The sequence below is a fragment of the Rhodamnia argentea genome, chromosome 4, assembly GCF_020921035.1.
Source record: "Rhodamnia argentea isolate NSW1041297 chromosome 4, ASM2092103v1, whole genome shotgun sequence".
Taxonomy (NCBI): Eukaryota; Viridiplantae; Streptophyta; class Magnoliopsida; order Myrtales; family Myrtaceae; genus Rhodamnia; species Rhodamnia argentea.
In genome coordinates this window covers 9,391,662-9,670,295 of record NC_063153.1, presented here as the reverse complement: position 1 = coordinate 9,670,295, position 278,634 = coordinate 9,391,662, and the positions used below count along the sequence as shown (strand labels likewise).

At 40.1% G+C, this 278,634-nt stretch overlaps 27 protein-coding genes, 1 long non-coding RNA gene, 1 other non-coding gene and 1 pseudogene across 68 annotated transcripts; 18 read left to right on the top strand and 12 right to left on the bottom strand.

Moving 5' to 3' along the window:
* Positions 1-24,139: 24,139 nt before the first annotated feature.
* Positions 24,140-28,314, top strand: LOC115753705 (probable boron transporter 7). Of its 5 annotated transcripts, none has more exons than XM_048277199.1 (14): positions 24,141-24,310; positions 24,425-24,536; positions 24,670-24,752; positions 24,910-25,102; positions 25,208-25,346; positions 25,443-25,608; positions 25,722-25,888; positions 26,053-26,226; positions 26,313-26,408; positions 26,504-26,620; positions 26,712-27,031; positions 27,286-27,565; positions 27,712-27,849; positions 28,037-28,314. In XM_048277199.1, the coding sequence occupies exons 2-14, from the start codon at positions 24,433-24,435 to the stop codon at positions 28,106-28,108; spliced, it is 2,049 nt and encodes a 682-aa protein (XP_048133156.1). In that variant the 5' UTR covers positions 24,141-24,310; positions 24,425-24,432; the 3' UTR covers positions 28,109-28,314. The 5 variants fall into 5 exon arrangements, with proteins under 5 accessions (XP_048133155.1, XP_048133156.1, XP_048133154.1 ...); XM_030692439.2 differs by having other exon boundaries at positions 24,143-24,310; positions 27,935-28,314; XM_048277198.1 differs by having other exon boundaries at positions 24,140-24,307; positions 27,712-28,314.
* Positions 28,315-28,542: 228 nt separating this feature from the next.
* LOC115753704 (potassium channel AKT1-like) lies at positions 28,543-35,016 on the bottom strand. 3 transcript variants are annotated; one of them, XM_048277194.1, is made up of 12 exons: positions 34,475-35,016; positions 33,373-33,738; positions 32,926-32,983; positions 32,504-32,821; positions 32,164-32,409; positions 31,840-31,938; positions 31,405-31,437; positions 31,108-31,293; positions 30,665-30,859; positions 30,397-30,590; positions 29,670-30,313; positions 28,543-29,197 (listed from the first exon to the last, which is right to left on the bottom strand). In XM_048277194.1, exons 1-12 carry the CDS (start codon positions 34,741-34,743, stop codon positions 28,860-28,862), a joined length of 2,946 nt encoding a protein of 981 aa, XP_048133151.1. In that variant the 5' UTR covers positions 34,744-35,016; the 3' UTR covers positions 28,543-28,859. The 3 variants fall into 3 exon arrangements, with proteins under 3 accessions (XP_048133151.1, XP_030548298.2, XP_048133152.1); XM_030692438.2 differs by having other exon boundaries at positions 29,670-30,305; positions 30,515-30,590; XM_048277195.1 differs by lacking the exon at positions 32,504-32,821.
* LOC115753707 (cytochrome b-c1 complex subunit 7-2, mitochondrial-like) lies at positions 30,365-39,471 on the top strand. Of its 2 annotated transcripts, XM_030692442.2 has the most exons (5): positions 30,365-30,391; positions 36,091-36,243; positions 36,497-36,654; positions 38,597-38,644; positions 39,201-39,471. In XM_030692442.2, the coding sequence occupies exons 2-5, from the start codon at positions 36,150-36,152 to the stop codon at positions 39,267-39,269; spliced, it is 369 nt and encodes a 122-aa protein (XP_030548302.1). In that variant the 5' UTR covers positions 30,365-30,391; positions 36,091-36,149; the 3' UTR covers positions 39,270-39,471. The 2 variants fall into 2 exon arrangements, with proteins under 2 accessions (XP_030548302.1, XP_048133157.1); XM_048277200.1 differs by lacking the exon at positions 38,597-38,644.
* Positions 39,472-43,782: 4,311 nt separating this feature from the next.
* LOC115753706 lies at positions 43,783-45,811 on the top strand. Its single transcript, XM_030692441.2, has 3 exons — positions 43,783-43,945; positions 44,156-44,653; positions 44,993-45,811. Exons 1-3 carry the CDS (start codon positions 43,864-43,866, stop codon positions 45,517-45,519), a joined length of 1,107 nt encoding a protein of 368 aa, XP_030548301.2. The 5' UTR covers positions 43,783-43,863; the 3' UTR covers positions 45,520-45,811.
* Positions 45,812-65,834: 20,023 nt separating this feature from the next.
* LOC125314603 lies at positions 65,835-69,116 on the top strand. 2 transcript variants are annotated; one of them, XR_007198081.1, is made up of 4 exons: positions 65,835-65,956; positions 66,068-66,137; positions 66,911-67,332; positions 69,077-69,116. It is a non-coding gene; the product is annotated as an uncharacterized LOC125314603 (long non-coding RNA). The 2 variants fall into 2 exon arrangements; XR_007198080.1 differs by lacking the exon at positions 69,077-69,116 and adding an exon at positions 68,919-69,036.
* Positions 69,117-70,977: 1,861 nt separating this feature from the next.
* LOC115753746 (protein tesmin/TSO1-like CXC 4) lies at positions 70,978-79,152 on the bottom strand. Of its 3 annotated transcripts, none has more exons than XM_048277335.1 (13): positions 78,853-79,152; positions 77,583-77,737; positions 76,928-77,492; positions 76,692-76,850; positions 73,625-74,292; positions 73,458-73,532; positions 73,196-73,379; positions 73,029-73,127; positions 72,883-72,949; positions 72,508-72,676; positions 71,640-72,402; positions 71,428-71,538; positions 70,978-71,337 (listed from the first exon to the last, which is right to left on the bottom strand). In XM_048277335.1, exons 1-11 carry the CDS (start codon positions 78,940-78,942, stop codon positions 71,649-71,651), a joined length of 2,985 nt encoding a protein of 994 aa, XP_048133292.1. In that variant the 5' UTR covers positions 78,943-79,152; the 3' UTR covers positions 70,978-71,337; positions 71,428-71,538; positions 71,640-71,648. The 3 variants fall into 3 exon arrangements, with proteins under 3 accessions (XP_048133292.1, XP_030548379.1, XP_048133293.1); XM_030692519.2 differs by having other exon boundaries at positions 76,692-76,829; positions 78,853-79,151; XM_048277336.1 differs by having other exon boundaries at positions 70,978-71,538.
* Positions 79,153-82,012: 2,860 nt separating this feature from the next.
* Positions 82,013-85,520, top strand: LOC115753697 (G-type lectin S-receptor-like serine/threonine-protein kinase CES101). The gene is made up of 7 exons (XM_030692424.2): positions 82,013-83,286; positions 83,599-83,709; positions 83,799-84,013; positions 84,113-84,320; positions 84,442-84,679; positions 84,774-84,924; positions 85,003-85,520. The coding sequence occupies exons 1-7, from the start codon at positions 82,122-82,124 to the stop codon at positions 85,303-85,305; spliced, it is 2,391 nt and encodes a 796-aa protein (XP_030548284.1). The 5' UTR covers positions 82,013-82,121; the 3' UTR covers positions 85,306-85,520.
* A 10,260-nt stretch (positions 85,521-95,780) lies between these two features.
* On the top strand, positions 95,781-97,347 carry LOC115753727 (transcription initiation factor TFIID subunit 15-like). 2 transcript variants are annotated; one of them, XM_030692491.2, is made up of 4 exons: positions 95,781-95,912; positions 96,063-96,472; positions 96,812-96,930; positions 97,044-97,347. In XM_030692491.2, exons 2-3 carry the CDS (start codon positions 96,078-96,080, stop codon positions 96,912-96,914), a joined length of 498 nt encoding a protein of 165 aa, XP_030548351.1. In that variant the 5' UTR covers positions 95,781-95,912; positions 96,063-96,077; the 3' UTR covers positions 96,915-96,930; positions 97,044-97,347. The 2 variants fall into 2 exon arrangements, with proteins under 2 accessions (XP_030548351.1, XP_030548352.1); XM_030692492.2 differs by having other exon boundaries at positions 95,797-95,911; positions 96,045-96,472.
* A 3,523-nt stretch (positions 97,348-100,870) lies between these two features.
* LOC115753725 lies at positions 100,871-104,112 on the bottom strand. 3 transcript variants are annotated; one of them, XM_048277338.1, is made up of 4 exons: positions 103,916-104,112; positions 102,524-102,755; positions 101,775-102,079; positions 100,871-101,186 (listed from the first exon to the last, which is right to left on the bottom strand). In XM_048277338.1, the coding sequence occupies exons 1-3, from the start codon at positions 104,002-104,004 to the stop codon at positions 101,783-101,785; spliced, it is 618 nt and encodes a 205-aa protein (XP_048133295.1). In that variant the 5' UTR covers positions 104,005-104,112; the 3' UTR covers positions 100,871-101,186; positions 101,775-101,782. The 3 variants fall into 3 exon arrangements, with proteins under 3 accessions (XP_048133295.1, XP_048133294.1, XP_030548348.1); XM_048277337.1 differs by having other exon boundaries at positions 100,871-101,099; XM_030692488.2 differs by lacking the exon at positions 100,871-101,186 and having other exon boundaries at positions 101,578-102,079.
* Positions 104,113-107,819: 3,707 nt separating this feature from the next.
* On the top strand, positions 107,820-110,699 carry LOC115753724 (protein OVEREXPRESSOR OF CATIONIC PEROXIDASE 3). 2 transcript variants are annotated; one of them, XM_030692487.2, is made up of 4 exons: positions 107,820-108,084; positions 108,642-108,995; positions 109,255-109,575; positions 110,436-110,699. In XM_030692487.2, exons 1-4 carry the CDS (start codon positions 107,869-107,871, stop codon positions 110,577-110,579), a joined length of 1,035 nt encoding a protein of 344 aa, XP_030548347.1. In that variant the 5' UTR covers positions 107,820-107,868; the 3' UTR covers positions 110,580-110,699. The 2 variants fall into 2 exon arrangements, with proteins under 2 accessions (XP_030548347.1, XP_030548346.1); XM_030692486.2 differs by having other exon boundaries at positions 108,639-108,995.
* A 147-nt stretch (positions 110,700-110,846) lies between these two features.
* Positions 110,847-111,924, top strand: LOC115753728. Its single transcript, XM_030692494.2, has one exon. It carries the CDS (start codon positions 111,243-111,245, stop codon positions 111,738-111,740), a length of 498 nt encoding a protein of 165 aa, XP_030548354.1. The 5' UTR covers positions 110,847-111,242; the 3' UTR covers positions 111,741-111,924.
* Positions 111,925-114,226: 2,302 nt separating this feature from the next.
* LOC115753726 (transcription factor HY5) lies at positions 114,227-117,125 on the top strand. The gene is made up of 4 exons (XM_030692489.2): positions 114,227-114,704; positions 115,011-115,191; positions 115,285-115,441; positions 116,728-117,125. The coding sequence occupies exons 1-4, from the start codon at positions 114,608-114,610 to the stop codon at positions 116,794-116,796; spliced, it is 504 nt and encodes a 167-aa protein (XP_030548349.1). The 5' UTR covers positions 114,227-114,607; the 3' UTR covers positions 116,797-117,125.
* Positions 117,126-122,009: 4,884 nt separating this feature from the next.
* Positions 122,010-130,445, top strand: LOC115753721 (cellulose synthase A catalytic subunit 1 [UDP-forming]). 2 transcript variants are annotated; one of them, XM_030692484.2, is made up of 14 exons: positions 122,010-122,269; positions 123,233-123,428; positions 123,522-123,703; positions 124,117-124,237; positions 124,326-124,512; positions 125,147-125,413; positions 125,577-125,922; positions 126,383-126,520; positions 126,603-126,728; positions 127,261-127,473; positions 127,580-127,844; positions 128,113-128,309; positions 128,391-128,817; positions 128,893-128,933. In XM_030692484.2, the coding sequence occupies exons 1-14, from the start codon at positions 122,189-122,191 to the stop codon at positions 128,916-128,918; spliced, it is 2,772 nt and encodes a 923-aa protein (XP_030548344.1). In that variant the 5' UTR covers positions 122,010-122,188; the 3' UTR covers positions 128,919-128,933. The 2 variants fall into 2 exon arrangements, with proteins under 2 accessions (XP_030548344.1, XP_030548343.2); XM_030692483.2 differs by lacking the exon at positions 128,893-128,933 and adding an exon at positions 129,501-130,445 and having other exon boundaries at positions 122,011-122,269; positions 128,391-128,741.
* A 321-nt stretch (positions 130,446-130,766) lies between these two features.
* Positions 130,767-134,236, bottom strand: LOC115753722 (adenine nucleotide transporter BT1, chloroplastic/mitochondrial-like). Its single transcript, XM_030692485.2, has 3 exons — positions 133,124-134,236; positions 131,893-132,054; positions 130,767-131,782 (listed from the first exon to the last, which is right to left on the bottom strand). Exons 1-3 carry the CDS (start codon positions 133,685-133,687, stop codon positions 131,309-131,311), a joined length of 1,200 nt encoding a protein of 399 aa, XP_030548345.1. The 5' UTR covers positions 133,688-134,236; the 3' UTR covers positions 130,767-131,308.
* A 4,127-nt stretch (positions 134,237-138,363) lies between these two features.
* Positions 138,364-139,315, top strand: LOC115753747 (EG45-like domain containing protein). Its single transcript, XM_030692520.2, has 3 exons — positions 138,364-138,521; positions 138,751-139,030; positions 139,137-139,315. The coding sequence occupies exons 1-3, from the start codon at positions 138,407-138,409 to the stop codon at positions 139,141-139,143; spliced, it is 402 nt and encodes a 133-aa protein (XP_030548380.1). The 5' UTR covers positions 138,364-138,406; the 3' UTR covers positions 139,144-139,315.
* A 1,630-nt stretch (positions 139,316-140,945) lies between these two features.
* On the top strand, positions 140,946-142,048 carry LOC125314591 (annotated as a pseudogene).
* On the bottom strand, positions 141,321-150,017 carry LOC115753749 (AFG1-like ATPase). Its single transcript, XM_030692522.2, has 16 exons — positions 149,795-150,017; positions 148,985-149,121; positions 148,726-148,868; positions 148,030-148,175; positions 147,726-147,805; positions 147,058-147,315; positions 146,738-146,848; positions 146,340-146,462; positions 146,101-146,222; positions 145,959-146,028; positions 144,461-144,553; positions 144,007-144,134; positions 143,128-143,269; positions 142,551-142,668; positions 141,940-141,942; positions 141,321-141,648 (listed from the first exon to the last, which is right to left on the bottom strand). Exons 1-14 carry the CDS (start codon positions 149,937-149,939, stop codon positions 142,570-142,572), a joined length of 1,797 nt encoding a protein of 598 aa, XP_030548382.1. The 5' UTR covers positions 149,940-150,017; the 3' UTR covers positions 141,321-141,648; positions 141,940-141,942; positions 142,551-142,569.
* Positions 150,018-152,738: 2,721 nt separating this feature from the next.
* Positions 152,739-154,377, bottom strand: LOC115753737 (probable sugar phosphate/phosphate translocator At5g25400). Its single transcript, XM_030692504.2, has one exon. The coding sequence runs from the start codon at positions 154,193-154,195 to the stop codon at positions 153,134-153,136; it is 1,062 nt and encodes a 353-aa protein (XP_030548364.1). The 5' UTR covers positions 154,196-154,377; the 3' UTR covers positions 152,739-153,133.
* Positions 154,378-155,651: 1,274 nt separating this feature from the next.
* On the top strand, positions 155,652-155,723 carry TRNAG-UCC. The gene has a single exon. It is a non-coding gene; the product is annotated as a tRNA-Gly (tRNA).
* A 2,703-nt stretch (positions 155,724-158,426) lies between these two features.
* LOC115753729 (probable polygalacturonase At3g15720) lies at positions 158,427-162,390 on the bottom strand. The gene is made up of 9 exons (XM_048278007.1): positions 162,361-162,390; positions 161,280-161,417; positions 161,018-161,161; positions 160,382-160,531; positions 159,441-159,636; positions 159,265-159,358; positions 159,046-159,154; positions 158,816-158,929; positions 158,427-158,654 (listed from the first exon to the last, which is right to left on the bottom strand). The coding sequence occupies exons 1-9, from the start codon at positions 162,388-162,390 to the stop codon at positions 158,427-158,429; spliced, it is 1,203 nt and encodes a 400-aa protein (XP_048133964.1).
* Positions 162,391-169,544: 7,154 nt separating this feature from the next.
* Positions 169,545-177,474, bottom strand: LOC115753693. Of its 5 annotated transcripts, none has more exons than XM_030692416.2 (9): positions 177,356-177,474; positions 176,414-176,488; positions 176,109-176,139; positions 175,636-176,078; positions 175,404-175,553; positions 175,254-175,310; positions 174,832-174,879; positions 170,326-170,756; positions 169,545-170,242 (listed from the first exon to the last, which is right to left on the bottom strand). In XM_030692416.2, exons 1-9 carry the CDS (start codon positions 177,435-177,437, stop codon positions 169,649-169,651), a joined length of 1,911 nt encoding a protein of 636 aa, XP_030548276.1. In that variant the 5' UTR covers positions 177,438-177,474; the 3' UTR covers positions 169,545-169,648. The 5 variants fall into 5 exon arrangements, with proteins under 5 accessions (XP_030548276.1, XP_030548277.1, XP_030548278.1 ...); XM_030692417.2 differs by having other exon boundaries at positions 175,636-176,079; positions 176,110-176,139; positions 176,414-176,461; XM_030692418.2 differs by having other exon boundaries at positions 175,636-176,079; positions 176,110-176,139; positions 176,414-176,443.
* Positions 177,475-186,535: 9,061 nt separating this feature from the next.
* On the bottom strand, positions 186,536-192,310 carry LOC115753694 (DEAD-box ATP-dependent RNA helicase 15-like). The gene is made up of 12 exons (XM_030692420.2): positions 192,151-192,310; positions 191,913-192,031; positions 191,547-191,647; positions 190,680-190,852; positions 190,282-190,513; positions 190,015-190,133; positions 189,293-189,346; positions 189,018-189,202; positions 187,511-187,655; positions 187,330-187,413; positions 187,189-187,252; positions 186,536-186,805 (listed from the first exon to the last, which is right to left on the bottom strand). The coding sequence occupies exons 2-12, from the start codon at positions 192,026-192,028 to the stop codon at positions 186,795-186,797; spliced, it is 1,284 nt and encodes a 427-aa protein (XP_030548280.1). The 5' UTR covers positions 192,029-192,031; positions 192,151-192,310; the 3' UTR covers positions 186,536-186,794.
* A 1,408-nt stretch (positions 192,311-193,718) lies between these two features.
* LOC115729398 (protein BUNDLE SHEATH DEFECTIVE 2, chloroplastic-like) lies at positions 193,719-197,091 on the top strand. 3 transcript variants are annotated; one of them, XM_030659970.1, is made up of 5 exons: positions 193,719-193,874; positions 193,959-194,068; positions 194,233-194,296; positions 196,523-196,619; positions 196,839-197,091. In XM_030659970.1, exons 1-5 carry the CDS (start codon positions 193,829-193,831, stop codon positions 196,915-196,917), a joined length of 396 nt encoding a protein of 131 aa, XP_030515830.1. In that variant the 5' UTR covers positions 193,719-193,828; the 3' UTR covers positions 196,918-197,091. The 3 variants fall into 3 exon arrangements, with proteins under 3 accessions (XP_030515830.1, XP_030515827.1, XP_048134342.1); XM_030659967.1 differs by having other exon boundaries at positions 194,155-194,296; XM_048278385.1 differs by having other exon boundaries at positions 194,155-194,296; positions 196,523-196,622; positions 196,837-197,091.
* Positions 197,092-200,375: 3,284 nt separating this feature from the next.
* Positions 200,376-220,461, top strand: LOC115753691 (RNA-dependent RNA polymerase 6-like). 3 transcript variants are annotated; one of them, XM_030692412.2, is made up of 4 exons: positions 200,376-200,403; positions 214,853-214,902; positions 215,911-218,681; positions 219,375-220,461. In XM_030692412.2, exons 3-4 carry the CDS (start codon positions 215,967-215,969, stop codon positions 220,248-220,250), a joined length of 3,591 nt encoding a protein of 1,196 aa, XP_030548272.1. In that variant the 5' UTR covers positions 200,376-200,403; positions 214,853-214,902; positions 215,911-215,966; the 3' UTR covers positions 220,251-220,461. The 3 variants fall into 3 exon arrangements, with proteins under 3 accessions (XP_030548272.1, XP_030548270.1, XP_030548271.1); XM_030692410.2 differs by lacking the exons at positions 200,376-200,403; positions 214,853-214,902 and adding an exon at positions 214,683-214,802; XM_030692411.2 differs by lacking the exon at positions 200,376-200,403 and having other exon boundaries at positions 214,727-214,994.
* LOC115753692 (RNA-dependent RNA polymerase 6-like) lies at positions 201,570-205,774 on the top strand. Its single transcript, XM_030692413.2, has 2 exons — positions 201,570-204,284; positions 204,908-205,774. Exons 1-2 carry the CDS (start codon positions 201,570-201,572, stop codon positions 205,772-205,774), a joined length of 3,582 nt encoding a protein of 1,193 aa, XP_030548273.1.
* A 2,258-nt stretch (positions 220,462-222,719) lies between the features above and the next one.
* Positions 222,720-226,653, top strand: LOC115753708 (EIN3-binding F-box protein 1). Its single transcript, XM_030692444.1, has 2 exons — positions 222,720-223,028; positions 223,923-226,653. Exons 1-2 carry the CDS (start codon positions 223,004-223,006, stop codon positions 225,857-225,859), a joined length of 1,962 nt encoding a protein of 653 aa, XP_030548304.1. The 5' UTR covers positions 222,720-223,003; the 3' UTR covers positions 225,860-226,653.
* Positions 226,654-229,921: 3,268 nt separating this feature from the next.
* On the bottom strand, positions 229,922-241,183 carry LOC115753719 (protein ALWAYS EARLY 2-like). Of its 9 annotated transcripts, none has more exons than XM_048277363.1 (20): positions 240,770-241,183; positions 240,473-240,571; positions 239,911-239,973; positions 239,164-239,241; positions 238,544-238,709; positions 238,009-238,274; positions 237,553-237,919; positions 236,148-236,225; positions 235,711-235,979; positions 235,544-235,606; positions 234,409-234,759; positions 234,147-234,325; positions 233,772-234,054; positions 233,041-233,247; positions 232,860-232,928; positions 232,271-232,429; positions 231,790-231,933; positions 231,449-231,664; positions 230,780-231,064; positions 229,922-230,393 (listed from the first exon to the last, which is right to left on the bottom strand). In XM_048277363.1, exons 1-20 carry the CDS (start codon positions 240,872-240,874, stop codon positions 230,223-230,225), a joined length of 3,618 nt encoding a protein of 1,205 aa, XP_048133320.1. In that variant the 5' UTR covers positions 240,875-241,183; the 3' UTR covers positions 229,922-230,222. The 9 variants fall into 9 exon arrangements, with proteins under 9 accessions (XP_048133320.1, XP_048133323.1, XP_048133321.1 ...); XM_048277366.1 differs by having other exon boundaries at positions 231,823-231,933; XM_048277364.1 differs by having other exon boundaries at positions 235,544-235,600.
* Positions 241,184-247,001: 5,818 nt separating this feature from the next.
* On the top strand, positions 247,002-248,804 carry LOC115753741. Of its 3 annotated transcripts, none has more exons than XM_030692513.2 (4): positions 247,002-247,057; positions 247,108-247,735; positions 248,006-248,190; positions 248,312-248,804. In XM_030692513.2, the coding sequence occupies exons 2-4, from the start codon at positions 247,172-247,174 to the stop codon at positions 248,502-248,504; spliced, it is 942 nt and encodes a 313-aa protein (XP_030548373.1). In that variant the 5' UTR covers positions 247,002-247,057; positions 247,108-247,171; the 3' UTR covers positions 248,505-248,804. The 3 variants fall into 3 exon arrangements, with proteins under 3 accessions (XP_030548373.1, XP_048133605.1, XP_030548372.1); XM_048277648.1 differs by having other exon boundaries at positions 247,013-247,057; positions 248,000-248,190; XM_030692512.2 differs by lacking the exon at positions 247,002-247,057 and having other exon boundaries at positions 247,099-247,735; positions 248,000-248,190.
* Positions 248,805-249,864: 1,060 nt separating this feature from the next.
* Positions 249,865-253,925, bottom strand: LOC115753736 (protein WVD2-like 5). Of its 5 annotated transcripts, none has more exons than XM_048277647.1 (11): positions 253,662-253,925; positions 253,423-253,505; positions 253,115-253,209; positions 252,421-252,679; positions 252,166-252,345; positions 251,947-251,987; positions 251,645-251,716; positions 251,399-251,498; positions 251,230-251,301; positions 251,021-251,131; positions 249,865-250,649 (listed from the first exon to the last, which is right to left on the bottom strand). In XM_048277647.1, exons 2-11 carry the CDS (start codon positions 253,468-253,470, stop codon positions 250,194-250,196), a joined length of 1,434 nt encoding a protein of 477 aa, XP_048133604.1. In that variant the 5' UTR covers positions 253,471-253,505; positions 253,662-253,925; the 3' UTR covers positions 249,865-250,193. The 5 variants fall into 5 exon arrangements, with proteins under 5 accessions (XP_048133604.1, XP_048133603.1, XP_030548362.1 ...); XM_048277646.1 differs by having other exon boundaries at positions 252,127-252,345; positions 253,662-253,924; XM_030692502.2 differs by lacking the exons at positions 253,115-253,209; positions 253,423-253,505 and having other exon boundaries at positions 252,127-252,345; positions 253,662-253,920.
* A 12,926-nt stretch (positions 253,926-266,851) lies between these two features.
* LOC115753709 (G-type lectin S-receptor-like serine/threonine-protein kinase SD2-5) lies at positions 266,852-270,634 on the bottom strand. 3 transcript variants are annotated; one of them, XM_030692445.2, is made up of 3 exons: positions 270,224-270,634; positions 269,675-269,732; positions 266,852-269,562 (listed from the first exon to the last, which is right to left on the bottom strand). In XM_030692445.2, exon 3 carries the CDS (start codon positions 269,552-269,554, stop codon positions 267,101-267,103), a length of 2,454 nt encoding a protein of 817 aa, XP_030548305.1. In that variant the 5' UTR covers positions 269,555-269,562; positions 269,675-269,732; positions 270,224-270,634; the 3' UTR covers positions 266,852-267,100. The 3 variants fall into 3 exon arrangements, with proteins under 3 accessions (XP_030548305.1, XP_048133227.1, XP_030548307.1); XM_048277270.1 differs by lacking the exon at positions 270,224-270,634 and having other exon boundaries at positions 269,675-269,764; XM_030692447.2 differs by lacking the exon at positions 270,224-270,634 and having other exon boundaries at positions 266,852-269,467; positions 269,675-269,744.
* Positions 270,635-278,634: the final 8,000 nt, after the last annotated feature.

The window sequence follows — 278,634 nt, the reverse complement described above, 5'->3', positions numbered from 1 at the left end:
TGAAAGTATTGATGATAAAGTGAGTGCCGTACACAAATTTTGGCACTTGTAATGTACTTTTGCCCTTTGTACTGTATAACAGTGCGTGAAGCAATAAACCATTTTAGGGATAATTGTCAAAAACTGTGTAAATTTATTGTACAACGCTCAATTAAATCATGAACTTTTTAATTATGCCATTTTAGTCATAAACATCTTGACGATTTGTCAATTTGGCACAAATAAAAGGTTTAACACTAAATTGGTACAATTAAATCATTTAGGACTTGTTGACACCTAAATTTTGACTAATCTATTTTTTTGCATAAAAATTAGAACTAATTTTAGTTCTAAACAAAAATCATCTCACATATTTATTTGTTAGCATACATTGCATTAGCATATAATTGGACAGGCAGAACATTTGAGCTTAATTTAACGGGCATCCGGACTTGACATGGGGTGAAAAATGTAGCAAGAATATTTGGACTTGAAAGAAATATTTTCTCAAGGACTGTATTGCAAATACTTAGAACCTCGGGGATTGTATTGCAAATACCAAGAGAAGGGGATATGGAGAAGGGAAGATGAAGAAGGGAAGATAATGAAGGGAAGGTGATGAAGGGAAGATGAAGAAGGGAAGATGATGAAGGGAAGGTGATGAAGGGAAGATAGAGAAGGGAAGATGATGAAGAGGAGATATAGAAGAGAGGATAGAGAAAGGAAGATGGTGAAAAGAAGATGAAGAAGAGAAGATGGAGAAGGGAAGATGATGAAAAGATGATGGAGAAATTTGGCTATAAAAGAGGGAGAGTTCTTGAGAATTGAGGAGGAGAATTTTGGTGATAGAGAATTTAGAGAGCTCTTGAGATTGGTTTTAGAGAGAAAATTTGAAGAGAGTTTGAGAGTATGAGAGTTTTGAAGCCCGGTGCTACCATCGCCAATTTTTGCACCAACCAACACAAGCCACAAGTTCATCCCATTTGTTCAAGATCGCCGCAGCAAAAGAAAGCTAAGTGATTTCCTAATTTCCTCTAAGTTCGGATACAAATTAGTCCAAATTTTCTACATTGATTTCTCTACATTTTATGTTAAAAAACAGCTGCATACCAACGATGAGACATCAATGGTACAAGAATAGAATGAAAGCAAAAATGGAGAGAAGATCAACGCCTAGATTGCATCTGTCCCGATGATTAATTTGCCAAAGCAATTTCATCCACTAAAGCTAAGTCCTCTTGCTTTCTCTAGCTTGGTTCAAATTAATCGCACTTATTTTATTCTTTTCTTAATTTGAAGAGTCTCGTGGAATTATAGAAAGATGAGAAAGAAGCATAAAGGAGAGATAGGACCACGAGACTTCTTGGTCTCACAAGTCACCGAACCGGTTCAATGGTCAAGACAAGCCCGGAGCAAAAGTTTGGTGCGATAGTTCAAATTGGGGAGTAATCTTAAACCTATTTCATCTCAATTTCATGTAATTTCTTTATTTTGAAAATAAACAAAAAACTAAAAAAAATCATAAGAAGAAAAAACCAAAAAAACCACACCTTTGAACCTCAAGCAGAATCCATCAAAATTGCCAAATCAGACATTTTTTCGTGAAAATGGTACCGAAAGGGCGTTAGAGTAATCTAGCGTAACCAAGTCTCCGGACTCTTTAATCTCCGATTCGCAGAAATAAAATAGTTATCCCGCTATTTTATTTAGGTTTCTAATCAACCTACCAAAAATGATTAGTGGCGGCTCCAAAAATGAAAAATCTTTTGCAAGATAATCACATGAACCATAAGTTGCGATTTGGTAGAGCTTGGGAGAGCTCGAACTAGGTTAATTAATCTAATTAATTAATCCCGTAATCCATTAACCTAAAATTGGAAACTTGTCTATTTTTTAGGTCGCGACAGGACTAAATTGGCCGTTTTGTAATAGATTTATGTTATTTTTTGGACAATTTTCCCATGGATTTTAAGTGAGCTTTTAAGGAATATCGAAAAGTAAAGTTCGTGCAGATCGTGGGGGGCAAACGATGTGATTAATTAATTACATCCTTTGAGCCGTCCAATGTGGAGATTGCCGAATGTTCTGAAATGTCGACCTTTTTTGAGAGGCCAATTTCCAACAAGTACATGGAATTAACCCAATCTGCTTGTGTATGGAGCACATTATTTGACAAGAAATTCAAATGGTGAAAAACTTCATAAAATCCTAAACGATTGAAAGTTTAGCAAGAAATGCGATATGATGAATCTCTCCAATAATTCATACTTGTTGGTGTTGGTAAATACTTCAAAGTCCCTTGTTTCTCACATCGGGCACCCCCACGTGAGCTTAGGGAAACCGAAGTATGATCCGACGACATGTGATTCCCGTGCAGAGAATGCGGGGGTTTGGGGGCAGCGCCCCCGACACGGGTGTCCCGTTACTTGGTCAGCGGGTGGGGGTTCCGCTCCCCGGTGAGTGGACAGCTACCCCGCTCGTCGGTGGGTAGGAGAGGGTTTGGGGGCAGTGCCCCCGAAACAACAACAATTTTGAGCTTTTTGTTTAAGTTGACCCATTTGTTGATGTATTAAAGGGGTTTCAGATAAGTTTAGGTTTTGAGCCCGTTTAGGACATTTATGTTTACTCATTTTTTGGTTGATTTTTGTAACGAGTTGTATGGTTGTAAACCTAAATCATAGTGAAATCTCTTTACAAGACGTAACCTTATTATAGGGTTAACCTGGATAAACCGTGCGTCGTCTAATTTTATTCTATTATCTGTGTGATTATTCTGAATCGGTTTGCGATACATCCCTTCAATATTTTCTAAAAATAGAAAGTTTCGGCTAACCCCTCTTTGTTCCAAGACACCCTCGAAAGTGAACTGAACAATTGACAAAGGTTCCATTTGTTTCGTAAAAAAAAAACAATTCAAAACATAATTTTAAGATTTTTTAAAATGATTATTTATATCGCTCACAAAAATAAATGAATGGAACATACTTTTGTCGTTCATTTAAAATTTTTAGATATAAACTATTATTGATAACAAAAACATTTACCATTGACTAATTGTTTCGAGCTATGCAAGTGATCATTTGTAGTAAAATGTTGTTTAAATCATTCATTTTCCTCTTTACAAACGGAGCCTAAGATCTCAAATCATATTCTTTTCCATAGAAGATTTCTAATCCTTAAAATGCATCAGCTTTATCTTAAATGTCTTGAAATTTAAAATTCTTGCTGTCTTTTTTTATGGAGACGAGGGAAAAGCACAAAAAAAAAACAAAAACAACAGGAAAATTGTAGACCTCACGCGTACAAACTACAAAATAATAGTCATGGCCCTAAAAAAGCCCATGTTTTCCTATGTTCTAGCTAAAGAAATGTCTCTAATTAGTGGTTCATATATATATATATATATATATATATATATATATATATATATATATATCCACATCGACTATATTTCGCTTTAATTAAGTTTTGTGTGAATGATGGAGGCTGAAAGACCTCTCTCCCCGTCTTGATTTTCACAAACGTCGGGTTCGCGCCATGCGACGATCCATGTCAACTGAAATGGACACAATTGCTAAGATTCATTGGCCAAATGAGTGGAGATAGTTTGGACCCAAAAAAAAAAAAAAAGAGTGGAGATAGTAAATGGGGACAGTACATAAGTAAAGTAACTCCCGCCAGCGCCGAGGTGATCATTATTGGCAACTTGCCACTTTTCCAATCAAGGTTGGCGGAAAATTAACTCTAAAAGAAAGAAGGAGGACGTCCCAATATATATAACTTTTATATCTTTGACTTTTGTAGAGCGCGGGAGTTAAACCTCGCACATATAATACTAGCGTCCCTATTACTCCAATCTCTTTTATCGGCATGACCTCGTGCCTATTAGCAGCAAGTAACATTATTTACCCAACAAAATAGTGGAAATTTACGTTGCCGTGTCAAACATAGCCACATCATTTTTTTTTTCTTCTTTGAACATTTCTGAAATGATGTTAGCGCTTATGGCAGTAGAGAAGTTACTCACGAATGTTAAAGTCTCCAGGATTACACTGATTGACAAAGTTGGAAGGATGCTGATGGCTATTTTGTTCCCACACGTACGGATTGCCCAAATGTCTCCAATGTTTGGGATGGAAAATTTACGGATTATATATGTCATTCACGCGTAAATCGCTTTCAATTGCTGTTCATTAATGCTTGTCAAAATGTAGATATTGTCATCCCTTCCTCTAGAAGGATCATACAAAACGATTCGTCATCATCCTACCTAAATCCTAACCAAATAGAAAAAGTCTTATCTTTATATCTGATGGAATTTGCTTTTTGCTTCTAGAGATTGGGAACTGAATTGACATTGTCACGTCGACTTCCTATGATCCTATTGCTGTTATGGCTGATGAGCTTTAGATTTTATCATCGCTGGGCTATATAGCAAATAACTGAAATAGGAATTTGGTAAGGCCAAAATATAAAGGTTGACCTTTCTATCTAGAGGGTTATAACTCTTGTTAGTGGAGGATCTAGAGCAAGCCTCTAGCATGACTCCCGATGCGGGTGGCTATTATATAAGCGTACCGGATAACCCTCGACCGACGCGGACCTAGGGTCTACCTTCCCCAACTACTATTCCTAAGTTCCCTCTGAATGTTTTTCTTTCACAGAAAGAGAGAATACAGAGAGAATTTACGGGGACTTCCCTCCACCATATCGGAGAGTTCCTTCCCCTGTCTCTCTTTAAGCCTTTTAAGGTCTTGCTTAGGACCTAACAGACATTTATTGATATGAGAAAAATTGTCCCAAACTTTAAAGTCTTGAAAATTACCCGAAAATATATGTGTGTCACGTGTCCCGATGCGGAAGCCTAAGACCAACCTTTTCCTTCAATTTATCGTTACCTTTTTTAGGAGAGAATGCTCTATTACTATTTTTTTGTTGATTTTTTTTTTTTTTACGCTACAGAATGAGAGGGAGGCGACCCCAGATATATTTGAACATTTCTAATTACAACCACGGATCTTTCCTTGGTGTTGCGGTAGACATCCCATCTCCTTATCTACCTCCCAGCTCATTAATTACAATAATTCTCTAGAAAAAAAGTGTGCATTACTCATAATAGCCCCCAGAAATGTATAGAGTACTGTGGAAACCCTAAACTTTTGTAAGTTCCAAAACTTGCTCCATCGTCTTGACCACCTCCGAGGCATATATTGTCCCAGCTCAACCTACTTTCTGATTGCTCGTCAACTTCATTTGAATTTAGTGAACCATATATATCATCTAGAACTCTGACTTTATCTTCAAAATCCCCTCAGTATTCCAAAAAAGTCGAGGCCACTTGAAAGGGACAATGCACGTGGAAGCTTAGGGCGCGCATGGTAACACTTTTGAAAATTTATTTCTACTCTAGAAATGCTTCTAGAGCAAAAATATGTTTGGTAATGCAACTTTTAAAGCATAAATTATTTTGGTTATGCATTGTTACCTTCTACTTCTGAAGTAAATTTCTACTTCCGAAATTATTTTTGAGTCAATTTCAGAAGTTAAAAAAGTCACTTTTCTTTCAGAAGTAGAAGTCTGTCAGCATTAATATCTCTCTCACCTTGATCTCTTTTCATTTTCAACGCTTCTCTCTCCCAATCACGCCTCTGCCATTACCGCCAACCGCCCCCTTCGGCTGCCGCCGCTAGCTACCGATCGTCACCAACCCCGCCGACCTCCGCCGCCTACTGCCGCGGCTATGTCACCATCTCCGACCGCCGGAGTAAAAAATAAATAATTTTTTTATTTTTAAAAGTTAAATAATATTTTTTAATAAAAATTATTTTTAAAAAAATTTAAGAAAAATAAAAATGAACTACAAATTTTTCGGTCACCGACAATAGTTTTTTGCGGAAGATTTTGTGTTAATAATGTTCTAGAAGTATAAATTTTCAACGGTTACAAAACGAATTTCTGTTCCACAAGTATAAATTTTGTCCTATTATCAACCGTTTTTTTCCGATTAGAAATCAACTTCTAAAGCAAAAGTAGAAAAATCAACTTATGGCTAGAAGTTAATTTCTGAAACGCAAGTGTTGCCATGCGTTTACCATTTTAGGACTACGAATAATCTCCGTTTCATGTTATTTGTCGATGCCGACCTAGTGGTTCGATGGGTCAAGATCCTCTCGATTTCGAAAATCCAGGTAACATTTGATCAAATACCTTGTGTTGAGACTAAAAAATGACTAACTATTGGTTATTATCGACAAGTATCATAATTAGTTGATAAGAGCAGAGTTTGGTCAACAATGGACAGAAACACAATGTGAAGTTATCAACGAGAGTTTTGAAGTTTCCCGTAAAGTCATCGGTATCAACGGCGAACAACCTACGCGAACATAACCACCGACATAAAGATAACAATTGGCTTGTTATATCTTATCCGCTTGCGAAGTAAATTCCAGTAACCAAAGGAAGGAAGTTATATGCTCTTTGAAATTTAGTAACTCCATGTGTGCCGCCGTCTTTAGAGGTTATAAGTACCCTAAGTGTACTCTTTGTAAGTCCTTTTTTTTTTTTTTTGTTGAATTATAAGCCCTTTCAATCAATGACAGAACTCAACATTTTTTACATTTTTACTTTTTGCAATTTATCTTTTGCGCAAGTTACATTCCCGTATTTTTATGTACTTTAGATGAATTTTCTATTTCGACATCCATCAAATTCCGACCAAGCATATACGTTTCTCATGATGCATTGAGATTCTTGTCTAGAATCGCCACATGATCCAGCCTTCAAAACCAAATGGCGAACGTCGGTGAAAGGTATTTCGTTGAATTCCGAGGATCTCGATCCATTTGGGTTAACGTATACTCTTTGCCCATGAGTTGCATCTCGAGTGGTGGTAAGCAGGCTTGGTAGTTTCAAGAGACGGATATGAAATACTCGATGGATTGCACTTGAGAAACTGATGGTCTTCGAGTTGGCGGTAATAGAGGCAGAGCGCCTTGGACCTGCTCACTTTGTATGTTGCCCCAACGACAAAAACTGACGTCAGTATCGTAGGTTCCTTAACTAGGCCACCAGCCAAGTACTTTTCTTTGCCGGTGTTGTGCAGTCCAAGGCCCTCTACATCCGTTACCGCTAATTTGAGGACCCGCCGGTACTCCAACGACAGTTGATTGTATATGTACGCGCATGAACGGGAAAATTGTTAAAAAAGTCATAAATTTATTATATTTTTATCAATTCAGTCTTAAATCTTTTAATTTTATCAATTTAGTTTTAAACTTTTTGTATTTGTACTAATTCAGTCCTAAACCTTTTTTTTGTGTCAATTCAGTCCTAAATCTTTTGTATTTTTATCAATTCAATTCATTTCGATAATCTTTGACCTGCCAATGCTGACGTGAACCGACCGGAACTTACGTGTCAATTTTTAATAATATTTTAATATTTTAAAAAAATTTGTTTCTTTTTTCTTTTTTTCTTTTTCTTTTTATTGTTCATCATCTTTACTGTTCATCTTCTTCCTCTTTCCTCATTGGCAACCGACTAGAGGTCCTCGTAGGCCACGAGCCCGGCCGCCGCTAGCCGAGGCCAGCACCACTGTCACTGGGCGAGGTGCCCATCCATGGCGCCCAGCTAGAGATGGGCTTTCATTTGCCCAACCATGGCGCTCAGCCAAAGTGGTCAGAAATTGTTGTTTTCTCAAAAATTGGTTGAAACACGTTAAAAGGGCTTCTGGTAGTTCAGGAATTAGGTCGATTTCGGAAATCGATAGCTTCGAAAGGAGGCAAGGTTGATTTCGATCCTATTCAGATTGTCTTCTTACCAGAGAGCATTTTGGGTAAAAGGGCTGACATTAGATGTGCCAACCTCCCATGAGCAAGCCTTAGGCGAACTCCATATCCATCTTCTTTCTTGCATCAAATAGTTTATATGCTAAGAAATAAACCGGCTTTCGTGCACATGACCGAGTTCGGGAATTGGGGGATTCCTGAGAAATCATTTCATTGCGACTCGACCTCTAAGAGATTACACCGAGCAAGCATCGACTACAACATTGTCTAACTATTTACAAACTGATAACTTGGATTTGGCAATCAATGCATTACACCTGCAGTAATGAAGGAGGAGGAAGAAGTGAACAGTACAAAGAAAGAGAAAAAGGAGGACAAGGAAAAACAGAAAAAAAAAATTAAAATTGAAAAAATATTAAATATCATTAAAAATTGCTCCGGTCGGTCCACGCCAACGTCAGCCGGTCAAAGATTACCGGAAGGGACTGAATTGACAAAAATACAAAAAATTTAGGACTAAATTGGCACAAATGCAAAAGGTTTAGGACTGAATTGATAAAATTAAAAGGCTTAGGATTGAGTTGGCAAAAATGCAATAGGTTTAAGACTTTTTTGACAATTTTCCCTCACAAGTGCACAAATTTGTTTCATGGACTCACGAGCCTTTGTTCAGAACTATAGAGCTTGACTAGTCTCTAATTACTTCTGTCGATGAGGCAAGACTCCAAACCCTCCCACCAGTCCGAGGTTGCTACCTTTCCGGCAGATTAGTCGTTGAAGGATTTGATTATATCTTATTTAGATCTATCAAAATGAGAGTCATAAATTCATTTCTCAACCGATATATGATTGGCTGAATTGTTATATGAATTAATTTCTTCAAACATAATTTGAGCTTTACATGGGTCATGAATGAATCACAAATAAGTCATAAACAGGTCTGCAATTTATTCAGACACAATCCATGTCTATGACTCTCTTCATTCTCTCTCTCTCTCTCTCTCTCTCTCTCTCTCTCTCTCTCTCTCTCTCTCTCGATTTTTCCCTGACTTTCTCACTCCGCACTCTCGCCTTGGTTTGTCTGTGAGTGTTCTTGTATTGGATTGAATATGAAATGATTTAGAAATATGGGTCAAGTCGGGTATTGGTTGAATATCGTATTACAACAAATGGGTCATAAATGAGTCTAGTTGGGGTCTAACCATTCACGACCAGACCCACCCGTATGACGGGTCTAATGTTACCTGACTTGTGTTTGGATTATGTTATTTTCATTCGTATATTGTTACAAAGAATGAAGAAGCAATTAGCCAAATCACATGAAACGAAGGACTAATACTAATTCAACCCCAGCCGGAAAAACGGCATGCATTGAACTCGTACTGCAATCCGAAGAGTCAGCTCCTTTTTACCTTCAAAACCACGCAAACCGTTGACCCTGTACAGCGTCCTGTGACACGAGACCATGAGAGAAATCGCTACATCGCATGATCATTGCCGCGAAATCTGGTGCACCAGCTAACGAAAGAGCACGCGACCTCGTTATTTTTATATACTTTTAAGGCTTTTTGGCTGCTGCACGGTCAAGGGACTACAGAATTCAATCTTCTTCTCGCAATGTGAGGCTTCAATCATGCCTTTCTTTTGGCATATCCCTAACTTACTACATTGCATATTACAAAAAAAAAAAAAAAAAAAAACAGCCGACATAAAACAAAAGGTGAAAAGAACACTATAAGTGCCATAATTTTCGTGTAATGCTTATTTGGGTACAATAATTTTTTTTTTCAGTCAATTAAATGCCACAACTTATGTACGGCGCTCACTTGAGTACAATATTTTTGGATTGTTTCATTTTGAAAAAATAACACAAATAACCTCTGAACTTTGGCTCAATGTGTAATGTGGTCCTTGAAATTTTAATTTGTTCAATGTGATCCCTGAACTTTAGCCCAATGTACAACGTCGTCCTTGAACTTTTGATTTATTCAATATAGTTCATAGACTTTTGATATATGTTTAATTTAGTTCGTGGACTGTATGAAAATATCCAATGTTGTCCCCAAACTTGAATTAATGGACAAAATTGAACATGTATAATTTGGGGGCTACATTGAACATGTACAACAAGTTTATGATTCATATTGAACAAATTAAAAGTTCGGGAATAACATTAAATGTTGAGTTAAAATTTAGGGATCCCATCCAAAAAATTGGAAGTTCAGTGACCACACCATTTGTGTTGTTATCTCTTTCATTTTTCATATTCTTTAACTTATTACATTGCATATTACAACAGGAGAAAAACACAACCGACGTGAAATAAAAGCAAGAAAGAACTTTATCTAAAGTACGTGCCCACCACTTCTCCATGCATTTTTCCTTTCTTCTTGCGTTCTCATTGGGGTGATGGTGTCCTGAAGTTATTGCAGCATCCAACGACTAGCCCATGTACATAACATGTTCACACCTCGTTTTCATGATATGCAAAATCAAATGTCTTTGTCTTTTGACTTTGGAAGGGTTGCTCCAAGTTTGATGGAGCTTTTCATACATGAACTTTAATTCCATAACAAATCCTTTTCACGCTTCAATCCAACCACTTAAGTTGCGTGGCAGATATTGAATATAAGTTATTAAGTCACAACAAATCTGTAAGAAAGATTAAGATATGTGTGCAAATATTTACTTATTAAGTTCATCTCTATTTCGACCACAAAAAAAAAAATTCATCTCTACCAACGGAAATGCTTTTTTAGGACGTTTAGAGGATCGGTTATCATAATGCACACTTGTTCGAGACTATACGTGTAATTATCGATGCTTGAGATTCTTTTGCAATTCACAGTAACCTACCAAACCCATCACTATAGACCCAACAAATTGGCATGTGATTAGTGCTCAGACTAGCAAGGACGACACTGATCATCCGTTGCGCGAAATCATGAGATCATATAGAGGAGGGGTGAAACAGAATCGTTGATGTTAGCCTTAAGAGTAAGCGAATGAGATCCTCTACCCCCATCAACCTATGTGATAAGGGTAATAATTAAATTTTCGACTAATGTATCAATTCAATGGTAGATGTTTGTTGAGCTGCCAATAGAGATGAGTGGATTGAAGTATTCTTGTTGAAGAGTAAGGTTCGGCCGTAGCCAACTCGCAGCATGACTGCACATATACGGTGTCTAATTTGGGAGTGTATACTAAACTGTAGTACATGTACTAAACCGGATTTGGACCGGTAAATCTAGTGGGTCCCATCAAATTCGAAATTCCAAATGCAGTCAAGTTCACGTAACACGATCACCATGTTAGAAATATATCTCGAGTTTGACCCCGAATGAAAATCTGAATTTCGAAATAATTATATCTTGATCGTGAAAGTTATCTTAACATATGTTATTTTGAAGATGCGATCAAGATTGGATAAAGCTTGTTTCGAACCCATGATAATTATCCTCCGTTCGGTGATATCCCAAGTTGGAAAATAAAAGATATTTGAGAGGATATCCTGCAAAGCGAAATTGTGAATATTTTGAATCGAATATTTGTGGGCGACATCCGTGGAAATTTTTTTTGTGGATATAAAGTCTGTGTGCAAGATTTGTAGGGGTCTGCCGTGGAGATATATTCCATGTTCGGTAGTCGAAGATTTCCTGCATTGTTAATTAAGGAAAGGAAATTAAAAAAGAAGAAGAGATAAGGTCAACAAATAACAACAAAAGACAAAGTGATGAGCTTTTCTTCTTGGACCGGTCAAGTTGAATATATTGGATATATATTCTGTTGTGGCAACTTACTTTTTGGGCCGTGGCTTTCTTGCATGAGTTTGCAATTAGCGCCGGTTGTTGATCCAACGAAGAGGGACTTCTTGAAGCGCCGTTTGTCAAGCGCTTGCTCGTGGGGTTCATTTCGTGGAATTACATCAAGTATTCAAGTGTCAAAGCCAATTAAATCTTGTAAGTCTAAGATTTGTTTTAATTCTTTTGCGAGATTAAGAAATTATTTTGCTAACAATTGAGGGCTAAATACTATGTGAGTTCTTGGATGTAATTAGGGCTTGGGAAACACCGTGAGTGTTTGAGTTACTCGAGTTTGGTCTGTAATCTCCATGTTTCGCTTGATTTATAGTGAAATTCGTTGCTGCTCTCCCCGTGAACGTAGGTCTCTACGACCAAATCACGTATATCTCGTGTCCGATTTATTTTCTTGTTCTGTCTATTTTATCGTTTGATCACTTGGTTCCACGCAACACACCAAATAATTTATGCTACCTTACATAGAAAATAGAAAGAAACAGAAAAATAAAACTAATCCTATTCTTCTAGATGGTCAAGGACAAGAAAGGGCTTTGTGGATTGAAATCGAATATGTTGACCCAATTAGTTGTCAGCTAGGAATAAAATTTAAAAAAGTAGCTTCTCGGATAGTACATACTAATTGCTTACTTTTATTAAGGCACGTTTAGACAATTTTTTTCTCTACTTAAAAAGGGAAGATGACTCGGCATCCCTAAAACTAAATCAAAATTCGGATTATAGTTATTAGAACAAGTTAGTCAATTTCGAGTGCATGTATTTGACAGGAAATAAATAATTTGAAAGACATTTTCTTAATAAGGATCGTTTATAGTAGACAAACGAATTGACCAATAAATTTCCTTATCGTTCACGAAGTACTTATATATAAATTACTATTGATAATGAAAATACTTTTCATTGACTAATTATTTCAATCGATAATTAATTTTTAAAAAATATTAGGCGAGATATTTTGACTATCCATACGTTCCTATCCGGCATACATGATGCAGCAAAAAGGAGAAAACAAAAATGTCAAAGGAGAAGGCTTATTTTTTTATTTTAGTAGGACAAAGTATTTAGTGAGTATGTTATAAGATAGAGTAAATTCCATATGGCTCCCACTAATTAAATAAAGAGAAATTAAAGTATACACCATTAGTGTAAAAAGGGGGGGGGGATAACAACACAAATGGCTCATAAACTTTGGCTCGTTGATCTTTTAATTTGTTCAATGTGATCCCTGAATTTTTAATTTGTTCAATTTAGTCCCTACACTTTTGGTGCATGTTCAATGTAGTCGTTGAACTATATGAGAATTTCAATGTAATCCTTCCATTAATTTAAGATTATGGACAATATTAAACATCTTTATATAGTCCATGGACTAAATTGAACATTTTGTTAAAATTTTATGGAATACGTTGAATAAATTAAAGTTCGGGGACCACATCGCACATTGGGCTAAAGTTCAGGAACTACATTAAATAAATTAAAAGTTCAGATACCACAGTGCGCATTAAGACAAAAGCTCCGGACCATTTGTGTCATTTTTCTCGTAAAAATAAATTACGCGAGCGGCCTTCTATGCTATTGATAGGAGCAAATGTAACTGTAATCCTCAAATCAAAAGTGAGTAGAACCGCTACAACTCCATGCTGACTATGTATGCTGAGCTTTTTCTTAAATTTATCTTTTAAGGTGCAGTTTACTGCATTTGGCGATGCACTGAGGATTTTCCCAATCATTTGACTCGCGAACTCGTTGACCAGCTCAAATGTGCATGTTGTATGTCCCCGTCAAACCCTGCCAAGAAAGATGTCAAAAAAAAAAAAAAAATTGCTGTCGTTATCACTTTGTCTTTAGCGTCCCAATACCCAAAAATAATCTCCACGCAAAAAAAATCAAAGCAGTCTTCAATTCTTATCTGAACTTTAAAATTAAAAAAAAACAATTATTCATCATGTCATCGCTCACGCATTGAATCTCGAAGTTGATAAACAATCTGTCTTCCGTCAGAGATGAACCATTTATTCATTTATTTCAGAACTTATCGACGTTGAACCGTGTCGGATTCAGGTTTCTCTCGCTGAATTCGTGTCGTGTTTCGCTAATATCAAGTGGGTGCTTAGTTTCCAACGAAAGACAACCGATTAAGGTGAGGGAACGAACGTACTGTTGGCACTCGACGTTGACGGCCGCGGCGGACGGCTTTGCGATCGCGCTGAAGCGGTCGTCAAGAGGACAATGGTCGCGCCATTGCTCGAGGGACGTGAGGACGAGGACAGCATGCGGCCTACAACTCGGACTTGGATGGTCTTGCCGGGAGCGCAGGTTCCGGAGACGGAGGCGCTGATGCACCACACCACGTACTGCCTCCCGCATGACGCTCCGTTGTCCCATATCCCTTCACCGGCTGACGCGAAGAATTTGCTTGATGGGAACTGCGCCAGGTCATTGCCGAAACACGCCGCCGTTGAAACACAACGATGTCAAAATCATGAACGATATATATATATATATATATATATATATATATATATATATATATATATATATATGCGTGTATGGAGGACTCGGCACGAGAGAGACGAGGCGGCACCGTCGACAGAAGAAGGGCGAATATAAAAGGAGAGAGAACTGTCGTTCCAACGCTGAACTGGAAAGCTTCATTGTTTCTGGGAGAATCTCTGCGAGGCCGAACATGACACCTGAATGAAATGCAGATGAGAAGAGCTCCGTAGTTCACTTATGTCATCCTTTTCAGACATCATAACCATCCGACATGTGAATGTGTACATCGAAGTCAACGTTACACATCTGGATGACCCTCCACATGACGATGTTTGCTTCAGACTGGACAACCAAACTCACACTGTAAGAAAAATACCGGAGAATCTGCTTCTTGGGGAGTTCCGAACTCGTACACCAGCCGCCCGAGCTTCAAGCGATCAACCTGAATTCGCAACACACACATATAGAAAAGCTGCTAGCCTGAGTCCGACAAGTATTGTCAATTATTTCGACTATGTGATTTCTAAATCAATAAGTAATTTATACAAAACACGCGTTAATGATATGTGGATGATCTACGGTTAATATTGTATCATCCCCGACAATACCGTCGGGAGAGTATTTCCCTAAATAATAGTCTCAATTTATTTTTTTCAACGCGTTGTTTATTACTCCTCTAGAAATGGAACGTCCCTCTCCTTTTTATCAAAAATGAAATGAGTTTTTGCCGACCAAAAAACCCTCCAACAAAAAAAAAGGGATGGAATGTAATTTGCGCATGGGACGCAATTCGGGACAGTGGAGTGTGAACCAATAAATCAACTTTTAGATGAGGCTTTTGAAGAAAAAAATTTGACACGTAAAGTTGGCGCACTCTGCGTGCTATAATACAGTGAATTCAAATGGTGAAAGACTTGATATTATATAGGACGAGAGGTTTCTGAAAATGATAGCTTATATTGCTTGAAATAATTAATTAATAAAAAATTATCATATCAACCACAACTTATGCCCAAATTTTTTGACGAATAATATATTTTTCGTCATTTCTTTTTGTGAGCGATATAAGCGATTATTTTATAGAAAATGCTTTTCAAATTATTCATTTTTCGCAAAACAAACAGAGCATAATAAATGAGTTGAATTAGTTAATTGCATAATATGATAAATTATGGACTGAAAACAACAATTTTCTGTTTTTTTGGTCAAAGACCGAAAACAACAAGTTTAAATCGGGGAAAAGTGACACCTCGTTCTGCCAAAAAAGAAAAAACATTTCCTGAACCACAAAACGAATACAAACTAACCATATTTCTTGATAACGATTTCTATTAAAAAAAAATACTTTCATTTTATCAAGAAGTTTTCTCAAAGCAAACGGACCCTAAAATGCTATGTCAGAGAATTGTTGTAGAGAAATTACTACACTGATGGCAAGTTTAAAAGCAAGTGATGAATGTGGCGATTTCATTACCATATGGGATTAGATGGCCAAGAAATTTACTGTCCATTATGATCTGGCAGTTCTTCGTCGTGCCTGTTGATCCATGGCCGGCACCTCCAGATTTGGGTTGAAGGCGGCCATGCTCTAGAACTGTTGGCGGCCATGGCTCCAGATTTGGACGCGACCATTGCTACAGATCTGTTGCGGTCGAGCTACGTGGAAGGGAACTTGCTGGTATAGTTTTAAAAGGGAACTCGCCGGAGAGAACTCAAAAAGGGAGGACAAAAGAAGGAAATGTGTGAGGAAGGAGGAAGCCCCAAAGACCAGAAAAGAACAGAAGGATGCACTGGCAGGAGAGAGAGGGCATAAGTCCCCAAAAAAAAAAAAATGAAAATCCAAACCGAACCATGTTTTCGGTTCAGATCAAATGCGGTTCGATTCGAATTTCAAGCCATAGCGAATGGATACTCAAAAGTTTCGTTCAGGTATCAAAGAAACATGAACGTCGACAGCCTAGACTATATAGCAAATAATCAAAGTAAGATTATGATAAGACTAACATGACAAGACTTAAATATAAAGGTTACCTGACATTCGTTGATATAAAACTTATCTACACTATAAAGGCTTGAAAATTACCGGACGGTATGTGTCACGAGTTCCGATACAGAAGCCTTACCCTTTCGTCTATCGCAATTTAACCCTTTCGGATATCAATTTACAATATGATATCGAGATTGTATATGTGAATGCGTATATAAAGAGAAAGAGTATGGGTGAACGGTTTTCGGTCCAGTCTGGTTCTCCTCAAGAACCAGACCGGCGATCCCAATTTCCAATTGTCGAAATTGAAAATCGGATAGAATAAACCAACCGATAAACTATCCAATAATCGAGGAAAAAGAACACCAAATAAAGCAACAAGATCACCGATGATAAAAGATTTTCCACGTAGAAGGTATGTTACAATCTTTGCACATGCAGAAATAGCATCCAAGCATTCGTACATCTACGTCCCAAAAGGCAAAAGGTAATGACTTGAGTAACGAGCAAAACTACAAGAATGATTTCCTTCAGTAAAGCTCCAATCTGTTACATATTTTCCTCCAGGCCATTACCTACGGAGTTTATCCACAAAATACCTCCGAGAATGAGGAGATAAAATTATCGGCAGTTGACCACAATTTGGTGTCCGAACCAGATCAGTTCCTGCCTTTTTTTTAATATAACATCTACACCAATAGCTCAATTAATGCTGAATCCTTAGGATAAAATAAAATTGACCGGTCCAATCATATACCCTCTGGCCACCGGTTCCAATTTTCAGGATTGGGAACCGGACCACTACCTTCTGGAACCGGGAATTGGACCATCGATCCGGTCCGGTCCGGGAGATTCCCGGTTCGGTTGGTCCAACTTGCTCACCCTTAAAAAAGAGAGAGCAAAAAGGAACCGGGCTCCCAATCGTGGGCTCCGATTCGATTGGGCTTTGGGTTCACGGGCTTGGGTGGGCTTTTACTATGGGTTTTAATCCCCTCTTTCTAGGAGAAACCTAATTGGGCTTAATTTGATAGGCTTGGGTAACGGTCTGGGCCGAGGACTCGGATGGGCTTGTCCAATAATGGCTTAATACTTATTGGTCGATCGGGAGCAATTTCCCAACAATGTCAAAGTTGCTTCTCACGTTCAAAGCTACCAATAGAAGAAACGTATGTCGTATATTAGGATCAATATATAAAAGTCAAGCTCTTCAAAGATTTTTTTTTTTTTTATCGGAACGAAAATCTTCATTTCATATGAAAAAAAGAGTACATAATAACTTCAACACAAAGATGCAAATCCCCACAAGCTCTTCAAAGATCACTTGGGGGCAAATGTGTGTGTTTTTTTGCCGAGTTACCAACCCAAAACGATTGACCATGCAATAGATAATTTTATTAGAGATGGGAACCGAATCGACACCGTCGCTTGATCTCCCTATAATCTTATTGTTGTGATGGCTGGATCAGCTTTAGGCTTGAGAAAACGAAAATTACCAAAAATTTAGAGGCTGGAAAATTACTAGACAACCTATGTAAACCATGTCAAGGGGCCTATACACGCTCGTTCGCCTAATTACCCGACGGGCGGACTCACACATGGTTTACACAAGCCTTGGACAACGTTCTAGGAACCATCGAGACGAGCGGACCAAAAACCGAGTTATCAACATAAGGTTCGGCCCGTTCGGGTAATCAGAAAGTTACAAGTGGCGAAATACGAACCTTTTCCAAAATTACGAAGATCACGAGAAATAAAAAAAAAATGTAGACTTTCTGATTGTACAATAACTACGGGTACGTTTGTTTCGTGCAAAATGAACGATTCAGAAAAATATTTTTTCAAAAAAAATTGATTATATCATTTGAAATGATTGGTTAGTTTCTTTTTGTAAGAGGCATAGGCCGTCATTGTTGAAAAAAATATTTTCAACTAAGAAAAGGACAGTGGCGTTCTTTGTTGACCAAGGTAGCTTTCAGTTCCAAGCATTTAGGTCTATTGGACGGCCAAAAATGCAGTGAACAGCTACAGAAAAATCCAAAACAAGGTAACATGTGCAGTTCATTTGTGCAACTAGTCGAAGACAACGCACCATCCTTGCACGCTTTTCGCATACATCCGAGACACTCTTTATTCCATCACCATAGCTGGCACATCAATGAAACGGTGGGAAAAAGAAATTTTTTTCCCCTTTTTCTTTCTATTAGAAGGCAATAAAATGATTAATTCATGTCCTTTCCTATAAATCAGCAATAGAATCTTCTTAAATATCCTCATATTTTTGTAGTATGCTTTTGCATGATACAAGAGTTTTTTGCAAGTTAACATCACATTAGACAAAAAGAGTCATAAATATATTGTACCGATGCCAATTCAGTCATGCACTTTCAATTGTACTAACTTAGTCCTAAACCATTTGACAATTTGTCAATGTAGTCCTTTCAATTAATTTTAACCGAAATTTGCTTTTGTGGACGGTCAACACCGGTGTCTCATCGGCCATTAGGAGAGGGCTTCTTACCTAGGCCAGGCCTTGCTAGGCATTACATGTGGCTAGTCGTCAGGTCATCGCTTGAGATAGGCCATTGGCGGAAAGGAAAATAAAAAAAAATCGATTTTTTTAAAAAAAAAGTATCTACTTCAATGCATGTCATGCCACATAGGACGGCTGGTGCTAACTAGAGCATTACATCAATAATTTCTGGTCCAAATTGATTGGAAAGACCATATTGGCAAATCATCAAAAAATTTATGATTAACTTGATAAAATTAAAAGGTATAGGAATTAAACTAGCCGTTGAACAACAAACTTATGACTTTTTTGATGATTTTTTCCATCACATTACATGCAAGAAAGTAGCATAGAGGATCAGCAAAGCTAAGGATGATTGAAAAGAGAAAAAAGAGAAAAAAAAATTCACAATAATTAATGCTAAATCTACACTTTCACTTCAATGAAAAAATTACAAAAAAAAATCATAAACCTATTACAATTTTTCCAATTCAATTTTAAACTTTTTTTTAATAAATCCAAGCCTAAATCTTTTGCATTTATGTCAATTCAACTCTTCCGACCAATTTTGGTTGCTCGGCTCTGGCATACTACCGGTGATGATGTGAAATTATTTTAATATTTTCATGTTATTTGATTTTTTTTATAGTTTTAATTATTTGTTTCTTTTTCCTCTTCTTTAGTTTTTTTTCCTTTTTTTGGACTTAGGGCCACAATGCCCTCACTAGATCGACCGAGAAGAGGGTCATGATTACAAAAAAAATTACAAAATAATTTAAAATATTATTTAAAAAGTCCATGACAACTCAACAATGTCATGTTAGCACCGGCCGGTCAAAATTGATCATATTGACTGAATTGGCCAAAAAAAAAAAAGTTTAAGCTTGAATTAATACAATTGCAATAGATTTATGACTTTTTTAGTAATTCTCCCTCACTCCAACCCTTGATTCAAACTGGAACGATTGTCATTGCTCGTTCAAAGAATACCCTTCTCCTAGTTTTGTTTGTTTGTTTTTTTTTCAAATAAGTTTTGGAAAATAAGCATAATGAGTTTCATATCCCCAGCACTTCAGCCTAAACTCCTAAATATTTTTCCCTTTTCCTAGGAACCGATTCTAGGACATCCTGATATTCTTTACTAGAGCATCATAAATACGAAATATTTGATTCAAAATTGTCTAATGCACGAAATATATGTACGTTCTGCAGCATCTGTCATCTCTACTTTAGGAAGACAATACATGTTTAATCGACCTTATATGATTGTATCATAACTACGGATGCATCTGTCTCGTGCAAAATAAATGATTCAAAAAAATATTTTTCTAAAAAAGTAATCGATTATATCATTTGAAATAATTAGTTAGTTTCGTTTAATTCATCTCTATAAGCGGCATTGGCGGTCATCGTTGGAAACATATTTTCAAATAATTTATTTTTTAGCAAAATAAACGGTCCTAAAAAAGACTGGCATTCTTCGTTGACCAAGGTAGCTTTCAATTCCAAGCATTTAGGTCTATTGGACGGCCAAAAATGCAGTGAACAGCGACAGAAAAGTCCAAAATAAGGTAACGCGCAATTCATTTGTGGAATTGGTAGAAGGCAACTTACCAACCTTGGACGCTTTCACATACATCCGGCAGACTCTTTATTTCATCACCTAGCTGGCACAGCAAAGAAACAGTGGGAAAAAGAAATTTTTTCCCTTTTTCTTTCAATTTTTTTTTTGTCAAACCCTTTTTCTTTCAATTAGAAGGCAATAAAATGATTAATTCATGTCCTTTCCTATAAATCAGCAATAAAATCTTCTTAAATTTCTTCATATTCTTTGTAGCATGCTTTTGCGAGATACGAGATTTTATTGCGAGTTAACATCACATTATGGAAAACTTACAAAAAAAGTCATAAACATATTGTACAAATGTCAATTCAATCATGCACTTTCAATTGCATTAATTTACTCCTAAACCATTTGACAATTTGCCAATATAATCTTTCCGATCAATATTAGCCGAAAATTACTTATGTGGACGGTCGGCATTGGCGTCTCACCGCGCACCGGGCAAGAGCTTCACGCCGGGCATTACATGGAGCTAGCCATCGGGTCATCCCCCGAGACAGGCCATTGACGAAAAGGGAAATAAAAAAATTATCTAGGTCAATACCGGTCATGCCACGTAGGATGGCTGGTGCTAACTAGATCACCGCGTCAATAATTTCTGGTCCAAATTGGTCGAAAGGACCATATTGACAAATTATCAAGAGGTCTAGGATTAAATTACTATAATTAAAAGGTTTATGATTAAATTGACCGTTGAACAACGGGTTTATGACTTTTTGGATGATTTTCCCCACCACATTACATGCAAGAAAGTAGCATACACCGGAGAAGCTAAGGATGATTGGAAAGAGAAAAAAAAGAAAAAAAATTAACTATACCACAATAGTTAATGCTAAATCTGCACTTTTACTTCAACAGGAAAATTACAAATAAAGTCACAAACTTATTATAATTTTGCCAAGCAATTTTGATAGGTCGACATTAGCGTACCAGCACCGATGTGAAATTTCTTTAATAATATTTTAACAATATTTTGAAAATTTTTATAGCTTTATTTCTTTGTTTCTTTTTTCTTTTCTATAGTTTTTTTATGGACTTAGGGCCGCGACGCCCTCACTAGATCTAGCTAGGCAAGGGCCATGATTATAAAAAAAAAATTCACATAAAAATTTAAAATATTATTTAAAAAGTGCACTACAACACCAACATTGCCACGCCGCGCCGGCCTGCAAAAATTGACTGGAATGACCGAATTGTCACAAATACAAAATGTTTAGGACTGAATTGGCCACAAAAAAAAAAAAGATTTAAGCCTGAATTAACACAATCGCAATAGATTTAGAACTTTTTTGGTAATTCTCCCTCAGAATGATTCTCACTGCTCGTTCAAAGAATACCCTTCTTCTAGTTTTGTTTCTTTTTCATTTTTTGTTTCCAAAGAAGTTTTGGGAAATAAACATAATGAATTTCATATCCCCAGCACTTCGGCCTAAACTCCTAAATATTTTTTCCTTGTCCTTGGAACCGATTCTAGGACATCCTCATACTCTTTACTAGAGCATCATAAATACGAAATATTTTATTCAAATTGGCTTATGCACAAAATACATGTCTTTTCCGCACCATCTGTCATCTCTACTTTAGGAAGACAATACACGTTTAATCGACCTTATTTTGTTTTTTCAATGTAGTCTTTGTATTTAATGATTTGTGATCTTAAGTCCCTAATTTAAAAAAAATTTGCCAATTTAGTCCCTCGAAAATCACTTTGTCCTGGCCAAACTTCAAGGGAAATAATTCTGGGTCTTGAATGTATGTGGCTCACAGCTTCATTTGTATACATCATGCCTAGTAACAGCAAAGAGGCATGTGAATCGTCTGCATTATTACCTTTATCTTGCCATCTTTTCATGGCAACGTGTGGGGTAAGCCAGCTACTGAAAGGAAGTCGAAACAGCTGAGATTACAGGCTTGCACCAGCCGAGTTGCTGACCCATCTCTTTCACTTTGATTTCTCTTGGAAATATTAAACTAGCTGTTCCTGGTTATGGAGGTAAGGTCTCTGCACTAAAATCATGGCCAAAGTATCTAATAGGAGTGAGCGATTCTAGGTTTCGTACAGATTCCACCTAGAACCTACCCGTCGGAACAAGTTCATCATTTTTTGTAACATAGATCATATCTTGCATACCCTAGAACCTTTATCTTACCTGTCACAGGTTTTAGGATCGGTTCCGGAGTCTACCTAGGTTCCACCTGTATTCTTTATTGAATGATTGCGGTGAATCGTCACTTTTAATGACCATGACTTATTGCTATAATCAACTGGTCACAACTCATATTTAGACACACGAATAAATATGAAATATTAATAAAGTAAAAATCAGCCGTAAATATCACTGAAAATGAAAACTCAGATTAGTGGTTCCAAATTACACACTTGGTCACTCACCATCGACGCTACGAAATATCGCAAGATCGCGCAAAGATATATACCAAGAAAAATACAAAAACTTATTACATGTTTCAAGTTTCAGGTTGTGAAACCTAGAACCTGTCCTTTGGAACATGTCTTTCAATTTTTGAAACCCGAAACCTACTTTCCAAATCCTAAAACATGAAACCCGCATCCCGACAGGTTCTCTACCGACCCGATTTCAGATTCCAAGTTCTATCCTAGAACTAGCTCACCCCTGGAATCTAATCGAAAAGCAAAACCCTACTTTGCTAGTTCTTACTAATCATTATAAGACGACCGCACCTTGTTTAACGGTAGGAGAAGGTATTACTTCATGGCTATATCACATCTCTTGCTAAAAATGATGGCGCGAGAATTCAGGGGTGAACATTAGAACTAAACCGAGCCAGACCAAACTAGACGGTTCCTAGTTCCTAAAATTTGGAACCGATGATTGTTAGTCCATTTCTCAGTTCCAGATGTGAAACCGAACCACCTTGAACACCCGGACCAGATCAATACTTTTTTTTATTAACAAATTAATGCTACTCAATCACATTATATCACACTTTTAATGTCTTTCCACATATATTTTCATTGATAAAAATTCAAAACACTAAAGAATGAGAGTTTATATTATGCAACAAAACTTGCAGTCTTGCGGGAAATAGGAAAACAAAAAAGATAACATCACCCGTTTCTAGACCCACCCGGATACCAGACGAGACCAATCATCCGGTTCGAACCGGTTCCAACACCAATTGGGCAAGTTCTTGGTTCCACAAAATAAGAGTTGGTTTCGGTGCGGGAACCGACCTACTCTAGAGTCGATCGTCCCCACGCGAGGTCACACAATATCAGGTGAGATTGAGATATAAGATTACCATTGTTAGGTAAAAGTCGGAGTTTTCAAGATATTTTATGAATGCAAAATATGCGATTCTTTCGAGCGAATTTCTTATACGATGATTAAGGGTGAGCAAGACGAATCGATCGGCTTTCGGGTCCATAAAATTGAAACTGATGATTTTCTATCCGATTCCCAAAATCCAAGGTGAATCGGACCGGTCAGGACTGATTCTATCAATTTTTTTTTTTTATTTCTTAAATGTAAGCCTAATTTCAATTAATACATTAAAATTAAAATCTGTGTTACTCATCCCTACTTAATAATCCACTGGAGTTTTATTTGACTGTCCAACAATCATATCGGGAACCAATCACCGTTAATGAAGACTAGTATAGACAGCCGACATCACTTTGGTATTTACTGCGGTTTTCCTATGCATGGGGTGGTATTGATGTCTGGTCAACATGATCGACCGCGAAGCAAAAGGAGCGACCATGGAGTGTCGCCTACCTACCTTCCGTGAAGCATCGCATCACATCACATCGCTTGAGCCCAAAATCCATTTCATGGCTCTCTTTGATTGCTGTACGTCCAGCTAATATAAAAACGCGCAAACATCCCACGGGCGGGGAGAGAGGGAGAGAGAGAGAGAGGACTCCAATTGTATATTCATGCAAAACACAAGAAACGACACATTCTCTTCTTCCCTGTAGAAAACCTCTGGACGAGACTGAGGTCAAAAACGACAACAGTCTCAGTCTCAAGTCTCTGTCTCCTCCGACTATTCTTAATCTCTGCTAACTCTGAGCGAGAGAGGGAGAGAGACGCACGGACAGAGAGCGAGAGAGAGAAACTTGTTGTGAGCATTCTCTCTTCTTCTTCGATAATGTGGCTACTGAATCTCAAGAATGGCGTGCGCCGTGTTCTGTTCGTTGTGTTTCTGATCACCCCATTTGATGGCTTTTTGTTGCAGCAGCAGCAATGGAGAGTCTCAGGACCCCCTTCAGAGGGATCATCAAAGATGTCAGAGGAAGAGCCGCATGTTACAAGCAGGACTGGGCTTGTGGGTTTTGTTCAGGCGCGAGGTACATTCTTTTCTTGATTTTGATTTATGCTTCCGACAATGCAGTCTGAGGAGCTAGATCTCGTCCTTGGAAAAAGACAAAAAGTTTTCTAGATCTTTCTGCTGATGGTGGTTTTGAACCCTTTGGTGTCCAGGATTCTAGCCCCAACAGCATATATCTTCTTTGCTTCTGCTCTTCCTGTTATAGCCTTCGGGGAGCAGCTTAGTCGAGACACCGGTGAGTCGTCGATAATTCTCACTCTCATTGTTGAAATTACAGCTCACTAGGGAGAGAGATTGAAATTTCGTTATCGGTTATGCTTTTTCGCATTTGTTTCCTTGATCATGTCTGGCTTTTACACTAATCATGCACTCATGTTGCGCCCAAATGTCAGATGGCAGTTTAAGCACGGTTGAGACATTAGCTTCAACTGCTATATGCGGGATCATCCACTCGATTTTCGGCGGCCAGCCTCTTCTAATCTTAGGGGTTGCAGAACCGACTGTTATAATGTACACTTACCTGTACAACTTTGCCAAGGGGAGGTCGGACCTGGGGAGCGAGCTGTATTTGGCTTGGGCAGGGTGGTAAGGAATTGGAAGTTCTCCTATTTCGTATGGTCATGTAGAGCTTACGTTGGTGTCATGAATCAGAACGTGTATGGTCAATTTACGGTACGGCTTTAATTGCAGGGTCTGTGTCTGGACGGCATTGCTGCTGTTTCTTCTCGCCATATTCAATGCCTGCACAATCATTACGAGATTCACTAGGATTGCAGGGGAACTCTTTGGCATGTTGATTACAGTTCTCTTCATTCAAGAGGCCATCAAGGTACCATATAGCTTACCTGCGGCTCGAGAAATCCTAAACTGGAACAGAACTAAATGAATTGGTGTTATTTAACCCTCGCAAGTACCTCTTCAACAGGGGTTAATCAGCGAATTCGATATCCCTAAAGCTGACAACCCAGCTCTGGAGAAGTATCAATTCCAGTGGCTCTATACAAATGGATTGCTTGCCATTATCTTTGCTATCGGCCTGTTCTATACCGCTCTCAAGAGCAGAAAGGCAAGGTCTTGGCGGTATAGCACCGGTACACAATCTCAACCTTTGTCATTGGTTAATTTTACTTGTGTTGTTCTCTAAGTAATTTTTTCTGCTTTTGTACCCATTTTTTCCTGATTGTTTCCTGCTGTTGTTCATCAGGCTGGTTCCGCGGACTCATAGCTGATTACGGCGTTCCGCTTATGGTCCTTACTTGGACGGCGTTGTCGTTCGCAGTTCCGAAAAGAGTTCCCGATGGAGTTCCAAGAAGACTATTTTGTCCACTCCCCTGGGAATCTGCTTCTCTGCACCATTGGACAGTAATTAAGGTATCAGTTCTGGAATCTTGATACTAGTGCACCTTAATTATCAAGATATCTACATACGGTGCTATATGTTTTCCCATAGGTCTTGAAGAGTGTTGTCTGCGTTCTTTTCCATTCTCAAAATTACAACTTATGCAAATTCAATACCTTTGTCCCTCAATTTGCAGGATATGTGGAAAGTTCCTCCAACACACATATTCTCTGCTTTTATACCAGCAGTGATGATAGCAGGGCTCTATTTCTTCGACCACAGCGTGGCTTCACAAATGGCTCAACAGAAGGAATTCAATCTCAAGAAACCATCGGCTTACCACTACGACATCTTTTTGCTCGGACTATTGGTACCTGTGTAATTGATCATGCTCATTTCCTATAAAAGATGAGTTTGGGCGAAGGTTTGGCTAAGCACCATCTTATTGGATTTCAGACGTTGCTATGCGGATTACTTGGCCTTCCTCCTTCCAATGGAGTACTCCCGCAATCTCCTATGCACACCAAGAGTCTAGCCGTTCTCAATAAGCAGGTTCGGAAGGGATGTTAAGAAAGTTCTATCTTTAGTGGCAGCGTAAGCATTTTTTTTTTTCCCCTCAACTGTGGTTAATAGGAGCTCTTCTGTAGATGATTCAAAAGAGGATGGTTCAGAGTGCAAAGGAATGCATGAAGCAACGAGCAACCAATTCAGAGATTTATGGAAAGATGCAAGAAGTGTTCATTGAAATGGACAAGACTCCAACCGTAAGTTCCATTAGCGTGCACGATTTTCTCCATTTGCACAGATATGCATAGCTTTTACTTGGCATTGAGCGTGGTGGATATCTTTCTGCAGTTCACTTCCACAGTAAAGGAATTGCAGGACTTGAAGGAGGCGGTTTTGAAAGCAGATGACGGAGGAGATGGAAACACTAAATTTGACCCCGAGAAGTACATCGATGCCCACTTGCCCGTTAGAGTCAATGAGCAAAGGATGAGCAACCTGCTGCAATCATGCCTTGTGGGACTATCAGTATGTGCGATACCTGTCATTAAACTAATACCTACATCAGTTCTTTGGGGTTACTTTGCCTACATGGCCATCGATAGTCTACCAGGGAATCAGTTCTGGGAAAGGATTTTGCTTCTCTTCATCACCCCAGGTCGACGTTACAGGTAAGCAGCGCACCTTACAAGTTGCTCATACTTTATAAATTGATTTGATGTGGTGATCCTAAGGTTGCTTTCAAGTTAACTATGCTTTTGAGTAAAGGCAAGTTGCGATGTTTGAGAGTGGAAAATATGTAAGATGCAGTGTGAAAAATTCAATCGATCTCTGTACAGTATTCCAAATATCAGGCTTTCACTATTTACAATATTTCCGGTCATTATCATGCTGTCCTGATCTTACCTTTCCTTTCTGTGAGCAGAGTACTGGAAGGAGTTCATGCTTCATTTGTCGAATCAGTACCGTTCAAATCCATCGCAGTGTTTACGCTCTTCCAATTTGTGTATCTTCTCATCTGTTTTGGGGTGACGTGGGTGCCTATTGCCGGCATATTGTTCCCATTGCCGTTCTTCCTTCTAATAAGCATAAGGCAGCACATTCTTCCCAAGCTGTTTAAGCACGATCATCTTCAGGAGTTGGATGCTGCCGAATATGAGGAAATCGCTGCCACCCCATACCGCAGTCGAAGCCTCTCATTCAAGGTATACTCACCCATATGTCATGAACTATTAACACACAACTACAACGCTGTTTGGAATCGGTCTTCCAAAAAAATTTCCTTCTTCATTGGAGTTCCAAACATTTTCACTTTTGTAGTGAATCAAACATTCTTTTAATGCATGAGCAGGACATAAGACCATCTGATTCTGGTGATGAGGAGAGCGAAGAAGATTTCTGTGATGCCGAGATATTGGACGAGATGACAACAAGTAGAGGCGAGTTGAAGCTCAGAACTGTGAGCTTCAAAGAAGAGATGCTCTTTCGTGTGAGGAACCAAAACTTTTACTCTTATGAATGTAGCATCAGTATTTCCAGTTGTATTGCACTCACACTGGCTTTCGGTTCTGTAGGTTCGCTCAGAAGATGCCTCTCGACCATGATACTTTGATAAATTTCCTTGAATAGCATAGTTCGAGTTCCTCTGTATAGACTGTTGACAAGAGTATATACAGGCCAAAGGAAGAGCTGAAGAAAAAGTCAAAAACTGGAGTACTGATTGCACGAAGCGGTCTTCCACAGGATAACCAACCTAACCGAATTTTCTTTTTCTTTTTTTGCCTACTCAAAATTCTTGCATTATACATTTGAAGGGGAACCAGAGATAGGTAAGGATATAAGGGTTAAAAAGCGAAAGTATTGGTGAGACATGTGAACGGTATTTAGCTTGTGCAAGCGTTGTCTGGACTCTATCGAATGTCTGAGCTCTTTTATGCAAACGCCGGTTTTTGCTGGGCATAAAGCAGAAAGGCTTTTAGGACAGCTCCACAGACTACGACTGAATAACCTAAGTAAAACATCCAAGCTGCACTTGTGATGGTAATAATATTCCGTGGAACCATGTCGGAACAATTCATCTGCAGTTCTATTTGAAGTGTCTGCTCTTGGATCCTTCAACCTCATCGTAAGGAAAAAGATGGACAAGATAATGAACAGGCGAAATGGGAAGAGGAAGGACATGTTTCCTGTATTGACAAATTATGTCTCTGTATTATGTTACAAATGACTGTGGGAAGAAGGTTCACTGAGTTTATACATAGTACAATCATCCAACCAAAAATTCAAACTTCACCAGGGTTTTCCAACCCTTTTGCTCCAGTCCAAGGCATTTCATCCCGAAAATGTGAAGCACGTAAGCCATATATCTTCACTGAAATCCTTCATTTCTTTCTGTTCCCTAATACTGAAAACAAAACGAAAACCTGAAAATCTTTATATACCCAAACCACATCATCAATTACTGCGCCCTTGAGCTCAAGATCTTAATTAGCGAATGGCTTATAGTGATCTAGAGAGGAAATCTGTATCCATTGACTCTTTTTCCCTTGGTAGTTGTGAGTTATCATCTCTGTCTTCAGCAACCAGAATAAGAAAATCGCCATCTCTAATGAGCTCTATATCTTCGATTTCTGCTCCGTCTTTGCTCAGAACTTTCATAAAATTCAAACCGAATTTTCTACCACCAATGTGGAGAAGTTCCTGAATAGACTCTGGCAGCAGCACAAGCTTACTCTCGAGTTCACCCTTCTCTCGGCAGCTGAGTGTTACACGAGCCGGGGGGTTGCCTAATTTCCAATTTGCAAACTTGCCAGGAGATGAAATAACGTCCTTCTCGCCTGCATAGAATCCAAACTTTGTGATAAAAACTGTCCGTGAAATTCGGGGAATTTAGCCAACATTTTCTATTGCTAGTTGCATAATGAGAAATGTACAAATGTCAGATTCATGCCTGAGCAATCGGAGACAATCTCAACCCATGATATGTTGATTCTAAGAACAACTTAGAGCTTACGCAGAAGTCGAAATATAGCTTTATCTTTCTTAAGCTCATGAAATCCAACGTCAAGTTCAGAGCTTGAGCCTCTAATATCCAACTAAACTATCAAAGGGAAGTACCAATGCTGATGAACTAATAAGATAACACCATATATTTGCTTCATCCAACCAGTTTCACTGTCGGGTTGTTATATTAAATTAATCATCCTAGTGATACCGAACTTCTAATGATTGAGGATATTGTACACAAGTACCATTAAATACTCAAAAAGGTTGGAGATATATGAAATAAAAGGAGCAATTGTTCAATACCTGTATTTGCAGCTGACATGATCCCAATAAGAGAATTCTGAAAATTGTTGGCTTTACGGCGACGTCGGTTACCTGACCAATTAACCTCTGCAATAGTTGGCATAGACTGCTGTAAAAATGGAGGGATCAAGGGCTCACTCGAGTGCTTTCCGAGGGCCGAAGGTATCAGGGGCTCGCTTGGGTACTTGGCAAGATACGGCACCTCCTGTTTATTAGGGATACTATCTGGGTGACCAAACCCTTGCCCACTTGAGATTGTGATAGCTCTTTTTGTTTGGAACAAAAGCTTTATATCTTCGTGGCCCTGGTGATCCGCCAAAGCCCTTGCGGTCCATCCGTATACATCGGACTTATCAACATCGGCTCCTTGGTCTAACAGGAACTTAACTATCTCGATGTTTCCCTCGGATACAGCCGTGTGAAGCGGTGTAGTTCCATTGCTTGTGGGCAGTGTTACATCGCCGCCATACTTGACTATGTCTTCGAGAAGTTCTAGATTGTTTTGCTCAACGGCAGTGCAAGCAAAATGGCCCACCTCGCCAGATGAAATCGTTGCACCGTTGTCTGAAAGTAGCTTAATCACGGATTCATGCTTCCCCACTATGGCATCCCAAAGAGGAACACTTCCTTCAGAATCTGCATAGCAAATACTATCACAACTCCAGCCACATCTCTTCTAAACATCGATAAGATTGGTGAAAATTGTACTGCTACAACTAGGTGTAAGACAGAAATTGGACACAGTGCTGAGGTCCAAGCAAAATTGGTATCGAAGTGCTCCAAGTAGTAAACAAATTGCAATATTGAAGCACAAATTGTTTCGAAATGCCAATAAAGTAGAGTACCTTTGATGTTAGGATCTCCTCCAAATTCTAGAAGAAGGGTCACGCAATGTTGACTTCCCATAGATGCTGCAATATGCTGTTGCATGCAGAGTAGCAAATTTCAAATTAGGAGACCATGGAAATGAAATCTCCAAGTACAAAGTGACTTACCATCGCCGTCCTTCCGTTTTTATCTACTTCATTTGGATCTAAACCGCGTCTCAAAAGCTGGTGCAATAGTAGATCGTCGCCTCTCATTGCTGCAAAACATAAGCTAAGAGGTAACTCCATATTCCCCCGAGTGAGCATGTGCTCTGTCTCATCCAGTATTTCCTCCATCATCGGGTTCCTCCTTTCTTTCAAATGCTGCAAGAAGCATAAAACAGATAATGCTACGACTTTCTCATCTTCCGTGCATAAAGTTGGGCAGAGTGGGTTCTGTTTGAATAAATCGGGGATCAGAAAGCAACTTTGAGCAGAACATCTATGTTGCTGGTTGTCTTTCATCCATAGTTAGCCATATTTGCTTCTGTCGGTTTCAGGTAAAGAGAAAAACTTCGAGACAATAAGTCCAACATCATACTTGGATCAGTGAAGTTGCAATCTAAGCCTACCTGAAGTAGATTGTTCATGATAATTGTTCCATCTCCTACATTGGCCTGAACAATATTCAGGAAGGACGTACGATTTAAACGTAGAAGCTGGCTCAATCTTTTAGTCCTGACTGTAAAAGGTTGTGGCCGGTAACAGAGGACACCTACTTCGCCGCAGACATCTCCGTTCTTTGCCTCGCCAACTACCTGCAGTCAATTGTTTCACAGGTAAACAACCAAGGTTTCGTCAGAGTTGACTCAGACATATACATATTGGAAACGAAATTGGTTAAGACAGTCTTAATTAAACCAACTTGCCTGTTCTATTCCATTTCTTTGCACAATAAGTTCCTGTCCATAGATTAAAATGTCAGAGTAGTGGCTTAAAGAACATCTCAAGAAAATGCCACATCAAGGTTTGGGTTAAGAAAGTATCCAAAATCTCATGTGCAGAGAAAAAGAAAAAGCAAACAAACGGTCCATGTAAAGCAAGCAATGTTTTCTACCGCAAGTTCCTTTCACAGAACTTTTTCTTTTGAGTCAACCTTTCACAGGACTTTAAGTAGTTCGATTTCTTTATTATTCAAACAGAAGGAACAGCAAGTTACAAAGCTACTTTTAAATTAAAGAACCAGCTTGTCTTATGCACTTCTGCTTAACTCTCTCTCTTCACCAAAGACCCAATGACTGTACATATACCAGTACTGCTTAAATAATTCAACTGGAACTGGGGAATGAGTACTAACTTCTTACCACAGAACCAGTGACCAGTATGTACAAGTCTGTGGGCGCTTCATTCTGCAGAATCACGTCTTCTTTCGGAGGAAAATACTCGGCTTTCATCTCTGACACCTTCATAGAGCAGACTTAAACCATGAATCGGAATTCAACATAAACAGCATCTGTCGGTGTCTTAATTCCAGATGGGATTAAATTTAATAAATCAAATCATGCCAAAAAGACAATCATCATGCATCTAGAAGGATCCTGATGAACAGAAGATAACTGTCTAAAGACATCTGATACTTCGTCCACAGCACCTGTAGAGATGATAAGATGATCTTAAAAACTCATTACCAGCTGAAAAAGCAGGTCATTTGAAACGCCACGGAACAAGTACACCTGGTCAACGAGCGAATAGAACAAAAAATGCGAGATACTTGATCGGATGGCTTTAGGAAGGGATTCAAGAAATTCCTGCTGCTGAAGACCTTCTGAATCAGTTCTATATCGCAAAGAAATATGAGCCAGCATTTGGTCTTGCAGGCGAACGGGCAATTGGTTCCTGTGTGCAAAATTCGACGCTGATTGGATTGTGTCTCTCTGCAATTTCAAAGAAATGGACATCAGAATTTAGGGAGTGTCAAGGCATGCGAAGACTAGTCCAGATGCATGGGATGGGCCAGAGTGCACTAACAAATCTTCTGGTTCGGCTGGTGCCGTGGACGACCAAGTTGGTCATATTTCCGATCAAATAAGCAGTTAGTCCTAGGTTGAAGAACATGTAGAAGATGTCAAATATCATCTCTCTCGTATTCACAGGATGCAAATCACCGTAGCCAGTGGTAGTAAGCGTGGTTATCGACCAATATATAGATATAACATAACGAACACCGAGACTCCTACTGTGGAAATCCCCCAATGAAAGCCCAATCCATGTGTTTTTTGGGTCCTTGTAGCGTGCAGCAAGAAGATAGTAGAAGCATGCAGCCATGTGCACTGCAAATACAGTAACCTAAAGGGCAGGCCAATGGTATAGTCAACATTACTTGCAGGGAACACTCAATTTAAGGGTAACAATAAGGACAAAAAACTGCATTGCAAAGTGAAGACACTCACAAAGATCAGCTTCGCACACCGTACCCAAAAGTAGTTAAAGTTTCTATCTTTCTCCAATCTGAAATCATTAAGAAAAAGACAATCGGTAAGTAACATACTGGAATAGGAAAAATGTGAAATGCCGCCTTCATTTTATATATTAGCACTTTGTTGCTTGAAAGAACAAGAAGACAACGTAATGATCCTTACATTCATAAGAAGATAAAACCAAGTACCAAGTTTCTGAACATATGTATTCAACTGATGACATATAACAAGGACAAGCTCATCTACAGAGAAATAGAAGTCAATGCTGCTATTTCTTACAGGTGATCAATTCAAGCAAGATAAAAGAAGACTTCAGTGCAAACAATTTCAGTGATTATGGAAAAGTAAATCTCTACCATATTTGTTAAACGAAAATAAGAATTGGCTAGGAGGTTAAACTTATATGTCAACTCTTGTTACCTGGCAAACATCGAGCTGACTCTTCGAAGACGCCAAAGTCGAAGCATGTTAAATATGCTATACTGCTCCAAAGGAGATGGTAAAATACTTTTAACAACTTCAAAGGGGACAGTTGAGATAACATCAAAGGCCAACCACGTAGTCACATATCTCAAAGCAATCCTCTTCCTATCATCGACTAGAAGATATGAAGCCTTGTCCAAATACGCTACAAAGAAGGTCAATACGATGTCAATTGCAAAAAATCCATTCACGACGTTGTCTGTTATCGCCAGAATTCCCTGTGGTTTCTCGAGAAATCCAAACTCAAATGGTGACACCCATGCGGTGTAGAAGACGAGAACCACCAGAAATGTCTCCCAGAGTCTGCAAAATGTGTCCCAATTAAGAAGCATTTCAGATCAGAACATAATACGTGGATGACATAGTGAGGACTCAACCCACCATCTTATGATAGAACTTCATGTCAAGGCAAAGTTAGGTCCTTTTCCAAGACAATAAGAACCAATAAAATGAAGAAATTGATGAAAGCTACAAACCACTGTAACATGTCTCGTCCTTAAATGTGGAAAAGCACAGCACAACCGACTTTTAGCTCCATGATGGCCCTCAGAAACAACCGCAATCATTCAAAACAAATGATGCATGATAATTACAGAGACCCTCAAAGATCAACTATTAATGCATCAACAAATCAAAGCTGACCAAGCCTTAGGATGTGTATAATGCATGATGACCGAAGACATTAATGGACATCAACCTCTCGATGCTTTTCCGCCCAAAGAGGGGAAAAGATTTGAACCAGTAATGGAAACAAAAGCACCATCCGACAAAAGGGGAGAAAGATTTAGACAGCATGAACAAGAAAAATGTCGACTTTATTCCCCTATACGACATCAAAATTTCACGCATTCTACGGCGATACACGACCGGCAACAGTCGGTCGTCCGTCAACCAGGTGCAAGGATCACCCGTCTGTCCAAAGCGCACCCGAGTTCCTACACTACGTGTGAAATTCTAGCCGAATCCCGATCGACTCCTCCATCTATGGGAAAAAGAAGCAAAACTATCCCGACATTGGGAAGACGCGATGAGGAAGGACCTGTAACGGTAATCGAAGGGGCTGATGATGAAACGACGTAGCTTGACCATGCGGTTGGTCTTGCCGCCGAGGGAAGGGAGGATGCCCCCGCTGATGCTGTACTCTTCATCCCGCGACAGCTGCTCCACCGCCTCCTGCTCGTGCACGCTCTTGCCCCAGTCCCCGTCTCCGCCGCCGCCGCACATCGATTTCGGGTTCCTCAATATTGCCCCTCCTCGCTTCTTCATTCTCCCCCTACCCAACCCAACTCCGGCCACCCACCTCCCCATAAAATAAACGAAAAACAGAACTCTCCCTCCCTCTCTCTGCGATCCTTTGTCTTCTTTAACTACAAACACCGCATTTTGATCGGCGTCGATGTTGTGAAACAAACCCAGAAACAGCGAAGGGAGAAACAGCCCGTGAACCCCACCATCTCTCTCTCTCTCTCTCTCTCTCTCCCTCCTTTTTCGTCTCTTGGGGAAGGTTGTAGGTGATGAGATTGGCGTTTACGCGATCTTGGGCGAAACTCGAGCTATGAGAGTCGCGTTGGTTCTCTTCCTTCCCCCACCCCACCCCCACAAAACCAACCTCTCGCCATGCATGCGATACGAGGTACACACTCTTCCTGGTTTTACCATTTTACCCTCCTCGCTCTGCTGACGTGGCATAATGTAATGCTTTACTTATTGTCGTCGTCGTCTTTCTTTCTGCTCACCTCGCGCATCATTGTTTATTGCCAGTATCATTTGTAACTAATTAATTCGAACGATAGATGCAATCTACATATAGGCAACGTGTTGAAATATCTCACATCTTTAGAGACTATAGTACTATTTATACACTCTTTATATACACGTGACATTTCCATGCCTATTAATTTAAGCTTTCGAATTTGATATTATAACGAATCATAGTAAATTAAAAAGATTCGGTGAATCGAATATATAAACAAAAATTATTTTTCGAAAGATAAATTTGAAAATCCGTTCAAAATGTTGTTACAATGGACGGGACTAAACTGTCATTCTCTAATTGCCTTTTTTTTTTTCATCCAACTAATAAGAAAAAAATGAATGCATAAACATTTTTATCGGCTTTTTCATTCATTAATTAACAAATATCCACTAACTTCCACCTCTTTTCTTCTTCTTTCCTCCCCCGGAAACATCTCGTGATCGGTCACGAAAATCTTTCGCCGATGGAAGTGGCGAGATCGAAACAAAAGTGACATCATTTTAACTTTTAAAATTCCCTTTCCGAGTTGTCTTTATTGTTTAATCACCGCACTTGCGAAATCTGCACGATATTTTACAAGAATTCATGATCGGGTGAATGTCGTGTTCTGGCATGATTCCCGTCTCAATCAAGTGAAAGTTGGACTAAGATCATCCATGCGCGATGCTTTAAGTGATAGAATTTAATTTTAATATTTAAATCGCATGTCAAAGTTCAATTCTCTACGTGGGAAATTGTTTATATATGTTGGTAAAATCTATTTAAATTTGATTGAAATCGCTGAACTCTTTTTCATATTTCTCGAAGTTATCAATAAAAGAGAGCCCCCAAGGTAACGACGCCGCTTAAGGAGCTGGTCGTCGCTTTGGCTAACCGCTCGTACTCGGAGACTGCGTTAGAGATACGAGGTGGTTGCGGTCTTGCGGACGCGAAGCTCTCGTCGAGGAAGAGGCTGAAAATGTCGTTGCTCATGCAGTCGTTTCTGGATCCGAAGAAGAGCTGGCTAGCGGCTCAGCACATGAAGGCTATCTCCAAGCGCCTTCGCCATTACGGTTCTCTCCCGATCCATGAAAACCCTAATTTCATCCCCCCCATTGAATTCGTGTGCTGTGCGCTCGGTCCGTTGACAGCATCGCGGAATCCAGTGTTTCCCGCATTGATTGTCTCGGCCGGTCTTTTGCGTCTCCGCGAGCTTCGACGATTCTTTCGATTCGAGCTCGTTCATTTGCTTGGGGTTGAGCGAGCGGAGTGAATACTTTTGCGTTTAGATGACCTTGTGATTGGGTGATCGATTGGGAAATGCAGGGCTAAGGTATGATGATTTATATGATGGGTACTATGACCTCGACGTGAAGGAGGCGCTTAATCGGCTGCCGAGGGAGATTGTGGACGCACGAAACCAGCGGATCAAGCGTGCCATGGATCTGTCCATGAAGCACGAGTACCTTTCTGAAAATCTTCAGGTATGGACACTGTTGGGCGACGTTGTGCCGGTTTTGCGTTGGCCTGAATAGCTTTGGATTGGTAATCTAGTTGAGGAATGTATTGTAGGCAGCAACTCTTGTAACGAGTAAACAGTAGTTGACTTCTGTCAATGAGCACCATGTGCTTGGGCAAATTTATGGTGGAGAGAGGTTTGCTGTTTAGCTTAGGCTTTCGGCTTCTGAAGTGACCTAGTTCATTTGTTTGCTGAAATGGAGCAGCAACAATGTGCAATGGCGGTCATTGGATCATTCAATATTATTTCAAACCAACACACCATTATTAATAACTCTCTGAACCACCATTCACTTTTAGAATGATGGTCCTTTTAATTCCAAGGGGCAACTTGCTAAAACATTTTACCAGTTTGAGTCCTCAGAATTAGAAAGGGGACATTGAACATATTTCATACATTCTGCGTATTATTTGACTCTCCACTCTCTTTTTAAAAGCTTCTTGTTATCTGAATTTTGAAATTACCTCCATTGCTCGAATTTACCGAACATCGGCAACATACAAGAAATCCCGATAGAATTTTAGGTATTGGTGTTACTTGCTTGTTTGGGATCACCTTAGCTTCATATGTTAAAATTCTGATTGATACATGGAAGGATGGTTAGCTTCTGTATATTGTACGCAATACAAAAATGGTATTATTTGCATATTAGATATAATAGAAGCGTAGGTGTAAAATTATCTACATATAATATGTAAAACATGTGTTTTCTATTTAATGAGACTCATTTATAAGAGAGTAGTCCCCCAAAGATTTTTACTTTTATCTATAAAGATGGTGCCTCTTCATTCAAGAAATGATAATGGTCAACTAGTTCTCAATAAATTAGTACACATTGGTTTTTTTTTTTTTTTTTTTGGTAAGGTGTACACATTGGTTGTCCTTAACTGTTTTGGTTTTTCTTAAATCTCATGACATTGGATTTGATTTGTTCCTCCTTGTAAAAGCTGAAGAATGACTACCTTGTAGATTTTGGTGATTAAGTGATGTGGACAACCTTATGCACAGAATCCTAAAAAGTATTCAAAATTTAAGTTGTGAGTTGTGACATGACCTTGTAAACTTAAAGGGCAAATTTTTTCTGAGGCCATGGTCACCTCTTTTATAAAGAAGATAAACAACATTCATTTCTTTTCCTCTGCATGTTCTCAAAATACATTATACCACCAGACATGGCGGAATGCAGTATAGGTAGCTCTTTTGCAAACTCATACCTAGTACATCTATAGGCACAATATAGGATTTAGTCACAGCTTGCCCAAGTTATTTTTGCCACTGTCTTCTTTTTGTTGCTTTCAATCGCGATAATATTCTGTTTTTAAATATGCTATCCAATCATTTATCCTAGCTTCTAAGACTAAAGTTCTGATTCTATGTTTATAGCTGACAAGCCAATGCTGAGCATGTGCGAGAAGACTAGTTTGTCACGAATGCGGACACCATCCGCGAACCTATTGATTTGTACACAAGAAAACTTAGAGATCTATGCTCCTAGCAGCTACTATACCTAGATTCATACAGCGATATATATTGTGACGATGGGCAACCTATGTCAAATTATAAGTGAAACACGGCTCGTTGCATAGCATGGGTTTCTATGCAATTTATAACTATATGGTAAAAGCAGAATTTGTCTTTGTCACTGAATTTCAGAGTTTTGGGTTTCAGCTGTTTGTCCAGTTTACGCATAAACAATAAGCAGTTGACCTATTTTAAATAAATGGGAATTGGAGACTATACCATCAATCGCTTGGATAGCAGTGTCTGTTATGTCAGTGCCAATCTTTCATTTTTGTGGACTGTTTTGACAGTTATTGATAAAGAAATTACTGTGGATGGATTCATTGTATGGATTATCAGTATATTCTGATCTTTGCCATCTGTTAATGAAAATTATTTGCTCCTAGGGTATGCAAACTCCATTCAGAAGCTACCTTCAAGACATGCTGAGTCTGGTGAGTTCTCGTTAAACCCATTATAGTGAGCATTGCGCTTTTCTGATGGACAGTCAGCTTATTCTTCGTAATACTGTTGGTTCATCGAATAATTATGCTTTCTTCTTGATCGTTGAATTTTATATGTCTGGCCTTTACGCATGATGATGTTAAAAACCCAAGGCATGCTACCACTATATATATATATATAAGAAAGGAAATAGACCATTAGAATGTGGAGTTAGATGATCTGACAAAAATATAAACAGAAAAAATTGAAATTGAGCCTTTGTGTGACCTTGAGTGCTTGCATATTTAAGATATTGCCCATGGCTGGAGAAAGATTGGACCTATTGCAGCAAAAATGGTGGCAATGTTTATAAACCTCCTGGTCACCATTCATGTTTTCCGGGACACCTTGTCTGCATGATGCTTTTAGAACTCTGCAAATTGGAATTTGGTATTGATATATGCACCTGAGTAGTTAATTGCTATATGTGACTTGCATTAACTGTTTGAAGCGTGATTTACACTGTATTGGAGTGAGCTTGAGCTAAATTTCCATTTTATATTGTAGGTAAAGAAAGAGAATGCAGAACGTGAGGCTTTGGGAGCTTTGCCTCTTTACCAGCGCCAAATTCCTTGAGTAGTGCAATTTTCCTTCAGCTTTGCACTCTTATGCCAATTCCTGAGATTCGTGTTGAATTTTTGGCCTTGAAAATCTCATTATTTCATAAGCCAGATGGCTTTGCTTGTTCTTGTCCCTTCTTCACTATTAGTCGATGAATTATTTAACCATACTGTGCCTCTTGCAATAAAATCAGCTCAGGGATAACCATTTATTTGTTGAAGAAATGAGATATTCTCCCTGAAATTGGAACTTGGAATTCATTTGACAGTGTTGTAGAATTGAAATCTGTCATTGGCTCAGATATGTAGAGGAAAAGCTAGCGGTTGATATAGCTCCTATTGCACAACCGATTTCAAGGGTGAAATATCGCTGTGCTTTCTTCTCATTCTCGTTTTCCAGATATGATAATGCTCATATGTTGCATCTGAACCTAGCAGCTGTGAAAGCTTTCCAATCAAGAATGGTTTTAGGTGATCCTCTCTAACCTGGCAATCATTCAGTTATCGAGCTGGTGACATTTCCAGGACAATTTCAGAGCCATTATTGCTTCACTGTTGGTCGTAACTTAAAGAATGAGCCTTACTAATTAAGTTCGCATTTTTTGAACTAAACTTGGACAATGTCAGAGCCATTGTTGCTTCACTGACTGCCGTAACTTAAAGAATGAGCCTTACTAATTAAGTTTCGCATTTGTCGAACTAAACTTAGTATCAAAAAGGTTGTCTGTCCTTTCCAATTTGGATATTGGGGTCTCTCAGGGCTCTTGGTCAATTTCATCCGGTCACGGCAGTGCTCCCGTGCAACCAGGTTATTAGCAGGACAGGAGGCCACCTCAAGGTAACTGCCTTCGGTAGGATTTATGCTCATAATCCTGGTGGTTGATGACTAGCAATTACTCCTTTTTCTGGTTATCTGTCTTAAAAATTGTTTTGTATCATCGTTCACGGGTTTGTACCGTGGTGTTCCTCTCTCTTATCTTCATTCACTGAACAGGTCAACTTGCTCTGCAGTGTTAACTACAAATAGCATCAGAAGGGTAAACCAAACATGGTTTACAATATAAAAACTAGAAAATCGAATTCGGCTGATGAAATTACAAGCCTTCGTACTCTACGACCAGCCATGCTTTGCCTCATCTAGGCAAGATGCAATGTGACGAGAGGTACTCACTGTGCAGAATCTAACTTCCTTCTCTGTTCTCCGCGGTAGTCATCCTTTTCAATGACAGCAGAGACACATGAAGACATCCCGTAGCTCACTTGGTATCTGGTAAAAGGGCCCAGTTTTTCGTGATGATGTCGAAAACATTTCAAGGTCTGTCTGCAATTTACCATATGGACCCTGAAGCCTGTACATAGTCGGCGACTTGACATCGAAAATCTTTGGGGGGAAGAGAATTTCTATTCTGGGAGCAATTCCATGTGCATGCACGAGGCCATTCTTCAACGGAGGGCCTGCATGTGGTGCACTAGCCTGCCTAATGGTCGGCCCCGGTTTGTCTCTCGGACTTTATCTTCGATCTATCCGAACGACATTGGATTTGCGTTATAAGCAATTATGCTCCTAAAGTTAAGACGCGGCACGATATGTTCTCGTGAATCTGGAGATGTAACACGTATAAAACATAAGATTCAACAACAGAACTTGCGCCATTATAATATTCACGGTGGAAATCTTTCTGAGTTGATGATATGTTCGTTCCATATACATGCCGTGGGTAAAGCAAAATCTTAGGGATAATTGTCTAAAAAGCCCTAACACTATTATACAGCAGCCAATATTGTCCTAAACTTTTCAATTTGACCAATTTAATCCTAAATATTTTAACAATTTGCCAATGCAGTTCTTCCGAACAATATTGGCTAATAATCCCTGACGTGGGTGTTGCTGCCGAAGAAGGAAGAAGGAAAAAAAAATCAAAAATTCAGAAATTTTTTGAAAAAATTGGGAAAGTAGTCTATGTCAGTGTCAAGGGTCGTGCCATGCGGAATAGTCAATAGTCACACCGGTGACTTTTGGTCAATTTTGATCGGAAAGAATGTATTAGTAAATCATCAAAAGGCTTAGAACTAAATTAGGGAGAATTACAAAAAAAAATCATAAACTCATTGCAATTGTATCAATTCAATGCTAAATATTTTTTTAATCAATTCATTCTTAAACATTTTGTATTTATGCCAATTCGGTCAAAATAGTGATGCTAACGTGGTGCACCGATGTTGACGTTGATTTTTTTTTAATAATTTTTTATTTTTCTACAATTTTTTTGCTTTTCTTTAGTTTTTTCCCTAACCCCCTTGTCAGCCTAAGGGTTGGGGGGAAAGCTAAAGAAAAGAAAGAAAAAAACCCTACAATTAAAAAAAATTTATTAAAATATCATTAAAAATTATCACATCGGCACCAGCGGCGTCACTTCAACACCAGCCCGTCAAACTTAGACGGATATACCAAGTTGGCAAAAATACAAAAGCTTTAGGGTTGAATTGACACAATTACAATAAGTTTATGACTTTTTTTTTTTATAGTTTTACTAACTAGATTGGTTGAATTAGAAGATTTATGACTTTTTGGACAATTTCCTTCCAAAATTTACTTGTGTTACTCGATTTTCGACTCTCTTCTGACTTGAGGCTTCCTATTGATATAGCATATCGTCTTCATTGTTCAAGAGGGTGTGAATAATTGTCCAAAATTTTAGCGGTTACTTTGCAAAATGTTTTTTTTTTTTTTTGTCAGACTTTGCAAAATGTTTAGCATTGGAAATTTACTCGGACTTCTTAGTTATCGATAAATCTATAAATACACGTTTTTTCTCCTCTCTTATTTTATTTTCTCTTTTCCTTTCCCTTCTCGTGGTTCAGAATTTAGGACAGTTCTATTAGTCACCATTCCATCTGCCAGGAGACAAGTTCATTGAAGAGGGCACATGAATGGTTTCGTTTGACTACTGGGTCGATGCAATGCAGACCGGAAGCGCTTCGTGATGTCCTTTTTTCCCAGCACATGGAGCTGGATCGAAACCGTCAGAAAAGCCTGTCATGTCATGTTAAACTCAAAACATTCGACCGTTGGTCGACTTCTCTTCTACCTTCTATATGGCCAACACTTGAAAGGACAAAAAGACTTCATTTCAACCGGACTCTCGGGGGTCGCGAGCCTTGTCCGGTCGACTCGAAAACGACACGATTGTTTCAATAGATTGTATTGAAATTAGTGTTGGATCTTATGTTAAGTCAAATTATCCTGATACAATGACATATAAAAGTGTTTTACTACACTGACTGCCTTGACAATTAAGTGCCTTTTCATTACGTATGCTTGGCCAATGCTTAACATATGACCTCTCCACAAAGGTTTGAAATATCATCATTTTTCTCAAATAGGGACCTGAAATAGGTATTATTATAAAGAAGGGTCTAAAGTTCCTATGCCAATTTCAAAAAAGGGCATGACCTCACAAGATGATCAAGGGTATTTCCATCCTTTATGTTTTTGATTTTTTTTCTTTTTTATTTTTCTCTTTCTTTTTCCATTTTCACCGGTGGCTTGTCTTAGGCGATGGCCGGAGAGTGTTGGGCGAGGGTTCCTCTTACCGGGCTAGCCTTGCTTGGGCGGCCCTTACTAAATCTTGGTGATGGTCACCTTGCGCGCAGCCCGAACACGAAAAGAAAAAAAAGAGAGGAACGAAAATACTAAAAATACTTACGTTAGATGAAAAAATAAGTACTATTTTAAATTAGGTGAAAAATAGACAAAAAAAATTAAGATTTAAAAAAAAAAAAGAAGGGGAAGGGAAAACCACAAGGACCCTTCAAGCACTTGCCGCTGTCACCCCATTGCCAAGTAGGGCCGATAATCGTGGAGGATGGCCAACTAAGGATCAACAAAGATCATTGGCCCTTGCCCATATTTGGCTGAGGATTGCCACTCGCACCCGACCCATACTAGTTGCAGCCCTCACTTGAATTTGGGTAAGGGTCACCTACCACTAGCCAAGGACCCAACAACCTTGGCCAACCCTTGGTCGGCCATCTTCCAATATCGCCAGCCCTTCCCGACAATGGTGGAATGGCAGTGGCGAGGGCTCGCCTAATTCCTTCCTCTTTGTTTTTTTTTTTAAATTTAATTTACTTGTAATAATATTTAAATGATATTTACAATTAGGATTATATTTGGATGAAAATGCTTTTGATCCGCTAGAATATTTATTCAACCGGCTAGATCGAGACCCTTTTTGAAGAGGTCATGGCCACTTCATGTTCTTATTTGAAATAAGATATAATGTGACCCTTATTTAAAAAAACAAAAGTATTTTCAGACCTTATTTAAAAAATTTCCTGTTTTTGATTTGGGCAATTATTAAAATCTGAACCGAACGGATAAATTTCAATTCCCCAGTAGTAAATACCCACGTGAAGTCGCAGCCTTTTCAGTGGCAAATGCCGTGAATTCGGCGAAACCCGAGGCCTCTTCTGCACTCGTACATGCATATAAGCCGATGCTTCGCTTTCCTCGGTGCTCCATTCTTGTCCGACTCCGTTTCCTTTCCCTGCGAAGGAAAAAAAAAAGGTCACTTCATTTTCTAATTTAAGCTGCGCAGAGCCTCGTGATGATGGTGAGAGCGGCCATCTCAGCGGCGGTGCTGCTCCTCTGCGCCACCGCCGCCCACCGTGCCTCCGCCTTCATCGACGGTAACCACTCGTTAACCAAGTTTGTTCTCCATCAGTCTTCAGCTTACGATATTATTCACCCTCTGCTCGAGGTCATCAATGGCCAATGAGCATCTAGCCTAGGAAGCCAAGATTGTCCTGGACGTTGATGAAGGGAACCTATGCTTGCCAAGTTTATGTTACACAATGTTCATGCCTTGACATTTGCATTTGTGCTCTCGGGGGTTGCAGGATTAGTACCGAACGGCAACTTCGAGCTCGGGCCGAAGGCCTCGGACATGAGAGGCACGGCGGTGCTCGGCCGCTATGCCATCCCGAAATGGGAGATCTCGGGCTTGGTGGAGTACATCAAGTCGGGCCAAAAGCAAGGGGACATGCTCCTGGTGGTGCCCGAGGGCGCGTTTGCGGTCCGGCTCGGGAACGAGGCCTCGATCAAGCAGAGGATGAGGGTGGCGAGAGGGATGTACTATTCCCTAACGTTCAGCGCGGCGCGCACGTGCGCTCAGGAGGAGAAGCTCAACATATCCGTGGCCCCGGACTGGGGCGTCCTGCCGATGCAGACTTTGTACAGCAGCAACGGCTGGGACTCGTACGCCTGGGCGTTCCAGGCCGAGCTTGACGTCGCCGAGATCGTGATCCACAATCCGGGGGTCGAGGAGGACCCGGCTTGCGGGCCGCTGATCGATTCAGTAGCGATTAGGGCTCTGTATCCCCCAAGAGCAAGCAATAGTAAGTCCCATTTCAACTGAATTCGTCGCCTATCAGAGTAATTTGATTGAACAGGACCTGTGTATGCTTATTTGCTATGCTTACGGTTCCACCCGTATGCGCGCGCGCTGTTCGTACGATTTCGAGTCGTTTTCTGCGGTGCTCCTCAAATTGAAGTTCCAGATTGAGGCAATTTAGACACTGTGATCAATAAGCCCTGTGCAATTACTCAAATTTAGGTCCAGTTGACATGGTGCAGGAGTCAAATTCCTACACAGCTCAGTTGTGACCATCAATTAGGAACTTCAATGTGTCTCTGATTAATCAAGTTCACCTGGGTGTTGTGAATGAACTATGCAGGGAACTTGTTGAAGAATGGGAATTTCGAGGAAGGTCCCTACGTCTTCCCGAACGCGTCGTGGGGCGTCCTGATCCCTCCAAACATCGAGGACGACCACTCCCCCTTGCCGGGTTGGATGGTCGAGTCACTGAAGGCGGTCAAGTACATCGACTCGGACCATTTCTCGGTCCCCGAAGGCAAGAGAGCCGTGGAGCTCGTGGCGGGAAAAGAGAGCGCCATCGCGCAAGTGGCCTGGACGATCCCCGGAAAGACGTACGTGCTCTCGTTCGCCGTCGGAGACGCGAGCAATTCCTGCAAAGGGTCCATGATCGTCGAGGCGTTCGCGGGCAAGGACACCGTCAAAGTCCCATACGTATCGAAGGGCAAGGGAGGGTTCAAGCGCGCCATCCTGCGATTCAAGGCCGCGTCTGTTAGGACTCGGGTCATGTTCTACAGCACGTTTTACACCATGAGGAGCGACGACTTCTCGTCTCTCTGTGGTCCTGTTCTGGACGATGTGAAGCTGTTGAGCGCTCGGAACTTGTGATCGATGGAGTAGTATCTCAGGCCCGACAAGGTCAGCTCGAACCTATTCTTGCCGGAAAGAGGGTTATTGATTTCTACGGTTGTTCTAGAGGGAAGAGGAGAGATTCCACGACTTGTATTGTGGCTTTCTTTTAGCAAATCTTCCAAGAAATAAGAGTCATATAAGATAGGAATGTTAGGATTCCACTTAGGAGTGCTTTTTTCGGTATGAGGAGAGAATGTACTTGGAGAAAGAAAAGAGAAAATGGTCAATTATGTTACCATCAGTTACTGTTGCTGAATTCCAGGAAAAAACAACAGCACTAAAAACTAGGGGCGTGAACGGTTCTGTTCAGTAAAACCAAACCGGCGTATGCTTGAACTGAACCAAATCTCTCCCCGAATCAAACATGAACCGAACCGAAAATCCAGTTCGGTTCGGTTCAGTTCTGTTATGTTCAGTTTTTGGTTTTTTGCAATACAGCTCAGATACCTGTGTCCCCTCGAAACTTACCTTCTTCTCCTTCTTCACCAAATGACGTCCCTTCAGCTGCATCCCAAGCCGGAGGTGGCATAGCACACCATCAACTTTGAATCTAAAACAGCATTTGATTAGCCCCATCCAAGTTCTGCAGGACCAGTGCAGCTTCAATTCCCAGCTTAGCAAAGTCAGATGAACTCCATATTCGGCATGAACTTTGGCAATCTTCTGTTGTTGCAGCAGGGGCAGCTTCAATTACCATTCTCGATCACATCGGCCTCCTTGGCTTGCAAGGAAAGACCCGAATCACACACAACTGTAGTGGGGAATCTCTCCAGTAATGACCCCATAGGATGCCAAGGATCAAACCAGAGGGAAGAGCTCTTCCTGTCACCTACTACCTTCTGGACAAGCGATTTGAATTCGGCTCTGAGTTTTACAAGTTTCCTCGAAAATATAGGAAGAAGCAGCAGAGGGAGTATAGTCAATCATAAGCACAAGGATGCAGCTTCTACAGGTAGCAGCCATATTAACTTCATAATGTCTCGGTCGGGCGTTGACGAGTCACGGCGTTGTCTTAAGACCAACCTGTCCTCTTTCTTCGGCAAACGCACATCTATCCACTTCACTTTTGCACACTCAGTTCTCAGATCTGAACCAGAACTAAAAGGAGCTGCAACAACTCTCAATAGCCTTGATCGCCTTCTTTGGCAAGACTAAAACACCAAACCAACGTTAGACAAATCTATACAATAGAGGCCTAACAAGCAGAAGACAACCTTCGAGAGCTCCCACCTTGTTCAAGGAGCCTTCCAGACATCAGAGGCAGCCCCAAGGACTTCGCAGGAAGAGAACCCATCTTAAACCCACTACTTTGAATCATTTTCTCCAAATGTGCTAGAGAGGCACCTGAAGCATCTAACTCAGTTTTCTCAGGATTCAATTTCAGACCCCGACATCTCGTAAAATGCTCGGAAAATATGCAGAACTTCCTGCGTAGCTTCAACACTTCCATCCGTCAAAACAAGGATGTCATCAGCACAGCACAAATGAGTCAGCTGGGTACTTAGGATGGTGTGGCAACCTCTCTCGCTCAGCAGCACAATTCAGCATTCAAGATAGTATTTCAATGTCCATGCCAATAGGCATGCGGTCCGCTGGTAAGGGATTTGGGAGGTGGGGACGCTAGTATCATAGATGCATAGAATCAAATTATCAAAAGCCGTCCATGAGGCCTGCTTTTATAGCACTTCTTATCTGCTATGTTTCAATGTCATCTTGTGACTGCCGGATCATTTTTCTAATTACTAGAAAGACGTGCAAAAAAAAGACGCAAAGTAAAAAATTTTGCATATTTTAGAGAGAGAAAATTGAAAATTTCGAAATTCTATTTTGGTTGAAAAAATTTCGAATTTAAATATTGCGTTTTAGAGATCATATTTTACTCTATTACAGAGATTTCATCTCTTATAATATTTGCGTCTCTACCCATGGAGTTCAACATATAACTATAATTGACTTTAGGTTATTGACATCAATACTAATTGTTGCGCGTTGAAATCTTTCGACGGGGCTTTGCCGATTATGGGTTCTAGGCCCAAATTGACTTTGGCCCAAAGAGGGTTACTTACGCGAGAATCTTTTATCGAACTTAATCCGTTCGTTTTCCGAAAAGGAGCTCTAGGTCGATTTTGGACAGAGAGTGTCAAATGCAGTAGATTTACACAAAAGGGCGTGTTACAAACGGGCTTTCGACAACTTCGACGGCCCAATATGCAATAGTAACAGTATGTGACAACTTTCGACGTGACCCCGGAATTGAATCGACGGGATCGGGAGATGATATAGGACACAATGCTGGAATTTAATCAACAAGACTGGACGGGGGATTGTAGGACACAATACCGGAATTGAATCGACGGCACTGGACAAGATGGGTGAAGGGTGCAACACCGGAATTTAATCAACGGCATTGAACCTAATGAGTAGATGCCGGAATCTAATCGACGACACTTAACTCTGGATATGATACTCGTCGGAATTGAATCGACGACGGGGATCTGAAAACTACAACTAGGCTAGGCTAAAGGCTAAAGGTTAAGAGCTAAGAGCTAGTTTGAAAATGCAAGTGTTTTGGATTTGTTGTGTGTGTACGTGTATCTTGCTATTGCGAGGTATTTATAGGCAAGCTCTTTGGTAACCGCCGAGCGGTTTCTTCCTTTGGCCCCACGCTTTGCTCTTTTCCATAAGCCACGTGGATGACGGTTTCCCGGTCTTCGCGCCTTTTCTTTTTACCTCGTGGGGATTACCGCCAACCGCTTCGATCGTGGCCTCCCTCCACGCGCTTTTCTTGTTCTAGAAGGAAGTGGCGCGAGAATTTACCCCGACACGTGGCACCTTTCTGATTGATACGTTCCCTGCTTCGGTGTCCCTTCCCGTAGGCGATTATCGCTTCCCCACGTGCTTGTCACGAGTCTCCCTTGGATTATTTTAAGTGTCAACATATGCCCCCTTAAAAGATGTAAATCGAAGATTTACCTCTTTTAAAATATCTTCCTTTGGTTTGGTGATCTCCAGTTGTACAAATGATGATTACGCTTTCCCTTTGATCTCTTTTCCCAAAACGCAACCTTTCGACTTCGTACCGTGCACTGGCCTTTTCTTCGTCTTGCTTTTAAGGATCTTGAAAAAGCTCCCAATTGTCGTCTTTCCTCATCAGCGGTTTTCCTTGAACCCTAAACCCCTTTTTTCCGAGTATTCCAAGCTCTCATGGCGACCGAAACCCCTGAGTTCCTTCCTCACCGGTTCATCGCTCGCTTCGATGGGATCATCAATAGTGATGATGCTGATCACCGTTTTCTCAAGTTGTTGAACAATCACCGAGAGTACGCCGATCTTATTCTTGGGCCCGGTCTCCATGATCACCACCATATTCCATTATCTCTTCGGTCTTGCTTCCCAATGCGGGCCGATGAGCAACTTCCAATTCAAGCCTCTCCACTAAAGGACATTTGGTCCATGCCGGCTCGATGATTTAGGAGTTTTCCGTCATTTGATGACGGGGCTTATGCCCGGTTCCAAAGGCTTCAAGAGGATATTCCAACAGTTGGTCTTTAGGAAACAGCGCAAATCGGGACAGCCATTGAGGTCAGCATGTTGTCCCATGATTTGAATAAAGGTCTTTTGGGGTCCGTTACAAGCTTCTAGTCCTCCTCCATCAATTGCTTTTTCTTCCCGTGGGGTCCCATGTCCGTAACCCTTTTAGATACCTTCGCCATAGCTGGTCTCTCCCCTTATGGGGCCTCGATCAAGAATCTAGGAAAAACCAAGGATTGCCCCATTTCTGACGATACTCTTGCTTATGGGAAGTTCATCGATGCCCATAGTAAAACGTCCGGAGATGTCTCTCTCGAAGAACGAACGGCCTTCCTTCTTTTTTGGCTGTCGAAATATCTATTCTTAAGCCCAACGCTCAAAGTGTCCAAGGATTATTACGACCTTGCCTTACTCCCGGCAAAAGGGAATCTTGTTGCCCTTGGCCCTCTTGCTCTGGCGTCTCAGTACAGGAGTGTTTCTTACGTTGCTCGACTAATGTCGAATTCCGAAGAGGATGGTGTACTATCAGGTCCGCTCTGGATTCTCCAAGTCCGGGTCGCATTCTACTTCCCTTTCATGTTTGAGAGCGTCCCTTCTTTCAATCCTAACATGGTCCCCTTGAAGCTTGGCATACGACTACTCCAAGCTGTCCCCTCGAAGGTCCCTGGTAATGTTCGACCATTTCGGTTCTTTCTTCGACAACTTCTGTCTCATGAGGCCGATCGAATAGATTTCTTTCCTTACCGCTCGGGTGAATTCGATTTTTGTTTCAACTCTCGAACCTTAAAACGGTTCAACCATCGTGACTTTTGGACCTTTGTCCTCTTCCCTCGGGACCTTCCAATCGAGCTCTGTCTTAAGGGAAGGTTCTATCCTGGCTTTGAACCATATTCCCCCAATCTCGCGCTAGGCGGTTTGGCCTTCGACAAGCGGTGCCTATGCCCATCCCTTATCTCATGGATTTCTCATCGATGGACAAGAAGATCTATAACATCAAGATTGATGGGCCGTTCACCTGTTGTGCCGAAATTACCACCATGATGCATCGGCGGTTTTCGGGGGACATCCCATCGGCACTTCGTTCGGGTCCCGGCGTGACTTCCGAGTTTACGACCTGGTGGACGTCCTTCGCCTTCGAAAGCCCTTTCGAAGATGCTATCTCATCCATCCTCCGGAGTAGCCGGATACTGCCCTTTGGTCCTGTCTTGAAGAAAACTGGGAAAAAGGGTGCAACCAAAGCTCTCTCGATTGGTGGTCGCAAGCGTCTGACGACCGTTTCTAGTGAGTTTCTTTCTTCCTAACTTTCTCGGTATTACTAGCCCGGAGTGATTTTTGCTTTATTTTCGCTGTTAGGTGATAATTCTGACGACGAAGGCGATGAAGAGACGCTCACCTCTCTCAAACGGCGAAAGATGGTAGCGAAGAAGAGCAAATCTCCGGTGGAGTCTCCGATAGTTCCTCAGCACGTCGAAGCGTCTCCAACCGCTCATCTTGAAGATCCTTTGGCGGATCTTGATCCAACTATTTGGGGGTCCAGCAACATTACCATTGCTGAAGGTTTGTCCGGACCTGCGGCTCCTTCACCTACTGAGCTTCAAGGGGAACCTTCTTCGCCGACCCTTGCCATTGTCCCGGCCCCGATAGTCGAAGCTCCTTTAACAGCTGAAAATCCCTCGGTACTTAAAGATCCTTCATCTGCGGACGTTATCCGGGATCTTCCCGCTGCTTCTCTTCTTCAGTCGCCCATCGAAGATGTTCAAGCTCATCTTGCTGGATCTTCTCGCTCTTGAGATCACCCGAGTATGCACGAATCAAGCAACTCGCCCGACTCGGAGATTTTCAGCAAACCGGGAATCATGCTATCTTGCTCCCTAGACATTGTTCATTCGGGGGTAGCCTCTTTCGTCGATAACCCGTCGAATATTCAAAACATCCAATCTGTGATGGAGTGGTCGGTCAAAGAGGAAGTCGGTGCGAAACTTCCTGAAGGCCTAGTCCGCCGGCTGAAAACGTTCTTGGAGCACTTCCCTACTCCCTTTATGCATTATCGACGATGTCGGGACAAGGTGCTTGCTCTGTCGAATTTTCCCGATCAGCCCTTTTCTCCTAGCTTTGAGACCCAAGAGGCGAGGCAACTTGTAACTCAAGGAGAACAGTCCCTTCAATCAGTTGTCGACGAGCTTGCTGCTTTAGATAAGAAGGAGGCTACCCCGGAGCAACAAAGGCTGGCGATAGAGAGAGAACTAGAGGAGACTCGAAGTCGGCGATCGACAAGTACTTCCTGTCGATCCTCTATAGAAGATCAACCGAAAGCGTTCGCGACTTCCTTAGAAGAGAAGAAACGAGCCGATTGCGCTCGGGTTATGCGAGCGTAAGTAGACCGACGTCATACTAGGAATGTGTATATAGATAAAAATAAGAAGTTTGAACGTTTACTCTGCGAGCTGCTTGAGGGGATCAAGACGGCTTTGTATCCCGATTTTCGTCAATAAAATCTCCCCTTCTTTCTCCTTATTTTCCGTATTGCATTATGCCACGATCCATGTAATTGTCCACGTCCGAGTAACTGCCATCATAATCCCGAGTCGGTTACTTCAAAATCCCTTATAAATAATGATTGCCTCCAAACGTCAATTCATACGAACTTTGCTATCAAGTTCACATGAGTACTCGCGCAGCTCCTTGCTTGTCGCGCTTCGACGCTTTCTCTCACATGAGACCAGAAGGGAACTTTCCTTATCCTTCATGGATCACCAACCCAGCAATGGTCACATAATTTTGGGTCCGCATCTCACGAGTTTGCCACCCCCCTCTTCACCGATTAATTGTTTTCCCATCTGTTACGAAGAAGTCTTACCCTTTGAGCAATCTATTATTTGTACCTCTGCTTGGTCATCGAGTAACTATAGATTTTCTTCATACCCAACCTTCGACCATCGGTTTTACAACCGGTACAAACGACTAGAAGGAGAAGCGGCTACCATCCGGGCACAGGCCGGGATAGATGTCCTATTGTCCTTTTGCGGTACATCTATTGATCCCTCGGAGTATGGCCTCGTCGGTAGTTTGTGTTGCCTTTGGTCACCGTCATCGAACTGTTTCTTTTTGCCTATTGGTCCAGTGACCCCTACCCTTCTTGATATTTGGTTTCTGACCGGTCGTTCTCCATTTATCGACGGTGACCTTTGACCTCCGGACAACCAATTTTTCCTTGATATGTCCTGCTGCCTTGACCCGCCATATGGCGAATTCATGGAACGCCATGCTAAACCTTCGGGACCCATTCTTCTCGAGGAACATACAGCCTTCATTTTATGTTAGCTTTGCAAATATGTCTTTTGTCTCCCCACATGTCGAATTTCCTCAGAATTTCTTGATATGGCCTATGAACTGGCATGTGGTGTTGATGTTGGCCTAGGCCGGATGTTCCTGGCTGCATTATATCGGGGATTGTCGGATGCTCAATTTTCGCCGATGGACAATCATCCCGCCCCCTTTTCGGGTCCTTTGTGGATTCTGCACCATTGGGTCCGAGTGTATTTTCCTCATATGTTTTTTGATCAAGCGCTCACTTCAACAACCGAATCATCGAAAAGGGATGATGTACCCATGGCGTTCAATCGGACCCTTGGCTGTGCCCCCGACAATCTTACCGCTTTCGACGACTTCCTTATTGAACTGTTGTCTCTCGCCAGTTTTGATTTCTCCAGGCTGCCCGTCGACAATGATATCTATAGCTCGTCCGGCACAGATCCCGATTCTCGTCTTTTCTGGATGAGCGTGTTAGTCACAACCGATTTAGCCATGAATTTATCCGGTGGCGGCAAATTCTCATCAGGATTTGAGATTTATAATCCTCATTATTGTGCTCACCAATTCGGGCTTACTCGGGGGGTTCCAATGCCGGTAGTGTATTCCATGAATTTCCCTTTATCCGGTCGCAGAGAGGAGGTGACCGACATGATGGGCCATATCGAAGTTGTCCATGCTGTTCTCGGACGCTTTGTATTTGTCGGCTTCTCTTGCCATTCTTGTAGTACCTCATTTTTCGACAAGTGGTGGCTCTCCTACCGCTCCTCTTTGTTCTCAACCGGTGCAACGGACGTTCTCTCGAAAGTATGTCGACACTCATTGGGCTTACTGCATCCTCTAAGAAGACCTGCTTCTTTCGTTATTCCGAGCATTATACTTGAGCAACCCGTCGATGAAGGTAAACCCTTTGTTGATATAGACAATCCGATAATGAAAGTGGGTACTTCTTTGCATTCTTGCTTGATGTAATTATTGATCCGACTTTCTTCCCGGATGATTCACCGGCTTCTGATGGCCGCACGGATGACTTACCCAACAAATCGTGGGTTGTTCATATGAACATGGCGAGTGCCTCGGCTGGCCCATCGAATACTCTTCGCTGCGACTATTCATGCCTTCGCGGCAAATGGTCACGCTTGCATGACTTACTAGGAGGAGGCTATGCCTACATATGTAACCAAGCGTGCGTCGAGGACGAGATCAAAGCTCTCCTTGCTTTTTTGGCCCATTTGCCATATCCGATCCAATGTCGTGCCCTTGGATTTGCCATTAATGAACTCTTCCTCACATTTGGCTCGACTTTAAGGTCCTTCAGGATAAGGCGGCGTGAACCGGCGATTATCGACAAGTTGGAAACAGATTCCCTTCTTGCTGACAATGAGCCGGCTTATCAACGTAGTGTTCTTGATACCTTGGAAAGTGACGGTTGTACCACCCCGCAAGTACTATCTGCACAATTGAAGGCAATCAAACAGCAAGAGGCAATTTGTGAATCACTGCACCTTGATATGATGCGGGCCGGTCATCGAAAGGAGGCAATTGTTGACGCCAACCGCAATGTTGAAATGCAACTTCATAGTTTCGTCCCGAGTCTTGAACAGCACGTATTGTAGTCCACTGTTGCTAGTTCCATATTAATGCCACATGTCCTTATCGTCTTATTCTATCATTGAGCCGCCGGTCTTAGTGTCAATTCTCCAAAGTTCATCATGACATGATCTTCTCGGGATCATCATTTTTCCATGTGGCGTTTAATGAAAGACGTCGTTTCCGATTCTCCTTCCGAATTCAAATCGTCACGACGGCTCGTCGTGGTTAATAGCCAGCGGAAAACCCGCCATTCGCGCCATTATGGTTACTTATGTGTTTCACCAATCGCAATATACCTTCTCGCCTCGATAACCGTCCACTAACTTTTACCGCCTCGATCGTCGGAAGGTCGTGGGCGGATACTCGGCATCGTAAGACGAACCGTTCCTTGGCCTTTATCTATAAATAGGGTCACTTGCCTGGAGTGCGTTTTCATCCAAACCCTTCTGCCTTTGATTCTTAGAGAAAACTTCCTCAAAGCCTTAATGGAGCGTGCTTCTTCTTCTACGGCTTCATCTCCCCTTACATACTTCAGCCGTGAGTTTTCGGCTATCCGGAGGGAGATTATCTCCCTTCCGAGTTACACCTATACCATGCTGGTGGTGAAACCGCGAGCCCTTGATAAACTTCACAACCCGCTCAACCGTTCTGCGCCTCAAAATCTTCCCTCCGACCACCCGTTCCCGTCGGACTACGAGGAGTTTGTCACGCTCTTCGACTACGGGCTGGATAAGTTTCGCCGGAATCTGGCGACCATGTCTCAAGATGATCTCACCGAACATGAAGTTTGGTGTAAGATCGAAGAGATTGAGAACGGAGAAGTGGTGCACAAGGAACTCTGCAACGTCTAGGAAGCCCTCCATGCCTCTCACGCTAGCGTCCTTCAACTTCGGAACATTGTTTCCGACCGCCTGACTACCAGCCCGCGACATCTGCGCAAGCCTCCGAAGGAATCCGAGCAACAGGAACACGAACTGGCTGAAGCCCGTGAGATCCGTTCCTTGGCTTCTATCGGAGCCCTTTTGGAGGGTCCGAAGGCCATGTTGGATTCTACCAATGGTCTTCTGCAGGGTCGGAAGGAGCACCTTCGGCGGCCGGAGGGTGATAATGACAAACCGGAGGCGGCACTGGAGGAATTGGCTGAAGCTCACCACCGTGCGAAGGAGGAGAATGCCAAGTTGGAATGCCGGCTGCGGGGCTTCGTTGTTCGTTTCGGGGAGCACTTCCAGTGAAGGTTTACTGGGGCGAGCAGAAGAGAGAGAGAGAGAGAAAGGAAGAGAGAAGGAGAGAGAAAGAGAGAAAGAGAGGGAAAGAGAGAGTGAGGGATGTATTGAAGTTTTATGAATGAATTGGATTTTCTCACTCCTTGTCCTCTAACTCTTCCCGCATTTCCCACATCGATGGGTAGAACTTTTTTAAATACTTCCCGTTGATTGAGCATTGTAGTTCTCTTCCATCAATTTCCATTACTCGATATGCATTTCCCGGGAGGGCGTCTACTATCAAGTATGGTCCTTCCCACTTCGACGACCATTTGCCGAACTTTTCGCCGTCGAGGTTCATAGGCAAAATAGTCTTCCACACCAAGTCTCCCACGTCGAAACGCTTAACTTTCACGTGTTTGTTGTAAGCTTTGGCAACCCTTCACTTCTGAGCCATTAATTTCTCCAAGTCTGCGGCTCGATTTTCTCCCAATTCATCAATGTTGGCGTACATCATTTCATCGATCTGTTCTTTAGCCATACCATCTTGGAGCTTCACTCTTAATGATTGCACCGTGATCTCCAAAGGTAACACGGCCTCTTGCCCATATGTTAGCATGTAAGGAGTGACTCCGGTGCTTGATCTTTTGGAAGTTCGATAAGCCCATAACACTGTTGACAACAATGAGTCTCATTCCCTTGGGTTGTCCTCCAAATGCTTTTTAATCAATCCGATGATTATTTTGTTGGAAGCTTCTGCTTGGCTATTAGCTTGGGCGTAGTAGGGTGTCGAATGAATCATCTTGATGCCCCTCGACTTAGTAAAATCTCGTACTTCTTGGCTCGTGAAGACTGTCCCTTGGTCAACGGTGATAGTCTCTGGAATCCCAAATCGATGAATAATTCGCTCTTCGATGAACTCCCTGACTGTTTTTTGTGTCACGTTTTTGTACGACGCCATTTCGACCCATTTTGTGAAGTAGTCCGTGGCCACTAAAATGAAACTGTGCTTCTTCGACGAGGGAGGATAAATTTTCCCTATTATGTCCATTGCCCAACCTCGAAAAGGCCACGGCTTGATGATTGGGTTCATCGGTGCGGCAGGTACTTGCTGGATTGGTCCATGCCTTTGGCATGATTGACACCCTTTCGCGTAGTCAATGCGGTCTTGGGTGATTGTTGGCCAAAAGTATCCATGTCGTCTTAACAACCACTTTGTTTTCAATCCAGCCTGATGCGCGTCACAGATCCCTTCATGAACTTCCGTCATGACTAGCATCGCTTCCTCCCGCCCCAGGCACTTGAGAAGCAATCCGTCGATTGTCTTTCGATACAACTCGTTGTCGATCAACAAATATTTTAAGGCTTTTCTTTTGAACTCCCTACTTGCGGAACCCGGGTTTTTCAAGTAGTTTACCAAAGGGGTTCTCCAATCTTGTTGGCGCCTGGTTTCTCCCGAGCTTTCAAATTGCTCAATTATCATTACCCGAGCATCTATCGATGGTAAGGTCCTTACCCGAGTAATGATGCGGTCCGCTAGTTCCTTCGATATACGATATCCCGACGCCATCCGAGCCAATTCATTAGCTTCTGAATTTTCACTCCTCTTAACATGGATTAGCTCGTATTTGACGAACTTCGACAACAATTCTTTTGCCAGGTGGTGATGCCTAATAATGTTTTCATTCAAACATTGATACTCACCATTTAGCTGTTTGATCACCAACTGAGAATCGCCCTTCACTTTAATTGATCCGATCCACATGTCAATTAAAACATTCGATCCCACGATCGGGGTTTCGTATTCGGCTTGATTATTTGAGCATTCAAAGTCAAGCCTGAATATGAGTTTTGTTTTCTGTCGAAAAGGTGATATAACCAAGATTCCCGCGCCCGCTGAACCGGATGCCACCGACCCATCGAAATATAATATCCAAGGCGCAATACCAAGATAATTTTCATCATCCTCGACTTTTAAACCCGAAGGGTATTCGGTAATGAAATCGGATATTGCCACCCCTTTTACTGCTTTGAGTGGCACATAAATCAGATCGATTTCTATTAGAGTGAACGCCCATTTTGTAATTCGGCCCCTAATGATTGGCCTGGACAACATGTACTTAATCACGTCTGTTTTACAAATTACATGTACCGTAGTCGGCAACATATAATGTCGTAATTTTGTACATGCGTAGTACGGTGATAAACATAGTTTTTCGATGGACGTGTATCTCGTCTCGGCATCGTTGAGCATCCTACTTAGGTAGTACACGGCCTGCTCTTTCCCTTCGTCGTTTTCTTGAGCCAGCATACTCCCGATCGTTGTATCGGCGGCCGATAAATACAACTTCAATGGCCGTCCCGCCTTTGGTGGCGTCAACACCGGTGGCTTGATGAGATATTCTTTTAACCTGTCGAAAGCCACCCGATGTTTTTTATCCCACACAAACTCTCGTTCATTCTTCAATTTGAGCAACGGGGAGAAAACTTCGATTTTTCCCGAGAGGTTAGCTATAAAACGCCGCAAGAAATTTAATTTCCCGATTAGCATTTGCAACTGTTTTTTATTATCGGGAGATGGCAATTCTGAACTAGCTTTAGCTTTATTCATGTCTACCTCTATACCTCTTTGATGAACCAAGAAACCAAGGAAATTGCCAGCCTTTATCCCGAAAGCGCATTTTAAAGGATTCATTTTTATTTTGAATTTGCGCATTCTCTCAAAAGCTTGCTCTAGGTGGTCCAGATGACTTACCCGGTCTGTTTTGACGATGATGTCATCGATGTAGACCTCCATGAATTCCCCAATCATATCGTGGAAAATGTAATTCATTGCCCTTTGATACGTAGCACCGGCATTCTTCAATCCAAAAGGCATGACGGCCCACTCGAACGTATCAATGGCCCCGGGGCATCTAAATGCTGTCATGTGAACATCCTCCGCCGCTATAAATATCCGATTGTACCCGGAATGTCCGTCCATGAGGGACATCATTTCATTATTGGATGCCGAATCGATCAACATATCGGCGATGGGCATCTCGTACTCGTCTTTCGGGGTGGCCGCATTAATGTCTCAGAAATCAACACACACTCGGAGTTTGCCGTTCTTCTTCTTGACAGGCACAATATTTGACAACCGTTCGACATACCTTGCCGATCTTATGAATCCAGCTGAAAGGAGATGCTCGATTTCCTCCTTAACTTTAAGGATCACTTCGGGAGCGAATCTTCTAGCGGCCTGTTGGTGTGGTCGAAATCCTCTCTTAATTGGCAATCGATGCTCAACTATGCTCCTCGAAAGACCAGGCATCTCATGGTAGTTCCAGGCAAAACAATCCTTATATTTTCTCAACAGGTTTACCATTTGATCCTTGTATCGCCGATCGAGTAGTTGGCTCACATAAGTAGGTTGAGGACGGGCCTCATCTCCGAGATTGACCTCTTCCAGTGGGTCTTGAGCTTGAATTACCTTGTCGTCCTCCTTAATTGGTGAGTCTTCAAAATCTAAAATGCCGTCATCGCAAGCTCGGGCTTGATCACTTTGCTCGGCCCCGTAGGCCGCATACCTCTCGACGAGGTTTTGCGCAAATGACCGACTTTCCATTGGAAAACCGGTCGATTGGTTCCACCGGTTCCTTTCTTGGGATCCATTCGGTACTCCCTTTGTCGAAATGGCAGAATGCAATATCTCTTGGGTCCACTTCAGGCGGCTTAGATATGCGAAGGCAATCATCTGGCATCACTTTGTCCCGGCCGGATATACGGGTCCGGGTAACACAAGTTTAGGGATTTGCTTTTACATATTCCACTTTGTCCCCATTCCAAAATGCTAGCATCCGGTGAAGTGTCGATGGGACACATTGGTTTCCATGTATCCAATCCCGTCCTAACAGCAAGTTATAAGATCCGTCGGCGTCGACAACGCAAAAGGACGTCCTCGATGTTTTAGATCCGACGGTAAGGTCGGCGACATATACTCCCTTTACTTGAGTAATTTCGCCAAAGAAATCGCACAACTGTATATTCGATGGGATTATTTCGTCATTATTCCTTCATATTTTCTTGAAAAAGCGGTATGGAATGAGATTTAATGTTGAACCCCCATCCACCAGTACTTTCATTACCGGCCGCCCGTTGATCTTGGCATTTATATTGAGCGACCTCAAATGATTTGGGAGATCCTCCATGGGTTTTCTGAATTCCATGGTTTCTTCATCGCTGAAGCAAAACCGAGCCCCTTCCTTTTCTTGTGTCGTTTCCTTGTCGCCGCCGTCAGCTGAGGTCGACTCAAGTCGAAACTCGTGTGGTAATTTAACTCATACCATGCAAGAGCTAAGGGGGAAAACCGACTCGCTAGCAGGGGTTTTAAATCGAGATCTAGACGCAGATGTTTTACGTGTCTTTGTACCCTTGTCCTCTTTTTCTTGAGCTGGGTGTGTCTTTTCCAATCGTCGCCGCCAAACCAGATTTTTTGGCCTCCTCGGTTTGGTGTGGTTAGGAGCTGTTGCCATCGAGTCGTAATCGGCTGGATTCTCCTGTTGCCGTAGTATGCGGACCCTGTTCTTTCTTTGCACCCTTCTCTTCTGAGTTCGGGTCAAGATTTTCTCCTTTTCTTGGTCTTCCGTTACCTCATACCACGATCCCTCGACAGGGTTGCTTGGTATCTTAAGAGTGCGTCGACGATGTGGCTTATGAAGGCCTTGTCGAAAATTTACGTCGAACTCTTTTCCCCATCCATAGTGGATTCTTTCTTGAGGATGTGGGATTGGTGGACCATAGCTCACGTAATAATCAAACTTGCCACTTGGCTCACCTAAAGTACCAATTGTAGGATCCCCCTCGTCGTATCTCTGCTTAAATGACTTATAAGTTCTCCGATAGTTGGGATCTCTTCGAGGTCCGGTACCTTCGACGTGAAAAAGCATCTTGTCCTCTCGACTAATTCAACCGCCCTTTTGGTACCCTTCCTCGGGTGAACTCATGTTTCCCAACTTTTGCCTGCAATGAGCGCATAAATTTATTGACGGATGCCCTTTACTCGATCGCTTTAAAGACACCATTCCAGTCATTACTGGAAAAGGATCGATGTCTACATCCATCGGGGGTTTCCCTTTGTCCTCAGCAAATTTGATCTTTTCTTGTCGAATTGCTTCTTGAATGTTCTTTTTGAGGACTAAACAATCCGATGTGTTATGGCTCCATGAGTGGTGCCATTTGCAATACTTCTTCCCCGCTAATTCTTCTTTGGACGGTATCTTACGTCCTTCTGTTAGCCTGATTTGTCCGTCACCCGGTAGTATGTCGAAAATTTCTTCCGCCCGATTTGCATCGAATGAATAGTACACTGCCTCTTTTGCTTTAGCCATTATAGTTGACTTTTCTTTCATCCTTGCTGGCTTCAGTGCTTGGCAAGTGTATGGCTTGTCGATGGTTAATTGGGCGACGGCTACTTCGACAGGATCCATTGATTCTTCGTCGAAATCGGGTGGCCCGACAAAACTTATATCTCCTCTTCGGGTATGCCTTTTGTCTTTTTCCTTGAGCGGACTTTCGTGCTTTGTTGCCATCGTGGATAGTTCAAATAGATCTGCACATGGATGACCCACCATCCTATCTCGTATTTCGAACTTCAATCCGTTGAAAGCAAACTCAGCAAACGTCTTTTCTGATAAAGGAACTAAACATTTGTTCCTAGCCCGTTTAAACCTTGCAATAAACCGGTCGACCGTCTCGTTTGTCATTTGCTTCATTGTCGACAAATCCGCTGCTGACAAGTTCGATACCGCCCTTTGAAATTGGCCATGAAACAAACTTTCCATCTGCTCCCATGTCAACACCGAATTGGGTGGTAGTGCGGTATACCACGTAAAGGCTGTTTTTGACAAGGATAATGGAAAGAGCCTTAATTTCCAGTGATCCGCATGTGTAGCATCTCCACATAGTGCTAGAAAACGATTGATATGTTCATATGTGGACCGATCATCCTCGCCAGAAAAAAGTGTGAACTCGGGTATTTTAAACCCTCTTGGATACGGGATTGTATCCATCCAATCCGGCTACGGTTTTCGGTAAACATTAGCCCGGTATCCTACCATTGGGTCAATGTATACGGGTGCCTGGTCAAACACTGGCTGATGGTACTGCGGTTGATATGGCATTTGATATACAGGTTGTGGCGGATGATAAATGGGTTGCACAACAGGCTAAAACATTGGCTCGGGACCTGGTGGTTGTAGGGCCCGATTCATCTGGCGATATCCGGGTCGTATGGCCCGGTGTCCATCTTGTCCTTGCCCCCTGACTTGGGATAATTGGTCTTGCCCCCTAAAGGGCGCTGCCCCCTGATTTTCGATAATCATGGGTACCGGTTGTTCATTGATAGGGACAGGATTATGTTGGGCGGCTACCTCCTGACGAGCAATATTCTCGTCTTGTCGAACAGGGTGTCCCGGAAACATAACGGTATCTGCGGGTATATCTTGTCAAATAGGATGTTTAGGAAACATACCAGTGTCTGCATTTACCGGGGGTCTAGGTTCGTTGGCCCGTAACGCCTCCCCTCGTTGCGGAATCCGCGGAGGTGCTAAAGGCCGAGTATTCTGTCATGCAAGGCCTATATTTGGCGATGTTGTTCTTGGTAAACCGCCACTTGCTGCTGGTACGAAACCATTCCCTTCTTGAGTATGAGGTGGGTTAATTGTAATCCCATGTTGTCCTGCAGCACATTCGTGATACGTGTTGATGATTAATGGCCCGACAACCTCGGTCATCCGCTGGACCATGTGATCAGCAAACTCGTTCTGGACTTCTTCGATGGTTCGCCTTATCGATGTTAGCATGACAGGCGTCATTTCTGGATTTCTCCTTGGCTCCTCAACGTTCGGTCGAGAGACCTCGACGTCCTCTTGATGGGCCGTGGATGACTCCATTCGTTGCATTTCTTCCTGGGGTTCGTCTCCACCACCGTCTAAGTCGTTACGTCCTCGCGTGCGTAGCATAGCACTTCTCTCGAACCGACACCAATGGTCCCACCAGGCGTGCCAAAAAAGATTGTTGCGCGTTGAAATCCTTCGACGGGGCTTTGCCGGTTATGGGTTCTAGGCCCAAATTGACTTTGGCCCAAAGAGGGTTACTTACGCGGGAATCTTTTATCGAACTTAATCCGTTCGTTTTCCGAAAAGGAGCTCTAGGTCGGTTTTGGACAGAGAGTGTCAAATGCGGTAGATTTACACAAAATGGCGCGTTACAAACGGGCTTTCGACAACTTCGATGGCCCAATATGCAATAGTAACAGTATGTGACAACTTTCGACGTGACCCTGGAATTGAATCGACGGGATCGGGAGATGATATAGGACACAATGCTGGAATTTAATCAACAAGATTGGACGGGGGATTGTAGGACACAATACCGGAATTGAATCGACGGCCTTGGACAAGATGGGTGAAGGGTGCAACACCGGAATTTAATCAACGGCATTGAACCTAATGAGTAGATGCCGGAATCTAATCGACGACACCTAACTCTGGATATGATACTCGTCGGAATTGAATCGACGACGGGGATCCGAAAACTACAATTGGGCTAGGCTAAAGGCTAAAGGTTAAGAGCTAAGAGCTAGTTTGAAAATGCAAGTGTTTTGGATTTGTTGTGTGTGTACGTGTATCTTGCTATTGCGAGGTATTTATAGGCAAGCTCTTTGGTAACCGCCGAGCGATTTCTTCCTTTGGCCCCACGCTTTGCTCTTTTCTATAAGCCACGTGGATGACGGTTTCCCAGTCTTCGCGCCTTTTCTTTTTACCTCGTGGGGATTACCGCCAACCGCTTCGATTGTGGCCTCCCTCCGCGCGCTTTTCTTGTTCTAGAAGGAAGTGGCGCCAGAATTTACCCCGACACGTGGCACCTTTCTGATTGATACATTCCCCGCTTCGGTGTCCCTTCCCGTAGCTGATTATCGCTTCCTCACGTGCTTGTCACGAGTCTCCCTTGGATTATTTTAAGTGTCAACACTAATTAAAGTTATTTAGGTAGAAATTAAGCATGGATTTGTTTTCTATACAGTATAATATCGATAATTTTGGTCATTTGAATTAGAAGGGAACTATTGAGACTACATTTGTTAGCCAGAACAAAAGTCGGGATTGGATAAAATGTTAACATATCATATGTTTAGTTTACGCAAAGACAGGGATAAGGTCGGATATAAGAGAGATATAACTCAAATAAAAATATCCCAAGGGAGAGATGAGACAAAGATGGATAAGACTTTTTTTATTTCTATAGGATAAAATTATTTTTCTCGGGGTAAAAAATTTATTAAAATCTATAAAAATAAAAATAAAATTATCAAATGTAAAAAACATATGGATTTCAATATAAGAAATAAAATTCCAAAATCTTTCTATTCTATAGTAGATATTCTACATATATAGTATCTATTTATTACATCTTTTAGCTATATTATTCTTTTAGATATCCTGGTATAGTCAATTATTTAACTAGATTTCCATTAAGGAATGATGGAAGGCGATAAAAAGAAAAAAAGGAAGAAGGAAACAAAAATAAGTATACAAAATGAAGTAGACGAAAGAGTCGAAGTACTATACTTTTTGGAATAGTGAAGACGAATGTCATGTCTTCTCTTTCTTACTAGATTCGACATTCGGTAGCTGATTTACCTCATCGATATTGGTATAACTCATTTACATTTTTTATCATAGTCAAACCTGTGGCTCTAAAATGCTATGATGAGCCCCTTTGCTATTTAAGGTTCAGATTGTATAGTAATAAGGGATTGATCAGTAGAGGTTATGCCCATTGTAATTTCCTTGGTAGTGAGTCGTGAGATATCTACCAAGGAAATTATACTGATACGATGCTCACAGCAAACAATGGACGTGATCATTGTATATATGCGGCTAATTACAGCAATTCACCAATTGTGCATAGGATATAACAAAATCCCTAAATTTTTTATTATGTCTCATTCCGTCCTATTTTGGCTTGAAATTTAGACATCCCGGACTATTTGTAAAATTTCAATATTTTCAAGACTTTGAATTTTAATTGTGGATCCCCAACCCATTTGTAACCAAAATAGAATGGTACCGACCGGCTTAATGGGCAAGGTCTGTTCCCTTTTCAAATTAATCTTGACCCGGACTAATTATTTTGATATTTTTGTAAAGAATTAATATCACGCGAAAACCTAAATTGATACACTAGTGACATATATATCCTTAGTTAGCTTCCGTTAGATATTGCTGTTAAATTATTGACTCGGATGCCAAGAGGCAAGTCCATGTGTCGATACCACGTGAATCAATTAGCGAGTTAATATCACCAAAAACCTCAAACGGGGTACACCAGTATAACAAATTTACTTCAAACTAATTTTTAGGTCACCAAAATCCCAGACTAGTACGCGCGCAACACCTTTGCCCTCCATTAGCTTCCGTCAAATTTTATCTTTAATTTTAGCAAGAACTCTGGATCATCTTTCTTTTCTTCGTCGTCTTTGTCTAAGGTCGTGGAAATTGTGAACACCATTTAGTAAGAACCTTTGAGGGACACTTTTAATAACTCTAGTAATACTATTGACAAAATGGCTCGACCATGGTCGCACTTATTTTACTTTAATAGCAAAGTCTTTTTCTTGCTAGTAAAATTTTGTAGCTAATTAGAAAGAAAAAAAAAATCCGGTATCGATGAAATAGCGGAGATTTAGAGAAATCTAGAAAATAAACTTGATTGCACATCACAACTCGGTCCGATTGCTTCGTCGTTCATCCATCTAGATTTATTAAGAAAAGTTATCACCTCAAATGCTCAATGCCCTCTTTTGAATGGGGTCGAGATTCTGAAAATTACTACATTACACATGTGAAAAGACATTATTTATGCTCACCTTGAACGTACGGTATTGACATAAGGTCAAGTAAAACTCGCAAGGGCTTAATCCATCGTTAATGTTGTTACACGAGATGCCATATTATGCATGATTAGGCCATATACTGGTACTTGGTCGAGCCATTTTGTCAAGAGTACTACTAGAGTTACTAAAAATGTCACTAAAGAGTTCTCACTTCGCAATTTCCAAGAACTTAGACAAAAAGACAACAATGAAGGACTCGATGAAGAGGAAGACGATCTAGAGTTCTCACTAGATCTAGCGAAGGATAAATGTGTCAAGGGTGTATCAATTTGAAGTTTTTGGTAATCCAAAAATTAGTTCGTGGTAAATTTATGAAAGCTGTACTAGTTAGGAGTTTAGGTGGCATTAACCCATTAATTGATCCACGTGGACTTGCCACGCGACATCGAAGTCAACAATTTAGCGGCAACATATGATAGAAGCTAATGAAAGGTAAATATGTCATAAGTTTACCGATTTAGAATTTACGGAGATCAAAAAATTAATTTTGGGTAAATTTATCATTGGTCTAAGATTTTTCTTGGTACTAACCCTTTGTAGATTATGATTAGAAAGGTTATCAACTCTTCTAATCACGGTGAGAGTTAATTACAAAGATAATGGTTAATTTACATGAAGATTATGCAAAAATTAATCGAGAAGGAATATTTCAAATGACCGCCACGTGGACGCTCGATCTGCTACTTCAATACACGCCCCTCTTCGCTTGTTGAGTTGCACTCTCTCGCAGAGCTCACAACACGAGGAAGATTAGTGGATCGCGAGTGCCTTCTCTCTTGATTCTTGCTCCTCCCAAACCCTGAAAGGGTTTCTCTGCAACGAAGCCGTACATGGTAGAACGGTGAGTCTCGGTCTCGCGCTTGTTCTCTCTTTGGTTTCTTGATTTCCGTAGGAGCGCGTCGGCACGATCTGATCGATGCGATCATCGCGATCGGGTTTGCACTTGTTCCAGGCTCTTCCGAAGCGGCCGTCGGTGAATAATCCGAGCTTTAAGGTTGTCGTTGTTGGCAATGGCGGTACTGGTACGCACATTGCGTCCCTCTCTCTCTCTGGTTTTAGAGTTCGCATTTGTTTGCGATGCAATAGAAACTGCGGTGCGCCTCTACTGAACGAAATGGAGGAAGAAATCGCGCATATGATGCTTTCGTTGTCATACGTGTCCGTTGTTCTAGTCATGGAGATGAAGGGGCTAGTGTCTTTTATCGTTTTCGGTGTTGATTAGGTAAGTTGTGACATTTGTTTCACCTATGATGTTTTTCATGGTGAAAGCAGTGTTTGTGATGATAGTTGCGAGACTGAAGGATCTCATATCTAGAAGTAGGGCTAATGATGGGACAAACATGTGGTCTGCTCTTTTCTGTTGTTCTGGTGATAGATGATGAAATTGTGCTGGTGAGATGTTATTGTATGTCTGATTCAGAGGTTAGGCTTGATAGCACGGATCCAGGCCTGAGCTGTCTTTGACAATTCTATTGCTCGAGAAATTAGTGCCTTGTATAACCTGTTCATTTGACACATTAACTGTGAGATAGCCAACCAGTTTAGTTGGGCAAGGTGTGTGCTGTTTTTCTGGTTACATGTCTGATTATGTTGAACGTAAGAAAGATACTCACAGTGTCCCTTTTTTTTTTTTTTAAATTGCTTGATGCAGTTTCCATTCAGATTGCTTTTATATCTGCACTTGAGTGCGCTAGTTGGATATTTCATGCACAGGTCATCGAATGTTATAGGCACAGATCTTTTTCTTTTGTTTTATACATTAATGGTCTCTCATGGCTCATAATTGTGGCTACAGCTACTATTGGCGTGGAAGTTGGCCCTCTGACCTTCTTCACAAACTGTGGGAAGATCAGGTTTAACTGCTTGGACACTGCTGGTCAAGAAAAGTTTGGTGGCCTCTGAGATGGTTACTAGTACGCACTTTTTCCTTTCCGTGTTGAATTTTAAGATATGTTCTGTGTTGTTCCATGTATATAATGTGGTTTCTTTGTGTTTTTCTGCTTGGTAATAATCCCATTTGGACACTTTTTGTGCTAGATGTGGTGGAAGCAATTGTCTCTAATATAATAAAATGAATCAGTTCAAATGATTTACACCACTTTGTTGAAATGGACACTTGCAAACTCCCTTTTTACATCCATGACTATTACTGGTTTCATCAGGTGCTCTTTCTGGATCATCATAAAGCTGGTTCTATGGAAAAGGAACAAAGAAAAGGTAACACGCTCAATGTTAGTTCTTTTCGTAAAAAAATTTAATTTAATTTAATTTAATTTGCGTTCTTTGCTATCTTTACTGATGTACAATCATGTTAGTTATCTTTTTAGCTTAGTATTCTTGCTGTACAATGATATCACTGAATGATCATTTGCAAGCCATCATGTACTTTATTTCTGGAGAAGTATGTCATGGCTGTGTAGTTTTTTATGTTCTTAGAATCTGCATTGAAATGTTTGGCATTATGATGCGCGAAATTAGGTTTGGATCTATTTATTTGATCACATTATGTTTGTTTAGGACTTGGGGGATTTAAGCTGGACAACACCAAAAAGAGACACCAATCTAACAAACAAATAATTCTTCATTGCTGCTTTGCTCCTACTCTAAGTATGCAAGAATCAATGTTGTATCCAATTAGATAGTGAGATGCTTACATGGCAAGGAGAACTAGTGTGAGCTTTCTAAGTAGGGTAAGCATCAATATAAGTGGAGGTTTTGGATTCTGAAGAGAGAAAATTCTTTTAGAACCGGAGATTCTTGAACTTGCTTATCATTATTCTCCGGGTAACTGCTTGGTTGTCCACAATCAAGTCCAAATTTCTTTGTTCAATAGGTAATAAAGTATGCACGTAGAACTATGTGATAGTCAACTTTGTATGGAGCTCTGTAATGATACTACTAAATACAGTTGTAGACTGTCTTGTTAAAATGAAGTGGTGGGGGCATTGGGTTTGAGTTCCTGCCTTTCCATTAGACGTTGCTAGGAAATCTTGCTATAGCTTCATCTTTTTTCCATAGATGATCAATCCGCTTTCGCGGAGGCTGAGTCAGTATTTGATCAAACTTTCTTTGGCCTAATCAGATGTTGCTTCCTAACCATAGAAAGTGAAGCACTTCGAGACGTCAGCATGTACCAATCTTTCCCCTACACTCCACCCCTGTCCCCTATTTGAGTAAGCCTGGAAGGAATTGGCTGGATTTTGTTAGTTTCCAATGATGGGGGACCGGGTCATGCAACCAATGCACACTAGACTTTGAAGCAAATGCAAGATTTCAGATAAGGAAAAAACAACGTGGCGGATGAACGGGGAAGCTCCGAAGAACCCCAACGAGAAAATGTGATTTTTTAAGAATTCGCTCTCAAGTCACGCTCTAGTCTCAACATGCTGGGCCGAGGTAGTGTCCGATTTTCTGGAACTAGTCGAGATCAATAAATAGGAAGAGGAGTTAGTTAGGAATAGGAATCAATTAACAAAGTTCATGCCACGACGATCTATATGGAAGGGCAGTTTTTTTATGCATTCCTGTTGAGAAAGTTTTCTTTTTCTTATTTTCTCCAACTCCGGATGAGTTTGAGGCATCCGACACCTCTTTTGAAGACTTTTTGTTGCACTCCTATCTCTAAAGGGCAAACTTGGGCGCTCAGTATGATCACTACAAAAATTAAAAGTATATTCTGTTCATGTATTAGCTAGCACGTTGTTCAACATTGGTTAATTCTTTCACTCCTGCTCTTCTTCCTTGTGAATTGACAACCTCATTCTGTATTAACTACGATTTAGGTGACTTATGTTGCCTCACAGTTGGTCACTTCACTGGCAATATCACTAGATTGCTTTATACCCTTGAAGATTTCTTGTCTGGCATATTTTTGGCATTTTTTCTGCTTCCAGTTCATCTAGTTAATCATGGGATTCATTTTTCCATTGCACCACGCAAATATGATTCTTTTCATGTGCAGTGTACCCGGAGGAGTGTGCCGTTATCATCTTTGATGTCGCTGCACGTCTGACAGACGAGAATTGTTCCAACATGGCATCGGGATCTCTGCTGTTGCGCTGTCGAAGCTAAAGTTTATTGCGTCTCTTATTCTTGCCCATATTGTGCTGCTAATCTTGTCGCTTGTCTGTTGTTTTGATGAAGCTTGTGTGGAGAACATTCAAACTGTTTCAAGTGGCAACAAAGTCGACGCTGAAAACCGGCAGGTGAAAGCAAAGCCGGTCATGTTTCACAGGAAATAGAATCACCAGTATGTACCTCACCCAGAAGACTGGCGTGGTAACTAATGTTTTCTTGTGTCCGATTCTTTTTCCTTTGTAGATCTGGCACAGTTTTTGTGCACCACCCGAAGTCCGGCTGAGCAAGCGAGGCATCATTGATATATAGAGGTCCATTAGTTAATACCTTTATCTAAAGTTAAAAAGGAAAAAGTTAATTAGCGTTTTATTGTCCCCAGTCAACTTAGCTTGAAAGTGAGGAGATCACAAGCTTTGTCAGTGTTAGAAATCCAATCTCAAAACACTCATTGGTGGAAGAAAACTACGTAATGTAAAGAAACGGTGTGGGGTAAGTTTTGCCTTTGTTGGAATCTCTCTTTCAAAGCTTGTCTTTGGATTGAAATGAATTTATTTGATTTTATCCTGTCCATGGGCCTCAATAATAGGCCTTCAGCCCAAGGCATAGACCAAAGACGGGCCATTTATCCGGTCCATGGGCCTTGGTAATAGGCCTTCAGCCCAAGGAGCACACCAAAGACTGGCCTTTTGGATTCCTGGGCCCAACAGGCCTACATATCTGGCCCATGCCTCCACATGTGCCTGCACCCATTTAGGCTTCCTCAGCACAAAAAGGGCTAAAATCCGGCCCATGTTAATAATTTTCGAATTCGGAAATGATTCAATGTAAGCCTTAAACCCAAGGCGAACACTTGTGACGGGCCCATTGTCTTGGATTCGTGGACCCAATCAGCCCAAAAACCGGGCCCATTAGCCTTAAATGGGCCACCAACTTGGGCATTGTCCATGTGGCCCACTAAACATGGTACTATCGTATCCGGCCCATGGGCCTTAAAATGGGCCTTCTGCACAACTGGGCAGAGGATGGGCCCATTTATGGGATGGTGGGTCCAGTCAAGTACCAAAATGCCCTATCACTTTTGGGTTTCGTTAGTCCAATTGAGGCCCAAAATATCCGGCCTGGTGACGGCAGACACTGACTTCGTCGTCTAAGGCCCAAATACACTGTCCATGAAGGCCCACCGAGGCTGTGCGCAACTATCCCGCCCAAGGGCCTTGAAGCCCAAGGTAATTTTTTATTCGTGAGCTCACGGGCCTCAAATGAGCATCTGACTTGGCCCTTTACCTATTAAAGCCCACTTTTGGGTTTTCACAGTCCAGTTTAGGCAAAAAATTACTGCCTATCAGTTAAGGACCGAAAAAAGAAATTGGCATGTAGGCCCAAAGGTGGACCATTGGTCCAAAAGCGGCCCAGAATATGATAGACGAAAAAATGATCGCTAAGCAGTCAATTAACATTTTCATGCATGATGAACATACTTGTGTTTATTTATTTTTGTAAAGAAACAAATGATCGTTTTCAAGAAAATGCTTTCCAAACAATTTGATGGGACAATCTCAAATATGCTGCACATGAAGTACCTAATCATTTTCTTACTCTCCTATCAGATCACACGATACAAATGACCATGGGCTTGATCACTAAGGGAACAACCCAAACATTACCCCTCGTGCAAGTCTTATTGCATTTAATATCCAAAGCCATTAGATCAGGCCTAAGCCACTTCATTGATGCCTGGCGAGGTGAAAACAGAAAGTGGCGAATTACTAAAAAGGCAACTGCATATGCAGGAAAATAACCTAACGATTCATACCTAAAGAGAAGACCATATGCATCCAGATTAAGGGCACATATAGCTGTACATATGAACAACAAAACTTGCAATTATCCTAGTAACCTTAAAAAAAAAAAAAGATAAAACTCTAATTACTACCTTTTTCGCTTCTTCTGGTGGAGCAGAACATACAACAAATTTTAACCCCCTCTCAGGGATGAAACTGATTAAGTGAACGAAGGAGCAGTGTCCCAACCAGGCAATCAGTTAAGAGGAAACGAGAGGAGAGCAGACCCTATGACAACTCAACGGCACTTATCGGTATCTTCTTTCCATAGGAAACACTCCAACGGTGTCACAACTCCATGTACCTATTTCCAACATCAAATATGTGTTAGCAATGGATTAACGGTTAATGCACAGCGGGGGAAAACGTAGGTCTGAGGATTTTGGGTCCAAACCTGATTGATGCTCCGTTTGACCCATGTATCTCACTTAAGAAGGCAGAATTTGTGACCACATCCGCCAAATCTAACTGTGAGTAAACCCAGGAAGTAGAATGATTGCACAAACTGACGACAAAAAGATACATCAAGGATACAGCTTACTGCTAAATTCCAACAACCAACCCCCAAAACTATGAGTAAAATTAAAGAGAGGAGAGACTGCTCACCTTAACTCCTTATCTACAGTCTGTTTTATCATTTGGTGTGCCATCATCTTGATAATCAAGACTGTTTTCGCCGCTAGTACCTTTAGGACCAATACAAGGGGTGAGAGGAGGGAAAGCCGGAACTGCCTTCAGTATAAACTTGCGGCCACTCTTCAAGGCCACCGAAGAGCTTGTATTAAGTCCATGCAGATGACTGTGAGGAGGAGAAACACGCTTACGACTGGGGGAGCTAACTTTCACTGATTTTGCAGTGGTTGGATCGTCCTTCAATACTTCAGGCGTGTCATCTCCCAGAATGGCAACACCCGACAAAGGATCTTCGCAAGATTTGGAACCAACTAATTGAGTCCCTGGGGTAACTGGAGAATGCCACCGATGAGAGTTGCCTGCACGGTGATTATTTCCAGGAAACGCCGGGATGATTGAAGTGCAGATGTTATCCTTTGCTTTAGATGACTCGGAAGCTAAGCCAGCCTTGATAGGGGGGCTTGATATAGGAGCAAGGCGGCATAAATTCAACAATGAATCACGTCTAGGGGAGAATTCATCCACCATCTCATTTTCTGCATCATTGTCATCTGCAACCTGATTAAAAGAACCCGGTTTCAGAGTATCTTTTTGCCTTTCTTGTGGTACGTCTCTATTATCCACACTTCCTGGAGGTCTTCCGGATTTTGCAGATGATGATAAGATCTGATGATCTGAATCAGGCAATATAATGTTTCTTGTAGAAAGCCGGGATCTCAAAGGACCCTTTCCATGGCTGGAGAAGGAAAAATGAAAAAAGTGATTGATCAGCTCAAGAAAACTTGATTCAATCCTTCAGTTCCTAGAATGAAGTCAGACTTCAAGCTATCGCAAGTCTTACTCCGAAAACTGCAATGATGGTGTTTGTGGAATTAGCTGGACAGGCTCATACGTATGCATACGCAAGTGATCTTTCTCAGATGCCACTGTTTGCAGCTTCTCATCGTTTATGCCCTCGAAGCTTCTCTCACTAACTCTGCTGCCTGTTACTTCTCTAGTTACACAATAATCTGACAAGAACCATAGTTTATACTTTAAAAGAAGAAACTATGGAGAAAGGATCGCCTCTTAGTTCCTAGTGAATAGAAAAAGCAAACTTTCAAGTATGGCATGTCTTGCCCTCCTCTTTCCTTATTCTGACGAAAGGAAACTCAAATATCATAAGTTACCCAATCATTTCAAAAAGAAAAAAGAACTGCCCACAATAAATGCTTACCCTCCTTTGTTCCATAAACATTTTTGCATCCTTCACATCGGCAATTATCCGAGCATCCAACATTGGCCTATTAAAAAGGCAGACATACAAAGTTAATTACAAGGATAACAAGCATCCATGAGTGTCAGTATAGCAAGAGATAAAACCTGATAGCATTCACAGTATTTCTTCAGACACATTGACTTTTTGCAATTGCATCCTCTTTTGTGCCGTGCTGATGCTGGTGTTGACAAAACTCCATCTTCCTGTGGATAGTGAAGAAAATTATTAGTTGCAGCAACAGAAGTCAGACTAAATCTAAAATGGAGTGTACCCTATTTTTTGCTGAAAACTCCCCGCTACTTTCTATAATCTTTGGAGCAAATGCCAGCGGATTGCGGGATTCAATTTGTTGTCGTGTCTCAAGAACTGTTTGTTCATATTGAGGTCGATTAAGGCATCCTTGGCACGAACAAGGTTCAACACAATACATTCCAGCGGCGAAACAGTCACAATAACTGGAAGAGGCAAAAACATAAGTCGCACCACTGCAGACCATCGGAGGGGAAACACAAAGTACAAGTTAATTAGCTTACAGTTTCAAGCATTTACTCTTCTTACAATTGCAACGTTTGCAACCATCGCTGCTGAAGTTGCCTGTTGTCTTGTTCCTAGTGAACCACAGTGAGAGTTAGCGGAGTGCTTAAACCACCTATAGAACAGAGTGCGAAATCAACATCTAAGAAAAGGAAAGTGAACTAACCTTTTCTTTTTGGGACTCAGTTGGATAAACTCCTCTGATCCATCAACAACTGCTAAATCAAGATTCCTCTTTCCACGTGGGGTATCATAATGCTCATGTGGTTTCAACAAATTCTGGTCCTCAATCTCAGGAAGAGAATCAGTAGCTGTACATGTCGCAGTTTCTGAAACCTTCCTCTCGTACCTTTCATCTAAAGCCCCCGAGGGAACTGTCTTGAGTAGGTCTGATGAAATTGCACATTCACTTGATTTACCCCACATATAGCAGGTTTCAGTGAAGGCCAACTTTATATCTTCTACATCCTCGTGGTCTTCCTCTGGTTTAACGTTTTTGGCTGCTCTGCAACTTAGTATTCTGGTACCAACAATACTATTTAAATGCAAGCCAATACCCGATGGCTTGGATGCTGTAATGGGAGAGCTTTCACACTGGTGATCGGCCAGGATGCTTGTGACAGGTTTGTACGGCTCCCGGATTGGTCTCTTGCTGGAAGTTATATTGGAATTAGGCCTAGACAAATCCAGATCTTCCATATCTGCAGCAGTAGCCAGTGATCTTGAAGTGTCCAAGTTACGTGCTGGTAAACTTAAAGATCTTGAAAAACTATTTGGGTGTGAATCATCAAATTGAAGACAGCGTCTAAGCAATCCTCGCTGATGTAGAATAATCTGCAGCAAACAGATTGGTTATTGACATGGCATAATAACAATAACAACAACAAGAACAACAAGAAGGAGAAGAAGAAGATGAAGAACCCTATTTATCCTTCTGTTTCCGCTAGACCCCTGACTACACTGTATCACAGTAAACAAACTTGGCACTTGCCAAAGAAACAAAATTGGAAATGGGCCATGCCATAATAGCAAGACGACAACTTCATGACACTAAGCAACCAGCAATATGCTCAATATAAACAGAGAAAGTAAAGGAGAAACCTTGCAGATAATATGCGGATGAAACCTGGAGTTGACTATGTAGAGTTAAGCACATGGGATCGACTCCTTTATTTTGATTAAATGAGATCCTCCATATGCCTCCCTATCAAAGTCTATAGCTTTCCTTGCCAAAGTTCCTAGTCGACTTTTTGCAATTTACTCCTAAAGGTTCAAGATTAAAATGGCAGCAGAAACTTCAGTTTTCGACTATCCACGAGTGAAGCTGATGACTAAGAATAAAATGGAGAGATGCAGACTTAATTTACAACAAAAGTCCAATCATCATTTACAGCTAAACCTGATCATAGGCCTGGCTTGGTTTTTAATATAGGCCAGTGGGGCTGAGACGGGCCCAAAGGTGAATAGAAGTTGCATGTGAGGGCTTCAGCAAGTGGCTTCCTAATGGGAATTACTTGACCTGGCCTGCATTACCTTTCCGACCCCAAACTTTTTAGATTTGTTTCTGCTATGAATTTTCTATGATTGGAGTCCTTGTGACGGGATAATAGTGGGATCCTATGAAGATAGATCTATAAGCCTGATCTTGGACCTGATCCAAGCACAAGGCCTAGAATGTTTGCAATGTGCCATCCTGCACAATGGTGACCTCCATGTACAACTAAAACAGGAGCTCATGACTTTTTTATCTCCAAATATACCTATTGCACAATTCGTGCAGAAACTACTATAAGATTAACCAGAAAATGAGAGAGAAGTTATTATTTGGTTACTCCATTGTTCTAAAAAAAAACATCGAGAAGAGATCTCATCATATTTTCAACACAATAAAATACCACAATCACTTGAATAAATGCTTTTATAACATCATCTTGTTGAAGACAAGTTCAATAAATCATAAAAAAACAAGCTAATTCTTTCTCTCACCGACAATAAAACTTTAGGAAAGACCCAACAATTACGTCAAATGAATAGTAGTCAATTTCAGAGAAGACGAACAAGCATCTAAAACGATACATGCTAATCTTGTTATTGTTTAACTCACTAGAAAGAAATCGTGCCAAAGATTAAACCAACATCGTAATGGCTCTGGGTAAAAGACGAACTGAGCAGCCACCAAAAGCGGAACTTCACTTCAGCAGAAACTTCTATTCCAAACCATCACCTATACTCAATAATCCTTGTACAAGATGTCACTAACATAAAATCTCAAGCCAAAACTACTTTCAATGTGGTTCCCAGAAATGTCAGGACCTCAGCGGCCAATTACAGCCAAAAGACAACAGTGACCTCTCATTGATATGCCATCCTGACACCTCATGCCTGCACTCTGCAGCTATTTATCAAGGAGGAAGAGCAATATTTGTCTGATTTATGCTAATAAAGACATAGAACACTGTAAAGATTTCATCCTTGGTCATTCATTTCAAGCCGGGGACTGCCTGCAATAAGATGAAATGGTTTGCAGCAGGCATTCAGAAAAGATCCACTCCCATTTTAAGGACTTCCCACAGTCTTGCCTTCCCAGCCTCACGAAAAGGTTGGTAAAGTAAAGAGAGGCCATAATCTTCTGCTGTTTAATCATATCAATGACAGTGAAAATTGCTTGAAGCCACAATGATTGAGAACCCTTTCCCATTAAAAGTTCAGTTACCTTACCATAAGTGGTGCCTACTGAATGTATCTAAAATCTACCCTCAATATTTTAAAGCATATTAAAGTCATGGCTCTGGGTTCTACCCATCAGAACATCTTCTAAACACATTTAGTAATTGCACCATCATAGGCTCAAACATTAAACAAATAACCAACTATCTTAACACATGTATCATTTCTTTGCTAGTTAAACATCTCATTACATATATTGTACATGGAATATTCAATACTTAACTAAGATGATAACACAATGAACAAATCGTGAAAAAACAAAGGACGAATGTCTTTTGCCTGTGGAATAGTGGAAAAAGGAAGCATGACTATAAGGCACAGAAAATAAGATAAAATGCACCATTATATAAAAAGGACGAAGCCTCCCCAAATAAAGATATTAGATTATAATGAATAGCTGCAGAGAGATCTCTACATGGACAAATCTCAGGATATGTAGAAGATGGCCTTTTTGAATTTTGAAAAACAAAGAAAAGGTAACTGCCTGGAAAGCCATTGAGACAAACCTCATGATGATGTGAATCAGCATGTGCATTTAAGGTTGCCTGTGAATCCACTCCATCATTACATGCGTCAACCATAGGACAGGATTCAGGGAGCAATTGCAGGCCATGAGATCCGCACTGATGGCTACATCCTGCAAGCTGCATAGTACAGTTCGTAAACTAGAGGAGAAAAGTTCCCTAAAACGCATGCTAATCGAAGCTAATAACTTAGCTAATGGGAAGAACTCTCTAACTACCTGAGCAACTGAATCTACAGATTGTTGCTTTTCAGATATATTTTCAACAGACAAGTCAAGCACAGTTTTTACGCATTCAATAGTTGATTTGCCTCCCCTGCTGTGCTCATCTTCCGCTTCAGTGGGTTGTTGATTACACGTTAGCCTTTCCTGAAGCTCCTCCTGTCTTTCACCAGAGAAACCATGAGCTAAATTCTCTTCTGCCCTGTATTCGTTCTCCATATTAGTTTCTTGGTCAAACTTCGAGAGATTGTCCACCGAGAAAGTGACATTACTGAGCAAACAATTTTCCCTTTCTTTCCTAGAGTGGCCCACTAAATGAGCAGAATTGGCACAATCAACCTCAACTGGATCAGCCAAGTATTCATCTACACACCCAGAAGAACTGCATGGCTGAGCTTGTGAAGAGTCTGTGCAGCTAAAGTTGCCTTTATCATGAGTAACAGCTTCAACTCTTGCTTGGGCGACAAGTTCATTGGGCTCCTCGGAAGCCTCTTCAATTTTTTCCTTACATCGATTTTCATGACGAGATAACTCTTCAACGGATGACTGGACTGGTTGAATGCTGTAAGAACCAAGGAAATGCAGTCAACTATATATCAATGTTGTTCTGGAATTTGCTAACTAAGCAACCGAGGCAATTCAAAAGTCTCACCTCTTCAAGAAATTGGCCTCACGCTGTAAGTTTACATGTGGTGAAGTAAATACAATAGGGGAAGAATTAAGCCCAGGGAAAACTTGCGGAACATGCGCAGCCTTGACTGGATTTATTGGAGAGAGGGTCTTGACAAAATTAGAGAAAGGGGACTCCTACAAGTGAGAGAAGAAGCTAAGTCGCGCATAGCACCAGTCAGAAAAACGTCACGACTAAGCCCAAAGAGCTGCACATGTATCATGCACACTGTTTCCCGCAAATAATTATGATAATATGAGCATATGCAGGTGAACATGGGCTAGATATTTAGTACAAAGTAAAGTAACAAAATGTTTACATAGCTTGGGCAGCACTCACATCATAAGCCTAGCTAACACTTGTCTTGCCTTTTGATTATAACTGAAGAGATTAAATGTTTGGGAATGGGGATCTATGATTATGCGTACACAATCCTATAATGCCTCTTTTCCAAGAACACAAGTACATTGACAAGATCTAAGACAAAACAAAACACCGAAGAGTTGAATGCCTCAATGTCCTAATCTGATATCATCTTCCTACATAACCTTCAAATTTCGTCTGCCTTACAAGAAAAACTACAGAGTTGAAGCACGTGTCTTTTACCTTACCAAATACAGCATATAGAATAATCATGCATCAGTGTTACCATTCGTCCCATGCTGTCTCACAAACGATTATCAATAGATTTCTCAAGATGTGGGAAAGCTTAATTTAAAGAAATGGCTTCGAGGACATAAACTGAGAAACCACTGCATCAACAGAATGATAATACCTCATTCCACCAATGATTGACGGTTTGACGCACATCACATGAATTCGCAGATCCATTAGAATGACTTCCAAATAGACACTATTCCATCAAGAAACGTGAATGCAACTACCAAATAAACACACGCGGAAAGAACACTCGAGGGGATTGCTCCACCAAAAAACTCTCGCTTCCTACTTCGGGCCATAATCCAGCAAACGTAGCTCGAGTTCACATCGGCACTGAACTTAGCTCTCGGAAGGCTGAGAGCAACAAACAAGCGCAATCAAAGCGCCAAACAACACTCAGATTGCAGCAAAATGCTACCGCAGAAAAATGAGAATCGGAGCTGAAAAACAAACACCGAGACCCGTCCGGAACCGAAGATGAAATCCGGAAACTCGTCGGATACAATCACCTAACACACAGATTGCAGCAACTACAACAACAACAACAACAACAACACCAGAAAAAAACAAAGGGAGCGAAGTCGCGAATTACTTGAACCGGAGGAGAATCCGACGGAGCGCGAGCACAATCAACCGCGGCCGCGGGCCTGTCGGCCTTCGCAACAACGTCAGGAGACTCCATGGCGGAAAACCCTAACTCGAATCCTAAGCTAAGCTCCGAAACAAAACCCCTAAACGAAGAAGAAGCTGCTCTCGCCCCGGCATTTACTCGAGCTCTTCTTATCTCGGAATCCCAGCTACTAGAGAAGACGCTCTGGAAATGAGGTTCGCGTTTTCAATTTTCTCCTCTCTTTTTTTTTTTTTTTACTTTTTTCTGTCGACAACATTTCTCAATTTTTATTTAAGTTGTGGAGGTTTTTGGCACTCGATGAATTATCGGACGGAGGCTGAAAAAGCGGGCGTTTGAAAACCGGGCGGGAACACTAGCTGTTACCAGCCTCCCCCTTCTTTTGGTGGATAAATGGGCCCGTATTGGGCCTTTACAGTATTTGGGCCTACGTTGGGTTTCCGGCCCATAAGTGGGATAAACAAGCGGGGACGGATAATGAAATTTTCGGCACCTCAATTTCCGTCAATTTTTTTTGGAAAATTTTTCAAAAAAATTATAAAATGAATCTTTTTGGTAGAAGTTACGATGTTGTTCTGTATATGTTTTCATAAAAAAAAAATCTGAGGCACTCAACATATATCCGGCTTGTAATTTACATAAATTAACGTGTTTTTGGTAAGTCGATATGTTTTTGGTTAATTGATCAAGAGTGACCGAATGGTGCTATTACGGCTACCTACTAGCCGAATTAGAGGGAAACGAAAATCATGGCCATTGGTTTTTTTGACCTAATATTAATTGCAAAAAAAGAAAAACAAATTGGACGGTTTGCCCTTCTTCTTTTTTGGGTCGGAAAAAAGAATTTCGACAGATTTGATAATGTGATAACTCGAGAAATGACTAGAAAGATTGTTGGAGATCAAATTGTGCCAAAAATATAGTTGCCATGCCATTGGAGGACTTGATCTCACGGTCGAGAGAGGAAGGGATATTTTGGACTTTTCATTTTCCCGCGGATAGAGAGTATGGTGTATCGCAAGTTTATTGCGCGATGGTTGAAACTACACGCGTGGCGGCTTGGGGACCAAGTCGTCAGTCAACGCTTCCCAGGACAAATGTGGAAGCAAGAAACTAACTACTTGCAGACTAATGCACAAGAGGTCAAATCATGAAACAAGCGAATTGCGTCTTATAAGACATAAATTAACGCGTTACCTTTTCTTTTCTTTTCTTTTTTCAATCTGCCATTGACTCGTCTTTTGGTTCTAATGATTAAGTGCATCAAAGTTATTACGACTTACTATTAACGCATTTAGAATGAACGGAATCTTGAGCCGGGATCGAACCCTCCACGAGATTCATTGTTACATTACTTGTATCTTTCTTGTTTATAAACAAAGCTGATTCAATTAAAAACAGAAGATTGGACACCTCAACTTTCGAAAAAGAATTTTTTTCTTCTTTTCACGGCTTGGCTTAGCTTGGTGATAAGTCGGAGGAAGGTGAGGATGGTGTTGACTGATTTTCAAAAGCGGAATTTCTAAAGAATTGGTCGGCTTACGATAATTAGATAAAGATAATGATAATTCCAATTGTTTTGAAGACCCAAAATGTCTTTTCTTTTGTTGCAAAAGCACGGGGTTAAGATAACCTAACATTAATTGCGAATTCATCTTGTTTTTTCGCCGGAAGATGAATTTTGACATGTTTGGTGCTGTCAGAAAGTTAGAGAAATGACTAGGAAGATTGTTGGAGATGGCATGGTGCCAAAGTTACTTGCCCTGCCCATGTCATTGGAGGACATGATCTCTCATTCTCATTCATGGTCAAGAGAGGAAGGGACATTTTCGACTTTTCATTTTCCCGTGGATAATATGGTCCGCAAAGAATTTAATTACGTGACCAATGCAACTACATGTGTGTGCTTGGAAGCCAAGTCAGTCAACGCTTTCAAAGAGCAATGTGAAAGCAAAGCACACAAGATCATTGGCAGACTCGGTGCGCGAGAGGTCAAATAGGACTGCCGCTTCCATTTGGCGTGGGCTAAAATGTCAATGGTTGACTGACCCCTTACCTCAAGGCCGCCAAAGAAAAGAACCCGAATGGTTTGGGGGAAAATTGTCCTAAAAGTCATAAATTTTATCAATTCAGTTTTATTTTTTCTTTAAATTTTGCGAATTCAATTCTAGATATTTTTACATTTTGCCAAGTGAGTCTATCCGACCAATTTCAACTGAAAATCGCTAATGTAGACACCGGCCGTTCTACGTGGCGCGATCGATTTTGATAAGGATGTTTTTTAATAATATTTTAATTTTTGTCAAATTACTAATTCTTTTCTCTGTTCTGTTTTTCTTACTTACATTTTTTTCCCCTTTTTCTTCCGTCGGTGGCCTCTGGAGGGGGAAAAGAAAAAAGAAAAGAAAAAAAAGTACGTGACAAAAAAACTTAAAAAATAATAAAAAATAATAAAAAATTTGAAATAGAACATTACTAAAAATTTTATCACATCAACGATTTCAAGCCAAAATGACCGGATGGATTCAATTGGTAAAATATAAAAATGCTTAGGACTAAATTGGCAAAATTAAAAAGGTTTATGACTGAATTGGCAAAAAGTACTCAATTGGCCAAATATGAAAAGGTTTACAACTCAACTAGTAAAATTAAAAAGGTTTATAATTGAATTGGAAAAATTACCAGATTGGCAAAATATGAAAAGGTTTAGGACTTAATTAATAAAATTAATAAAATTTATGACTGAAATGGTAAAAGTATAACAGAGCTGAACAACTTTCCGATGGTCAACCGTTAGTAGTTCCAAACCAAGATTTTTGCTTGTCGCTTCAACGTGATGATCTCATGTTGGAGCTTCACTGTGTTTTCCTGGAGATACTGGCACTTCAAGCAGATGAAGCAATGCCATTTCCGTGATGTCGCCCCTGGATCTTGGTTGGTCGCATCACCATTAGAGCCGCGAGATCGATCTTCGCAGAAGTCAAACAATTCTTGTTTATTTAATCCGCCAAACAAGAAAATAATGTATACTGTGGCCATTCTAGTTTGACCAAGGAAGGGAGAGATTCGAGGAAGAAGCACGAAAACATTCTCGAATATTAGGTAGCAGCCGCAGCGATTTCAGCGAAGTATTCGCCGAGCATAGCTTCGGCAAAATTTTATTCATTCCAGGAAGACTATTCGGGTCTTGAGTGCTTCCTTCTGGAGTTCAGGACCTGCAACAGTTCTCAGCGATGTCCAAGAAGAAGAGCTACAGAGGAGAGCTGTTATGGCCTCTTTTGGCTCTATTATTTGGCTCGTCCCTTGGTGCTATGGACACCATCACGCCCAAAGGCTTGTTGACTAGCAACAACACTCTTGTTTCCAGAGCCGGCGTGTTCGAGCTCGGCTTCTTCAACGACAGCTCTTCCGGCATTTACTACCTGGGAATTTGGTTCAAGGCCGATCCGAACAGGAGGGCCGTTTGGGTCAACCGCGAGAACCCCATGATCGATTCATCGTGCACTCTTCAAGTGAGGTACGATGGCAACTTGGTACTGATGGACATGCGACAAACCCCGATGATAGTCAATTCAGGATCGCTCACAACAAGTGCGAACACTTCCGCAACACTTCTTGATTCTGGGAATTTCGTTCTTAAACAAGGCGGCGCTGTTATCTGGCAAAGTTTCGATTATCCGACCGACACATTCTTGCCTGGCATGAAAATCGGGTCTTTCAATCTCAACACGGATCAGTCCAGGATACAAATCCTGGTTTCATGGGTAAGCCCACAAAATCCATCTCGAGGCTCGTTCACTCTAGGAGTCGACTATCACGAGCCGACTAAGCTTAGTGTTTGGCGCCAAGATCGTGTCCACGTGGATATCGGGTTCTGGGACAGAGGGAATTTCAGATTCATTTTCGCAAACACATCAGATAGATACAGTTTCAGCTACGTCTCCAACGAAAATGAGACTTACTTCACATTTAGTAGCAAAGGCACATATGCATCCACATGGTTCGTGCTGGCTGCGACGGGCCAGCTTGAGGAGCATAACATGGTGGATGCCGGCAGCAGGTTTTTGTTTTCGTCCGTGAGCCATCAGCTGTGCGGAGATTCACAAGGGGGTAACTCTGGCAAATGCTTGACTTCGATTCCTTCTACGTGCGAGGAGGGCGGTAGCTTCTCGCTTGTCAATGGCACGATGCCGGATTCGGCACTCGCTACTACAATGCACGTGGGATTCAACGAGTGTGAGGTCATGTGCCGGGGTAATTGTTCTTGCACGGCGTTTGTGTTCCGTCTAGATGATCAAGCCGCGTGCCAACTTTATTACGGGAACAAGGACTTGTTGAGGTCCAGAGACAGAGGAAGCGGGACATTCTACGTGCGAGGCGACACTTCTGCAGAGAACGGTCAGTATGAACGGGCTTAAAACAGAATATGGATGTCAAAACTAGTACTATTCGTAGTTTTAATTCTGTAATCATAACACGTTTAAGGCTGTCCTATTCGGTGATTCGCTCTAGCGGAGCCTCCGAAATCATGTCCGATTGCTTCATTACGCCTGATAGTCCCAAATGAGATAGTCAATTGGTAGGGCATTAACAGGTGATGTACCGAAAGAATCGGCAGTCAAACATTAAACTAAGTTGCATATCTGCGGCGAACAATGTATCTACTGTTTAATTCATTGAGTATAACTGTGCTGTTTTTTGGATTTTTAGGTGGTAAAAGGAAGAAATTGCAGTTTATTGTCGCTGGATCTCTGGCTTCTGTATCGGTCCTTATCCTGGTACTTTTAGCTTATGTGCAATGGAATAGGCACAGGAAGAAAGGTGAACTCTCTCTTTCTCCACACGCGCTGATGAGCCGTGTCGATGTTCTCTTAGTCTCAAGATTGATTCCGTGACCAATTTTATAGCAGGACATAAAGAGATGAGTGGGAGCGCGGAGACAACATTACTCCGGATCGGGATCGCAGCACCTGGTAAAGATCTTGCAAGCACAAAGAAGGCGGAAATAAGCCAGCAGAGAGACAGGGAATTAGCTCTGTTCGCTTTTTCCAGCATAGAAGTCGCAACAGACTACTTTGCCCCGAGAAATAAACTTGGTGAAGGCGGTTTTGGCCCAGTTTACAAGGTAAGCAAAGCATATAACCTCACTACATTATATAGACAATAACTTTAGATGAGCGGGAGAAAAAAATTGACAGTAACGAGATGCGGATGATGATTCCAGGGTCAACTCCAGGAGCTGGAAATTGCGGTGAAGAGACTGTCAAAGATGTCTCGGCAAGGGTTGGAGGAGTTCAAGAACGAGGTCACTCTAATATCTAAGCTGCAGCACCGGAACCTCGTGAGGCTCCTGGGATGCTGCGTCGAAGGAGAAGAGAGCATTCTGATTTACGAGTACATGCCCAACAAAAGCTTGGATTCGTTCATATTCGGTTCGTTTTTTTTTTTTCTTTCTTTTTCTGTCTGTGATCTGCTCTTTGCTTGACATGGTCAATTGAATGCCTCATTTGGAAATATGTTGTGCATCTATTATGTGATTCTACCAAAATGAAGATCCTGCGAAAAGAGTGCTTCTGGATTGGAGGAAACGTGTCGGCATAATCGAAGGCATTGCTCAAGGGATCTTGTATCTCCACAAGTACTCTAGGCTGAAAATCATCCACCGAGATTTGAAGACCAGCAACATATTGCTGGACGGCGACATGAACCCCAAGATATCCGATTTTGGCATGGCGAGAATCTTCGGAGAGAATGAAACTCGGGCGAAAACGATTAGAGTTGTCGGGACATGGTAAGCAGACCAGGTCAATAATCACAAGACTCATCCTTTTCCTATTCGTTTACTCCACCATCCTAACAACTGCTCAAATGTTTATATTGGTTAGTGGATACATGTCCCCTGAATATGCAATGGACGGTCTATTCTCGGAGATGTCGGATGTGTTCGCGTTCGGGGTCATTATGCTGGAGATAGTGAGCGGCGAGAAGAATATCGCCTTCTTCGAGTGCGATCACTCTTTGAACTTGCCGGGTAAAGTAAGTAAACTAGTCCATAACAACCTGCTCTTCACTAATTTTATCATCATCTGAGCTGGAGAATTTGGCTCGATATAGGCTTGGAATCTACTGAAAGAAGGGAACTGCATGGAGTTCATGGACCAGACGCTAGCCACTTCTTGCTCGGAGAACTCGGTGGAACGGCTCGTTCAGTTGGGCCTACTATGCGTGCAAGAAAGGCCGATGTATCGACCTACGATGTCGGATGTGGTCTCTATGCTCCACAATGAGGCAATGCCTCTGCCTCTTCCGAGAGAACCGGCATTCTTAACCCGCAAGACGGATTCGGCACTGAGCTCAAGAAGGCAGAGCCATTTTTCTGCAAGTGAGATCACAGTTTCAGAGTTATGTGCCAGGTAAAAAGGTAAAAAGCAAAGGATTAGCCATCATGACCCAAAAGTATCTTATGCCATGGAGGCTAATATGTTAGGTTTCAAGCAAGAGTTGGCAAAGCCAACCAGAGTTGTTACTGTTGCTTCATGTATGAGATTAGTGTTGCTGGGCCACAGAAGGAAGAAGATGGCAGGTGACATATGGATTGTACATAATTTCATAGAGAAAAAAAAATTGAAATTTCTCATCAGACGAATCATTTTTTTTCGAAATTGGCATAAATTAACGCATTTCTTGTTTTTTTATCAGCTGTAGACTCGCCTTCTGGTAAAATGATTAAGCATGTCGAAATACTGCAACCACAGCTTACTATTGACACACATATAGAGTGAGCCGAAAAGCATGGTTACGATAACCTGAACGTTAATTGCCAAAACAAGTTTCGCCGGACAAAGAATTTCGACAAATTCGATGTTGTCGATAGCTCAGAGAAATGACTGGAGATATTGTTGGAGATCGAATGGAACCAAATACAGTTGCTATATTGTTGGAGGACTTAGATCTAATCATGATCAAGAGAGGACCATTTTCGATTTTTCATTTTTCCTTGGATAGTATGGTGCATCAAAATTCAATTACAGATCATCTGGTCAACCAGTAGTCTCGTTCAACAGGATGATCTCATGTTGTTAAGTAAAGCAAATTTCATCCCCAGTAGACCAGCTAAATCGATGAAGATCTTGGCAGAAGCTAAACAATTCTTGTTTATCTGATCGGCGAAACATGAATGTAACGTAGATCCTCAAGGCTTATTCTAGTTTGAACAAGAAGGGAGAGATTCGAGGAAGAAGCGCGAAATCATTCTGAAAAATTATGTAGCAACTGAAGTGATTTCGAAGAAGTAGTCGCCAAGCAAGTTCCTGCAAAATTTTATTCAATCGCGGAAGACTATTTGGATCTTCAGTATCTGCAACAATTCTCTGCAATGGCCAACAAGAAGCGCAACAGAGGAGCTATTGTTGCCTCTCTTTGCTCTATTCTTTGGTTCATCCCTTGGGGTGATTGACACCATCAGACCCAAAGACTTGTTGACTAGCAATGACACTCGTTTTGGGGGCCGGAGTCTTTGAGCTTGGCTTCTTCAACGGTGCTGTATCCGACATTTACTACCTGGGAATTCGGTTCATGGCCGATCTGAACAGGAGCCATTTGGGTCAACCGCGAGAATCCCATGATCGATTTATCGTGTACTCCTCAAATGAGGTATGATAGCAACTTAGTACAGATAGACCGGCGACAAACCCCGATGATAGTCAATTCAGGAACACTCACACAAACACTTTGATTCGGGGAATTCCGCTCTTGAACAAGATGGCCCTGTAATCTGGCAAAGCTTTGATTATCCAACTGATACTCACTTGCATGGAATGAAAATGTGGTGGTTCGGTCTTAATACAGATGAGTCCAGGACACAAGTCCTTGTTTCCAAATTCAGCATTAGTTAGTATAGTTCACATGGGGTTCAGTAAGTGCGAGGTCTTGCGCTGGGTTAACTGTTCTTGCACGGCATTCATGTTTAATTTTGTCAAGATAATCAAGTCGTGTGCCGACTTTATTACAGGAACAAGGACTTAATTGGGCTCCAGAGACGGACGAAGCGGGACATTCTATGTGCAAGGCGACACTTCTGCTGAGAACGATCGGTATGTCACACATCTGCAGCTAACAATGTGTCGTCTGTTCAATTCATCGAGTGTATGCTTGCTGTTTAGGATTCTTAGGAGGTAAAAGGAAGAAATTGCAGGTTGATTGTCGCTGGTGCGCTGGCTTCCTCATCGGTTCTTGTCTCGGTACTCTTATCTTACTTGCAAGGGACTAGGCACAAGAAGAAAGGTGAATTCTCGCTTTCTCACACACTCGCTGACAAGCCATGTCGATGTCCTCTCAGTCTCATGGAATAATCGATTCTGTGAACAATCTTATAGGGGTCAGAGCACCTGGCTGCTGAAGATTTCGCAAGAGCAAAGAAGTCGGATATAAGCCAGCAGAAAGACCGGGAATTAGCACTCTCCCCTTTTTCCAGCATTGAAATCGCAACAGACTACTTTGTGCCGGGAAATAAACTTTGCGAAGGCGGTTTTGGCCCTGTTGACAAGGCAAGCTAGGCATTTAATCACAGTACATTATATCGACAATAATCTTAGATGAACTGACGATAATAAATCGTCGTTAACAGAATGTGGACGACTATTCCAGGGCCAACCGACCCTTGCCGAGACCATTGAAGATGTCTCGGCAAGGGTCAGGAGTTCATGAACGAGGTCACTCTAAGCTGCAACACCAGAACCTCGCGAGGCTTCTGGGATGCTGCATTGAAGGAAAAGAGAGCATTCTGATACATGAGTACATGCCCAACAAAAGCTTGGATCCGTTCATTTTCGGTTCGTTCCTATCTTTTTCTGTCTGTGATCCTCTCCTTGCTTGATTTCGTAAATTGAACGCCTCATTTTGACAATTGTGCTGTGTGTCTATCATGTGATTCTACTAGAATGAAGATTGTGCAAAGAGAGCGCTTTTGGATTGGAGGAAACGCGTCGGCCTAGTCAATGACATTGCTCATTGTATCTCCACAAGTACTCTAGGCTCCGAATCATCCACCGCGACTTGAAGACCGGCAACATATTGCTGGACTGCAACATGAACCCCTAGATATCTGATTTTGGAGAAAGTGAAACTCAGGCGAAAACGAATAGAGTTGGTGGGACATGGTAAACATTCCTGGTGTATACTCACTAGCCTCACACATTAGTTGCATTTTCCTACCCGTTTACTCAATCATCCTTATGAATGCTCCAATTCTATGTTGGTTAGTGGATACAGTTCCCCTGAATATGCAATGGACAGTCTATTGTCGGAGATGTCGGACGTGTTCGCCTTCGCGGTCATTTTCCTGGAGACAGTGAGCGGCGAGAAGAATATCGCCTTCTTCGAGTGCGATCATTCGTTGAACTTGCCAGGAAAAGTAAGTAAAGTACTCCATGAGAGACCACTCTGCTGATTTTATCACCATCTGAGCTGGACAACTTGGTTCATTATAGGCTTGGAATGTATGGAAAAAAGGAAAGTTCAAGGAATTCATGGACCGGACACTAGCCACTTCTTGCTCGGAAAGTTCGGCCGAGTGGCTCGTTCAGTTAGGCCTCTTATGCGTGCTCAACCCTGTTGGATGTGGTCTCTATGCTCAACAACGAGACAATGCCTCTGCCTCTTCCGAGAGAATCGGCATTTCTAACCCACAAGACGAATTCGGCATCGAGCTCAAGAAAGCACAGACATTTTTCTGCAAGTGAGATCACAGATTCAGAGTTATGTGCCAGGTAAAGGTAAAGGCAATGGATTAGCCATTGAGGCCAATATGTTAGGTTTCAAGCAAGAGTTGCAGCTGTGATTTGAATTCATGAATGAGATTAGTGTTAATGTGCACAGAAGGAAGAAAATGGCAGGTCACATATGGAAATACATAAATTTCATAAACTTCCAATTTAAGTTAATCGTTGGCGATTTATCTCATTCAATGCATAATCGCAAAAGCCTCCAGGAGTGTTCTTGCTTTGCCGGCAGCAATGCAAGTCAGCCTAGGACCAAACCAATTCGACCAGTTGCCTCCCCGGCCCGTAGAACCAGTTTCGACCCGTTTCGATTGAATCGAGCAAAATAGGCAGGTTTCGAAGGACGAGCACAAGGAGTATTATCAATGTTGGTATGCTAATTACGCAAAACTTGCCGTGCTTGTCTTCTTATTTTGGTGAAAAAAAAGTTGGGGCACCTGCTTGCTTAGCCGGAATTCGATGCGCACTTGTATTTTGGGGACTCTCGAGGAAAAATAAAAAGATATTGGAGGACTCAAAAGCAAAAGAAAAGCTGTGAGCTTTATCATTTGTCATAGACCTCAAACTTATCCCCCCACAAATTCACGTGCATGCATGCAACCCAATACCCCTCACGTAAGGAATTTTCTACCTCGATTTTCGCGAAATCAAAAGGGAGCGCCACTAAGATTCTGCCACCTTATAATGTGTAAAAGGTGTATAGGTTGCTTTATACGTACGTATCTGCAATGGAATATTTAGAAATGTATGCATACGTAAGATGTTATGCGTGCCTGGAAAAAATTATCAAAAAGTCCTAAACCGTTTGGACAACAGGCAATACAATTCAAAACTTTTTATTTTGGCCAATTTGGTCCTAAATATTTTGACAATTTTTCAATGTAGTCTTTTTATCAATTTTGGCTAGAAATTGTTAATGCGATCCATCCTTTGTGACACTGGCGTGAAAATTTTTGCAATTTTTTTTTAGATTTTGTGAATTTTTTTCCTTTTTTTCTCTTTCTTTTTTTAAAAAATTTTGCTTGTGGTTGCTCTCGGTGTCAATCGTGCCACGTAGACAATCAACCCCGATTGAATGGCTATATAGGTAATTTTCGGCCAAAATTAATCGGAAAGACCGAGGAAAATTATTAAAAAAAAGTCATAAACTTACCGTAATTGTACCAATTTATAAACCTTTTGCGCTTATACCAATTTAGTGTATCCAGCCAACTTTGGCCAGGTGGCACAGGCGTGGATAATTTTTAATTATATTTTAATATTTTTGAATTAATTTTATTTTCTTTTTTTCTTGCTCTTTCTTAAAAAATTATTAAATTATTATTAAAAATTGTCCACGTCAACGCCGGCATCCATGTCGATATCGGCAGGCCAAAGTTAGGCGGATGGACCGAATTGACACAAATGAAAAATATTCAGGACTCAATTAGCAAAAAAAATAAGTTTAGAACTAAATTTACACAATTACAATAGATTTAAGACTTTTTGATAATTCTCCTAGAAGAACTACAGTAAAAAATCGTCAAAAGGTTTATAATTAAATTGGCTAAATTGAAAAGTTTAGGCCCGAATGGACCGACCTACAATATGTCAAGGACATCTTGGAGAGTTATGTCTATTTATCTGACCATATGCTTATTAAATGAAATGGTGATCTCGTCATATTTTGCGAATAGACGTAAACATGGATAGAACTTGCTTAGAGATCACCGTACATCAGAATTTTTTTTTTTTTTTTTTTGGGTACACTAGTTGTGTTTAGAGTGAAAATTTCAACTTATAAACCTAACTTTATGATGAACTGACAATCTCGAGGGTGCACAAGGTTTTAACGCGACAGATTAAGCAAGAACCTTGATGTCGGTTAAAACAACTTTCATCCCGAGGGCTGTTAGTCAAGGAATAAACTTTTGTGTATGGATTAGACGCATAATACCAGTTCGATTTTCAAAAATTACAAAATTGTAAACAATGTCATGTAGGTCATCCATCGAATTTTGGCCTACATCTAACCTGGCTTATAAGATTAGTACGATATTTCGTTGAATCGGAGTTTTACCTAGTAAAGGTGGACATCCTTGTTAGAAAAGAGCAATTGCTTGATAAATTAAAGGAAAAAACCACCAAAAATCATAAATTATGTCCACTATAACAAATTTACCTTAAACCTTTTTTGTGATGCCAAAAATCCCAAACTTATATCTATATAATATATTTACCCCAAATTATTTTTTTGTGACACTAAAAACCCCAAACTTATGGACATGTGACACATTTACCCCAAATTTTGAGCTAAATGTGTCAAATGGATACAAGTTTAGGTTTTTTGTGTCACAAGAAAATGTTTAGGAAAAATATGTCACATGGATATAAGTTTGGGGATTTTTGGTGTCGAGAAAAAATTTTGGAGCAAATATATTGTAATGGCCTAATACCCAAAAAAACTCCAACTTTAGCATTTGTAACAATTACATCCAAAAAAAAAAATTTTGTCTCATAAAAAACCATTAACTTTCACTTTTGTCCCAATTCTACCAAATCTAATACCCAAAAAAATTCTCAACTTTAGCATATGTCCCAATTATATCAAAAAAAAAATTATCTCATAAAAACCCATCAACTTTTACTTTTATCCCAATTCTACCACTGTCAACATTTCGTTCATAATCTCCTAGTTAATCGTACATAGCTCGAATTTTCTCGTTGAACTTATCAATAAATCTTCGAAATTTAAAAATAGTTGGTTTCGGTGATGACGATATTTTAAATAGTTCATCCGAATATCTCCATGTCTAGTCATTGTTTGGGCTGTTGAGTGCCGAAGAGAAAACGAAACACTCTGTCTTGAGTGACTATGTATCTCCCGGTAATATGTAGAGGAAGCAAACAACAAAAGAGAAATTTTAGATTTTTTCATATCAGCTTTGCTGAGGTGTAATTCATTAATGACGTGAAAATGCCATATAAGATTAACTAATAGTGATTATAGACGGAAGGTTAACGGTGGTAGAATTGGGACAAAAGTAAAAGTTGAAGGTTTTTTATTAGACAAAAAAAGTTCTGGATATAATTATCACAAATGTTAAAGTTGGAGGTTTTTTTGGATATTGAACCTATCGATATCACAGTAGAAATAGTTTAAGTTTTTTTTTTTTTTTTTGGCTTTTTCCCTAAACTAAAATTGGTTATAGATCTAACTTTCCTTTAAGTGATGTGGCCGATCCTATGGACATATTGAATGAATAGGCCATATCCATATTAATTTCGATTCAGTAAACCAATTTTTTTTGGGTAAAAAATTTAGTAAACGAATTTGTTAAGTTGATCTCGATATCTGTTGCAAGGTCAATAGAGTAGAAATTGATGATGAACAGGATAATGTACTAATTAAGAAAGAGAACTGCTAATAAGATATAAAACCAAGGGGGGAAGATACAAAAACGAATTAAATCGTCAATTAGATGGGAAGAAGAAAACACCAATTTAGGTAAACTCAACGTGGAGACTTTAACCCAGGCAAGCCCATCCAACGTATCCGACATGACCATGAAGTAAACCTAAATTTGGAAAGGGAAATACAAATTTCAAATTATTGTAGATCACGTTTAGAAGAGAGCTTGGCCCGATCCAAGCTCGAGCTGGACTCACAAATTCCCGCATACAAAATTTTGATTTTTTTATGTGACCTAAAACTAGACATGTCAAAATGTGTCCAAAATCCATTTAATAACTCACAAGTATTTAAATGGACCACAACAAACTAAGCAAGTTAGCATAATGAGTATACAAAATAAAGAGGCCAAAATAAGTAGGTCACAAATGGGTCCACTGTGAATCCATTTACAACCCACTTAAGACAGCTCATTTAAAAGGCATTTACCATTTTACTATCGGATGGACTTAACCCATCTAAGAGACCCAACAATTAACGGGATTTTTATAATTTTTTATTTTTGTTAATTTTCTAACTTTCTTTATAATTTTTTTATTTTTTTATATTTTATCTTTATTTTTATTTCTTTCCTTTTTCTTTTTTTGGGACAAAGTCCAACGAGGGCCGCAACTCTTGTCGATCGCGAAGCCCTCACCTGCAGCAGGCGAGATTGTCTTGCCTATGGTCGGTGGGGGTCGGATGATGACCCTCGCTAGACTTCATAGGGAAAAAAAAAAAAAAGAAAGAAAGAAAAATAAAAAAGAAAAAAATTATTAAAAAATTATTTTTTATTAAGAAATTATAAAAGTTGTCCACTAAATTTATATTTCATAAAAGTATTTTTAGCAATATGATTTTTCTAAACTATTAGAAACAAGTTTTCTTAAATTGGGATAAATATGGAAGTGTATAAGCAATATAAGTCGAGTTGGATATGGGTTAAAAAATTTGCATTAAGAATAAGTGGGTCATAAACGGACTTATGGGTCAATCTAGGTTAGACCATTTATGACCCGCCTGGACCCGACCCGACCCGACCCGACCCATCTGTTAGACATGTCTACCTAAAAGTAGTCTACCTAGATATTAGATTTAGATAATATTTTCCTTGAATTTCCTCCATCTTATGGTGGGAGGAGAACTTGATCTTGGGGTAGCAGAGATAATTACTAAAAAAGTCTTAAATCTATTGTTCGAATACCAATTTAGTTCTAAACCCTTCAATTTGGCTAACTTAATCCAAACGGTTTTGATAATTTGCCAATGTAATCTATTATAGCCAGAAATCACTAACGTGGACGTCGGTTGTCCTACGTGGCATAGTCGACACGCGGATAAATTTATATTTTCAAAAAAAAATCAAACTTTTATTTCCAATTTTTCTTCTAATTTGTTAATTAAAATATGGACAAAAATGTCAAACGTTAGTGTTGGCTGTGTCATGGCCACAAGGCCGCCATCCACATCAATGATTTTTCGTCAAAATTGACTAGAAGGGTTACATTAGCAAATCATCACAAGATTTAAGACTAAATTGATCAAATTGAAAAGTTTATGATTGAATTAACATCCATACAATTGGTTTAAGACTTTTTTAATAACTTTCCTTGGGGCAATAAATGTGAAAACGTATGCGACCAGGGCTAACTATCAAATCAGTCCTAAAATTATTGCATGGATGCCAATTTAATCATAAACTTTTTAATTTTGTCGGCGTAGTGCTAAACCTTTCCGCAAATTTAGTCATTTCGATCGATTGCTGTCGAAAATTGATAATGTGGTGTCCAATCATCAGCGGATGTCATACGTGATACTCTTAACATTGACAACTTTATTCAAAACGACATCTTACGTGGATCGTCACGTTGCCGATTTACGACGGCAATTGGACGGAATGGCTATATTGAAATATCGTATAAAGGTTTAGTACTCAATTTATTAATTTAGAATTGGATTGACATCCGTACCATAGATTTATAACTGAAATGAAAGTTTTCCCATCAACACGGTGTTCCCCTTAGCCTAATTGCCAAGCAAACCCTTTTGGGCAACTTCTCGCAAGTTCTCCTCCTTATTTATTGTTCTACCTCCAAAATTGTTTAATAAAATTTTTACTTAGGCTTTGAGCTAATCAATATAAATATTCGAAAGAGAAAAATTTTAAACCGAGGAAAGAGAGAAGAAAATGACAATGGAGGAGTCAGTGCATCGAAGAAGATAAAGGAGAAGACGGGTCTTTCTTTCTTTCTTTTTTTTCTTTTTTGTTTAAAATTCATGTTGTCTATGTCTGTTTGTGTTCATAAAGGAGGGTCAAATATTCTTGAATCTCACCCAAGACTTGTCTTCCATCATCAGCTTCAAACGGTCTTTATCGAAATCTACCATTTCCTTTCCGTAGTTTTCCAGACACCATTTTCATGGCGAATTTTGCCCCCTTTTTCGAGTTTGAACATGGTCATCGAGCGTGGCACGTTGCTTCCTTTCTTTCGGAGCAAAATCTTCGCCGGTCTCTGGCGTCTTTCGCTAAACATTACGTCCTCACCGTCATTGTAAGAAAATATTTCGTGTCATACAACGATAGGCCGAATTCATCCGAAAGCAATGAACGGATCAGACGTCCACACAACATTGCGATTTCTCAACACGAATATGATCGGAAACTCAATGCGACCGTCGCGTAATTAGTACCGAAACCCGGTACTTTAGCTCCTCCGTGTCCCATTGAACTGGGTTCCTAGTTACATCTCATGTCCCTTGCATTGTTCAAAATTTGCTTGGTCAAAAAAAACAGGATGAATAAAAATTGGAAAAGAAGAGCAATAAAGGGAAAGGAGAATTAGTTTCCTACGGAACACAGACAACTTTTGACTCGTGTCTTCCAAAATTCAAGCTTCAAGTACAGAGACAGAATATTCAAAGGGGAAAAATTACGGGGGTTTAGGGGGAATTGTTCGCTTTTCCGACGTAGGATGACCGTTAAGTAATGAGGAAACCCTAGCATCTTACGTGCTTATTAAGGTTACTGCTCCTTGCAATGCTCGATTTGTTCTTTGCAGCAGATAAAGGAAAAGCTTCAGGAACTGTGAATCTTCCCAAACATTTCTTGAAGTACGCGCCATTCTTTTTTTTTTTTTTATGTCGCCGTTAATTACTGCACATCCCGCCCGACGTGAGACTAGTCCGAGCATGTCTATAACCAATGGAGCTAGCTACGGATAGAAATGGATTTCAACTGAGTTCAACTTGAATTCCACGTGATTTGTCGTCGCGCATGACTAGCTCGATCCACCAATGGAAGTAGATCGAAACGTATCACCGGCCACAACCTGACGTCCGGGGACGTTAATTTGGTGACCAGGATCAGTTAGTACATAGCAAAAGCTAAATGTGGGCATGGCCACAAACGTTATTCAATTCTAGCAATTGCTCTTGAGAAATGATGCGTCTCCAAGCCGCCTCAAAAGGGCCCAAAGAAGCTGTAGACTGGAGCTCCCCTTTGAACTCCTTTTTCCAAATTTTTTTTCCCTTTTTTGAATCCTTGGAATGACATTTCTAATTATTATCAATTTTTTTCCTTCCTTCTTTCTTTTTTCCAAACTAAGGATATTGAAAAAGAAATCTCTCTCTCCCTCTCTCCCTCTTTTCTCTCTCTCTCTCTCTCTCTCTCTCTCTCTCTAAGTGTGCTTGGGGGGGTGTTCTCGAGGTGACCCCAACAAGCATATAAACCACCCCAAACTCTCGTATCCTTCACCAATGATAAGTTGTGCTCAGCACAAATCTGTGTGTTCATCTTGACTCCTTTCTTTCCCAAGGTGAGTTCTTGAAGCTTAGATTGTCATGTCTGTCATCATCATCAAATCTTTGCTTTCATGGAGTTCCTTAGCTCCAACTTTATATTATGCCAAGCAGTAGAAGCTGATGTTGTTTCATGCAAAACCCATCATTGGGCTTTTGGTTTTCAGGTGTGGTGGTTAAAGATGAGCAGGCCAGGAGATTGGAACTGCAGGTCCTGCCAGCACCTGAACTTCCAGAGGAGAGAGTCGTGCCAGAGGTGTGGCGAGCTGAGAGGCGGCGAGAGGGGCGGCGATTCTTCTTACGGGGGCTTCGGCGGGAGGAGCGGCTCGCCTTTTGGGCTCACAGGCCCGGACGTCCGGCCCGGCGACTGGTACTGCAGCGTCGATGGCTGCGGGACTCACAACTTCGCCGTCCGCTCCACCTGCTTCAGGTGCGGGGCCCCGAAGGACGAGTCAGACAGCGGTGGCCGTCGTTACGAGAGCGAGACACCTCGGCCGCGAGGTTTTGGAGCCTCTGGAGGCAGCGGCGGCAGCAGTAGTCGCCGGGGGTGGAGACCTGGTGACTGGATTTGCACCAGGTAGGGTTTGGTATCTTCCCGTGAAGCATACAAAATGGTTGATCATGGATTTGTCATTTGACTCAAGAATTAACGTATGCTCGTGTGCATGAAATATCACACTAACCATCTCACATACCCAAAGTTCACTCTGTTGGAAACTTGACTCGAACTTTATGAACGGGTCGCACCCAGTCAGTTTCTTCTTTCCTTTCCTTTTTGGCTCTCATACAGAAGCGTCGAGCATCGGCATAGACCCGAGCAACCGCAGATGTAATTATGCATGTAAACACGAGCAGTTGTACTTCTGGGAACGTTGTAATGAATTTCTCTTCAACTGTTGCACTGTGAAATGCTCAGGTCAGGATGCAATGAGCACAATTTTGCTATGAGATCAAACTGCTTCAGGTGCAATGCACCAAGAGAGTATTCGTCGGGCGGCGGGTCTGACTATTCTTCTTGAAGTGTTCCATGATCTGGTTAGAAACTACTAGCTCTCAGACATTATGCAACAGATAGTGTGTTTTGAGAACGATATTGAGCCGGCTCGGTGTTTTCATGATCACCCGTCTTGTGTTTCTTTGATCTTCAGGAAGAGCCTGGAAGAGAATCGAGCAAGAAAGTGCAGCCACTGTCTTTGGTCTCTCTTTCTGCCAAGAAAACATTTTCCATTGGAGTTATTTGGTGGGCTTAAATGACAGATCAAAAGAACATAAAGAGAGTCGTCTTCTTCTTCTTCTTCTTCATTTTTCTTTGTTTTTCTTCAGTTCTATGTTGTTCTTATGGTCTAGTTTGTCTTGGCATAGCATTGTAGCTTGCGGGTTAGCAGTTCCTCCATCACCTGTTTGAGAGGGGTTTCCCATGGTTATTGCAGTACTGTCTGAGAATTTCTTTCATTTCCCCCTCTTGAATTTTCCTTTCAACAGTATTTACATTTTTGCCCTAATTTAGGAAAGTAATGGTACTTGGAAGGCATTGCCATCTTCCAAAGGAAAAGTTGTTGTGTGGAATCGGATCGTATGATTCCGCTTCATCTCCATCATTAAATAGTGCGAACCTAGCATGATCTAACGGCTTAAATGAAGTGATTCACAGGCGCCAAGCGCATGCAATATAGAGCGATTCCCTCCGATCCTTTTGTTCGAGGATGTTCTTTGGTTCGAAGTGGTCAAAAACAAACTTGAATTAGAACTGCAAAAATTAATTAAGTCGTGGATCTTTTGGCAACTGCATAAAAAAATGTTACACATGCCATGGAAGCAATTCAGGGGTTTTGCCTTTGGGGAAAGAAACTGAGATAAGTGGACCCTGTTACTCTTCATATCTGCAAAAGCTGGGGCATTAGTAAAAGAAGACAAAGATCATACGCATTTTCAAAATGGCATAAAAAGGAAACTACACAGCGTAATCTAGTCATGATTAATGACACTAAGTTTTAGTCGATTCCTCTCTTCATCTTGTCTTTCAGCTGATCTTAGGCCAGTGTTTCCTGGCGAGAAGTTCAGTGGCTAAGTTTGGCAATCTGATGCAATGTGCTCTTGCTCACATCTGGACTAATTGACAGATCATCATAGCAAACAAGAGAAGAGTGTTATACAAACCATTTTTTCCGATAACAATCTGTGTATTTATAGCAAATTACTCAGCGTGAAGCACAAAATGTGGATGTAACCACATCAAACAGACAACCATAGACGTAAAAATGGGCAGAATGATAAGTGTAGTAGACAGAATAGATCCATGACCGGATTTGAACTCATTATCCATTCTCTAACACCATGTTAGACGAACCATTTTTCCTAAAAACTTAACTAATTAGAAAACAAACCAACAATGTATACATGCGGCGTATATCTTGACAAAGAGTGATGCATGGTATATGTACCATAGTATGCATGCCTTCACATGATTTAATTTCAGAAGGGAATCATGAGAGAGTTCAAGTATGTCAAGATAGATCTATATTGCAGATTCAACTATCGGAATTGCTTCCCAGTTCAGCTTATTCCTATTATAGTAGATATACTAATTTCCCACATTCATCTTCCTTCACCTATGTTTTGTATCAGGAATAAATTACTAGCTGTGAAAAGTAGGATAAAACTACAGAATACCAGTACTGCGATTTCTCAAAATTCTTGTCAAGAGTATGCCGGCAAGTCAAAGTTTCGCTTAACTTAGGTTTTAACATTGATTAATGTAAAGACGGTGATAAAACAAGAAGATGGATCTGCTTTTAAAGAATAAATTCACATAGGATTCCAGAGCTTTTAAGGAACAGCTTTTAAAGGTCCCCTCATTGACCTGATGGGTATTTAACTGCAAGATTTACCGGTCAAAAAAGAAGCCCCAACACCACCTTCAATCAGTGCCCCCTGCTACTACACTCCATTATTTAGCTTTTTGCAAGATTCTTTGTCCTGCTTTAAGCATTTCCTTTATGTTACTTCACTTGCTTTGCTGGGGTTAGTGAAGTACCTCCCTACTGATGAATCAGTCAAACAGAACTAGGATTTATATGACTCAAACAAAAAGAGAATTTGGAATTGATATGTCCAAGTTGAAGCAGCTAGCATTCAAGTAGTGCCCATTCTTTCTTCCTTCCTTTCTTTCAAGCCATCAAGTGCCCGCTCTCTCTAGTAGACAGACACAGAGAGAAGAGACTCGGTAGTGTTTAAATGAGGAGAATAGAACGGCATCATACTGATGAAGATATCTTCCCGGCATTTCATTGATTACATGGTACCGACTACCATATAAGGGTCATCGAAATCTTTTCGGACAAAGAAATCTGGATATGAGAGATAACATATATCTAGATCAATGATAAAGGGCTTACACTTGTGAAATGCAAAAGAAATGCAACTTCCATGATAATTAGCATTCTCTTTCAAAAAATTTCTCTCTTCATTTAGTAAGATCATGGGGACGTCCGAAAACGGTCTTTAAGAAGACGCAATCATAATTTCATGTTCCCGACGCATCCTAATCTAAAAAGAGACAGGATATCTGATAAAACTCATGCTCAAGAAAGAGCTCCATCTGCCTCTTAAATCACAGACTCTGGACCCAACATCCACCTTATCAGACAACAGCAGTGTACCAAGTACAAGAGTTGAAAATGTTAATCAATACTGTGATGGTCAAACGGTAGCAAAAACAAGATAGCTTTTATCCAATTCAAAGCTTTGATAAATTGACTTTATTTAGCTTTTTAAAGTTCTCCCCTTTCGTATTTATTCATAAATTTAGCAAACGCACACTCTCTTAAAGTTCTCTGCTTTTGTCCCTTTATAAAAAGTGGCCTTTGATGTCTCACACATTTCAACTACAGTTGTCATGCTGCATTATTTCTCATGGGGTAATGCACCACTTAAATTCATAGAAAACACATTGCTACAGCCATTTACCTTTTTCTAATTAATCTCCTTCAGATTAATAAATTACCTTACAATGTGGATACCACCTGTTTAGATAAAGCAAAGTTAAGAAGCAGTACTAATACCCTGCAACTACATGTATTTATAACTTCTTTTTGGGCTCAAGACAGATACATGTATCAATAACCATAGAAGTTCAACGACGAGTGCATCCCCAAGGTACTTTTGGTGATGAACAAATGTAATGTGTCCTCATCTTTGATGCTCGAACGTTTCCATAACAACAAAGTACAGTTGCTCTTCTTTGGTCTATTACCAGCGGTTAGCTGCCAGTGTACAGCAGCAAATTACAAAAGAAGTCCTTGCTGCATTAAAGAGGCTGTTGTTGTTTGTGTTCCTAATATTAAGATGATTTTCTAAAAGAGAATATCAGAAAACTAAATAAGCTGAGTATATTCGATGGTCTTCTTTATGTTATTCAGCCTGAAATTGGTGTTCAATCACTGTTATATGACTTCAAACAATCGGTGGTTCACAGAGTTGTGATGTAAGTGCTAATCTTTGGCATCATTTGGGCTCTTCAGCACACTAGATATGATAATCTAATTTGGTTGTTACTTAAACCAAATCATTGGGAGTTCATAACAGAGAATTCCACGGTTCAGAATCCTGAGTCAGAATCAACACATTGATAGACCAGGGAAGAAATAGAACTTGCCGCACGGGTCTGCAGCTCTGCTAAGCAGAAGATTTTGCAAGAAAAACAGCAGCATGCCTTCAAAAAGAGCGTGTCAATAAGCTTGCCACTCTCTTGTGCCCCACTTTGCCTGTCTTTCAGCATATATATTCTTTCTTTCTGTCTTCCTGAAATGCAGACTAAACTGGGAATTGTAACAGGTAAGCGGGCTCTTGATGGTTCACCTACTAAGCTTGAAACTGTGTGTTTTTGAAAGGCTTTGAGAGAGACATTGAGTTAACAATGCTGCTACTGGCAGATTTTTAGAATTAAAGTAAACCGATGCTTGAAGGAAACCGAGCATCCAGATTAGATTGGTTAGACCAGGTCCATTCCCAAATTCAATTGGGATTATAATGCACATAACGCTACCTGCAAGAGGTCATAAGCATCAAGAATAGACAATTAAGTTCACAAAGAATACAAATGCTAATAAGCTTTTTTCTTCTGCAACTGTAGCTTGCTACATAGTATTCGTATCAGTTCTTCAGCAGCAGAACAGGTGCTTGCGGACGGCAGAAGTTCTGCGGCACTAATAAACCTCTACAGGACAGGTAGGGATCATTTAGAGACTACAAATCTTAATGTGTATGTGGCCACCAATTTATGCATAACTTGCCTGAAACAGAAAATAAGCAAGTAGGAAAGAAAAGGAGCCTTAACATGCGCATCACTACCAACTTTGCCTAGAAGCTCACAATTCCCAAGTAGGAAAAGAAAAGCATATGACCATTGAGGTTGACGACGAAGCACGAATGGCATGAAAACTATTAATGGCCTTCAAGGAAAATGAACATCGCAGCTAAAATTGGGTATAAGCAGTAAAATGTGAGTTTCTGAAGATGTATTTGACAGACGGGGGTCACAGTTAGGAGTCAACTACCCTCAGGTAAGGACAGTTTGGTCTTTACTCTTTGTTCTCTGAATCTTAATGAGCAATTGTTGTTGTTTTCTTTAGTCTGCTAACTTGTGAGCTCAGCAGAAACCTACTCACTTGTGCGAGGAGAAAGTTGATGATCAGAAATAAGATTGAAGAGAGACTGCTCGGTCATAACAAGCATACATACCCGACAAGCCATATAAAACTTGCAATTCAGTTGATTTCAAAAGTTGACTGAAGATCCATATGTTGATGTAAGACTCAAAAATTTTGACAACGAGAATCCTAACAAAAATGAGTGACATTCTCAACAGATGTGTTGCTTACAATTCATCTCATTTCAGCTTAGATTTTGATGAGCTCTGCAGTGGCTTTGCAATAGTTCGAGCAGGGGCAGGTCTCATGGCCTTCTTCACATCATATTTAATGGATGATAAGGCACAGATCAATGCAATCAACATCGTCGGATAAACATAGACTGCCTTTGCAGGATCCACATTCACAGGCTTTCCCAAGATTCCCTCCTTGACAAGACCCCAAATTATCAGCAGCGTCCCAAACATGCTCATCCTCCCTGGTTTGAGCAGACCCACAAGTGCTCCTGCCACGGAGAAGTAGCTTCCGGCAAGAACCTGGAAGAATCAACAGGTAGTGAAACAAACTACGTCAAGAACTCCAAAACAAAAAGAAGAGCATGCAAGAAGTTCGTTTGTATGACATCTCAGGCACTCTAAGAAAAAAGTGACACTTCCAGCATTCTATCCCCGGTAAAATTGGGACTGTCATGAGGAGACAACTGTAGTATTCATGGCAAGCGAAAGAACATGCCTGGGAAAATATACCAACGTGATACCGTTTGCCAGTAAAAAGTAGATGCTGAAGTTCTCCCTTAAATGTGTCAGATTAAAAAAGAAGCTGGAACAAGAAACTGTTATCTAACAAGCGTAAATCTTTTACTTCATGATCTTGCACATGCACTGCAGTGGGACAAATGTACAGTTTATGTCGGTGTTTAGCTGAAAAAAAAGCATATGCAACAGGAAGATGAGACGTAGTAAGATCAAACGGAAAAGAACCTCCAAACGCTGCAGATCAACTACTGCCGAGGCTTCTTTCACAGTAGTTAGATTATAGATATCTAGCAAATCATTCCAGCTTGGAACTGTCATGTTCTTTACAAGACCATTGACAACAGCTCCAGGGTAGAGAAGGGCCTTCACCACAGGAACAGGGATTATCTCACTGGCAATAAGCTGAGATGATGTGACTTGTATCGGGGTCGAGCACATACCAGACCTACACGTGACCCTGCACAGTAGCCCGAACACGATTAATTGACTTAGGAAAACGATTAATATTACGAACTTTGTACATGAATTTGAATGGGGAAAAAAAAAAAGATACCGGCTACAGGTTCCAACTGTATGTTAGATCTCAAACGATAACTGTCTCTTAGTAGAATGTCTGAAATTCACTGAGCAGTTATGATACTTAGAAATATAAACTATCATAAGAGCCAAGTAGGCATGGTGGAGAAAAGAACACAAGCTGGTGCAGTATAACAGTCTTAACTACTTTGCATGGGAAAGAACAAAAAGGGTGTTATTTGCCAGAATAGCAGTCCACAGGAGCACTTGCCAAGTAGCAACCAATAGTTTCAAATGGAAAGACTACCAGCTCCCATAAAGCAATCAAGAAAGGAGGTTTTATTATATAGGTATTCTCAATTTGTCGATACGATGAAGCATGCCCGACGGATTTCAGTTTTTTGTTATCCCAGTTAATATTTAGCGGAATACAAGGATCTCCTGCTCTGTCACGATGTGGTAGCATTACAAACGGACAAAGTTATTTCCTTTTTTCTCCTCCACAATGGAAAGACGTCCCAATTCCAAAGCAGTGACATCATAAGATCTAATCTATGCTCGAGAGAACCTCCATGATTCTCTCTTCTTAGCTCAGAAATGGCCCTTCAACTTCTACTGTCCTTGAAGAGCAAAAGAACATTGGCAAGGACAGCTCGTCCACTACAGTGCACAAGAACAGGCTTCTTCATACACACAAGACTGATAAAAAAAAATGAAGCAACGCCGTCAATCGCTCCTTCAAGTCCCTTCTTTGCCCTCCGAACCCATCCGACCAAACCAATGGAGAAAGAAAGAGAGAGAATTTCATCATCCCCGATCCCTTCACGTAACAATCAACTCCGCACTGTTTCTGTTCGAACGAATCCATGTATAAAAAGAAACATCTCAGCTAAATCACACCCCGGAAGATTAAAAAAGCCACGAGGAAGGTACCCAATTTCATTCGTCGGCGGCAACATTCGAGCTCGGAAACCAACCGCTACGATCAGTCAGCCAGCGAATCGCGAAAAAGACGGCGAAGAGAGCATACAATACGATTGGGGAATCGAAGTTCAGCCAAGGGAAGAGAGGGAAAAGGAAGTGGGATATGGATCGAATTACCTGAAGAGAGGGATCTGGAGAACGATGAGGAAGAAGTACAGACGAGAAGCTATCGACGGGACTCTGCTCGTCCATCCCCTCGACGCCATCGATGATGATCTCGTGATCCGTGTCGTCACTTGCGGAGCGAGAATTTCAGACAACGAAGAAATAGTACGTAGCTTTTGAGCGAGATGGAGACGTCGAAGTATATTTACGCATCCTATCGTATTATCGGGCACATTATTATTAGGGTCTGCATGGTAACAATTTTGTTTTTGTGATTCTGTTCCCAAAAACAAAAAAAATGAGAATCATGTTTGATAACACATATAATTTTGATTATGATTCTAGAAGCAGAATCAATTTTGAAGAAAAAATGACCATTTTTGCAAAACCACAAAAAAGTTGGTTTTGACAAAAATAATCACTTTTGCAAAACACAAAAACCTTTTCTTTCCTCCTTTCTTTCGTTACTTTGCTTGACCTCTCAGAAGGTCTTTCGTTATTTTGCTTTTGACCTCTCAGAAGGATACTCTGCCATGACACTCTTGAGACTCTCGTTCGCGACTCAATTCACTGCTTCATCCGCCGCTCTTATGACCCATCGCCTCTACCGCCGTCATCCGTTGTTCCCATTGAACGACTGCGGTAAGTTTCGCTTGACCGAGATATGTCCTCATCTTCTCGCTTGAGCCGGATTCACCGTCTCGTCGCCTAAGCCAAAATAGGGCGGCTCTCGCCGGATCGGCGAGGGCAACCACCCTCTTGGCCTAAGGTGAGACTCGCATTCGCTAATCTCGACTAGGGCTGCCCTAATCGAGCGACGCAAACTTTCCCCTCGGCGAACTCGACCGGGGTCACCCTAATCGGACGACGCGAGCATCCCCTCGATGATCTCGACTAGGGCCGCCCTAATTGGGCGACGAGATGGCGAGCTTCAGCGAGGAGACGATGTAAATGTGAATATGCATACGTGGTTTTTCTTGTTAAACTTGCATCATACAAAGATTCAATTTCTCCTTTTCGCAGTTCACTGGTTCAATGTCATTGACTCTCTCCGTTTCTTTTTTTTTCACTTCATTGATCAATGCAATTTAGTCATTCTCTCTCTAAATTATGGAGGCTACGGTTTAAAAACCGACATGAATATACGCGGTTGTTGATTTCCGGACTCGTTATCCGCATATCTAAAAGGGGGAATTGTGCAATTCGACCGATTCCGATCAGATTTGAAATGGGTGTAGTGAAAGTTGCGTGAGTGATATGACGATGTGAACTTCTAAACAACAGAGATTGTGTTCTTGATGCCCGAACTTTGTCCGCAAGAAGAAAAACTAAAAAAATTGGGAAGAGAAAGTATTTTTGGGAACATAAATTTTGTACAGTTATCAAACGTGTTTCTATTCATGAACACAATCACAATACGATTATCAAACACATTCTGATTCTCTAAAAACTCATTATAACCATAATAAAAAAAAATCATTATAACCATAATCTGTTTTTGGGAACGAATTGTTGCCATGCGAGACCCTTAGATTTTAGGGACCTTATTTGTATTCCATTATTCTTAAAAAAATATAATTAGTTTTATTTGGTAAAAATGGTCACTTGGAAATAATTACAAATCCCATTTGATCGTAATACATCATAAAACTCAATTTATCGAGTAAATATATAATTTCTACGTGATTTTTCTGATCCGCTCTATTGAAGATTTTATAATATTTATGAAAGGAGGAGAAATGGAGATGGTTTATGAAAAAAGACATGTTGCGAGTTGAATTGAATCAAGCCAAAGCAAAAGGCCGGACTCGAGTGAAAAAAATAATAGTATTGATCAATTGTCATTTTGTTTAGAGTAATAATAATTTTCAATTTTCTATGTAATCACAAATTGACGGGGAAAACGACATCGTGATTTTTTTTTATCTTTTATATTTATCGAGAGTCTTATAATATTTACATATTAAATTACGTTTTTATTTTAACTGTTTAAGATTTTAAAACAGTTGAATAACGAGCCTACAAAATTTCAGAAAGAGGAAGGTTGATGATTGTAGTTTATCAAAAAGAAAATGTCACGACTCCATACATAGGGTTTTTTTCCAAAATAATTTTTTTAAAACAAATATTTACAAAATTATTTTTTAAAAATAAATATTTATTGATTTGGGCTGCGCTCGGCGGTTTAATTGCCGAGCGAGGCCCGCTCGACGATGGGCCCGCCGAGCAAGGTGCAATCCGGCCCGATTCTTTTTTTTTTTTTAATTTCGTATTTTTTAATTATTGATACTTAGAATATTTATTTTATTTATAATTTTTTTTCTTGTGAAGTTTATATTTATAACATTATTAGCAATAATTAATGTAAATATTTATTAAGATATATAATTAATAAATAATGTTGTGATATAATGTAATATAGCCGCGAGAATATGTTGGAAACTGCAGTAATAGGATTTTCGGGAAACCGCAGCAAAAGAGTTAAAAACCGCAATGAAAGAGTGGAAACGAGTAAAGAAATGGCAAAACTTTGGAAGAGCATATCTCATCGCTCGGGCGTCCGTTTGAGACGAATTTTTTTTTATTTCACGTAATTTTTCGAGACGAATCCACTGCAAACAGCCATAGGTGGTTTGGCTCAACTTTTTCCCCAAAAAACGCCGTTTTCCTTGTCAATTTTGCATTTTCTCCCTCCGGTGCCACTTCTCTATATCGAATGAACCCTCCTTTCCCTCTCTCCTCTTTAATTTGGACATGAAAAACTTTGTATCATCCACGAGTTGATTAGCCGAACGATCGTATGTCAACCGAGCATTGTTTGAACATCGTTCGATCGGTTGAGTCAGATTGATCCAAATTGATCCAAATTGATCCTCTTGGCCGACCATGGGTTTGTTTGTTGAATGTATCATCGCATGATTGGTCACTAGTGTCGCGGTCCATCCTCGATCGAGGATTTTGCCGGAACGTGATACTAGCTCGTCGATAGTTATATATGTGTTTGGTTCTTAACCCTTAATGAGTGATGACTCATTTTTTTAATCTATATATAATGAGTTTTGTTCTTACATGAGTTAGTTATATTCAGCAAATAAGTCATAAATAGATTTTTAAATATAATACGAGTGTTAAACAGATCATAAATATATTGTAAACGAGTTTTACAAAGTTAGACTCAACCCACTATGTGCTCGCCCTCACTCATTTTCGTGCTCACTTATTCCGTGCTATTACCTCGGTCTTAATATGAGTTTTGCTAGGTTGAATTAAAATATGTAAACGTTTTAGCAAAATGGGTCAATATGAGTCGAATTGATACGGGCCAGTACATTTGTATTGCATGAAAATGTGTTAAAAACGGGTTAATATGGGTTGGATTATATTTCGACTTGACCCACTTGTTTGATGGGTTTGATCTACTCGCCCACCTCCCCAAAAAACAGCATTGATCTCGTTTTTATCCACAAACTGGTTGTATTCAATACACAAAGGGCGATCAAGATTTCCGATTTCCTCAGGCTGGCTTTAGAGTTCATTAGTTAATTTTTTTTACCATAATCATTAAGTACTATTTAAGATAAATTAAAAATAACGAAAAAAAAAGGGAACTATCATAGGGGCTTAACGTGGGTGCGGAAACTCTATTAACTTGACCCGACCAAGGCCGGCTGATTGACGGTAACGATTTCCTCTGGCGTTTTTGCATAATCTATTATTAATTTTTTTTTTCTAAAATCTAATGTATTAGTTAAATATAAGTGATAAAACAATGAAAACTCGTAACAAAGTTGTTAACGAGGTTGAAACGACGTTCATGGGCCAAGGTCTGAAAACAAAATTTGGGCCCCCAAAGACTTTCAGTCCAGCGATCCCATTTCTTCAACAATGGCTCCGTTCCCCCTTCCTCTCTCTGAAACCTCTGTCCACGGTGGCGGAAAACCTCTGGAGGGAGAGAGGCCAAACCCATGGCTTTCGCTCCATCCATTAACGCTTCATTCTCTGCTCAACTCCACTCTTCGGTACCCAGAAAGTGCCTCTTTCGTTGCACTGATAATGAACCCGCGACCCTGAAGTTTTCTCTTCCCAGGACCTGTCCGTCTCGCTCCTCCTCCGCGCTCGTTTCCGCTCGTCGTCGCAAGGACGACGCTCCGGTCGCGAATAAGAAGAGGGGCAGGAACAAGGTGAGCTCTATTTTTCCGTTCGTAGTACATGAAGAGCTGCAGACGAGCTGAATTGTCAAAGGCGTCGAATTTGAGCTCGTTGTTTCTCTGAAGCTGTTCGATTCATTTCGTGCTGTGTCGTGTTGTGCTGAGTTGTGTTGTGTTGTTTCCTTCAAGTTTCGTCTCTGTTGTGATTGAACCCTGATAGCGAGCTTCGAGGAGCTTGCTCTTTTGTTTGATTAGGCTTGGTGGTGATTGTTGCAGTGTTTGGACTGTTGTCTTCAAATTTGAGTAAAGTTCTTTATAGCCGAGGAGGAGTGCTGTAATGTGCTGCAATAAGAACCAGATATGCGGATTTTCTTTGAAATGGAGAATCTATGACAATCTTCGCTCGGTGAATTGTTTGCACATGGAAAGTCGATTTCTTTCTTCCAGCTTGGATGTGGATCTTTTGGATTCATTTTCAACGGATAAGTAATGATGTGGGCAGGGAAATGATCGATATCTCTGTTAATTACTAAATTATTGGTCTAGGAGATGTGAGATAATTAATCATCTTTTTTAATTCTTTGCAGCAGATTTTGCCTAAAAGTAATGATGAGGAAGAGGATGATTTGGATGAGGATGCGTTTGAAGTGCTATTCAATCAGCTCGAAGAAGATCTAAAAAATGATGGACTAACATTAAATGACGACGACGACGATATAAGTGAAGAAGACCTTGCTAGGCTGGAGCGTGAGTTGGAGGAGGCCCTAGGTGGTGATGACCTGGAGATGTTTGCAGGCCGTGCGGAGAACTCAGGAGTTGATGATCATGCTGAAGCAGAAGATGGCAGTGATGACGACGATGATGTTGAGAGCCCAGTTGAACTAAAAAGATGGCAACTTAGAAGATTGGCTGTTGCTCTGAAAGCTGGTCGCCGGAAAACTAGAGTAAGCATTTTCTGTAACTCATGGTCTTCACATAATTGATTAACTATATATTTTGGCCTATGTCATAGTTTGTGAAATACTGGACTGTGTATTCACTCAGATATATGAATAACAGCTGTAGCATTATGTTATTAATCGCACATATAAGAAGAGTATAGAAAAGGATGTTTGAAATTGTGTTCTGACTGGGACTTTGACCTTCCTTTTACATGATTGGTTGTGATAAAATTTCATCCTTCATGTGGTTTTTCTCGTGCAGATTAAAAGTCTTGCTGCTGAGCTGTGTCTTGATCGATCTATTGTTCTTGAACTGCTGCGAGATCCGCCTCCAAATCTTTTATTAATGAGTGCTACGTTGCCTGATGAACCTGCACAAGTGGGAACAGTCCTTGAAGCTGAAACTGCACCGATTGACATTGCTCCTAATGAGATAATAGCAGATGCTGCGGACCCTGAACCCAAACCCACCGAGAAGGCGCCTCTTCATGTGATGCAACAAAGGTGGTCAGCGCAGAAGAGATTGAAAAAAGTGCAAGTTGATACTCTGGAAAGAGTTTACAGAAGAACAAAGCGCCCAACTGTAAGACAAAGTTGCACATTAACAATTCGCAGATTTTGTTTAGTGGCAACTCACCATTATGTATCTTATCATGTCTTCTACCTTTTCAGTAATACTTTGTTTCTTGCCTTTCGTTTGTTTTTTACGTATTGGCAAGATGAGTTGGGAATACTAGGATTTTGAACCCAAGATCTATTGGATATCGGAAAGGGTAGACCATCATTTAGGCCAACTTGTTAGGTGTATTAATGTTGATTAGTGCACTACACAGTAATTCAAATGACATTTTTATGAGCAAGTGTACTGCTTCTTTTTTTGTGTCTCCCTTGGTTCTTTTTAAGGACATATTTGATATTTGACATTAAGCCTTTTGGATTATCACAGTGTTTTTGTGTCAAAATCAAACATAAACATTGCAGTGCTTATTCTATTTCATTCCTCTTTCAATTCCATTGAATTCCTTGTCCATTGCATTCTGTTTTCACGCGATTCCCTTACACTGTATCAAGAGCCATTAAATCCAATTTCTTTTGTTGGGAGTCTAAATTGTCGTGAAAGGCGCGGGAGTCAGTTCGCCGTATATTTGCGTGAGAGATGCAGAATCGCTCCTTTTTTTCTTTATACCCTTGGGAGTAAATTAAAAGCAGTCAGACTATTTATTAACTTCTTTTTATCACTCCATATGGGGGATCTTAGTTGTTCATGGAGCTTCAAATCTCAGTTATCAGTTTTGATGTTCATTTATTTTTAACGTCAACAGATGTTATTCTTCTCCTTTGTAGTTAATTGGTATTATGCAGCAACTTTAATTATTTCAGAATTTCAATTCCAATGTAGAAACTTTTTGACGCAATACTAAACAAGGGAAATAATGGATGCAGAATGCAATGATCAGCAGCATTGTGCAAGTGACCAGCCTACGTCGGAAGAGAATCGTGAAATGGTTTGAAGACAAGCGTACTGAAGATGGAGTTCCGAAACAACGACTTCCTTACCAAAGATCGGTGGCCGAAACTGTTTCTTGAAAATGGTTGCGCAAAGCTGTATCAATTGTTCTTTTCGTTCTGTGAATTGGTGAACGTTTAGCCGTATGTGCAGCGCTGTTGATGATATCATAGTGATATAATAACACTTGATGCAGTAAATCTCATGCTTCATGATGTTTCTCTGGCTGCAACATGTTGTCTTTCCTTTCGGTTTTTCTAGTTTGTTCACGTTTTCTTTTGGCCAGACTTGCTGAGCTAAACTATCGCAATTTCTTTCATGGCGGGAACAGAAGAGCTGAAGTTGATATCTGGGCCATTTTGAGGCAATTCATGGCCTATTGGGGCTTGGAACACTGGAAAAATTCGAACATGCAACTTTTTGTTGGCACTGAGATCTTCAGCTCTTGTGATTTCCATTTCCTGAGCGAGCGAAGACCTCGAGCTTGTCCTGCTTTCTTTGTACGGGAATCGGCCGGGTGGCCGAGTATCGATAAGAGATGGTTCAGAGAAGAAACATGTTACGTGTAAGATACTGCCCAGCAAAACTACAAAAGTTCAGCATCTTGACAGGGATGTTTTCTGTGTTGATGTTCAGACAACCAACCAGGACAAAAAATGAGATACATGCCGGATCAAACTCTAATTTGTTAAGGCCAAGCAACACAAATCTAATATGAGTTTGCCCCACCCAGATGCCATCTCATGACCTCTTTCCAATCTTTTTCTTCCTTCCAATTTCTCCAATCTCTCTCGTGTCTATTTATATCTGCTTGCACACGCTGGTCCAACATAGGAACCGAAGTCCACCCGCAACTTGCTCGTTATTTTCGAACAAGCACGACCGCAGAAGCTCGAGTCATGGCCACTTTGCAGAGGTCGGCCAAGTCGTTCAGGAGGCAGGGCTCATCGGGGCTGGTCTGGGACGACACCCTCTTGTCGGATCAGTTCCATGAAGGCGCCAAGAACAACAAGAGCGACCTCAAAGAGCTCAGGCCGTGCCAGAGCGCCAAAGCCATCTTCGCGGGTGTGGACTTCAGTTCCGGGCTGAACGACACCGCGCCTCCGGCGACGTGCCTGCGGAGCCTGTCGTCTTCGAGTGCCGACCCTTCTCAGAGCGCGCGCGCCCGCGGCCTCTCGGGCGTCCTCAGCAAGCAGTACCTCGTTAAAAAGCTGAAGATGCGAAAGACAACTGATCCCTGAAACGTCAAGATAAAGATTGAATGCCTCTCCTCATTTCTTTCCATTCGAGAACGCCTCTTCTTTCATCAATGTTTCTTCAGCTAAACAAGCATACTCGGCTAATAACAGTGCGAGCAATCGTCGTCGTCATCGTAGTCGCAGAATTTAGCGAAAATCTTCTACAGAAGAACATAAAATTCTTTTGGCTTGGTGGTTTCATGTTACTGCATAGGAGTTGTAACTTGCATTCTGTCTGTTAATACCGGTTTATTTGGCAGCGACATGTTGTCTGGAATCAATGTGAGAGTTCATGCCTTTTGTGAACAAGAAGAAAGAACATCCCCCTGTTGTCCATGGATGAAGAAGCACATCGGCCAGATGAGTAGCTCGAGTATAGAATAAAAGTCTCAGGAACAAGCTTTCAACAACACTTGGGTTCGATATGAAGTTTGAGCTCAGACTAAAGTACTTATCCTAACCAATTCGTATCGCGAGCTCAAGTGCATAAGAAAAATCGTATCGAGCTCGAGCTCAAGCTGAGCGCCTCGCCGGTCGTATGTTCGATTGGATTGAGGTAACATGGCTATTCTATTTTATCTCGACTCGATTTTACGTCTACCTATGACCAGATGCGAATTCGGAGATGAAAGTATGGTGGGGATAGGGATGCCTATCCCTTTGACATACTAAGGCAATGTTTTCACATTTATACCTAGGACTACATATAGGAGAAAGGGACCATTCGGATTAAGAGGGGCTTTGAAAAAGTTTGGGGAATAAAGATCGGCTGGTGATCCCATAGCTGTGGACCACCCTAGGAGGTGAATTTCCTTCTATACTTTTAAATATATAATCTAAAGTGTCTTCTTTCCTCAAAGCATATTGATTTTATCATACATCATTTGCTAACTATATGAGCACACGAAAACTGCAGTCCTTGACACAACAACAAAGTGGGAAAAAAATGGGGGGAGATCAGACCAGGGCAAGAGTTATGAATGTACACGAAAGTTTTCTGCATCGGTTGGCCTTTTCCGGCAGCTAGAGTGGGGGGCAATTTTGTCCAAAATCTACAACCGGATAAAGCCCTGAAAACCACGGCAAGAGTTATGAACGTACACGAAAGTTTTATCGCTCGCAACCACCGCCCATCAATCGATTCGTAGATATTGTTAATCGTATCGAGCTCGTCTTTCGAAACAAAATTGGCTAAAATACAAATCGCGATGAAAAATTTAAAGCGTATGCTATCAGCTCAGAAGAAATTGTACTTATTTCCTCAATTATACGAGACGAGGCCCGAGGGTTTGGCATTCACGGATTTGAAATTGGAAAGTTGGGAGAAAGAGGTGCCACATACACCCACGAGATGTATTGAGGCCTTCATTGCTATTCCAACTTGTTAAAAGCCAATACAAGTTGGAATTCGGAATGTTTAAGCATTTCATTAATATCCTTCCTATCTTAGCCGCCTTTTGTGGACGGTGACATTATTTGGTTGCTATTAATTATTGTGATGATTTTCTCTTTTTCGCATAACGACATACAAAAAGAAAAAGATAGAAGGAGATGTTCGAAAAAAACGTAACAAATTTTCTTTTTCTGGTCGATAAAAAAAATGTAATAACTAACAAGCCAAGCAATTCGTGTTTTTCTCGAGCACCGTGTCATGAGCCCTTCAAATTCCACCGAGCTCAATTTCCAAATTCAAACAAGATTCAAATAATCGAATACGATTAAATGGGAAAAGTATAGTAAAAATGCCTTAACTTTTGTACGGCGTTCACTTGAGTGTCATAACTTTCAAAACGTTCACTTAAATGTCAAACTTTCAAAAATCGTTTACTCGAGTGCCATGTTGACGTGGACGCCGAAAAAGCCGACTAGCAACCGAAAAGTTGACGTGGCACGCGCGGAAGCGCACGTGGCAAGCCGAAAAAGTTGTTGTAGCACTTAAGTAAACGATTTTGTTCCGACGTGACACTCAAGTGAATGATTTTTGAAAGTTATGGCACTTAAGTAAACGTTTTGAAAGTTATGGCGGTCAAGTGAACGCCATACACAAGTTATGGCACTCATGGTGTACTTATCCCCGATTAATCCGACCCTAAAAAACTCACACACCAAGATAGCTCGCGATATTAGTTTTTTACTATATCTTTTAATCACAGTAATTCATTCCTCTCTATGTGAAAAAATGTACGCGAGATAATTCGAATTATTTTTAGAATTTTGTAATTCAAGTTCGATCTCGAGCTTAATCTGTAATCGAATTGAAATCCCTCTTTTTAATTGTCAAATTAAGCCCGAGTTCTTCGTTCCAAAATCAAACTCGAGACTTACAAAGTCCATCGAGTTTAACAGAGTATCGGAATCTTTTAAGTCAAATCGAGCCCGAGCATCATGACTCGGCCACACTCGGTTACATCTCCTACCTTATTACACCATTGTAAGTACAATTGTATCTCCATACATAGCATGTGAATTCAGGAGCCTCCCATTTCCGGAATTGGAAGAACACTACCCCTCTCCAATGTCCGAATCCAATATCTCTCCTCCTCACTTCATCTGCACCGTCCGATCTGCCTCCCGATCGAGGGTCCACGTTCGCCCACGATTCCTCCGCTTCGTCCTTTGATTCAACAAGCCCCTCATGGCCGGTATCCATCCACGACGCCAGCTCCAGCACCGTTCGATCAGAAGGGCGATCCAACTGCCCTGGTGGATCTTATAATTCGATAGTTCTGGTTTACTCGCTGTAACATTTATACCCTCCCTCGTCATCCATTTGAATAATCACCAAAAAGAAGAAAAAAAATTAATATTTCTCTCTCGCTCGCTCGCTCTCGCTCTGTGAGAATTCGCAGTGGACAGAAGAAGAAGAAGATATGCAAGAGCAGACGACGAGCTCCCTAGCTGCGAGCTCGCTTCCTTCGAGCAGCGAGAGATCTTCGAGCTCAGCTCTTCAAATCGAAGTGAAAGAAGGTCAAACTCAGAATCTCACGCGACTGCTACTCACGTGAAACTCCCGCTATTTACTTTCGAATCGCTGTAATGACCACACATTCGAGAGACGGAAGCCCTTTTGATCTTACTAACAAGTTTCTTCTGCTTTCCCTTTTTTCCCCCAGAGCCTCGCGTCGAGAAATGCAGAGTTTCCTTCGCCTGTAGAAATCCTGCAGTTTCTCGATGCGAGCGTGGGAGTTGAACAAATCGCGGTTTGGGATCGCTGTGAGGATCGATTTGGAATTTTATCTAATCGATGTTCTATTCCTTATTTGTGCGAATCAGGCATGGAGAGTGATGAGGAGATCAGAAGAGTGCCGGAGATGGGAGGGGAACCGGCGGGGACGTCCGCGGCCGGTCGAGAATCCGGTTCGGTGGCCGGTCCAGACCGGGCTCGGCCCGCGGGTCAAAGTCAAAGGAAGCGGGGGAGGAGTCCAGCTGACAAGGAGAACAAGAGGCTAAAGAGGTAAGAATTTCCGTCGGCCTCTATGGCATTTTGGTGAATACGGGGTGATTAACGGGGTCGAATGTCGTAACATCACCTTCCCCACCCCCCCAGGTTGTTGAGGAACAGAGTATCGGCGCAGCAAGCACGGGAGAGGAAGAAGGCGTACCTAAGCGACTTGGAGTTGAGAGTGAAGGACCTGGAGAAGAAGAACTCGGAGCTGGAGGAGAAGCTGTCCACGTTGCAGAACGAGAATCAGATGCTCAGACATGTAAGTTGGAATGTCCGAATCCCCACACGCACATCACCATCGCGATTCGATTTGATCGACATCGTTTTCGATCTTTAGAATAATCACCATCATGCTTCCTTCATCTGTTCCAAGTACTCTAGCCATGTGCAACGTGCATTGGAAGGGAGATTTAAAAAAAAAAAGTGATTTTTTTAAGAGCTACCGTATTACGAATTTTACCCATGATCTATATTATTATCGTGTTGAAGGGTCTTGTTTGATTCCTAAATCTGGTCTTGTGATTGATATGCTGAGGAGAGTGGAGAATTCGTAAATAAAGGAGAGGTGGGTCATGGGTGTAATATCATAAGTGATATATCACAATCTTGTAGATTTGCTTAGTTGATTACCTTTCTTAAATGACACTTAATTTAAGTTCTTATGCTGATATTCAATTCAATCGTATTACTGAATCAAGGTATCTAAGGGGGGAAAAAAGAGGATGGAAGCCATCACTATAAGAATGAACAGTAATTATCCACTAGTTTGCGGAGAAGTAGGTGAAATTGAGTCATCAAGCTTGAGGAATCAAAGACAATAGATTAGTATAGAGTGGGGTTGATTACTCAACAGAAATGGGTGGTAGTTGATAGAATGATAGGAGGAGCAGAAAAAGTCAAATTTACAACCATGACATTATCTGTTAGTCTTCATCTCCTTTGTCTGATCTTCTTCTTCACAACACCAGAAGTTCTTTTTACCGGCTCCGGTGATTTCTGGCGATCTGATCTTTAGAGGGAGTTCGAGTTCTCCTAAGTTGATGTGGTATGGTGATGGGTGGCTGGATGAAAGCGTGTACATCATGCAATAATGAAGTATGATTAATTTTGGCAGGGGCGTCGCCCCACCAAGATGAGTAGAGATGGTACAGATCGTTCCCTGGTATAGATTGAGTAGGCTGCCGTTTGGTCACTAGTGGGGTATGGGATGCTCTTGATGGGGCTTAAGTCGGGACCCCATTCCTGGCTGCTGATATTTTGTTTTGATGCCTGTTTTGGCTGCCTTGAAAGTTTAAACATTGGCATATGCAAAGTTATGTTGACCAGTCGTTAGCTAGGACTCGCCGTTTCGTGTGAAATCTCAGTACCTCAAACAGGGCACATGCGTGAAATTCTGGGAGGCTTGTGTGTTGTTGATCGGAAGTGGCATGTTTGTCTGGAAAGTTTAGGTTAAGCACACACGGTATGTGATTCATTGCATACCCAGAGGCTTAAAAGGAAGTCTTCATTGCGAGTTTCGTGATATCCGAAATTGTGAATGTGCAGATACTGAAGAACACCACGGCGGGGAGGAGAGGAGGAAGCAGCGGCTCCAATGCGGACGGGTCGTTATGAGAAGAATTACGCCAATCAGAAGCTATAACCATTATATATCTGGTTTATACAGAGGAAGTGGTTGAAGATCTGTGCCCTCTCTCTCTCTCTCTGGTTCCTTTTTTGCCCATTTTAGATTAGACATTCCAATCATCTTTAGGGGGTAAGAAGCTTGGCAAAAGTCCAGCCTGCGATGCTTCCTGTCTTTGGAGGATTCACAAAAGGGAGCGGAAAGCGTTGATGTGCTTGTTTTCACGTTCCAGTGGTAAAGGCACGACGGCCTTTGCTCAAGAGTTTGATCGATGTGAAAATAGATGAGTCCTGAATTGTGATGTGGGATTGTGGTCGTACAAGAATTTTTTTGCTACGGATCCCCGACACTAATCGCTCGCCGGATCGACAACATGACGGTTCTGCAGACACGCTGAAACACAAAGTTCTCTTCCCGGACATATGACCTTAGTTCAGTGTTATACCTAGACAGTGAGTTTAGCAAAACGAGATTATGAAAAGGAACTAATTGAGCTAGAGCCGCATAAAGTTGAGTTACAACTGAAATTTGACTCGATAAATTATGTACTTCCCCTTTACTATGCGTGTCGTATCGAGAAAAATGGATAATTTGAAAATTATTTTTTAAAAAAAATATTCGCTTCTATTTTTTATTAAAATGAATGACCATGAAAATATTTAGACGTAAAATAGTTTTTTGAGCTAATTGTTTTATGTGATATTGACAGTTATTTGTAGGAAAAATATGTTTCATATAATTCATTTTTTTAAAATAAATTGAGTTTTAATTTATTTTGCATTTCATGTAAAGTAATTTGAGAATTGGACATATAAGGTAAGGACATCTTGTTCTGCGAAAGTTAAACGATTTGAAAAATATTTTTCTATGAATGGTCACTTGTATTATTTGAATAATTAGTTAATAAAAATATTTTTATCATCGAAATTAATTTTTGTCAAAATATTTTCATGGATAATAAAAATATTTTTCGTTTGTTAAAATTTGTAAGCAATATGAGTGGTATTTTTAGCAAAATAAACGGAGCTTGAATGAATGATTTTACGCCTGCGTACTAGGAAATTTGTAATTTTGCACGTGTGCCCTGTTGCAATGGGCCAAGTACAGCCTACAATCCCTTTTAACCCAAAAAAAAAATTTATATCAATTAAATTTGTGCCAATTAGTTTTACACCCTTTAATTATAGGAATTTAGTCTTAAATATTTTGACAATTTGCTAATGTATTTCATTCAGCTAATTTTGGTATGAAATCACTAACATGAATGTTAGTTATCCCATGTATCACAATCGGCATTGACGCATACATTTTTTTAGTATTTTACTTTTCTTTTCTATGTTTTAATTTTTCTTTTTACACTTCTAGGCTGACAAGGTTGTTGCTTGACCATTTCTGGCCACGGGCAAGGGTGCACCCTCACCAACCAAGATCTAGGTGAGTGGTTCGAGACCTTTGCTTGTGGCTAGCAAAGGCATCATGGCCCTAGCCAAGATTAGGCGAGAGCATCGCAGCCCTTGTCGGGCAGCACGCAATCATCATAACCCTCTCTTGTATTTGGGCATAGAGGCCCTCATTTAGACTTCTTTTGTGATTGGCGACTTTGCCAGCCGATAGTCGAGAAAGAAAAAGGAAAGAAAAAAAAAGAAAAAAAAGAAGAAAACCAATAATATAAAAAAAATAAAATTATCTAGGCTAGTGTCAAACATGTCACATAGTATAGCTAGTCTCCATGTTAGCGATTTTTAATTAAAATTAATATGATAAACTATATTGGTAAATCGTCAAAAAAGCTTAAATTTTTTTTTTTAAGATTCGATTGGCACAATTTTTCATAAGGGCATACCTTTTCTCCCCTAAGATTTCTCTCCCTTTCTTTCGCCGCCTCCCTTCTTTTTCTAGCAAAAGCGTTCCCAGGGAGAGAGAGAGGGAGGACCCTCTCCCCCTCCCTCCTCCCCTCTCCCTCTTCTCTATATTTGTTCAGATCTCTCAATCCTTCTTTTTTTTTTTTTTTTGAAAATAAATTTCTTCGTTAATTTCGTGGACGAGTGATTGATACCTAAGCTCTACGAAGATCGAAGCACAAGTGCGTCAGAAGAATCCGCTCTTCGTATTCGCTCACTTCGGCTTCAGATGCTTGCTCTAGGTTGTCGAGTGTTTTGCAAATTCTCAAAGCTTTTGTTCAGTCAATCGGCTTATTTGAAAGTGATTTTATGATTAACGTATTTCTTTTTGCAGTTATTTTCTCGTAATCTAGAGTTAGAGCAGATTTGAGTGTTTTTCTATCCCGATATAGATATATATTTGCAATGTACAAAGTGTTTTCTGAACTTTCTCAACCTATTTGTGTTGTTCTTGTCTCTGTACGGTCAATGATGGTGTTAGAGACATCGAACTTAGGTGCGCATCGCCTTTTGACAAAATCGTAGTTACCGAAGAGCGATTTCTTGATGTGTGCTCATTCCCGATGATGATGAAAGATTCAAGAATCGATCGTCGGCTGTGTTTGGATGCAATGACATATCCCTCCTTAAAGAACGAGGAAGTTTCTATAGGATGGATCAAATTGATTCACTTTTCAGATTTACTTACTTTGTAGGATTTTCATTTTTATTTTGAAATGATGTATTTCTCTTTGATATGAAATGAAGATCTTTCTTACGACAATATTTTTTTTCTGGCACAATTGAAAAGTTGACTATTCAATTGACATAACTGTAATAAAAATTTACGATTTTTTTTTAACTTTTTCTGAACTGTGCATAGCTACATTTTGCGGACGTTCATCTTGGAAAGTTCACGAGAAAATATCTGTCTGAGGAGGTCGTCGAAGATACCTTGACACATTATGTTTCTCACTTTCATTTTACTTTACGTCAACATCCTTTGTTTTCTTTTTAAGATTCGAACGTATCTTTTCTGAAGGTAAGTAAGAGAAAAAATCAAAATTAAAAAATCACATTTACCATCTCTAGAAAAACAATTCTCCAAATATTTTATCGGTCGATCTATGGTTTCAAATTAAACATATAAACGTAGAAATATATCTGCATTTTCAATGTATATTTTTACCGAGACTCGTGTTTCCTAATCACATTTCCAGATCTGGTAAAATTCGACCAAAAAAAAAAAAAAGATCTGCTAATTAGATTTTTTTCTTTTATCGGTGAGTTCCACGAAATGCCAATAATTAGCACGCACTAAAATGGAGTCCACCGACAGCCACTAAAACCAGCTAACGGAAGCTACCGACAACAGCCGGTGACTCATGGGCAACAGCCTGCGGACAGCAAATGATGAAAGCGGAGGATTCCGAAACAGAAAAACAAAAATTAATCGTCCCCGTTTCCGTCGGGACGTGCGCTTGCGAACCACCGAGGTCGGGACGTGTCATTCTATGATTCGCTACTTGAAGTGTAGGTCAAAGGGGGTGAGAAGGCTGACTCAGCTTCATCCAATGGGAGGGCGACACGTAGACGAGCTCACGGGTGTCAACGTGGTTCGGTTGCATCGGTTTGTTAAGAGTCGAGACAGTGATGGCTGAACGACCGCGGATTTCGGCTCACTGTCGTGTCGTAGAGAGTGAGCCGGACAGCTGCCTTACCAACTGTCGAGCAATCAAGGCCCATCGCTTTCGAGCTCAGCCGTGACTGTGTAATTCATACTAAAATCAGAATATGCAAGCAATAACAAAAAGTGCTAATATCACCAAAAATTCCTCATTGATACATTCGTGTCATATTCATTTTAAATTAATTTTCACATCTCGAATTTTTTTTAATTGATACCCACATGATATATTTATTTCAAATTATTTTTTTATATCACAAAATTTTCAAACCAAGATGCTTAGTACCACATTTATTCTCCAAACTGGTGCACCCTTTGACAAAAAAAAAAAACTCAGGTACCCGCTCTGTATTTACCCCAAAAAATTTCAGATTTACCATGATTTTGGGTAAATATTGCATGTGTGTACCGATTTGAGATTTTTTTGTGACACAAAGAATAGTTTTGATAAATATAGCATGGGTATGCTAGTTTATGATTTTTTGTGAGGTAAAATTTAGTTTGAGATAAATGTGACGCAGATATACATATTTGAGATTTTTTGTGAGAAAAATTATTTTAGGGTAAATGTGGCACGAGTGTATCGGTCGAGAGTTTTTGTGACACAAAAATTAGTTTAAGACATGTGTGTTAATTTGATTTTTTTTTTGTGATAATAGCCCTAACAAACATAAATAAATACATAAATAAAATAATTCAAATTTTTAGACATCAGAGGAACGGCTCAAATTCCACCATTTATTAGTTTACCTTCGTCTAACAACTAGCAAATTTAGATTTTTTTGGTGATACGAACTTTTCATAAATAAAGATAAATCCGACTTGATTTGGTAAATATCATTATTTCATATTCAACAAATAACACCATCAAGTATTCCGAACAAGAAAAGGAGATACAACTCGTAATTTTTTTTAGCACGTGCATATCATAAATACATACATTTTTATGTCTCAATAACTCAAACTCATCTTCTACTTCATGTGCAATAATCTACCACTAAGATGTTATATTTTTGGGTCTTTACACATGAACAAAAAGAAAACACCGTTGTTTTTAAAGTATCTCGAATATGTACCATGTATAGTAATCAAACCAAATTACGAATCGCCAACTACTGTGAATCGTTTATTTACTAATTTAATGTTGCGATCTAGGGTGCGCTGAATGGTAAAATAGATCTCAATTTTTTTATTTTTTATTTTTTTTTGCGTTTGGACTGTTCCTAATGCCATGCGCGGAAATGCTACGGAAAGAGAAAATTGCATGAAATTGCCACAAATTATAAAATTTTTCCTCCACAATATTCTCACAGAAATTTGATATTCTTCTCAACTTTCCATCCAAATTATCATTCCTCCCATTTTCCTTGCATTCCCAAATATAGCCTAAAAGTAAATAAAGAGCGATCACAACAAGTTTTTTCTTAAAAATTCCTAATTTAGGAAAATCCGAAATTTCCCACGGGCTGATGGATCCATTCGACTCACTCCGCGCCGTCTCGAGCCAAGCCATAGGCCGAGCCGAGCCACCGGCTACTCGCTCATCCGGTGAAGAGACTCCTCAACGTCGCAGAATAAACAAAACGAATTCAATTATAGGAAACGAAGGCCCAAGCGATAAAACGACAACCATCGACGGATGCAGCTGGACTGAAAGCTAGAGATTGAGAAGCCGAGAGAGAGAGGGAGAGTGTGTGTGTTGCAGAGACAGAGGCATGGCGTGTTGAGAAGGCGAAGGAATTCAGTCCCTCCCTTCGCCAGATCTCTTGCTCCATTGAGAAAGGGAGAGAATTCGATCGGTGTGTCTGAGCGAGGATGGAGGCTAAAGGCGGTATGGTCGCTGGATCGTACAAGAGGAACGAGCTGGTCCGGATTCGTCACGACTCGGACGGTGGAGTGAGTGTTTTGCTCGATTCATCTTCCTTGTATTTGCCGGTTTTTTCTTTTAATGAATCCTGCGAAATCGAGTTGAGTTCTGGGTGTGTTGATCTGAGTGTTGCTCGCCCAAGGCTGGCTTGTGAGCTCTAACTCTGCTCTTGGTGGCCGTCAGCTTCCTAATTGTGGCTCTTATATGCTGAACCTTCGACTACCAGTGGTAGCAATGTTTGGATCGGAGTGTCGGTAGTTTTGGAGCCAGTCTTGGGTTGTGCTCACTTTCTGGTGCCGTCGAGTGTTTTCGTTCCTAGATCGGTCAACATGGATTTGTAGCAATTCTGGCAATCTAATTCTTCTGTTTGCGCTTCGATGCTTAGTTTTGTAATGGCGGTCATGGCAGAGTCATGTTTAAACTATCTTGGTCAACGATGTGAGTTGTCTTTCTTTTCTCTGTTCTAACTCTCCCTCCGGGTTGCCAGATCTTAGTTGTTTTGTTTGATTGTCTTCTTCCAATGATGTTTATGTTCTTCTGTAAAATAATTACCGGGTCCCCTGTTCAATAGCATATTCGGGCAAGAAGCTGAGATCTAGATTATTCGCATCTTTTGTAATACTGCTTCGGGAGTGGAATAGTTCAGACACTTTGACGTGGACATCACTGTTTAACTATCCAACTGAAAGTGATTGTTTCACGTATCTTATCTCTTCCAATTGTTTTAACTCACTAGATGTTTTACAATCAAAGTATGAGTAAGTCCTTGTTCTTGCTTTGATGATTGAAAGTGCAATGACATTGGTTGAACTGCTTTCTTGCTCACTACGCTTTCACACAGTCACCAATTCCCGCAATATTTCAATGCAATTTACACTCAATTTCCTCATCGTATGAACTCGGGATATGAGGGAGGAGAAGACCTTAAGCATAAATCATTAGTTTCTGTCTACGATGGAGTCTGATGATTGGTCATTGTATTTGTGATGCAGCCCAAACCCCTGAAAAATTTGAATGGCCAGATTTGTCAGATATGTGGTGATACTGTTGGACTTACTGCCAACGGGGATGTATTTGTTGCTTGCAATGAGTGCGCATTTCCTGTGTGCCGTCCCTGCTATGAGTATGAAAGGAAAGATGGTAACCAATCATGTCCTCAGTGCAAGTGTCGGTATAAGAGGCACAAAGGTCAGCTTTTTTTAATATGGTTCCTGCAGTGTCATATTTCGTTGCTTGTTCAACATAGTAAGTGACAAAGTCAACGTGGTATTCATGACACAGGAACTCCTCGAGTTGAAGGAGATGATGATGAGGATGAGGTCGATGACCTGGAGAATGAGTTCAATTATACCCAGGGAACCAGCGCTGCAAGGCGACAATGGCAAGGAGAAGATCCAGATCTTTCTTCTTCTTCTAGACGTGAATCTCAACATCCAATCCCTCTTCTAACCAATGGGCAGCCGGTACGCAACTAATTGCAGTCTGATAAGTTCTCAACGTCGTGTACCTTTCCATTACGTACATTTTACATGATAAACTTCTTGATATTATATCGACTATAGTATTTACATTACCGGATTTTATCACTTTCTGGAGATATATGATCTTTTCCTATTAAGTATATTCTCATGGCATCTAGTTTGTTCTAGTTGCGCTCATGAGATTACTGTATAAAAATATTGTCAGTATTATCTGGTAGCTTTACATCGGGTGTGGAAACAATACAGTTATCGCTATTGTCTCCTGTTATTTGTTTCTTCCACATCAAACATTTGTTCACTTTTCTGGGATTCAGTACACCTTGTTTAATATGTTGTTGAACAGTCAAGATGAAAAAGCTACATTATTGTCTCCCACTGTGCCTTAAAATTTACAGGTGTCTGGTGAAATCCCCTGTGCTACACCTGACAACCAATCTGTAAGGACTACATCTGGACCTCTGGGTCCTTCTGACAAACATGTGCACTCGCTTCCCTATGTTGATCCTAGACAGCCAGGTTTTACAGTAACTTCTGTACTTTGTGCTCTTATATTGGAAGAGATGTGCGTTGCTTATGTTGGTTGCCTGTTTCTTTGGCATAACAGTTCCTGTTCGAATTGTGGATCCATCAAAGGATTTGAATACTTATGGCTTAGGAAATGTTGACTGGAAGGAAAGGGTTGAAGGATGGAAACTTAAACAAGATAAAAATATGACGCAGATGCCAAACAAATATCATGAAGGGAAGGGAGACGTAGAAGGCACTGGCTCTAATGGAGAAGAACTTCAAATGTAAGTGTCTTTTGAAATGAGGACTATTGACAAATTGTGCCTTCGGAAATATTATCTATCAACTTTTAATTATTTAGTTTCATTATTCTTTGAGCTTGTTTGTTCTGTTTGCTTATTTAATTGACGAAATTAAATCTAGCGCAACCTCTAGCTTCCGCATGGCCACCTTTTCGGTTGGGATAAAAATGCAGATTTAATGTTTCGGTGATGACTGTCATGGTGTTTAAGATCCATGCCAGCAATTGCTAAACTTTTTTCTTTTGAAAGAGGAGAAGTTGCAAATTCTTTGGGAGGGGCTTTTGATTTTGGTCAGATTTTGAGATTGATGAGTTTCTGCTTACTTATTAATACACTAGAAATGCTGTGGAATTTACACTGCTAGCCTCCATCCTACTCATAGTCCACCTAACAAACAGATCTGCAAATATAATGACGCTTTCTCAAACTGTGAATCTGTAACATGATCTGTCTGAAGGTCATGTTTAAGTGGTTGATATTCATACCTCTGCTTTGCATTGAGTTCAATAGGGAATATAAACCCTTTCTGTTTCTGTATATGTACATGGCTGATGATGCTCGTCTACCTCTGAGTTGTGGTGCCTTTATCATAGTCATTGATGTGTATTTCTTGCAGGGCTGATGATGCTCGTCAACCTCTGAGTCGTGTGGTGCCTATATCGTCGTCTCACCTCACTCCTTACCGCGTTGTAATTATCCTTCGGTTGATTATTTTGGGGTTTTTCCTACAGTATCGTACAACACATCCGGTGAAAGATGCTTATCCTTTGTGGCTTATATCGGTTATTTGTGAGATTTGGTTTGCATTATCCTGGCTTTTGGATCAGTTCCCAAAATGGTTTCCCATCAATCGGGAAACATACCTTGACAGGCTTGCTTTGAGGTAGTGTTTTTCATCCAGTTTTTGTTGCGTTCGCTCAACTGCTGTTTGAGTTAAACTTTAGAACAAGGCTAATCTTTCCGGATACATCGTCACCATAACAATATATATATATATATATATATATATATATATATATATATATATATATTTTTTTGTGTTGTAGATATGATCGTGAAGGGGAACCTTCACAGTTGGCTCCCGTCGATGTCTTTGTGAGTACTGTGGATCCTTTGAAAGAACCTCCTCTCATAACAGCGAACACTGTCTTGTCCATACTGGCAGTGGATTACCCTGTCGACAAAGTGTCGTGCTATGTCTCTGATGATGGATCTGCGATGTTGACTTTTGAAGCCCTCTCTGAAACTGCCGAGTTTGCAAAGAAGTGGGTGCCGTTCTGCAAAAAGCACAACATTGAGCCACGAGCTCCTGAATTTTACTTTGCCCAGAAAATAGATTACTTGAAGGACAAGATACAACCTTCTTTTGTCAAAGAACGCAGAGCAATGAAGGTGAGTTATGGGACGTATTGGGTATTTGGTACTTGCATGCTGTCATAGGAGCCTAGACATAGTCACTGAATGCTTCCCTGTCTGTAACCATATCATGTTTGTCATATGTGACCTGCACGCATAGTGTAAAGACATGTAAAAGACTTGGATAGTTTTGTGAATGCTTTGCCAATTCTCTTGCTCCTTTTGTCAGATACCTTTTAGTCCTTGTTCTTTTTTCTTCGCCTTTGTGGTCCTTGTCTAGAGAAGCACTACTTTGTAAGTTCTTGAAAAACTGAAATGAAGGTCATTTGGGAGGCCCACATATAACCTATTTTACCTTTGTGACTCAGTTTCTCGGGAAAGGACAAATTTGATTTGGTAGTTTGCCTATCGACAATGTAGCATTTAGTCAGATGCATAATCTATTAGAAATGTTTTTGTACATACAATTTAAAATTGTCTGATATATGCTTGATAGAGAGAATATGAGGAGTTCAAGGTTCGAATCAATGCTTTAGTTGCAAAGGCGCAAAAGACGCCAGAAGAAGGGTGGACAATGCAGGATGGCACTTCCTGGCCTGGAAATAACCCCAGGGATCATCCTGGAATGATCCAGGTATACTTTCTTATCCAGTAATCAACCCTATCCTCTCTTATGTGTCTGGTTAATGTTTTCTTTTTGTTGTAAAACATAATAGGTTTTCCTGGGCCACAGTGGAGGACTGGATACTGACGGAAATGAGCTACCTCGACTTGTTTATGTTTCTCGTGAAAAGCGACCTGGTTTCCAACATCACAAAAAAGCTGGAGCCATGAATGCTTTGGTTCGTCATCTCTATACATCTTATGTAGCTTTTCTTATGTGTCTCTTTTAGTGACAGGCTGACAGCTGTAATTGCAAACGCATGGATGTATATCTTGGTGTCTTTGTGATTTAGTTTTTCAGTTTAGCTTCTTTATTTAGGTTCTTCATTGCTTGCTTGCATTGAAATGCGTATCTATATGCATAAGGATCCTGATTAATGGATCTCTTGATTCGAGAAATTGCATTCCAAGTTCATGCTACCTTCCTGAAGCTTATACTTTTTGTACTTTCAGTTAAAATGTACAGCGAATTCCTTTTTTCAAGGATCAGTTAGATATATCTATATGTATATTATGCGGGATCATAATGTTGATAGTGCTGTCTCTAGCTTATAGTAAGAACACTATTTCTCTTTGAGAAACGTTAGTGTTTGATTTTGCTGTGTTGCTGCTTGTCTGAATGTTGTTCTTATCTGCTGGAGATACTGGTTAGATCTGCTTGTTAGTTTTTGGCATTTCTGAATGTGTAACTTTTTGTTTTATGTCATGTAGATCCGTGTTTCTGCCGTCCTAACCAATGGAGCATATCTTTTGAATGTCGACTGTGATCACTACTTCAATAACAGTAAAGCACTGAAAGAAGCAATGTGTTTCATGATGGATCCTGCTTATGGAAGGAAGACGTGCTATGTGCAGTTCCCACAGCGTTTTGATGGGATTGACATGCATGATCGATATGCTAACCGCAACATTGTCTTCTTTGATGTAGGTGTCTCTTCATTTTTTTTCCTACTTCTAAAATGCTAGTTATTTATGTTCATTTGTTGCCTTTTTTATGTGCTAGATTTTCATATTCGCAATCTGAATGCAGATTAACTTGAAAGGGCTTGACGGCATCCAAGGCCCTGTCTATGTTGGAACTGGATGTTGTTTCAACAGGCAAGCCCTTTATGGATATGACCCTGTATTGACTGAGGAAGATCTGGAACCAAATATTATTGTAAAGAGTTGTTGTGGTTCGAGAAAGAAGGGAAAGGGCGGCAATAAGAAGTACATTGACAAGAAAAGAGCAATGACAAGAACTGAATCCACCATTCCAATTTTCAACATGGAAGATGTTGAGGAGGGTGTTGAAGGTAGGTCTTGATTTAATTATGAGTTTCCTTCCTTATATTTGGACGTAAGAGAACAGACCTATTATGGTCTGAATGCCTGGAATTACTCCATGATTACCGATGAAACTAGCCTGAATATATGTTAGATTGGGCTATCTTCCCTTGCCCTTAATGGACCACCAAACTTTAGAATGAACCGAACAATGTTGCTTTCTTTTGATGTCACTTAATTGTTTACTTAACCTTTGCAAAGTGCGATAAATGTTAACAGCACCAATTTGTTTTGTAGGATATGATGATGAGAGGTCCCTCCTGATGTCTCAGAAAGGTCTAGAGAAAAGATTCGGTCAGTCTCCAGTTTTCATTGCAGCTACTTTCATGGAACAGGGTGGCCTACCACCATCTACCAATCCTGCAACGCTTCTGAAAGAAGCCATCCATGTTATTAGCTGTGGCTATGAGGACAAGACTGAATGGGGCAAAGAGGTACGTTATACGATCTCTATTCCATCCGTAAAATTTCATGTCATATAGTAGGAATTGACTTGATGTACTTGCTGCAAACAGATTGGATGGATATATGGTTCTGTTACAGAAGATATTTTGACCGGATTTAAGATGCATGCTCGTGGCTGGATTTCAATATATTGCATGCCTCCTCGCCCAGCATTCAAGGGGTCTGCTCCCATCAATCTTTCTGATCGTTTAAACCAGGTTCTCAGGTGGGCCTTGGGGTCAATTGAGATTTTGCTAAGCAGGCATTGTCCTATATGGTATGGATACAATGGGAAATTGAAGCTCTTGGAGAGATTGGCGTACATCAATACAATTGTGTATCCCCTCACCTCAATACCGCTGATTGCCTATTGTACGCTTCCTGCATTTTGTCTTCTCACTAACAAATTTATTATACCTGAGGTAAGTGATACACCTCTCTTCAATGTAGAGTATTCAATCTTGTGTGCTGCTTTGGTTTGTTGTCCTTTAATCCACGTTGACTCTACTTAAGTGAGATGAACAAGAAGGGTCTTGCTTGCTTCTGTCATCTGATCCTAGCACCCCCACCTCTTTGGTATGGAGTTATTGTTCTCTTAATATTCAGTTTTCAACTGGCTCCCCATCCTGTTTTAATAAAGCTGGAGATGCATGAGAAACCATTAGGGAACATTAGTTGAAGAAGCTGCCTAAACATCATTACAACGGCTTTGGTGGTCGAATAATATTCAGCTGCTAGCCAGTAAACTTAGGCCTTTTGATATAGTTGAGTAAAAAGCCCCAAGTCAACCATATTCTAGGAGTCCTTACCGTGTGGTTACCAAAATCCTCCTCTTCACAGGTGGACTCTTCTTTGTACTCTTTGAGTATGATCATGATCCTTAAGGTCAATTATCTGCATCTTTTTGACCTTCAAACCAATTAGAAGGTAGTCCTGGCTCTTCTGCATCATTTATCTGTTTAAAGTACTCTACATGGACAAACGATTGCTCAATTGCTATGCCAGTTTCCAATTTTATTAGATATTCTCTTTACTATGCTGCACTAGCGAATTCATAAACTTAATGTAGTTGACTCTATGCTAGACTATCTAGAGCTACATGCTAGTAATTTCAGCGTAATTAAAGTTTCTTCCTCTATTCGTTTATCTGATGACTGATCCATTGTTATAAAAAATTGCAGATAAGCAACTTCGCTAGCATGTGGTTCATTCTCCTCTTCGTCTCAATTTTCGCAACTGGTATTCTTGAAATCCGTTGGAGCGGTGTCAGCATTGATGATTGGTGGAGAAATGAGCAGTTCTGGGTCATTGGCGGTACATCTGCTCACCTTTTTGCTGTCTTCCAAGGGCTTCTCAAAGTGCTTGCTGGCATTGATACCAACTTTACGGTCACGTCGAAAGCAGCAGACGAAGACGGAGACTTTGCTGAGCTTTATGTCTTCAAATGGACATCGCTTCTCATTCCTCCAACCACAGTTCTTATTGTAAACTTGGTTGGCATTGTAGCAGGTGTGTCTTATGCGATTAACAGCGGGTATCAGTCATGGGGTCCACTGTTCGGCAAGCTGTTCTTTGCCATATGGGTTATTGCTCACCTCTACCCATTCCTGAAGGGTCTGTTGGGTCGGCAGAATCGTACTCCGACGATTGTTATTGTGTGGGCTATCCTTCTTGCTTCCATATTCTCATTGCTCTGGGTACGAATTGACCCTTTCACCTCAGACTCCACGAAATCCGCTCCGAAAGGTCAATGCGGCGTCAACTGCTAATAGCATCATGCTCGCCTATGGCGGTGGCCATCTTCACGTGCTTATTGTTCTTTTATGTATATAACAAGATTCTCATTGCCATCCAAAGTCACTCGCATCATCAATATTGATGCAATACTTTCGTCCGGGGAGAAGCTGGGTGGAAAACAGAAAAACAGAGATTGTCATTTTTTTGTCGTGTCATTATTGCAGGTGTCGGCGTAGTATCAAAATAGGCATCTCCTCGAACCTTTGATTCGTCTGTTGTTATTTATTTGTGCAGTATTTTGTTGTTTGATCATAATGATACAGCACTTTCGAACTTAATCCAGCACTCAAAAGGTTGAATATAGAACGAGTTCATTGGTCAAAGCTTAAGCCGATGCCCTTATTGCTGTTGCCGCCATTCTCTTTCAAATTGTCAACAGGTCTCTTGCCAACGCAAGGCTCTACGGAAAGCCTTGTATGCTCTTCGAATTAAACACCAGCCATTCTACTCATAATTTCGCAAAGCCGATGTGCACTTGTTTGTCTTCAATTTCAGACTCGACGGGATTGACAGAATTATCACCATTTCTTGTTTTCTCATTAAAAGCAGCCCTCGGAGCTGCAGGCTTGCCATGTTTGGTATAGCAGCAAGAGTTCGTCTTGCAGCATAACCAGCCAAGGTATGCATCAGAGACAAAATCGACATATGACAAGATCGTCTAATACCGAGCTTTGTTCTGTTGAAGAAAGCTCAAGGTACGCATACCTGAAACTGGAACATCAGACTCCGAACATGGTACTATTTTTCCTATAAACCGACAATCCGGTAAACGAGAAAACTTCCTTATGAAGAGATTCAATATGCCCACTCAAACCAGCACCTGTGAAAAACATGGCATCCCAATCAGCATATTCTTGAACAAGCTGGCCATCTTTCTTGGTTCAACTCTTACCAACTCATCTTCTCATGAAAGGTGGTGCTCCACTTATCAAACGTGCCAGTACCTATTTCAAAAACACACAAAGAACTCTGAAAGAAAAGTAAACCCATTCATTATCTTTGTGAGTGTTATGTAGTACCGACCACGGTAACAAGAACTTCCTTGAAGAATTCTTCCGAAGAAATCCCATGAGCGAAAAAAAAAAAAAAAAAAACCGATTCAGCCGCAATGTATGAAGTAGTCATCTTCTCCACCCTTTCTGTAGATGACCTGAAGCAAAAGACCTCGCATCTTTTCTTGTCAAATATGTGATTATGCCTCTTCATTGTCCTCGACCAGTATCCTCTTGCATGCTTCGTAACACATGAAAGATATCCCCGCAGCAGGCACCAACTTCATGCAACTAGGGCCTAAACCTCTATATAGACCTCCAACCCCTTCCTGCTCAAGTATACTCGCAAGTGCGTGGATCACATTTTTGTACACCTGCCTTCCACTGAGTGCTCCCACTTGCATATGCTTCCGAGCTACCTCCAACGGGAAAGTAGCGCTACTGGAAACAGCGCCAGCTAATGATCCGATGAGAAGGGTCTCGATGTTCCCAATCTTCTCTTGCTTGAAAAACTTCCGATACGCTTTTCTCAACGTGTCGTAAGCAAAATAGTTGGTGGCGGCATATGGAATCACTCCGATAAGGCTAGGGGCGAGGCCTCTATATAATTCTGCAGGTCCCTCATCCCTGACTATTTTCAAGAACGCATCAAGCATACCATCATAAACTCCCCTCTGCAACAGGGAAGGAAACCGAATCATGTTTTTTTTGGTAAGGTAAACCGAATCATGTTAGCAATGGCAAGGTTCAATATTATCATGTTAGCAATGACGTGGCACTATACCTGGATGGTGAGTCGAGTTTTGATCAACTCAAGAGGATATGTACATATTGTTGAGCTCACACCAGCACAGGCACCAGCAATTAAGGAGGCAGGAAGCAGAAGCTTCGGCTGTTCCCCAGGTTTATGCGACAACTGTTTGTTGACCGTATCATAAGCAAATAGCTGCAATACATGGGACCAGAAGTTCAATGGATAAATTAAAGGATTGTAGAAGCTGGAGAGATTAAACCTGAGAGCAAGGATACAAGGACAGAGAAATCTCAGGCATTAGTTAAATGTTAAGTTTCTAACACTAGATCTCTTCAAACTACATGCCTACCACACAGCACATCATGAATAGATCTGCAATGACAGCGAAGCTCCAAAGAGATTGAAGAAAAAAAAATTCATATGATAAGATTGTTTACAGGTGACTAAATGAAAGAGAGCATCACTGCAGAAAGGAGACACATTTTCCAGGTAGAAAAAAGAGAGAAGTTGTTACACTGGAGAATCAATCTAGAAAGCTTGTAGAGAAGACTTATATATTGATATGCTGAATACTTATATCTGCATATGCGGAGAACTTCTAAAAAACATAATCAAATGCAGGAATAAAGTTAGCTCATAAGTCGAATGAGCTGTCCCTAGAATAAGAAACACATGCAGCTCAAAAGTGCAACTGAAAGACTAGAAAGCATGGTCAAACAAGTAACAAAATATTTTTGCCACTTATTTGCCAGTGAAATCACATTCAAGATGAGCATCACAGCATCAACTTTTCCCTCAACAAGCCAGAAAAGCCAAGAGAAGCTGAATCAAGTCATGCAATGCATAGAACTTTGAGGAATCAATGAAGATCTCATGACCATTGATTAATTTCCAAAAATCCCAACAAAGCAAAACCTACAACCACAACAAGCAGCACACCACTTACAAGATACAAATATTCAAGGCAGTGGATAACAGATTGAAAACAGCAGTTTAGCAGTCATGCACAAACCTTAATGACAGTTGACAATTCAGACTACATGGATGCTCAATAGACTTTCCATACTGTAACATACGAACCAATGTATGGTGATCTCCTGAATGATCAAGTAATTGGAAATATTCATATCTACCAAAATGATAACAAGGTCAACAACTAAACGCTCTGAAGCACCAGTCAAGGAAATAGCATCTCAATGGACACAAAGTGGCTAAAACACTAAAATTAAGCAAACAAAAGCAAAAAAGAACTCCTGCCTACCTCAATGGCCTTGCTAGGAGCAACGCGAATCACATTGACCAAATTACCTCTAAACAAGCCCATCCAACCATCATGCTTCATAATATCACGAAAGACCTCAGTAGTGGAATGCCCACTACTCCCAACCATCAAATGCGTTCTAATCGTCTCCAGAGGGGCCACGGCGGTTCGTGAAACTGCCCCAGCAATCGCCCCACTAATCAACCTCCTCAATGAAGGATTTTTAACCTTTATTTTCAGTCTAAGCCCAATATTTTTCTTCTTTACTGTCCCTTCCTCCTCGGAAACACCTGGTATCCCAATTCCCTTCGGAAAAGACACATACTTGACCAATAATTCAACGCAGGGCATCTTAATGCCGCTGCCACCCCCACCACCTGTGTCCGCAGCGTTGGGGGGATTTGGCGGAACGCCCAAATTCCTCCCCATTTGACCAACACTGGCAAATAATCCACCTCCAGGATAGAATTCATCATCCCGGAGACTCCATGGTGACCCCAAGCCACTAATAGACAAAACCCCATCCTTATTATCGTCAAACAAGTGAGCTGCTTTCTTGCCCATCTACTAAAACCTCGTCAACAAACTAAAAATCCAGTGCTTTTCACGAATTAGAAGAGACAAAAAATCCCAACTTTTGTAACACAAACCTGGGATTCTTCCTCTACCCACCAAGCAAAACGGCATAAAAGCGCTTCCTAATGGGATTTGACGAACACCCAGAGCAATGTTTCATGGTTGCATATCCACTGCAAGTAAATAAGAAGGGAAAGATTGGATTTTTAACGAACAGGTAAAGGCAAAAGCTGAATACTTGATTCGAAAGTGGTGGACGGCGTAAAGCAAAAAGAGCACAATAGGGAATAAGGGAAATGCTGCTAGTTGGAAGATCCGGTTCTTGGGTATTTGGTGTGAAGAATTCGAGAGAAGAGACGGTGATAACTATATTAAAAAAAAACAAAGCATGGAGGTTTTGGTCGAAAACTTTGCCAGAAGGAAGAGGGGTAGGTGAATCCCCCTTTTCTTTCTGTGTAGTGTTGTGTCACCGTTCAAGCGTGTTTTTATATTGGGTGTGCTTGGGTATGTCGTCTCTTCAAAGGAGGGAGGAGTAGAGCTAGGCCCTCTTCAAAGGTGGGAGGAGGAGAGCTAGGCCCTCTCTCTCTCTCTCTCTCTCTCTCTCTACAGACCGGTCAACCCAGTCTAAACCCAAACTCAGATCCGCTGAAGGCTAAACGGTGCCGTTTATATATTCATTTCTATTTTTTTTATTTTCTAAAATCATTTTCCTAATATTTGAATATATATAAAAGGAATGAATGGCAGAGATCAACTTTAAAAATTAATCTCAACCGTCCGCGCGTCTTGAAGCAAAACGACGCCGCGCCTGTCTACCCCTCTTAAACGACGTCGCACCCGACATTGGACGGACGGCCACGATTAATCCTAAGGCTCAATTTGAGCCGTTCATGCCCCTCAACGCACGAAATGACGACGCATTTGTTTTGGGGTGTTAAACGACGTCGCCCAACCAATCAAATGAACGGTTGCGATTCAAGTTTAGATCTAATCCAAGCCGTTTGTTCACTTAGACTTCAAAACGACGCCGCACCGCTTATTACTCCGAACGGCCGCGATTACTTCTAGACTTGATCCCGGCCATCCGTTCTCGATCCGCCCTAAACGATGACGCATATGCCATATAAAGGCATGATTACACGCTGGATAATCTTCCGAGAAATTTTCAAATAAGGGTCCAAAATTCTTTAATTTTCTCAAATAAAAGTCTCAAGTAAACCCCGTCTCAAATAAGGGTGTGAAGTGTCTTTATTTTCTCAAACAAGAGTTTGAAGTGAATATTATTTCAAATAAGGGCTTGAAGTGATCATAAAATCTCAAAAAATGACGTAATTTCAAGGGCATTTTCATTTTTTTGCTTATTTGATATTTTTTTCTTTTTTATTAGAATTTTTTTTTCTATTTCCTTAGAAATTAGCAAAAATAATTTTTTTTAAAAAAGAAGAAGACACACACACGCTTCTCCAACCCGTGGCCACCATCCCAACGTTGGTGGGCGACGGCGATAGCCGGCAGGGTCTCCGGGCTCGCGCCGACCTGCCCTGATCCGGGAGAGGGTCGCGGCCCTCTCCCATCTTTGGCGAGGGCCACCGGGCCCTCGCCTCTGGTCAGCGGGGTTGCCGGCCCTTGCCGAGGCGCCGCAGACCCCGCCGGGTATCGCCGTTGCCCCGCCGGCATTGGGACGACGACCACAAGGCCTGTATCTTCCTCTTCTTTTTTTTTTTTTTAACTTTTAAAAAATAGAAAAAGGAAAAAATGCAAAAAAATGCAAAAAAAAAAAGTCAAAATGAGAAATGACGAAAATGTCCTTTAGACCAAACTCTTTTTTGAAACACTATAGCCACTATAAACACTTATTTAAAACATATTATATTATTTTAGGTTCTTATTTAAAACAAGGTTCACTTATGGTCTTTATTTGAAAAAACGAGAGGACTTTGAGCCTTTTTTTAGAATTTTCCCTAATTTTCATTTAGAGGTTATTCATAAAAGGATATACTTTGAAGATTTTTCGTAATATCTCTTGGGGTCTTTTACTTCCAATAAGAGGAAAGGAAGATATCTCATCAACAAAAGGTACCATTTAAGTGCTTATTATAGGTTTTAATAATTCTGACCTTCTCCAATTTCGATTTTATGATGTGTTTTGTACTTTTGAAAGCTATTCCAACACTCTTATTGGATATAATAACAGAGCATAAAAGTTTTCGATTAATCTTTTATGTCATGTCTGATAAGAGTGAATTGAATTTGTCAATGTACATACAACATTATCACGTTATGCAATATCACGTCACAATATAATAACGAGACATAATAATTTCATTTCTATTTTGGTTGAAGTCGGAGCGAGTTGCCTCAACCATTGACCACCACAGCTCAAAAGCTTGCTCGCTTTGTGTTTACGCTCTTAAGTTTCAAGACGTCCTCTGGGGGACTGCCGCAAATAGTTGAGCAAGTGTTCCATCTTCGTCAAATCCTAAATAAAGCTAAGTAGGGCGACTGGCCGAAGAGGTAAAATGAAAGCTAGGAGGTTAGGGGCGGCCGAAAAACTTAAAAGCAGGAGAGAATTCATGCAGCACCTGGAGTCCATGATCATTTCTTCCAAGGCCCAGCAACAGAAATGGCCCAAGTAAGGTGGTGATTGCGGGCTAGTTTCCTACCAACACACCGTACTTGGAAAGTTGGCCTTGGAAAAGTAGATGAGAGAGGGTGGTAAATGGCATTGATAATCAGATAGTCCTCACCAGAAAAGTAGGGCGATTGATGGTTGACTTCAGATGCACCCAATCTAAAGATCTGTCAGTTGGCAGGTGCAGGCAGTGGATCCAAAGTTCCCATCTTGTGGATCGACACTTGTTCATTGATCAACAGTTTCTCATGCCAAAGAAAGAAGTCATGTTGCCAAAAGTTACATTTTATAAGGTATAGTTTAGAAGGGAAAAAGAGCACCTAAAGCTTCTTATCTCAATCAGATGATCTCCACGCCCAATATTTTCATAACGTGGCCACGTATTGGATTCGTTAGCAAGCCCTAATGAGTTAAGATCCATGAACTATGTTAATGGATCGGTTAAATATTGAGATGCACGTAGGAATTGTGTTAAAAAAAAAAAAATCCCACATCGAAGAATTGATGTGGTGTGGAGCGGTTAATATATTCTAATTGACCCATGATTCATCGTTTTAATTTTTTGAGTGAAGGTAGATCCAATTGGATATGTTGACGAGCTCGTTCTTAGGCTCCCCAAATTAACAAGTCGGGGCATTAAATTAATGACAACATTATTTTAAAGACATGGCCAAATCCAATCTTGATACATGGAAATATTGTCAAGTGGAGCATTATATAGTGCAATTCAAAGCTTTTTTTTTTTTGTTTTGCTGAAAACTAAGCTCTCTCTTTTGTAATGTGGGTTTTCCAAGTGAATAAAGGAACCCCCTACTGGTCAACAGAATTTCAGATAAAGATTGTCACTTGCAGGGATCCCTGTCGATTGCATGGAAGTGGGGAGGGGAAAATGATGTCCAGATAAGCACAGAGAGATTAACACATGCCTTTAGTCTAAGATTAACAAAGTATTTAACGATGTTCTAAGAAGCTGAGGTAAACCCACGTTTCTAAATCTTAAGTTTCCACCAATGGGGCTCTGTACTCGTGCTCAGACGAAAAAGGTTTTCACGAAAGTGGGTGTGGGTGCACAGGGTGTTGCGAGAGAATCATCAACTGATAAAGGGTTTTATATTAGGGTTAATATTAAGAAAAATTTCAAATTAGTATATTTATAATAAACTTACCTCAAATTAATTTTTTGACTGCAAAAAATCCCAAACTAGTATATCTATACCCTCCACTAGTTTTCATTAAATTTTAAAATCAAATTACTGAGTTAGATGATACGTGACAGTTAACAAATCCATGTGAAATACTTGTACTCTTACAATTTTATTTTTGAGTCTTCAGCTGTAACCCACCCCTTTTATAGTTACAAGTTCATCTTAGATGTTGGTTCCAAAACACAATCTGTATCTACGATCGACTACCTCTACACAATACCATTTAGAGATTACCAAGTCTCGCTTAAGGAATCTCCCATGATACGTCGAATTTGCATGTGCCATGTAAATATGTGAGGGGGAGGCGTCGATCTCATATCCTCGCGAGCGATATCCGGTGGCAGAAGCCTAAATCAACACATTTTCAACTAAACCGAACACCAAATTAGCACGCGAATATGGATCGAAGTGGGCTTCACGTACGTCTTAGCCTTTCCTTCCTTGCGAAGTGGAAGCTGCGTTCTCTTCTCATCACTTTCCAGCGATGCAAGAAGCGAATAACAAAACGACCCACTTAATTTAACCTTAAAATGTTCCAAGTCGTGAAGATAACCTCGTCATCGCAAAGAGGGGAAAGGAAAGAACGAAAAGCATCCGGCGAGCCTATGAAAATAGAAGAGCCTGCGGATCGTGCATAGAGATAAGTACATATGCATGCTGTCTTTTAGTTCCCGACGGCATAAAAATGACATGCTCTTATCGTGCGTTTTGGTCATTCAGAGAGAGAGAGAGAGAGAGAGAGAGAGAGAGAGAGAGAGAGAGAGAGAGAGAGAGAGAGAGAGAGAGAGAGAGGCTATAAATAGTCAAACGTGAATAAGATTGGTCTTCGAAACTTGCAAGATTGACTTCCAAAACTTGCTGCCGAGAGAGATGGGTCGGATAGCAATGGCAATGGTAGTATTCATGAGCTTGATGAGCAAAGAGATGGGCTCGTTCGTTCTTGGAGACGTTGGGACTGCTTCTTCCTATGATCCGCCGTACACCCGTAAGTACAAACCTACATAATACACTTTCCTTTTCTTCTCCCTCTTTTCAGCCTTCAAACTAATTCAGCCGGCGGAACTTATTTTAGGGTTATTCCTATGATGAATTTTCGTTCGGCACATCGGCCAAAAAGCATGGGGAACACTCATACGTGACATAGCGCACTATATGATATATCAAGTATCTCCCTTTACACTTGTTTTTACCTTCATTTTTTCCTTTGGGGGCAGCAACCAGATGCAATGGGTATAGGGCAGACCAGTTTCCTCCGGGGAATCTGTTTGTGGCAGTGAGCGAAGGGTTGTGGGACAACGGAGCCGCCTGCAAGAGACGGTATCGGCTGCGGTGTCTGAGCGGCAGCAACAGGCCGTGCAAGGATGGCACAGTGGATGTCACCGTCGTGGACTACTGCCCCAAGTCTCCATGCCCCTCCACCATTCTCTTATCCAAGAGCGCCTTTGCCGCCATCTCCAAGTCCCCGTCTGCCAAAATCAACCTCGAATATATCCCGTAAATTTCTAAATTGTTCTACACATTTGTTTCTTTTCTCTCTCTCTCTTTGGTACTCCAACAGTTTATCGTTGGATGAATCATTCGCTTTGGTTCTTGAATGCAGGATATGATCGGGTTTCTGTCCAAGGAACGAATACTGGGAGAGGGCTCTAGTTAGAACTTTGTCCCACAATATTGAAATTCATATGTCATCCTTGACATATTCGAATGTAGATGTTTGCATCTTTAAAGTGAAAGAATGATCGCTTGAATAAGAATCCGAGTGAAACTTTCCGTCTTGTGCGATAGCTATGTTTCATGGATTCCCCCTTGAAGTAGTTGTTCATGAACTTACCGAGAGATCAAGACCATAAAACGAAGGAAATAATCATGTCCCATGTTTGGCTGCTATGCAATTAGCCATATTCATGTTTCTACTTTCAAGGAAGTTCGACCTCGACCCGGTCCTCACAAATTCAAGAAACGTTTTTCACTAAACAAACGAGGCATTAGTCCCGTAGATAAACCAAGCAAGGGATGACAAGAACATTCTTCACTGTTCAGTGGCAAATGTATTGAAGCATTTTCAAAGTGAATAATTAGAAGTCGTACGTTCAATCACTATAAAGAGAAAATAAAAACTTCCACCATCCGAAAAGACATAAAGTACATTTTGAAAATGCGCAAGAATCGCCCAATATCTTATCCAGAAAGATTGCCAAGATTAAATCCAAAATTTGAATCAATCTTAGACCCACCTTTACTAAAAAATTTAAGCTAATGAATTATGAATCAATTATAATAATTAACCGTTTCCCTCCATACGAATTATTCGATGTAAAACTTTCTTATAAATCTTATAGTACATGAGTGGTTAAACACATATTATTGTTAATGCAATAGAAAGGAATTGCAAACCAGTCCACGAAAAAGCCTCCAGCTGTGTTCTCACTCAAGGGTGGATAATGACAATTTCCAACTCCACACACTGTTGCTAATCACGATGGCTTTCACTGATAATGCTAATTATGTCGAGGATCGAATGCGCTTCTCTAATCAATAAATGATTTGACATATTTCAGTCTATAACGTGGACTTCCTATGAGAGAGCCGTCAAATCTTTTTCTACTATCAGTAGTGAAAGTTGCATGCGCATTTCAAGACCTACTCTTGTTCACCCACCATATCACTCATCAACCCATTAACGAAAATTCAAAGCAGCTTTTGCTTCTAGGTTCACATCCACAAGATCAATCAATCAACAAAAGGTATTCCACTCAATCACTGAGCAGCCGCCGCCGACGCCGAGGCAATTCGATTTGATCTTCATCATTTTCTCATCACATATGCCATTAACTCTGTTAGACTTCGTGCTATCTTTGTGAAAACTGACATATTGAACTAGCTATCCAGTGAATACCTACTAATTGGAACATGACATCACCTCATGCATATTCGAGCAGTTCATCAGAAAAATAATATATTTAGGGGGGACCTAGCTGATCAAATCTGTAGTGGCCGAATACTAATCTTCAAGTGGTAGCACTAGTTTACGGCAAAGATAAAAGGCGGTAGCATTAGTTTAAAAGGAGTGCCTTATGCCACGTGAATGGAAAAGTCTAATTACATATAGGTCTAATTACATATAGAAGTTGCAGTTTTAGTCAATTTCATACATGACCGGACCATCCTGTGGACATCTGACAACGGATGAAACCATCCAATTTTCCTTGTGAACAGTTTGCACTTCTAATACCATAAAACTTTGTCATGTGCAGAGCCAGCCTCCAATGTATTGTATTGGGACGGTGGAGATGACATCAGTTCCAACTGAACTAAACAGGCATGATAACAGAAAATGAAAACGTAAAAGATTAGAACTTCAGATAGCACAAATGACAACAACCAATAAAAAGTCATTTTGCCGGAGAGTCTTAAATTTATGCATGGACAGGACTCAATTGTGTGTATAGATATGATCAAAACGAGGAGAATTGCTTGAGAACCACAAGCCTTCTATCTGACCCACCTCTGTCTAGGCTATATGGTGATGCTATACCAGCAAGAACAATATGAAGTCACTCTTACGAAGTCTACATCTAATAATCTTGTTAGTTATTCTGAGAGTTCTAGGGCATGTAGGAACTGCCATGTCTTATGATCCTCCATATTTGCGTATGTACGAGGTCAATTCTATATTCCTGTTCCAACATCTTTCTTATATTACCTTCCTTCAGCACCAAATGCATGGAGGCCATCGTCAGTCAAATCTCTAGATGGAGGGAAGAGAAGAAAACAGGAAGAATTCTTTGATGGAATTTATGACCCACAAAACTTGTTAATGCTGCTCAGAAATCAACTAGAACGATCTGCAACATAAGAAATTCTTATGGCTGCTATGTAAAAGTTTTAGCATCCTAGCTCCTGCATGTAATCTGAAAGGGTGCCTAAGAAAAACTTACTTCGGCTTTGTTGTTTCTTCTAGTCTTAATATGTAGCCATGAGGTGCAAGAGACACAACCCGGATCAGTTCCCTGAAGGAGGGTATTTCATTGCAGCGAGCAATGGCTTATGTGACAATGGAACAGCCTGTTGATGATGGTATCGAGTGAGATGCATCAGTGGACAAAGAGGCCCTGCAGAGAAGGAACCATCTTTGTTGAAGTGGTTGATTTCTGTCGAAGCAAGCTGTGCCCTGCAACAATGATCGTATCTAACTAACAAGGCTTTCAATGCTCTCTCAAGATACCCTGATGCCAAGATCAATGTTGAATATACACAGTAACAATATCGTCTATTTCTCTCAATCTTGAGGCAGAATAAGTTATTCACGATCATGCTTCTCAGGACTTTCTCTTGCATGCAGGGTTTGATGAGAATGCGCGCCAAAATTGGAAGGTTTGTTTCACTAAGGAATTAAATCATACAAGCTGTACAAGCATAAACATCCTGATGACACCCAGTAACTTCATGTATTTTGTTGCGAAGGTAGCTTCATGTGATAAATACCCAAGGAATCTGCTTTACACATGTAGCCTGTACATTACAAGATGTTAGTCTAACTTGCCCCATGACAACATGAAGTCCCCCAGTGTGTAATCGTCTTAACCATGACATTAGATTTCCATTACAAGAAATGTCAAGGGAGGCAGCGAATAGGCATGAATCTGCTCTAACAGAATCAGCATGTTAAATATGGTACTTCTAGTAAATGCTCCACCATCGCATTACTCTGTCAGAACGCATGATGAATCCAAGGCTAAGAATTTTTTTATTGCTTTGCAAAGGCCAAGGCCAAGACATTCAATCTGACAAATGAAGTAACTTCTCTCAGTAAAGGTCCTCATAAAGATAAAGGAAAATATACTGATAAAGAGGGCCTACCTAAATAATTGGGGGACCTGGCTAAAGAACAAATTTTATATAATTGATTGAGGACTTCATCTAGCACTTACTAACTGAATAATATATCAGATTATTTCTGTTGGGGATCAAATAGACATAAGATATAACAATTGGAAGATAATGGTTTTGTCACTTTGTGATTCACTATGCTTTTAATGTTGCAATTCTTGGCGATGTCTCTCAAAAGAAGGATGAAAACTCTGAACTCCATCCAGATACAAAGGTGTCTGCATTTCAATTAAGCGCGATACCTGCACCAAGCTCATAAAGTTCAGAAAAGGACCTGGGCCATAACTGAGGAAGGACAGCTACATGTTAGGGTGCTATTGGGAAAGTCCAAGTAGAAGAAAATGATCAAGCGTAGAAACAACCGTACAAGATTAGATCAGATCCATATCATCCATCCAGTGCAATATGCATCAATAGTAAGAAAAAGAAGACACAAGAAACTAAAACAAGCAAGAAAATAGAGCTCAGTTTACTAGCAATTCTGTGTAGTTACGATATTAAAACAGTTCATTCACTATTTTGTTTCTGTCTCACTAGTATTTTAATGATATCTCATGCAATGGCGCCATCCAATGAAAGTGCACTCTGCCCAACAAATGCAGCTCTGCACCCTTCACCAAGTAGCGAGAGAAAAACAATCATAGTATCCAGCTATAGTCGTGAGAGAGAGAGAGAGAGAGAGATCAAAGAGGATCACTTACTGCTCGGCGAAATGCAAACATTTCTTCTTCACCAGATAGCATGGATATGATCCCAGTAGGTGCACCTCCAGAACTCACACTGCCTTCTGCTAGGACATCCCGACGAAGTTTACTTCCTTCTATCTCAGTCTCAAATTGAAAGCTGGCAAGGCAAGTATACATAAACAGTGATAAGTTCATAGTGTGGAATCAAGCCACCAAGCATCAAAGTTAATGCACGGAAATATTTTATAGTTGCAAAATTCCTGTTGCGCCAGCACAAATCAACTTAACACAAGCAAAACAGTTGTAGAACAAAATCTAGAACATTGAAAGTAGGAAGTATTGGGTTTGCAGTGGCTACTAATTCCTAGTTTTGATATCCATAGTTGCTATAGCAAGTTTCTGGGACATGGATAACAATGTTAACCAGGGTTTTCCATTCATGATATTCCCATTCTTTCTTTCCGTGCACCAGGAATTTTCTCATTTCTATAAGCTCCACTCAGAAATGTCATATTGCATCATGAAAATGGAGATTATAGGATACAAATCCTTAAATCATTAAAGTGATGAAAGAACACATGTTACTATGCCATCATTGTTTCTCTTAGAGGTTCTCAACTATATAGGATATATCTCCGTGGACAGGAATATAGGCCTAGGATGCTGCTTCTACTAAAATAAAATGGCGGGAAAACTGCAGGAAAACGGGTCCATTTAGATGTTCCATTGCTATAAAAAGACGAGTTGTTAAATTCTGAGGCAGGACCAAACCGTTTAAGTCAAAGAAGTTTCAACATGGGAAAATCAGAACACTTGAAGCCTGAAGACCGCATCTGTGCTTATGTCTCCGGACTGCAATGGATGGAATAATTATCTTACTGAAAAAGGACTCACCTCTCCAAATCAAACAGAGTACCATCTTCAGTTCCTTGAAACAAATCATCAATAGAAGAAGCTGCAGTGCAAACTACGCGGCAGTGATGGTTGTATAGCTCATCGATGAGGGTGATAAACCTCCTTGCCTAAAATTTGTAAACAAATTAATCGATGAGAAATGCTGCATAAAAGCGGGTAAGATTAACAAAAATCGCTTTCCATCTTGTTGAGAGACAGGTACAGAATTAAATACTCCGTATATAAACAGTATTCGAAGGGCGCACATGCGTCCACACACACATAAAAATTTTCAACATGTATGAGTTTGTTACATTTTCATCTGCATGTCCGATCAGAAAATATTCTACTTACATCTTATCAGAACTTGATACCATTGTCCTCCATACATAAGAGATTCCATGAAGCAGTATTTCCAGAATGAATAGTCAGTACTTGGAAAATGGTAATGTACCTTATCACGGATGTGCATGCTCATTTTTGGAATGTCAGATATGAAGACAGTATGATAGTTCCTAGCAACTGCAATGTAATCTGCAGCTCCCACCTGTGCATGACGGAAAAACCTTGAACAAAAGCAACAACCTTGACATGATAAAAGGAGGTTAGAGGTCGTTTATCAAAACTTAACTTGAAAGTTCAGAGACATTGTCCTTAAAATGAAGGTAAGAGAACATTACTAGACTTCCAGGAAAATATCAAATTGACAAGATTAATTAACTTCCTTGCATGTGGAACAAAGCAATGGAGATGATGTAGAATCATTTCTTTTTCTATAAATCATGAAGAAATTTTACTCTTAGTACTTTAACATCAGCAACTACTATTTTTCTAAAGGAATAAAGGCACAACAGTTCCCTGAACTTTTCCAAATTATTCAATCAGGTACACGAACCTTTTCTTTTTGTGTGAATTGGGTCCTTAAACTATATGCTTTTCCTTTTCAAGTTGGGCCTTCGCTTGATATTACGCAAGGAAATGCTGTCATAGCCCTTAAGTTGCCGTCAAATGCTGACAAGGCACCCTTAATGGGATTCAAGAAAATAAATAAATAAAGGTACTACATTTATGGAACAGTAAAAAAAATTTAATATTCTAAAATTCTCAGAAAAAAGGAAATATGATCCAAGGTCGGGCAACCTTGGTTACCAGCGGTGTGGATTGTGCCACCCTAGGATATGGCTCCACACTCGCGACCCCAGGCCAGATCTGGCCCAGCCTGCAGGACCCTGGCCATGTGTGGCCTGGGTTGGCCGAACCCCGACGGCAAACGGCAGACGGCAGACGGCAAGGGTGCCGCCTTGCTGCACTGCCCCTTGCTGCCCCTTAAATATGGGGGGTGCCACCACTGCCCCTTACTGCCTCCCCCTTCTCTCTTTTTTTCTCTTAGGGTTTGGTTTTTTGTTATTGCAAGTTTTTGGATATGTTATCCAGCACACAAGAAAATTATATGCAAGCACTAATTTGTCTTGTCAGCATTAATGTGGTGCCGATGCATCTGTCCACGTCAGCACATTTCCTTAACTGGAACAAAAAAGCATATACTTTAAGGAACCAATCGCATAAACAAAAAAAAGTTCAGGGACCTCATTAAACAATTTAAAAAAGTCCAGGGATATTTGTTACCTTCATCCCTTTACTAAGAGAACGCAAAATTAGCAACATATCCGATTAGCTTTCCAAGATACTGTACTCAGCAGTGCATACATTGATGTTTAGCTCATTTATTCCATTTTCCTGTCTCAATCAGGTCGTATATTTTGAATACTCTCCCTTACAAAAGGGTTCACATCATGCCGCTAAATAACAGAGCTGCACCCATGTTAACCCGTCATGAAGAGAGATTCAATTGTGCATCATGCATGTAAAACAAGATCTCGAATAAGAAGCTTACTGGATGACAGACCAATAACATAAAGTAACTGAATCTCAAAGAGAGGAAAGTACCATACCGGCCGACCGCATAGATACTCAAATGTAAACTGTGCCACTCCATTGCAGCTTTCTGGAACCTCCAGCGTTCTGTTATGATTTATATGCATTACAGCAGTTTCATCAAACTATAGCCATGCTGCTACTTAACAAATGGAGTACCTTCCAAACATCACTCCTAGAGTCATAGAAGTTATTTGTCCGCCTGACTTGCTTGTTATCTCATGCCACATCCTCTGGAATTCCTTCTGAGCATTGCCATCTAGAGGCCAGAAAAAATGAGCCTGCACTTGCATAGTTGACATCTCAACAACCATACGATTGAAATATGAAATACTGGTCGTCTACTTGTGCACTTTCCCATTTAAAAGAATCATAAAACATAGGACACCGTCTTTCACCTGGTCTATGCTTCTTTGTGCTATAAGACGTCGATAGTCAATGTCACTTCCTATCAGAATGGTCTGACAGTGTTCCTCCAATTTCCGGACTAATTTAAGAAAGATATCCCGCTGCATACCATCCTGTAACACAACAACTTACAAAAGGCAGAAGTTATGTGAAGCAAGCAGAATTAAGAAAGTACGAATGTCATACTTTGCTAATATTAGATAAGCATACTCCAGACTCGAACAGAATTCTTCGAACCTACTAACTAATTCAGCGACTGGCAAAACTCATGGCTTATACAGGTCCGACAAATTCGACATGGCAATACAGAAGCAAATAAAGCTTCCGAAGTACAATGAGTGGCTAGTCAAGGAAAAAGGTTGTGCAGCTTTCCAAAAGGCTGACGTACTTGATTTAAATCATTTGGTGCTCTGTTACTGGTGGCCACAAGAACTGTTCCGCTGCTCAACAATCTGCTTAGAATTCCAGATAAGGTGACAATTGCAAATACATCAACAGTCTGCATTAGAGAGCAAAAACATTTGGAGTCATATAACATTGGGGTTTTGACCAAAATAAATAAATAAATAAATAAATAAATAAATATATAACACGGGGGAACATCTACAAGATGATTTCTCTGGAGGTTATCTTAGACCCATATATCAATCAAGGTAGCATCTATACAAGAGTAATGACCAAATTAGGACACAGCACAAGTGCGTTTACCTGTATCTCATCGAAGCAAAGAACACTGGCTCCTCTATGATCCTCTCTTTGATCTATGAGAAACATGTCTGCCACCGCTGGTAGGATGTTCTTCATCTGTACCTCTTGCTTGTACCTTTCTTCTGCAGCCAACCATTCCTTAACTTTTGAATCAAAGGGGAGATTCATAATCCAGCTAGAGATACTTGACTGCAAAGACTTGTCCTCTACTTGTTTCTTCCAAATCTGATGCATGCGTGCATTAATCTCAAGCATTGCCTACATAAACCAGAAAGGCAACATCACAAGCTCAGGAAAGTGCTTAGAAAAAGAATGTCTAAAAAGACGTACATCTTAGAATATATAACTATTAAACCAGCTTAAACTTTTAGAATAGTTGGCAGTGATCTCACAAAATCTCACATGATATTAGAGCATAAGGTCCCGAGTTCAAATCTTTCCAGGTCCGTATTTGTCTCCCCAATTAAATATTTCCGCGTTTAGTACTAGGCAAAAAAGCCAGACTAAGCATGAGGGGGAGTGTTAGGATATATAAATATTAAATTGCGCCTTCATTTACCAGCTTAAGCTTTTAGAACAGTTGGTGGTGATCCCACAAAATCTTAGAATACACAATAGCACCGCTTGCAACAAGGGGATAGTTTCAAGACATTGAAGAAAAGATTTACCTCATGAAAGTGATAACGTCTTCTATGCTTAATAATCCCATCGGTAGCGCTATAAAACATGTCCATAAGCATTGTCTTCCCTACAATTTTACCATAATTATCAATAAATTTAATGGTCTACAAGTAACAACTGGGCAGTACAAAGTAAGTAAGAAGACAATTACTCCAGTGTAAAGTTTTTCTTTTGCTGATATGAACAACTAAACCCTATTGGAAAATCAATCTAAGTGATTATACTGCTGCAAGGAAATGAGTGAACTATGCTGCATGTCTCTTCCTGTGAGGGCAAAATTTACTAACGTACCACTGCCCACATTGCCATACAGGTAAAGTCCTCTTGGAGCAGGAGGTGCAGTAGGACGCTGACCAACAACTGAGTCCAATTGCCTCTCTCTGTTGAGATATGAGACCCATTTTCCAACTCCTGGCTCTATGTTTTCAGGTCCTTTCCTGATAAAGCAGAAAAGATTGGAAAACATGCCTCTTAAATCAATGCAGCCAGCAGACATCGACCTTTATCATCCATGCATTTCTCTATGGAAATCTGTGATATTAAACAAATAAGGAAGTGCGAATTGAAGTCAAGTTCCAGTGAAATAGCGTTATCATGAGAGTTAGGAAGCATTATTTCCAGAAATATCAATAGTTTTATAATGTAGAGCAAGTGGGGAGGACATCATCCAAGAAATTAGAACTAGGAGCAAATGTAACACATGAGGTGAGCCGATAGCATATCTTGTGATTGATCAATATGCCGTTGATATATAAAATAAGTACGTCTAGAGTAGTTGCACTTCCATGACATCCTGCATAGGAGATCTGTCAAATAAGAAGAAAGATCCCTATAAAGTAACCTGCTTCATATCAATAAATAATTGCAAAAATTATGTCCACGTCAAAGCCTACAAATTCATAGCAATATCAAGAAAAGAACCATGGAAAAAAAATACCATATTTGAAGTGCAGAATTTTTTTTCAAATGCATTTAGAGTGGGCCTACCGAAACATCCATTTCTCAACAAGCTTATTTCTCTGCTTGCTGACTGATGACCATACATTTCCATGCTGCTTCATCTCTGCTTCTTCCATCAAAATCCTGCGGCGTTTATCCTCCCTCTTGTTCTCCCAATCAGCTAGTTTCATCTGCATAGAAAAAAGATAAACCATCAGGAAGTGAAATATAAGTAACATATTTGAGTTCCTTAAAGAAGATTACCAAATTGAATAATGAATTGAACAATGCAAATGCAATGTGATACATGATATTCTTCCATATCTTTCTCATACTGTTCCAGCCGCTCGAGTAGATTTTCCAATTCAAGAGCTACGGTTTCCTGGTAAGGATCATGCTGCAGCTTTCCCTGCTTGATGAGTTCCTTGTATTGTTTGAGTGGCCCTGAAAATGGGTTTTACTTTCAGAACCAAGAGTTGGGTTCTCTAAACAACTTAACATAGATGCACATACCATTCACTGAGTACAATGCCAGACAGGACACCTACAAGAAGGTGCTTTAGGACAACCTATCTTTCACCTTAACATTTGCCCAATGTGGACCACACATTGAAGATAAATACTAGCTCAAAGACTGGAATAAGTCCACCATCGGAGCACAATCCGATCATATTTCTTCGGTTGATTGTCGAATTTCTCAAGTGGCTATTACTTATAATTACCAGCTAGAAATAATTGATGACATCAATTATCTGTAGCCTTCCTGTTCAAGACATAAATGACGCAGTCAAAAATCTAGACTTGCGCCAGAAAAAGCTCGAATTGGCATCACGGATATAATCCTACATTAGGCGCGCCTATGAATTACAGAACACTCGGTTGTCCGCACATCAAAATTTGTCGTAAAATCCAGCTTCAGCTTATGAGTTTATCGCATCATTGATCAATGCCCGGGAAAGATGTCAACGAAACATGAACCTCGCACCGACCATTTGCTCGGTGAGTTAACAGAGACTGAGGTCCGAGGCAGTCACCACTCACCAGAGAACCGAAATCAAGGAATCCTAGAATGCCGGAGGCTAAGCATTCAGAGAGAGAGAGAGGGGGGGGGGATGACCTGGACGATTCGGAGGAGCGGAACCGGAGAGGCTGCGACAGAAGCGAAAGCGAACAGCGTCGTCGACGGCGCCACGGCGAGGAGGCCACGGAGAGAGAGCAGGAGCGATTGAGCGAGCTCGTCTCATGACAACTTGGTGATTCATATCTCTGCGGTCGATGAACGATCGATGAGGGCTCTTTCGCTTCGTTTCGATGTCTTTCCTGCAGTTGGAGAAGTGCAGAGCAGAGAAAGGAGGAATAGGAGGCGGGAGATGTTAGACGTGGCGGCCTGTTGGACGTGCCACGTCAGAAAGTGCCTTGGCTTTTTGTGGGTTTTTTTTTTGGGACTGAGTTCGAAAAGAGTGACGTGGATGGATTTTGACCGTCAACGAGACTTCGCGAGTGGAAACCGTGTTTCACTGGAAGAGTACTCAAATTTAGCACCCCTTTGGCAATAAATAATATTAAATTAAGACGAAAAAATTTGACACTCATATATATTTGAAAAAAATTATACAAATGATCCATAAATTTTGAATTAATATACGATATCGTTCCCGAACTTTTAATTTATTTAACTTGATCCTTGAACTTTAACTTAAAGCACAATATCATCCCTAAATTTTTAACTTATTTAACATGATCCATGAACTTTTTGGTAATTGTTGAAGGATCACGTTAAGTAAATTAAAAGTGCAGGAACAACATCGTACATTGAGTTGAAGTTAGAGAATCATATTAAATAAATTAAAATTTTGAGGACGACATTACACATTGAGCCCAACCTTATGCACCATTTGTGTGATTATTTTATAATTTTTGTCATTCACATTAGTGAATTGTCATGTGCCGAGGTTTTTGTGATGCAACCGGTCGATCATATGGCCGAGAAAAACCTCCGGACTTGAAGTGTCTAGGCATCTTGGTTTTCTAGAGTTATTTATTCTCAAGGGGTGGCCGATATGATAATTGTCCCATATTCTAGAATTTTCCTATTTAATGACTGTTCTTAGTTAGATGGGAAGATGCGATATTAGCCATTGGATCGAGATACGACCAACGATTGTAATGCAAGGTCCACTATCATATAAAGAGGTGTTCCTCCCTTTATTTGATCATTCGAGAGAGAATCTATAAAGAAATACAAAAGCATTCCTCCCAAAGCTTCTCTCTAAAACTCTCTCTCTACACCTCAGGTACTCTAGCGATCCTTGGATCGACCCTACCCTCAAGTATCTATCACTAGGTACTCTAGCGATCCTCGGATAGACCCTACCCTCAAGTATCGGCCCGTGATAGAATGCTCCATTGTGATGACTTTAAAAACTTTAAGTGTCATTGAGGTATAATCTTAATCACAATACTTTAACAGAACAACATAGATCGTTATATTTAGATCTCAAGCAAAGGAAAGGAATAATAGGTTGTTGGATCAATCGACTTTACAAAGTGAATTGTCAAGTTTTATTTTCTACAATGCTCGGTAACTTTTTTGTCACAAGGAAAGTTAATAAAACAAATAAATGCTCATTTTATTTACCAAAAAAAAAAAATATTCACTTTGCTTATTTGAAGAAATTCCTTTGCCAAATTAAAATTCTATAAATGTCCCCATGCAGCAACAGTCTTAAAAGTTGAATTTATTGAGACGAGAGAATAATCCACCGTAGAAAGAGGTACCAACAAATGCACTCTCCTCTTTGAGGATGGGATTCGAAGGCAAGAATCATCACGTTTAGAGAACTCTGCACCAGTTCGAGACTTGCTCTTTAGTTTGCCGCTGACCTGAAGGAATAGACAAACCGCAACACACAACACAACAACATTCACATTGTCTTCGATTTGATCCACTGTCGAGCCGATAAAGAACTCATTCCGTTTGACCAAGGGCAGATAAATGAAGGATCCAAACATCAAGGTAGGGCAACAAAGTTTGCAGGTCGTGAAAAGCAGACACATGCTTTAACAGAGATTCATTTGCCACATTGAGCTTGATGCAGTTCCCTCTAGTTTTTGCTACATATGAACTGCACTACTCAGATGATCGAAAGTTAGGAGCTCGAAAGTTAGGAGCTCACAACAGTCCATCAAAACAATGCATATTGCACAAGCACAAGCTACTTACTACATCTCATTCTCATCCACCAATGAGGCTGCAAATTTAGAACGCTATGCATTTGAGATCATTAGATGAGACTTCATCCGCGTTGACATGAAAATCTTAGTAGCGACTTCTCAGCAACCAATGTCAGTTTTTGGATGATAGGTCATGATCTGCTAATTTACCTCTTGAGAATCCATATCCCTGCTAAGACAAGGAACGTGAACTATAGAACAAACTTACACAAAAAGGAAGTTTTCATGGAGAATGATCTGCTCTAAGTTGAATTCTGCCAAACCGAGACTTGACGTACAGATAATTCAGGCTGGTCAAGCATTGCTCCACATGCTAGAAGGGTGCCAGTTAAATCATTTGCCAAGTCTCAGGGGCAGCTTTTATTTTCGCACACTCACATTTTGAACTTAAACTCCATACTATATCTTAGTTCAATATACCTACAGGAAAGTGCAGAATGAATGTGAAATGATAGCCAAATTCCTTTCCTCCATCATATGTCAATGCAAATGAGTGAAATCTACTCACCCACGTAGCGATCACAGATCTCCTAACAAAATATGCATCTCATTATTCATGAAAATTATAGGGAAAGCAAAGGAAGAATGGTCACAAAACTGGTGGATTCATAATGTTAAACTGATGATATCTACCATCACCAGGAGTTAAAAGTGTGCCTAGGTTAGTGTCTGCAACAACCAGTGACAATCAGTTACGGATAATCCGTAAAGGCTTGACCTTCAAAAAGTACCAACAATGACATACATATGCATATCTCACGGGGTTCAAGTAAGAGTCAAGGACAGTGAAATCAAAGACACAATATATATCCCAAATCCAGAAACTTAACAAAAGAAATCGCATACATAGAAAATTCATAAGAGTCAATAAGCACTGAACTCAATAAGTAAAAGTCGCTACAATGCTAGTATGAAGAACAAAAGGGGAAACTGGGAAATCTAGCAGGCCATTGAGATTCTTCAACTCAAGTAAAGCACATAACCACATCAAAGCAATAGACATGAATCTTGACCCTGCCACAAGTACAAGACATCATTAACGAGCAGATGACACGGACAACAACGTAAATGCCACATACCAAATGGTGCAAATGGAAATTGAGAGACATGACACTCAATTCACTTGCCCTTCCTCCTAACCAATTGTATCCTCCAAGACTCCCTGATAACTTATTTCCATACTCGACTCAATATTCAACTATCCTCTAAATTCGATCAAAAATTAGGCTTGCGAATCTCTTTTCTCCCTCATTCCATCTCCATCCCTCTGCTCCAGCAACCTTCCCGCCTCCTCATCCGCTTGCGAAGCCTTCTTCTGTGCTTCCTTCGCCTTTAAAGCCTGCAGTTTCGCATGATTATAATACCCCACGCCCAAGAATGCCAGCCCGTAACCAAACAGATTCACGGGCGTCACGGTGTCCTTAATGACTGACCAAGAGAAGGCGATCAGCAACCAATCCTTCACGACCCCTGCCACATTCATCGTCAAGGCCGAGGTCTTCCCGACAAGCAAGAACACAGCCAGATTCAAAGCAAAAGCGCACAACGAGTTGGTCCCAAAGATCACGAAATCGAAGTGGAAGCTCGAGGTCTCCTTCAGGACGGGGTACTCCACGAAGATCCACGGCACGAACAGGAACGCCAAGCAGCAGGGCGCGACGTAATACAGCGAGGTGATCGGATTCAGCTGGATTCCCTTCGAAGTGAGCAAGATTTGGATCATGACCAGTCTCGTGGCCTCGAACGCGACAGCACCCAGTTGGAGAATCACGCCCCAGGTATCGAACTTGGCCTCCCCGTAGGCCGCGATGGCCACCCCGAACGAGATCGACAGCATGTTCACCATAGTGTCGGTCTTGAAGTTCTCTTTTTTAAGCAAGACCCCGATCGAGTACACGGCGACAGGCATGAGGGCCTTCAACATTTGAATGAAAGACACGGACAGGTAAATGTAGGCGGAATTAGAGAGCCAGAGAGAGATAGAGTACAAGGCTCCGATCGGGACGACGGAGGAGAGGTAGAGCTCGCGGGACATGGTGACGGGCTCGACGAGCTTGAAGACATTGACGAGGAGGAAGGCGAGGGTGGCGCAGAAGGACATGTGGATCATGGTGAGGGAGATCGGGAAGGGCCAGTTGTAGAGCTTCCGGTCGAGGATGTACTTGTTGTAGACGATGACGGTGAAGGAGAGGAAGATCCAGATGGCCACGTAGGTGTAGGAGAGCAGGATCTTCTTCACCACGCCGTCGCTCAGCGACCCCGAACCAGAACCGCCCTTGCCCATCTCGGCTAGCGAAGGAGGAGGACTTGGTAGAGGAGGAGGAGGGGGAGGTTGGGGGGTGTGCGCAGGATAAGCAGGGGGCCGGGGCGTAGGTTTGAGAGGAAAGGGTCAGAACCAGATTCAGCTGTCGAAATGGGGGAAGTGGAGATCTGAGAGTTTTCGGAGAGAAAGAGAGAAGACGATGAAACAATTTTCCTTTTTTTTTTTTTTTCCTTTTTGATTTATTTTTTGGGAATATGAAAAGGTGTGTGTCTGGAGGAATTGGGCTTTTCAGACAGAGGTTTGTTTAAGGATGGCGATGTTTGGGGCCCTACGGCCCATGCGTGTGGTTTCGAATTGCTTTTCCCAGGTTCTCTGTTTGTCTGCAGTTGGTGCCAATCACGGGGAGTTTAGTTGAGTTTTTGGTGGGAATCACAAACGGGGATAGTTATGAAAATGGTCTCGGAATTTTGATTTTACTCTCCAAACTTTTAATTTATTCGACGTCGTCTCTGAGAGCATTTGCTCGATGTGCAATGTTCGTTTATGAATTTGTAATTTTGTTCAATGTTGTCTCCGAACATGTAGTAAATGTTCAATCTGGATCTTGGACTATCATGTCCTTCTATTCAATCTAGTCATTAGATTTACTAGTTTAGGGACCACAATAAAAATGTTCCAAAAATTCATGAATCACACTTAATAAATTAAAAGTTTAAGAATTATATGTGCCATTTTCACAATTGTAAAAGTTGCTTTTGTATTTTGGCAATGCATATGATCTTTTCGCTTGTAGGCCCGAGTCATGACTAAATCACATATCTTGCTTCGTTTTCCCCTTGAGAACCACAGGTTAGTACATTTTATGCACAGAAAATTATTATTGGCAATTTTTTTTTTAAAATTTGGGGCTTTCAAAAAGAGGGAGAAATTTTAATTTAAGCTTTGTTGTCTTGCGGAATATGAACGATTTAAAAAAAAATTTAAAAAAATGATCGTTCATATCGCTTAGAAAAATGAACGAATGGAAAATTTTTTCATCGTTCACTAACATATTTAGACATAAATTATTGTCCACAATGAAACTTTCTTTCATTAACTAATTATTTCTGGCGATATGGGTCATCATTTTTAAGAGAATATTTTTCAGCTAATCCATTTTTCGTAAAACAAACGGAGTCATAGTGATACTAGGTTCGGAGTTCAACTATAGATCTTGAGAAAGAATACACCACTCCTGAATGAAGCAACCTAGGAAGGAGAGATGATGGTTGATTGGCTGGTGCTACTCTCAAATAAAGCAAAAACCTAAGTTGCGCTGACCGGTCGGCAAGTCTTTTGAAACACAAGAAAGGACAATAATAATTGCACAAAGGCAACGTATCTTTTGCAGGCATATTCCCTGCATGTGCATGTCGGCAACTAACTTCTGTCATAGTCATGTTAAGTTAATTTTTCTGCATTTTGCCGCCAACAACGGGCGTTTGTAGTCCAACGGTTAGGATAATTGCCTTCCAAGCAATAGACCCGGGTTCGACTCCCGGCAGACGCATGCTTCCTTTTGTTTCTTCTATTCTTCTTTTTGTCCCCATGCATTTAGTGACTTCTTCTCCTTTTGCACGTTTTGATTCGACAAGGGTAGAATGCCGGGTCGAAGGTTCAGTAGGTGGAGGTCGTGTTCGGTTTTGGCTCCCAAAGCTTAGTAGGTGAACATTCAAGACTTTGTTCGTAGGGCATGCCTAAATTTCCACTAAAGCTAATCCCATTTCATAAGATGATAATCGTAGTCCTTCCTTTTCGAAAACTATTATTATTCTTTGGTCAGGCAAGTGCATTTCAGTCGAGCAAGAAAACTCGGCAACTCCAACTCTTCCCTTTTACGAGTATCTTCCGATCGCGCCTTTGCGAAAGCGCCGAAGCAAATCTTTGCCACATTCATTTCGTGCCGTCTGGTGACTTAGTATAGCCGCGCGCTCGGTGCAAACACAAACTGTTTGTCTATTTTCTTTCAATGGTGGTCGAGCGACGGGATCTCAATGTGTTTAAGACTGAGTAGCCAATCAAGAGCTTAAGAATAAGCGGCGCGCGAAAGAAAGCTCTCTTTGTTGTAGTTGATTGAACTTAATTCACCAGTCAAACTGATGAATCAGACTCAACAATTTTCCTTTTCCCAAAATGTTGTAATCATGAGGAAAAGCATGTGGATGGACCTGAATCTTTCCTACACCCTGATACATTTACATAAGTTTATACATGTTTTGTTAAAACATATGTAGAGATCTCCAATTCAATTATGAGCATATATTCTTATCTAAGTGTAGTATTATAATCATATCTATAATCACTTGACGTGCTCTTGAATGTACTTTCTACTAAGTGGTGACTTTTGGAAAGTGGTGGTTAATTGTAAAATTAACTGCCATACATATATGTAAAAATGACACAAATTATCCTTAAACTTATCCCACTTTTGCTAAAAGTCATAGCACCGTAACCCTTGAACTTTAGTCATATGCAGTCCACCCATCACTAGGCCATTTTTTTTTTTTTGGGTCAAAATGAAAATTTTCATTTCATATGATAAAAGGAGTACATGAACCCAAGACAAAATCCGAATCTGACAAAGCAAGTAAAACGAGAAAAATCTGAAAAGTGAATCGACTTGCTTGTTGAGACTGGCCCATTCGACGGATCTGTTGTAGCATCAAAATCCATATGGAGGCTGATTACCAAATCTCGCATCATCATCAGTGATGAACACACGTCAAGAAATTCCTCTTCAGTAAATACGATTTTGCTAAGAGACGGTGCGTGCTTAGGTTCGATGTCCTAGCACCATCACCATATAAAGATCATAACAACACCAAAATGTCGAAGGAACACAAAAAACGTCTTGTAAATCCCAAATCTATCTCTAGATCGGGATAAAAGAATACCCGGATCTAGATCTAGCTCTAGATTGGGATAGAAGGGCCACAAAATAGATAGCAGTTGATCACAAAATCAATTTGAGATAAGCTAATTGCTCAAGACAGCAACAAACAAACCTTAACTACTTGTGGAGTGCTCGACCATCTAGAGCAAGCACCCAAAGTCGGAAAGAGCAGGTTCTTCCGAAATACTCACGCTTCGATCTTCAAAACTCACTTCCTTGGAAAATGTCGATTGCGTCATCCACTAAATCGACAAAGAAACCTGAAAAATAGAGAAGAAAGAGAAGAACAAAAACAAACAAATAAGAATTGAAGATGGGGGAGGGGGACGAAACGGGAGTTGGACAGGAGCGCCGTCGGAAGAGGCTGGGGGGGAGGGGAGCGTGCCCTCTCTCCCTCAAGGAGGTCTCATTCAGTAGGGTGGCGACGGTGGCAGAAGAGGCAAAGAAACCCTAGGGGAGAGCTTTTTTTTTTTTTTGCCGCGGGGGGGGGGAGGTTTGTTCATTAGGCCATTGCAAATGGGGAAAATTATCGAAAAATTCGTAGATTTATTACACTTTTACCAATTCGGTCATAAACTTTTTAATATGGCCAATTGAGCGCCTAAACCTTTTTCACGTCTTGCCAATTGAGTTCATTCCGCCAATTTTGGCCTGAAACCGCTGACGTGGAAGGGATCTTCTTCGTGGCACGACCGGCACTAACGTTAACAATTTTAATGCCTTTCGAATTTATTTATTTATTCTTTTCTTTTTTTCCTTGTATACATATTTGTTTTGTTTTCCTTAAAGTAGCCGGCCAAAGTCCCACTTGCCGGCTACCCTTTTTTTAGTACGGCTGACGAGGGTTGGTTTGAAAAGAAAGAGGCAGACTATATGCCATACATTTCATTCCTTCGTGGCGAAAATAACGAATTCGACGAATTAAGCGAGTTTATAACGAAAATTTCGTCAAAGTTTATAGATAACATGTTTCAAATTGAATGGTGTAGAAATGTTATCGACCACGTGAATTTCTCTTATGTACACACCACATACTGTATCAAGACTTCGTATTATACGCGCAAATCGTCAAGACTACTTATGACTCATTTATGTCAATTTGATTTATCGACAAAAGCCTTCCTTTTTTTTATTTATTAAAAATGACATGAAAATAAACATCATCATCATCTTATATCAACTGATTCGAATTCTCATAAATATTTCAATCTGAAAATTTGCTTGAGAAAATGGGGAGACATCGGCGGAACCATCATAAACTAATGAAGACGTAAGTCTACATGTGTTTGCAAACCGCAACTTGCTCAAGTGCTTTGGCAACTACCTAAGCAAGCAAGGGATAGGAGGTGTGGTCGATGTAGCCGATCCATGGGCGTTCTCGCATGAGGCGGTGACTGTCTTTCCGGGTGTCGACGATGTGATGTCAATGTTTTCCAATGTGATCTTCGAGCAACCTACGCCGGAACAGTTGAGTATGATGGCTTGATCCGAAGCACTAGTCCCTTGAAAGTTGGTGTACGTCACGTCGCTCACCACTACGCTCGATGCCTGCATAAACAGAAATCTCACGTATGGTTAACGGGGTCGTGGAAGCTTTTACTCGAGAGGCGCTCCTGCCTCGGTAAATAACGAAGAACATTGTATACTGTTCTTTCTTTAGCTTGCTGTGTTACAGTCAACGGCGTTTGTAGTTTCCTCGCGAAGATTACCGTATTCTCTTGAGCTGCTTTGATGCTATAAAATTGGTCGATGATGATCGGATTGTCCACCGCGTTGAGCGTGATGTTATCGAAAACAATGCTCTTGGCATATCCCGAACCTCCCTGCATGAATAGGTTAGCGGGGAGCCAAAAGAAGAAGCGTAAGAGGTCTATGTAATCGGGTTGGTTCTTCCTTGAGATCTATCATCATTCTCGGTTAAGGTAGAGCCCATGATCACCTGCCAAGTTTTAATCCTCGCTCCATTCGTAGATCCCTTGAAGTTGCAATTCCGCACTTGTACCTCTTCGACCGTGTCGTGGGCTCCGTGTGCGCCTAAGCTTCCGATGCTATACATGCATAGAGAACAATGCATCAGCTTTTGAAATGTATGTATCCTAACTATTAGTTCAGATCCCACTAGGCGCATCTCGACTATACTGGTAACATGATAACCGACCTGATGCCGTGGCCGGGCCCGCATGATACTCTGGTGATATTGATGTAACTGGTTTGTCCATTTATAGCGATACGGTCATCCCCCGTATCGCATAGCATTGACGCGACAGATCATCACCGTGTTCGAAGAAACACTTACCGTAATATAGTTAGAGCTTTATTTACCTGTTTGAATATTAAGGTCGTGGATGTCGAGGTGTTTGGTGTTAGCAATGTCGATTCCATCTGTGTTGGTGCTAGTTTCGGGTGCAGTTATTTGGAGATTGGAGATGGTACCACCATCACAACCGCTGATGGCGATGTGGTTCCTAGGGCTGTTGATGTGATGCAGTCCACTTAGCACTAGATTGATGCAATGCTGAAAGAACAAGGCCTGCAAACATACTTTCTCTTGTTATTGTCATCCACAGAACGAATTTGAAAAGATATGGCCGAATAGCACGATGCAAATAAAAGTTCCTAGATCCGTGGAGATATAGAACATCGTTGAAGTCATCATGTTCCCATATCCACCATTATATTGGCTAATTAGAAAAAAAGAATCTCGAATTGCTTTGAAGCATTAGATAATGTCTGTCTTACGATTGGTCTAGTCTTGCAGCCCGTCGATTCCTGCAGATGAAAAATCATAACTCTATTTAGATTGTATAAATAATTGACGGTGAAAAGCAATGTCAAACTTAGGGAAAATTACACAAATAGTCCCCGAACTTTGATCCGATGTGTAATGTCATCCCCGAACTTTTAATTTGCTCAATATGATCCCCGAACTTTCGGTACATGTTCAATTTAATCAATGAATTATATAAAAATATTCAATATTGTCCTCGAACTTGAATTAATGGACAAATAACCTTGGATATTTTCACAAAATTCGAGGACTATATTGAATATTTACCAAAAGTTGGAGGATCACATTATACAAATTAAAAGTTGAAAGACCATATTGCACATTAAGCTAAAGTTCAAGGCCCACATTGAATAAATTAAAAATTCAAGAACCATATTGCATATTGGATCAAAGTTCTGGGACTATTTATGTAATTAGCCCTTGAACTTATGCCTATTTATGTATTGACATCACACTTATGTATATGGGATGATGTGTGGTGACTGACCTGAGCTCTACCCCACCAAAGTGAGCCACGGCCGTCGACTTGTCCCGATCCGTGGACATTGAGATTGGCCACGTCTTGGAAAACCAACCAGCTATCCGGGCAGCCTTTCCATCCGCTTAGTGAACTAGGAGCAACCAAAGTTCCATCAATCTGTTCTCCAAGAAAAGATAATCATGTACATCATGGTATGCTTTGGAGCAAGGAAGTGGTGGCAATAGGGAAAAGACTTTGGAGCAAGGAAGTGGTGGTCATAGGGAAAAGACTATTAGTGATGATTGATTACTCAAACTTAGAAATGTAATAGATTCAAACTGTTAGATAAATACGTAATTTAGTGTTTAAAAAAAATTGACGAGAAATGAAGTTCTTTTACCCTAAAATGAGGAAAGTAATATGTGGAAAGTAAGCTCTTTTCGATGTACTCAACCAAGCCATCCTCTTTGGATCGGACTCATATCTTGTGAATTCGTCGTACGAAATAGATCTAGCCGAATAGTTTGAGAAGCAATTTGACGCATGTGATGACACGACAAAAAACAATGGAGAACCTCACACGTTTGCTCTTGATTTCGACTATAACATTGTCGACTGTCGAACGAGTTCGCCTAACAATTTCCTAGTGATTTCGTGTCTTACCTGAACGATAATGCTTGTAGACTTGCACGGCCCTTTGAAAGAGACAGGAGACAGTTGAAACTTCTTCCCACCAGGAACAACCAAAGTTGGTGTGCCTTGTGCTCCACTGTCTCCACATGTATCTTCCCAAGCTTTCACAAACGCCTAAGAAATGCGACAAGGAAATCATAAAATAGACAAGAACAAATCAATTTAAATAACAATGAAATGATGAGAACAAAAACACATTTTTTTTTCAATAGGAGAGAAAAAAATTTTGTACTTGAGTATCATCATTGACTCCACTTCCTGTTGCACCATAGTTTGCCACATTGTAAGTGGGCGATGCTGCAACAATTCCATGGCTTAGCAAAGTTGACAAAGCAGTGAAGAGGACCAAGTATATCGCAGCTGCGAATCCCTGCGTGACCAAAACAGCTTTTGAAGTTTGGCTGAGGAAGTGACTAATAAATTAGAAAAATTGGCATGATTCAAAGGGTATCGGGAGGAGTCGCGACTTGACTTAGATATTGGGAAGAGAAACGCTAAATACACTCAAAAGTGTCACCAGATTTTATTTTGTTAAGTGGCATGACAAACAAATTACTGTCACCAGGGAAAAGTTTCGAAAAAGGGTCTGAATTGTGGTTGTTTTCTTTAAAAGAGAGTTAAAATCGACTTATTTCAAATGGAACCCCAAAGTGTCCAACCTAGTCTCAAATAAGGGTTCGACCTCAACGGCCGGCAAAAATCCTCGTTGTCTAGCCATAACGTGCATGTCGCTTGCATTTCACAAAAGTGCTTCCTAACTAGCGAAGATTTGGCCGATCGGTGAGTTCAGGGCCTATTTGAACCTCATTTGAGACAATGTCCAATCTGGGCTTAACAATGAATGGAGTTGTAGATGTAAAATCAACGAAACTGTAGGAGTAAAAACAATTAAGAGTTTACTTTCTCTTTGTATCGAATTTTTGCGACTGATTGAATTGCAGCGGTCGTAGAGACTATACCAACCGAAAATACCCAAAAAAAATTGATTTATGACACTCACCATCTTTCACACTAAGATGAGAAGCGACCTTCTTGGCCAACAAAAAAAAGACAAGAACAAATGAAATGGGTGATGGAGAGATGTTCGGGTGTTGTCCTAAACATCTTCCTAAGGTTTTTATTTATAGGTGGGATTGTAAAATTATTTAGGTAGTTAAAATCCCAGCATTTGTTATTACACTTATAACAAGAAAAAAATCTAATCCTCATTTGCTATCCAACGCAGGCACCAAAGGAGAAAGCTTAAGTGGTTTCCCCGCCGAAACAGCACATTGTCCGAATGAGTATGGATATGACACCATATCTTGAATTACCTTAGTGGCATTCTCCAAATCCCATTGCATCGTGATAAAACGAGATATGTCTTAATTTCTTATGTAGTTTGCATCAATTAGTTCCATAGGTTGATCTGAGCCGTTGATTTTGTGATCATCCTGTTATGTGCCTTCCAAATTCCAATTGTCCTTTCAAAACATACAAGAATGTCGCTCGTTACAAGTGCAAGGATAGTGAAATAGGTTACCACATTAATAGTGATTATTCATCACTGTCAAAAGATCAAGATTTTCAGATTACTTTCCATCTGGAAAGGAGCAAATTGAAAAAATTACCCAAAAAGTATTAAACCTATTGTACATATGCCAATTCAGTCCTAAACCTATTAACGATTTGCCAATGTAATCCTTCAGGCTAAATTTGGTAGGAAATCGCTAAGGACGATTGTGTCCTACGTGCCACGGCTAGAAATCATTCTCTCAGTGAAGTCAATTTTTTTTTATTTTATATTTTCTTTTATTTTTTATTAATTTTTTTTCTAGTGGCAGGCGAGAAAGAACAAGAAAAATATATAAAAAAATTAAAGAATTATCCACGTTAACGCCGACTATGCCACACATGAGTTGGATATTTTTCTAACATCGTTATAAGCATGGCACTCGAGGTACAGTGAAGGCAGCTGATCCTTGGGCAATCTTGCAGAAATTGGAGAGTGGCTTTCCAGAAGATGATGTTATGGAGATGTGGTTCAGCAAAATGTTACTGCACGAATTTGTGAGTGAGTGGAATTTGTTTGTGTTCTTGACACTTAACAGACTATGCGTGATCAAGGTAAGCATCTCACATGTCTTACCGAAGTTTGGTGATATGGTGAATCACTGTAAAACTGGTTTGTGATGATGGAATTCGCGGCTTGCACGAGCATGATCTACTCGAAAATGATGTTCTTGATGTACTCGGAACCGCCCTATAAAGAAGAGGATAGAAAATCAGCGGGAAAGGATGAGATGTACAACCCTTATCAAAATGGATATCAAGAACTCAGTATTGTGTCGTGATAACCTCTTTTACCTGTCAAGTCTTGATCCTACGCTAGTAAACGTACCACCGTGCATGTACATCTTCAACGGTTTCATGGGCTCCATGTTCTCCTAAGCTTCGAACACTACATCGGGAAATGTAAGAGGCAGATCGAGTTACGGTTCAATAGTAGAATTGGCGCACCCCAGTCGTGTCGCAAGATTCATAGTTTACCTTATGGCCAGGACCACATGAAAAAGCTGGTAACATTGATAGGAAGAAGTGTTGCCATTTATGGAGATACAATCATCTCCAACATATCATTGTAGCACACATGACAGGCGCATTCGACAAGGATTACACAAGGACAATAAACATTAGGAAGAAACAATGTAGATTATGTACATAGACTATCGAATGGATATAGTTGTAGGCTCTTAGGTGAATGTAGTTATATAAGTTTATGAAAATTAACACAAGGGTGGTTTGAAGTTTATTGTCATGTGCTAGAATCATTATCGAATTCAAACGGAAAATGTGGATGAGACTGGAGCTGCAAAATGGTCTAACATTAGATAACAATTACCCAACTAAAGGATATGTCACACTAGCTACCCATGTAACTCGGTCACATGTGCCTTACAATGATAAATCTTCCGCGATTAGGGGCTAAAGTTGTGTTTGGAGCCTGAAATCTAATATCACCTCGTGTAAAGATGTGCGCCGAAATCAATCTCTCTCTCTCTCTCTCTCTCTCTCTCTCTCTCTCTCTCTCTCTCTCTCTCTCTCTCTCTCTCTCTCTCTCTCTCTCTCTCTCTCTCTCTCTCTCATGTATGGAGTGAATGCACGTGCATGTATTTGCAGATAGGTTATCAGATCTTTGCTGAGTAGAATAACTTAGAACCTGTTACTTTTCTAATTGTTTAGGTTCAAAGAGAGAGGAGTTGTATATTCCCAGAAGACCCCGGTCAGGTATGCACATGTGCTTCTCAAGATCTTGAGTATGATAAATTTTAAGTGATTTGTTGTTTGAGCTTTTGAACAGATGAAGTTTAACAAGGTTAACGAAAGTGACACAAAGCAACACATTGTTTAAGCTTTTGAACGAAATGAAGTTGACCTATGTACCTCAATGGTTTGGATTTTAGAAGGGTGGTGTACGAACCGACGAAGCTCAAGCAACACGCACGAATGGAAGCAACCGCACGGCTTGGGAGGGGTTTGGTGGGATTGAGGAGAGGATTGTCTCGACCTCGGGGGAGACAATCGAACTCCTCAACTTTACGAAAACTTCGAATTCTCTCTCCTTTGTGGCTGCCGAAAATTGCAAGAGTGTCGATCCCTTATGCTTGAGAGCTAGGTGTGTTTATATAGAGGTTAGTCTCTCAGTCCTAGTAGGAGTAGGACTAGTCATGAGACATTGGATTAAAGGTCATAGCTAGAATGGGATCTAATGTGAGCTTTAGATTAGAGTTCTAAATCCTTAAAACACTCACAAGGATAAGACCCTCTTAACAAAATTCCTGGATTTAATTCGAAATTCAAAGAGTCCCAATCCCCCTAGGACCGTATGGAATTTGGCCAAGCAAGGGTGGCAATAATGGTGGCCGAATATTTGGTGCTCTTGTGGGCTTGTGGGGCGATCCCGGGCCTGGGTCGGACCTTAATTAATTAAATGAGCAATTAGCTAAGTGACTTTGCTAATTATAAGAGCTAAAATGGGTTGAACTGAATTTGAAAAATGGGTTCAAACCCGTGTGAATTTCGGCACCCCTATGTAATGTGTTAATCGAATTTTTCTGATCAAACTATGGGCTCGTGTCACATTCTTGGGCTCAATCAAGGCTTTTTCTAAATATTGGACATTTAACTGAACTTCTTAATAATTAACGTGAGCTTAAATGGATTGAATTAAGCTTGAAACTGGGTCCAATTGGCTTGAGAAAATTCGGCACCCTCCTATGCCTTATTCAAAAAAGTTTCGGACTATGTTTGGTCTAGCCGCCGTCAAATTTAATCTTAATAGTTTCGCCTCTGGCTCGAATTCCCGACCGACAAAAATTAGATACGCAAGGCATGAGGAAATTATTTTTTTTTGAGAGAATTATGAATAATTCTCATTTTATGCTTGACATGCATGATTTAATAAAAATCAAAATTTAGGTGTCAATAATGCATGTTTATCTATTTTTGTATGGCCTAATACTCTGTATTGATATCGTTTCCGCATGCGTCATTTTTTAAATGAGTAAGTAAAGAATAATAGAGCCGCGAAGTAGGTACAATAATGCCCTGGGATGTTATAATAATATAGTGCCAATACCCAAAAAAAAACCCACGACTTTAGCATTTGGTCCAAATATATCCAAATTTTTTTTGTCTCATAAAAAACCTCCAATTTTTACTTTTATCCCAATTTTACCAACTTAATACAATAAAAAAATCCAACTTTTACTTTTGGCCCAATTTTATTGGCATAATACCCAAAAAAACCACAACTTTAGTATTTGTCTCAATTATATCCAAAACTTTTTTTGTCTCATAAAAAACTCTCAATACTTTTGTCTCAATTCTACCACCGTTAGACTTTCGTCCACAATCGCCGTTAGTTAGTCCTACATGGCATTTCCAAGTTCTTAATGAATTACATTTAAGCAAAGTTGACATGAGAAAACCCCCAGCTTCTTTTCCGTTGTCTACTTTCCCTACACATTGCTAAGAGATACAGAGCCACTTAAGATGGTGCGTTTCGAATTCTCTCTGGCTCTCAACTACTCAAAGAATGGCTAGACGTGGAAATTTGATTATTGGGATGAATGATCTCAAATCTCGTCGTCCATGAAACTTGTTGTTTCCTAATTTTGAAGATTTATTGGTAAGTTTGGCAAAAAAATTCGAGCCACGTAGGATTAACGAATGGTGATTATGGGCTAAAGAATAATGATATGGCAACTTCGGGAGTCATTACATGTCGAGGCCCTCTCATTTGTCCCCGTGTGTAGAAGTCCATTTTTAGAGCTCTGTGTCAAGTCAATATGTCAGTCAAGGAGATCCGGAGAGCGTTAAACCATTATGATATTAATCCATTGCTTTTTTGCAGACTCGTTATGATTCATGGTTCTCGACACTTTGCCGGGGCCTTGAAGGCCTGGGTCAACTCTGCTTGTTCAGTTGATGCGGTTATGAAGCATAGCCTCATCACGACATTCTCGATTTAACATTTTGATTAGCTTTTTCCTGGCTCCAAGGAATGATCTTCAAACGAAGTTGTCGGCGGAAGTTTATCTAGGGAGCCTGTACCTCGAGACTGAGTGCATCATCTCGAAAGACATTCCTGTGACGAAATTCTTAAATCTCCAGGTCCGAGGCTCCTTTGATCTCTGACCTCTCGTTGCGTGCTAACGTGGCTGAATATATCTCAAGTATCAACAAGGTCCGAGGTTCCAGTCGCATGTTTCGTTTAACGGGAGCCTTGGCACTGATGAGCCATTATTCGACATGAACTCTGGACGGTTGCAAGCATCCCTTGATAGAGTGGAGGCCATTTTGAGCTATCCAGATACTGTTTAGCGGACGTTGGTGAAGAGATGGCACGTTCATTGGTTGGCTCCTCTGTACTGCATTGAAACCGGGAACTGCTGGCGCCTGGTGTGCTCGAGACCATGGTTCGTCCAGAAACTTTCGAACATGGCTAAGTGAAAAATTGCTCTCCTTCTGGGACTTCATGTTGGCCTCCTGAGTTGCTTATTCTCAGGTAGTGGGGCCTAAAATTGTCGTTGTTCCCATGCATGGGTGATGTGTTATCGACTGGGCATTACTTATCGTGCCTTTGAAATGATCTTTTACCCATTTCGTAACGTGATTTATACAACTTTTAGGTTTTCGATTTTTTCTGGGTCATGGATTTGGGCATATTCTTCTGCATACAGATCGGAGATGGGAATGCCTCGATGGTTCGAGTCTTTTTCTTAGCATGCATTTAATATTTACACTTGATTGCAGCATAAACTGTTCGCTTGGATTTCGCATTTAGCTGGAGAAGCAAGAGAGAACGAGTTTTTGAGGCATTGTAGGGGTAAACTATCTGCAAATTTGTTTCATAAGTTGCTTTTGTTCTTCACTTTTTACATCCATTCCCTTTCTCTACATCTACTAAAAATATTTGGTCATCTATGAGATATATCTATAGGGACGAAAATCCAATAATTGTCCGGCAGATTTATTCATGTCAAGGATGATTTGGAACAGTGATTAGGCATGGTGTCGTTGCATCCTATCAAGCGATGTCCATGCGCATTTCGCACATGACTTCGATCATGCAATTGTGCAATCAGTTCTCTATTTTCAAAATGCTATGCAATAGCATGTGATTTCTTGGCCTAATTCCCTAAAGAGAGTTGCTGATTTGACAGTCTAACAAGACAGTCATTATTTCTAGCCCCACGATTTCTAATGAATAACTGCTTTATGCAAAATATGCGGTGATAACGTGTAAATCTACGGTAAAAAATAACTTACAATACTGTCAAACTGTCATGTAAGCATATTCCTTCCCTAAAAACCCCCAACTTTAGTTCGATTCCCAAATCTATCCCAAACCTTTTTTTGTCACCCTCAAGTTTAGGTCCAGTTTTAAATCTACCATGAACTTTTTGTGCCTCGAAAGAAACCCCAAACTGTAGATATAGTCCCAAATCTGCCATGAATTTTGTTGTCTTAAAAAATCAAAATTTTTCAATATATTTTCAAATCTACCCTATGGTCCGGTTCCAACTTGACGAGACATTTTTACGTTGATTAAAAAACCCACATTAGCAAAGTAATTGGGTGATAAGTTCCGATCGACGTGGCATTTTCACTTGGATATTAAATCCATCCCAATAAAAAAATTCTCTAAAATGAAACCGTTCTAAAATATGAAAATTATAGATGATTAATGGCGATTTTTGGATAGAGGGATAATGGAGCAAATTTGAGATTAGAGTAAAAATTGATGATTTTTTCTTAGACAAGAAAGTTCGGGGGTAGATTTGGGACTAGAACTAAAATTTAGGGTTTTTTTCTGAGATAAAAAAAAATTCGGGTAGATTTGGGATTGAACCTAAAGTTGGGGTTTTTCTAAGATAAAAAAAAGTTCGGGATAGATTTGGAACTTGACTTAAAGTTTGAGGTTTTTAAAGGAATTTGGTTGTGATTTTTGTGGTACTTATAGCCTTTTTGTGTTTGTTTTATGGTTCTGGCATATGCCAGTGAAATTACTAGGAACGTACTTCCCAGCGGATCATAGAGTGTCCATTGTTTTAGCCTTGTTTATTTAATCAACTTTTTTTTTATTTATCGAAACGTATATCTTCATTTCATATGAGAGGGATACATAACTTCAAGATAAAAATGCAAATCCCACAAAGCAACTAAAACAAAGAAATCTGAAAAGTAAATCAACTTGGTACACCCCGCAGACATTCGCCCATTCCACAAAGATGGATCCGTTGAGGTATCGAAGTACAAACGGCGACGCATCATTGAATCTCGGATCAACATCATGATGAGCACATGCCGATAAATCTCTCTTTAGTAACTACGATTTTGCCAAAAGCGATGTGCGTCTAGGTTCAACATCCCAGGACCATCATCATATAGAGAACACAACAACACCAAAAGGTTGAAAGAACACAAAAAATACCTTGTGAATCCCTAGATCAGGATAAAAGAGCCCCCAAATCTAAATCGGGAGAGAAAAACTCCAAGAGAGATATAGTTGAATACGAAATCACTTTCAGAAATATTGACTGTTGAAGGCAGCAGCAAAGGAGTCTCGAAAACTAGCACTCGACAATCTAGAATAAGCGGTCAAAGCCGGAGCAAGCGAACAGATATGGAGAAGATAGATTCTTCGGAGACACTTGTTCTTTGATTTTCAGAGCTCAAGAATGTCGATCGCATCATTTACGAAAACAACGAAAAAATCTAAAAGATAGAGAAAAAAAGAAAAACAAAATGAGAAGGGAAAAAGATGAGAAGGGAGAAGGGAGGGAGAGAGACTTTTGATGAAAATAAAGTCATACCTTTCATTGTCAGGTGAAATGCAAAATGTAGCTCAAAACAGTTTGTTATCAGCTTGCAACATTATGCTCTCTCTCTCTCTCTCTCTCTCTCTCTCTCTCTCTCTCTCCAATTCGATTCTCCTATACTTTAATACGAGGAGGGAGGCGCTTAAGTTCAGAAGTTTCTCCCATTTCTTCACTTTCACCATCCAACTTTTCATTCACATCACACACACACTCTCTCTCCAAATCTTCCTCGGGTTCAGAGGAGGTAGAGGTGAGGCACATTGGTGGATTTGACCATTTGAACACACAAGGGAAGCTGTAGGATTGTGAACCATATGACAGGAAAGGCAGCCAACAAAGTGATTGGGATGTATATCCATTTGAATCGTTCGCTCAGGACGATCGCCAGAGCAAAGCCAAATGCCACCAGCATACAGGCCAAAGAGACGAAGAGAGAAGTGAGGCCCCATAACATTTTTCTCGGTAGTGAGTGGAGGAAATCTTCGATTTCGTAGCGTGAAGTTAGGATACCCAAGAACATCAAGGTGGCCGTGACAGAGGAGAAGAGAGCGAGAGCGTCTGCAACCGCGAATACCATGAATGAGCCCTTGCTTATACTGATTGGGATCCCTGTAATGCTGTTGTTGCCTCCAGGTACTGTAAAAACCGCAGCGAAAGCTACCGTAGTGATGAGAGTTGCAACAACACTACATGACGACGATGTGTCCTTCATCCATTGCGCTGCCTCTTTAAGCAAATTTTTACGTTCTTCTACAAAAACTTCCCAGCATGTTTTTTCTTCTCGTGATTCCTGACTTTTAAAAGAAGGATCGCTCCTATTTTCCAGTACCTTCAGAAAAATAAAGGGTGGCTACTATGGTGAATGTAAACTAAAAAACACAGAAGGTTGGCAAACAAATTAGGCGAACTGACCTTAAACCACTGAATTTCTCTCTGCATAAGAAAAGCTGCTCCTGAAACATCTGTCGGTGCACGTCTTGGTGACCATTCCACTACTGCCTCCTTCAGGCCGTCTTTCATCCACATATCGTCAGTCAAACGTGGAATTGTGTTGTGTGTGTTGACTAGTCTAAACAACTCAACATTGCGTCCCTTTACAACTTCTTTTATCAGCTCTTTTGTGAAATTTTCTTCCCATTTTAACTCCGGAAAATGCTCAAGAGATAACTTGACAATTTCAGAGATTCCATGAGATGCAGCCTTAAGCACAATGTCTGAAGTCAATAAAAACTCGACCATTTCGGGATTCGTAGGATCCTTCATCTTTGTAAGAACTAGTTCTGCAAAGTCATGCGTGTATTTGTGCTTCAACTTAGATTCTCCAATTCTTTTGATGATAGGTGCTGCACGTAACATTTCAATAACAAAGAATCAAAGGTCAAAGGGTCTCTCAAATTTGAGCCCCATTCTCATGTGCGTGCGTGCGTGCGTGCGTGCGTACGTGTATGGTATTGAGAAGAAAACAATGGATTTAAAAGGAGAAAGCAAACTTCACCTAGCTTGAAAATCAAAATGCATGCATCAAATAGAACAAATGGACCTATCGATAAACATACACAATTTCATCAGACAAAAAAGAGTTATTTTTTTTCATATATGAAAAATGAGTAGATTGAGCGATTGGTCAATATATTTGTTTTCGATTGAGTATTTAGATAGTTTAACTTAACGCGTACATGTCCTTTAGACTTTCAATTGATTGAACCTAATCGTATTGTAATACACAGACGGGGAGTCGATCCATACTGAAAACTATGATGAGCCGATTCTTACTAAAAACTATGATTCCAAAGTCATATACCGAAAATATCAATTTACACTTTAAAAGTTGAAAACAATAATGCGGAAGAAGAAATGAGTAATTTGTGTGTGATTTGATATTTCACAATGAACAGTACATCAGCCTATTTATAGGCTTTATAATATATGACTATCTAAGGCAATATATATCAATCAAGATACACACAATCAAAAGATATGTGCAATCTCGAGAGAAACAAAAAATCAATAGAAATATCTCTAAATAAGAAATTATCCTAGAGAATCACTAATTATCTCTAACATTCCCCCTTAAACTTAAGATGATTACTAAGTCAAACTTGAGTTTGAAATAAATGTAATAGTGCCACGAAAAGTTGTTTCTCCACGAAATCAGCACTTAATGGCGGGCTTGGTGGATCCTTGGCAAGGAGACATGTGGCTATGCGTGAGGTGGCTTCCAACTATTTGGGGTGAAACTTCTAGATTTAGCTGGTCCGAGATCAGCGAGTCTAATGATGTATCGACTTCTTCAAATGACTCACGAAAAGTCGCAAGCCGGAGGGAAAACAGCAAGCAGCCGATGCGGCTGGCTTGCAAAGCAGAATCTGAATTACGCGGCCTATATGGCTGGCATCGTAGTATCAAGCAGTCTATACGGCTGGCTTGGAAAATAGTTATTAAGTGATGTGGTCTGTATGGCTGGCATCGAAAGAAAAGCCACTCTATGAAAACCATTGTAGTTGGCGTTGAAACATTACCATCATAGAAAGGACTCCTATCATGGAAAGGACTCGCGCACACGGAGTGAACACTATTAAGCGAGCTGCGGGGATGGATTCTGTTGGGTGTGTATTGGGATTCTCGGCACGGGGATGGATTTATTTGGGTGTGTATCGGGATTCTCAAGGTGCACCGGGTGCGATGTGCACCCGTTTCCAAATGATCAGTAGCTTTGGTACCAAGTTGAAAACAATAATGCGCACTACAAAAAAAACACGGATTTAGCCACGAAAAAAATTCGTCGCTAATTTCCGATGAAAATAGTGACAAAATAAATATTCGTCGCTATTTGCGACGAAATAAGCGACAAAAACATTCGTCGCCCATTAGTGACGACTATAGCGATGAAAAATAATTCGTCGCTAATTTGCGACAAAAATAGCCACGAAAAATTTTTCGTGGCTAATTAGCGACGAAAATAGCCACGAAAACTTTTTCGTGGCTAATTAGCGATGAAAATAGCCACGAAAAATTTTTCGTGGCTAATTTGCGACGAAAATGGCCATGAAATAATTATTCGTCGCTAATTCGTCGCTATCTCCTTTGCGACGAAAATGGGCTTCGTCGCCAATTAGCGACGAACGTCCTTTTTCGTCACAAATTCTTTTATTAAAAGTTAGCGACGAAAATCGACGTTAGTCGCTAATTAGCGACGAACTTTTCTTTTCGTCGCAAAATTAGCACTATGAATAAAAATAACAAAGAAAATATTAAAATTAGCGATGATTCATTATTTTCGTCGCCAATTTAGCGACGAAATGTATTATTCGTCGCTAATATGAAGGAAAAAAAAAAGAAAAGAAAATGTTCAATTTATTTAATTTGCGACGAAAAAACAGTGTTCATCGCTAAATTTGCAACGAAATAATACATTTCGTCGCAAATTTATTTAATTTATTCTGGAAATTAGTGACGAAATTATTTTTTCGTCGCTAATTATTATTTTTTCTTTTTTATTTAATTTATATCAGCATTTTGCGACGAAATGAGAATTTGTCGCAAATTTTGCGATGAATTTCATCTTTCGTCGCAAAATTTTTTTTTAAAATTAGCGACGAAATTATGTGTTTCGTTGCTAATTAGCGACGAAGGACTTTATTTCGTCGCTAAATTTTTTAGAGAACTTTTGAAATTTTGCGATTCCCACTCTCTCCTCCCGTCTAATCCCATTTTATAAACTCTCCCGCCCCCTTTCTATCATTCTACTCTCCACAGCATTCAATTTCCCCCACCGAACCTCACTCACCTTCTCTCTCTTCATCCTTCTCTCTATTCCCCCCACTCACCTTCTCTCTCTTCGTCCTCTTGGTGCGAACAGACCCCCCCTCCCCCCTGTTCATCATCTTCTTCTTCTTCTTCTTCTTCTTCTTCTTCTTCATTCGGCAGCCTCCCCCTCACCTTCTCTCTCTTCGTCCTTCTCTCTCTTCCCCCCACTCACCTTCTCTCTTCCTCCTCTTGGTGCGAACAGACCCCCCTTCCCCCCTATTCATCATCTTCTTCTTCGTCTTCTTCTTCTTCTTCTTCTTCTTCTTCTTCATTCGGCAGCCTCCCCAGCCAACGCCAGCCTCCAGCTGACCACCACCTGCCTTCGTCGTCACCCCGCGGTTGCGACCATCGCCGCTCACCCGCCAGCCCCGCGTAGCCGTCGTCAACCTCCACCCCACCGCCTCTCTGTTCCCCACAACTCAGGCCGCGACACCCACAGCCTGCAGCCGTCCCTCTAGCCGTCCCCCCCGAGCCCGAGCCCGAGCCCGAGCCCTCGACCTCGATCTCCATCTCTCGGTCTCTCTCCCTCTCCTTGTCCCGGCACCCCGACTACCCCCCTGCTTTGCTCCTCCTCTGCCCGCGACGCTCCCTACTCTAGCTGAGACCCACCCCCTCCGCCACCGTCCAGCTCGCCAGCCCCGTCGCCATCCACCTCAGCCCGGGGACTCCCTCGACCCGTTGCCATCCAAGACTCCCTCACCCCCTATGCCATTGAATAAAAAGGAACACTAAAAAAAGAAACACGCCTTTTGCGATAAACATTTGCAACGAATAAAAATTCGTAACAAATTTGTGACGAATTTTGCGACCAATAAAAATTCGTAGCAAATTTTGCCACGAAAAATTCGGTAAAATTCGTCGCTAATTGGGTTTTGCGATGAATTTTTCCACGAAAAAAAATTCGTGGCTAATCCGGCGTCGCAAAATTTAGCAAAGAAAAATTCTTTTTTCGTCGCTAAATTTAGCGACGAACATAAAATTCGTCACTAAATTTAGTGACGACATTTTTTTTTGTGGCTAATTAGCGACGAATAAGTTTCGTCGCTAATTTGCCACGGAGAGTAATTAGTCGCAAAATTCGTGGCTAATTTGCGACGAAACTTATTCGTCGCTAATTAGCCACGGATAAATAGTCGTCGCAAAATTCGTCGCTAATTAGCGACGAACTTTATTTTTTCGTCGCTAAATTTTGCGACTCCGAATTGGCGACGAATATTTTTTTGTCGCTAATTTTCGTCGCAAATCGGTTTAGCGACGAATTTTGGTCAATTTTCGTGGCAAAATCCATGGCTAAATCCTTTTTTTTTTGTAGTGGCGGAAGAAAAAATGAGGAATTTGTGCGCGATTCGATATTTCACAATAAACATTACGTTAGCCTGTTTATACGCTTTGTAATATATCACTATCTAACTATCTAAAGTAATATATATCAATCAAGATACACACAATCAAAGATATACGCGCAATCTTGAAAGATACAGAAAATCAACAGAAAACATCTCTAAATAAGAAATTATCCTAGAGAATCACTAATTATCTCTAACAATTAGAGATCTCTCCCATGGATGAAATAAATCCTTAATCTATAAATAACATGGCAGTTTTGCGTACCTATTTTTATGGCAAGATTCCAGAGTGATATCTTGAACCGCTCACGTGCTTCCACCACGAAGAGGAGAAAACAATCATGTCAGTAAACTGGGAATTAATGATGAGCAAAAAGATACCCATCGCACTAAGGAAATGGAAATTGCACATTTAATTAAATTTAACAATGCTTGAATATGTTAGAAAACAATGTTGACCAATCAACCTCAGTGGCCTGAAATCCACATCTACAGTTCTCAATAATTATACTTGGCAATTTGACATTGAGTAACACTTCTTGACTAACTTTACAAAATGTTATGTTAGATATTAATTGGTATAAATAGAGGTACTCTTTGTCCCTTAACTTTTTTTGTCAATAGGATCCCTAAATGATATGCTTTTTGTCATGTTAGTCCATCCATTGAGCAGATTAACAAAGTTACCTCGATCCATCTTCATGTCTTTGGAGTTGTATGTATCGACCAAGCATAGAGGGATACCTAAAAATAAGAACACACGGAGTGAACGCCAAGTGGATGGAGTTGTTCGAATTGTACATGTCTAACAAAAGAAGCGCAAGAAGAGGTACCTACATTTGTAAATAAAATTTTCCCAAAAGTTAAGTCTCGCTCCACTACGGAAATGAGACTTCATCTTCGCCAAGTCTCCCAACAGGCTATCATCGTCGGTATGTTGGCATTTGACCAAGTCGGGGAATCGTTCAGCTAAATGCAACAATACGTCTTTTGCGACACAAGAACCAAAAAAGTTAATTCAAGTGAACAGTAAAGGAATGAGATAAGCTAAGTCAGCGTGAAATCCTACCCATATGGCCGGCCATAATTAGGCTGCTCATGGCCCCATAAGATGGGGCGGATTGTTTTACACGCCTAGCCAGATACCAGATAACCTCCTTCTGCATAGGAGCCCATGAAATAGCATACGCAAGGGCAAAGCATAAAATTTCATCTTTGGCATTTTCATCTTTAGCATCAACTCTGTCTACTAATGCCTTCACCATCCTTATTCTTCCTTCCCGGGCAGCATCGTGGAGGGCACTACTAGGAACTTTATATGTTGGAGCCAAGCGCTTGACTAGGTTCTCAACGAACTGATCTTGTGCGGCCTTAACCGCAACATGCAGCACAGTGATGGATATACCTTTTACGGTCATACATTCGGCCGTCATTGCTTCGGGATCTTGATCGAGGATTTTCTCGGCAGATTTCCAATCACCTTTCACTGCGGCTTCAAACAATCGTCGATACTCTTCTTTGACCACCACTGTTTTTTTTTTTTTTTGGTCGGAGACCACCACTGTTGGCATGGCTGCAAAAATTGCACATTAAAAGTCCTCCACGTACCTTTCTATTATGAGCGCCTCGGTTAGCTCTTTGGAAGTAAAAAAGTATTTTTTTTGTCGGGTTTTCTCAATTATTATTCAAGATGTAATTCAAATTTCAAAAATTATGAAAGATTTTATCTGAAATTGTCAGCATTTATATGCAGTGAAATTTATTATTTTTTTTTAATTTGAAAAGGCCAAAATGCAAGAAACGCAAGATTTTAGAAAAATGAAAATTAAAAGTTTAAAGTAACAAACCTTCAGTTGTTCCGCCGCCGTTTTGGGAATCTACATCATTTGTCGTGCCTTCAGAACTCATGTTAACGTGAAACTCTTTATTGTCAAAAAGAGAGATAACATAAATAACATTAGAAAAATTAATTACACTCTGTATGCTTTGGATCATCTATAAATGACTGGTATCACGCTCATTCACAACATGAAATTTTCTGTATTTAAACTTAGATGGCAAACTTTTAAACAAACAGATTTATGTTAACCTGAACGGAGATCGTGAGTTCTCTTCAAGATAGGTATTGTATCATCAATTATTTTTGACCATGTGTTTTTAGTGAGTTTTTATTTCATATTGCCATTGATATTATCTGTCATACCATTCATAAAGTAATGCGATATAATATTTTTTTTTCTTTTTCACCTTCCATTTCTTGGAAAATATGTTCGGCAAGTAAAAAATAAGCGTTTTCAACAGGAACGAAAATTCTTTTGACCCAAAAAGAAAAAAGAAAAAACAGGAGCGACAATTGTAGGAGCATGCTTGGTGTAGCTTTTGAAGCGATCTTGGTGCAAAACAATGGCAAGTTTGATCGTTTTCGGTTTTAAAGTTCAATTTTGAAAACCGGGCAACCAAAATTTCTACCCAACTCTACTTTCATTGTGAATTTTGGAGATGAAATCAGGAAATTGGGAAATTTCCTCGTACAAAACACAGCCTCAGATGCGAGCATCTGTGAAAATTATTCTTCTTTCTCACGCTTTCTATTAGAGATAACACTCTCCTTTTTCTTAACTATGAGCATGATTCTAAGATAGAATTGGGAACTGAAGAAATAAATCGGTGAGAACCTATCCAGGTCCCAAGAGAATTATCCAAAAAGAAAAAAAAAAAAAAACGAAACTTTTCCAGTTTTCGCATCTCACTTATGGGATCAAACGAGAACAACAAAGAAGGGAACTTACCTGGCAATGGGGCCAATGGTTTCCAAGTCCAACTCATTTGGCTATCCATGGAGGATCCCTCGTCGTGCCGTCTCGGGAGCATGTGAAAAATCTGAAGCAGAGATGTGAAATTTACGAGGTTGAAGTGGAAGTTTGCCTTCTGTTCTCTTGGGTCTTCTCCTTTTATATGCAACTTGTGGATGGAGCCAAAGTTCATGCTGTAGATGATATACCACTCATCGCCATTGTAGCTGTCAACCATAAAAATTGAAAAAATAAAAAAAAATCAATCTCCTGTATATTGGATAATTTATTGAGATGGGATTCATACTGCCTATCAACAGAAAGGCAATGCCCCGAGCCGATGGAGAATTTTTTATAATTTGAGCCCATATTTTTCATTGATAGTTTAGGCTTGTACTCATGAATATTTATTACTATATATACTTTTCTTAGCTTGTACTTAAATGATGTAACGAGATGTGTGAGGTGTTAATTATAGTAAAATCCTTTACTGAATTAGGATAAAATCTTGCATCGTGATATTTCTTTTTCTATTTTTATGTTTCACTTCGTTGTGATTGTGCACTGAAACCTAATATAATTCACTAAAAAAATACGAAAAAGCATATTTTCACGTAGTTAATTATTTTCCCCTCTCTTCCACCATTTACTTTGCAAACGAAATATTTCAATAGATTTGTATTTGGTGCACCAACGAAAATAAAGATTTCTTTACATAAGTAGCTTTTACTTTTATAGAATGACGCGGCATGCAATAAACAAGTTTATGTTTGCATTTCGAGAGTGCCGGTATAAATGTAAATTTAATGAATAAACATGTTTAGGTTAGACTGCTTGTGTAAAATAGATTTCACGATGACGATGAATGTGCGTATATACCATAACATTTTGATTTACTGCAGTCAGATCCGTACTCTATGAAAATCATGGGGAGAAAATTGATCTCTTCGCCTCTTTTTTCTTTATTTTTATTTTCATCGTTGATTCAAAAAATCTTCCAAACATATTTCGAGTTTGTGTTGCGCTAGCGTGTCCTTCTCATAAGAGTGATCCAACATCTTTAACTTTACCTTGTAAAACGAGGGGAAATCACAGTCATCACTTAAGTTTTTATACAAAATTAGCTTTGGGTAATTCTCAAAAGCTCAATATCAGAACTTTTTTCTAAGAAAAAAAAATAGTTATCTGAATATGGAATCCATTTTATCATTGAAAGAGTAAGGAAAATGGGGAGGATCAAAATTTTAGATGGAAAGCTAAACAATGAAATTAGCTCATATTTTAAGAAAAATAAATAAGGATGGAACGTTTTTCATGCGCACCACGGGATGAAGACATGTCTGAAAGTTTGAAATTTCTACGAATTTATTGAGCACTCATTGTCGAATCGTACACTTGTCACGCCATTTAACTTTTGTACAACACTTTTTTGGCCCGACGTTGGACGACTAAGATGTCATCGAAGTCAAGACATCTGCCAAAGCGTTCCTCACCACACGGATGTAACATTCTTGCGTCATCACAAGAGTTTATGTGATGTCACTGCTCACGTCATCAAGAGGAAATTCATGTCTCCCCAACCAACCCGACCAACGGTATTATGACATTTGCTGGGGTGTCACAACGCGAAAAAAATATGGCATAATGTTTGGAGGGTAAGAGATACAAATAATTCTTAAATTTTGGCTCAATATATAATATAATTAATAAAATTTTAATTTATTTAATATAGTTTCTAAACTTTAACTCGATATGCAATGCTATTTTTTGAACTTTCAATTTGTTAAATTTGATTCATACGTTCATGTTATTCCTTAGACCATGTGAGAATATTTAATGTTATCATTCCATTAATTCAAGTTCAAGGATAATATTAAAATTTTTCATATAGTTGAGGGACTTGATTGAATATGAATAGAAAGTTCAAGACACGTTAAACTGGGCAAATTGTCAAAAAAGCCAAAATCTTTCACATTTTTGCTAATTCAATCTTGAATCTTTTAAGTTTGCTTATTTAGTCATATTCTTCGAAAATCATGACATGGATGTTGGCTGATGTGAACAAATTTTAATAATTTCATAAAAAATCAAATTTTTTATTAAAAATTATAAAAGAAAATATTCGGCAACCGGCTGGAGGTGGGGAGGGGAGGGGGAAGGAAAAAAAGGAAAAATAAAAAGAAATAATATAATATAATATAATAACAAAATCATAACAAAATTCACCAATCGGCCGGCTTCCACGTCAACACCGGCCAGCCAAAATTAGCCGGATCCACCGAAATGACACAATCGCAAAAGCTTAGGACTGAATCGGTAAAAAACTAAAAGGTTTAGAATTGAATTGGCATAATTGTAATATGTTTAGGATTTTTTTGGTAATTTTTTCAAAGAAAGGAGGAGAATCATCGGCAATCAAGACTTTACAAATTAGAACAGCACATCAGATTTTGACTCTTAACATATAACGATGAGAAGATCACAAGAAACAGATCAATTATGATTGGATTTTGACCTTTAGGATCAATTTTTTTTATGAAAAACTATTTACAAGGATATTGATTTCAGAATTTCCAAAGTTGGAATGACTAAAAACTAGTCGATCATGGAAATCGTTTTCCACATACTAAAACCAACAAGTTTAGGTTGGGGAAGACAACTTTGCTTTCTGGCAAGCCTTACTAATTGATGTTTGCTGCGCATCTATGGGAGAAGAACAGGTCCCTCCGTGTCTATTTCCTATCTGTCATAAGTTTTTTTTTGGAAGTCTCGTACAATTTTTTCATAAATTCTGTTTACTATCTCCTGAATATACTTCGTTAACGCTCGTGTTGTTTTACAATCCCAAAAGCACCATCATACATAATATTTCATAAATATGATTCCGTTATTCTTTCCTTATTTATTTTTTTTTTTGGTAACTATTGCAATTTGTTATTTTGATGGATTACAAATTAAAAGAGAAGACGTCGATTCCAGTTTGTTAGTCATTACAACAATACAAGCTGTCTTTCATGGATTCACTTATGATCAAATTCTACATGTTTTCAGTTTTGAAAAAAAAAAAAATTGTTTTCAGCACCAACAAACACCAAGTTTGCTTTCTTTGTAATTGAATTTCCCGAGAACATTTTCCAATGACAATTTTTTCAGCAAAAGAAATGGACCTATATTTGAATTTGGTTTTGAATTCGAATTGATTAGGTTCCGAATTAGACCCTCCGTCGGAAGCTGACACTGAAGGTTCACCCATTTTGAAAATATGTTTTGTTAACCAAAATAACCTCGTTTTAAGGATTCATTTGTTTCGCAAAAAATTAATGATTTGAAAAATATTTTCCTAAAAAAAATCGCTTTTATTGCTTAAAAAAAATAACCAATGTTGTCGATAATGAAAAACATTATGTATTGACTAATTATATGAAACGATAGAAGCAATTATTTTTAACAAAATAGTTTTCAAATCGTTCATTTTTTTCTGAAACAAACCGTGCTATCCAAATTTCTCCAAAATGGACGTGACGTACGCTATCCTTGCGTGAAATGTGAACCATTAAGTTCTCCAAAATTTCATGCATAGCATTTGTATCGTGCTTTTGTTCGAATATGATATTTGTATCCCTAAGCTTTAAACTTATTTCATGGGCTCCATGTTCCCCTAAGGTCCCGCGCGATATCGCGCAACGAAAGAGCTGGACGGAGTTGGGTTTTGATAGTAAAAATTGGCGATGATAAGTAATGTAGCAAGGACCGTAGTTTAACTTATAGCATGGCCTGGACCACATAAAACTTTGGTAATATAAACGGAGTAATTGTTACCATTTGTGGCACTACACATTGATCCACTGTACATCATTGGAGCGCACATAAAAAGCTTGATCGATCACAAATATTAAGGGTGAGCAGTTCCCGATCCGGTCCGGTCCGGTCCGGTTCCCTTCAAGAGTCGAGAACCGAGAACCGGACTACCAATCCGATCTGGTTCCCAGTAGGTTCAATGGAACCGGTTAAATACCACATTCTGCCGACTAGTCATGGCTGAACATGGGCATCAGGGTAGAGGAGATTGTTGGAGGGCGCAGGTGAAAGAGGCTGGTCGTGGATAGGTGGACGATGCTGAGGTTGAGGTAAAAAGAATTTAAGGGGAAAAGGATTTGTGGCTTCCCTCCTTTCTTGGTGGACGTCTGTGAGTCCAAAAGGAGCGGTCCCCTTCTTTTTTACTTCCCCAGAGAACCCCAAAACCGAACTCTCCATCCTCATTCCTCTTCCTACTCTCTTTCCCGATCTGTCTCGCACTCCCCAAAACTCTCCCTTTGTTTTCTTTTGCTGCTTGAGAGATCCCTCAAGAAGGAATTCCAACTGCCCCTCAATGGCGATGTCTTCTGCAGTGACTGATTGAGACAAAGCGAAAACAAGAAAGTCGAAGCTTACCAGGTTCAAGGGAAGTCAACGGCTGTGAGTGTTAACACCTAAATTTTGACTAACTTTGGTTAGTCATTTCCGCATAAAAAATTAGAATTAACTTTAGTTCTAAACAAAAATCATCTCTCCTTTTTTTTTAACATATATGACATTTGCATTTTAATTAGACAGGCGGTACGAGTTAAAATGACAAGCCATTGGACCTTGATGATAAGAGCGTATTTCAGCCACGTTGGGGGAAAACAATTGCTGAATTCCTGAAGGCCATCCCCCAACCTCCACCATTACCATCGTTGTCTCCTCTCTCGGTCGAAAGGAAGCTTTGATTATATCAAAAAAGGGGCATCCAAGAAGCTTTAAGTTGTACTCTTCGACTAAAAGGGGAGGGGAGCATTTTTGAACCCACTCGAATGCACTTGAGTGACACAGGAGTGCGTGAGAAAGAGGGAGGTGATGTTTCCTCCGCATGAAGGCTTGGCCAGCCTAGGTGATAAAAAATGGGAGGGAGGATACTCTCGGCAACAGGGTCGACCACCATTGAAGGAATAAAGAGGAAAGAAAGAAAAATCCTCCACGAGCTCACAAACGGTGATTGAAGAGCTTCGGTGGGAGATCTCCCGAGCTTCATCGACGGTAACCAAACGCCAGCAAGCCTTCAAGACAAAGTCCACAAGTTTCGGGTGATCTCAAGGAGTGCGACGAACCATCTCGTTTACCCGGAAACGTAAGTGCATTTTCAAGCTTTCGGAGGTCCGTTAATAGCAATTTTGCTTCGCTCAACCATTTCACAAGATCTTTGGTTTAAACTACTCCTTGGACATCTCTAATTGTGTTGTTATCCTTGTTTGGTCATGTTTTTACATAAAAATCCATAATTGAGTCTCGAACCCACCCGAACATACCTTAAGCTATTTGGCTCATTTTAGACATCCTCGAGCCGATTGGGACGTGAGGTGAGTATCCCGGACCCCATGGATGCGAGTCGTAGCTTTGGTTTGGATTGATATCGTGGAAAACGTGCACTCGGTCGTCACCACGACCGAACCTATTCTTGCTGTTTTCATATAGTTTTCGCCGTTAGATTGCACTGATTTTTGGATATGTGATAGCTACCGTCGAGACGATTCCAACGGTACCTAGATCGCTCAAATCGGACAAGATCTTACCGTTGATCGTCGCCGGAAAGCTCTCAGCCGTCCATCAATCTTCCCCAACGAGACGTTGACCGGTCAACGCGAATTGATCTGGTCAACGCCTACGTGGTGCTGAGGTTGCAGCCACGCGACAGCCATGTCAGCAGATCGTTGCACATTGGACCAAAGTTTAGAAATTATTTGTATCATTTTTATAGGATGGTGCTATTTTCACCCTTATTTTGGCTAAGATACTCGTTTTTTCTTGTTAACTTACCAAAATACTCTCTCTCTCTCTCTCTCAAATTTGTTTTTTTTCTTTTTTATTAGGCTAATCTATGAAACTGCCTTTATTTCTATTATCTTTTTCATTAATCACAATCTTTATGCTCCATCACACCCATCTACACATCAGTTTACCATATCTTATTATCATTTTGCCTAAAGAATGTTGTCGATTCTAATGTCTTGTCTCATCTTTTATTTTACAAGAAAATTCTGTTTATGACATCTTATGAACACACAATTAATTTTTTTTTTTTTTTGTCGCATAGTATGAGTGAAACTATATTTCAAAGTCGAAATTAAATTTCATTTAATTATTCAGCTGATCTTGATAAAAAAAAAATCGAAAATTAAAATTGATCATGTGAAAGTATTATCTCACATTGTTTGACAATGGATTTTAAATGCTCTTTATATTTATGTTGTCCCCCTCCACCTATCAACTTAAGCAATTGAGTTAGACTTTCTAACATGGGATCAGAACAAGTACTTATCCTTTCGCAAATGTGCATGGTCAAAATTCCACGTAAATGTGCCTAGTCAAATTTTCATGTGTCGCTTGGATTATCCCACATTGCTTGGCAATGCTCTTTATATTCATGTAGGCCCTCTTTACCTATCAGTTGGGTTGGACTTTCTAACATATCAAAATATGAAAGAGGTTAATTTGTTAAAAGCATTATCAAATGTCAAACATATTTATACATATCTAAAGGATCTTTTAAAAAAGAGTAATTAATATCGATTGTAAATTTAATCTCATAGCAACTGGATCAAAACTTTAAAATATGCTTAAATTTTTCCCTTAAAAGATTTTGACACGAGTTTGAAGGTGCTAAATGTGTAAATACATTTCAGCCCATCTTGCCATTCATATTAAAATGCTAAAAGTTCACAAGAAAGCACGAATCAAAGATATATAACTTTAGAAACCTACGAATTTATTTTGAAAAATCATCCACAAAAGTTAAAATATGCTAGATAATTAGATTGCATTTTAAGTTTCAAATTTGAAATAAATTTTCTCTCAAACTATTTCATAAAACTAGGAAGCTAATGGTGTGTTCATAAACCTCTATAACTAGAAATTTGTAACCTTTTATATAACTTTTGCAATTAAAAAATGAGACCATAAATTAAAAAATGACGACCTTCTCTAGACAAAGTGATAATATGGTGCATGATAAGATGATATCTTAGTGGGAGTAATTTGACGTTTATATTGTGAGATTGATAATTTAAGAGAGAAAATAGAAATAAAGGCAGTTATATTGGTTTGGTTGATAAATAAAGAAACAATAAATTGAAAAGAGATAAGGGTATTTCGCTCTGTCAATTGAAAAAAAGAGTGACTTAGCCAAAATAAGAGTGGAAAAAGCGCTACCCTTTTTTCATATGATAAAGGTTCATAGCAAGTAAGCTCCCAAAGAGAGGAGGGAGATTAAAACACCAGTTTTGTGGAAGGGCTTTATATTAAAAGCCTATATGGTAATCATTCTGATCCCAAAAAGTGGTCCCGATTAAAATGATTTTTTCTTATTTTATTCCCTATATGAGTTTTAGATAATCAGAACCCGTTTGTTAACTGCTCAAAATTTCTGTTCTTGAAACAGAAACTCGTTTGATAACTTCACAAAATTTATGTTCCCGAGAACAATTGCTCTTCCCAATTTTTGTCATTTAAGTCAAATTATGTAGTTACTTTGAGAAATTTTATCCTACATTTCAAAAATAATCGAAAATTAAATTATATTGTTTCTCTTATATAATATATTGCATATTGAAATATACAAATAAATATCAAGAATCACCACGAGTCATTTTCGCCATTTTATTGTGGGGTGTCATCGAATTCTTTTGAGTAAGCGGATAACCAATACGAGTGATACCATCGTTTACGTAAGGAAAATGCATTGCACTGCTCTGCATTGGTATGCTTTTTTTGTTCTAGAAAATTAAATCTCAATATTAATTCATTGAAAACTTAAGGACGAGAGCTTGTTAAGTGTTCGCGATGGTTATTTTTTGTCTTTCTCCAAAATTTTCTAAACTAGACTAAGTCGAAAGTACATAAACCTAGGCAAATCACAATTAATGAAATCAAGTGCACAATCAAGGATTATGGTATTGATAAATCACATCATAAAACCCTAATCAAGCCCTAAGGGCTTAGAGAAATGTGGTTCGAATTTAATTACAAATGTATTTATAATTTTTCTACAAAAGAAAAAAATCTGTGAAATCTAGGGAATATAGGCCCAAATTTATGAAAATGAGATCAAACTAGCCTAATCTAAGCTTCTTTAATTTTTTTGGGATTTTATGAAATTTTTCTGATTTTTTTTAAAATTTTCCAAATTTTTTTGAATATTTTATATTTTATTATCTTATATATTTTTCTTTGAAAATGAAACCTTGTTCTATCTTAGGGGAGGAAAAATTGAAAAGAAAAAGCGAGAGATGTGAAATTTTATTATGTTTTGTAATTCTTAAAAGTGATTTTTTTTTCAGAATCAACTTTTTTTGTTTTTATTTTTACTCCAAAACTATTTCCTAAATCAGAATCATTTACATTACCATGCAAGATTCTCATTTTTTTTTTTGTTTCGAAAAATAGAATCAGAATAATTATCATACAGGCCTTACAACCCAATCCGCAAGCTTATTTCTTTCTCTAGTACGGTGGGCTAGCTTCACAAGTGAATTTTTTTTTGGTCGAACACAAGTGGATGTAGACATGCCATGGTTTCAACTTCTTTTTTTTTTTTTTTGGGTTCGAGCGAAGGTTTCGACTTGAAGTGCTGGAAAAGCCCCCACTTGGACCATTCTTTGCTATTTCATTATAATCTATTTATTGAATATAACAAATTTATATAACAATTCAGCAAATTTATGGGCTGACAAATGGATTTCTAACACATTTAGCGAGTCTACTACGAGTTTCGTAACCACGATTCTCAACTAACAAGTCTACTGCAAGTTTCGTAACCGCAATTCTCGACACATTTCGTGCCTTCTGCTGTTTATAATTAGTCATTTCAAAATTGAAACGTTCATAATTAAGTTGTTTTAGCGAGAATTCCATGAACACTTGGACACAAGACCTCAACAAAGACCCTCTACATTTTTCTATATTCTGGACTATGCAAACTTCTAAAATGGTAGAAAGTACGCATACATCCACAAACATCAAGAAAACCTACTTTCTTAAAGGAGAACGAGAACATTGACCACCAAGAAGGTTGACTTTGCTGCTTCCCAAAGTCCTGCAGCTGCCTACTCATGAACCATCGACATTATTAAGCGCAAATCTCGGTTAAGGAACTCCAGTTATAGGTACTTCAAATTGTCATATATGATTAAATATCATACACCAACCCAAATCAGCAAGTACTACCGAAATTAAACTAAAAAACGTCAATCCATAGCTCTACAGACAGCTGTTCTTGTACGCATTAAATCAAGTCCTCAAGATCTACAGCGGAACTAATAGAAGATGCTGAGCAAGAACCGCAGAGAGACTAACGAGGACATCGCCTCCAGCTTGCAGCCGTCCATGTCCAAATGTTTCAGAAGTCGTCTATCCGAACAGCCCTCTAGGACGGCACTGCACAAAAGCAACAAGATATATGTTAAGACTCGTGACCTTACCATGCATTGTACTGCTAGGATGCCAAGAATAAGCACGATGTACAATACAGAACGTCATTGCACAAGGAAAAGCCGAACAGAGAGCAGAAGCCAAATAAGTAATTATGATATCCCCACCATTCGGTTTGGACAGCTTGAACAGATTCTTCTTACTCTTCAACATGTGACCAAAAACTTTATGACCAAAAAAAAAAAAAAACGTGACCAAAAACTTCAAAAAGTGTCAACCCATCGAAATAGGGTTGGGCCATCTTCATCTTAGCTAGAAAGGTTACCGGTCCTAAGCAAGTAGGCTAGACTACTAACAACATGTACAAAACAAGCATCCAATAAACGTACTGTACGTGGAGGTATCTATCTGTTCAGGAAGCTCCTTTATATCCACCTCGAACCTTGCTTGAACCTGAGATAACAATTTGAATATAACGAACACTTGAATGGAAGATACCCTAAAATGACAAAAGAGCACCAAATTGCAACCTGGTTGAGTGTGTCAGAATCTGAAGCAGAAGAAACAAATGTGATTGCCAGGCCTTTAGTGCCAAACCTTCCAGCTCGACCAACCTGTGGTACATTTAATACAAAAATATGCTTAAATTTGTTCAGGAATTCTAATACAGCTAGACCAAATATATTTGTAACATAAGATTACGAAGGATACCCTGTGCAGATAAGTGTCGGCAGAATCTGGCATGTCATAGTTAATCACGATATTAACACGTTCAATGTCAATCCCCCGACCGACCAAATCTGTCGCAACAAGAATCCTTTTATGTCCTTCTTTGAAACCTTTGTACCGTGTCAACCTACAAAGCACATCCTATTATAATAGCTACAAAAACTTTAAAATGTCACAAGGCAATTAACCTGCATAATGGCAAATGAAGAGAGACAATGCAATCTCAAGCACAGCAAGAAGTTCATGATCTCCCAAAAACAGCTAGAAAACGAGCAACACTTAGGGCACGTCTAGTATGACATTTGGAACGGAATGAAGAAATGGAATGGAGAAGGAATGAAATAGAAAGGAACAAAGATTTCATACTTCTCTGTTTGGCGAGTTTTTGGGAATAGATAGAGCGAGATCTTGGATTTTCATTCAAAATAGCACTTATTTTGAAAAACATAGACAAGTAATAATCCTTGATATGTATCTAAAAGAAATTATATATTGATGAATAATGTTTCTCTCGCTTTCATTTATTTTATAATTCCATATGGCTCTAGCCTTCGAACTGGAATCGTGATTCCACGGCCAAAGGAGTAAAATGCTAATTTTGAGGAGATAATGGATTAAACATTTCCGTGGAATCACCATTCCACTATTCACGTGTTGATCCAAGCATCAAAAAAAGAATTGGTACCTGAAATTGTGATTCCATTCCTACTCATTCATGTACACCAAACGTGCCATAACACCAAATCTAGTCTTATCGCATATTAAATTATTGCTGTTCTCCTTTACATTTTGGTAAGGTGGCCTTTAAAGATGCTTCCTAGACCCGCTTATTAAATTATTGTCGTTCTCCTTTACGTTTCGGTAAGGTGGCCTTTTAAGATGCTTCCTATTCTAGAAAACCATCATTTGCTCATTCTTACAAATCTAGGTCCTCTTCCTCACCTAGATCACCAGTAACAATAATTAGGACGAACAAAAGCCACTATGATATCCACCACTTCACCCCAAGCATCCATGTCCTGATGAAGCACACTTTCAACAACCTGAAACCATGGCATGTAAGACTCAACTTGAGTTGCCTTAGCAGTAAGGGGGTTCCTTCAACCTTGACTCAAGAAGCAGAGATCAGCATTTACTTCTTATCCTAGAGTTTTGCACCATGAGAGTTTGCTTGATCCTAGGTAAGGAATCTCGCCCAGTGAACACGATCTAATTGGGGGTGATGAACCTAGTGGCTCTTTTCTGGGGAGGTTCTCCGTAGTTAGGAAAAAAGAAGAAGGCATGCAGTAAGTATATCATTCTCCACACAATTCAAACTGAAATGCTGTTGTCCGAGGCAAAACACATCAGTATGAGACAGAAGAAAGCTATCAAGATCAATCTCATACGATTGGCAAAAAAAGTTCTAGCAACAAAAAAGCACCTATAAGCACGCAGAGAGAGAGAGAGAGAGAGAGAGAGAGAGAGAGAGAGAGAGAGAGAGGGGGACCTTTCCTCCTGTGACATGCCAGAATGGATGCATATTGAAGGAAAGTTGCAATCCACGAGTAACTTGTTTAACTCAGCTGCTCGGTTGACACTTTTGACGAAGATTACAACTTGATTGAAGTCCAATGCATCAAGAAGGTCATTTAGCTTGCGGTTTTTCTCCCCTTCACTTAATTTGATGTAGTGCTGACAATTCAGCGTGATTTTCAGTCAAAACACTGGATATTTAACTTCACAAAAAAGAGCTATACAAAAAGAAATTGAACTCTATAATACCTGTACAAGACCGTGAAGGGTCAACTTGGCCTCATCAACATATATTTCCATAGGCTGAAAGGAACAAACGTCAGCAAATTCAGTAAATCAGATTAAGCGCCTTCCTCAAGCTTAGGAGAAGCCACTACGAATTGAACAATGCATCATCCATTGAATCATGGTTCTGTTCCATCCGATTTGCGTCCTTATCGAGCTCTCCATTGTAGCAACAAGCTGAAGTTGTTCTTGACACATTCAGGTTTCAATTAAACTACCCCAACAATATTTCCATCACCACAACCATCAACAACAACCACCCCCCCCAAGGGAAGCCCAAAATAAGGAAAAAAAAAAAGAAATAAAGAAACAAAGACTGAAACAATCAGACCACTTCACCCAGGAAAACAGGGAGGAGGAAAACCCCCACCTTAAAACCATGCTATGACTGAACCATCACAAGAAAATACCAAAGATGCCAAGACCAACAAAGAAAAGCAAACAGAAGCTTCACTGGAATATTCCCACCCTTCATGGTTGATATCGTTAACTTTCCATCAATTTCCCCCATCGAGCCGGATATTCCGCGCCATGAAGTTATAGATACAGCAGATCGGCGCCACACACACAAGTTGCCAAGGGGAACATGGAGTTGTCATGCTGCAAACATCTACTCTAGCCGCAAAAAAAGTTGCTAATATCAAGTTAGACTTCAAATTCAAGTTATAACGGTGATGAGACATTACATCTTGCATAAACTTATGGCAAACCGGGCGGATTTCCTTGCTGAGTGTTGCTGAAAACATCATGACTTGTTTATCATGAGGCGTCATCTTGAATATCTCCTGCACATCTCTCCTCATGTCTGCATACAATACAAACAATGTCCATACTAACTAGGCTGCAACCTACTGCTTGAAAGTAGAATCATCAACTTAGTACTATCAGAAGGCCGAGCTTCTCTCTCTTTTTTTCCCCCCTTAGAAACACATAAATCACCAGAAACATCATACCTAGAGATTCGAGCATCTTGTCACACTCATCAAGGATGAAATGCCTCACATTCTTCAAAGAAAGGTCCTTGTCCCTTGCCAGAGCCAAAATTCTACCAGGTGTGCCAACAACAATATGGGGGCATTCATTCTTCAGCAGCTCCTTGTGGATTCTGACATTGACGCCACCGTAAAAGACTGCAATCTTGATATCTGGCAAATACTTACTGAACCTCTCAAACTCATGACAGATCTAGACAAAAACAAAGAATGGCTATCTCAAAAGGATTGCAAGTGCAAAATAGATGAAAACCCCACAATTACCCACTGACAGAACAAGATCATTAATAAAGAAGACTGAAAATAACCAACTTGTTTTCCTCATTAAGTTAAAACATGGTAAGATGATTAAAAAGTACCTGATAGGCTAACTCCCTCGTGTGACAGAGAACAAGTGCAGCAACTTGCCCAGCAACCGTTTCAATTTGTTGCAAACTTGACAGCACAAAAACAGCGGTTTTCCCCATCCCAGATTTTGCTTGGCATATGACATCCATACCCAATATAGCTTGAGGAATGCATTCGTGTTGGACTGATGAATCAAAGAAAGTTGGATCGAAGGAACCCTTGGTAAGTAAATATTATGTTCCTGCTCCTTTCACTTGAAACGATTACCACCATAACTTTTCGCTGAAAGATTGTGATCGTAGAATATTACCTGAAAGTTTAGATGTTAAGAAGCATGAGACACTGAAAGTGACACGAAGTAGAGATAAATGCCAATTCTGAAGAAAAATTTAAAGGCGAAAATCACAGGAAAACTAATATTCTTGGGCCAAACCCAGGCACCCAAGCGAGTCGAAGCTATCTAGTATCTCGCCTCGATTTTCTTTCGGAAGTCATCTCAAAACTAGAAAAATTTAGAAGAAAGATCCACGATAGAAAAAATTCCGTCATATGCTTGGCAGGTGAATAAAGAGATGTGAGAACGATGAAGACAAGAGCAATATTATATTCATCATTTCCGTCAGAACTACTATGAGAGCTTGATAAGCCAAAAACAATTCAATTTCGCTAAAAAATCCTCTTGCACATCAAAATATCCAAAGAAAAGGAATACTTTTCATTCATCTCCATCCTTTCCTCCATCAACCGTCACTCGATCTTTGCTCCCACAATATCTTCATCCAATCTTTGCTTTCGACACACACACACACACAAATAAACAATCTAGCCTACAACCAATACAAAAACACCAAAAGAAGCTGAATGAGTATAAAGTTTGCCTTCAGATGGGTGCTCGAAGCCGGAGTCCACAATAGCACGAAGTAACTCTGGCTTCAAAAGGAAGTCTCTGAAACCTGAGCTGTGAATCCCAACGTAACCCCTATACAAGAACGAAACACAATAAGGTCTCCGCGCAAAGAAATGGCCATAGCTCAACATGTGAAAAAACCAATACCCCAGTCCTCTAAACCGTTCACCAGTACAGGAGAACTTCAAATCCCCAAGTTTATCTCTCCCTACTCTATGCGTATGACGTCACTGTTCCAATTCAAGACCATACCACTACGAGCTCACATAAATCAACTCAAGCAAAGCTCCACCTACTGAGCAGCCAGAGTAAGCAAGAGGCGAAAACGGGTACTCACTTCTTGGTGGCTTCGCCGTTGACCTTAGCGGAGGCCGAGTCCATGGCTTTGTCTTCCTCTTCTTCGTAATCGAGGAGCTCTTCCTCGTACGCATCGTTGTCCCTCGTCTCTCCCATCGTCTGTCCCGAACGCAAGGAACTCGAAACGTTACCTCGACAGAGAGATTCCGATACGCAGAAAGACGAAAGGATTCAACAGATTAGGGTTCGACAGAGAGAGAGTGAGAGAGAGGGGTTACCAGCGAGGAGGTGAGAGGAGAGGATTGAGGTACTGTTCTTCTTCTGCGGAGGAAGAAGAGTAGATGAAACGATGTCGCGGAGACTGAATTTGCAGGAAAATTCTCTCTACGAAGTGAAGAAGAAGAGGAAGAAGAAGAAGATAGCAAATGGCACAGCACGATGCGTCCGACGTGATCTGTGAGCTGGCGGCCCGCCCAAGCCCGTCAGGCCCGAAATACAAATGGACGGTCCGGGTCGGCGTTCAATAAACATCCGAGACAAAATCGGGTCGGGAGGGGAGCCCGAGATCGTGCCCCTAAGTAAGATCATGCACAAAAAGTCGCCATTTTCCTGCGCTCTCAAACTATTATTCGAAGTTTTTTTACCAAAAAAAAAAAAAAGCTATTATTCGGAGAAGAGCCGGAGGAATGACTAAATGCATAAATAAAATTGTCACACAATTACAGAGTAACTTTTGTGGTATCGCAAGACGATAAATTTCATAGATTTCGATATATTTAACATGAAAAAACACGGTCATTAAACTTGAACTTTGAGCCAATATGCATGCGACATGTCGGCAAAGAAATTGGAAGTGGGGATGCTAATATTATAGGTGCAAGATTTGACTCTCGCACGCTCTACAAAGAGGCACGGTAAAAATCAAAGAGAGAAGAGAGTCAAAGATAGGATAGATAAAAAAAAAAAATAAACACGAACTTCGAAATCACTCTTGAGTGGCTAAGGGCTTCGAATGGATTCTCCATATTGTATTTAAGGACCCTTAACTTCACTTGGATAAAATTTCATGTTTCGCCATAGTCGGCATGTAGGGGTTTCCTTCTTTTTAATGAAACTTTACGGTTTTAAGTAGCTTTAGGTTAATTTGGCCAAGGAGTAGTGATTTTATATCCATTACTTAAAAACTAACAATGAGAGGAAAAAAACTAAGGACGATTTTTTAGGGATAATGATACAAATAGTCCCTGAACTTTAATTCAAATATGCAATGTAATCTCTGAACTTTTTATTTGATCAATATTATCCTTAAACTTGAACCTAATGTGCAATATAATCTCTGAACTTTTAGTTTGACTACTACGGTCCCTGAACTATAGGAAGATGTTCAACTTAGTCCTTTCATTTCAAGTTTAGGGATTAAGTTGAATGTGTTCCAAAAGTTTAAGGGTTGTATTGGTCAAATTAAAAGTCCAGGGACCACATTACACATTAGATTAAATTTCGGGGACTATATTGGTCAAATTAAAAATTTGTGGACTACATTGTACATCGGGTCAAAATTTAGGGATCATTTGTGCCATTTTGCGGACTATTTTTTAAACAAATTAAACAAGAATACCGGCTGGGACCGAACCTAATAACTTCGGTCTGCCTTTTTTTTTTTTTCTCTTTTTCGGGCCGGCCTACGACCGGACTGGAAAATCAAGCCCGATCTGGTCGGGTCGGGCCACAAATCCCCTCTAGGCCTGGCCTGCCCGGCCAGTTTGCACTATGTTTCAACTAGAAAATATTTTTCCAATAGGCAAAAGAGAAGAAGACATATTATCTTCTATGTTTGTCGTGTTCTTATTTTTCTCAAAGACGTATTTCGTGACTTTATGTGGTTCCTGGCTTAGCAGCTAAAGAGACGAGCACTTTGATTGCTCAACAAGAACTTGCTCGCTCTTTAACTCTTCCATGGCATCTGCACTTTGGAGCTCACCTTCTCCTTCTTCGCTCTATGGTCTCTCTCTCTCTCTCTCTCTCTCTCTCTCTCTCTCTCTCTGTTTTGCTCTGCTTCAGCTTGTGAATTTGCTTCCATGGGCAGAGAATCAGCTGACCAATCTTGTCCCAGCACACAAAGTTCGCCCCCGAGACCATGGCACCACCCATCATCATCATCCTCCAGCTACTAAGTTCCGACTGGTGAAAGCTCAGGTGAGAAGATTTCATTTTTAACTTCGATGCGGACCCGGGACCGGCTCGCTATCGAACCAATCTTCGCCTAACTCATTGTAATTCAGCACCACGCACCGCACGTCTTGTTCATCCACCCGTTAGACTTAAATTCAAAAGTTTCCTTGGAATTTTTGCCCGTCCAGGCTGCGAAAGGCGATGGGCGCACGAAACCAAAGAGCATGATTTGCAGCGACTGCGACGGAAATGGTAAGGCCGTTGCTGCTCTGTGATTGAACGTCAGAGAGATCACACTCTGTTTCTGTCGCTTCAGGGCGCTAGTTCGCCCGCTTCTGATCCACACTCCAGTGCATAATCCTATGAACATAATCTCTAGGACAGTGACATTATGCTTGCCTGAGTTGGGCAGGGCTGCCGCCGGCCCGTCCAGGCCCGAACCGGTACGGGTAGACTTCAATAACAAAGTCAGGCTCCCGTTTGGGCATAACCCGACCTAACCATTTGAGTACCTTAGGCTCGAATGACTGCAAATCAATCCGCCGCTAAATTTTCAACATTTTTATGATAAAACCAACTTTTTTTGTAGCTTGCAAATGAATTTTTTGTATTAATTTACCAGCTTTTATTTATATAACTTGCCAACGCTCGAAATTAACTAACTGTTTACCAATCTAATTAGTGCGATATACCAACTTTCGTCAATCTGTACCAACTCCTATTTGGTTTGCGTTTAATTTTTTTTTTCTAATGCATCGATTTTTTTTGTTGAGTTGTTTTGATTAGCTGCCCCTTGCATTCTCTAACTATTTTCAGAGATTACCAATATAAATTAGCATGACTGATCAATTAATCATTCATTAAATTATCACGTAATATTTGGGTTACCAACTCTCATTTGAGTTAATTATCAATATTTATTTTTTATTAAAAAATTCCCAACTTATCTTATTGAAACTTATATTTGCATTTAATAGCAACTCCATAAATACCAACATTTTTCTAAATTATTGAAATAGATTAGAACGACTTCCCAAATTTTCCCTGATCAATTTACCAATCAGTTTTGGTTACCAAATCGATTTCAGTTTTGGAAAAAAAAAAAGCTACTCTCATTTGAGTTGCATTCTGAGTTTTTTTTTTTTTCTTATTAATGATCAACTTTTCTAATCTTTTACCAACTTCTACGTATCTTTCTTAATTGCGTCTTACAGTTATTAACTCTTGTATGAAATTACTAACCTTAATTTAGGTTATTGATCAACTTTTCTACGATTATGTTATAGTTATGTGATATGAACTCTCATAGAAGTTAGTACCCAACGTTAATTTTGTACTCTTTACGTTACCAATTTCTCTATTGGATTATTTAATCGGGAATAGAATTAGTAGGTGTCCAATGTAATATCGGTAACTTTTTTTGACAGTTGGTATATTTAAGGTGTTGGTAAGGAAGTTAATAAACATTATATGAATGATCAGACAAGGTTTTTTCTGTTAGAAATTAAAAAGCGGTGATAATTCAAAAAATTAAATAAACTCCCGTCACTAACTATAATAGTAGTCAAGTAAAGTTAGTAAATGAGAGATTTTTTTTGGTCAAAAATAAGAGAAAATAATAATTTACAAACAAACAAACAAAAAAACAAAAAAAAAATGTCGGTAACGCTAAACTGGTTGGAGACTTGAGATAAAAAAAAAATGTACTCACTCTAATTGAGGTTGATAATCTCTAAAAAAATGTCAAAATTTGATAGATGAGGTAAATAGAAGCGTAAATCCAATTTGAAGCAAAAAATAAAATGATAGTGAGCAACTCAAATGAGAGTTGATTGCCACAAACTAGTTCTTAATTTAATCAGAGAAAATTCTGCAGGTTACAGGTTACGAAAATAATAATTGCTAATTTTATGTAATAGTTGGTAGATTGGTATAAATAAAATTGGTCAATGAAATGATAAGTTTTTTTTATAGTTAGATATAAGATAAGTTAATATTTAAAAAAGGGTCGATTCCAATAAAAATTCCAAATTAGTACCCATAACACATTTACTCCAAACTAAAAAAAGTCTCAAATCAAGGACAACGACACATATGCCCCAACATCACAAAAAATCTCAAATTGTACTTTTATGGCACATTTACCTCAAGTTAATTTTCATCTCACAAAAAATCTTTTAACCAGTATCCCGGACTCCGATCTTCCCGCCGTTAACATTTTTGTTTCGGCTTGTCTCGCAATAGAGACGTCCTAGGTGACAGGATCGACCGCAACAACAATGTCTGCATCTTTCTTTTCAGTAAACCTTAGTTGATTGTCAGCGGAACGACACCGTGAAGTTCGATCAACCGGAGATGGATTGGATTTTTGAACTCTCCAGTGGAATTCTCATACACATTTCACATGCCGATTACCTCACTCAAAAGTTATTATCTGACCTAAAAAATGGTTTCCTCGTGTGTTTTGTCAATGCGCAGGTGCAGTCTTGTGTTCTCAATGCAAAGGCAGCGGTGTGAACTCTGAAGATCTCTTCAATGGACAGTTCAAAGCCGGCGACTCTTGCTGGCTTTGTGGGTAAGCTCGAGTTCCGTCGAAACGAAACATGCGTCGAGGGCAACGCTGAAAATCTCAGGCCGCGGGAACCTTTTCCCGAGCTTTTCAAGAAGGCAGACTTAGAAACGTGCCGGTCCTTTCGGCCTGCTTTGTTCTTGATATGAGACAACAGACCGCGAATTTAACCTTCCTCTTGCAGGTGTGATTGTAAGATTCGTCACATGATCTTTGTATGTGCAGAGGCAGGAAGCACATGCTGTGCGGAAACTGTAACGGCGCGGGGTTCATCGGAGGTTTCATGAGCACTTACGACGAGTGAAACTGGTCGAGTTGAGGCCGCAGGTGGTGAACGATGGTACATCTGCAAAGCTCTTTCAGGCTCAAGATCAAAAAGCTGATTCAAGGCGTCACTAGGATTGATCTTTCATAGCAATGTGTGGCTACTCGTTTTCGGTTTTTGGGTTCAAATGTGTAGATTTAGCTGGTTTTGTTCGTAGGTAAAAAGGGCTGGGAATGGCGATCGCCGATCAACGTGTGAAACATCTGATCAATTTTAGCCGAAAATCGCTGATATGGACGATATTTGTCCTACATGGTACGGGCGGCAATGACGTTGATAATTTTAATAATATTTTGATATCCTTTTGAATTTTTGAATTTTTTTTTCTTTTCCTTCTTTACTTTTTTTTTTTCCTTTTTTTTCTTTTCCCTTCTACTGGCCATCGCCGGGTCTCTTTGTTGGCTAGTGGAGTTCGCTGGCCAACCTCAAGCGAGAACCGCCCTCGCCGGGCTAGGGCGAGGGAGGCCCTTGCCAGCTTAGGCCCGAGCGTGCCTCGCCTGAGGCCGGCAAGGGGAAAAAGGAAAAAAAAGGTAAAAAGCAAGGAAGGAAAAAAAAAAAAAAAAGGAAGATTCTACTAAATGTGACCATGAGAATTCAGACAATCCGATTAAAACGTGTTTTATTGCCATCCCTAACAATAATGGTGGGACCCATACCTGTTAAAATTTGTCTAAACTTTTACAGTCATGATAACACCTACGTAATGAAGGGAAATAACTCCTTTCGTATGTTGGTATATGTACACGTTCTAACATGCATTTTCCCCTCGCCAAAACTCTAACATGCACTCTCACATTATCGATCTCGCTCACGGTTCTTTCTCTCCGATCAGCGATGACGAAAAAAACCGTTCGGAGGTAATTATCAATCATTGACACTTCTCCATAAATATATATTTTAAAGTTAAGACGTTACTAATGAGCCTCGTGTTCGCAATATTTGATCTCTAGTTTCGTTTTGTACATTTAGGGTATTGTGTTTTGGCGGACATGTCTTTCCCTTAATCTTTGTAAAGATGAAACTCCTACAGAAATTAGAGACCATGTTTCAACCTAAATTAAAGCAAGAATTAGTCATGAAATCAAATAGAATAAAATTGGTATAAAGGTTCCAAAAACATTGGGATCAAATGTAACAGAAACAACAGGAATAACCATGTTCAAATAGTAATTAAAAATTCAAATATTAAAAGTGACAAAATTTAAGGAAATGGAAGATCTGTTGTTTATTGCACGATAGGATTTTGTACTTAGGTTTTTGGGTGTGCCTTGTATTTTAAAATTCCAACCTTTTCTCTTATTTTTGAAATTCAAAATCATATTTTTATCAAACTTTGACGATTTTAGGTAAGTCCGAATTTGCCAATAGGGGAGCGAAGACAGAGAAGTCGTATGGGAGATAATGACACAAACGATTGCTGAACTTTAATTAAATGTGCAATGTGATTCATAAACTTTTAAACTGTTTAATGTGGTTCATGAACTTTAGTACAACGTGCAATGTGGTTCTTGAACTTTTAATTTGTCCAATATAGTCCTTAGAATTTCGATACATGCTCTATGTAGTCTTTGAACTATATAGAATTGTGCAATATTATCATTCTATTGATTCAATTTCGGAAACAGGACTAAATTGAATACTTATCAAAATTCTAGGAACCACATTAAACAAATTGAAAAATTAGGGATCACGTTACGCATTGGACTAAGGTTCCAAGACCGCATTGAACATATTAAAAGTTTAGAAATCACGTTACATAGTTAGGCGAAATTCAGAGATTATTTGTATCATTTTCCTTTCCCATGGCTACTTTTAATTTCAGGTTTTTGAAAAGTTATAGTCTGTCAAAATATGGATATGTCGTGAATATTATAATAAATGCAATAAAACATGCATATGGAGGTAACAAGGACTGGCAAGCTGCGGCGGCGACCGATGGTAGGCGTGGTGATCGGCGGTGGACTCGTGGTTGTAAAGACGACGAGTATTAAGTTATATTGAGCTTGTTTTTTTCTGAAAAAACATTACTTCTCTTTTTGTTCTCGGGAACAAAGAAGCTATTTTTTTTTAAATTTTTTATTTTTGTTCCGAGAAACAAAAAATCAATTAATATATATACAAATAGATTTCTGTTCTTTTTCTATTCTGCGGAAGGAAAAAAAGAAAAAGAAAAACAGACAATATATTAAACAGACCCTACGAAGGGCATCGACAAGAAGACCTTGTCAAGGAAGTTGTATCAAGCAGTGGCACTTTACGGTTCCCGTGGAGCCCAACGAGTAATCAAAAGGGCATCTTCTCAAAGAAGTTAATCAAGCACTCCACAACGAAGCTATGGACTCCAACAAGTTATCAAACACTTTTCCTTTGGGCTATTTACAAAATGGTCCTTCTATTATTGTCGCTATTCAATTTCGGTCCCTACACTTTTATCTCACGACCGATTTGGTCCCCAATCACACTCCATGTTCTGTCCAAATGTCCATGGAAAATTGCCAACTGAGCACCGGAAGTGGACATGGTATAAGCAAATAAAATGGTAGAGGGAAAATTTACAAAACTTATCCCAATGCTGTGCTCCTGGTCAATTTGAGTCCTAGAACTAATATTCGACCTTGATTTTAGGACAATTGTTTCTCATCCACAAATATTATTCTCGAGGGATTGGCCCGTGTGGGCCGGGTCAAGCGTTACGGCTCTAGGCTAATTGTCCCTCATACATGGTTATTTTGAAATGATTCGGCAATGGTTAGGACAAGTGCACGAGGGGCTAGTAAAAGCGAGGTTATCATATACCAAAACCACATATGTAAGTGTCCTTGCGTCCAACTCATGCATGATAAATCGTTTTGGATTTGCTTGAATTGGCTAACCTATTCGGCACTTGCTCAACAATTTTTGTTCTACATTTGGAAGCAAATATCTTGAAATCAGTGGGGATTAAATCTGTCGCAAAACATCGACAATAGTATGAGGATCATTCTTGAGATTTTTTTTTCTGATTTTTTTTTACCTTTCTTTTTATTTATATATTCAGTGCTTAGTTGACATTTTGTCGGAAATGTGAAATTCTTGTCATGAAATTGTTATCAGAGATTTGTTTAGGAACGAATTTTCTCATAAGATAGAGTAGGGGGACCAAAATTGAAAGTGGCAATAGTACATGGACATCTTTGTAATTACGAATATTCTCATAAGATAAAGTAGGGGAGCAAAATTGAATAGCGGCAATAGTACATGGACATCTTTGTAATTTCCCCTCATCTTTCGGTTTCCTCTCTCTTTTCATTTCTAACTTTCAAGCGTGGCTATTTATACTCTTTCCTTTCGTTTTTCCCTCTCTCGGAACTCCACAGTCCACACTCCCTCTGTCCCGCTCATCATCTCTCCACGGACACGCGATTCCCGAGGTAATTTCTATGAATTGCTCTCGTTTCTGCAAACTGATCCCTTTGCTCAGAAGCCCATTTGAGGGAACGAGCAAGAACCTGCTCGTCGAGTTTAGCTTGACACCAATGTCTTTACATTTGGCGCTATTAGCAGTTCTGGCTCTTCGTCCGATCGTCTGTTTGGATTGTTGGTCTTCGTCTTGGCGAACATCGTGCGATTCTTTTCTTTTTTTCTGAATGTGGGTCGTGGTCTCTTCGGTTATTTCGCGTATCTGGGGCAGCTTGTGCTGTCCCATGCTAAGAATCCGAAACGGAGCGTTTTTTGTGTGATGGCGGTAACCAGCTTAGGTGGTGGGTCACGCGTAGGTAAGCTAGAGTGCTATGGATGTTTCGGGCTAAAGGTTTGAGGGCAGATAAGAGATGCCTTCATTTCATTTTTTATTCTCGTTGAAAAGTAGATGCGTAAATAGAGCTGCTTTGGTTTTGTTGATGTCTGAAAGATAGCGGACGATGCAAGGTGTGAGTGTTGATCAGGACAAAAATAAATGGAAATAACTTGGCAAGTACGTTTATTTTGGGTTAGGAAATGAAGTTTCTCATTGTCATTTACTTGCTGCCATTGGGCTGACTGGTTGGTCTTTAACTTGGTATGGCCGTGTATCAATATGGAATCAGGCAGAGAAGTTTCTTGTGGCTTGGCAGAGTCAGGCTATTTCTTTCTCTCTGTTTCAGAAAGGAATTAGCCATCAATGTAGCATTGGGAATTCATCTTATACTACCGCCTTGATTACAACCTCTGTGCTTCGCTTTTCCTACTGAAAGCTTCTGTTCTTTCTGCCTTTGTTCAATTCTGTGAACCTGTCTTTTCTGCTTGAGATACTAGCTGATAGACATAGTTATGATCTTTCATACCTCACCAGAATGCTGTTTGGTGTTGTTAGATGTGATACCTTATATGTCTTTTGAGCGAAAAACCTCACTGCATTAGATATGTTATGGGAGTTACATCTAGGGATATTTCGCATATATCTTTTATTAGTTCACTGCAAAGACCTCAATGTTTAACATATTTTTCCTATTAGCTCGGAGCAAGGCGTGGGGTTTTTGTTCTTAAGTTTGAGAGATTTTTTCCAACATTAACATTGCATGAGTAAGAGTGTTCGTTGCGATTTGGATACCGTTGCAGGTGATATTAAAATTACATCCATCGTTATTTACATGTACAGTGTGTTTGGACGAAAAATGGAGTCAAAAGGAGCTAGAAAGGACGTAGTGATGACCCAAGTTACTGTCAGTGGATTTGATCAAAATGTGACGGCAAAGGAGCTGGTGAAGTATTTGGAAAATACAGTTGGCCCTATCAGGAGGTGTAGGTTGAAAACCTCCTGGATGCCCCGAGATTCCTATCCAGATTTTGAGGTGACGAGGTTCGACACCATCCAGATAGTGGATGAATATAGAAAGGTGGAGCCACATGCTTTTGTGCACTTTGCTGCGCCTGAAGCTGCAACTTCAGCTTATGAGCTTTCAGTGAACAATGGGCTCTTTTTGAACAATAAACCTTTGAAAGTCAGCCTAGGACCTGAGAGTCCATTCCATATGAATCAAAGGAGGAGGACTACCACTCCTCTTAAGTTGCCTGACGTACACCTAGAGATAGGAAACTTGATTACGCCGGAGGAGTTTCTGGTAGGGTGGAGAGGACCCTCATCTGGGGTTGACTTTTTTGTAGATCCTTTTGATAGTATGTGCAGGTTTTGCTTTACAAGGAAAACAGCTTTTTCTTTCAAGGACCTGCCCACCTATGCTGTGATAAATTGTGAATTTAAGATGGAGTTCTTGGTGAGGGATATCAATGAGATAAATTGCTACAGAAAAATGTCGTCTATTGTTTTGTTCTTGCAGCTGGCTTCACCTCCTCGGGTGTTTTTTAGAACTGCGGATGACGACATAGAAGTAACAGTTCCACTCGACCTGTTGGATGATCAAGATCCTTGGATTCGAACTACAGATTTCACATCAAGTGGGGCTGTCGGTCGGTGTAATACCTACAGAGTGTCAGTTCCGCCATGCCATGGACTGAAGTTGAAGAAGGCCATGAATTATTTTAGGGAACAAAGAGTGCAGGAATGCCCCCCTGGACAGTTTCTGATGATCCAGGATGAGCCTGATTTTGGGAGGCCTATGTTAGATGCCTTCTTCTCTATTCATCTCAAGGGGATAGATTTCGATGTCATGTTCTTGTTGAATGCTGTCATCCACAAGAATGTATTCAGCCAACACCAGCTATCAGAGAATTTTTATGGGTTACTGAAAAGCCAACTGAAGGAGGTGAACAATGCAGCACTAAAGCACATTTGCTCCTACAAACGCCCAGTCTTTGATGCATACAAGAGCCTGAAACTCGTTCAAGAATGGCTGCTGAAGAATCCCAAACTTCTTAAAAATCAGAAAGAGTCGAACGACATTGTTGAGATAAGGAGGCTCGCCATTACTCCAACTAAAGCGCATTGTCTTCCACCTGAAGTTGAGCTATCCAACAGGGTGCTCCGGAAATATAAAGATGTTGCTGACAGGTTCTTGAGGGTGACCTTTATGGATGAGGGCCTGCAGACAATGAACGCTAATGTCCTCAGCTATTACGTTGCACCCATCTTAAAGGATATCAAGTCGATCTCCTTTTCCCAGAAGACCAACATTTTTAGAAGGGTGAGGATGATAATGACAGATGGGTTTTATCTTTGCGGCCGGAAATACTCATTTCTGGCTTTCTCATCAAACCAACTTAGGGACCGGTCTGCTTGGTTTTTCGCCGAGGACAAAGAAATTGATGTGAACAAGATCAAGGCGTGGATGGGGAAGTTTAATAACAGGAACACTGCAAAATGTGCTGCTCGGATGGGACAGTGCTTCTCATCCACATATGCGACCGTGGAAGTTCCACAAAATAAAGTAAATCACAATCTTCCAGATATTGAGAGGAATGGCTATTGTTTCTCTGATGGAATTGGCACGATAACACCTGATCTTGCCAGGGAAGTAGCAGAGAAGCTGAAACTGGAACTGGACACGCCTTCTGCATATCAGATTCGTTATGCCGGTTACAAGGGTGTGGTTGCTTGCTGGCCAAGCAAAGGTGATGGGATTCGACTTTCTTTGAGGCCTAGCATGAACAAATTTCGGTCAAACCACACTACCCTAGAAATATGTTCCTGGACCAGGTTTCAGCCTGGCTTTCTAAATAGGCAGATTGTGACATTGCTTTCAACGTTGAAGGTTCCAGATGAGGTATTTTGGGACATGCAGGACAAAATGGTTTTCAAATTGAACCAGATGCTCGTGGACTCAGATGTGGCATTTGATGTCCTTACATCCTCCTGTGCCGAGCAGGGAAACATTGCTGCAATAATGTTGAGTGCTGGTTTTAGGCCCCAGTCAGAACCTCATTTAAGGGGCATGCTCATGTGCATACGAGCAGCACAACTGTGGGGCCTTAGGGAAAAGGCTAGAATATTTGTTCCCTCTGGGAGGTGGCTGATGGGCTGCTTTGATGAGCTAGGAGTTCTTGAACAAGGTCAGTGCTTTATTCAAGTGTCTAGTCCAGCCCTGGAGAACTGCTTCATAAAACACGGCTCCAGGTTCTCTGAGACCAAAAAGATTCGACAAGTGATTAAAGGGTACGTTGTAGTAGCAAAAAATCCATGTCTACACCCTGGTGATGTAAGGATTCTGCAAGCAGTTGATACTCCAAAGTTACACCATTTGTATGATTGTCTTGTTTTTCCTCAAAATGGGGAGAGGCCTCACACAAATGAAGCTTCAGGAAGTGACCTTGATGGGGACCTCTACTTTGTCACGTGGGAAGAAAATCTCATTCCACCGAGTAAGGAGAGCTGGACTCCCATGCAGTATGATCCTGCAGAAGAGAAAAAGCTGCCCCGTGATGTCACCCAGAAGGTAATTGTCATTTAATTCAGAGTTTGTAAGATGAGAACAATTTTGAAATGATGGGCCTTGGCATTTGATTTATACTCCAACCTGTGACAGTTACTTTGATTGTGCTTAAATGACTCTCGAAATTCATCTTTTGTGTTTAGTTTTATTTTCTTTTCTTATAAATTAGTGGAATGTTGGATCTTAAGAGGCTTGCTGCAGATGTCCTTCATAAGGATAGATCAAATAAAGCAAGAGTCTGTGTGCATGAGCATTTTTTTCGCTTACTGTGGTCATTTTCTTTCTGCCACCTTGTCTGGCCAAGTTTGGTAGTGCCTGATAGATTTTCCCCGTTTCTGCTTCATTTATAGAAGATGCTTGTAATTTGGTAGTCCCCGTTGGTTTGATCCGAGGAGCAGCAAACTTGTCTTTAAAACTAATTTCTTGATTAATTTTCTTGGGACACTATGAACTTACTATGACATGCGCTCAGGATAGTTACAGAGCATTAGCATTTTGTGCCACACTAGGCAGTCAAATATGAACTGAGAGATGTTTAAAGTTCTTTATTAGCACTTGATAGGCCTGATCTGTAAGTTTGCTGCAGAAAGACTCCCGCTTTCTCATGATGTGGCTCAATTCTGCAGGATATCATAGAGTTCTTTGTTAAGCACTTTCTGAATGAGAATCTGGGGGCAATCTGCAACGCGCACGTGGTTCATGCTGACCGTAGTGAACATGGGGCTCTGGATGAGAACTGCATTCTATTGGCTGAGTTGGCTGCCACCGCTGTTGATTTTCCGAAGACTGGAAAGCTTGTCACTATGCCTTACCATCTGAAACCAAAGCAGTACCCAGACTTCATGGGGAAAGAGGAATTCCAAACCTACAAATCAAATAAAATCTTGGGCAGACTCTACCGTCAGATTAAAGATGCTTATGATGAGGATTTGAATTCCTCTGAACTGAATTGCGACTCTGAGGATATTCCCTATGATACAAGTCTCGAGGTCCTGGGTGCTGTGGATTTCATTTCCAATGCTTGGGACCATAAGTGCTCCTATGATGGGCAGCTGAGCGGGCTTCTGGGCCAGTACAAAGTGAACAATGAAGAAGAGTTGGTGACCGGTCATGTTTGGTCCATGCCAAAGAATGCAAGCCGCAAGCGAGGGGAGCTGAAGGAGAGACTCAAGCACTCTTACACTGCATTAAGGAGAGAATTTCGAGAGATATTCAAAACATTGGATTCGGATTCCGAGTCGTTGAGTGATGAAGAGAGGAATTTGCTGTATGAGCAAAAGGCATCGGCTTGGTACCAGGTCACCTACCATCCAGAATGGGTGAAGAAGTCGGTGGACTTGCGTGAGCACGATGACGGATGTACTGGTGCCTTGAAGTTAAGCTTTGCTTGGATTGCTGCTGACTTCCTTGCTCGGATAAAGATTCGGAAGCAAAAAGGTAAGAACCTCAAGCCCATCGAATCTCTTTCCAAGTACATTGCAGACCGTATCTGAAAGCGGCGATTAACTGTAAGATCCATGGTCGAGTCTTGGTCAAGGATTTTGTGGTTGCAAGTCCACTCTGCAAGTGCCAATTAGAGTGGTTATCTATTCCGTATTTCAAGTTGTTTGTACTGTGTATATACCAATTATGAAGAATTGTGGAAATTGAGGGCTTTGGAATGAACCTTTTGTAAAAATGTATACACCTTCAGAATGTGCTGTGGATGGTTGAAGATGCAGTAGTCATGAGCACTGTGAAATCAGTTCAACTCTGATTTTTATCATTTAGGGAAGACAGGAAGATAGGTTTGAGATTTGGATCCGCACCAAGTAGGTAAAAGAGCTTGATCATCTCCTTAAAGTGGCGATCAAGGTCTTTCCTGGCCATGGAACAACATTTTCATTCAAAGAGCTCTTTCGCTTGAGTTCTTTAGTCTTATTAGGTTGGCCGAAACGATTTTAATCCAAAAAAGTGATTCTGATTAGAATCATATTTTCTGATTCTATTCTCTAAATAATTTTTAGATAATCATAATGCTTTTGGTAATCGCATAAAATTTCTGTTCCAGAACAGAAATGCGTTTGTTAATTGCACAAAGTTTCTATCCTCAAGAACAACGAAGTGGGGAGATTTTTTTTTTTTTTTAAATCTTTCATCTCTTTTTTTTAAAATATTTTTAAAATGCTTTATAAAATTTTTAACTTTTAAAAAAATTACATTTTTTTAATTACCCTCTATTTTAAAATTTTTAAAATTTTAATTTCCCCCTTTTTAAAAAATTTTTAACTTTTTTTTGGTTAAATTCTAAAGCTTATTTTTAAATTTAATTTTTAAAAAAAATGTGTCTAACAAAATTAGTTGTTAGTAAATTTTCAAATCTAGTTTTAATTTTATTTTAAGCTCCGAAGTTCATGGGGAAGCCTACGTGTAGTTAAACTTTTTGAAAGGACTGGGGTTTTTGTTTTTTTTTTGCGATTCTCAAAACTAATTTTTTTTTAATCAACCTTTTTTTTATTCTTATTTTTTCTCCAAAAATATTTCAGAAAACAGAATCAAAATCAGAATTAATTATGTCACCAAACATGTTTATGATACTTTTTTAATTCGGATAATAGAATTAGAAAATCATAATCGTTGCCAAATAAACCCTTAATCCCTCAAATTTATTGCCGATGAAGTTTGATGACACTCACGTTCTTGGTAGGCTACATCAGTTTTCACGTACTTTTAAATCAGAGCATGACCCCAACGCACCTTCTTTTTCATGGGAAAAAAGTCACAGGTACTCGAGCTTCTTCTTGTAGGTCATTAATGTAGGCCCTAAATGCATTAGATGATATTGCGATTTGGACACTTTCGGAATTTATAGTGCTGCTGGGGAAGCCGCAATGATTTGTTCTTAAATAAACTTATTCCAAGCTATCAAAGTTTTCATCTTAAAATAGTAATAACAACAACGAAATTATTCCAAACTATCAATATTTTCCTCATTGCATGGCAGCGAATAATCGGGATGCCATTTGTCGTGATATTGCTAATATATAAGATACTGAACGGACAAAAATCGAAAAATCTTTTACAGCTCATAATAACTTTTTTGCATGTAAGGTATTCTTACTCGAATATTGAGAAGATCACCAGAAATTTTAACCACAAACTAGGTGAAGGGTGTATGGTTATGTGCACAAAGGAGTGCTCAGAGCCGTCGACAAAGCGGCCGTCAAGATATTACAGAAGTCCGAGGCCTATGGCCTAGGGGTGAGTATGGTTCCAGGGTAGAACCGAGAACCTAGAACTGGAACTTGTAGGATCCGGTTTGGTTCCAAGTTCCAAGGTATGCGGGGTAGGTTCCAGGTTCCAAAAATTGAGGAACTTGTTCCAACGGGTAGGTTCTAGGTTCCACTACTTATAACCCGAAACCCGGAACTTGAACCCTAGATCCCGAAATAAATTTTTATATTTTTCTTGGTATATGTTTTTGTACGGTCCTACAATATTCTATGGCATTCGATGATGAGTGTATAATCTGGAGCCAAACAAATTTTTAGGTTTCAAGTTCAAAAAAATGATAAACGTGTTCCAACAAATTGGTTTCGGATTTTAAATGTAACCTGTACGGAGCTTAAAACCATTCACCTTTACTTTTTCTTAGATATTGTAGCGTTCACCCTCCTTTTGCTTAACTAAAAATGAAAAAATAAAAGAAAATAAAAGAAATTGATAGGTTCTCGGGTATCCTGAAACCGACCCTAGAACCCGTGATAGAGTAGGTTCCGGGTTCCAAGGTATAATGGGTAGGTTTCGGGTTCCAAAAAATGAGGAACCTGTTCCAACGGGTAGGTTCCAAGTTCTAGATGGAACCCGTAAGGAACCCGGAACCGCTCACTCCTATTATGGCCAAGATTTTTTTTCTGTGAAGTGGCTACTATTAGAACTATGTTAATCTAGTGCGACTCGTCAGTATTCGCTTTGGAAGGCTAGAAAAAGGCTCTCGTGTATGATCTCATATCAAATGGATCTTTTGATAAGCATGTTTTCACTGAGGAGGAAGGTGATAAATTTCTTGATTACAGGATCGGGTCTCCCTCATTCTCTTTCTGAATTTCGCTATGCCTCCGCTTAATTAGTTTGCGTCCATGATCAGAGAATCAGCTGGCCAATCATGTCCCAGCATTCAAAATTCATCTCCAAGAGACCATGGCACAACCCATCATCATCCTCCAGCTACTCAGTTTCGACTCGTGAAACGGTGAAAGCTCAGGTGAAGCATTTCATCTGAACTTTGATGAGAACCATATCGCTATCGAATCGATTGTCGTCTGATTCATCGCAATTCAGTAGTATGCACCGCACGTCTAGTTCATCCGCCCATCTGATTTAAATTAGTAGCTTCCTCGAATTTTGCCGATCCAGCTGCGAAGAGTGACGGGCGCACGAAACCAATGAGCATGATTTGCGCTGACTGCAACGGAAAAAGTGGTAAGCAAATTCGATCTGATATGCACTGTAAGTCCGTGAGTAAAATTCTAATGTTTTACGCCCAAAAGTTGAGATTTTTTCCCTGCTACTAAATTTTCAAAAAGTGGTTGATTGGTGTAAAAAAATTGTTGATGAAAAAAAATGATTGGTCACTATTTATTCCGGATAACTTGTCAGCAATTTATTAACACTTTTACGGTAATAGCTAACAAATTGTGATTATGTATTAAAACACCAACTTTCATTTTTATAACTTACCAACGCTTCAAAGTTACTAACTATGAAATTATCAATATAAATTAGAGTGATACATAAAATTTTGTAACATTAGCTAGTTTTAGAATACCACCTCTCCGTGCGGTTACTTACTAATGTTTATTTTGTCTTTCTAATTTGTCGATTTTTCTAGTGAGTCAGCAATTTTTAATTGTCTTGATTAGTAACCACCTACATTCATTAACTTTTTTTTAGAGATTACCAACATAAATAAACGTGACTAGCCAACTAGTGTCCCATCAAGTTATCACATGATATTTGGGTTACCAACTCTCATTGAATTAACTACCGTCATTTATTTGTTTTTTTTTTTTTTGTAACTTTCCAACTTTTCTTCTTATTTATACACTTTTATTTACATTTCTTAGCAACTCCTTATATTTACCAACTTTCTGCTTTGATTAAGTTACTAATTCTTTTTTGGTTTACCAACTCTACGTGAGTTTTGGTATAAAAAAAAAACACACTCTCTTTTGAGTTACTTACCAAGTTTATTTTTTGATTAATTATCAAATTTTCTTATTTCTTACAAACTTCTATTTACATTTCTTAATTACATACTAAATTTATTTAGTGTTATATGAAATTACAAACTTTAATTTAATATCAACTTTTTTCCCTATTAGGTTATCAACTAGTTCCAAGATATCAACTCCCATTTAAAATTACTTACCATATTTTTTTGGTTTTTTTTTTTTATAATTTACCAACATTTCTATTGAGTTACTTTGTCAGGGTAAAGTTAGTAGGTCAGAAAATAAATATCAGCAATTTATTATAATAGTTGGTGAGTATAAGGTGTTGATAAGAAAGCTAAATAAAAATTCCGTAAATTTTTTTCAGAGATAAAAGATGGTGATAATTTAGAAAAATGATAAAACTTTGTAACTAACTCTAATAAGAGTTAATAACACAAAATTAGTTGGTCATTTAATCGTAGAATATGGTTGGCAAGTTAGGGAAAAAAGTGTGGCTCAATAATAAATTGGTGGTAGAAACTTCAATGAGAGTTAGTAACCAAGATTAGTTGATAACTTAATCGAAGAAAATTTAATAAAAAAAAGTTGATAATTCATTTAACAGTTAGCAAATTTAAAACATTGTTAAGAAAGGTAAATGAAAGTTAGTAAAAGATGAGAGAAATCTTTTATCAAAAATAAGAAAATTTGGTGATTTAAAAAACACAAAAAAAAATTAACGAATTAAGTTGATAATGCAAAACTAGTTGGCAACTCGATCAAGGAAAACTTGGTAATCACTTCAATTGAAGTCGATAATCTCCAAAATAGAAGTCGATAAATAAGGAAAATAAAAGTGGTAACTTAGTAGAAAAGGTAGCAAGTTTAAGGAAAAAAAACAAACAAATGTTAGTTAACTACTCAAATGAGAATTTGTAACCCGAAATCAGTTAGTTTAATCAGAGAAAAGTTTGTAGGTTACACAAATAATAGTTGATAATTCATGTACAAGTTGGCAAATTTATCTCATTGCTAAGAAAAGTAAATGAAAGTTGGTAAATAATGGAGAAGTTTTCAAATTCTCGAAAAACCTCCTAGACACCGGTAACTAGCTTAAATAGAAGTTGATAATGCAAAATTAGTTGGTAACTTGATTGGTGAAAAATTGGTAATCACTCAAATCAAGGTTGGTATTTTCTAAAAAGAGTTGGTCAATTTAAAATTTTAACTAGCATTAAAATTAAAGTGGTTACTTAATTGAAAAGTAGGTAAGCTAAACAAAAAATAAATAAGCGTTGATGATAGGCAACTCAAATAAGAGTTGGTAATCCAAATACAATTGGTAACTTAATATGAGAAAAGTGATAAGTCACTCAAATTAAGGTTGGTTTTCCATGTGATAGTTAATAAATTTAAGGTGCTGGTAAAAAGTATTTCATATAATAGTTAATAAATTTAAGGTGTTGGTAAAAGCGATCATTAAAATTTGTAAATGATAAGCTTTATCTTATATTATACATAAGAGAAGTTGGTAATTTGAAAAAAAAATGGCCTCAATGACTAATTCAAATAAGAGTTGGTAAATCAAAATTTGTTAGTAACTTAATTAAATAAAAGACTTGGTAACTGTCCTAATTAAGATTGGTAAAATTCTAAAAAGAGTTTTGTAAATTTATCTAGAGACTTAATAGAAAGGATGGTAACTTAAAAAAACACTAAATGGATGTTGGTAAGAAACTTAAATGGGACTTGGTAAATCAAAACTAATACTAATTGGAGAAGAATTGGTAACTGACACAAATAAAGATTGGTAAATTCATATAACAGTTGACAAAATTACGGCATATGCAAGAGAGACAAGGAAAAGTTGGTAAAAAATAATAAAATTTGATAAAAATAAATAAAAAGCAAATAAATTAGAAAGAACTCAGATAAGAGTTGGTAATCCAAAATTAGTCGGTAATCTATTTGGAGAAAACTTGGTCGTATGAATTCATATAGGAGTTGGTAGATTTAAGATGTTGATGAGAAAAACAAATGAAAGTCAGTAATGGATAAGAAAAGTTGATAATTTCCAAATTGTCCCAAAGAGTTCGTAATTTCATAAAGGTGTGAGTAAATTACTAATATGTTACTAAGAAGTTTTTGGGAACTCAATTGACCGATAACTTGATGGACTTGAATCTCCTAATTTCAGGAATGTAAGGGGCTACGGATACATCAGCTTCACTAGAACTCTGGCGGCTAGCATTTCGACTCTTTAGAAATCTACCAACATGAAAAAAATATCGGGGCGGGTTTTTTTTTTTTTTCCCGGGAACGGACAATAAAATCGTCCTAAGCTCCGCTTGTTCTCCGATCGGGCCGTCGATTTTCAGAAATCAAACACAGAATTATATTGATCGTGAGGGAGGTAAAACCTCTTAATCTCAGTTGAAATTGCAAATGCTTGCATCCCGAGTTGTCTCCACACGGAACGCAATTGAAGAAACAGTACAGTTTCGGTCAACGCCGGTCTAAGAACGGAGACGTTCTGAGAAGCGAGATCACATTGCAACAGCGTTCGTTGCATCTTTCATTTCAGCCCCCACTTCGTTGTCCGTCGGCGGAGCGATGCTACGAAGTTCCGTCAATCGGAGACGGATCGGATTTTGAGCTCTCCAATAGAATTCTCATGCACATTTCGCGATTACCTCATTGAAAAACTTGCTGTTCGATCTAAAATTGGTTTCATATTGTGGGGTCACGTAAAGGCAGTGGCATGAACTCTTGAGGATCTCTTCAATGGACAGTTCAAAGCCAGCGGACTCTTGTTCGCTTTGCGGGTAAGCCCCGGAATGAGCATCGCCCCCGGGGAATACTAAAGATCTCGGGTCGAAGAAACCATTTCCTCCGGGATTTTCAAGAACGCAGACTTTGAAACTACGATTAAATTTTCCTATCGTAGGTATAATTTTAGGGTCACACATGATCTCTGTACGTGCGGAGGCGGGGGGGGAAGCGTACGTTGTGGCGGAAACCGTAACGCAGCGGGGTTCGGCGGCGGTTCCGCGAGCACTTTGCGACGAGTGGAGCGCGAACTCCGGCGGCAGTCGAATCGCGGGGTGTATAGACGGTACATGTGGAAGCCCTGTCGAGTTCAAAACCAACAGCTAATTCAAAGGTTTTACCAGAATTGATCTTTCCATAGCAATGTCTGGCTACTCTTTTCCTTTTCTTTCTGGTGCAAATGGGTGGCTTTTAGCTGTTTTCTTTTCTTTCTAGTCTGGTTTCATAGTGCCTACTTACTTTGCCTTTGAAAAAAAAAAAAAAAATAGAGTATCCTTGAATTATGGTCAATCAAATTCTATTTTCGGAGCACGCGCCGCAACGAATTTTAACTACGTTTGAAATTCTTGGATTTTCTAGTAAATGTGACTACGGTCCGATTCCATCCCTAGTAATAATGGTGGGACCTACACCGTGTAAAATTTGTCCAAAATTTTATTGTCGCGACAACCCCTGCCAAACGAGGGAATGTAGCCTTCTTCGTACGAGGATATGTATACACGTTCTTGCCGTTCATTGTTCCCTCACACAAAACTCGACACCCCCTCACACATTGTCTCTCTTGATCTAACTCGCTCCTGGCTCTTTCTCTCCGATCGGCAACGGCGAAAGCACGGCTCAAGAGGTAATTATCAATGATCTGGACGAGCTTTTGTTGTTATGTATGATATGCAGTTTGGTGCTAGCTAGCTCTAGGTTTTTGCTGTTCCCTCGCACAAAAATCGACACGCCCTCGCACATTGTCTCTCTTGATCCGGCTCGCCCTCGGCTCTTTCTCTCCATTCGGCAACGATGAAAGCACGGTTCGGGAGGTAATTACCAATGTTTTGACTATCCTCCGTTTATTTTTCAACGTTAAGACTTTTGTGATCGAGCTCTGTGTCCGTTATGTCGGATCCGTAGTTTGGAATGAGATCTAGCCAAGTTCAAATTGCAATTAGAAAATTAAACATTATAACTGCAAAAAAAAAAAATGTAGGATCTGTTGTTTATCGTACGCCCTTGTACGAGATAAGGAATATCGACCTAAAAAACCACAATCCCCAAAAAAAAAAAAACATAATTAAATAAAGAAAAAGTTGGAAGAGAAATTAAAAAAAAATTAAAAAAAAATTAAAAAAGTAAAGGCAAAATAAAAGAGAATCTTCTTAGCTTAGTTTGGCCTTGAAAGTGACAAAGGGCATTGGAGACGACCTTCTCAAGGAGGTTATCCAACCACTCCGCAAGGAAATTGTGGACCCCAACTGGGACAAGAGCTTCTCAAGGAAAAGTTATCAAGGAACCTCCACAAGGAAGCTGTGGGATTCCAACAAGTTATCAAAAACACTCTTTTCTCGGGCTAATTTCAAAATGGCCCCTCTACTATTGTCACTATTCAATTCCGATCCCCGACTTTTTATCTCGCGGCTAATTTGGCCCTCAGACCGGTCTTCTGTTTCAATTAGATGTCACGTTGCATATTCAATCTAAGCGTCCGTGAAAAATGTTGGGTACCATCGGTAATGAATGTGTGGGGTCGATGTGGAGTAAACAAATGAATGTCCTAGGCAAAGTTACGAGACCCCGTCCCTGCATTGTGTTCCTTTTCGATTTGGGTCCCTGAACTCATCTTCGATCTTGCTTTTAAGGCACATTTTGTTCCCCGTCCAAATGCAAACGAAATAATGTAGTCTAAATGCCAATGATTGACGTATGGCGCCAACACGTCCAGGCTAAGTTGTCCCTCCTATTATGTGCAAGAAGAAGCGAGGTCTAATGTCTACAAAGAAAATCCGACCCGAATCACGAAAATAAGTTTTCTTGATGTGGTTCATACATGATAATCGAGGCGGGGATTAAATCTGGAACAAAATAAAGTGCGAGAAACAATTGAACATCGACAATAATATAATTTTTCCTCGTTCCATGGCAGCGCCATGCGTATATCTCCGGTGGTTAGTCGGCATTCACGTCGGCGTTTGGACGGAAATGTGAAATCTGTCCCAGAATTGTGATCAGAGATTAGTTTAGGGACCAAATCTGTCATAAGATAAAAAGTAGGGGGACCAAAATTGAACAGAAGCATTTTTGCTTTTGGTTCCTCTCTCTCTGTCTCTCCGTCTCTCCCGTTTTATAGCAGGCGTGCCTATTTATACTCTTCCCTTTCATTATTTCCCTCTCACGACACTCCCACTCTCTCACACACGCTCTTCATCATCTCTCTCTATCTCTGGGTTCGTGCGTGGCCGATCGCTCTTCCATCGATCGGTTCGGCCTCCACGGAGACGCGATTCACGAGGTAATCGCTGCAAATTAGCTCTCGTTTCTGCAAATCCATCTCTTTGCTCGGTTGCCGATTCAAGGGAACGCGCGGAAACCAACTCTTCGGGTTTAGTCTGATAGCAATGTCTTTACACTTGGTGCTGTTAGCAGTTTTGGGTCTTCGTCCAATTGTCTGTTCAGACCGTCCGTCTTCGTCTTGACGGACATTGTGCGATTCTTTTGTGGTCTTTTTCTGAATGTGGATTGTGGGTTCTTCGTTTATGTCGCGTTTCTGTAGCAACTTGTGCTGTCCCATGCTATTAATCTGAAAAGGAGCCTTTTTGGTGCAATGGCTGTAGCCAGATTAGGTGGTGGATCACGTGTAGATAAACTGCAATTCCACGGGGTGTTTCGGGCTAAAGGGTCGAGGACAGATAGAAACATGCCTGCCTCGGTTTCATTTTGCTTGTGTAAATGGAACTGCTTTTGTTTTGTTGGCGTCTGAAAGATAATTGAACCTTGAAAGATGTTCTTGTTGATCCGGGAAAAAGGGGGATATAACTGGACAAGTAACCTTTTTTTGGGTCGGAAAATGAAGTTTCTCGTTGTCAGCTACTTGCTGCTATTGGGCTGAGTGGTTTAGTCTTTAATGTGGTATGCCCTTATATAATTATGGAATCGAGTAGGGAAGTTTCTTGTGGCATGGCAGAGTCGGGCTCTGTCCTTTGGTTGCTGCAGAAAGGATTTAATCATCAATAGGACATTGGGAATTTATCTTAGGCAATCGCCTTGCTTACAGCTTCCATTTTCCCATTTGTGTATCACTTTTACTACTGAAAGCTGCTGTTCTATGTTACTTTGTTCTATTCTGTGAACTCGCCTTTTCTGCTCGATATACTAGCTGGTAAACGTAGTTACCATCTTTCACGCCTCACCTGAATGCAGTTTGGTGTTATTAGATATGATACCTTGTCTGTCTTTTGAGCGAAGAACCTCACTATATAGATATGTTCTGGAACTTACATCTTGGGATGTTTCGCATTTATCTTTTATTAGTTCACTGCAAAGACGTCACTCTGAGAGATTTTTTCCATGAATAACATTGTATGAGAAAGAGATTTGGTTGGGTTTTGATACTGTTGCAGGTGATAATAGAGCTACATCCATAGCTATTTTCCAGCACGGTGTGTTTGGAGGAACAATGGAGTCAAAAGGAGCTAGGAAGGACACAGTGGTGACTCAAGTTAGTGTCGGTGGATTTGATCAAAATGTGACGGCAAAAGAGCTGGTGGAGTTTTTGGAAGACACAGTTGGCCTTGTCTATAGGTGTAGGTTGAAAACTTCCTGGACGCCCCAAGATTCTTATCCAGATTTTGAGGTGACAAGGTTTGACACCATCCAGATAGTGGATGAATATAGAAAGGTGGAGCCGCATGCTTTTGTGCACTTTGCTTCGCCTGAAGCTGCTACTTCAGCTTATGAGATTTCACGGAACAATGGGCTCTTATTGAACTATAAACCTTTGAAAGTCAGCCTGGGACCTGAGAGTCCATTCCATATGAATCAAAGGAGGAGAACTACCATTCCTTTTAAGTTGCCTGAGGTGCGCCTAGAGATAGGAACCTTGATTACGCTGGAAGAGTTTCTGGCAGGGTGGAGAGGACCTTCATCTGGGGTTAATTTTTTTGTTGATCCTTTTGATAGTATGTGCAGGTTCTGCTTCACCAGGAAAACAGCGTTCTCTTTCAAGGACCTGTCCGACTATGCTGTGATAAATTGTGATTTTAAGATGGAGTTCTTGGTGAGGGAAATCAATGAGATCAAACAGTACCGAGAAACGTCATCAATTGTTGTACTCTTGCAGCTGGCTTCACCTCCTCGTGTCTATTATAGAACTGCTAATGACAACATAGAAGACACTGTTCCATTTGACTTGTTGGATGATGAGGATCCTTGGATTCGAACTACAGATTTCACAGGTAGTGGGGCTGTCGGTCGATGTAATACCTACAGAGTGTCAGTTCCACCACGCCATGGACTGAAGTTGAAGAAGGCCATGGATTATCTTAGGGAACGAAGAGTGCAGGAATTATCCCCTAGACGGCCCCTGAAGATCCGGGATGAGCCTAATTTTGGGAGTCATATGGTAGATGCCTTTTTCTCTATTCATCAGGAGGGGATCGCTTTCGATGTCATGTTCTTGCTGAATGCTGTCATTCACAAGAACGTGTTCAGCCAACACCTGCTATCAGAGAGTTTCTTCGAGTTACTGAAAAGCCAACCGAAGGAGGTGAACATTGCAGCACTAAAGCACATTTGCTCTTTCAAACGCCCAGTCTTTGATGCATACAAGAGGCTGAAACTCGTTCAAGAATGGCTGCTGAAGAATCCCAAACTTCTTAAAAATCAGAAAGAGTCGAACGACATTGTTGAGATAAGGAGGCTCGCCCTTACTCCAACTAAAGCGCATTGTCTTCCACCTGAAGTTGAGCTATCCAACAGGGTGCTCCGGAAATATAAAGATGTTGCTGACAGGTTCTTGAGGGTGACCTTTATGGATGAGGGCCTGCAGACAATGAACGCTAATGTCCTCAGCTATTACGTTGCACCCATCTTAAAGGATATCAAGTCGATCTTCTTTTCCCAGAAGACCAACATTTTTAGAAGGGTGAGGATGATAATGACAGATGGGTTTTATCTTTGCGGCCGGAAATACTCATTTCTGGCGTTCTCATCAAACCAACTTAGGGACCGGTCTGCTTGGTTTTTCGCCGAGGACAAAGAAATTGATGTGAACAAGATCAAGGCGTGGATGGGGAAGTTTAATAACAGGAACACTGCAAAATGTGCTGCTCGGATGGGACAGTGCTTCTCATCCACATATGCGACCGTGGAAGTTCCACAAAATAAAGTAAATCACAATCTTCCAGATATTGAGAGGAATGGCTATTGTTTCTCTGATGGAATTGGCACGATAACACCTGATCTTGCCAGGGAAGTAGCAGAGAAGCTGAAACTGGAACTGGACACGCCTTCTGCATATCAGATTCGTTATGCCGGTTACAAGGGTGTGGTTGCTTGCTGGCCAAGCAAAGGTGATGGGATTCGACTTTCTTTGAGGCCTAGTATGAACAAATTCCGGTCAAACCACACTACCCTAGAAATATGTTCCTGGACCAGGTTTCAGCCTGGCTTTCTAAATAGGCAGATTGTGACATTGCTTTCAACGTTGAAGGTTCCAGATGAGGTATTTTGGGACATGCAGGAAAAAATGGTTTTCAAATTGAACCAGATGCTCGTTGACTCAGACGTGGCATTTGATGTCCTTACATCCTCCTGTGCCGAGCAGGGAAACACTGCTGCAATAATGTTGAGTGCTGGTTTTAGGCCCCAGTCAGAACCTCATTTAAGGGGCATGCTCATGTGCATACGAGCAGCACAACTGTGGGGCCTTAGGGAAAAGGCTAGAATATTTGTTCCCTCTGGGAGGTGGCTGATGGGCTGCTTTGATGAGCTAGTAGTTCTTGAACAAGGTCAGTGCTTTATTCAAGTGTCTAGTCCAGCCCTGGAGAACTGCTTCATAAAACACGGCTCCAGGTTCTCTGAGACCAAAAAGATTCGACAAGTGATTAAAGGGTACGTTGTAGTAGCAAAAAATCCATGTCTACACCCTGGCGATGTAAGGATTCTGCAAGCAGTTGATGCTCCGCAGTTACACCATTTGTATGATTGTCTTGTTTTTCCTCAAAATGGGGAGAGGCCTCACACAAATGAAGCTTCAGGAAGTGACCTTGATGGGGACCTCTACTTTGTCACGTGGGAAGAAAATCTCATTCCACCGAGTAAGGAGAGCTGGACTCCCATGCAGTATGATCCTGCAGAAGAGAAAAAGCTGCCCCGTGATGTCACCCAGAAGGTAATTGTCTTTTAGCTGTGTTTTTTGACAATCATTTAGACTTTGTTGAATTGGAACAACTTCAATTTAGGAATGCTGTGCCTTGACATTTGAACCAGTGACATCTATTTTCATTATGCTTAAATTAACATAGCAGCAACCCTTTTTTTTTTTTTGGGGGGTGGTTTCAAATTAGCGGTGACTCTTGCAATGCATCTTTTGCATCTAGTTTTATTTTCTTTTCTTACAATTAGCGGAATATTGGATCTTAAGAGGCTTGTTGCAGTGTCCTTCATAAGGACAGATAAAAGAAAGCACAAGGTTGTGTGCATGAACATTTTATCACTTACTGTGGTCATTTTCTTTCTGCCACCTTGTCCGACCAAGTTTGATAGTCTCTCTTAGATTTTCCCCCTTTCTGGTTCATTTCTAGAAGATGCTTGTAATTTGGAAGTTTGCGTTGCTTTGATCTGAGTAGCAAAAGTATCTTTAAAACCAATCTTCCAATTAATTTTCCTTGGACACTAAAAACTTACTACCCCATGCACTCAGCATAGTTAATTTGAGACACAGCATTAGCATTTTGTGCCACACTAGGCAGTCAAATATGAAGTGAGAGATGTTTAAAGTTCTTTATTAGCACTTGACAGGCCTGATCTGTAAGTTTGCTGCAGAAAGACTCCCACTTTCTCATGATGTGGCTCAATAATGCAGGATATCATAGAGTTCTTTGTTAAGCACATTCTGAATGAGAATCTGGGGGCAATCTGCAACGCGCACGTGGTTCATGCTGACCGTAGCGAACGTGGGGCTCTGGATGAGAACTGCATTCTATTGGCTGAGTTGGCTGCCACGGCTGTTGATTTTCCGAAGACTGGAAAGCTTGTCACAATGCCATACCACCTGAAGCCAAAGCAGTACCCAGACTTCATGGGGAAAGAGGAATTCCAAACCTACAAATCAAATAAAATCTTGGGCAGACTCTACCGTCAGATTAAAGATGCTTATGATGAGGATTTGAATTCCTCTGAACTGAATTGCGACCCTAAGGATATTCCCTATGATACAAGTCTCGAGGTCGTGGGTGCTGTGGATTTCATTTCCAAAGCTTGGGACCATAAGTGCTCCTACGATGGGCAGCTGAGCGGGCTTCTGGGCCAGTACAAAGTGAACAATGAAGAAGAGTTGGTGACTGGTCATGTTTGGTCCATGCCAAAGTATGCAAGCCGCAAGCAAGGGGAGCTGAAGGAGAGACTCAAGCACTCTTACACTGCATTAAGGAGAGAATTTCGAGAGATATTCGAAACATTGGATTCGGATTTCGAGTCGTTGAGTGATGAAGAGAGGAATTTGCTGTATGAGCAAAAGGCATCGGCTTGGTACCAGGTCACCTACCATCCAGAATGGGTGAAGAAGTCGGTGGACTTGCGTGAGCACGATGACGGAGGTACGAGTGCCTTGAAGTTAAGCTTTGCTTGGATTGCTACTGACTTCCTCGCTCGGATAAAGATTCGAAACCAAGGAGGTGGAAACCTTGACATCGCCAAGCCCGTGAACTCTCTTTCCAAGTACATTGCGGACCGTATCTGAAAGCAGCTATCGGCTGCTTAAGATCCATGGTTGGGTCTTTGCGAAGGGTTTCTTGGTTGCAAGTCCACTCTGCCAATTACAGTGGGTATCCACTTTATAATCTAAGTTGTTTCTACTGTGTGTTTATCAGTTATGATGAATCTGGAAATTGGGGACCTTGGAATGAACCTTTTTGGTTGGTGTGTATATATGCAAACTGTGCTGCCTATGGTTGAACTCTCACTTTGATGATTCGATCCCTGAACATCTTGCAGATGAAGTTTAATGACTTGACTTTCTTAATCTGCTGAAAGAAGCTTCTCCAACTGGCTGCACATGTATTCACTTCTTATAATTGAAAGGATGACCCAAAAGGGAAAATCTTGGGATTTGCTACAGCTGAAGTTTGGTTATTTTGTTCAAAGACATTGACATTTAGCATATGAAAAATAAGAACAGTGACATAGATTAAGGAGCTAAAGTTTGGTAATTTGGTGGATAACATCCCGGCGTATGTCCCACATTCTTGAAATTGCATGACCATGCCACTTCTGCTTGGACATTAAAGAACAAGATAATGACTTGATTTAGCCAAATAATTGCAGATCTATCTAAGCCCCTTGCCAATTATATATCGTTAATTACTTGATTTAGCCAATAATTGCTCAAATGGGTCGGTTCTCCCCACTATATCCTACCTAATCTATGGTTGTCCATGCATTTCTTTCGTTTTTAAGTCTCCAAGTTGATGCTTTTCAATTGGTTTTTCTGGCAAAAGGGTCGATCGTTAATTAAACCAAAGCCCCTCGATTTAGACTTCCAAAGGACAATTAATGTGTTTTTTTTTTCCAATCTCTTGTTTTCAAGTCTCTGTCAGCTTCCAATTGTACCCTTCGCCAATTAATAGTCAAATTGGGGTCCTAGCCGTCCCCCATAAGGTGGGTGTCTTCCTTAGTCATTGCTCGAAAAAAAGAAAAAAATCCTAAATTCCTAATAAACTATACCTCGTATGTACATGTACACATCACACTTGCGCACACGTACATACGATATTATACCGCGCTTTTGAACTCATTCTATCGATACATCTATGTATTGGATATGGACACCTAGTGAGTTTTGTTCTTTTGCTACACACATGAGCAACAAGATCGGCAAATCAGTTACTTAATCACAATGATCATGCGTGGTTAATGTTAACACAATAGAGACCAGAGACAGAAAAAGAAAAAGAAAAAACCGTGTAGCTTGGATCAGCATGAGCTGGAAAAGTAATTAGAAAATTACCAAGTTGGGTTTAGGAGGAAACTGTGTTTAGAATAATGTAATCCTAAAGTAAATTGAAGGTACAAGCCACTTGAGCAAGAAATGATGCATGATTCTTGGAAACTAATGAGCTAAGGCAATATATTAGGGCAAGTGGAAGGTCCAAAAGGAATCACTCCATCTCTCTCTCTCTCTCTCTAGAAACTAAGGACTAGACAAGCTCTTATCCGGGATAAGATTGTCCCCTGTCCCCAGTCAAGAGCTCTGGAATGTAGTAACGTCTGTGTTTGGCTTGAAGTGGGACCGGTCCTAAAGCCACTTTTAGAGCTGATGTTTACAAAGGGGCTGCTAACTTTTGATTCTTGGTCGGTCAACGGACGGTACTCGTTTTGGAAACGAAGAGCGTGATGTCAACCCAACAAGCCAATGCTGAACGACTGGATTCGTTTCACCCTACCTAAAAAGTCTTCGAGAAGAGTGCATATTATTTGATGGTGGGGTTCCGCCTTACACTGTTCGATAATCTATCTCTTATTTCGTGTGGGACCTTGTTACAGTATTGTCACAATTTAATCGTTTTCGAGTCCATATTCGCTTTTGTAGCTCTTTTAAGGGCAGCATAGTATCGACATAATAGATATTTGAATAAACTTGTCAAATCGCGATTCCAAAAACATGTGAAACATGTGTTTTTGCAATAATAAGATTCAAAACGAGCACACAATCCGTGTGGGCCTTTTAGTAAGAGACGAACCTTTTCTTAACGATACAAGAAGATGGGACGTTAATCCCGTAGAGCTACCGAAAAAACTCAATAACATCACAGCTTCTCAAAATTAACAAAGAGAAAAAAAAAATAGATGGCTAAATTAAGGAGGACGACCACAAGAAGTTGTTTAATTATCATTCAGCTTTCCAAAAGAAAATAAATAAATAAATAAAGGTTTTCCAATAAAAGGAACAAACCAAGCCTGGAATTGCTTATCCCCGAATCCAAACGTCCCCCAATGCATTTGTCTTCCGATGATGTCCACATCGCTGCCCCCAAATTAAAATAAAAATAAAATCGCATAAAATCAGAAAACATAATTTCGGAAACGCCGCATCTTCGCCCCCATACATTGCACCTGGGCGGGGTCGCAATCCGGTGTGGTCGCGCGCACCGTAACTTCGATGCTCCTCTCACAGCGCAATCTCAAAGATAAGAAAAGCATATTTTATCACCGTCTTCACTGGTTGCATCCCCCATTTTCTCTCTCTGCCTCTCCTCCTTCCTCCGTCTCCACCGTTCTCTTTTTTGCCCTATCTGATAGGGTTTCAAGCGATCCCCGCCGCCGCCACCGTCGTCGTGGGTCTTCGGTCTCTCATGCTTCCGTGCCCCCGCTGCCTTTGCGCCGCTCGTTTCTCGCCCGATCGGGTCTCGTCTCGCCTTTTTTTGCTCTCTTCGGAGGGTTTCCGGGCGCGATCCTGTGCCGATTTGACCTCCCAGGGTTTCCCGAGCGCCGCCGATGTCGAGGCTCTTTGAGTTCACTGGTAAATTTTTGCGAATTTCCTCGGCTTTTTAGCTCCTTTTTTTGTTTTCCTGGCTTTTTGCAGACTGAAGTTGTGTTTTTTTTTTTTTTTTGCTTTCCTTAGCTGGATTCTTCGTCGGATTGGTGGAAATTTTGCGTTTTTTTAGGCTGTTTGGCTGATATGACGGTCGATAGTTGCTGAAAAATCGTTTTTCTTTTGTCTGGTGGAATTCTTTCTTGGAATCTTTTTCACGAGTGCAATTGTGGCAGATGTGTTTTCGGAGACTTAGCACGGATTGATTCTTCAGAAGTACAGTGATTAGCTTTTTGCCGTGCTGTCCTTTCTCTTAGAGTCTTTTTCTTATTAATCGAGCTGGATGTGGGTTTGATCAGATATGTCTATCGTAGGTCATATGGGTCTTGCCGTTGATGTGGCTGCTTTTGTTGTTATGGCCCTGGATTTGGAAATAATTGCTTGGGTAGACATACTTGAGGTAGATTCAGTTTAGGGGTTGACTTGTTTCTGGTGTGATTAGCTTTCTCTCATAGATCTGATAAAGCAGTTCTACATATGAAATTTGATTATATTCCTTTTGTGGGCTTTTGCACTTTCTAGTCCTTTTTCTCGCAAAATCCATATCATTCGTTCAACTTTTTTTCAGGGTGGGTTTCACACGGCTTATCTTTGAGCAGATCCGTTCTATATCATTAGTAGTTTGTGAAAATCAGTTGCAATAATTCTGACCATGGGGTTACGCCCGTAAACTGCTCAGTTTTTGTGTGAAGATGTCGGTGCTTATAATAGCTTGTTATGATGCTTGATTCGTCGGTTTTGGGTGTTGTCATCAACAATTTTGTATAAGATTTCTGTAAGTATTGAGTATTTTGGCTGATTGGGTTTGTGCTATGTTTGCAGGAGATGGTGATTTTTGCCCTGGGGGGTCACTTTACCCGAATCCCAAGGAAACGAGTGTCTTTTTGTCCCTTGGTCGCCATGTGGATGTTTATTTCCCTACTCGTAAGAGGTCACGTGTCAGTGCCCCGTTTGTATTCAGTGGAGACCAGCTCAAGCAGAAAAAGCAGGCCTCAATTGATGTTCTTCCAGACGAGTGTCTCTTTGAGATCTTCAGAAGGTTGCCTGCAGGCCAGGAGAGGAGTGCCTGTGCATGTGTTTCAAAGCGCTGGCTTCTGCTTATGAGCAACATCCGTGGTGACGAACTATGTTGCAACAAAGCCACCCTGCCTTTGAAGCTGGAGGACTTGAGTGGTCAAAATGAAGAAGTATCAGGGGCTGAACCTGCTGCCATCAAGGATGATGGATACCTCTCAAGGGTCCTAGAAGGGAAAAAGGCCACTGATGTCCGTCTTGCTGCTATTGCTGTGGGAACTTCTAGTCACGGGGGACTAGGCAAGCTATTGATTCGTGGAAACAATTCTATACGTGGCGTAACAGATCTTGGTTTGAGGGCTGTTGCACGTGGCTGCCCTTCGCTCAAGGTTCTTTCTATCTGGAATGTTTCTTCCGTTGGAGATGAAGGTTTGATTGAGATTGCTAATGGTTGTCGGCAGCTTGAGAAGCTTGAACTTCGCCATTGCAATGCAGTTTCGGACAAGGCTTTGATTTTCCTTGCAAAAAGCTGTCCTAACTTGACTGATATAAGCATAGACTCTTGTTCAACCATTCAGAATGAAGGTCTTAAGGCTATCGGTCATAGCTGCCGCAATCTGAAGTCCATTTCTATCAACAACTGTCCCCATGTTGGAGATCAAGGCATTGCAAGTCTCTTGTCTAATGCATCTTGTGTCTTGACAAAAGTGAAGCTCCAGACACTCCATGTGACCGATTTGTCTCTTGCTGTTATTGGACACTATGGCAAGGCTGTTACTGACTTGATCCTTGCCAACCTTCAGAATGTGAGTGAAAGGGGCTTCTGGGTCATGGGCAAAGGTCATGGTTTGCAGAAATTGAGGTCCTTTGCTGTCACATCTTGCCAAGGCATGACAGACTTGGGACTCGAAGCGTTGGGCAAAGGCTGCCCAAATCTTAAGCAGCTTCGCGTCCATAAATGTGCATTTTTATCTGACAGTGGATTAGACTCTTTTGCAAAGACAGCCCTATCACTTGAAAGGCTGCAACTGGAGGAGTGCCATCAGATCACACAATATGGGCTTTTCACTGTACTCGCTAATTGTGCTGTTAAGTTGAAGTCTCTCACCTTGGTGCACTGCTTGGGAATGAAGGACTTAAATATGGGATCACCAATGCTTTCTCCTTGCAAATCTCTGCGGTCATTGTCTATCCGTCACTGTCCAGGGTTTGGTGACGTTAGCTTAGTCATGCTGGCGAAGTTGTGCCCCAATCTGCAGCATGTTGATCTGAGCGGCCTTCAACGGGTAACAGATGCAGGTTTCATGCCACTGCTTGAGAACTGTGATGGTGGTCTCGTGAAAATTAACATAAGTGGATGCACTAATCTGACGGACAAAGCAGTTTCAGCCATTGCTGAGATGCATGGTTGGACGCTTGAGGTGCTAAATCTCGAGGGTTGTCTTAAGGTTGGAAACACAAGCTTGGTGGCAATTGCAGAAAATTGTCCATTACTGAACGACCTTGATGTCTCTCTGTGTGCAGTTACAGATTTTGGTATAGCTGCATTGGCTCATGCAGACCAGCTCAATTTGCAGATACTTTCTATATCTGGCTGTACTCAGATTTCAGAGAAGTGCTTGCCTGCTTTGAGGAAATTGGGCCAGTCACTTGTAGGTTTGAATCTCCAGCACTGCAGTGGGATCAGCAAAAAATCAGTCGACCTGCTTGTGGAGCACCTTTGGAGGTGTGACATCCTTCATTAAGCAGCGGAGGTGACTAGTCGCACACTGAGTTAGTGTCAAAAATGCTCAGAGTGGGATGGGTCATGAAGTTCTGTATTACAGTTGGAGTTGGCTCTTGTGAGTAGCAGCATCAGTGTAGTTTTTGGGTCCATAGGATATGGGGCCTTTGTGTCATTGGGAACTTGGTCCCTTTTCCAGGGGATTCGGCCGAGCATGCTCTCCTTTTTTTGCAGGTTTCTCCAACCTGTTCCTAGCTTTTTGGCTCCTAATGGGGGTGTCAAAGTTCGGCCAGATTTTCCTGAGATACAGTAATCAGGTTCTCTTAGGTCTACATGTTCGTATTTTTTTTTTTTTCGATGATGTCGGGATTGGCAACTGGTGTTTGAGCTCAGCTTCATGTCATATTTGTCCTGAGCTTTCTCGCCATTAGTCTGCTTGCATTGTGTTGCCTGTTGATTGTTGGTGTTTGAAGTCCGTCGTGTTTTTGATAACCCTTGTTGGGGGAGTCGCTACTTGACGGACAGGTCTCTGTTTTCCTCAAAGGTCGGGTTAGTACTGGAATCATGGTCAGTTTGGCAGTTTGGAGAGTGAGTTCCTGTGTCCTTAGGCTTTGGCGGTGGCGTCTAACTGTTTAGTGTTAGTCTGCCACGACACTTCTTTTTGAAGGGTGTTTTTTTATACCAAAGCCTAGTTTTCCGGGGTCACTCTTTTGTGAGCAACATTGCAGTGTTTCGAATTCGTACCACCCGACCTTTGTGTTGTAATGCTTTATTGTACCGTCAAATGAAATGAATAAATGATGTCTTTGTATATGACCTCACCTGTGTCATTCTGTGTTCATTGTACTCATCAAATTCGACCAAGAACTCTTTGGTAAACGGCAGTGAGTTCGTGCTGCTTGAAAGCTGTTTCGGTTTGTGCAACTTATGCATGAATTGCCTTCACCTGTCAATGTTTAGAATGTAACGTTACGGGACTGTCCATATCCAGAGCTGGGAATGCAATGCCTCGTGTACTAACATAACTATATAATGTACTTACTACTGTTCATCAAACTTGTTAATTTGGTCTTACCTCATGTATTTGCACTATGAAATTTGTAAGTGGTATGGCAGAAGGCAAAATAAGGAAGAAACTGTTTCTCTGGGCGGGACTTCTAGCTGTTCCTGCCAGGTCTTAGTGTTGGATGAATTTATTTAATGAAACCTTTTTTGGGAAGAGAGATGATTGTTGATGGTGCTGGATATGGATGTGTCAGAGACAGAAAGGTCATTCAAGTTTTAGGAACCAAGAAATCTTTGAACAGCTTTATTTGGCCAGGAGGATCTGAATAATGTGGACATATTGTACCGTGATGAGGGTCATCATGTGGTTTTCCTTGTGCTAAATAAGTAGAGAAGGTGTCGCCATCTTAGACCAACAAATCAAATCTTGCACTCCTGCACAGAAATGTTTTGTCCTATTGGTCACAGACTGAGTCTACTTAGTACACACAAGTTATTAATGTATAGTTTATAAGTTACTCGAGTTCAAAAGTAAAGACATCTTTTGGAAAAATTACTAATTAAAGATAGCATAGCTATTGATATCTTACGATTCGATTCAACTTTGAGATCCAACCGATACGTATCCACGTAGCAAATCTATAAAATGTTGAATCGCAAATGAAGGTATCGATTCACGACTAAATTTACCGATATGCACCCATCAATTTTTCCTATTCATAATTTGTCGTATTTTGCTTACCAAAAAAAGTAGGTTCTATTTTACTTCCGAGTACATACTATATTTATTATAATTTCACAATAATATAATGATACAGCACATAAAACTTTCGATTCATATCTGAATGCAAATTCTTTTAAAGAAAAATAATGTGCTACAACTATATTATGATATACTTAACATGCGCTCAAGATTAGTTATTCAAAACTCGGTACTTACTCACACAATTCCATGTCAAGAATTATCATTTTCAGTTATTTTGGACGTATCCCGTGATTCAATTCTTACTTCACGATTCGAGATCTATTCCCTATTAGCATCTTGATTTAACCACCACGACCAATCAACACATGCTTAATATTTTCAATTCAATCGTGCTCATAATAAGATTGATGCCACTATAATCGGGGTGGTCGCATATTATCAAGAGGCTCACTGAAGCAACAGAAGAACAGGAAAACATGTCACACAATTCCATGTCAATAATTATCATTTTCAATTATTTTGGACGTATCCCGCGATTCAATTCCGGCTTCGCGATTCAAGATCTATTCCCGATTGGTATCTCGATTTAACCACCAAGGCTAATCGTCACATGCTTAAGATTTTCAATTCAATCGCTTTCACGATAAGGTTGATGTCACTATAATGCGAGTGGTCGCATATTATCGAGAGGCTCAAAGAAGCAACAAAAGAACAGGAAATCATGTCACACAATTCCATGTCAAGAATTATCATTTTCAGTTATTTTGGACGTATTCCACAATTCAATTCTAGCTTCACGATTCAAGATCTATCTCGATTGGTATCTCGATTTAACCACCACGACTAATCGCCACATGCTTAAGATTTTCAATTCAATCACTTTCACAACAACGTTGATGCCACTATAATCCGAGTGGTCGCATATTATCAAGAGGCTCGTAGAAGCAACAAAAGAACAGGAAACCATGTCACACAATTCCATGTCAAGAATTATCATTTTCAATTATTTTCAACGTATCCTGCGATTCAATTCTAGCTTCACAATTCAAGATTTATTCCCGATTGGTATCTCAATTAAAATACCATGGCTAATCGCCACATGCTTAAGATTTTCAATTCAACCACTTTCGCAATAAGGTTGATGCCACTATAGTCCAGGTGATCGCATATTATCAAGAGGCTCAAAGAAGCAACAGAAGAACAGTAAATCATGTCACACAATTCCATGTCAAACATTGTCATTTTTAGTCATTTTGGACGTATCCCGCGATTCAATTCTAACTTCACGATTCGAGACCTATCCCGATTGATATCTCGATTTAACCACCACAACTAATCGCCACATGCTTAAGATTTTCAATTCAATCGCTTTCATAACAAGGTTGATGCCACTATAATCCGAGTAGTCGCATATTATCAAGAGGCTCGCAGAAGTAACAGAAGAACAGGAAACCATGTCACACATTTCCATGTCAATAATTATCATTTTCAATTATTTTGAGCGTATCCCATGATTCAATTCTAGCTTCACGACTCAAGATCTATTCTCTATTGGTATCTCAATTTAATCACCACGGCTAACCGCCAGATGCTTAAGATTTTCAATTCAATCGCTTTCACAATAAGGTTGATGCCACTATAATCCGAGTAGCCGCATATTATCAAGATGCTCAAAGAAACAACAGAAGAACATGATTCTGTTTCATGTTCGAGTGGTCGCATATTATAACTTCACTTCTAGTTTTCACAATAAGGCTGATGCCACTATAATTTGAGTAGTCGCATATTATCATGAGGCTCAAAGAAGCAACAGAAGAACATAATTATCATTTTCAATTATTTTGAGCGTATCCCGCGATTCAATTCTAGCTTCACGATTCGAGACCTATCCCAATTGATATATCGATTTAACCATTATGACTAATCACCACATGCTTAAGATTTTCAATTCAATCGCTTTCACAACAAGGTTGATGCCACTATAATTCGAGTGGTCGCATATTATCAAGAGGCTTGGAGAAGTAACAGAAGAATAGAAAACCATGTCACACAATTCCATGTCAAGAACTATCATTTTCAATTATTTTGGACGTATCCCACAATTCAATTCTAGCTTCACGATTCGAGATCTATCCCAATTGGTATGTCGATTTAACCACGACGACTAATCGCCACATGCTTAAAATTTTCAATTCAATCGCTTTCGCAATAAAGTTGATGTCACTATAATCCGGGTGGTAGCATATTATCAAGAGGCTCACGGAAACAACAGGAGAACAGGAAACCATGTAAAAAGCGGTCTTTTCAGTCCTATAAGCCCTCTCATCAGACATACTTGAGTCACTCCAGAAATTCCGAGCTCGTCAGATATAGAGAAGAAAATCGGGACAACAGGTTACATTATTTTCCAACTAGGTGGGTTATCATGACAAACCTACCAACGTTTATTTAAGAAATGGGAACTACAGCGCCAGCAGGGAATGAGAAGAAAACCGAGGACTGAGTAAAAAAGAACACTAATCAGACACAGTATACACCCCGGCGAAGATAATACAGAGTTGGCTTCATTGATAGCACGGACCAATCAGATACAGAATGTGGTGAAGATGAACCGGATTGTTCTGGTGATATTTATATACATTACCCAACTTCAATGGACCCAAAGATGGAGAAATCAGATTTGGGTCGGCACTAGCGCTAACATCTGTGTCTTCAGTCTGCCCATGGACATCTGAATCTCCCGGTAAAGAGGGAGGTTCTGGGGGCAACAAGGGTGCAAACTCGTCACAGCAGAATCAAGTATCTGGGCCACGTCAGCTGGAGGATAGTGTCGGTCCGTACACGTCTGCTCATTGGAACATCAAACTCGTTAGCAACGCAAGATATCACACGAAGGAACAATTTAGAGATAGTAGCTTTGCTTCACAAGAGACATAAGGAAAGCATCATGAGTTAAAACTTCGGCATTCATTTGACTTGTGCGATATTGGTTGTTCCATAGCATTCTATTTTCCCAACAATGCTGCTTCATTTTAAATTTTGAGTAATATTAGCTAGTAACAATTAAGTTGACACGATGGATATTCACTTTTCCAAAAAAGGACAGAGTACGCCAAAGCGAAGAGTTGCAACTTGCAACTGGTTCTTTTGAAATATCTAAATTGTCTTCAGCTGCTCTTTGCTTCAACGGATCATTGAAGCACATGAAACATTTGATCTTTTAGACCTCACCTGTATCATGAGCAAAGTAGCGACGCATGATGTGATCAGCTCAGCCGGTATCTGAGTCTCATTCTTGTCGGCATCAGTTGTACAAGGTTTTGAACCAGACAGCTGGTTGGTCTCGGATGGGCAGGCATTTGACTGATTGTTAGGAACCAAGCTGCCATTGACCTTCTCTGGGGATGTGACACCTGATAACTTGACATCAGAAGTCAGCTGTTGGTCATTTATCGAATCAAGAGCCTCTCCAATCCTTGTAAAAGCATCTTCCCCCTCTTTCAAAGACGATATCGCCTGAAATGAGATAGCACCATAAGGCATCAGTCATCAGCTGATCTAACTGACATGCACTATAGAGAGAAGTACACACCCACACAGTTTACATGTGCACAACTACCAGGAAGTTCACTTGTTTTTCTTATTTTAACAGGCAACCACAAAGAAGGCACACTTTACCGCCAACATCTCCATGAATAAAAAATAAGGAAGCCACAGCCCAGTGAAGTTTGACAATGCATCTCAAGATTACCAATTCTATATTTTACACTGTTGGAGCATACCCGCAGTTTATATTTTCGGTCACTATCATTTCATCTTGTGCGTGTGCGTGTGAGTGAGTGGGTTGTCGTGCGTGCAGGCAAGCATGTGTACATGAGCGCCGGAAAATGCTCCTCAGACCTGAATAGCTTTATCCACCATCGTCTGTGCTTTCAATCTTGAAACCTTCACAATTTCATGAACGTTACATCCTGACTCATGTGGATATAAGTATTTATCAAGTTCTCTGGGAAGGCCAATTGCGGTAACAGAATTCACTGTAGTCTTGAACCAAGGAGGCAGCGGATTTCCTGGATAAGTATTCCGTTCCCTCAGATGAACCAAAGCAGAAGAAGCCTGCGTATCAGACATTAACTGCTATTAAAATGTCAGGATAAAAAAGAGCTTGCTACTTGAAAAAAAATGACAGATTCAGAGAGAAGCGTGCAGGTGTGATACAAAAATTCACGGAAGCCACATGCCTGGCCACCGGCTTCCTTTAGCTGTACAAGTACCGTGGCGTAATGCTTCTTGAAAGATTCAGAATCCTTAAGAGAGCCATCTTCGTTAATTTGGTCATCCAATACATCATTATTCATGTTTCTAAGCTCCATTAACAAAGCCTCCTATGATTCACCGAGGAAGGAAAGAAAAAAGATGTGTAAGCTCTCTGAGAGATCAATCTCTGTGCACTGGCATTATTTCTATCTGTAGCATACTAATCCGTAAGCCCCAACATAATGTGACAAAAGTAGGTCTAACTATGCAGTTGCAGAATGCTGATTGGAGCACAGCACACAAACAGCAAGATTCTATAAAAGAGTCATCATAAAAAATTGAACTGATAATTAATGTGCTATTCTGAGTAAACTGTCTAGTCAGGCACCTGAATTATTAAAATCTCCAAACAGAGTTCAAGCTAAACTTGGTGAAGTGGTGAATGCTTAATACATAAAGACACACCTTCTTATCCAAAGCATGAGTTAGGTCAGAAAGAGCCTGAATATCAGCTTCTCTTGCCTGGCTATACACCGTTCTGCAAGGCTGACTACAGAAAGTCTGTTGGGTACTGACCACACCTGGAGCAGCTACTTTGCCTTGAAAAATTGCATGGTTCGAGTCCTGATGATATGGAAAATCAGTTCAGCTTAATCATTCCTAATCACCCTTAAATTAATTGATACGGAAAGCTCGCAGCAACCTCACAGTATCACTACATAGTACCACTAAGTAACATAACGCATAATGCCAAAACAAGAGGCCTATGAAAATGGATTCATGCACTATTAGACACAAAGAAATCATGTGAATCATTTTATGAAGCATATTGCCACAGAGGGCAAACCAACCAAGATGCAACCTGTTTTTTTGTTCCATAGTAAACTGCGACCAGCATATATCATAAAAGAGTGTAGGATACCCAACAAGAGATATCAATATTCGAAAAGAGTCGTTTAAACAAGCCGCCAGATGCTGTGGTCAGATAACTGATATGGACAAGATGCTGGACCACTAAAAAGAACATGAGATAAGCCAAGGCCCAGCTTCTCACTTTCCAGCAGCTTAAAGCTGACCAACTACAGCTGCCACATTGATTCCTCATTGAATAGGAGCCAACAGTCTTGAAAGAAAAATTCAAAAGAAGCAACTCGAAAATATGGAGGTAAAGATCTAGGGAACCTAACAGGAAAGGTGAACTTCCAAATATCAACAAACCATCAATTGGCACTCACCTTTGCTTGCTTCATCAAATTACTTATGGGACTCCGGACATTTGCTAGATGCCCAGTAGAATCATAAAGAAGGCCCCCTCCAAAAGATATATTGCCCTCCATTTGAGGTTCTTTAGAAATCACAGGGAATTTGTCAACAAAGAGGCTCCGTCTCCTAAGAGCCTCTGGCATGTTATCCAGCGGATTTAGAGGCATGCAATCAACATCCTGTAACAAACCCCATCAATGTCATCATATAATGCATGATGATGGCTTATTGGAGGGAAATATTATTAGTACTTACATAAATTAACACACATTCATCTAGCAATTTAAACTTTTAGCTCAATTGACAATGATCCTACAATGTCCAAAATCATGAAACCTTCAGAACATTTTCTATGATTTACTGAATTCCCTTTGTAAAGAAGAGGAGAAAAAAATTTCTTATGTCAGAAACATCTCAGGTTTTTTGAGAAAATAAGCATAAATGCTCTGGCAAACAACCTAAACTTCTTGCACATCCCATAGAGGCATCAATCAAAACCTTTGAGCAACAGCAGATTTGGCTAATTTATTTCTTAGAAGAAAGAGTAACTCAACTCCGCAGTTTCTATAACATCCAAGGTGCACTACCATGATTCTATCCAATATGAATATGTAGGCAATTTTACAAACTAAAAGAGTGCAGGAGATTCCCCAGATAGATTATATAGAGAACTGACAAAAAGGAATCGTTAAAATGTTGTTACCATCACAAATTCAACTCCGATATCAGGACGATCAAACTGAATCCTGCACTTGTCATGATCAACAGTGAGGACACTGCCATCATGAACTTCTCTAGTTTTCGGATGAAGGGCGATCACTCTTTGTCCAACAGATAATGGTCGGGCTAAGTCTGTGGGAAGTCCTTCCCTAACACCAGTGCGAAGTTCAGTATAGTGCTTTCTCACAGATTCACGATATAGTTCAAGTTTCTTCCTCTCTTCATGTAGGAAATTTTCAGAAAATCTCCGAGGCTTGCCAAGTGAGCTGCATGACCATATGTGTAATATTAGAAGCTGTCAATCCTTTAACTTTTACAGACAACAGGGAGCAGCAGAGTTTGTATTGAGTTTATATACCTTCTTATAACACTCCATTCAACACGTGTTAACCTAGGAATGCGCCCAAGTCCAACATGATTTAAGTAATCAACAAACTCCCTCTTTGCAAACCACGGATAATCAATTGCACTATAAAACCATTCAAAAATACACCACCTCCGAGCGAAATTGGATGACAGGCAAGACGACAGTTTGTCCTGCAAATCCAGTAATGTTTAATGTCAGAATCAACTCTTCAAGAGTCAAACTGCAATCCATGTGCAAATAACAAGGGAAACACCTTTAAATAAAGTGCTTTATCATGAACATATATTCCACGTTTATCAATTCGATTCCTCATTGTGCTATCGGAGCCACTCATCTCTTTTGGTTTAAGTGCCTGCTGCAGATCTTTCTTTCTTCGACTTCTTGATTTAGTCAGTAAATTGACCTGATTTTCAGCAGGAACCTGACTGATCAACCCCACCAAATCAGTTTCCCTTCCTTTCTGATCAATATCAGACGAGTTCTGTGCAGATTTAGCTGATTTCTTCGCTTTTGAAAGAGACGCTCTACACTCTCTTGCAAAAGCTAATTTAAACTCTCCCATAGATGGTTGACCCACAAGTGTCTTTCCTTCCTCAGCTGAGGCCTATAAAAACATGAATACGCAAAGGAGAAGTGACTGAATTGATCGCAAAAAGGAAGAGGGCAAAAAACACTCGTTACCACACTAATGTTGACAAACCAACAATTCCGCAACCATAGAAGTGGCATACATGCAAAACAACCCGACAATTCGATATATTTGGATTCATTAAATAAACCTGGTGCCATTCAAAAAGCATGATTTTTCTTTTTAAAGCATGACCAAACACCATTACGTTGGCCTGTACTTTCTCTTCACGACAGCACAGAACAAGAGCCCCATAGGATTAGTTTTAACTTTGATACTGCAACTTGAGAGCTCTATACTGCAGAAGTGCAGTAATAGTTCTCTCATAAGTGACATATAAGAGCGTTAAAATCGTAGGAAGGTGCAGAATTAAGTTTTCAGCAAGTAGTGTTATAGGATAGTGTAGAACAAAATTTTAATATCCTATTCATGCGAAAAATTAGTTCCCCACAGCTCTGTACATGATTATTTCAATATGAAATTGCTGTTTTGAAGTAATGGCGAGAGCACTAGAACCTACAGACACCTACCTAGCCCAAGAACACTAAAACACATTTTGTTGCCTTTCAGAATATCATAGGAAAGAGAGAAGTAAGATCCTTTTCATTTTTAGACTAAACACCTACCTAATTTATTTAGATTCCAGAGAAGTGGAAAAGCACAACTTATCAGAGGGTTACGAGGGTGGCCCAATTCAGGAAAGAACACAGTCACAGCAACTTATAAGAGTGTTATTGAGCATCAAAGATCATGAGCTCACCTCATTTTTCAGAGATTCACCTAGATGAAAATTATTATGAGCTTCAGCATTTATCACCTGCAGCCGGTAAAAACCATTTCAGAAATAAAAGAGCAGCACTAAAAGCTTTGGGGGATAAGTTCAGTCAATAGATCAAACCACCCAAATTAGTTATTCCAGCTGATCACCTTAGATGCCATCGGCTTAGATTTTCTTTTCCCTGATTTGTTGCTCGACAGCAATTGCCCTTTTGCTTTGGAGATAGCATCAGAATTGATAGCTGAGGCCCTTGCAAGATTCGATTTTCTACTGTCAACTGCAGAAGTTTTCTCCTTCCCTAAGACTTTATCTCTTTGACGATCTGCAGATGTGGCTTCAGGCACAGTAAACTTATCATCTATATCCCGAGCTGTTTTCTCTTCCTTCAACTGGACAGAGGATTCTGTGACAGAAAATTCTAAAATAGTAAAAGGCAGCAAATTGAACAGAACCATAGCAACAGCAGTACTGCACTAATAGCAATTGAGAGCATAAGACAACACACCAATAAACTCAGAATTGTGTTCTGCATGTACGTGTGTCTGTGAAATACAGGATAAAAAGCTGAGAAATTTATAAGACTAACCTGACTCCATGGTGGAAACTGGCATCATCAATGACAAATCAGCCAATGTCTGCAGAGCATCAAGATCAGAGCTTTCATCTGCATATAATACCACAGCTGTTTAATAGATAATATGTGACAGACAGCAACGGAAAATCTGGAAAGTAGAAAAAGCTGCAAAGATCTATTAAGTATTAAACTATTCATGAATGACTAGTAGGGATGTCAATTTTTGTCATGTCATGTACAGATTTCTCCCAGTAAGTTCATATTGCGTTAGAGTTGTGTTTTTATGCAAAGTCAAGAATTGAATTGCCACCACTACCCAAAAGCACATTGAGGATGCCAAATGCATTAAAAATATTCAGTGTTCACATTATGTTCCTTTATCCTGTGATTGTTACTCAAACTTTAGTCTAGGAGAATGTTCTACAATGGACGGTTCTTACGGTGCTCTGTTGTTGGCATGTTTCAAGTCACTGGTCCACCAATAAGCTATTATGCTTTCAAACATCAACCATGTGCATAAATGCACATAAAAGAAGCAGCGTAGAGGAAAAGTGGACAGCTTCCCAAATTCTGATAGCGGTAGTCCCATTGACTAAATGAAAGAGAACAATCAACTAATCTACTTGTCACATGTATGTTTCCATCTTTAGAAGCTGCTCACTAGATATCCATCGAAACCAGCTTAAAAAGTTTCCAATAACATTGTCACCCTCGAAGCCTCCCTTCCCCCCCCCACAAACCCCAACCCAACAACATCACCTTTATTCCAAACTAGTTGAGATTGGTGGTCGATGAACCAAAAAATAAATAAAATAAAAGCAAGACCGATTGAGGGAAAAGAAATAATTATATAAAAATTAAAATAAATATATAAAAATACAAATATATAAATATATATAGGGAAAAAGGACTAAAAAGGACAATCTGGAATAAATGAATCCCCCCCCAACCCAAAAAAAAAAAACCAAACACACACACACAAAAGAAAGAAATAAAACAGAAAAAACCCATAAAGAAAACCTTAAGAAAAATCAACTCTAGATTTCAAGTCAATTTATAATGCTGTTTGCGAGTTAAGTATTAACATGACCACGAAAAACAAGAAAAGATTTCTAGGTGCATTTCCAGACTAGTTTTGGGTAAAAGTTAGTTATATTATGTAATATGACTACAAAGTAAAACTGCATGCTGACCAAATTTCAACAAATTATGGTCACTTCCATATCACAAAATGTAGAAAGAAAGGTTCAATACTAGTAGCAAACTTCAACTATGCATTCAGGAGGAGAAACCTCGAGGCAAAGAGTGGAGTAGATGCAGATTTCAACTATCTTTGTGAAGGTAAAAGTAAGAGAGTGAACCAAAAAAGGAAGCCAGCGATAGCATGTTACATTCATAAAAGAAACAGATGAAGCACCTCCAAAAAAAAGCTTCTTGCTTCTCTTTCTCTGAGTTTGATGAGAATGCTCTATTTTCTCATTTGGAGCTTCAAACTTGACTTTTCCCTTCAGTGAATTGTCATTGCCTCCCTCTTCTGTTCCGCTGCAAGCTCCGCCACCATCTTCAAACTCTTTCTCTTCTATGCCCTCAACTTTCTCTTTCTTTCCATAGAATTTCTTCCCTTTCCGACCAACTTCTACTGTGCCAACACCTTCTATGTCCATCAAGGACCTTGTATACTTTTCATAGTCTCCATTTTCCGTTCCCCTACTGCCAATGCTCCCTTCCAGCCATTCTTCATCCAGAGAAGCATCACCATACTTGGTTGCGTTCGATTGCGAATGCTAGATGGGGGCAAAAAAAAAGACAGTTGTAAACATATCAAGTGAACAAAGCTGCAAGTGGAAGAACATCCAGATGAAAGCTGAAATACCATCCTTTCCCAGCTCTGAACAGGTGATACTTTTGACTGCACTTTTCTACCATAAGGACTTCGAGAAACTTGTGGTGAGCCTCCCCTGTGGGAAGCTGCAGTTAGCACTAGTGCTGCTCCATGTGCAACATCATCATCTGTAGCATCAGCCACTGACTTCCGGCCCCTCTTGCTCAGCGAAACATGATTTTCTCTGCCATCTTTCTTGTACAAGAAAGAAACAGGAAAACGAGGAGTCCTTTTTCCAACAACACGTGGTTCGCTGCCTGGAACATGTAAACAGCTTCAGTAAAATCCACTCGTTTAATGGTAAGACGTACTAGAATTAAGCATTCAAGCTTAACAGTAAGATCTATATTGAATTCACTTAATAAATACAAAATAAAAAAATAAAAAAATTCTCAAAACCAGACTTCTTGAAAGGATTTTACGACAACTATTCATGAAATTTTACAGCCTAAGTTTCCAAGAAATGAACAAAGAAAATAAAGAAAAGCAGCAAGACCCCCTTTGGGATAAAGGTGAGGTGACTCACTATCAGCACGTCTTCTTTTTAGTAATGACAGACAACCATCATTAGATAAGTCGGCTTTGGCATGCAGGTCTTCTCTTGAACCACCAAGCTGAACTTTACCACGCTTGCGTTTCGGTGTGTTTCTTACTTCTGTTCTGTCATTGCTCTCTTCTTCATCACTTCCCTCCTGTCAATTTAAAATGAACTAGGAAGATTTAGCTAACATGCCAGGAAAAGTGCCTCACACATACGAGACTTTTAATTCCAAAGCATCTAGCGGGAGGCCACTATCATGAGAAAATTCATGTGATCCAAAAATGAAAATAGACATTTGTCTTAAATGCTCACCACTCCTGCAATAAATTTCTCCATCCTTTGTTTTCCATGTGATAATATAAGAAAACGCCAAATAATCTCTAGGAAAAGACTACAGGAAAGACCAATATCTAGAAATGTGTGCATTCGAAGAAGCAAAATATTTATATTCTTATTGATTAAATGCGAAGATCAGCAGAAAGAAGCTCCCAAAACAGATGTGGCAATACTGAAGTCCAGAAGTTAGAGAGAGAGAGAGAGAGAGAGAGAGAGAGAGAGAGAGAGTATGCTGTCTCATCTAAGAGAAACATCAATTCAAGACGTACCAGAACATTGTAGTGATCAGTCATCATTGCCACAAGACCAACCACAGAAGCTGTACCCTCAGGAAGGGATAAATATGCCTGAAAGTAAAGCAAAAATAACTTAGAAACGATCAAGACACACTCTATCGGGACATGTTCTTACTCATCAACTAGAAACAGCTAGTTCACAGTTAAGATGTCAACATTGGACCTTATAGTTCTGCAGGAGATAATTCATAAACCAAAGAGAGAAATAAAAGCTACAACCATTTAGTCAAGAAAGAATAGAGAGCCAAAAGAAGAAGCAATCAGTTAAAGAATATCTTGCCAGCAATAATGCAAATTAGATGCTCAAAAACATGTCCTGACTTCCATTCCACAATACCCATGTTTGACCATGTTAGCATTCCGCTGCTTTAAGTAGAGAATAAGATGTTTAAACCGCATGATTACACAATTTAAGTGGAACATGAAAGCAGTGGGATAAAGAAGAATGCCAAATTAACAGCCGATTTGGGTGCGAGACTGATATTTGTTAGCACGCTTCTTGATTATTTCCACAATATGTTACTTATGGCTTGATGCATATTATACTGACTTGAAAGCAACACAAACAATTGCACAAAAAACATATTTTAATGAGATATCACCAAGACACTCCGGGCAGCTATTGAATTCCTCCAAAAAATGGTAGAAATTCTAATCGATATCATATTTACACAGAGAAATCCATCTCTAACCATTATGAATACAAACGAAGGTTCTTACTCTGTTCATATTGTAGAGAGCCTCAACCATATCAACAGATCTGTTACGCACAGCAGCAGCCACCTAAACACGGAGAATGATAAGTTAAAAGAGGAAAAGTTTCATCTAGAATCTTATAGAAATAAAGAAGTGCTGTAACTGCACGACCTCAGAATTCTTTTCCCACCAACCAGTAAAAGGAGCGTGATAGAGTAGAAGAGGGAGCACACCCATTAACAAGTTCAGCAGAGACCAAACAAATCGAGGAAATGACAGGTATATTGAGCATTCACATATATATGAGGGGCATACAGGAAATGGGACTGCCCAAACTACCTAGCTCAAGGACTTGAATACTGGTCAACACTAATGCACCATCAACAGCTCATCAAACAAATCCAAACCAGCCAAGCCCAATGTGGCATATCGACTCCTTGGCTTTTATCATTGTGCGGCACCAGCATTGTACTGACTGCTATCAAATTAGAAGCGGAACTGATAGACATGCAACAACCATTGGAGACCAGCTGAAGAAATTACCGTCAAAGAGAAGACATAAACTGGACACCAGAAAACGGCATACCTTCTTCCAGTCTTTCCCATGTTTCCTATAACCTTCGTAGAAGCGCTCAAGCTCTTCCTTGCTCCACTGCGGCCCTAGCAGATCAGACAATTTCTTCTTCTGCAGTAAAGACGCAACTTTTTCAGTAAACTCACCTCCACATAAATCATGCCGCAGCACTCACCACAACAAAAGCGAGCAATCTCAACACGAAACTCAAGAGGGCCGAGCGCCTCTGCAGGTAAAAATCGAACGAGCCTCAGTTCACTCTCTCCCTCCGTCAAGAAAATGCAGTCCAAAGCAGATTGCGCAACCCACCCGATTCCGACTGCTCTTCGAACTCCCCACGTCTTTATCCGGAGAAACCTCATTTAAATTCGAGAATCGCTTGTACACGCTCCTGGACTTCCTCGTGGGCGCCATACGGATCAATTCGCCTAAACGGAAGCGGCGGAGGCTGCAACAATTAGCCGCGCCGAATCAGGGTTACCGAAACCGCCCGCCGGGGCCCCGCGATTGAGCGTTGCAGATTTCGCCCGGCGATCTGGATCGCCGTATGACGAGAGGAAACGGAGGAGGAGGAGGAGGAGGAAGACTGAATCAAAACCCTACGAACTGAACCTGAAGGAAGACGAAGAAGGAGAAGAAGACGACGACGAACGAAGACGACCTCCCGCGTGTTTGGGCTCTTCGTTCTTCGTTTCAAGATTTTTAAAGCATTGTGGACTGGGATTCGAATTCGAACACGAATTTTGCTTTTTTGTTTTTCTTTTCTTTTTCTTTTTTATTTTTTTTTAATGAGTATTCTTAGTATATATTCAAAATAAAATATTAGTAAATGTCTAAGTAACCAAAAAAAAAAAAGAAAAAAGATAAGATTTACTTTTAAACGGCTGAACCCATCTCGAGGTTTGCACGTCGGATCTGACTTAAGCATGAGGAGGTTAAATCTTGCAACATAACATAGCCAAAAAACAAGCGCAATCTATGAATAATTCCTTTCTCTTCTTTTTCATAATCACCAGAAAATTGTCTAATTATTTTGCGATGATATATCGTGTATAATTTGTCTTATATTTATTTAATAATTAGGCAAGGCGTTCATTGGAAGGTGATGGTTTCCAATTAATTGATGTGAAAAATAGAACTACAAATTTTAATAATGGTGTTTAATTTCATAAAAAGACGGGCACAATTTCCCCGAAAAAGGGAAAAAAAAAATCTCAACCTTAAGTCCTGTCCCAAGCCTGCTCCGGACTATCTTTTCCTAAATTATGACCGATTTTAATTCTAGTCTCGAATCTACCTCCGTCGACCCTCTGTCCAAAGTTCCTAAATTTCACTAATTCTCATTAGTTTTGGAGATAATTTTTCACATCACATTGCTGATATTGATTTGTTACCAACGTGAAAATGTCACATCAAACAACTAACATGCTAATAGGCATGTGGCTCTTTAGGGGGTGGAGACGCTAATATCATAGGTATGCGGTTCGACTCGCACGCTCTCCTTAGAAGAAAAAATAACTAACAACGGTTTTTTGGAGGAAGGATTAATAGGGGTATATTTGAGATTATATTAACAAGTTGGTGATTTTTTCATACAAACTTAAAGTTGGATTTTTTTTTAAATAAAAGTTCGGGGCAAAATTAGAAGATGGCCTAAAGGTAGGGGTTTTCTTCTAGACAAAAAAAAAAAGTTCAAGATAAAATTGGGACCGAACCTAAAATTAGGGATTTACTAGGGTATTAGACTGTTGAAATCTTTTCGATATTGACATATATCCTAACCGTGAATGTTATTTTGCTCAGCTTTCTTACCAACTTATATAGATCGACACAAAAGCAAACGATTATGAAACGATAGAGTTATCTATTTCTCTTGGTCGGAAATTTATCTATTTCTCTTTTCAATGTAAAATAAGTTTTAAAGTTATCGCAATAATCTGATCAACAAATTTTAAATTAGTTCTAAATAAAAAAATAAAAAATAAGATTGTGTTGGATAAAAAAGTAGTAGACCGTAATGATTCATTATAATATCACTAAAGTATGAGATTAACCCATAAAGTGCACAAGAGAATGGAAGAAGCATAATTGACACCTTTAAACTGAAAATGACAAAAGAACATTACAAAGTGTGATAGGAATTTTTTTTTAAAAAAGGGAAGAGAAAGGGGAAGACAAAGAGGAAAAGATTAAAGAGGAATTATATACTACAGTGAAATAAAAAAGAAGAAGATAAATATACTGGAAGCCCTAAAACTTATCACGAAAGTATAATTGAATCCTGAAACTTTCAAAATGTGCAATCAAACTTGCCACAAAATTGTAATTAAGTCCTAAAACTTTTAAAAAGTACAATCAAATTCTAAAACATATCAAGTTGATGCAACTTAGTGCATATTTGCAATTATACAATTTTTTTATCGTGTTTTACACGATATAGAAAATTGATTTCGCTCTATCGTTGCACAATTGAGCATGTGCATCTAGTGCATATTTGCATATCCATGAATTCGTGTTTAAATATCGTCTGTTGCGTCGCCTCTTATAACATATAAAAATGATGAAGTTGTACAACTCAATTGTAAGGCAAAATGGACCATAAAAAGCGAGACTCCTCCCATGAAATGACACTAGCAAAACATTCATTTGAAATACATTCACTAAATGTCCCAACATTTTCGAAAAATTCCATTGATTTGCCCTAAATCTTTATTTGCCTATGATCTTTTGCCATATCTAGTCACTTCTAATGCGTATGAAGGAAGGTGGAGGTTAATAAACTAATGTCTGTCCCCAGTTTCGATCGAACGATTTGATGAATCATTGGACCATTTTGTTTCCAAAGTGACGGGATTCATTGCGAGATGCGATGATGATAACTAGGGTCCGAGTGCAGACTGATATATGCCATGAAAGTGGGGAAAATTACCGAGAAAAGTCATAAACATATTGTAATTATGTCAATTCTATCCTAAACATTCCTTTTTTTTTTTCCAATTGAATCTTAAATTTTTTGTATTTGCACCAAATCAATCCATTCGGCCAATTCAATTGCAATAAGTTTAAGGCTTTTTTTGGTAATTCTCCTCATAAAAATGTAGTGGCAAAGTGACCCAAATAAACTTCAATGATCAAACTAAAGCCGGAGGACAAGCTTTGGAAAGTGTAATATTTTCATAAGTGCAAGATCAAAAGTAAGGGTTCAAACTAACGACTCATTCAATGCCGCGTCAAAACAATAGCAAAGCGGATGGTTCATGATTTGAGTTCCGTGACTTGGGGCGCGAATGATGACTATTATGTTCTCGGGAGCTATTTCTAGCTTATTTCTATTCCCTGGACAAATTTCTGAATAGAGAAATGCGTTTAATAATGACACAAAATTTCTTTTTCCCGGAACAGAAATTTATTTGATAACATCATAAAAATTCTACGGTTCCCGACTATTAGGCCTCGGCTGGCAGCCGACGACCAGCTGCCGACGGTAGGGATATTAGAGAGAGGGAGACCACATGCCAAAGAGAGGGAGCGAGCAATGAGAAGAATTCTTGTTTCTGTTCTAGAAATAGAAAAAGTAGAAAATTTCTGCTTCCCATTTCTGTTCCAAACCTATTTCTGGCTATTTGTCCCGAAAGTAGAAAAATGGAATTGTTTCGGGAAAGGGATTTCTGTTCCAAACCCACTTTTTAGGAGCAGGAAAAAAGAAAAACAGAATGATTAACATTTGCGCCGTTAATTATCACGTCAAGATAATTTAGACTGTGATGTTGTGAGCTCAACTTCTCTAGTCGAAGCCACGTTAGAAATGGATGCAAGCTCCCCCTCCTCAAATGCCAACATTGTTCTCACACCACGACCTGTTGCCGCGATGCAGAACTGTGTAAACCACGAGCAGATACTTCTGAAATCCACTGCCCAACATTGATTCGCGCGTGATCGATCGCATTATTTGCACACCCTCTTCTGAAATCCACTAACCACAAGCAAGGACCGTCGCAGCCAAGTGCCGCATCGGACGAGAGCGTGCGAGAGCGATTCGATCGGATTCCACCGATACGGAACGTCGTCTAAATATGTTGTGAACCCATTTTCGAAAGGAAACGGACGGAGATGTTTTGAGCGGTCTCTCACATGAAGAGAGGGAGAGAGAGAGAAGAGTAGAAGACAAAGTTGTCTGCCCCTTTCGTCGCATGCAACGCCATTCTAAAGTTTATAATCCATTGCAGTCCAAGGAAGTATGGGAGTGAGAGAGAGAGGTGTTGAAAGAGCAGCGTTATCTTTATCTTTTTTCCCCTGATCCTTTTGGAGCGGCTCGCTTCACGCTCATACAATCGCGATCACATCAAGAGGGAAAATTATCCTAAGAAGTCCTAAATTTATTACACTTTTACCAATTCAAGTCTTATAAAGCTTTTAATTTTAATAATTGAGCCCTAAATCTTTTCACGGTTTGCCAATTGGATCGATCCGCTTAATTTTAGCTGGAAATTGCTGACGTGGACGCCCGATCGTTCTACATGGCGCAACATGACCGACGCTAACGTAGATAATGAAAAATAAAATTTTATTATTTTTTGAATAATATTATTTATTTATTTCCCTCTCTTCTGTTTTCCTTTTCTTGTTTACTTTTTTCCTCCCGCTTTTCCCTTTGCCGGCCATCGCGGGGCCTTGTTGATGACTGTGACAGAGGGCACTGTGCAAAGACAAGGGATGCCTAGGCCTATGGAGAAAAATCAAAAGCTTTAGGACTGAATTAGTAAAAGCGCGATTATTTTATGACTTTCTGGACAATTTCGCCGGTGCGGCATGGGAGCGAGAGAGATGTTGAAAGAGGGGGCGTCATCTTTATGTCTCTTGCTATCGCCCTCATCTCTTTGGAGCGGCCCACTTCACGGTCGCACGATCCCATCACGTCAGGATCAGAGGGACAAAGCTCAGAAAACATGGTGTCATGAACTCATTGGCCTCAAGTGACCACCATAGCCGGTCGAGCGTGTGAATGTCAAGACATTGCTTTGTGGCGACGAGGAAAATGTTTCAGTCTACTTCTCGCGTGGTATTTGAATAATTTGACAAGGGCATCGAGTGGACAGCTCGCGAGAAGCTTGGCATCTTTCGGACTCTCAATCGAAATCACTTTTGATTCCAACCTTGTCAAGTGAATTAGGGTATCTTATAATTTTTTTTTTTAACTCGAGTGATTGACGTGATCATTATCTTGCAAGTATGGCACAAATCTTTGTTAAGCATAACTGCACCGTCGCCCCAATTGGACGAAATCAACGTAATCACTTAATTGCATCGATTCGATAAGTTTCAAAAGAGTAATTGCACCATCCGAAAGTTTTTAAACCCCGTTTGCATCTGCGAGACGAATTTTAATATACTACTAATCCACTTTTACCGATTTTTTTTTCATCAAATGATGCCCCGTTTTCGAAACATCTACACTGAGCTTAATTGCTTTCGTTCATCTTATAATTTGTATCTCCCACATAACTTTAGTAGTTAGATCAAATCCATCACGTGGAAAATACGGTACGACTTTGGATAAAACATATTGAAAAACAAATAATACAACTTTTCAATAAAGGAGTGGTTAATCCGAGCACGTGCATATATAGTCACGTTTGCCAATGCTGTGCCTTTTCCGCCTACCACTGGATTGACTATCTAACGGCCAATAATTTCCCCATCATATAATATTCTAGTTTAATAGACCGAGTGGGATACAGCCCGGATCACCGGCCAAGGCCTCAACTATTATTGGAATTTTCTCAAAGGTAACTGTCTCAGTTTCATAGAGAAAAATATTGGCTAAGTTCACAAGTTGGAGATAAAGCGAATTCGAACCACTAACGTCCGGCACATGGTAAATTACCGACCTCTTAACAACTTACCTTCTCTCTCTGTGCCTCTAGTGGGACTAGGCAAGCATCGGCCCCCACACATGATTTTATGACTTTGTCGAGACTTGTGTTTTCTTCTAAACAGTCGTCTAGGCCCCGGTCATGCGACTCCCTTTGTGTGGAGGCACCTGAATTGGACTTGAGTAGGCTGAAAAAAGACATACAACCCTCGGTAGTTGGCAGGAACGGCGTTCTTCGGAACATATGACTCCGGCTCCTTTAGGTTCTTTAAGTTCTGTGAGTGGTGTCACTACTAATATCAATACAGTCAATTATATCTCGCGTAGAAGTTGGTAAATCATGGGAGTCATCATTTTGAGAAAAGATTATAAAGATTTGCATTGTTTTTTTTTTTTCACACTTGCATGACAAATACTCGAATGAAGTTACTTTTCGCAACTCAATCTTCGTACCTCAAACTACCACGAACGAAGGGGCCAACGATTTATCGCGACAACACCATGATCGACTCGACCTTAACACGACTTGAAGGGTTCTGACTGATTCACGGCGACGGAGAATTGACTCGTCTTCATGTCGAATCGAAAATTTACAATGTTTTTTCTTACATGCAATGAAGATTTCTCCCGTGGATCTTGAAAGAAGAAGGAAGGAGGTTGTATTTTAACTGTGAAGGATTTGTTTTCGTCAGCATGTCTTGCGTAGAACCATATAAAAGCTCCTGTCTCTCAGTTAACGCAATGTCAGACTGAGAGATCTGAGTCTTTTACTCTCTCTCTCTGTGGAAAAACCCAGGGAGAAAGGGTTAAGCTGAAAGAAACCAGAGAGAGTCAAAAGGATGCTTCTGAGGAGCACGTCCGCTCCCATCCTCAGACCATCATCATGCATTCATCGGACGTCGTCCGAACCCGAATTTACCTTCCGGATCCCAACAAGCAGACCCTTTTCCGTGAATCTCTCCTCTTCCTCCGCTTTATCTGACATGGAGGAGAAGAAGATGTCCATGACGTCGTCGGCAAATGATGCGAGAGAGCTGCTCAAGCCAAAGAAGAGACTTTCCTGGAAAGGGTCCTCTTTGATTCTGACACAAGAGCCGAAAGATGGAGAGCAAGAAGAAGAAGAGGAGAGATACGGCGCGGATCAGGTTTGTGATGAGGCGTTGCCGTTTCAGAGCGTGTGGAGCTGTTCTGGGTTGAGTGAGGAGCTGGTGGATGAAAAGTGCAGTGTTCTGGTGGGCGGCGGCACGGGGAGCGGCGGAGGCGGAGGTGGGGATGGAGGGAGAGACGGGTGTGGAGGTTGGGGACAAGGGAGTGAGAGCCTGGATGGGTACTATCAGAGGATGATCAAAGCTCATCCTGGTGATGCTCTTCTTCTAGGAAATTATGCAAGGTTCTTGAAAGAGGTACTAATTCTGGTAATCTGTATAATTTCTTATTTGTAATTTGTATGGTGTTGTCATTATAATTCCTAAATTCATCTTGTTTCGCGCACTTCCTAAAACATCTCGAACTTTTAAGTGGCATACGAAAATTAGATAGGATTCCAATAATCGAAAAAGAAAATGTTAATTTTGAGTTAATTGCATGGCGTTCTTTATGACTTTCGTGTCAAAATAGCGAGTCGATTTAAAATCTAGTATGCATGGGTGTGAATTTTTCCATTTTAGGTACAGAGGGATGCAGAGAAAGCAGAGGAGTACTGCGAAAGAGCAATATTAGCCAAAAGGAGTGATGAGCCAAAAGATGGCGATGGTGATGTTTTATCTCTCTATGGGGATTTGATATGGACTACACACAAAGATGGCCCTCGTGCTCGAAGCTATTTCGATCAAGCTGTTCGATCTGCTCCTGGTGACTGGTAAAATTACAAGCATATGCAATGGAAATCTGTCTGTTCATGCTTAGTATCAATAAATGCGACCATGATCCCTGAAATTTGTTCTCAAAACATAGCTAAGGACTGTGTTTTCCGGTTGCAGTTATGTTCTCGCTTCATATGCCCGATTCCTGTGGGATGCTGGAGAAGAAGAGGGAGATGATGATGCTGGTGGTGGTGGTCGTGATCCTGATCGTGAGGCAGAGGAAGAAGAAGGATTTAACACTAGCGAAACTTGCCTATCTAATTGCTCAACTGATCACCCTCGTACTAACTCTAATCTAAATGCTGCTTAAGAGCCATTTTGACTCTTCTAATTACAACCATCCAGCATTCCCCTCTTTCACCTCTCCCAACATACTTGTAAAATTCTTCCAGATTGGAAGGTTTACGGAAAAAAAAAATTTGTGGGAAGGTTTTCTGGATAAAAGTTCTCCAGGAAAATGCTTTTTCTTGGTTTAATCGGGTTAAGAAATGGTGGAAACAATGAGAAAAGAATCTCCTAAGGATAAGCCTTCCCTTGCATGTTCTTTCATGGAAGCGTTTCACGACATCTCAAAGCAACATGTCTCCTTGGATAGTTCAAGCCATAGAGACAATAAGAAGAAAAGGAGACAGAGAGAGACAATTTTTTGTTTGTTCCCCTATTCCTGTCTTGTCCTATGGTTCATTCTTGAATGTCATGCGGGAATATTCCTTGCTTTGATGAGAACAAAGAGAGAGAGCCAAGCATGCTTCCACAAACCCTAATGCATGGTTTTAGCTATCTCCAGAGGACAAGATTCAATTAAGGGGAAAAAAAATGTCCTATCAACAATTGAGGATAAAAAAATGGATGGGCAGTATCAACAATATGCATAAAATGAGAGAAAATGGAACAATACATTCAGCTTCAAAATAGCAGCTTCTGACACCCAAAGAAAATGGCAGCTTAGGTGAAATCTCCAAATTGCAAGATACCATGATCCTTGGACAGGAATGGGAATAGGTGGGCACAGGCAATTCTGTGTGCATTTGCTGATTAGGTCTGTATAAGGGATAAGAGAGACATGACTCTTTTCCAACGATGGATTTTGACAAATTAACATAGACTAGAAGACCTCCAGTGGGGTTTTACCAATCAAGAAAGTGCAATTCACACGCAACTTTTGTATGGTAGTCATAGGTTCAGACATATTTGAAGCAAATCCATTCTCTCCGAGCACCGCAAAGAAAAGGATAAAAATTGCAGTAGTAAGTAAATCACAATGAATTCTATCCTCATTACTTTGAATAGCAAGAACCTATCAGCAAGATATGCCGTTGACTATAGCAACACAGGTCAAACGCAAAACCGATATAGAACCACTTATTGAATGGCATAGATTGCAGTTCACTATTCAATATTTGGTAAGAAACTAGTAAAGTTTGTGGTTCAATATTCACCAAATAGCGAACCCCTTTTTTCTTTCATTGGAAGTATTAAGGATTTCAGCACTTCAAATGAGCCTTTAGTGTGCCTCTCAAAGCAATCCTTTTAACATGATTTCAGTTACAACAAAAACAAGCATTAGCATGTAATGACCAACTCACATAGCCAAGACGTTGTTGCATTGCAAATCCATCTTAGTTCAACTGACAGACCGAGCTGGACTAAAAAAATGCTTCAAATGAAAATTTCGGTCGACATTGTAGTGACCATTGTCCCAAAAATTTATCAGACTGGCAATAAGAGTAACAAACGGAAAATGCTACAGTACTATAAATTGGCACAAAAGGTGTAATATAGTGACTTAAGGAAAAAAGAAGGGCCTAGTGAAGATTCTATCAAGGAGAAGCAATCCTTAGAAACACAGACGAAGCAACCCAAGTCTGCTGTGAACACAAAGGCGTGATCTTCCATAAAAAGAAAATTCTCCACCTGTTCTTATAGTACAATTTGATTCTCATACCTCTCTGACTTTTGTCCGCACCAATTCTACATTGTCCTTCCCATGTCTCAGAATCTATGGTTCCTCCACAAAGGTGGGCTTGGGTTGCTCCTCCTGGACTGGCAGCATGGTTTCTGAGTGAACATGCATTGCATTCGATTCAGCAGTAGGAATTGCCTCCTGCTCTTGATTGTCAGCAGCAGCTTCATACATCTCAGTTAAAGTGTCGAGCTTTTCCTCCATTCTTGTGCTTGACAAGTTCATTCCCTCTGCATCTTTTGCTTTCGCAGTTTTAGCCATCCCACCTGACGAAGTGGTCTTTTCAGAAGGCAGTTTAGGAAGTGACTTTCTAAGCGGCTTCTTAGAATTTGCAGGCGAAGGTCCTTTGGGAGGGTTGTCGCGAAACACCTTCTCATCCAGGCTCAAGCGGCCTGACCGCCGGCTTGCACCGCCGCCATTTTCTTCAGATTCATCCACTTTGGAGGTCTTCCTTCGACCGAGCTTGGGAGACTTGGCCCTTGTTGGTGGTACCTGAATCATTTTGCAATATTGAGAGTTAAATGGATGGGTGACGAAATCAATTGCAGCACATACTATAAAAATGCAATAATCGGCGAAAATTATGAAAAAGTAGCATAAAGTAGCATCATGATACTAATGCTTTGCTAGGAAGATGGGGAAGGGGGGATTTGAGAGGTGGGATGAGAAGATGGATCGCAAATGGAAAAAATATATATATATAAAACCAACGTAGGACATGAGGAGAAAAAACGCCAACCTCTAAACAGGACATGTATTTCAAAACGAAAGAGAGCCAGTGATAAATGTTCTGGCACTTGCAATAACAACAAAAGAAATGCTTCCACCTAGTGGCATTCATGAGAAAAGGGCGAAAAGGAAACCTTCTTTAGTTCTGCCTTTGCTGGAGGAGGTTCTTGATAGAAGCTCGGCATTGGTGTAGCTTTAAATGTCAAACTCTTCCTGAGCATCTTGATTTCAGCTTCTTGAGATTCCTAGAGGAAGAAACAAGAGACAACCTCAAACAAAGTGATTATATAGGTAACTTAAATATCCACGTTCCATAACAACTGCTAGCAATTGCAATTATGACCTTGGACTTTTCTTGCAATGTAGTCCTCTCAATTTCCTTAGCGTGAATCTTCTCCTCGAGCTTAGTATAGAACTGCCAAATGTCACAATTGAAAAACTATATCGATTACACAGATCTTGCTGGAGTAAACCACAGAAAATGCTCATAAGGTTTACAATCGGAAACAAACCTCTTTTCGTTTCTCAGCCCGCTGATCACACCTAAAACTGAACCCGTAATTTGGAAGTGCACCAACTCTGCATGGTTTTGAATCTCCTGCAGTAGGACTTCTATTGTATAGTCAAGGTTAAACAGATTTGGAAACTGTCTGTATGTTCTGACCACTTGGAAAAATTTCAGATGACCTCATTCTACTGCTTCAGAAAAATATATATATATATATATATATATATATATCCAGTGATAAAAAGGATACGAAGAAGATTGAGCATCGGCCTCTGGTTTATCAATAGATCCTTTTTTCGAGGCCTTAATTTTTGTCTTCTCTCTGCATATACAGCAAATCACCATTCAGAAGAAGCTAAATAATACGATTCCCATGATTTGACATAAAACAAGGAAATCCAGTTCTACATTAAAAGGAAACAAAACCATTGGCAAAAACTGGTAAGCATCCAAGAATTTTCACAATGATAACAACGTGAGCATCACAAGTTCACGAATGGTTAACTACTCCACTACACTAGAGATACAACTGTACAGGTTAGATAGACCTACATAAAGCTTTCTGACGATGCTGCATCAGATTTTCCACCATGCTGTTGGAAGCAGAAAAACAGCAAAAGATAAAGATAAGGCACAAAAACAATGACATGAACGACTAAGAACCATGACATTGAAATGTAGAAGCACAAAAAAGGAAAACAAAAATGACATCACGACAATAATGAGAATTACCTTAGATTGAGTTTTTCTCTCATTAAATGATTGACTTACAGCAGGTTGTTTTGTACGTGAACTCAAGCCAACAGCTTCCAGATTCTTTCCATCCTTACTCTTCCTTGCTCCAATCGTTGAAGTAACTTTGGTATTTGGCAGCTTCCCATTGATTTTCTTGCCTTCAATCTTCTGAGGTCCAGAATTTTTCAACTTATCCCCAGTAACTGCTTCACCATCCTGTGAGATCAGGCGTATTAGAATGAGATATCAAGTTGTATATTGAAGTATCTTAAGCTTATGGAACTAGTCCACCTTATGGGTTTTTGATCCATCAATCTCTCTTGCACAGCCAGAAGAAAAATTGTTGTTATTGCCACTGGCATCCAACTTAAACTCATGTAAGCTCGCCTCTATTGCAACAAGATCTGCAGTTTCTGCAACGACATTGGCATCGCTCACAGCAATAGCATCCTCTCTGTCGTTCAAAATTTGCCCATGCATGCCATTTTGATGAACGGACTCAAACCCATTAGAAGGCATGACATCCTCATAATCCATTGTGTTATACACTCTAAGGACAACAGAACATGAAAATGTCAGCTCATATGTCAAGTGGATTCTCAAACAAACGAAAATAATCGATCCCCCCTGTACAGGTTATTAAGCCATAAACACTCTCAGAAATAAGCAAAACACAACCCTACTCGAACATCGAGTGGAAATTCAGCAGAATAAGTGCGGAAGAATTGCCACTAAACTGACTATAAGTTCGAACTTCCAACTTACGTATAGCACAGAATATTCACAAGGAACTTTAAACACCAGAAAAGCAAGAAGCGAGATAATGCAATTGCACATAAGTCAAAGAATGTCTCTGATTAAGTACCCATAGAACATGACAAACTGCCAGAGTGCAAAGAAATCTACATCCCGAGGAACTCCGATTAACACCTCTACTAGATAGAAATTAGAATGATCTATATTATTCGAATTTTCCAACCCTTACTTTCTTTCAAAACTCAGTTGCTTTTTCTTCATTGAACAGCAAAAAGCAAACACCCAGATAAGATTCCTTATGCACTGCGTGAGTTCTCCGAGAAGCTAAAAGCACATTACGTGACCACTAGCCAACACCCACAAAACCAAATCGCAAGCCAATCTCAGAAAATTGGGATTATCGGCACAGAAAAGATACAAAAACACAAGCTTAAAAGAGGACTTGAGCGAAAAAGCACAAAATACCAGATCTTTTCCACTCAAATCAGCCAAAAAAGCTCTCTTTAACAAAACTCACTAAAGATTGAACCGGCAAACCTCAAAAATGCAAAATGGGGACATTTTCTGAGGATCACTCGCAATCATTTCGCATTGATCTTCTCTTAACAACACGCAGCCCTCTGAAAAATGCGACACCCACTAACGAAGTAAACCGAGAACAGACGACGGACTTCGAGAATCGTTTAAGCCGACGCTTCAAATGTCAAATCATAGACAAACGCAAGAACATTTTTCTCGAAAAACCGAAAAAGAAAAGAGAAACGAAAGAAAGGAATCTTCCTCAGTACCTTAATGGGCGTGTGGATAATCAAAACTCCATTAAAGTTGCGTTAACCGATCCAGTAATGAGGTGGAGATTTGCGAAGAGTAGGAATAATACCGAGAGGGGGATCTGTAGGAAGAGCAAGGAAATAGGGCGGATGGATGACGGATCGGAGGATCCGAATACTCAAAGACAAAAAAAAAACTTAATATCTCGGATTTAAAAATAAAAATCGAATTTTTGAAACTCTTACTGTACACATTATTACACGACCCACACCATGTTAGGACAGCCCATAAGTCATCAAATCTTGTTTTTTCTTCACTGAACAAAAACTAATTTTGTAAACCTGTTATATTATTCAGTCTATTAAAGGATACCGCAAAATGATAAAATTTTCACGGTCGAGTTAAATTCAATAATTCGGATTGATTGAGATTTGAGTTTGGTTTGCGAATTGTCGACGCTTCGAGTTCTCTTAAACATCAAGATTAAAATTTCTAATTATATTCAATGTCTATTATATCATTCTTTTTATGATGAATTATGGATACACTATAGTGTTTTAAGCTCTATAACCAATCTACTGAATAAAATTTGACGATTTGGTGATCGGGTTTTGTTCAAGATTTGTCGAGACTTCGGTTTGAGACAGGTTGTCCAAAAAAATCGAGATTAATTTTACGAATTGATTTTAATATTTGTTATGTTATTCTTTTTGTATTGGGCTATGGATACCATTATGATATAATTTCTACAGTCAAACTAAATGTTTAATTTGATAATTGGGATTATCATGAATCAAGCGTGTTCGAAATTTGTCGAGACTTAATTCTGAATAGGTTGTAAAAAAAAAAAAAAAAAATTGAGCTGACTCAAACTTGAATTGCATGGCCCCATCCTTATGTTAATTAAATTTTGTTATGATTTTGTTTTATAACGAATATTCCAATAATTAACAAATGAAACACAATAAACTAGAGCAAATTAATAAAATAAAACTGAAATTACCACATCAAATATAGATAAAATGAAAAAACTAGAGCAAATTAATAAAATAAAACTGAAATTACCACATCAAATGTAGATAAAATGAAAAACTATGTCCAAACGTTACTAGCCTTTTCATTTTGGTTCAATCCCAAGTTGTGAAAATCAAACTCCTAGCCGTCTCATTTGTGCTCCAAGATTCAATTCCATTTGGATTTTTGTGTCAAGTTGAATTCGAGCATAGCTCATATAACTAAAATTAAAACGCTCATTGGCAATTATTTGTTTTGCCGAAAGGGAGGATTTCAACATGCCATATGAAAGCAGGCTACTACCAACCAAAAAATGTGGATAAATTCACATCGAATCCAATGAAAAACGATTCTCAACTTCTGAAAAATGGCTTATAAAAATCATATTCATACCATATATACACAAGTCGTGTTAATAGTAAGGGTGAGCGGTTTCATGCACCGTATAAGCTATACCCGGAACCCGAAACCTACCCGTCGGAACAGATTAATCATTTTTTGGAACCTAGAGCCTGCAAGTTATATTACAGGTTATAAGTTACAGATTACATTACAGGTTACAAGTTACAAGTTATATTATAGGGTAATCATTTGTTACAAGTTACATTACAGGTTTAGGTTCCATATTCCATCTACCTAGAACTTGAAATTTTCTCGTTAGGACATATTCTCCAATTTTTTGAACTTGGAACCGGACAGATCTCCACCGGTTCGATTCCAAGTTTCGGGTTCCACCTTGGAGCCATGTTCATCCCTAGTCAATGTACACGTGCGTTTGGGATCGTTTCATTCGATTTTCACAAAATTATGCAACCTAACTAATTGCGAATATTACAGCATCCGCTTCTTTATATACAATTGTCAACTCTCTAATAAACGTTTTTATAACCGTAAAATAAGAAAAATTCTGGTCCGAAAAAAATTCATCCCAACATTTTTTTTTGTCATGAAACTCGTTATTTCATCAATGCGGCTAGGCATCGTTTGAATATAATTTTTTTTTTTTTTGCACTTTTTATTCACTAATTAATTTGGGAAGAATTAATATTTTCTCTTTTATATGCATGGCCCGTGCCTTCGCACTTTATAGTGTGTGGGCAAATGGGGTGGGGAGGGACCTGACAAACCGACCAACAGAGGCTAGGCCTGTCGGGGAGCCTAAAACGACAGCGTATGCAGCATCAGAACGCAACCGACACCGGATATTTATCGGACGACAAAAACATCGAACGAACGGCCCCCTAGTTAATATTACTTTATGCGACGTTGCATTATTGTTCCCTTACATAGCCACGCACAATTATATCCCTACTAAACTTATAAATTCAAAAAAATAAAAGGACCCATACACATGAACTTACGTATATTTCCGTAAATAACCACGCACATTTATTTGTCTATGGTAAAGTTCTATGCCTTAATGTCTTCTTATTTCTTGCTGTGTTCGAAACTTATCAACGCGTCGTACAGATTTTCCGGAACATTTCAAATAAAAGACCCGAAGCGTTCTATTTACCAGAAAAAAAAAAACCCGAAGTGTTCTTATTTTCTTAAATAAAGACTCGAATTGGACTTTATTTCAAATAAGAATCTGAAGTGTTATCTTTTTTTTTCTCAAATAAAAGTATGAAGTTGACATTATTTCAAATAAGGATATGAAATGACTATATTAGTCTCGAAAAAGGAAATGGCTCACCAACTGATTAAGAGCATTTTCGTCATTTATTTTTTTTTTCATTTTTTCAATTTTATATTTTTTAAAAAATAAAAAACTAATATTTCAAAAAAAAATTACCGACAGGAGGTTGTCCTCCAACCGATGGGGCGGTCGCCTTTTTTTTAACATTTATTTTCTATTTATTAATTTTAATTTAACTAAAAATTATGTTAAAATTATATTTTGACGAAAATACCCTTGACAGTCTGGCGAGGTCAAACCCCTATTTAAAACGTACATAGTCACTACATGCCCTTATTTGAAATAAGATCCACTTCAAGCTCTTGTTTGATAAAATAATAGCACTTCGGGCCATAATTTGAAAATTTCCCCAAATTTTCTAGCAAATCTTTAAAAATTCAAATTACTCGTTTTCATTTTGAAAAAAATCAGAGGCAAGTTAAAAAAAAAAGTGATATTTTCCAAATTGCAGAAAGACCCCGGAATATATCCACATTTATTCTCCAATGGTCCACAACGTGACTATCGAACCCCATTAACCAAATGGCTATAATAGACGGTAAGCATGGTGGAAATGAGTTGGGCAATCGTTATCTCTTGCCACAGAACCTGTCTTCACACTTATTCAATGGTGGCTTATCTCGAAGGCAATTTGGTCCATTAAGCAAAGGAAAGTTTTTACATTAGTCTACGAATTACCCTAATTTAGTCCATACAACCATGATTAAAGCAGCCATCGATTTTGATCGCCAGAGTCCTCTCTCCGATGAAGGGGGCGGAATATTCAAGATTAAAGTACTCCTCGAGGAGGGATAACGAGTCGGGCGGGTCGAGTGCGTCGCGCGAGAGAGACGTCGAGAAAAGATAAAATCGGATTTCAGGTAATGTTTGTTTTATATTAAAGTGCAAAATCAAAATTAGATGCACACCGTGTAAAACGGTGCGTACAGTGTTGCAAAGAAACAGTTTTTTGGATGGATTACACCGCATGGCATTCAATTTCGTTGCCCCCTTGATCTCGGCCTCCCAAGGGACATCCTACAGCAGTTGCACGTGCGGTGCCGCTCCTGGCCGAAGCCTGATTGGCTGAGAGCTTTGACCGCGGGCCCCTTTAACACGTGGCATGTTTGGCTGTTCCTGTCACTGGGACCCGGTGCATCCATGTCCACGTAGGAAAAATAAAACAAAACCCTTTTTTTTTCGAAAAAAAAACCTTTAAATTGTTAGATAATGGAGGAAATTATTATTTATACTCCTTTAATTTACTTATGCAAGAGGATTAATCTAATCAAACCTTTAAATTGTTAGGTAATGGAGGAAATTACTATTCATACTCCTTTAATTTACTTATGCAGGCGACAGGAGCAACGTCACTTTGGCCGGCCCTAGCCGCGGCGGCAGTGGCGACGGAGGTCGGCCGAGTAAGTTTCGAAACGGTAATGATGAAATTCAACACTTTTCTTCGCACGCTGAGCCAACGGATAATTCTTATCTGCGAGCGAAAGCAATGCAAACATTAATTCCTATACCTTTAGAAAGAGATTGAAAGAGACTGTAGAGAAGTGGAGTTCATTTTCTAAGAGGAAGTGTCACTGTTGAGTAGAGAGGGTGATCTTTTCGTCGCTTTCATCACCTAATGAATGTCACCAATATTCTTCCTACTCTTTTCCCCTTTTCGCTCATTGCCCAATTTTTATTTTATTAGTCTATTTAATGGTTAGTCTTTTTTAACGGATTTGAGTTCGAGATCTTTTCAACTAGGAAATAGATTAAGAGCGTCGATCCGACCGCACAATTACGACATCTAAGATATGTTCGTATGGTTTGGAAAACTCTTTCCTAAGAATGATCAATTATACCGATTACAAAAATGAATAAATGAAATGTCGGGGTCATACTTCTCATTTAGGTCCATGAATAACTATTGGTATATAATCTCTTTCTCTTATATTTTGAGAGTTGTAACAGAGATGTGGAATGTGCTAATTATATAGGAATCATTTGCTGAACGTAATATTTGTTGAATGACGAATCATGATAAACCTTGTATCTCGATTTCTTTTTATCGCCTTTACTCGCTGTTTTCGTCATGTTCGTTTTGCCTAATCCTAACACAAAAAATACTTTTCGAGCTATTCATCTTCCGACAAACAAAAAGATCCCCAGTCATCGAACTTCCTCGAGGTGATTAGTTTTTTCTATCCCTCGCTCCTTTCGAGCCGGCGCGTCATTGGTCATTTTAGGATAGAATTAGAAAAGGAAAGAGAAATCGTAAAAAAAAAAAAAAAACACACGACTTCCACGAGACGAGGAACAGAACCATTTTACTGACAAGATTCTTGTATTGTTTTAAAAATTAATTTCTTGTATTCTATGCTGTATTTTTTTTTTAATTAAGAATATCTGACCGGACCGATAATAGGAACAATAGGAAAAGTCCACACGACTTTGTGTTGAGGTTTGAAACGAAGGTGTCGAAGGATAAGAACTTGGCATTGTTTTTTTCGTTCGCATTATCTCCTGTGTTGGAAAACTTAGACAGGACTAGCTTGTTTAGTCACTTTCTCCTAGGCATCTATTCACTCATTCTCTTCACCTTTTTTTTTTTTTTTGTCAATCTTGATATAAGATAGAAACACAAAAAAAAAAAAAAAAAGAAAAAATTGGAAAAGTTTTATCCAATGACAATTAAGTAGAGGAAAAAAATTATGTTTAATATAATAAATTCTTGGATATGAAGTGACCCACAGCACCTTTTAGTTTACATTATTATTTTTCTCCCCTTTTTCTCGATATTAATCCTTAATAATTTCGATCAACTTGTTTATAATGTAAAGAGTATACCCGTACAAGTGAATCATGTTTCAAATAAGGGTGCAAAATACCCTTATTGTTTCAAAGAAAAGTTTGATCAAGGGTATTTTCATCTTTTTACATTTTATTTTTTCCCTTTTTTTTTCCTCTAGTGACAGTGGGTTGGATGGCCTCGCCTGCAACAATGAGGGCAGCCCTCACTAGATCGGGCGAGGGCTCGCATCGCCCTGCCTAGGCGAGGGCAACCCTCGCTATGCTTGGGTGGCCACCCTCAAAGATCATAGGCAAGGGCTAGCCTTGCCTGTGGTCGGCGAGGCCACTCGGCCTTCACCGGTGGCCGGCCAATGGCGAAAATGAAAGGAAAAAAAGGAAAAGGGAAAGAAAAAAAAATCATCATATATAAAAGGCGAAAATACTCTTGATCAGGTTTTTCTTTGAAATAAAATGAGAACTTTAAGTTCTTATTTAAAGTAAGATTCACTTTAGACTTTTATTTGAGAAAATGATGGTATTTCGGGCCTTTAGTTAAAAATTTTCCATAGACTGCCATGAAAGTTAGTGTCAAAGCCAAAGAATGTGACAATGCATGAGCTCCAGTCAGTCCTGAGCTTTGACCAGCAATTTACCAAAGTTGACCGTCTTTCTGTTTGATTTAATGTGTCTTGGTTTCAAGAAGGATGGCCCATTCTTCTGCAGCAATTTACCAAAGTTGACCGTCTTTTAGTTCGGGGCGAGGGCTCGCATCTCCCTGCCCAGGCGAGGGCAGCCCTCGTGGTGCCTAGGTGAGGCCGCCATCAACAACCGTAGACAAGGGCCGGCCTTGCCTGTGGCTGGCAAGGCCAACCAGCCCTCACTGGTGGTCGGCCAACGGCAAAAATGAAAGGAAAAAAGGAAAAAATATTAGAAAATATAAAAGATGAAAATATCCTTGGTCAATCTTTTCTTCGAAATGAAGAGAGCACTTTAAGTCATTATTTGAAAAAGAATCTACTTTATGCTCTTATTTGAAAAAATAGTTGTATTTTGGGCCCTTAATTAAAAATTTTCCACAGACTGCCATAAAAGTTAGTGTCAAAGCCAAAGAACGTGACAATGCATGAGCTCCGGTCAGTCCTGAGCTTTGACCAGCAATTTACCAAAGTTGACCGTCTTTCTGTTTCGTTTAATGTGTCTCAGTTTCAAGAAGGATGTCCCATACTTCTGCAACTCGGTTTCTTTTATGTCACACCATACTTGAATCTTGATCCACTTTGTGAACGTTTCTCAAATATGGATCGCTCTGCCCTCGCTTGACATCTTCGGCTAGAGGTAACGCACTAGAGTGACTGTGATCTCTCTTTTTCTCGTGTCAAGTGATATCTTGAGTCACTTTTCACGTGCTCCCCGGTTTGTGCGCGATCGCCGGCATGTCGCTCGACGATTGCTTCTGCGTACGAGTCTCGTTAGTGCTAACAAAGAGCAACACCACGGGTACTTTCTTGCCGTTGATCCTATGACCCATTGGGGCGGGTCTTACATCAGTTCCGAAGATCTTGTTTGTGCAATTTCCCGAAAGGACAAGCACTTTTATTTCCCTTTTGGTTAGCATCGCCTCATCAACAACAAAAGAGCAGATCGATAACAAACATCAATTAATCACAAGTTGGGAAACTTCCCTCTTGAACTGACGCCCTAACTTTGTTAGGTGTTATCCAGAAAACTGTTCTCAAGATCATGCAACCAGTGACAGCTGAGAATCCCCAACAGAACATAAAGGAAATGATAATGTTGGGGGACCTGCTTTGGTCCATTGATGTCTCAGAAATATATGGGGAGGTTAAAAAAAAAAAGTGTTGTTCGGTTATTTTCCAAGCAGTAAAATATTTTTTTACCCACAAAAAGATGGGGGAAAAGATGGGTTGAAAAATGCAGATACAGAAGGAAAAGATGGGTTAAATATTGCAGATACGGTACAGCAATCATTAATGTATCCAGACAATGCATCCATGGATTGTTCTTATCAAGAAGCAAAGCTACATGACAAATTCCAGATTGATACAAGTAATACTACTTATTAACAACTTCCCATCTACAATCTCTGTTAAGACTTTCAAGGGGCCAGACAAACAAGCCATATTCAACGGTCGATAAGAGTTTGCCGTATCTCTTAGGATCTTGATGTACCTAACTCTACTCCGGCTTGGTTTGACCACTTCAATTGAATGTGAGCGCTATAGATATTGGACTGGATTGACCGAGAAAATACAATTCGTGCGAATAGAAACTCGAGGAAAGATTACGCAAGAGGCTTCTGAGTCTGCTATGAATAGGCAAGTAAAACTAGCACTTAGGGCCCCTCTTTGGGTCAAGGAAGAATCCTGCTTAGAAGTGCTTGATGCGCAAAGTAGAAACTTGAATGACTTGTCCGTTTCAGAAACCGCATTGTTGATCAGGATGAGAAGCAAGAGAGAGATTTCAAGGCTAAGCCATTGATTCTATCCTATCAGTAAGCACACCATCAATCTTGAGTCCACACGAAACTTTCCAACCATCGAGATATACCGAGCGGAAACTCCATTTATATCGACCCCGGGAGCTGCATATCCGGAACATCAGGAGCATGCCGAGTTTACAGAGATCTCTCTGCCTCATCACTGCAATCTGGTCAACCCTCGGCGCAAGGGACAACCTTCTGCAGGCAAATCCCGGCAGACATCTTCAATGCGACCATTGCCCTCTTCTAGACTTCAAAGGACCTCTGAAAGTTGCAGAATCGAGTCACTCAGATGTCTTGAGAGTCAACTCTTCCAATATGAAATTATACTGCTTTTTCAGTCCCAAAAAAAAAAAAAATTATACTGCTTTTACATTGAAAGCTGACAATTTTTTAGCCTAAAGAAATGTTTCATTCCCCCTGGAGATTTGCCATTTCTGATTTCTCATTGTACTGTCTAGCACTGAAACGTGATATAAGCTGAATGGCCGTGTAAAGTTCTAAAGACCATGAATACTATGGCCGTGTCATTCTGATCAATGCATCTACTGTCATTTGTATAATCAACTAGTTATGCTTGAATTTCTGAAAGCACTTGCTACACAAAGCAAGGAAGAAAAACTCTGATCATACTTTCTCTGCAGAAAAATTCCTGAGGAATTACAACTTGCTGCTACCTTGGACCTGAAGGCTGACCCCGCTGCAACATTTGCGTCGCTATTGTCGTCTGGCTTGAAAAAGTTCGAAAAGAATCGAGAGCTTCCTGGGGAACCGACAGACACCTTCAACCATTTGGACAACTTTAAACATCGACCATCACAGGTTCATATCTTCTTGTATGCACCACAAAGCGACTTTAATAGCAATAGAGACCGCCTCGTCTCTTTCCTCGATCTCAAGATCCGGATCAAATATCTCTCTCAGCTTCCCTTCTTCCATCATCTTTACATAGGATTTCTCCTATGTTTCCTCAGGGTTGTAGTTCCGTCTTCTGCCGATTATCTTGGGCAGAACCTTCCCGTAACTTTGCAGATTGCTCCTCAGATATGGCATGGTTGGTTATCCACTCTGGCGCGAGATAACATCTCGTGCCTCTGAGTGTTGTAACAACATGGCTCTGCTCTCTTCCCATTAGCTTAGCCAATCTGAAATCTGAGACTTTGGCATGGAAGTAATCATCCAAAAGCACAGTTTCTGGCTTTATATCACAGTGAACAACCTTCGCGTCTCAATCGTCTTGTATGTAGGCCAGTCCTTTCACCTTTCTGATAGCAATTTTGTATCTTGTTCCCCAATCTAACATGATTTGTCTTTCAAAGATCCACTTAAGAAGCCAGTGAGTTCCTTCCACGCAAAGGCCCTTCAGCATGACCAAGTTGTGATGTTGGATGCTTCCGATGCTGCATACTTCAGCTCGAAACTCTTTCTCCCTGACCAATGCCTTCTAATTTGTTCACAGCCAATCTCATCCCATCTGGAAGGACACCTTGGTACACCGAGCCGAAACTACCTTGCCCTAGCTTCATGGAAAAGTTATTAGTCTCTTTATAGCTGAAATGAACTGGCATTCCCGATAAGCTCTTGAGAAATTTTTCCTCCTCTGGAGTCTCTTGAGGAGCTTTGGGCAATGTTGGCTTTGCTTTGGAATCTGCCATAAATCAGACCTAGGACAGTGGAGAATGTGGAAACAGAAACAGGATAACATATAACAAACATTTATCGTTGTGTCCGCCATTCGTACCACCACTGGTGGGCACCTTAATGTAACAGGCAAATCCAGAATTCTGGTCAGAACTCTGCAAGGCCCCAATACTGCCAAACAAGTAACAATCTCCAGGACTATTGTGATAAAATAATGCAATAGGCCTTGCATCCATGGAGATCAGCATTCAGAGAGGGTGAGACAAACCCAAGAGCAAAGTAGCTGATTCCCTTTCCCACCTTAAAGTGATTGCAAGGAGAACCCAGCCCCGAACCACAATTTGGATGAGAAGTGTGGGCCAAGAGACACTGATACATGTTACCGTTATAACGGATTACATACGAGTTTTTTCATGGGATGAGCATTAAGCGATCCTCCGCTGCCCAAGCTGGAGAATGAGATGATCGCTCTTTTCCCAGGACAGCAATCCTAGTGGCGTTAGGTTCGCTATTATCCTAAAAGGGGAATTGCCATGGCAAAGTCCTGCTCTCATTGTAGAATCTCCAAGAATTCTTAACCATCATGGCCGAGGCTACTTTACCGCCATTTTTTTCTTCAAATATCTGCTGTCCTTCCCCATCGACTAGTACGGTTTCAGGGCTTGATAACAGCAGAACGGATTATGTCACCAGATTTAATCTCCAGAGTGTAGGTCAACTTCTTCAACCTGTGGCTCACTAGCCTCATCCCTTGCATAAAAATCTTGGTTTGGTAAGAGCTATCAGTGGGATGGTCGAAACTCTGCCAAACCACTGTACCATCCTTCCCAAGCAAAACTGGATTTCCTGAACCCCGCAACTCTATTTGCGGTAACTCCTTTACCACTGGTATTAGTTGATCACACCGTGCTTCCTGCTTTGTGTAGAAACGCATTGCCATTCTCATCCAAGTCAAAAGTATCGGAATCTGTTACCGGAGCGTCCCTATTTGCAGCCCAGACTTTGGGGTTGCTGACGAAATGAACCACAGCAAATCAGAATAGAGTAGGATCATTCCACCATGCTCCTTAAAACTTTGAAAATGCTCTGCAAAGTGTACAATTGTAGATGAGGTTGCACTATTAACAAAGAGGGAGGTTTATAAACACCTAGTGATCGAATCACAATAACCCAAAACAACTTGATACTCTAGTTTTCTCAAGTGACTTTCCTCCACTGCAATTCACCTCTTTGATTCACCTAGCTCTGAAAATTTTGGGACTAATCAGAAGCAGAACCAAGCACAGGCGGCAATGCAAAAATGCTTGCACTGAAGAAACAAATTGCAAGGCAACTTTGGCCCTGGAACAGATGCAGAAAGATAAGTTTTGGCATCCAAATCTGAAATATCACATAACCAAATTTAAAGATACAACCAATGAGAAGTGAACAATATGAAGAGACGGTTAAAGGCTTTCTTCAACTACAAATCCACAACTAGCGTTTCTTAGAACGAACGAGATCCACTAAAACAGCACGAAAAGAAAATGGAACTAAAATGGAAATTGATAAGGTACTCTTGACTTGGCCATGAAAAGAGAACAGATTCAAGCTCTTACCTTATCAAAATTTGCTTGAACACCGAAAAAGGAAAACAAGATTCGGACGAGGGTCCTTGTTTTTTCTTTCAACTTGATCCCGCTTCTGTCACAGGGTAGTGACTAGAGAGCTATTAAAACTTCATTACCAACTGTAAGGAAGAGGACCGCCACAACCATGATTAACCATGCAATTGACTTGCCATGAAGCCAGGCCATTACAATCATTGACTTGCCTGCCCATGAGGACGGACAATTACGACCATTGACTGGCCAACCTGGAAAAATACACACTTGTATCAGTTTTCTGGACTGATGGCCACACATTTGCCCATCAGGTCAACAGTTGCTGACACAGAAAAATCTGGGAAGAGCTTGATCTTGGCTGATACAAGATTAGTGCTAGGAAATAAACATTACAAGAAGATTGGTCCATCTAAGGCTGTTCCCTTCAACATTCTTTTCCCCCCCAAGTTAAATGGCTTGAACTTTTTTTGCGGATACTCCGACTAGGCTTCGAATTTCTGTGCACGAGAGAAAACTTGGATACGAACGGCGAAGAAAGTGAGACTTGAGTAAACAACAACGATATAAACCACTTTGGCTTAAAGGGATGCATATAATTCATCGTCCATAACCATCACGATTTCTATTAATAATGATAGAGATTAGTTTCCCTGTGAGTTGTAAATTACAGTGCTTTTGTACTTAAAACTTTTTGTTGACCTGCCTGACCTTGTTTTCTTTAACTTGTCCAAAGATTAACCGAAATATTGGTATGCTAAGTGATGTAACAAGCTTGATTTTTGAACAAATGGGCCATATTCAACATTCGGTAATCGTCCACCGCAATCCTTAGCATGTCAGTTTGCCATATCAATCTTGATCTACCCAACTTTTTGCTCTTATTGGATATTTCGTTGATGTGCATGTTCAAGAATCAATAAACCTGTTCAATCATACTCAAAAGGCGTTTCGATTCAGTAAACCTGTTTGATTAGACTGAACAGCCAAAACTTGTAACCTTCGCTAGACACAGACAGGCACCAAAACTTGATCCAATGTCAGCTTGACAGTAGCCCATGAACGAGTCTCAAGGTGACTTGCAAAGGTTATGAACCAGACTCCTTGTTTGGGTCATCACATTATTCAATTTGGTGAGCAAGAAAAATGCTACGGTCAAAAACCACATCTCGTGCTAGGTAATATATTTGAGGTCTATCAGATCAATAAACAAACTGTAAACTTCACAAAAATTGGAAGGTGCCCGACAGATAACTCCATCGGTTTTGGTTAGATATAACTGACGAAGTCTTTTACACGTTTCAGCAGCAGTATGATGGGTGGTTAGGCAGGAGATGCATCTCTGAATCATTAGAAACCAACGTAATTCATAGAGACTGCTCTGCACTATCAATGCAATCTGATCGACCCGCAGGATAAGGAACTCTGGAACTTCTGCAGGCAAATACTTGTTAGACATCATGAATATGACCGTTAGCCTCTTTTATACTTCGAAGTACACCTAAAGCTGAAAACAAATATGCTTGCGTATTGAGTTTCGCATGACTGAGGCAACTCTTCGAGTATTACCTCCCAAGAGAGTGAAAAATAGCTCCTGTTGATGCTAAACATCAGAATCTTGCTCTTGTTCACAGGCCTTTTAGTTTCAAAATGAATTGATGCCGCTTATGTATTGAAGGCTGACTATCCTTCGAGCCTCCAAAACATGCACTTTACCTGGGGATGTACCATTTCTGATTTCACATTCTACTTGCTAGCATTCAAACTCGGTATAAGCTGAATGGCCGTGTAAGTTCGGAATATCGTGCATACTAGCAATCAAGTTTATAAATTTATAGGAATTTCAGCTTCAGGATGACAAGAAAGAAATTGAGCCTTGTAGTCATAATGTGTAGAATTCACAGATAATCCATTTCACGGTTTCTTATTACGGCAATGATCATGGAGAAAACATGTACTTCAAATCTCCAATAGGAAAGAATACAAGACCACCTCTAAATTATGCATCACCTGTAAAAGTTGAATCATCAACTTCTTGTGCTTAAATTTCCTAACAAAAGCACCTGCCGATGCTATAGACAGCAAGGAGGAAAAAATTCTGATCACGCTTCTAAAATAGCTAACCCTACAAAATTGAGCTAAGATTTCATATTTTACAGGCTAAAAGGCTAATATATGCAAAACATATACAGCGGAAAAAATTCTCAAAGTTATAGCTCGCTGTTATCTTGGACCAGAAAGCCGAACTGCTGAAAGATTCGCATCACTATTGCCATCTGATGGTCCCGAGGAGGTACCTTCCTCACTGGCTGATTTGAAAAGGCTCGGAAGGAAGCGAGAACCAAGTGGAGAGGAAGTCGGCGGCTGAGGAACCAGACAGACACCTTCGAGCATTTGGACAACTTTACTCATTGACGGCCTCAAGTTCATATCTTCTTGTATGCACCACAAAGCAACTTTAATAGCGATAGAAACCGTCTCATCCCTTTCATCTGTCTCAAGACCCGAATCGAGGATCTCTCTCAGCTTCCCTTCTTCCATCATCTTGAAAGCATATGAGGGGAAATATGATTTCTCGGACGTTTCCTCGGAGTTGTAGTTCTTTCTTCCGCTGATTATCTCAAGCAGAACCATCCCGTAACTGTACACATCGCTCTTCTCGGATATGGCATAGTTGGTTATCCACTCTGGTGCGAGATAGCCTCTCGTGCCTCTGAGTGTCGTAAAGACATGGCTCTGCTCTCTAGTCATTAGCTTAGCCAATCCGAAATCCGAGACTTTGGCAAGGAAGCTATCATCCAAAAGCACGTTTTCTGGCTTTATATCACAGTGAACGATCTTCGCATCACAATCTTCGTGTAAGTAGGCCAGTCCTTTCGCTGTTCCGATCGCAATGTCATATCTTCTTCCCCAATCTAACGTGCCTCCGTTGTCTTTCTTAAAGATCCATTTATCAAGAGACCCGTTGGCCATGTACTCATATGCTAGAAGCCGGTGAGTTCCTTCTGCACAAAAGCCCTTCAGCTTGACCAAGTGGTGATGATGGATGCTTCCGATGATGCATACTTCAGCTCGAAACTCTTTCTTTCCCTGACCAATGCCTTCCAATTTCTTCACAGCCAATCTCGTCCCATCTGGAAGGACACCTCGGTACACCGAGCCGAACCCGCCTTGCCCTAGCTTCATGGAAAAGTCATTAGTGGCGTCTTGAAGCTCTTTATAGCTGAAACGAACTGGCATTCCTGATAAACTCTCGAGAAAGTTTTCCTCATCCGAATTCTCTTGAGGAGCTTCGGGCAATGCCGGATTTGCCTTGGAATATCTGAATCCGGCATAAATCAGACCGAGAACAACGAAGAATGTGGAAACAGAAATTATGACAACATATAACAAACGTTTCTTGTTGCTTCCGCTGTCTTGAGAATTGCCGCCATTCGTACCACCACTGGTGAGCACCTTGATGTAAGAGACAAATCCGGAATTCTGATCAGCACTCTGAAAGGCCCCAATACTATCAAACAAGTAACAATCTCCAGAACTATTCTGATAAAATAGTGCGAGACATGAACAATTATTCAGGCAAGAGGTCTTGCATCCATTGAGATCAGCATTCAGCGTGGGTGAGACAAACCCGAGCGCAAAGTAGCCAATTCCCTCCCCCGCATTAAGGAGATCGATTGAATCCTTTGAATGATCGCAAGGAGAACCTAACCCTGAACTACAATTTAGATGAGGAGTGAGGGCCGAGAGACACCGGCACATGTTACCGTTATAACAGACTACATAAGGGTCACAAGGCTCTGGCGTACTGCATGCATCACTGGGTATTTTTACGGAAGAACCATCAGGCGATCCTCCACTGCCCAAGCTGGAGAATGAGATGATCCCGTCTTGTCCCAGGACAGCGATCCAAGTGGCCTTAGGGTCGCTATTATCCGAGAAGGGGAATTGCCAAAGCAAAGTCCTGCTCTCATCGTAGAAGCTCCATGAATTTGCAACCAATGTGGCCGAGATCACTTGACCGCCGTTTTTGTCCTTCACATGTCTGCTGTCCTTCCCCATCGACCAGTATGGTTGCGGCGTTATATAACCAGCAGAAAGGATCATGTCGCCAGATTTAATCTTGAGAGTGTAGTTCAAATTCTTGGACCCGGGACTCATAAGCCTCATCCCTTGTGTAAAATCTTGGTTCGATAAGAGCGTGTCGGTAGGATGGTCGAAACTCTGCCAAACGACTGTACTGTCCTTCGCGAGCAAAACCAGGTTACCTGAGTCCCGCAGCTCTATCGCAGAAACTCCTTTGCCGCTGGTATTTGTCGACCACACCTCGCTTCCTGCTTTCTGTAGAAACGCATTGCCATTCTCATCGAACACAAAAGTATCAGAATTCATAACGGGGTTGTCTCTATTTGCGGACCAGACTATGGTGTTGCTGGGGGAATGAACCACAGCTAACGAGTACAGACTAGGACTGGAGGCCTGGACAAAGCCGAGGCCGAAAATCGAGCTGTTGGACAAAAGAAACACCCCGCTAGTGTCGATCGAACCCATTTCAGACGCTTGAAATCCCGGGTAAATCTTGTCTTTGCTCTGAGCACCCTCCAATGAGATGCTAGAGAGCAAGATGACACAGAGCCACAAATTTCCAGCAACAGCCATTGACCTTGAGCTAACCATTGTTCCACCTTCAAGGATGAGAAACAAGAACTTCAATCGAAGAAAACATATCAGTGATGATACTCGAGGATTCAAACGTGAAGGCTAATCTATTTCATTGATATAAATAGAAAAACTAACCAGCTAAAAGACTTGAATTTCATTCCACCATGCTCCTCCTGAAAACCTTGAAAATGCTCTGCGAAGTGTAGAATTACAGATGAATTCACATAGTGATCGAATCAAAACAACCAAAAAAGACAAATAGAAACTCACAACTCTCTCTTTCTCAAGCAACTTGCGTATCCCGCAATTCACTGTTTAATTAAAAATGGCTCTTGAGATTTTAAAAACTAATCAGAAGCAGAACCAGGAACATGCGGCAATGCAAAAACGTTTACACTGAAGAAGCAATTTGCAGACCGACTTTGAGCCCTGAACTGATGCAAAAGAAAAGTTTTTGCATCCAAATCTGAAACTATTATATGACAGAAGTTAAAGAAACAAAGAAGGGGAAGAGAACAACATGATGAGACAGTTAAGGGCTATCTCCAACTACAAATCCAGAACTGCTGTTTTCAAGTACAAACGAGATCCACTTAAAAAAACTTTTTAAGGAAAAACACAAACTGGAAATCGATAAGGTACTCCGCACTTGGCCATCAAAAGAGAACAAATCTGAGCTCTTACCTCATCAATCTTACTGAAACTCTGAAAAGAACAAGAATTGAGACTAGGGTCCTTGTTTGTCCTTCCAACTTGGATTCTGCTTCAGTCACGAGGTAGTAGTGTCTTGATAGATCTGCAGCAAGAAAATTGTTGTCTCTTGCATTTATTATTCTGCTAAAACTTCATTTACCAACTGGAAGGATCCAATTTCCATTTTTCTTGATAATAGGATGGGAAAGTTGTCAAGTTGCAAATTTATTTCTCTTTTTTAGCAATTTGGTTTGACATTGACTTGCCAGCCCAGAAAAATACAGACTTTATCAGCTTTTTGGACTGGTGGCCTCACATTTTGTGCACCAGGTCAACACATTGTTAATAAAAAATTTGGCAAGAGCTCCACATTTGTTCAACAGCACAACATCACATGTCTTATCAGGTCAACAGCCCTGCTCTTCTAAGCACCCGAAGCTGTATACTCTTTCAACCGGGTGCTGCACGACAGAGGACAGGTCTCATATTACATAGAAAAAGAAGCTACATGCCATATGAACATGCTCGGTCGATCAATCTCAAGAACTTCTAGAACAATAAAAGTGTCAAAAGTTTTTGTGCGGCACTCACTTTAGTGTAAAAAATTTTCGCCTCATCACTTAAATGCCAAATCGGAGAAAAAATGACCAATTAATCTAAAGAGCCATAGTAAATGTAGCATTTTTTCGGCGAAATTTAGATGTGAAAACTCGAGACTTAAAGCAATAGAAAGCTCTCTGGTGTAAAAAAGGGAGCAAAAAAAAAAAAAACCAGTCCTGCAGAGATTATCAAGAAGAACAGGTAAAAAAAAAAAACATTACAAGAACTGAGGGCTGTTCTTTAGTACCATATCTGTTTTCCTGGCCGAAACAGCTTGAACGCACTTATGTTTGCAGATAATCCAGATTGTCAATAATGCTTGTTCAAAGTTGACGGATTCAAAGGCGGTTGTAAGTATTTATGACAAAGTCGGAGGAAAGTGAGTGAACTGGATGGGTCAATGGTGTACGGCTAACTGTCACCGTTCACACTCAGGTCACGGACGAGCACAAAATAGAATTTGAACGGCGGGTTCTCCCCCACCACATAAAATTTCATCCCCGTTAAAAGGTCGTAGGTGGAGAGATATCGCGTGTATCTTGAAAGCATATATATAACCCCCTTTTCACGTGCATTGCCCCCGGCCGCACGCTCGGAATGAATGGGATCGAACCCGGTTCTAGTTCCGTGTTGGAATGTCAAACCCTACAAGTTTCAACTCATTAATTGAAGGAGACCGCATGCAAATAAAGAATATATGTATACTCGTTAATAAAGATGTTGATCAACATTCACCGTGCATGACCATCACAAATTCTTTTAACTACCGTAGAGGTTGTCTTTTGATTAATTTTTTCCAAGCGGTAAATCTCTATGGTGATGAAAATTGGCCAATCAATCATGAGCCTATTGTAACGTAGTCCTTGCAGTAAAGTTTTGCCCCGAAATTGTTGAATGAAAACGTGATTAGTTCAATGCTTAAACTAAGCATATTATTAGTTAACCATTTAGCCAACTCTCTCTTTTACCAAGTCTCACAATATATTTTTTTTTTGGGGGTCAAAACTTATTGATATATAGTTTTTTTTTTAACAAATAATATCGATATATAGTTGACCAAGCAACTTATTGACATGTTCAATCAAAATGGCGAACTCATGTTCAATTCACTGTGTGAAGTTGAAGTATGTCAACCCCTTTCTTTTTCCTTGTCATTTGTTGAATGATAATTTCAACTCAAAACTTTGAGCTGTCGTCCAAACATAAGTAAAGTCAACATATAACCTCCTTACGAGATGCGAGGTCGACTTTGATGTTGCCTCTCACGGTCAAATAAAACGACGAAACGTTCCTGTTTATTTAGTCCGATAAAGACGCACAGTCCAAGGTGAATTGGAATATATTCTTTGATTCAGGACTTTGGAAAGGGAAAATCACCCAAAAAGTCCCAAACCTATTGCATTTTTGTCAATTCGTTCCTAAACCTTTTAATTTTATCAATTGAGTCCTAAACATTTTTCACGTTTTGCCAATTGAGTCCACCTCATCAAATTTAGCTTGAAATCACCGACGTGAACGTCGGTTGTCCTAGGTGGCACGGCCGGCGTTGACGTGGATAATTTCTAATAATACTTCAATATTTTTTCTTATATTTTTTTTATTTTTGATTTTTTTTTCCTTTTTATCTTGTCTTCTGTTTTCCTTCTTTACTTTTTGAATAATTTTCCTAGACTTGTAAAACAGTCAACTAAATTGAAGTTGGTACTTGAGAATCATCTTCTCACTAATGGGTATATATACAGAACAAACGTCTTTATCAAGTTTGTCAAATAGCATTTGTAATGAAAACCCTAGCCAGCAAGTATACCTCACGAACTACTTATAGCAAGAAAAAACAAAATCCCTGCAGCTGCGGCTGGGAAATACTTAAAAACTGCCGATCATATTCTGCTGCATTGTCCAAGATACTCTCTTAGGTTGTCTGAAGATGGACAAGATCCTTAAATTGCGTTCCAGCCTGCAGTTTAAATACTTATTCAGTTCATGGATGTTTGATGTGTAAGGAATGAAGCACATGAAGGATCATCAAACATGCTTCGCCCTCGTGTGGAACTAACAAAGGACAAGTCTTCAATGAAACCACATGCCCAGATCGGCAGTGTGATAGTTTGAAAATCCAAAGAAGGTGGCTTTTAGTGTTAAAATTAAGATGTGTGAAACAGTAGGGACTGCTTATTGGAAATATGGTGACTAACTGGAAGGCAGAATTTGGAGTATTTATCCCAAAATATACTTTACATTGTTGAAAAGTTTCTAATTTTTTAACTATACTTTCGTGCAATTTTTAATGAAGTCCCCTCACCACCAAATTCGAAAAAAAATTGGCTGATGTGACTATTGGACGATGCCAAAGGGGAAAAGTGTCAAAAAAGTCCTAAACCTATTACATTAGTGCCAATTCAGTCCTAAACCTTTTTTTGGTGCCAATTCAGTCCTAAACCTTTTGTATTGGTGCCAATTAAGTCCTAAACCTTTTATTAGTGCCAATTCAGTCCTAAACCTTTTGTAATAGTGCTAATTTAGTCCTAAAAATTTTGTATTTATGTCAATTGAGTCAATTCGGCCAATTTTGATTGGAAATCACTAGTATGGACATCAATTATCCTACGTGGCACGGTTGGCGCTAACGTGGATTTTTTTAAATATTTTTTTGATATTTTAAATAATTTTTAAAAATAATTTTGAAAAAAACCAAAAAAATGCTTAAAAAATTATTTAAAATATTAAAATAATATTTAAAAAATTCCAAGTTAGCGATAATCGTGCCATGTAGGACAATCGATGTCCACGTCAGCGATTTTCGATCAAAATTGGTCGGATTAACTCAATTGGCATAAATACAAAATTTTTAGGACTAAATTGGCACTATTATAAAAGCTTTAGGACTGAATTGGCACTAATAAAAGGTTTAGGACTTAATTGACACCAATATAAAAGGTTTAGGACTGAATTGGCACCAAAAAAAGGTTTAGGACTGAATTGGCACTAATGTAATAGGTTTAGGACTTTTTTGACACTTCTCTCGATGCCAAAGTATGGTGTGGATAAAACATATAGATGCCCACGTGAACTTATGCAGAAAAATTTGGCCAATTTAGTCAAGGTTAGACATGTGAATACACGTGGATGTCCATGTCGGAAATACTTTATTCCCGTTATACTACGGTGTCATTCAATCACACTTGGGGTCCCGAATCGGCCTCGGGAACCAAAGACTGTTTGTTGACGACTTGAGTTCGAGAGCAGGGTACCCAAGCCCGACCGTTGGAGTCTCGGGCACACTATAGTGTCATTCGATCACACGGGGGTCCTGAATCGGCCTCGGGGAACCAAAGAGCGTTTGTTGACGACTTGGGTTCGAGAGCAAGGTACCCAAGCCCGACCATTGGAGTCTCGGGCACATATGCCGATTGCCGGGGATCCAAGCATAGCTGCCAAGGGGCCAAGCATAGCTGCCGAGGGGCCAAGCAAGCCTTGAAGTCCCAAGCCTAGTAGCAAGAGTCTTGAGCCTACGTATGTAGTTTTGAAAAATGAAAAAAAATTGTAAAAGTGGAAGTCATTTTTTTAACTTAATATAGATGTACCATTGAATATGGTAAGATTTTTGTATTGACTCATTTTTCTATTTGATCTAAATCCTAAAAATGTTTTCCAACGGTAAATTTGGGCCCTTATCTATTTAGCTAGCCGGCACTAATATGGTACTGCCCGCACTGACAACAAAATTTTGATAATTTTTAAATATTTTTAAAATAAATTTTGAATAAATTTTTATATCTTTTTTTTTTTTTAAGGTTTGGGCCAGCAGGGTTGCTGACCCAAACCCTATAAAAAATAGATTAAAAAATAATTGAAATTGGATGTATTATTAAAAAAAAAAAAGTGTCATGTTAGCACCAATTTGTTAAATGGACTGAATTGGCAGAATTGCAAAAGATTTAGGAATCAATTTGATAACAAAAAAAAAAGAGTTTAGGACTGAATTGGCAAAATTACAATATGTTTAAAAAAATTTTGGTAATTCTCCCGGATACGTGGAAAATTTCAAAATACTAGTTGCTATTGTTTAATAATATAACACCATTATTCATCTTTAGAAGGTAATGCCCATTGAGATTTCTGCTGGAAAAATGGAGGTTGAAAGATACTTGATACGCATCCTTTAGTTTAGATGTGATTAGTCTCTCTCTCCTAAACGCCCCACGCCCAAACCCCCACCCACTCCCCGCATTCATTAGCTCTTGTTTTGGACCAACTTCTCCATTTTATTTATATAATATTTTTTGTCAAAATTGTGGATTAAAAAAAGCCATCTTTTATGAGTGAATTATTCTATTAATATAGTGATTTAAAGCACGCACCTACCCGAGTCAAAACAAGATCCGAAAGCGAGGGGTGAACATGATTCCAAAGTATCCATGATAGATTTCGGGTTCCAAAAATTAAGGAGTATATTCCAAAGATATGTACTAGGATCCAAGTAGGTGGAACTTGGAATATGTAACACGGTTTTGTGTTTTTCTTGTTATATGTCTTTGAACAATTATGCCGTTTTCCATAGCATCCGATGATGAATGTATAATATGGAACGACTAATTTGAGCTTCCATTTTCGACGATATGTATGACTGAGATTTTTATCTTTTTTATATTTCATATTTAATCGTGTGTGTAAATATGAGTTGTGATCGATGGATTGTAGCAAGAAATGAGTGATCATTTAAGGTGGTGATTCACTCCAGTCATTAATTAAGAATACATATAAAACTTGGATAGATCCTGAAATTTGTGACAAAATGGGTTTCAAAATACAAGGTATGCACAGTATGGGTCAAGTTTCAAAACATGTTTCGATGTGTGAAACTTGCATGGAACCTGGAATCACTTACCCCCCATTAGAAGCACTTTCGGGTCATTAAACCTAATTTCTAATATAGTATGAAATGTCTTTTGTAAAGATCATCAAATAGAGCTGATTATGTCGTTATGTGTTTTGAGGAGAAAATTCAATAAATAAAGGGGAGAATTAAAACAAAACAAAAAACCTAAAGTGTCCTCATTTTCTTAAATAATGACTTGAAGTTGACGTTATTTAAAACAAGGGCCTAAAGTGCTCAAATTGCTTCGATGAACGGCCAAGTCAAAATGCATTTTTGTCCTTTACTTTTTTTTTTTTTCTCTTTTTTTTTTCTCCCCTCCCCTACCCAGGCCATTGCCCGCCTCGCTTGAGCCAGCACAAGGCTACCCTCGCCCGGGTCGGCGTTTAGCAAGGGCAACCCTCGCCGGCGTTGGCCCGAGCGAGGGTAGCTCACCGCCACCCGGGCAAGGGTGGGCTAAGGCCAACGATGGCCAAGGGTGGGGAGGGGAGGAAAAAGAAAAAGAAAAAGAAAAGTAAAGGATGAAAATACCAATTGGTCAAGCTCTTTTTTGAAATAATTTGAGCACTTTAGGATCTTATTTTGAAACAAGATCCACTTCAGCCTCTTATATGAAATTTTTTCTTAAAAAAAAACGACGTTTTTCGTCTCCTTTCCAAGTGAAGACATTTAGAACAGCATTATCACTCTAATCTTTCATTAAATAAATAAATGAATGAATCGGGTAACTCATGAAGAAATTTTCTTATCTTTGACAGAGGGGGTATTGCTGTTATTATTATTTAATTAGTAATTAAAAATGAGTAAAACCCTAGGCTGAGAGATCTTTTCCAGCTCAAGGACATCTACGACTTCCCTTCTCTTGCGGGGATACGGCATGCATGCTCAACAGGATACAACGCCATTTTTCTCTTGCCATATGAAATTCCTCCTTCGCGTTCCGAATAGTTTTCAACACCCCCTTTTCTTTTTGCTTTTCTTTTTTTTTAAACTTTGGCAATTAAACCAAAGACTTGCTATAGATTAAGGTGATTGATAATATAAATTCAGAGTTATAGACAATTTTGTCGCCTTATTAATAGGAGTGAATAGTAATTCTTGGAAAAAAGTACAAAAAAAAAAAGGCCATGGCCGCCTTCACCTTGCCCTGACCATCACCAGGCAGCCACGGTAAATAGTTATTCTTGGGGAAAGTATGAGAAAAAAAAAAGGCCATGGTCGCCTCCGCCTCGCCCTGACCATCAACAAGTGGCTTGAGAGCTCGACGAAGCTCAGAAAAAAAAAAAAAAAAGAAGGAAAAGAGAATAAGAAAAGAAAAGAAAAAAATCAATAACAAATTAAAATTTTTAGAAAAATAAAAAAAAGTCTACACCCAGCTATCCCATATAAGGTAGCCAACGTCCACATCAGCAATTTTCGACCTAAATGGGTCGGATGGACTCAATTGGTATCAATGAAAAAAATGTTTATGACTAAATTGGTTAAATTAAAAAGCTTAGGACCGAATTGGTACCAATACAATAAGTTTATGATTTTTTTTTTGTACTTTTTTCGGTTATTTTTGTGGAGGGCAAGGAGTAGCCATTCTTGCCATGAATAGTCTACTCTATCATAAATAATTTGGAATACATATGACATTCTTACCACGTTCAATTTAGTTAATCTGCCGTTAACAACTCATTTAGGATTTAAGCATAGATCGTTCGAAAACACGAAGACAGAAGAAGTCTAGGTCAAATAGAGTACAGAATCAGAGAAATTTGGACTCGCGACTTTCTTTCTTTTCGTGGCAAAAAGCTAGCTCCACTACCGATTCTTCAAGAAGTCCTTTTGTAATGTTCTCAGTCTCCATTTCTTACGAGCTCTTAGATCATGTGGATCGCACGTCATCTATAACGCGAATTAACGACTTATGTGGAGTGAACTAAAGTAGACAAAGAATACACCACAAAAAAGAAAAGGCTCCGTATTTGGGCCCGTATTTGATCCTTCGACCACATTGAAGGTTCGAAATCATCACCCATGACGACAGCAGCAACTTCGAAACCATTGCCATTTACCTCTCACCGCCACAATCGCCACTACCGTAGCCCTTCATCTCCCTCTAACCTCAAGATCTAAGGTTGGTGCACTGTCGACGACATCGGCGGCCTCGGATCTGAGGTCTTCGAAGGTGGTCAACATCGATCTTGAACAGACGTCGACAGCATTGACCTCGATCACCGAGGTGATAGTCTCTCTGATTTTTCATATTTATCCCCCAACTTATCCCCACCATGTTTTTCTCATCTGCTATTATTCGCCACCACCTCCATGGCGTTATAAACCTACATGTGCCCATTGAAGCAACCCATAAATGAGTGCACAGCCAGCAGCAACCGTTGGCTGTTAATTGGGCTTTACTGCTAGAAGTAGGCCAGGGACTTCCCGATCTTTTATCAGCCCCAACTCGCATGAGCCATCCATTGGATCATGTGGATTCCAAGTGAGCCGACGACTCGTGTGGCGTAGGCTAGGCGCTAACATGAGTACTCATGCGATCCGACGGCTCGCTAACGTAGCCCGAAAGTACCCGCCAAAAATCCCCGTGTTCAAACCACCGCCACCACCCGATCTAACCGCCCGTGTGAAGTGAGCTGAACGGAAAAGAGCTGCGCATACGGGTCACCTCACTTCGCCTCGGCTGCGACTCGCGGATTACTTAACGAGAGAGAGAGAGAGAGGTCGATCGGTTTGAGTGTTCCGAACCTACTTTCTTGCGGGTGTTCTCACCAGAAACCACACAAAAGTCAATGGGACACGATCGATCATCATCCAAGAAAGGGCAAAAGGCCCAAAACCGAACCACATACACCTGCCCATATCGCTTTCATCTCTCTCTCTCTCTCCAGTCCCACAGATCACATCGGCCCTCTTCAGAAAGCAA

What these genes read in the sequence shown, in the direction of transcription:
- LOC115753705 (XM_048277198.1), top strand. Translation starts at nt 24,433, where the DNA reads ATGGAGAGTCTCAGGACCCCCTTCAGAGGGATCATCAAAGATGTCAGA. An exon ending in GTCTTGGCGGTATAGCACCG is followed by an intron (nt 25,609 to 25,721) that starts GTACACAATCTC and finishes GTTGTTCATCAG; the next exon opens with GCTGGTTCCGCGGACTCATA. An exon ending in GTCGAAGCCTCTCATTCAAG is followed by an intron (nt 27,566 to 27,711) that starts GTATACTCACCC and finishes ATGCATGAGCAG; the next exon opens with GACATAAGACCATCTGATTC.
- LOC115753704 (XM_048277194.1), bottom strand. Translation starts at nt 34,743, where the DNA reads ATGGGGAGGTGGGTGGCCGGAGTTGGGTTGGGTAGGGGGAGAATGAAG. An exon ending in GGTGTGCGAAGCTGATCTTT is followed by an intron (nt 32,822 to 32,925) that starts GTGAGTGTCTTC and finishes CCTGCCCTTTAG; the next exon opens with GTTACTGTATTTGCAGTGCA. An exon ending in AAAACGGAAGGACGGCGATG is followed by an intron (nt 30,591 to 30,664) that starts GTAAGTCACTTT and finishes TGCATGCAACAG; the next exon opens with CATATTGCAGCATCTATGGG.
- LOC115753707 (XM_030692442.2), top strand. Translation starts at nt 36,150, where the DNA reads ATGTCGTTGCTCATGCAGTCGTTTCTGGATCCGAAGAAGAGCTGGCTA. An exon ending in CAAGCGCCTTCGCCATTACG is followed by an intron (nt 36,244 to 36,496) that starts GTTCTCTCCCGA and finishes TGGGAAATGCAG; the next exon opens with GGCTAAGGTATGATGATTTA. An exon ending in TTCAAGACATGCTGAGTCTG is followed by an intron (nt 38,645 to 39,200) that starts GTGAGTTCTCGT and finishes TTTATATTGTAG; the next exon opens with GTAAAGAAAGAGAATGCAGA.
- LOC115753706 (XM_030692441.2), top strand. Translation starts at nt 43,864, where the DNA reads ATGATGGTGAGAGCGGCCATCTCAGCGGCGGTGCTGCTCCTCTGCGCC. An exon ending in TGCCTCCGCCTTCATCGACG is followed by an intron (nt 43,946 to 44,155) that starts GTAACCACTCGT and finishes CGGGGGTTGCAG; the next exon opens with GATTAGTACCGAACGGCAAC. An exon ending in TCCCCCAAGAGCAAGCAATA is followed by an intron (nt 44,654 to 44,992) that starts GTAAGTCCCATT and finishes TGAACTATGCAG; the next exon opens with GGAACTTGTTGAAGAATGGG.
- LOC115753746 (XM_048277336.1), bottom strand. Translation starts at nt 78,942, where the DNA reads ATGGAGTCTCCTGACGTTGTTGCGAAGGCCGACAGGCCCGCGGCCGCG. An exon ending in AAGAGTAAATGCTTGAAACT is followed by an intron (nt 73,380 to 73,457) that starts GTAAGCTAATTA and finishes TGCCTCTTCCAG; the next exon opens with TTATTGTGACTGTTTCGCCG. An exon ending in AGTTTTCAGCAAAAAATAGG is followed by an intron (nt 73,128 to 73,195) that starts GTACACTCCATT and finishes CACTATCCACAG; the next exon opens with GAAGATGGAGTTTTGTCAAC.
- LOC115753697 (XM_030692424.2), top strand. Translation starts at nt 82,122, where the DNA reads ATGTCCAAGAAGAAGAGCTACAGAGGAGAGCTGTTATGGCCTCTTTTG. An exon ending in CGACACTTCTGCAGAGAACG is followed by an intron (nt 83,287 to 83,598) that starts GTCAGTATGAAC and finishes TTGGATTTTTAG; the next exon opens with GTGGTAAAAGGAAGAAATTG. An exon ending in GTTTTGGCCCAGTTTACAAG is followed by an intron (nt 84,014 to 84,112) that starts GTAAGCAAAGCA and finishes TGATGATTCCAG; the next exon opens with GGTCAACTCCAGGAGCTGGA.
- LOC115753727 (XM_030692491.2), top strand. Translation starts at nt 96,078, where the DNA reads ATGAGCAGGCCAGGAGATTGGAACTGCAGGTCCTGCCAGCACCTGAAC. An exon ending in GGTGACTGGATTTGCACCAG is followed by an intron (nt 96,473 to 96,811) that starts GTAGGGTTTGGT and finishes TGAAATGCTCAG; the next exon opens with GTCAGGATGCAATGAGCACA.
- LOC115753725 (XM_048277338.1), bottom strand. Translation starts at nt 104,004, where the DNA reads ATGGCGTCGAGGGGATGGACGAGCAGAGTCCCGTCGATAGCTTCTCGT. An exon ending in CTCCAGATCCCTCTCTTCAG is followed by an intron (nt 102,756 to 103,915) that starts GTAATTCGATCC and finishes GCTACTGTGCAG; the next exon opens with GGTCACGTGTAGGTCTGGTA. An exon ending in TTGATCTGCAGCGTTTGGAG is followed by an intron (nt 102,080 to 102,523) that starts GTTCTTTTCCGT and finishes TGATTCTTCCAG; the next exon opens with GTTCTTGCCGGAAGCTACTT.
- LOC115753724 (XM_030692486.2), top strand. Translation starts at nt 107,869, where the DNA reads ATGGCTTTCGCTCCATCCATTAACGCTTCATTCTCTGCTCAACTCCAC. An exon ending in AGAAGAGGGGCAGGAACAAG is followed by an intron (nt 108,085 to 108,638) that starts GTGAGCTCTATT and finishes AATTCTTTGCAG; the next exon opens with CAGATTTTGCCTAAAAGTAA. An exon ending in CTGGTCGCCGGAAAACTAGA is followed by an intron (nt 108,996 to 109,254) that starts GTAAGCATTTTC and finishes TTTCTCGTGCAG; the next exon opens with ATTAAAAGTCTTGCTGCTGA.
- LOC115753728 (XM_030692494.2), top strand. Translation starts at nt 111,243, where the DNA reads ATGACCTCTTTCCAATCTTTTTCTTCCTTCCAATTTCTCCAATCTCTC.
- LOC115753726 (XM_030692489.2), top strand. Translation starts at nt 114,608, where the DNA reads ATGCAAGAGCAGACGACGAGCTCCCTAGCTGCGAGCTCGCTTCCTTCG. An exon ending in GAGAACAAGAGGCTAAAGAG is followed by an intron (nt 115,192 to 115,284) that starts GTAAGAATTTCC and finishes CCACCCCCCCAG; the next exon opens with GTTGTTGAGGAACAGAGTAT. An exon ending in AGAATCAGATGCTCAGACAT is followed by an intron (nt 115,442 to 116,727) that starts GTAAGTTGGAAT and finishes GTGAATGTGCAG; the next exon opens with ATACTGAAGAACACCACGGC.
- LOC115753721 (XM_030692483.2), top strand. Translation starts at nt 122,189, where the DNA reads ATGGAGGCTAAAGGCGGTATGGTCGCTGGATCGTACAAGAGGAACGAG. An exon ending in ATCATCCTGGAATGATCCAG is followed by an intron (nt 126,521 to 126,602) that starts GTATACTTTCTT and finishes AAAACATAATAG; the next exon opens with GTTTTCCTGGGCCACAGTGG. An exon ending in TGTTGAGGAGGGTGTTGAAG is followed by an intron (nt 127,845 to 128,112) that starts GTAGGTCTTGAT and finishes TTTGTTTTGTAG; the next exon opens with GATATGATGATGAGAGGTCC.
- LOC115753722 (XM_030692485.2), bottom strand. Translation starts at nt 133,687, where the DNA reads ATGGGCAAGAAAGCAGCTCACTTGTTTGACGATAATAAGGATGGGGTT. An exon ending in CTCCTAGCAAGGCCATTGAG is followed by an intron (nt 132,055 to 133,123) that starts GTAGGCAGGAGT and finishes CATGTATTGCAG; the next exon opens with CTATTTGCTTATGATACGGT. An exon ending in AAACTCGACTCACCATCCAG is followed by an intron (nt 131,783 to 131,892) that starts GTATAGTGCCAC and finishes TCCCTGTTGCAG; the next exon opens with AGGGGAGTTTATGATGGTAT.
- LOC115753747 (XM_030692520.2), top strand. Translation starts at nt 138,407, where the DNA reads ATGGGTCGGATAGCAATGGCAATGGTAGTATTCATGAGCTTGATGAGC. An exon ending in CTATGATCCGCCGTACACCC is followed by an intron (nt 138,522 to 138,750) that starts GTAAGTACAAAC and finishes CTTTGGGGGCAG; the next exon opens with CAACCAGATGCAATGGGTAT.
- LOC115753749 (XM_030692522.2), bottom strand. Translation starts at nt 149,939, where the DNA reads ATGAATCACCAAGTTGTCATGAGACGAGCTCGCTCAATCGCTCCTGCT. An exon ending in GCATGCACATCCGTGATAAG is followed by an intron (nt 144,135 to 144,460) that starts GTACATTACCAT and finishes TACAAATTTTAG; the next exon opens with GCAAGGAGGTTTATCACCCT. An exon ending in TGTTTGCATTTCGCCGAGCA is followed by an intron (nt 142,669 to 143,127) that starts GTAAGTGATCCT and finishes AGCTTGGTGCAG; the next exon opens with GTATCGCGCTTAATTGAAAT.
- LOC115753737 (XM_030692504.2), bottom strand. Translation starts at nt 154,195, where the DNA reads ATGGGCAAGGGCGGTTCTGGTTCGGGGTCGCTGAGCGACGGCGTGGTG.
- LOC115753729 (XM_048278007.1), bottom strand. Translation starts at nt 162,390, where the DNA reads ATGCAATGGGATTTGGAGAATGCCACTAAG. An exon ending in CTACAAGCATTATCGTTCAG is followed by an intron (nt 160,532 to 161,017) that starts GTAAGACACGAA and finishes CTTGGAGAACAG; the next exon opens with ATTGATGGAACTTTGGTTGC. An exon ending in CGAGGATTAAAACTTGGCAG is followed by an intron (nt 158,930 to 159,045) that starts GTGATCATGGGC and finishes CTATTCATGCAG; the next exon opens with GGAGGTTCGGGATATGCCAA.
- LOC115753693 (XM_030692416.2), bottom strand. Translation starts at nt 177,437, where the DNA reads ATGCTCCCGAGACGGCACGACGAGGGATCCTCCATGGATAGCCAAATG. An exon ending in GGAAAATTTTATTTACAAAT is followed by an intron (nt 175,311 to 175,403) that starts GTAGGTACCTCT and finishes TCTTATTTTTAG; the next exon opens with GTATCCCTCTATGCTTGGTC. An exon ending in GAATCTTGCCATAAAAATAG is followed by an intron (nt 170,757 to 174,831) that starts GTACGCAAAACT and finishes TGTTACGTGCAG; the next exon opens with CACCTATCATCAAAAGAATT.
- LOC115753694 (XM_030692420.2), bottom strand. Translation starts at nt 192,028, where the DNA reads ATGGGAGAGACGAGGGACAACGATGCGTACGAGGAAGAGCTCCTCGAT. An exon ending in CTTCGAGCACCCATCTGAAG is followed by an intron (nt 190,853 to 191,546) that starts GCAAACTTTATA and finishes TTGATTCATCAG; the next exon opens with TCCAACACGAATGCATTCCT. An exon ending in GCCATAAGTTTATGCAAGAT is followed by an intron (nt 189,347 to 190,014) that starts GTAATGTCTCAT and finishes TGTTCCTTTCAG; the next exon opens with CCTATGGAAATATATGTTGA.
- LOC115729398 (XM_030659967.1), top strand. Translation starts at nt 193,829, where the DNA reads ATGGCATCTGCACTTTGGAGCTCACCTTCTCCTTCTTCGCTCTATG. An exon ending in CAGCGACTGCGACGGAAATG is followed by an intron (nt 194,297 to 196,522) that starts GTAAGGCCGTTG and finishes GTCAATGCGCAG; the next exon opens with GTGCAGTCTTGTGTTCTCAA. An exon ending in GACTCTTGCTGGCTTTGTGG is followed by an intron (nt 196,620 to 196,838) that starts GTAAGCTCGAGT and finishes TTGTATGTGCAG; the next exon opens with AGGCAGGAAGCACATGCTGT.
- LOC115753692 (XM_030692413.2), top strand. Translation starts at nt 201,570, where the DNA reads ATGGAGTCAAAAGGAGCTAGAAAGGACGTAGTGATGACCCAAGTTACT. An exon ending in CCCGTGATGTCACCCAGAAG is followed by an intron (nt 204,285 to 204,907) that starts GTAATTGTCATT and finishes TCAATTCTGCAG; the next exon opens with GATATCATAGAGTTCTTTGT.
- LOC115753691 (XM_030692412.2), top strand. Translation starts at nt 215,967, where the DNA reads ATGGAGTCAAAAGGAGCTAGGAAGGACACAGTGGTGACTCAAGTTAGT. An exon ending in CCCGTGATGTCACCCAGAAG is followed by an intron (nt 218,682 to 219,374) that starts GTAATTGTCTTT and finishes TCAATAATGCAG; the next exon opens with GATATCATAGAGTTCTTTGT.
- LOC115753708 (XM_030692444.1), top strand. Translation starts at nt 223,004, where the DNA reads ATGTCGAGGCTCTTTGAGTTCACTG. An exon ending in GAGGCTCTTTGAGTTCACTG is followed by an intron (nt 223,029 to 223,922) that starts GTAAATTTTTGC and finishes CTATGTTTGCAG; the next exon opens with GAGATGGTGATTTTTGCCCT.
- LOC115753719 (XM_048277363.1), bottom strand. Translation starts at nt 240,874, where the DNA reads ATGGCGCCCACGAGGAAGTCCAGGAGCGTGTACAAGCGATTCTCGAAT. An exon ending in CAAGAAGCTTTTTTTTGGAG is followed by an intron (nt 236,226 to 237,552) that starts GTGCTTCATCTG and finishes TATTATATGCAG; the next exon opens with ATGAAAGCTCTGATCTTGAT. An exon ending in CAGCTTTAAGCTGCTGGAAA is followed by an intron (nt 232,430 to 232,859) that starts GTGAGAAGCTGG and finishes CCATATCATCAG; the next exon opens with GACTCGAACCATGCAATTTT.
- LOC115753741 (XM_048277648.1), top strand. Translation starts at nt 247,172, where the DNA reads ATGCTTCTGAGGAGCACGTCCGCTCCCATCCTCAGACCATCATCATGC. An exon ending in ATGCAAGGTTCTTGAAAGAG is followed by an intron (nt 247,736 to 247,999) that starts GTACTAATTCTG and finishes TTTCCATTTTAG; the next exon opens with GTACAGAGGGATGCAGAGAA. An exon ending in CGATCTGCTCCTGGTGACTG is followed by an intron (nt 248,191 to 248,311) that starts GTAAAATTACAA and finishes TTCCGGTTGCAG; the next exon opens with TTATGTTCTCGCTTCATATG.
- LOC115753736 (XM_048277646.1), bottom strand. Translation starts at nt 253,470, where the DNA reads ATGATTGCGAGTGATCCTCAGAAAATGTCCCCATTTTGCATTTTTGAG. An exon ending in CAACTGAGTTTTGAAAGAAA is followed by an intron (nt 252,680 to 253,114) that starts GTAAGGGTTGGA and finishes TGTTGTCCTTAG; the next exon opens with AGTGTATAACACAATGGATT. An exon ending in GCATCGTCAGAAAGCTTTAT is followed by an intron (nt 251,717 to 251,946) that starts GTAGGTCTATCT and finishes CTGTATATGCAG; the next exon opens with AGAGAAGACAAAAATTAAGG.
- LOC115753709 (XM_030692445.2), bottom strand. Translation starts at nt 269,554, where the DNA reads ATGGTTAGCTCAAGGTCAATGGCTGTTGCTGGAAATTTGTGGCTCTGT.